The sequence below is a fragment of the Symphalangus syndactylus genome, chromosome 24 (assembly GCF_028878055.3).
Source record: "Symphalangus syndactylus isolate Jambi chromosome 24, NHGRI_mSymSyn1-v2.1_pri, whole genome shotgun sequence".
In the NCBI taxonomy this organism is placed as follows: Eukaryota; Metazoa; Chordata; class Mammalia; order Primates; family Hylobatidae; genus Symphalangus; species Symphalangus syndactylus.
In genome coordinates this window covers 33,899,564-34,162,412 of record NC_072446.2, presented here as the reverse complement: position 1 = coordinate 34,162,412, position 262,849 = coordinate 33,899,564, and the positions used below count along the sequence as shown (strand labels likewise).

Below are 262,849 nucleotides of genomic sequence, written 5' to 3'. Positions count from 1 at the left end.
GGCTGCTTCCGGTCTCCTAATGGACTTCGCTCTGCTCCTGAACGCAGGGCTCTGTGAAGGTCCCTCAGGCTCAAACCTGGGCCCTCTTCTCTTTTTCTGCCCTCTGGCTGTTTTTAAAAAGATGTTCTCACATTCCTAGGGGATGTCCACCTCCAAAACTTTGAAGACTATCCCCGATTGTCCTGTTTCCAGTCCAGCCTTCTCTTCTGAGATGCTGGCCTGTCCCCTAACTGCAGGCTTGATGTCCGCTTCAGACTAACTGGATTTAGGGAGCTGCACCCAGCTAGTGTGCCAGGGGAAAGGTAGAGGCATCCTGGGGATTTCTCCTGGAGTCTGGTGCGTAAATTCCCCCACAGCGCATCCAGCTGGGCCTGCATCTCCCAGCCCGCAGGGGAATGCTGGTAGTAAAACACAGCAGAACAGACGGCTGCTTTATGGGCCAGAAGAAAACGATTTCCCACCTGAGGCCACTAAAGAATCTAAGGCTCAATTCTCTACTTTCCCTTAGAGAAGGCTTTCCTCCCATCTCAAGTGATCTCATGGGACCATTAGTACAGACAGAGCGGAGAAATCCCAGGGCCAGTTGGGCTGTTTTTAAAAGAATGTTCTCACCATCTCACCCTGGAATGGAGGGTTCGGCCCAGAGCTATCACCTGCATCCTCTAGATCCCATCAAGCCCAGCTTTCGGTCCCACCCTTCCACACCACTGCTAGCTTTCTAGGACCTGCAGTTCAATCAAAAGTAGCTCTCACCCCGGAGGTGGAGGTTGCAGTGCACCGAGATCGCACCATTGCATTCCAGCCTGAGCGACAGAGCAAGACTCCATCTCAAAAAAAAAAAAAAAAAAAGTAGTTCTCTAAGAACTGCCCCTGCACACTGCCACGATAAGAGTCAACATCAAATGGCTGAAATGAAAAACACAGATAAAATCAAAGTGTTGGCAAGAACATGGAATAAATGGAAAGCGTATGCCCTGTTGGTGGGAGTGTATCTTCATCAGTTTGGGCTGCTATAACAAATTACCATAGCTATATGGTATATGCTATAACAAATCACCATTACATAGGGGGTTAGGGTTTCCACATATGAATTTTGGCTATAGTCTCAGCTACTCTGGAGGCCAAGGCAGGAGGATCATTTGAGCCCAAGTGTTCAAGTCCAACCTTGGCAACATAGTGAGACCTTGTCTCAAAAAAAAAAAAAAAAAAGCACTGCATAATATTCCATTGGATGACTATTTCCCAGTTTGTTCAACTATCCCCCATTGATAGACATCCAGTTCTTCACCACTATAAACATATGAATTGAAACATAAACACTTAGTCCACAGAATATTTATAATTTGCATAGTAGAGTACAAAGTGGTACAACCATTGGAGGACTGTTTGGCAGGATGTACCTGCTAAAGTTGAACATGCATGATGAGCCCCATGATCCAGGAAGTCCACTTTTCAGTATGTACTCAACAGAAATGCCTACATCTATTCAACAAAAGATGCATACAGGTATGTTCATAAAGCAGTTTTCATAACAGCTCCCAAGTGGAAATAACCCAAACATTCAGCAACAGTAGATAGATAAATGGTGGCACATTCACACAATGGAATATTAAACAGCAATGAGCATGAATGAACTACAACCACACGCCACCACATGGGTGAATCCTGCAAACAGGATGCTAAGTGAAAGATGCCTGGCATAATTTCATCGATACAAAATTCAAAAGAAGGCAAACCTAACTTATAGAAGCAAAAGTTAGACAAGTGGTCAGACTTCAAGGTGGGGTGAGGGATAGTAACTAGAAAAGGATGTGAGGAAGCTTCTGGGGTTTTGGTGACGTTCTGCTTCTTGATCCACGTACTGGTTACATTGGTGAGCTCACTTTAAGAACATCTGTCTCTCCAGATACTTGTCTGTGTATATGTTATACTTCAAAATAAAAGTATCTATCTGAAGGGTATGTCTGTATTTATGAGACTCCTTATAGTGTCTTTGATTACTTAGGCTCACAATAAACAAAGTACCATTTTTCAGATTTTTTTCATCCATATATATCAAGATTTACATTGTGTATAGCTGCTTATTATGGCACTGTTTGTAATAGCAAAATAATAACAAAACAAAAATGAAAGAAACCTCTATGGTCCTTAATAGGATATTGGTAGTTATATTATGGTATACAGCCATGCAAAGGAATACTATGCAGCCATTAAAAGGAATGAAAGAATGAGGCCCATCTATGTGTGCAGACATAGAAGAATGTGAAGAATTATTAGGTGGAAATAGTAGACTGCATAACAGTAGGTACAGTATTATCTTCTTTACTTTCATGCATGCATGCTTATATGTGTATAGGAAATTGCTAAGAGGTTACCTAAGATACTGAAATAGAAGTTACCTCTGGAGAATGGAAATGAAGCATTGGTAAGGCTGGAAAATTTTTACTTTCCTTCTTGTGCCATTGTACATTATTTGTATATATATATATATTTTTTCTTTTTTTTTTTTTTTTTTTTTGAGATGGAGTCTCGCTCTGTCGCCCAGGCTGGAGTGCAGTGGCGCGATCTCGGCTCACTGCAAGCTCCGCCTCCCGGGTTTTGCGCCATTCTCCAGCCTCAGCCTCCCGAGCAGCTGGGACCACAGGCGCCCGCCACCACGCCCGGCTAATTTTTTGTATTTTTAGTAGAGACGGGGTTTCACCGTGTTAGCCAGGATGGTCTCCATCTTCCTGACCTCATGATCTGCCCGCCTCGGCCTCCCAAAGTGCTGGGATTACAAGCGTGAGCCACCGCGCCAGGCCCATTATTTGTATATTTTTAAGCAAGCAAATACTACTCCTTAAAAGTAAATTATCTGGCCAAATGCAGTGGCTCACACCTAGCATTTTGGGAGGCCAAGATGGGAGGATTGCTTGAGGCCAGGAGTTTGAGACCATCCTGGGTGGCATAGGGGGACCCTGTCTCTACAAAAAAAAAAAAAAAATTAATTTAATTTAATTTAATTTAAAAATGAATTTTTAAATGTATTAATTTCCTATTGCTGCTGTAACAAATTAGCCACAAACTGAGTAACTTTAAACAACATGAACTTATTATCTTTTAGTTTCGGAGGTCAAGAGGGCTGCATTCCTTCAGGAAGCTCTGGGGGAGAATCTGTTCCCTTCTTTGTTCAGCTGCTAGAGGCTGCTTACCTTCGTTGGCCTGCGGCCACTTCCCCCATCTTCAAAACCAGCAGCCAAGCATCTTCTCTCCTCTCTGACCTCTACTTCTGGCCTTACATCTTCTTTAACTCTGATCCTTCTGCTTTTCTCTCATAAGGACCCTTGTGATCGCACTGAGCCCACCCAAATAATGCACGATAATCTCCCCATCTCAAAATCCTTAACTTAATCACACCTGCAAAGTCCATTCACCATGCGAAGTAACATACTCATAGGTTCGGGGAATTAGGACATGGACATCTTTGGTGAGCCCATTGTTCAACCTACCACAAATGTATATCAAAGCAATTTAGGCACACATTTAAAAAAATCAAATGTGCGAAAGGGCTTATCATAAGAAGCAGTGGTCTCAGAAGTACCACTTTTAATTCCTTAAATGTTTCTGGTTTTAGTTCCTTTGATGGATAGCTCAAGATCTCAAATAATGTTCCTACATCATTTTTTTAATTTACCAATTTTCTAAAAATTTGCTGAGTACATGAGGACTTAGCTTGTCACCCTATTTTCCTTTCCTCTCTCAAAATACTATGTAACATAATATTTTTTGTTTCTCTACTGGTATGTTTGTAATTTTAGATGATATATTCACACATATTTTGTGCTCTATCAACTGTACCTATGTGACTTTCCTTTACTCACTGTGTGACCACTGTGTGGGTCTCTCTGATCCCAAGTTTCCACATCTAAAAAAGTCGCAAATACGCAGTAGTCTCACTAGCTGGCTGTCCACCGAACCATTTCTCTTTCCTCCTGGACACATGGTTGAACTACATTTCCCAGCACCCCTTGCAATTAATTGTGGCCCATGTGACTGAGTTCTGACAAATCCATAAGCACCACCTGTATGATCCCCCGCTACCTCTCTCTCTCTCTCTCTTTCTCTTTCTCTCTCTGTATCTATCTATCTACCTATCTCTATCTCTCTCAATCTCTCTCGTCCCCCCTCAGCCAGCTGGATGTCAATATGTTGACACCCAAGGTGACTTGGGATAAATGTGTTGAAGATGGCAGAGCCTCCAGCAGCAGTCTAGGTCCCTGAATGATTGTATGGAGCAGAGCTTCTCCCACCCCCAACTCTGGCATGTGGGCTTTGCAAGAGCAGAAATAAACCTGTCACAGTCACTGAGATTTGGGGATTTAAACATTAAACAGGAGCTAGTGTTGGTTTTAATTGGTACAGAAAGTATAGCAACCCGAGACTACTGAATTACTTAAATGTATGTAAGTATATTAAGGTTTGTAAGTTGCTTAATCTACAGTAAATGCTCAACAAATGGAAACTATTATTATCAGTAACACACTCCTTGGACATCAGGGTTCTCCCCTGCTTCCCCTCCCAGAGACTTTCTAGTTTGCCCTGTTCAGTTAACTCTTCCTTTCCCTCAGCAAGAAAATATGTGCCTATCTAACACCATAAATAATCAAATAATCTCTCCTTGTTCAGAAAGCAGCTCCACAATTCAATTGGCAACCGATCATGTGGTATTTTCAACTGCTATTTAAATATTTTGCTGTCTAGTTTCTCCTAGTTTTATGTCTAACCTCCCTAAGTAGATTATAATTGCCTTGAGGGCAGGAAACAGATATTACATGTCTTTGTATCACCCACGGCTCAATGCAGTACCGAGTCGGGCACTTAATATGTATCTGGTGATTTGATTTGAAGTCTCTTGTCACTTAACCTAGTGATCCAATCTTTTCCCAAGTTATGGGCTGCCCTAGGCTTTTATCATATAGCTTCTTCAATTTATAGCCAGCTGTTAATTATCTCCAGATCCTTGCCGCTGCAACTCTGTGCATGCTCAGCTGTCCCCACCTTTCACTTTAATTTCTCCTGTTCAGATCTCAGAGCCGCCTGCAAAGGATATCTCGCCCTGTTCTCACTGATGATGGTTCTAAGCTGTCCACTGGGGCTTTAAAAGGTACTTGGGAGGTAAACGAGCCACGAAATGTTAACCCAGGAGGGCGGAAACCCAGGGCAGCAGGAAGTAAGAGAGGACCTTGAGGGTCTCCATTTTGCGGGGTGCTCAAGAGCCAAAGGGAAGGGAGGCCCTGGCAGGTTGAGGTGACCTTTACTGTAGTTAACACTTTGGTGAGTTTCCTTAACAACTTCCCATTTCCGAAGAGCCTGGACATGGTTGAGGTCTTGCAGAGAACAAGTAGAGAGTGGGGTGGTTTCAACTGAAATAGTCCCTGTCACTTTAACAGTCCAATATTTGTAGTTACTTCTCACTATGGATTCAGTTGTGGTACCCCCAAAAAAGATATGCTGGCCAGGCGGGGTGGCTCATACCTGTAATCCCAGCACTTTGGGAGGCCAAGGGCAAGTGGATCACTTGAGGTCAGAAGTTTGAGACCAGCCTAGTCAACATGGTGAAACCCCGTCTCTTCTAAAAATACAAAAATTAGCCAGGCGTGGTGGCGGGCGTCTGTAGTCCCAGCTACTCAAGAGGCTGAGGCACAAGAATCACTTGAACCTGGGAGGTGGAGGTTGCAGTGAGCCGAGATCACACCACTGCACTCCAGCCTGGGTGACAGAGCAAGACTCCATCTCAATAAATAAATAAACAATCAAAAAAGATATGCTGAAGCTTTAACCTCCAGGACCTCAAAATGTGATCTTATTTGGAATAGGCTCTTGATAGAGGTAATCAAATTAAAATGAAATCATCAGGATGGGCTCTAATCCAATATGACTTGTGTCCTTATAAAAAAGGAAAATTTGGACACAGATGCAGCTACACGCAGAGGGGAGGCGATGTGAAGACAGCTATGTGATGCTGGAGGCAGAGATTGGACTGATGCAGCTGCCATTCCAGGGATGCGTGAGGCTGCTGGAAGCTAGGAAGATGCAAGGAAGGATTCCACCCAGAGTCTCAAAGGGAGCATGGCCTGTGGGCACCTTGACTTCTGACTTCTAGCCTTCAGGACTGAGAGACAATCCATTTTTGTTGTTTTAAGTAACCCAGTTTGTGTGGACGTGGGGGTGGTTAAGAAAGGGTCTCACTCTGTCGTCTAGCAGGCTGGAGTGCAGTGGTGCAATCACGGCTCACTGCAGCCTCAACCTCCTGAATTGAAGTAATCCTCCAATCTCAGCCTCCTGAGTAGCTGGGACTACAGGCATGTGCCACCACACCCAGCTAATTTTTTGGTGTTTTGTAGAGATAGCATCTTCCTATGTTGCCCAGGCTAGTCTTGAACTCCTGAGCTCAAGCTATCCTCCTACCTTGGCCTCCCAAAGTGCTGAGATTACAGGCATGAGCTACTGTGCCTGGTCTAGTTTGTGGTATTTTTTATGGCAGCCCAAGAAAACGAATACACTTACATTCCCTTATCCATGCTTCCTTTCCCATATCCATAAAGGGGCACCTAATATCAACCTCTCAAGAGTGGGAGGGTTTTTAGCTGAAATAAAGATTTAAGTTAGCCATGCAAAAGTCAGCTTCTCACTGAGTTTCCAAAATAACTGCAGCCGTTCCAAGTATTCTTTTGAGAGGAAAACCTTTAGAAGTGTTCCCTGGGAGATGGGCTCCCAGGTTGCCAAGCCCTTTTCTGGAGGGAATGTTCCAGACTCAGCTCTCTTGGGACTTTCCCTGCTGTCTGTACGAGTCTCAGACGTGCTGAGGCAGAGAATCAGATGGTAGTGGCTGCTGATGTTTGGTGCCCAATAGTCTGGATAAATTCTTTTTGTTTCCATTAGAACATTCAGTTTCCCCAGTCTATGTGCTCTTGGGAGGTGGGGAGAGAAAATCCACTCATTCCACAAATATTTATTGAGCCAGCACTGTATGCCAAGTGCTGTCATTGTGCTTGGGATTTATCAGTAAACAAAACAGATCCAAAAAATTCCCACCTTTACAAACATTACATTCTAGTGTGGGAAGAGACAGGCAATAATAAATGAGAACAAAAGTTAATTAGATAGTAGGTTAAGAGATGATAATGGTTATGGGAGAAAATAGAACAGAGTTATAATCCAATCTTTATCCATTTTGTTGCTCAAATTGTCCCAGCTTTAGTCGTTAGAAATGACTTCAAGATGGCCCCTACATCCTTTGGCTATGTCCCTGTATTAGCCTGTTTTCATACTGCTATGAAGAACTGCCCAAGACTGGGTAATTTATAAAGGAAGGAGGTTTAATTGACTCACAGCTTGGCATGGCTGGGGAAGCCTCAGGAAACTTACAATTATGGTAGAAGGCAAAGAGGAAGCAAGGCACCTCTTCACAAGGTGGCAGGAGGGAGAAGTGCTGAGCAAAGGGGGAAGAGCCCCTTATAAAACCATCAGATCTTGTGAGAACTCACTCACTATCATGAGAACAGCATGGGGGAAACTGCTCCTGTGACTCAATTACCTCCACCTGGTCTTGACACATGGGGATTATGGGGATTACAATTTAAGATGAGATTTGAATGGGAACACAAAGCCTAACCATATCAGGCCCCATCATTTTCTGAGCACTTCCTCACTCTAGCACAATAGTATGTGTGCCAGGTTCATCTTTTACTTCCCCTGCTCAAGACTTGCAATCTCCAAGGAACTCTAGTTCCTTTTATTGAAAAATGGTATTTGGAAACCAAGATCTGGGTGCTAGATGTCTAGATGTGCTCACTGCTACTGGGATGCCATTGCCTCTAGGCCTTCTGAGAGGACAGAACTAGAAACTACATAGGACAATTACTAACAAGCATACACATACAGCCATATTTATTTCTATATTTATGCATCTGTATAAGTGTTCCAAACCATGGGTTCATACTGATATTTCTGATTCTCATCCAACACCACACAGGATTCATTCTAGCTCTTTCCTTATTTAACTTTTTTTCCAACAGTGAGAACCCTGGCTCTAATTATCCACAATCTGCTTTCCTTTTTGTTCAATCCAAATAGACACATATTGACTAAACAGAGCACAATATTTGTATGCAATTCTTTTTATCTTTAACCTACAATATACAGTCAAAATTCTGTCTTCCAAAGTTGCTTAGTTCTTTTATTCCCCACATCCTTCAGTGGGATTATCTCAGTCATTTGTAACACAGGTTCATTTGCTATAGCTTATATGCCATTTGGGGTTTCTCCCATATATCCTGGTTGGTTTTGATGATTTATTTGTTTACTGGGCATGTGAAACATTACTATGGTTCTGACAGTCAAGGCTATACAAAAAGGTGTACTCGCCAGCATTTGGCATTACATTTTTTTTTTTAATTTTAGCCATCCTAATAGGAGAATAATGGTATCTCACTGTGGCTTTAATCTACATTATCCTAAGAGCTAATGATGTTGAGCATCTTTGGTGAGTTATCTAATCAAGTATTTTACAGATTTTCTCATTGGATTATTTATTATCTTAATGTTGAGTCTAAAGAAGTTATGTGTGTGTGTGTGTACACACACACACGTATATATATATATATATTCTAGATACAAGTCTTTTGTCAGATACATGAATTGGCACATGTTTTCTCCCAGTTTGTGGCCTGACACTTCATTCTCTTAAAAAGGCTGTTCATAGATTGCAAGTTTTTAATTTTGATGAAGTCCCACTTATTAATTATTTTTCTTTCATGGCTTGTGTTTTTGGTGTAATATCTAAGAAATCTTTACCAAGACCTAGGTTTTCTTTTGTGTTTTCTTCTAAAAGTTTTATAGTTTTGCATTTTATATTTAGATCTATGATTCATTTTGGGTTAATTTTTGCATACAGTGTACAGTTTGGGTGAAGGTTTATTTTTTGGCCTGTGGATGTCCAATTGTGCCACCAATATTTTGGGGGAGCACTATTCTTTCTCCATGGAGTCGCTTTTGAAACTTTTTCAAGAATCAGTTGCCCATATTTGCCTGGATCTATTTCTGGACTCTCTACTCTGTTCCCTGGGTCTGTGAGTCTGTTCCTCCGATACCCCTGTCTTCATTGCTGTTGTTATTACAAAGTAAGTCTTAAAATCAGGTAGTGTGATTTCTCCAACTTTATTCTTCATTTCCAAAATTCTTTTAACATTTGTAGCTCTTTTCCCTTTAAGAGTACACTTTAGAATCAGCTCATCTATATTTACAAAAACTCCTGCTGGGACTTTGATAGGAATTTTATTAAACATATAAATAAATTTGGAGAGGACTGTCATCTTTGCTGTGTTGAGTCATCCAATCTGTGAATGCAGGTTGTCTCTCCTTTTATCTGGGTCTTTGATTTCATAGCACTTCATAGTTTTCAGCACACAGATGCTGTACATGTTTTGTTAAATTTATACCTAAGTACTGCATCTTTTGGAGCTATTATAAATGGCGCTGCATTATTAATTTCAGTTTGCAATTGTTCATTGCTAATTTACAGAAATATGACTGATTTTTCCATGTCAACCTCTCACTATCTGACTATAATTTGTTATTCTCTTACTATACTACTGGATTCCATTTATTAATCTTTTATAGAAAAGTTTGTTTTAATATTCATAGATGAAATTAGCCTGTGAATTTCTTCTGCTATCTTGTCAGGTTTGGATATTTGTAGCTTCATAAAAATAACTAGACAGTTTATCTTGTTTCTCTCTATGCTCTGGAACTTTGATGAGCTTTGGAATTACCTTACTGAAAGAAACTATGAAGTCCTCTTGGATGACTTCCTCAACTAATTCCATAGTTATCAATCTGTTCAGGTTTTCCATTTCTTCTTGAGTCAGTTTTGGTAATTTGTATTATTTAAGCTTACTTCGGTTTTAAATCAAGTTACATTTCAAGGGGACTAACATTGAATTGCGTTAAATATGTTTTTATAATTTTTTTCTCCCTTTTATCTTTATACTGTATAATATCATGCAACAGTTAAAAAGAAAAAGTGAATCTATATATGCTGACACAGAAAGATCCACAAGACAATTTTTAAAAGCACGTTTCAGAAAAACAGAGAATCAATTTTTTAACAGAAAATCTTATTTTGAAATTAGAACTCTGATTTCCGTATACAAAACTGATGTAAAGGGGTCTGAAAAGATACCCACGAATAACTACTTGATAGCAGTATCATCTTTAGACTGAAGCCAGAAGGATCCCTGCCTTGGGCTTTGATTTTAGAGGAACCCGCTCAAGTTCCCTCTAGATGCACCGTATCCCACAGGGAATATGGCAGAGGGACATGCCTGTCTACAGCCACCACCCTCCTCCCAGATCAGGCTTCATGTGCCTGGAACCCTAGAATTCCTTTCCAGGGCCTGTGAGGGGCTCACCTCATTATGTCCTCTTGGGAATGGAGTGCACCACTCTCGTGACCACTGCTAGGCCCAACCAGTAACTAATGGGTGGCTGTTTGAGGAGGGTGTGGAGGAATTTGAATGTGCAGGTTGGAGTCTCCATACACATGTGCATAAGGAGGCCATCATGGTATAGACAGAGCTGGGCGTGGGAAGGAAAGGGAGGCCTTACTGCCACATCCTGGCAAGGAACTGGGGAAAAGTCTAGACAATCTAAATCCAAATCTGGCTTTCCAGTTCATCATGAAGGTATATTTGTCCAGATAGGAGGATAGAACATTTTTATTCAACTGTTTGTTAGCTGCGTTTACAGAAACTATCAGACATATATAGGAATTACATTAAACCTACCCATCCTCAGTTTGATTGCCCCGCCAATGTCACAAGCACGTCTTGTTTATCACGTTACTTCTAGGGAGAGGTTGGGACTTGAGGGGAAACAGGAGAAAAGGGGTGTTATGGGTTGAATTATGTACCCCCAAATTCATATGTCAAATCCCTAAATCCCAGTACCTCTGAATGTGATTGTATTTGGAGTTGTGGCCTTTAAAGGGGTGATTAAGTTAAAATGAGGCCACTAGGGTGGGTCCTAATGCAATCTCAGTTCACTGCAACCTCTGCCTCCCTGGTTCAAGTGATTCTTGTGCCTCAGCCTCCTGAGCAGCTGGTATTACAAGCATGCACCACCACGCCTAGCTAATTTTTTTATTTTTAGTAGAGATGAGGTTTCCCCATTTTGACCAGGCTGGTCTCGAACTCCTGACCTCAAACGATCCACCTGCCTCAGCCTCCCAACGTGCTGGGATTACTGGCATGAGCCACTGTGTCTGGACATGATGTCCTTATAAGAACAGGAAATCTGGGCACACACAGAGATGTCAGGGCACTTGTGTACAGAGGTACAACCCTGTGAAGAGGCAACAAGAGAGTGGCCATCCACAAGCCAAGGAGAGAGGCCTCAGAAAAAAACCCAGTCTCTATCACAGACTTCAAGTCTCTAGAACTCTGAGAGTATAAATTTCTCTTGTTTAAGCCACCCAGTCTGGTATTGTGTTAGGGCAGTCCTAGCAAACTAATACAGAGGACTTTAGCTTTTTGCTCTATTATTGCTTACTTGACTTTTGTTTCTTATGCACATATATCTATGCATTATTAATGTAATTAAGAAATAACATTTGTGGGAGTAGGTATGAAAACGAAATATGTGTTAAAATGTTCTCTTCTCATGCTTATTTTTCTATTCTCATTTCTAATTGTGCCTTCTACGCCTGTGTGTGTGTATGTGTATGTGTGTGTGTGTGTGTGTGTGTGTCCCTTGATTAGACTAGATAGTGGCCTAATCTGTTCCACTATGTGGCTTTTTTCCACTATGGGTCAGCTCTTCAATTGATCAATTCTACTTTTATTTTGTTTTCTGATTCATTAATTTCTGCATGCCTTCATTCTGTTCTTCTTTTCTTAGATTTATTTTATTGCTCATTTTCTATCTTTCTCGGTTGAATGCTTGATTCATTATCTTTTTCTTTTTCTTTTCAGAAATCCATGTTTAACTGATTAATTTTTCCCAGGACTTTTTCCTCCCTCTTCAAACCCTGGTTCTTCGGACAGATTTGGCAATAGCTTTGTAAGTGGTATTAGAAATAGTTGGCTGGGCGTGGTGGCTCATGCCTGTAATCCCAGCACTTTGGGAGACCAGTGCAGGTAGATCGCTTGAGCTCAGGGGTTTGATACCAGCCTGGCCAACATAGCGAAACCCTGTCTCTACAAAAAATACAAAAATTATTTCCCGAGCATAGTGGCATGCACCTGTAGTCCCAGCTACTTGGGAGGCTGAGATGGGAGGATGTCTTAAGCCCAGGAGGCAGAGGTTACAGTGAGCCATAATTGCACCACTGCACTCAGCCTGGGTGACAGAGTGAGACCCTATTTCAATCAATCAATAGAAATAATTGTCTATGATAATTAAAAACAGGATTTTTATTTATTTATTTATTTTTCATTTTCCCTTTAGGCGTATTTAATATTCTCCCCCCAGGCCGATCATTCTCAATGTACGAACATGTGTGCACATGTTACTAAGACAATTACCATGTTAATGAAATATTCAATTTGAAAAAGGAAAAGAAATGTAAGTGTTTAATACTGAATTTTCCTTTCAATATGATTTTAGCTCTATCTCATCACTTGACACATAGTGTTTTCCTTTTTTTCCTCAATCTGGCTTGAACTGGCAATTTTGACTTACTCTTGTTCTCAAATGGGGTTGAAGAGGGGGTTTTAAATTTTTCATGTGGTTGGGTTGTTGTCTCATTTCTACTTTTGTTTTAATTTCTGGTTTTATCGCTTGGTGGTCGGAGGCCTCTACTATTTCTGTGATGGGGAAAGCTACTAATATTTTCTTTATAACCATAGTGTATTAGTCCATTTTCACACGCTATTAAGAAATAGCCGAGACTGGGTAATTTATAAAGGAAAGAGGTTTCATTGACTCACAGTTCTGCATGGCTGGGGAGGCCCTAGGAAACTTACAATCATGGCAGAAGGCGAAAGGGAAGCAAGCTTGGACCTTCTCACACGGTGGCAGGAGAGAGAAGAGTGAGGAGTGAAGGGGGAAGAACCCCTTATAAAACCATCAGATCTTGTGAGAACTCACTATCATGAGAACAGCATGGGGAAAACCGCCCTCATGATCCAATCACCTCCCACCAGCTCTCTCCCTAGACAGGTGAGGATTATGGGGATTACAATTCAAGATGAGATTTGGGTGGAGACCGTATTTCCATAGTCAAATTTTGTCAATGCTTTCATGGGTGTTTCAATAGGAGGTATATTTTCTCTCTCTCTTTTTTCTTTTTCTTTTTTTTTTTTTTTTTTTTTGGAGATGGAGTCTCACTGTCACCCAGGTTAAAGTGCAGTGATGTGATCTCGGCTCACCACAATCTCCACCTCCTGGGTTCAAGCAGTTCTCCTGCCTCAGCCTCCTGAGTAGTTGGGATTACAGGTATGTGCCACCACATCCAGCTAATTTTTGTATTTTTAGTAGAGATGGGGTTTCACCGTGTTGGCCAGGCTGGTCTTGAACTCCTAACCTCAAGTGATCCACCCATCTAGGCCTCCCAAAGTGCTGGGATTACAGGCATGAGCCACCACACCCAACCCAGAGGTACATTTTCTGATTGCGGGATACACAATGCAATATTATCTCTTACATCAATCTGATGAGTTATTTGATTCAGATCTTCCAAATTACTGTGTGACCTGTGGCTTATGCCAAAACCTTGGGCCACCCTTTATCCAATGTGGTTCAGTCCATTTACCTCTGCTCAGCCGGCCTTGTGCAAAGGTGATGTCAGAGTGTGGTTCCATCTCTCCTCTCTCTACCTTACCCTCAGGCTGTTGGTTTGGGTTAGCAGCCTAGCTCAGAGAACATAAGGGCTGCAAGATCACTGGATCCTCTTTACAGCCCAGGTTCCCGCCATGCTGGGGCTTGAAGACAAGCTCAGGGAGTGACCTTCTCTGATTCTCCAAGCCCACCTCTGCCCTGAGTTGTCATATTTCCGGTAAAGGTGTGGGCCAGACCCTTCAGGACTCTGCCACTTGCTTTTAAGGATCTTGTGTCCACTTGAGATCTGGGGGATAAGTAGGGGCAGTTGAGATCTTCCTTAAGTTTTTCGCAAATATCTCTGAGTCTGCAAAGATACACTTGCCAATTTGCTCAGATCTGCCACATTCATTATAGACAGCATGCTCTTCCATAATTTGCTCTGCGATTTTGTTGTTGCTGCTGCTGCTGCTGCCTGCAACAAAACAGGGTGGGGTAGGGTCTCACTCTGCCATCTTTTCCTCCTCATATTTATCTCTGCTAATTGCTTCTGACTGTTGCCACATTCTATGAAAGCTGACAGCTAGATTCTCACCAAATTGAGAGACTGTGTGTTGAATCGTCTGATTCAAAATAAATGCCACTCATTCTGTGTATAGCTGGAGCACCTCAAAGGTCACTCTGAAACTGGAGTTCAGCAGGAGGCCTGTGTGCCTGCTGGTGACGACAGACTGGGCATGCGTGTTAAGATGCAGTGGAGAAAGAACACAGTGGCTTCACATCTTAAGTCACAAGAATAGACAGATGCTCCCAGTTGTGTCTCACCCGGGCGACTCCGCATGGCCTCCAGGTGAGCAGCAGCCAGGCTTTACTGGTTTAATGATGTTCTTTTTCGCTTCCTCTGCAACATCAGGGAGTTTATTGAGTTGTACATAAATACAGTATTTTCACTGGTCATGGCAGCTCATGCCTGTAGTCCCAGCACTTTGGGAGGCTGAGGTGGTAGATCACTTGAGCCCAGAAGTCCAGGAACAGCCTGGGCAACATAATGAGAACCCATCTCTACAAAATAATTTTAAAATGTTTTAACTTAAAAAATTTAAAAATTAAACATCGTATTTTCAAAGTTTCCTTGCTTTTCCTTTAATGTTTTACGTTTCACTTTCTCCTTTCCATTTTGTTCTTTTTATTCTGTCTCCTGATCGTGTAACAAATATGTAAGCACCAGTATTTCTAATGTCCAGGAGGTACCTTTATGACTCCACTTTCCCTTGAACAAGACCTTATTAGCTCTTTCATTATAATCTTTTTTTTTTTTTTTTTTTTTTTTTGAGACGGAGTCTTGCTCTGTCGCCCAGGCTGGAGTGCAGTGGCGCGATCTCGGCTCACTGCAAGCTCCGCCTCCCGGGTTCACGCCATTTTCCTGCCTCAGCCTCCCGAGTAGCTGGGACTACAGGCACCCGCCACCATGCCAGGCTATTTTTTTTTATTTTTAGTAGAGACGGGGTTTCACCGTGTTAGCCAGGATGGTGTTGATCTCCTGACCTCGTGATCCGCCCACCTCGGCCTCCCAAAATGCTGGGATTACAGGCGTGAACCATCGCGTCCAGCGTTTCGTTTTAATTCTTACCTCCTCCTTACAGTCTGTCTTTTACAAAAACATCTATTTTTTCAAATTATTTACTATTATAAAAAAAGGCTAGAGGGCTTAAATTTATCTCATACTTGACCATGCAGAAAGTTGATTTTTGATATGGGTACAAGTCAGAGTGCACCCTACCCCAATTTTTCTAGTTGATTCCAAAGTCCCTTTACAAAGGAGAAACTTAAGACTAGGTGTTTGTTAATTGTCTTCCCTTCACCTCCTTATCTATAGAAGTTGGTATTAGCCCAGAGGACTCTTTTGTTTATTTTAACTGGCAATTACGATGTGAAAACCTTCCATATGTGTATCAGTCAGGTTTCACCAGGTTATGCTGCAGGACAAACAATCCCAAGATCTTAGCACCTTCCCACCACCATGGCCTATTTCTCACTCACATTGTACATCAGCTGTAGCTCTGCCCCGTGCCCTCTTCATGCAGCTGTTACCTGGAACACTGGCATTATCCTGGCAGAGGGAAAAGAGAAATGGCAGAACCATCTTATTGCTCTTAAAGTTTCTGTTCAGGAGCACCAGGCCACTTCCACTCATCTTTCATTGGCTAAAGTAAATCCCATGGCTGCACCTAATGTCAACGTCCTGGGAAATAGAATCCTCCAGCAAGGGTGATTTGTAGGGAAAGCCCAGTAGGAAGGACTGATGTGGAGTGGCTGCAAATGTTTTCAATAAATAATGCAGTCTACCAGAAGAACAAATAAGCAATCTACTATCTCTGCATTAATCTTGCACTTATTTCATTGTCCCTTGCATGTGTGTTTTATGAAATATTACAGACATACAGAAAAGTGCATAAAACATCACTATATACTATAATGAATGTGAATCAGAGGGCTGGTCCATACTGAGTTGAACACATCTTTTTTTTCTTCTTCTTTTTCCTTTTTTTTGAGACAGAGTCTCACTCTGTCACTCAGGCTGGAGTGCAGTGGTGCAATCTCAGCTCACTGCAACCTCTGCCTCCCAGGTTCAGGCGATTCTCCTGCCTCAGCCTCCCGAGTAGCTGGGATTACAGGCACACGGCACCACAACCAGCTAATTTTCATATTTTTAGTAGAGAAAGGGTTTTGCCATGTTGGCCAGGCTGGTCTCGAACTCTTGACCTCAGGTGATCTGCCCGCCTCAGCCTCCCAAAATGCTGGGATTACCAGCATGAGTCACCGTGCCTGGCCGAACACACCTTTTTATGTACAGAAGGTAGAACTTATTTTCTGCAAAGTGCCAGAGGGTCATTACAATGATTCAAGAAGTTTGTGAGCCCAAATTATAGTTATTGTCTAGAGAATCTCAGCTGTCCTTCTGACCCCAGAGCCTTGACTCTGTGTATCGGAGTTGCAGATGAGCTTCCTGATTAATGTGATGGGCTGGCAGCTACTCAACCTGGCCATGGATCACCTCCTCCCAGCATGCACCAGTGAAAAGCAATGCCTGTTCATCTTACATGCACCATTTCCCTCCAGCTGCTCCTCTGGATTTGAGCTTGGCCTGTGTCTTCCCAGGACAATAACATGAAGGAATTCACAAACATAATGTTGGCAGAGGCCAGACACAAAAGACCATATGCTATACGATGCCATTTATGTAACATTCAAAAATAGGCAAAACTAATCTGTGTCATTAAAAGTCAGTTAGCAGTTTCCTTTGTAGGAGTATTGACTGAATGGGAGATTGAGGGGGTGCTTCCAGGGTGCAAGTAATGTTATTTCTTGATCTGGGTGGTTACATGTTTGTGTCCATCTTGTGAAAATTCTTTGAGCTGTACAACATATGATTTGTGCATTTTTGTATATGTGTTAGATATTAAACTTTCAAAAAGTATATTGGGTAAAAAGTGCTCAGAGATGCTGTTTTTATAATCATTACTTACCTGTCATCTAAGAAAGTCAATGTGTGTAAACTATGAAAAGTGATTTCTGGCTGGGCGTGGTGGCTCACATCTGTAATCCCAGGGCTTTGTGTGGCCGAGGTGGGAGGATGGTTTGAGACCAGGAGTTTGAGGCTGCAGTGAACTATGATTGCGCCACTGCACTCCAGCCTAGGCAACAGAGACCACAGCAAAAAAAAAAAAAAAAAAAAAATTCTCATAATTTCTCTTTATTGGCTGAAGTGATCTCATGACAATCATACCCAGTTGAGCCTTTGCACTAAACATAGTTATATCAGTTGGGAATTAAATTCAACTGCAGGGAACCAAAAAACAAACAAACAAAAAAACAAATAAAAGTGTCTCAGTCAAGACAGAGATTGTTTTTCTTAATGAGGAATATGAAGAAAGGCAGTCCAGAGCTAACAGGGCAGCACCATGGACATCAGGTACCCAGTCTCCTTCTAGCTTTTCTCTCCACCATCCTGAGAATGTGACCTTCTTCCTCATGCTCCCAAGGGGGATGCTGTGCTCCAGTCATCATGACCACGTTCCAGGAGGAAAGTAAGAGAAGATCAAAGAGCAAAATGGACAAGTTAGACAAGTCTAATCCCTTTTAAAGAGTTTTTCCGGGAGCCCACCTCTTCCTGATTCAGATGTGGTCGCTCAGCAGCCTCCTACCATGCAGGCAGCTACTCCAGGACCCAGTTCCTGCAGTGCACGGCAGCCAGCAGCACCACAAGGCCAGCAGCTTCCCGCAGTGTCCCCACCTTTGGCGATTTTGTAGCAGAGTGCCTCTAGTGAGACACCACTCTGTGAATGGCTTTCTCTCACTCCATAGAGGACAGTTTCCTGGCAAGTTCCAGAGGACAGATTTCTAGCAGATTCTACCAACAAACAATGCAGTGGCTTCTCTGCCATCCAGGGAACCACAGCTGTGCCCTCTGCAACAAAGTCTGGATCTCAGCCTTGCGAGAATGGGGGTAGGGAGTTGGGGGGAACTTTATCTTAACCCTAAGAATGTGGCTACTCTTTATTTTTTTATTTTATTTTTGAGACAAGGGCTCTCTCTGTCACCCAGGCTGGAATGCAGCGGCACAGTCTTGGCTCACTGCAACCTCTGCCTGCTGAGCTCAAGCAATCCCCCCACCTTAGTCTCCCAGGTAGCTGGGACTACAGGCACACACCATGCCCAGCTAATTTTATTTTTTGTAGAAATGAGGTCTTGCTATGTTGCCCAGGCTGGTCTGGAACTCCTGGGCTCAAGTGATCCTCCTGGTTCAGCTCCTAAAGTGCTGGGATTACAGGCATGAGCCACTGTGCCTGGCCTATTACTATTTTAACAGTTCTTGGTTTGCTCTTCAGAAAACTGGGGCGGGGTTTTCTCTTCACCTTGCAGAGTGAATCATCTCTGGCTTAGGAACACCAAAGTGAATTCTAACACCTGTGAGGTCCTGGGGCATCCAGAAAAGTCACTATGAAGTGATAGGAGGATAGCGGTGGGAAAGGCCCGGTTCCAAAGAGGAAAGAGGAGGTACCAAGTGCTCTTGGTAGATGTGAGCTTGAATTCACCAAAGCCCAGCTGTGAGTTTCTGCAGAAAGAAAACTCCGTTGAAAGCGCAGCCTGCAGCGCCATCTTTTGGCCATGCCTGGGAATGTCACAGCTGGAAGGAACACTGTAGACAACTGGTCACCTAGGATGCTGGTGAACCCTGAAAGTTCTTAGGCACACTCTCAGAGGTATGACTCAGCGGGTTTGGAGGATTCACATATTTATCAAATCCCTCAGGGTGTTTATTCTCATGTAAGTCTTTCAGTAATTCCCTACCTCCCCCCGTCTGGAAACCTTATTTTAAAGTTGTCAACAGGCCAGGCGCAGTGGCTCACAACTGTAATCCTAGCATTTGGGAGGCCAAGGTGGTCAGGAGTTCAAGATCAGCCTGGCCAACATGGTGAAACCCCTTCTCTACTAAAAACGCAAAAATTAGCCGGGCGTGGTGGCACATGCCTGTAATCCCAGCTACTCGGGAGACTGTGGCAGGAGAATCGCTTAAACCCGGGAGGCGGAGGTTGCAGTGAGCGGAGATCGTGCCACTGTACTCCAGCCTGGGCGACAGAGTGAGACTCCATCTCAAAAAAACATAAATAAATAAATAAATAGATAGATAAATAAAGTTGTCAACAAAAATGTGCACAAGGCTGTGATGCAGTGAATAGGTCACCGTGGCGCTCCTGTCCAAAACGCTTAACCCAGGCCGGGCGCGGTGGCTCACGCTTGTAATCCCAGCACTTTGGGAGGCCGAGGCGGGCGGATCACGAGGTCAGGAGATCGAGACCACGGTGAAACCCCGTCTCTACTAAAAAATACAAAAAATTAGCCGGGCGCGGTGGCGGGCGCCTGTAGTCCCAGCTACTCGGAGGCTGAGGCAGGAGAATGGCGTGAACCCGGGAGGCGGAGCTTGCAGTGAGCCGAGATTGCGCCACTGCACTCCAGCCCGGGCGACAGAGCGAGACTCTGTCTCAAAAAAAAAAAAAAAAAAAAAAAAAAAAAAAAAACGCTTAACCCAAATCTAACCATGAGGAAACATCAGTCAAACCCAAAGAGGAACTTTCTACGACGAGACTAGCCTTCACTCTTAAAAAATATCGAGGTCATGAAATACAAAGTAAGGCTGGGGAAATGTTACCGACTCAAGGAGACTCAGAGACGGGGCAAATGAATGCAGGAGGTGATCAGAGATTTTGTTTTGTTATATATGACACTGTGGGAAAATTGACAAAATCTGAATATGGTCTGATCATTAGATAATAGTATTATACCAATGTTAATTTCATGATTTTGATAATTTTGCTATATTTGTATATTTGTATTAATTTGTATCAATTGTACTATATTTGTACAATTATAGTATAATGGTATATAGGAGAATGTCCCTGCTTTTAAAGAATGCACACTGAAGTATTAAGGGGTAAAGGGCCAATAAGTCTGCATTTGACTCACAAACAGTTCAGGGGGAAATACATATATACATGTTTATATGTTTCTATGTGTATACATATACATCAATGTATATATTTTTGTTTTGTCTCGTTTTGTTTTTTGTTTTGAGACGGAGTCTCACTCTATTGCCCTGGCTGGAGTGCAGTGGCACAATCTCTGCTCACTGCAACCTCCGCCTCCCAGGTTCAAGCAATTCTCCTGCCTCAGCCTCCCAAGTAGCTGGGACTACAGGCGCGTGCCACCATGACTGGCTAATTTTTTTTTTTTTTTTTTGTATTTTTAGTAGAGGTGAGGTTTCACCGTGTTAGCCAGGATGGTCTTGATCTCCTGACCTCGTGATCCACCCGCCTTGGCCTCCCAAAGTGCTGGAATTACATGCGTGAGCCACCGCGCCCGGCCCTGTGTTTTTCTTTCTGTGTGTATTTGTAATCTTTGTGAAAGGTATTCAGGAATTCTTTGTGCTACTTTTGCAACTTTTCTAAAGTCTAAAATTATTTTTTTAATGAGAAGTTAATTTTTTCACAAGCCTCCTGAAAAATAGCGTTATAATGCCACCATTCAATTACATGGTAAGACAGTAACACCCCACCTTTCTATGGAGCCCTTGGTAGGTGCCAGGCATGTGCTAATTTGAGGTTTATCTCATTGAATCTTCACAGCAATCCTAAGAAGGAGATACTATCATTACCCCCAATTTTCAGATGAGGACACCTTCAGCTCAGAGAGATGAAGTGACTTGCCCAGGGTCACACAGCCACTAAGTGATGAAACTGTGTGGCTGTGCTCTCTGAATCCAGAGTAATTTAAAAAGTCCAAGTAGCAGCACATAGGATCCACAACACTGGATGGCAGGGGTCACGCTGTTCAGAGGACTGAGGGCCGCTCCCATGGCTGCAGATCGAACTCTACAACCACCTTCAAATGTGCCTGGGCCTTTGCTATGCCTCCACCCACCCTCCTGCTGCTCCTGGCATGTCCTGCTCACTGTCTCCACCAGTCCGTCTCCTACTTCCTCTTCTGGAATAGACTATCTCTTCCTCCATGTCCCCTTCCCAAGCCCTCTACCTGGGAGAACACTCTCCCTGCTCTATGGTTCCACAGCTCTATACCTGTCCCTTTCTCAGGGACTATCACACTCTTTTTTTTTTTTTTTTTTTTGACAGAGTCTCACTGTATTGCCCAGGCTGGAGTGCAGTAGTGCAGTTTCAGCTCACCACAACCTCCGCCTCCCAGGTTCAGGTGATTCTCCTGCCTCAGCCTCCCGAGTAGCTGGAATTACAGGCGTGTGCCACCACGCCTGGATAATTTTTGTATTTTTAGTAGACGGGTTTTGACATGTTGGCCAGGCTGGACTCGAACTCCTGACTTCAGATGATCCACCTGCCTCGGCCTCCCAAAGTGCTGGGATTACAAGCATGAGCCGCCACGCCCAGCAGACTATCCCACTCTTTACCTCCTGCTGCAATTCCCCTGGCAAAGCAGAAGAGTGTAGCTGTAGCTAGCTCCAGCTGGGGACTCAGCCAGGCCTGGATCCAAAACCTGGCTCTACTCATCACTGGCTGGCTGATCTTGGGCAAGTCACTCGCCTTTCTTAGCATTTGTGTTAGTCTGTTCTGCATTCCTATAAAGGAATACCTGTGACTGGGCAATCTGTAAAGAAAAGAGGTTTATTGCTGGGTGCAGTGGCTCACGCCTGTAATCCCAGCACTTTCGGAGGCCGAGGCGGGTGGATCATGAGGTCAGGAGACCGAGACTATCCTGGCTAACATGGTGAAATCCCATCTCTACTAAAAATACAAAAAATTAGCCAGGCGCGGTGGTGGACGCCTGTAGTCCCAGCTACTTGGCAGGCTGAGGCAGGAGAATGGTGTGAACCCAGGAGGCGGAGCTTGCAGTGAGCCAAGATCGCACCACTGCACTCCAGCCTGGGTGACAGAGCGAGACTCCGTCTCAAAAAATAATAATAAAATTAAATTTTAAAAAAGAGGTTTATTTGGCTAACAGTTCTTCAGGCTGTACAAGCATGGCACCAGCATCTGCTCAGCTTCTGGTGAGGCCTCAGAAGCTTCCGATCGTGGCAGAAGGCAAAGGAAGAGCAGGCACATCACATAGCAAGAGAGGGAGCAAAGAGAGAGAGGAGGAGGTGCAGACTCCTTTAAACAACCGGCTCTCTCGCAAACTAACAGCAAGAACTCACTCATAACCATGGGGAGGGCACCAAGCCACTTAAGAGGGATCCATCCCAATGACCCAGACACCTCCCAGCAGGCTCCATGTCCAACATTAGAGATCACATTTCACCATGAGATATGGAGGGGACAAATATTCAAACTGTATCAGCATCTTTTAAGTCAAACAGAGGTATTATAACCCAATTCATTATAAAGAGTTGTTGGGCATTTAACATAACATCTGACAAGCAACAAGTACTTAATAAGTGTTAGCTACTATTTTTATGTCCTATCTCCATAATGACTGTTTTACATTTTTTTCACAAAAATTAGTTATAAGCATGTGTTGAAGTTTTATTTTAAGCTTGTCACAAAGCCAAGTCAGTAGTTCCCTTTTGTTATGGATATTTCGAAGGAAAAGAGAATGGTTGGATAATCATTATTAAACTGAATACAAGACAAAGAATGTATGATAATCATCCAAGTGTTTGGGTAGCTAATTTCCCCAAAGAGGTTTTAATCTTGTTAAAAGTTTATCAGAAAATTGCTTAAGCGTTTATCAGGAATGCTCATGTCCTCCCAGAAGGAGGTTGTGAATTGTATCACGAAAGTGTTCTATTCCAGGCTGTGATTGGGACGTTCTTCTTAATCATACCCATAAGAATCGGCAGAGCACCGTGTCTCACTCCTATAATACCAGCACTTTGCGAGGCCGAGGCAGGCTTGAGGCCAGAAGTTCAAGACCTGGCCAACATGGTGAAACCCTGTCTCTACTAAAAAAGAAATACAAAAATCAGCTGGGCGAGGTGGCATGTACCTGTAATCCCAGCTACTGGGGAGGCTGAGGCATGAAAATCACTTGAACCCAGGAGGCAGAAGTTGCAGTGAGCTGAGATCATGCTAGTGCACTCCAGCCTGGGTGACAGAGCGAGACTCCGTCTCAAAACAAAACAAAAGAATCATGGCCAACATTTCCTGAGCCTTCGCTATGCATCTAGTCTGGAGCTGTGTCACAGGCCTGGCTTTGAAACAGGTTCTGGATGCATTTCATCATTGTTACCCCCCGCCCCCCAGCATGCTCAGTTCAGTGTAGGACTCTGCAGATGTCTACAACATGCTGATGAGATGGGCGAGTGGGAGCAGTGGCCATCATGTCCCAGGCCTTTGCACAATGTGCAACATACAACACCCTCTCCACACCACCAAGATGGAAATAAACAGGTTTCTGAGAGTAGAAAGACCACCCATTGTTCCCCCAGTTTCATTGGGTGTGAGTTTGTGCTGTTTGGGAGAATGTGACGTGCTAGGTGTTTTGTCCAACACCATAAAGTAGGCTCCTTGTCAGGGAGATAACAAGGTGCTTTGTTCTGGCCACAGAGCTGGACAGAGCATCCAAAGGCTCATTACCAAGCATGGATGCCTTTCCTCTGACAGACAATGAAGAATTGGATCCAAGTTGCTCACTAAGTTCCTTAGGGAGTTGTTGGACATCTTGCTACTGTATGAACAAACAGATGGACCTGGCTGCTGGCTGCAAGGATATTTTGGAAAAAGCAGGTCTGCCTACCCATTATGAAGAGTAAAATATTATACTGGGATGGGGTGCATCATCTCCAAGCTGGTTTGGGGGTAAGGTCAGTGATTCTCAAAGTGTGGTCCTCTGAACAGCAGCATCAGCATCACCTGAAAATTTGTTTGACGTGAGAATGCACCCAGATGCGGTGGCTCACACCTGTAATCCCAGCATTTTGGGAGGCCAAGGCAGGCCGAGGTCAGGAGTTCAGGACCAGCCTGGCCAACATGGCGAAACCCTGTATCTACTAAAAGTACAAAAATTAGCAGGGCGTGGCGGTGGGCACCTGTAGTCCCAGATACTCCAGAGGCTGAGGCAGGAGAATCGCTTGAACCCGAGAGGCGGAGGTCGCAGTGAGCCGAGGTCGTGCCACTGCACTCCAGCCTGGGCAACAGAGCGAGACTCTGTCTCAAAAAAAAAAAAAAATGAAGAAGTCAAGATGCTTGGTCCCCATCCCAAATCTACTGAATCAGAAACTCAGGGGAGGGGCCCAGCAATCTGCACTTTAACAAGCATTGTAGGTAATTTGGATGCATACTTAAGTTTGAGTTGAACTGAATTTTTTTTTTTTTTTTTTTTTTTGAGACAGAATCTCACTGTCGCCCAGGCTGGAGTGAAGTGGTGTGATCATGGTTCACAGCAACTTCTGCCTCCTGGGTTCAAGTGATTCTCAGGCCTCAGCCTCTCGAGTAGCTGAGATTACAGGCACACACCATCACACCCGGCCAATTTTTTTGTACTTTTAGTAGAGAAGGGGTTTCACCATGTTGGCCAGACTGATCTCGTCAGGCAATCCACCCACTGCAGCCTCCCAAAGTGCTAGGATTACAGGCATGAGCTGCTGCGCCTGGCCCTGAGTTGAATTAAATGGTAATATCTTTTCCTCTTTCCTTCTTATTTCACTTCCTAGCATCTTCTCTTTCTCACTATCCTCTCCCATCCCTTCTCCCTCACAAACCAGCAACACCTTCTCAGAAGCCACTGGGATTTGATCTAAGTGCTCAGGTGGGTTGCAAGACCTTTTGAGAGATCACCAGGATGGGAGATGATCAAGCTCCAGAACACTGTTACATTCTCCCAGTGGAACCTCTGAGAGCAGACCTGCCTGGATGAGCCAGGAGACATCTTGATGGCCATCTCCGGCCATGACAGCACATATTTCTGAGGCAGAAACAAATCCGGGCCAGAGTGTAGAGCCTGTGCTGTCCTGGAGCCAGCTTTAATTGATCGTAAGAATGTCTGGGGCAAAATGGCATAGGAAAAGAACAGCAGTGGGAGAAAAGGTGAAAGCCATAGGTAACCACAGAGAGGCCTGGAGCAATGGAGCTATTCAGAGAAAAATACAACAAACAGCCACCAAGATGGATTTGTTAGAACACATCAGCACTGGCCAGGCGCGGCTGCTCTCACTTGTAATCCCAGTACCTTGGGAGGCCAAGGCGGGCGGATCACCTGGGGTAAGGAGTTCAAGACCAGCCTGGCCAACATGGTGAAACCTCGTCTCTACTAAAAATGCAAAAATTAGCTGGGTGTGGGGGCGCATACCTGTAGTCCCAGTTACTCAGGAGGCTGAGGCAGGAGAATCGCTCGAACCCAGGTGGCGGAGGTTGCAGTGAGCAAAGATCACGCCAGAGTATTCCAGCCTGGGCGTCAACAGTGAGACTCCGTCTCAAAGAAAAAGAGAACATATCAGCAATTACTGAAGACTCAAACGGACTTCCTACAGATCTGGGGCTGATATTCAGAGGACGTTCAAGGAAAGGGTGACTTCTGAAGGCTGGAGAACAAGGGACACTCCTATTACACATGCAAAAAGAAGATACAGCCCAATGGCTCGTTTCAGTAAATATTTGCCAAGTGCCAGCAATTCTCCAGGGCGCATGCTGGATTTTTAAGCAGGGTGCAGATCTGGTACCTCACTCCGGTACTTTGGCTCCTGCTAGGAAACTCTTCAGCCATATCTTCAGCCACCTCTGGGTTGACGTAGACCATTAGGGATCCCAGGGCAGCTCCAGGATGCTAAATTCCAAAGGACTGAATTGCTATGGACTGAACTTTGTACCCCCAAAAGTCACATACTGAAGCCTGCAAGCTGTCTCACCTGCCACCATTAGTAAGACGTGACTTTGCTCCTCATTCCCCTTTCGCCATGATTGTGAGGCCTCCCCAGCCATATGGAACTATGAGTTAATTAAACCTGTTTCTTTTATAAATTACCCAGTCTCTGGTATGTCTTTATTAGCAGCGTGAGAACAGACTAATACAAAGCCTAACCCTCAGTGTAACTATATTTATAGATAGGGCCTTTAAGGAGGTAATTAAGGTTAAATGAGGTCATAAAGGTGGAGCCATAATCTGATAGAATTAGTGCCCTTATAAGAAGAGACACCAGGGAGGCCATTCTCTCTCTCTCCAGCATATGAGGACACAGCAAGGCAGCCATCTGCAAGCCAGGAAGAGAGCTGTCATCAGAAATTGAATCAGCCAGCACCTTGATCTTGGACTTCCTGGCCCCCAGAACTTTGAGAAAATTAACTTCTGTTGTTTAAATCACCCAATCTATGGAATTTTGTTATGGCAGCCCAAGCTGGCGAAGATACCTCCCTCTGCCCAACCACACCAAGCTGTCCAGTTGCCATGGCTATACTACAGTTTAGGGCAGGGGGCAATTCAAGAGGTGGCCTCTTGCACAGTGTTAAATGGGAAGCAAAGTCAATGTCTCCTCTCTAGTTCTCAGTGTTCTCTCTAATGTACTTGCACCCTCTCCAAGTCAAAGTCCAGAGAAGGGAAATTGGGACACCCATGTGAGCCTCTTGTCATCTGCTTCTCTGTTCCCCTTCTTCTTCCTTAATCCCTCAAGGTCAAAAAAACAAAAACAAAAACAAAACAACAACAACAGAAAACAAAACAAAAAGCATCAGGTAAAAACCTTTTGTGACCCCTAATTATATCTTTCTTTCTGACTCCAGCTAAGCCTTAATGGTAGACAAAAGTGTCTACTTCACATCCCTGAAAAATTTTTGGGAATAGATTCTCCAAGCTTGCTTATTGGCATAAAGGAGTAATTTTTAAAAAATTAAAGAACCCAGCTGTCTGGATTGTCCTGTTGTATAATCCTATTTTTGAATGACAAAGACTGACTGACACTGTGGTCTTCCTTGGCATTCAAATCTCCCCCTAGCCAAAAGGATGCCAGGGATATATTAGAGAAACTATGATGTTCTGGGAAAGAAAAAAGAGAAAAGCATGTTAAAATAAAAAAAAAACACCCCAATTTGCATATATACATATACATCTTTTTTTTTTTTTGAGATGGAGTTTCACTCCTGTTGCCCAGGCTAGAGTGCAATGGTGCAATCTCAGCTCACTGGAACCTCAGCCTCCCAGGTTCAAGCGATTCTCCTGCCTCAGCCTCCCGAATAGCTGGGATTACAGGCGCCCACCACCACGCCTGGCTATTTTTGTATTTCTAGTAGAGATGGGGTTTCACCATGTTGTCCAGGCTGGTTTCGAATAAATCTTCTTTTAACCAAAAAAATGGTATATCACATTTTACATACTTCCCTGCTCTGAGCTTCATTTGCCTAAAATTGTATCTTCATCTTTCTATCTTGGAACATAGACATCTATCTTGCTGTCTACTCTCTATCTCCCTAGTTCAAGTCACCAATGTCTCTCACCTAGACAACTGCCATAATCTTCCAACTGGTCACCCTGCTTCCACTCTTGCCCTGGTATAATCCGTTCTCCAAACAGCGAGAAAAAATTCTTTTAAATAAAATCTGCTAATGACAAGACTTCTGCTTCTAAATAGAAGGGAGCAGTTGACAAGCCAATGTTCCTGCTAAGAACTGGAAAGGGTGCATAAAATAGAAAACCATCATTTTAAAGGCATTGGAGAGCTGTGGAGGCAAAGGACTGGAAACATTAAAATTCCAGAAAGGGGACCAGGCGTGGTAGCTGACACCCGTAATCCCAGTACTTTGGAGGCCGAAGTGAAAAGATAGCTTGAGTCTAGGAGTTTGAGACCAGACAGGGTCTCAACATAGCAAGACCCTGTCTCTTGAAAAAAAAAAATAAATAAAAAAAAATAAAAAATTAGCAGCTGGGCGTGGTGGCTTACGCCTGTAATCCCAGCACTTTTGGAAGCCAAAGTGGGTGGATCACAAGGTCAGGAGTTCAAGACCAGCCTGGCCAAGATGGTGAAACCCTGTCTCTACTAAAAATACAATAGCCGGGCGTGGTGGTGGGTGCCTGTAATCCCAGCTACTTGGGAGGCTGAGGCAGAGAACTGCTTGAACCCGGGAGGTGGAGGTTGCAATGAGCCGAGTTCGTACCACTGCACTCCAGCCTGGGTGACAGAGCAAGACTCTGTCTCAAAAAAAAAAAAAAAAAAAAAAAATTAGCTGGGCATATTGGTGCACAGCTCAGCCTCCCGAGCAGCTGGGATTAGAGATAACCATTAGCATTCTTTCATAATATTTTTAAATTATGGTATTTATATTGTTTTGGACATAATGCTATTGCACAGTTAATAAATTATAGTGTAAACTTGATTTTTTTACACAAGGGTCTTCACTAGGTTGTCCAGGCTGGCTTTGAGCTCCTGGGCTCAAGCAATCCTCTGCCTTAGCCTCTGGAGTAGCTGGGACTACAGGTGCATGTGCCACCACACCTGGCTAAAATAACTTTAATGCACTGGGAGACCAGAAAATGTGTGCGACTCACTTTATTGCAGTGGTCTGGAACCAAGCCTCTGAAATACAGCTACATATATTTATCTGGGCTGGGATCTCCTTGAGGGCACAAACTGCCTTACTCACCCTTGTATCCTTTTCTCTAGCTTAGTGTCTGGCTCCCAAGTAAATGCACAACGCTTTTTGAGTGAATGAGCCTCTCTCCCCAGCTTTCCATTCTCCTGGCTGTCAGTTCTGCTGTGGAGTCTCCAACCAGCTGCTTCCCCAGGCCATCATACTGGGCACATATCCCAGCAAGGGCCACGCCTCCTTGACCTAATCCTGGCTCTTGGGCCACCTTGGTCAATGGACTGCTCTTCTCAGAGTTCCTCAGGCCCTGAAGACCTGGGATGGCTCCTGCTTCACATGCAACAGTGGCGAGAGGCACACATGATGATCAGATGCCAGATGAAATATGCAGACTTGTATTACTGCTTAGACTTAGGTAATGTACTCCCCTCCACTGTGGCAGACATCAGTCATCAGTTACAGCTTCCTCAAGTGGACCCAGATTCCTTCCCCTGGCATCTGTTCAAGCAGCCACAGCCAGTTGGCAAAAGGTGGCAAACAGAAGCCAGAGGATGGTCCTCAAAGGCCAAGGCAGAAAAAGGAACTGTGACTTCTGGATGCTTCTGCAGGGAACGGACTGGTGGTGTGGTGCCTTTAAACATCAAGAATGCCTGCCCCTTAGGCCAGGCATGGTGGCTTACACCTGTAATCTCAATACTTTGGAAGGCCAAGGCGGGCAGTTTACTTGAGGTCAGGAGTTCGAGACCAGCTGGCCAACATGGCGAAACCCTGTCTCTACTAAAAATACAAAAATTAGCTGGGTGTTGCGGCACATGCCCGTAGTCCCAGCTACTTAGGAGGCTGAGGCACAAGAATCACTTGAACCTGGGAGGCAGAGGTTGCAGTGAGCCAAGATCACAGCACTACACTCCAGCCTGGGCAACAGTGAGACTGTCTCAAAAAAAAAAACAAAACAAAAAAAAAACAACAACAAAGAATGCCTGGTAGATCATTAATGTGCCAAATTCATCAAGACAGGCTTACCAGCCTGATTTTTGCCCCAGCTCCAGCCAGGGTGGTTTTAACTTCAAATGGGGAGATTAACTGCACCTTTTCACTACGGCCCTTGGGACATGTGTAGATTCCTCCCTCTGTAAATCAGAGACGAGAGTTCATGCGGGCACATCCTTAGATCATGTCATTGCAGCAATTTTTCTCTTAAAAACAGGTCTCACTCTGTCACACAGGCTGGGCTGCAGTGGTGCCATCATTAACTCATTGAATCCTCGAACTCCTGGGCTCAAGCAATCCTCCTGCCTCAGCCTCCTGAGTAGCTGGGACTACAGGAGTGCGCTACCATGCCTGGCTAATTTTTTGTGGAGACGGGTCTGTTGCCTAGGCTGGTTTTGATCTCCTGGCTTCAAGAAATCATCCCACCTTGGCCTCCCAAGGTGCTAGTAATACAGGCACAAGGCACCATGCCTAGGCCTTGCAATAACTGACTTTACCCTAATCTCCAAAGCCTGACCCTAAGGGCACCCCTCAGTTCCGTCAATGGCAGCTGCTCCATGTTCACCCTACTCCCACTGTTACCCCATAACCTGTCCTCTCAAGCTGACACCATGGATTTTTACATCGCACACATGCTGACCAACTTGTCCAAGTTTGCTCAGGATCTCCCTGGGTTTACCAATGAAAAACCCACTTTCTGGGAAATCCCTCAACCTCAGGCTAAGTGGGACAGTTGATCTCACAAGTAGGCATTTACTTATGAGTCAGGTCATCCAGGACACTCCAGCCTTCCTGAATGACATCAGACCTGTCTCACTCCATAATCTACCCTGACTATTCTGCAATGCCCTCAATTCTCATGGGTCCTAAATGCCTAAATGTGAACCAACTACCAGCACTTGTTCAACTCCTAGTTCCAAATGTATACCTCAAACAATATCCTCTGAGCCAAGAAAGAGTGAAAATCAGATCTGGCCTATGGCCTACCTCCTCCAAATCCAGCCTTGCGGACTCACAAGTTGTCACTGATTTAAGAAGCAGATGGAGCAATTCTGTAAGGTTTATTGAGTGGGTGGGCAAAAAGTGAACAACAGCTACAAATTCAAGAATAAAACGCTTGGTTAAGTCATTCCAGGCATGGACAGAGGGATGCGAGGCTGGCCTTCCCTGTCCACGGTCCTCCGAGGCAGCTGAAGTCTCCCATGTCTGGACCCCGAATTTTGTGCAGATTAAACAGTGGATCCGGGGTTCTCTGAGCAGGCAGCAGGGAGCAGCTCTGGTGACGCTTCATGTAGTAGCCTCACTCTCTATTCTCTGCCCCTCTGGTGCCCACAAACACCACCAAGAGATTCTGAAATAAAGGACAAGTGAGACCAGTGATATGAGGTTCCCATCTGCATAAACACGGACCAGCTGAGCCTCTGGCTGTGGGTTCCGGCTTTTGGCATCAACTCACCATGGTGAGAAAAATCAGCAAACCCAGATCCCAGGTCACCAACTCCACGGTCTTAGGACTTCTTGGACTGTCCTTGGATCTAAGGCTGAGACCTAAGAGGGTAAGAAAGCATACAAGTATTTAGTCTCCAGGGCCATCTCCTCCTCCCCAAGCTGACACCACTGAGAGGGGTCCCATTCAAGCAGGGTGAAGCTCCTCATTCACGCACACCAAGTAAAAAATCCCAACAGAAAGGACACGAAAGGACAAACATCTTAGAAGTTTCGTTTTTCTTTCAAGCAGTTCACAATCGGGGCAAATGACCAGCTAGAGTAATCCACAGGAATACAGCTTTCCTAGCCCCACCTACAACTTTCTCCATTTGTTCAACATTACCGATGGCGCCTGTAGAAACAATGTGGATTTCACATTTCATGAAGCAAAGCCTGTGATTCACAGTTCTCAGGGTGCCCTTCACTGCTATCTGAATTCATTCCAGCGTGGGGCCCAAAGAGAAATGCAGACTGGTTTCCGGCAGGAGGATCCCTAACATGAAAAAACAAAATGAACCCTCAGAAGTCAGGGGGTGGGTCTAGTCACATCACATGGGCCCACAAAGGCCCAAGCTCTGAAAGCTAGGGAAAAGCTCTTTTCCCTAGCTGGAAAAAGGCTGCAGCGTGGGAAAGCTCCAGGGTTTGAAAGGGAAGGCTGGACCAATGCAGGGAAAATGTCTTTCAGCACTCCTACCCCTGCACTATTAATGATCAGGACACAGGCAACCCATGATCACTTTTGGATACAAGAGCAGGAAAGGACAGAAAGAGAGCTAGCAAGGGAGGGAGGCTGGTGTCAAGGGCCTGAGGAATGGCCTGAGGCAGGGAGAGCAGCCCAGCTGAGCAGAGGCCCAGCCATGGCCACCGTGTGTCCTTCTAAGACCCCAAAAGGAGTTAAGACACTTCCAGCATTAAAAAAATGGAAATGCTTTTGGGTTGGAAAAGGTCAGGAGCATGTGGTCCTAACATCATACACACACACCCTGAAAGAAAAACTCACTGCTAATCCAGATCACAGCACACTGTGGACACACCAGCGCTCAAGGGAGGAGGAAGGTTCCCCCGGGGAGCTCACTTTACCCATGCAGATTTCCGGAGGCTCTTCCTCTGCAACAGCCACTGAAGGCATGTGAGGGACAGCCCCACAGCAGGACAGAACGGGGAACCATGGGATACCACTTTCACCTTGCTTCCCCTACATCATCCAAGCCCCAGGAATAGCACATGACTCTGTAGGATGCAAAAAAACATATTCCAGACAACAGTCCAAAAATCTCACCTTGGGGACCCATGGTCCAGCACCCTGCTGCTATGAAGACAACACATCCCATGGAGCCTCTGCATGCAGCAGACCCATATAAACAGACACAGAGAACACTTAACACAGGCTGGCAGATCATAAGCATCCCACAAATGCCACTGTCTCTATTAGTACTTACAGCCACATTATTGTCTTAGGAACAAGAAAAACATAACTCTAGGAAGGGGTCAGCAAACTATCTGTGAGAGAAATGGCATCTATGCTATCCTATGTGCCCACTGTGTGCTGCTTATCAGTATACATCAAATAGACCCAGCTATCCCTCTTCTGGACACATACTCAACGTAGATCAAATCACACCTCATAAAGACATCTGCACTCCAATATTCACTGCGGCATTACTCCCAATCGCCAAGATACAGAAACAATCTAAATCTCCATCAACAGATGAATGGAAAAAAAATGTGGCATACACACACACACACACACGCACACAACAAAACATTATTCACCCTTAAAAAGAAGACCCTTGGCCGGGCGTGGTGGCTCACACCTGTAATCCCAGTACTTTGGGAGGTCGAGGTGGGTGGACCACTTGAGGTCAGGAGTTCAAGACCAGACTGACCAACATGGTGAAACCCCATCTCTACTAAAAATACAAAAAATTATCCAGGCGTGGTGGCATGCACCTGTAACCCCAGCTACTCGGGAGGCTGAGGCAGGAGAATCACTTGAACCCAGGTGGTGGAGGTTGCAGTGAGCTGAGATCGCGCCACTGCACTCTAGCCTGGGCAACAAGAGCAAAACTCCATCTCAAAAAAAAAAAAAAGAAGAAGACCCTGGGCTAGGCATGGTCGTCCATGCCTGTAATCCCAGCACTTTCGGAGGCCAAGGCAGAAGGATGGTTTAAGCCCAGGAGTTGGAGATCAGCCTGGGCGACATTGCGAAACCCCATCTATACAAAAAATACAAAAATTAACCAAGCATAGTGGCAAGCACCTGCAGTCCCAGCTACTCAGGGAAATGAGGCGGGAGGGTCACTTAAGCCCAGGAGACAGAGGTTGCAGTGAGCTGTGTTTGCTCACTGCAACCTGTCTTCTGGGCTTAACTTCAGCCCGGGTGACAGAGGGAGACCCTGTCTCAACCAAAAAAAAAAAAAAGAGAAAGATCCTGTCATTTGCCACAACATGGATGGACCTGGAGGATATTATGTTAAATGAAATAAGCCAGACACAGACAAACAGTGCATATCTCACTTATGTGTGCAATGTTAAAAAAGAAAAAAAAGGTTAGGCATACAAAGATAGAGAATAAAATGGTGATTACCATGGGCAGGAGCTGAAGGAAATAGGGAGATGTAGGTCAAACGACACCAAGTAGCAGATATACAGGATGAGTAAGTCTAGAGGGCTCATGCACAACATAAGGGACTTCTGTTAAGGAGGTTTCAGCTGCTCCTCACACACACTAAAAACGGTGACTATGTGAGATGACAGATATGTTCATCGGCTTCACCAGAGTAACCACTGTGCTATCTATATCTGTCCCATTATTCTATAACATCATGTTGTAAACTTCAAATACAGACAATAAACATTTTAAAAACAGGTTGGGTGTGGTGGCTCACGCTTGTAATCCCAGCACTTTGGGAGGCTGTCCCAATTATTTGTATCACATGAGGCCAGGAGTTCGAGACCAGCCTGGCCAACATGGTGAAACCCCATCTCTACTAAAAATACAAAAATTAGCTGGGCGTGGTGATGCACATCTTTAATCCCAGCTACTCGGGAGGCTGAGGCATGAGAATCACTGAACCCGGGAGGCAGAGGTTGCAGCAGTGAGCCGTGTTTGCACCACTGCACTCCAGCCTGGGCAACAGAGCAAGACTAGGTCTCAAAAAAAAAGGATGCCAAGGCAAGAAGGCTTTTGGAGCAGGCTATGCCTGGCAGTGATCAGCACAGAACTGGGATGGGTAACGAACAGGTGGGGTGGGAGAGCCCCGCGCCTACCATCTAGTGTGTAAGAGCTGCGTTCATACATCTGACTATACTGCACATTGTCTCCCTCGATTACTACCCTAGCCCTTGCCACCTTAATCTAAGGGCAGAGGGAAAATCCACCCCTGGTGGACCACGGACGCTCCTCACAGCCAGGACTGAAGGTGGACTGTAACAGCTGGCTTGTTCTAGGACATTTTTAACCCCAGCACTGCTCAATGGGATAAGCCTTGTCACCTTACAACAATGTGTCTTCTCATTTACTGTTTGTCCAGGTGCTACATGTCAGTTACCAGGCACGATGTGAAACAAGACAGAGGCACTGCCCTGAGGAAGCTCACAGCACAGGGGGCAGGAGAAGCAAACCAACAATTCCCAAACAGTGTGACCAGTGCTGAGAGGTGGGAAGGAGTGTGATGGGGAGGCAGAGAGAGCTTCTGGGGGGAGCTCTAGGAAGGGGTAACCACTACTGTGGCTCCAAAACTAGCTCAGAGACATAAACCCACTGTGGCAGGTCCCTGCTTCACCGTCCTTTCCTTAAGCCTGTGAGTACGCTCCACCATGCTGGGCACAAGGGGCACTCAATGAACCATACAGCACCAGTGTATGGTAGATGCACATAACAATAGCTTCTTAGGAAACGAGGGTTGCCATGTGGAGGTTACTGGGGGGAAGGTGCTATATAACCCGCATGCACTTTACAAGCGGATGAGGTGCCCCCATCCAGCCCACCACCACTAGACTGCTGACTGCCCTCAAGTTCCCCAGATAAACCCTGTTTCCTTCACTGGCTCCAGGTCTCTTCTCTGGCCTGTTGAACCTGGTGCCATCCCCAGTGAGGTAACAGGAGTCTGGCACAACAACCAGGTACCAGGAGGTAACATCACTGGTGAGAATAAAGGCATGTGCGAAAGCTCCAGAGTTTGGAAGGGACAGGAGTGGACCCTTCAAACACGGGGAAGCGCTTTCATTGATTCCTCTCCCTGCACTATCAATGACCAGGGCACAGGCAGCCCACGGTCACTTTCGAATACAGGGACAAAATAGGGCAGTGAGTGAGTTTAGAGGGGAGGCAATGCCAGCAGCTTAGGAAGGGCCCAAACTAAGAGACCTGGAAACAAGTCAGTGACCAGATTTGCAGCCTCGAATTGCAGCAGCTGCTTCTGATTCCCAAAGATTTCTAACATGGTTTGATTTCTCAAACTTCAGCATGAATACGAATCACCTGGAGAGCATGTTAAGCCAGATTGCTGGCTCCAGCCCCAAAACTTCTGATGTAGGTCGGGACAGGGCTAAGAACTTGCACTTCTTACAAGTTCCCAAGTAATACTGATGGTGCCTGGTTCTGGGACCACAGTTTGAGAACCACTACTCAAATGCTTCCCTCATAAGAGAATGAGACGGAAGATCAACCCTGGGTGAAATGTTGAGAATTCACTGGATTAGGAAGTCAGGGATTGTGTGATACTATCCACACGTTGGCCAGGCGTGGACTTACTATCCATAATCCCAGCACTTTGGGAAGCCGAGGTAGAAGGATTGCTTGAGCCCAGGAATTCAAAACGAGCCCAAGCAACATGGTGAGACTCCGCCTCTACAAAAAATTTTTAAAAATTAGCTGGGTGCAGCAGCACGCACCTGCGGTCCCAGCTGCTTGGGCAGCTGAGGTAGAGGAATCACTTGAGCCCAGGTTGAGGCTGCAGTGAGCCATCAGTGCACCACTGCACTCCAGCCTGGGTGACAGAGTGAGACCCTGCTTCAAAAAAAAAAAAAAAAAAAAAAAAAAATCCATAAATCACTTCATAACAAGGATCGCCACCAAGTACAGGGAAAACCACTAGCTAATTGCCTGCCTCCAAAATGCAGTACTCCTCCCACTTCAACAAACTATGCCAATCCACACTAGGATGACTCAGAGCCCAAGGGGAGCTCTGTAAGCCCCGCCATGATTCACACAGTGGAGTGGCAGAGTTCGAGGAAAAGAGAGTGTCACATGTCCCTGTGGGCCTCAGTGGAGGAGCAAGCAATGGGAAGCAGCCTCTTCCTCCCCTCTAGTGACCTCAAAGCCTTCGTCCTTGCAGCCTGAACACCAGTGCATTCTCTAGAGAAGCACCCAGGATTCATACCTTACAAGCACCACAGCTCAGCCTCTTCTTGAAGACACGTCACCTGGGGCCACTGGGCACACAGGACAGAGGTCAACTGACAATCCTGCAATAACAAGAAGCCACACACATCACTTCTTATAACACATCCCACTATCCAACATGTTCAACAGGAAAAAGCGACCTCTCAATCGAGGTGGAATGGGCTAGAAGGTGGCTGCATCAGTGACTTCCCTTTGGCCCTCCCTCTCTAGCTTTATTCCTGATCTTACAACTCCACTCATTCCTCCAGGGGCAACCTGAGAACCAGTCATCCTCAGGGGAGCCCCGAAGGCCAGCACAAAAGGCAGAGGAATTAAGAGCTGGAATGGTGGCCAGCGAGTGACACCAATGCACACCTCAGAGGGGCAAGACAGCAGGCGAAACTCTTGGATGGGAAGCAAGGGAAGTGTTTTGCCTCTCAGAACCCAGCTGTGCTCCCCTTGCAGCAATGAGCACTTTCTCTTTCTCACAACAAACCCTTCAGGACCCCCTATTCCAGGCCAATGACATGTAAAGATGTAAAGATGCTACCCTATCCTGTCCCCAAGTTACACACACACACACACACACACACACACACACACACACCCGGGGTCAGCCCTGCTCACCCCAACCTCAAAGTCTCCCTCACGTTTATATGCCAATTATTGCACTTATTCAAAACTGTGCTATCCACTGCGACACACTATGACTCATTACATATCACATTTCCTTCCCATGAGCAGGACTGATGCTCTACAATCCTGATCCACCCCTCAATACACAGAGCCTGGTTTCTGGAAAGAGAGGTCAAGCTGAGAAAGACTTAAGCATGATGTCCCCCCACACTGACTCTCATGTGGCAGCCAAGCAAGCACCGGACTCCTCAAGGGCTGGCAGGAGAGCAACAGGAGTGTGTGAAAGCTTCAGGGTTCAGATGGGATAGGGTGGACCCTCCAAACACGGGGACAACCTCTTCCAGTGTTCCTCTCCCTGCACTATCAATGACCTAGGCACAGGCAGCCTATGATCATTTTCGGATGCAGGAGCAGAAAAGGACAGGAGAGCCAGGAAGGGAAGGAGGACGGTGCCAGGGCCTGTGGGATGACCCAAGTCAGGGACAGTACAAGACTCCTGCAGCTGCCATCTGTCCTGTAAAATTCCATAAAACCTAACCACCAAGGGGAAACACCTCTGACAAAAGCCTTGGAAAAATCTGGGGACTAGAGAGCAGGATAATGGGGTCACATCTGTAAAAATCAATTCTGGGGGGAGGGATAGCATTAGGAGATATACCTAATGCTGAATGACGAGTTAATGGGTGCAGCACACCAACATGGCACATGTATACATATGTAACAAACCTGCACATTTTGCACATGTACCCTAAAACTTAAAGTATAATAATAATAATAAAAAAATCAATTCTGCCCTACCTTTGTTTTCTGTATCAGGAAATTGAGATTCAAAACAGGTCAGATGGCCCTTGGCTGGTATCTGGGAACTTGGCTCTTGGGATGTTCCAAGTCAATGGTTTACTGATCAGAGCTGTTCACTGGACAGTCTCTCCATGCAAATAATGTGGTACAGGCACCTGTTTTCCTGAGTCTGGAATTTTGGTGCGTGCTAGGCAGGTGGTGTCTACATAACCAGCTCCCAGTAAACACCAAGGGCATGGAGTCCCTACTGGGCTTCCCTGGGCAGAAACACTGCACACAGGCTGAATGCATTTTCACTGCTGAGGGGAGAATGGGTTCCACATGATTTCTGAGGGAGGGAGAGAGCATGAGGAAGCTGGCACAGGGATTCCTCCAGACTCAACCTCCATCTTTTTTCCTGAATCATTTGGCTGTGTACCCCTACAATGTTGCTAGGATAAATCTTAACCATTGAGTACAACTGGAAAGAAAATGGTCACAGAGTCAGGTGGTGGCAAAGGAAAAACTAAGGGCCAGATATGGATGGCCCTTAATCCAGGCACTTTCCATTATGACTTGCTGCTAATGCACTGCAGGAAAAGCCCCAGAGCTCGCCCCAGGCAGGTCCCTGCAGGGGCCTCCTCCTCCACAGCCCCTGAAGGCACAGAAGGAGGGGCCAGCTCCAGTCCAGCTTTCCCAGGGAAGAGGAGTCTGGATCTGGGAATCCATGGGATGTGGCCCCTCTTCTCATCCTCACCTCTCCCTACATCACCACCAAAGCACCAGAAAAAAAGGGGACGTGACTTTACAGGGTGCAAAATGCCAAAGTTCCAGAGATGGACAAGAAACCTTACCTCGGGCCCTGCGGTCTGCCACTCTCCTGCATCCCAACACCTCTCACCAAGCGTCTCTACAGTGTTGCATAGATGCTGACTAAACCATTCTTCTCACCTGAACAGCCATGACTTCTTTTAGGAACGAAATAGCAGCTTATCTCTAAGAAAGGGGCTAGAGAACTTCTAAGGCAGGGATGATATCCACTTCATCTGTCGGGCCCACTGTTACTAAGTTCAAGAGGATGCTGGGGCCATGATGTTCTTGGGATGTGCTGTTTCTCCAGCAGCATCCGGCAAGCAGCTGGGGAGGTCGTGGGGAAGCCATGCAGAGGCTGCTGCTGTAAATCCCTCAGTGATATTCTCCCCTGCCTGTCTCTGGTCCTTGTTTCCTTTCCCACAAGCTGGAGGGAAAATCCTCCCCATACAAGGCCAAGGCCAACAGAAATGAGTTACCTCAGAATCCTCTGAAGGGGTGGAAAATACCAAATCTGCTCCCACCAATCCCACACAGGTGCTGACTCAGTATTTTTCTCCAACACCCCAAAATGCAACGAACTGGATCTCCTTACAATGGAGGGACTCTCTCTTTCTCGTTTTTCTTTCTTAAGACAGGGTCTCACTCCGTTGCCCAGGCTGAGGGCAGTGGCACGATCATGGCTCACTGCAGCCTTGAACTCCCGGGCTCAAGAGAGCCTCCCGCCTCAGCCTCCTGAGTAGCTGGGACTACAGGGGCACACACCGCCACACCTGGCTAATTTTTTGGTTCTTACAGAGGGGGGGTTGCCCAGGCTGCCATTTTTCCTTTGTCCCACACTATCAGAACACTGACCATCTGGCAGACAGAACAAAGTGGGGAACAAAATTCAGACACTGCCCTTGAGACCACAGCAAAGACAGCCAGGAGACAAGTCAGGCAACAATTTCCACGGGGTCAGCTTGGTGCAGACGGGGTTGCATAAGGACGTGGAAGGAGAGGTATGGAGGCAGAGAAAGCTTCCGGGAGGAAGGAGCAGGGCGGCCCTGTCTCAGCTCCACACCCAGCCCTTCCGCTCCTTGAGGCCAAACTCATCACCCCACACCCTTCCCTCATGTCTCACAATAACTTGCCCTGGGCCAGGGAGAAGAGCAACACAACCCACTAGATGATGCCAGGCACCAGGAGGCATCTAAGAGGTGGTGGGAGGGAGGAGGTGTGGGAAAGCTCCAGGGTTTGGAAGAGACAGGAGTGGACCCTCCAAACATGGGGAAGTGCTCTCGGCAGTTCCTCTCCCTGCACTACCAATGACCAGGGCACGGGCAGCATATGATCACTTTCGAATGCAGGGGCAGAAAGGGCAGAGGGCAAGCCCAGAAAGGAGGCCAATGCTGGCATTCTGGGCAATGGTCTCATCTGGAACAGAACAGCTGACAGGGCAACAAGCAGACTTACAGCTTAAGATTACAGGTGCTGCTTCTGACTCCCAGAGATCACTTACCAATCCCTGCCAGAAGCAGAAAGGAAGGCAAACATGGGCAGAAATATTGAGAATCCTGGTGCTCTTCTCAAAGACTGGGCTGGCCGGGTGCGGTGGCTCACGCCTGTAATCCCAGCACTTTGGGAGGCCAAGGCAGGTGGATCATCTGAGGTCAGGAGCTTGAGACCAGCCTGTCCAACATGGTGAAACCCCATCTCTACTAAATATACAAAAAAAAAAAAATTAGCCAGGCGTGGTGGCGGGCACCTATAATCCCAGCTACTCGGGAGGATGAGGCAGGAGAATCACTTGAACTCGGGAAGCAGAGGTTGCAGTGAGTCAGGATTGCGCCATTGCACTCCCGCCTGGGCGACAGAGACTCCGTCTCAAAAGAAAATGAAAATAAAAATAAAAAGATAGGTCGGGCACAGTGGCTCACACCTGTAATCACAGCACTTTGGGAGGCCGAGAAGGGTGGATCGCCAGAGGTCAGGAGTTCGTGATCAGCCTGGCCAACACCATCTCTTCTCAAAATAGAAAAAATTAGCTGGGCGTGGTGGCGGGCACCTGTAATCCCTGCTACTCAGGAGGCTGAGGCAGGGAGAATCACTTGAACCCAGGAGGCAGAGGTTGCAGTGAGCTGAGATCATGCCATTGCACTCTAGCCTGGGCAACAGAGCGAGACTCTGTCTCAAAAATAAATAAATAAATAAATATAAATACATAAATAAATAATAAATAACAGACTGGGCTGGAGGGTATCAATATTGGCTATCTGTTCCACTGAGGCTTACATAAGACCGCTCAGTCGGGCACTGGGTATGAATCCAGGCTTGAATCTGAAACGCAGCCCCTCTGTCCATTCCAACACATGGTTTTCCTCTCAACATGACAGGGTCTTTCTCAGGGACTCTCAGAGCCCCAATCAAGCTCAGGGAGCACCTTCTTGGCAGCAGCCCCATGAAGGCAGAAGAGGGCCCAGGCCTGTCCCTGCCTGCTGAAGGAGCAAAGACAGGAGCAAAGGGAAGCAGCCTTCACCTGTGTCCTCACTCCCCACTCCTCAGCACCCAACCACCTCTGGCCTCACAACCTGCAGAGAACTTGAGCTCTAGAGAACCGAGCAGGACCCCACTTACCTGGGACCTCAGAATCCATGCTCTCCCAGAGGACACCTCTCACACACATGGGGCGGCAGTCATGTGACACTCCTGCAGGGCACAAGAAGCCAAGATGTGACTGATGCACTTGGCACTGCTTATGGCAAGTCCAGGAAAACACGATATTCACCCACAGAAAACACACTTGGGGAATCAGGGTCTCAGGAGGTGAATGTACTGACAGCTTGTCTAGCCCATCCTGGGTCACTGACACGGTCCCCTGAGGTCATCCCGTCTGAAATGGACAATGGTGTCTCTACACAAGAGGAAAACCTTGTAACTTTTCCTTTATTACCAATAACCAAGACACAAGCAGCCTGTAATCACTTTGCACACAGGGGCAGAAAGAGATCCAGGACTTGAAATTGTCAGAAGCCTGGAAAATGGCCTGAGTCAGGACAGTGGTACAGCAGAGCACAGGATGAAGCAGCTTCCATCTTGTCCCACATAAACAGAACCTGCCCCAACCAGGAGAGGTAAAGGAAAGACTCTCCAGATGAGAAAGTTGGCAGAGTTCTTCAGACATGGAAGACAGGGACTGTGTGATCCTAAGAAAAATCACTTCAGTGTACTCCTGTTTTCCACATGAGAAAACTGAAGATCACAAAAAGAACCAAAGCTAGGGAGTAGTGGTAAAGCGTTTGGGACCAGGGTACAGGTAGGTTTGATGCCCAAGCCCTCCAGCTTTTGAGTCAGATATTCCAAGACACAACAATGATAAGGGATCCCTAAAGATGCTAAACCCAAGCAGGCACAAGAGGAATCCAATGCACTCATGATGGCCCCAAAGAGGGTAAAACTGGGGCCAGCACAAACACACTCTTACCTCACCTCTCTCTACTTCCCAGACATCACGCCCAGGGAACCTGCATGCACCCACCCTTGTGGGACACAAAGCCCCAGATCTCCAGAGGACAGACCTCATAAAACACCATGGTCCACCTGCCTCCTGGCAGGGCGGAGACACCTCTCACGGGCCTCTCTGCACCAATCAGCCTCCTCTGCCAGAATCAAGAAGCCCCTGGATGAGCTATCTAGACATCGCCCGGTCAAGCCTGTTCTGGAAAGGACAAGGAGATTACTGGCATAGAAGCCACCAGGTAGTAAACGTTTCCTAAAAGTTGGCTAGTGTTAACAGTGGTCTAAGGTCTCAGCAACACAAAGTTCATCTAGAGAAGAACCAGACATCAGGGACAGCTTAAGTCTCATCTTAAGCACATATTGTTGAATTTGTGATCCTGAAGCAGTACACTGAAGGGGACTCTGAACCTAGGACAGGTTCTGGTGTGGCACACCAGCGTGGCGGAGTCTAGCATACACAGTAAGGGCTATTATGGGCAGGATGGCCCATCTGTCATCTGTGGGTCAGGGCTGATTACACATCTCACTCTTCTATCAGCCATGCCTAGCTATACCTCTGGCTTTGGTCGTTGACATCACAATGACAATCCTGTGGGGAAATTCTTCCTGGTGGCCCACGGACAAGACCATCAAGGGGAACACCATGGGATGACCACTGGGCCAGTGGGAAATAGCTCCGACCACCCCCACACAGGCTGCCTCACTCAAAAGTATTTCCCTGACATGCATCAATGTGCTAAGCCCTGTCACCTTACAATTGTTAAGTCTTTGTTGTTGTTGTTGTTGTTTAAAGACAAGGTCTGGCTCTGCAGCCCAGGCTGGAATGCAGTAGCACAATCTCGGCTCACTGCAACCTCCACCTCCTGGCACATGCCACCACACCTGGCTAGTGTGTGTGTGTTGCAGAGACAGGTTTTTGCCGTGTTGCCCAGGTTAGTCTTGAACTCCTGGGCTCAAGTGATCCACCCACCTCAGTCTCCCAAAGTGCTAGGATTACAGGTGTGAGCCACCACAGCCAGCCACAATTGTTTTTTTCCAGCTCCTGTTTTTTGTTTTTTGTTAGGGACATAGTCTCACTCTGTCACCTAGGCTGGAGTGCAGGGGCGTGATCTTGGCTCACTGCAACCTCCACCTCCCGGGTTCAAGCAATTCTGGTGTGCCTCAGCCTCCTGAGTAGCTGGAATTATAGGCGTGTGCCACCACACCCAGCTAATTTTTGTATTTTTTAGTAGAGATGGGGTTTCACCATGTTGGCCAAGCTGGTCTTGAACTCCTGGCCTCAAGTGATCCACTCTCGTTGGCCTCCCAGAGTGCTGGGATTACAGGTGTGAGCCACCGCACCTGGCCCATCTGCTGTTTTTCATTTGTTCCATAACTGCTGAAAATCAACCATCGCCAAGCACCAGGTAAGTCAAGAGACAGGACTCAGATACTGAGACAGGCGAAGTGGCTCACACCTGTAATTCTAGCACTTTGGAAGACTGAGGGAAAATCACTTGAAGCCAGGAGTTCAGGACCAGCCTGGGGAACATAGCGAGACCCTGTCTGTCCCAGCTATTTGGGAGGCTAAGGTGGGAGGATCACTTGAGTACAGGAGTTCAAGCTATGATCACGCCACTGCACACTGCACTCCAGCCTGGACAACAGAGTGAGATCCTGTCTCTAAAAAATTACAAAAAAATATTAAACAAAACTCAAGACACTGTCCTCAAGGTCACAATAGAGAGAGGCAAAGACAATCAAGCCAGTAGCTGCCACAGGGTGTAACTAGTAGGGGCTGCAGCTGTGGTTCCACCACCAATCCTGAGGCAGGGACCCACCCTTATAAACCTTGGTGAACACCTCCCAGACCCCTGCACTGAGCCTTGCAGAGGGAGCACTCAATAATAATCAGACACCAAGTGCCAGGAGACATTTGAAAGATGGTGAGAAGGAGGTGTGAGAAAGCTCCAGAGTTTGGAAAGGACAGGAGTGGACCCTCCAAACACGGGGAAGCGCTTTCAGCGATTTCTCTCCCTGCACTATCAATGACCAGGGCACAGGCAGCCCACGATCACTTTCGAATACAGGTGCAAAAAAGGGCAGGTGAGCCCACGTGAGCGTGTTAGCTGCCAGATCTCCAGAGGGAAGGGCTATTCCCCCCCAGGGAAGAGAAAGGTACCCAGGACCGTGAGAGCCATCATCACTTCACAGGCAGATTCCATCTGTCCCCACCCAGAGTCCACAGGAAAACCGACTTCTGGTAAAAATGCCTAGCCTGTACATTCAGCCCACCAATTCTGAGTATCTACACGTGGACAGGCACCGTGGGTTCAAAATCAAGAAAAACAGCCAACGCCTCTGCCCTCAGAGAGCTTTTACAGTTTCCCTACTTTACAGAAAGTCAATCTCAGGGGAATGAAGGAACTTAGCCAGGATGTGACCCCCAAGCCCAGCCCCTCTCCTAAGTCACGCTTTGCTCTGCACACGCTTTGCCAGACAGTTCTCAGAACTCAGAACTGGCTGAGCTCATTGACCGTCCCCTCTACTGCGTCCCACAGAAGGGTCCTTCCCCAAGGTGCGCATAAGCAGCGGCACTTACCCAGGGGCATTCTCACCCCGCGGACAGTGGAAGCCCCTCGCGGGGGCAGATCAGAGTGCTGCAGGAGAGAGGGGGCGCTGGCTGGTGCGAAGCCGTCCGAGGAGCAGCACAGCTCACAAGGCCTAGGCAGGGAAAAAGCACGGCGAGGGGGCTTTAGTACAAGGCCCGGGGACCGAAGTCCAGACTCTGCCCCACTGGGGTGCTGGGAGCGTCTTCCATTTAAACCACAGCTAACTGGTCTGTAAAATGAAGGTTCTAACACCTACTTTTAAAAGTTATTGAGGGGAAAACGAGTTAACGGTCTCAAGGACATGGCACAATGACTGACACTTTGTAGGCAACAGACAAGTGGCTTTGGAGGCTTCCAGTGCCAGGAGTCGGGGGTGGGCAGCTCAAGTCGCCGAGCCACGTTTCCCGCCATCCAGGGGCACTAAGCCTCCCCGCAGAGTACCTGCGCGGACAGGGGATCTGACGTCCGCACGTGGCCGGCTCAGCACAGCGGCGGCCAAGGGCGCGGCTCACCCGCCAGTGTCTTTCCCGAGGGCACGGGAATCCTGGGGGGCTCACTCCGGCAGAGGGGACGAGGCAATGCACCAGGGACCGGGCCTGACCTCTCTGGCCGCCTTCCCCGGGGCCTCAGTTTCCCCTGATGGTGAGAGTGGAGCAGACCACGCGCCCTGCTGTGGACTCACCCGGCGCCCTGGCGTCAAGTGGCGGCGGAGACCTGACAGACAGCGTGGGAAAAATAAAGATGTCTGCAGATGTCGAGAGATGGGGTGCGGTGGCGTGCGATGGTGAGGAACAGCGAGGGACGGCGAAAGACTGAGGCCACACGACAAACAAGCTACACTCGTTTCGCGCCGGCGGAAATACAGATGAGAGCTAGAGTTGCGGCCTAGAGCGGAAGGAATCGACGCGAGCAGCCCTGCAGCGTCCCCTGGCGGAGCGGAGGCTCAACTCCAGACTCTGGAAAACTTGGGATAATTTTCGAAAACTATCTGGAAGTTTAGAAGTAATCTTCTCCCACTTGCTTTGCTTTTCTGTTTGTTCTGAAGATGTTCCTTGGTCACTGATTCATTATTAATCTGTAGGAATGGCCAATTTTCCACGATAGGAGCTGTTACTACGATAAGGGGACTGTACTTAATTTGTACTTCTTTCTGCCAGGGTCCAAAGGCATCTATCTGTCTTTGATTCACCACTGTACTCAGTACCTAGTTCAGTGACTAGCACCACTGAATGAATGAATTCTACCCCCGCCCCATTCCTTTTTTTTGAACAATGTCAGACCGAGATGACTGAGTTATGGCCTGAGACTGGAATGTGAGGGTGAGAAGATGAACCAAGAGAGATGCACAGCGGGTAATTGCTTTGCTAAACTCCAGCCTCAAAGTACACGGGATGGAGGGTGGAAAGAGTCTCTGAAGCAGAAGAGACCTGACCAGATTGGCATTTGAGGAACCTGATCAGATTTGCACAGTGACAGAGACTATAGACAGATGTCCTATGTTCCCTGCAGCATACTGGAGACAATCTTAGGAGAGGACTCATGGCCCACAAATCCTCATAAGCACTGGCACTGCCTGCATCCTGGGCAGGGTGTGCCTCTTGGGCCTGAGACAGCCCTGCTACTGACTCTGCCCATGTTCTGGAGTGCAAGCAGCCCACCATTGGACCTGATGAGGAGCCCACACCCCACCCTTCGCCCCGCTCCAGTCAGATTCTTGGTACTCAATAGGTCAGAAGGACAAGAAAATCCAGGCCTGACCTATGCAATCGTGAGGGAAATGGGGGTCCCTGAGGTGAGATCTGCTCCATATTTTGTACCTGGGAGAGGCCCATGGGATTCCCAGACTGTGAGACCATTGGGAGTCTCTGTGATTGGGAGGGGCTGTGGGATGCTGCTGTGGTTTGGCTGTGACCCCACCTAAATCTCATTTGGAACTGTACTTCCCATAATTCCCACCTGTCGTGGGAGGTAATTGAATCATGGGGGTGGTTACCCCCATGCTGCAGTTCTTGTGATAGTAAGTGAGTTCTCATGAGATCTGATGGTTTTATATGGGGCTTTCCCCCCTTTTGCTCTATACTTCTCCTAGCTGCCACCATGTGAAGAAAGACGTGTTTGCTTCCCCTTCCGCCATGATTGTAAGTTTCCTGAGGCCTCTCCTGCCATGCTGAACTGTGAGTCAATTAAACCTCTTTCCTTTATAAATTACCCAGTCTCAGGCAGTTCTTTATAACAGCATGAGGATGGACTAATACAGATGCTGTGGCTGAGAGGACACTGAGCAGGGGGGTCAGGTGTGCCCACTTGTGGCCACACAGCCCTGGTGTCCTCTTCTGCTTCCCACTCTTGCTGTTACTCTCCATGTCACTTTGGCTAAGTGACCTAACTTCTCCGCCCAGCCTTAGTTTCCCGTTAGGGAAAATAGGCAGTCATAGTTCCCTGCTCATAGCGTTGCTGTGAGAATTAAATGAAATGATTTATATCAAGACTGTAGCACAGAACAAATATCCAAGGCCTAGCAGTTGCTATATTGTAGTATTTCTGAGAAAGCTGAGGGCTTCTGTCACCGTAAGTACTCTGGGATTCTTTATGAAGCAGAGGAAATGTGCTGTATTTGAAAAGTCTAAGATGGCATTGTGAGCAAGGTGTGCTGGAGCAGTCCTGTAGTCCCAGCTACTCAGGAGGCTGAGGCAGGAGAATCACTTGAGCCTGGGAGGTCGAGGCTGCAGGAAGCCAAGATCACACTACTGCACCCCAGTCAGGTTGACAGAACGAGACCCTGTCTCAAAAAAGAAAAAGAAAAAGAAAGATTGCATTGTCCAGTAGAAATATAATGCAAGGCTGGACATGGTGGCTCACGCTTGTAATCCCAGCACTTTGGGAGGCTGAGGCAGGTGGATCACCTGAGGTCAGGAGTCCGAAACCAGCCTGACCAGCACAGTGAAACCCTGTCTCTACTAAAAATACAAAAATTAGCCGGGCGTGGTGGCATGCACCTGTATTCTCAGCTATTCGGGAGGTTGAGACAGGAAAATTGCTTGAACCCGGGCAGCAGAGGTTGCAGTGAGCCAAGATCATGCCATTGCACTCCAGCCTGGGTGATAGAGCGAGACCCCATCTCAAAAAAAAAAAAAAAAGAAAGAAATATAATGATAATGCAAGCCACATATGTACTTTTACATTTTCTAAGAGCATGTTAAAAAGATAAAAAGTAGGCCGGGTAAGGTGGCTCATGCTTGTAATCTCAGCACTTTGGGAGGCCAAGGTGGGTGGACCATCTGAGGTCGGGAGTTCGAGACCAGCCTGACCAACATGGAGAAACCCCGTCTCTACTAAAAATACAAAATTAGCCGGGCATGGTGGTGCATATCTGTAATCCCAGCTACTCGGGAGGCTGAGGCAGGAGTATCGCTTGAACCTGGGAGGCAGAGGTTGTGGTAAGCTGAGATCTCGCCATTGCACTCCAGCCTGGGCAACAAGAGCGAAACTCCACCACACACACAAAAAAAGATAAAAAGTAAAAGTAGGCCGGGCCCAGTGGCTCATGCCTGTAATCCCAGCACTTTGGGAGGCCCAGGCGGGCGGATCACGAGGTCAGGAGATCAAGACCATCCTGGCTAACACGGTGAAACCCCGTCTCTACTAAAAATACAAAAAATTACCTGGGCGTGATGGCGGGCGCCTGTAGTCCCAGCTACTCAGGAGGCTGAGGCAGGAGAATGGCATGAACCCGGGAGGCGGAGGTTGAAGTGAGCCGAGATCGCGCCACTGCACTCCAAGCTGGGCAACAGAGCAAGACTCTGTCTCAAAAAAAAAAAAAAGTAAAAGTAAAATTAATTTTAATAATTTATTTAACTGACTATAACCAAAATATTATCATGTCAGCATGTAATCGATATTTTATAATTATTCATAAGCTATTTACGATTCTTTTTCTTGTATGAGGTCTTTGGAATCTGGTGTGTGATTTACATTTATGGCACATTACAATTCCTACTGGCCACATTTCCAGTGCTCTGTAATCACATGTGGCTGGTTGCTGCTGTGCTCCCCAGCACAGATCTAAGGCAATCTGGCTCTCATCAACCCTTTGGAGCTGGAAGAGAGGCAGCAAACAGGAGGCTGAGTGCATCCACAACCCACACCCACCTTTGCCGCCCCACCTATGAACCTGAAAGGGCTTGGCCTCCTGCATATTCAGATTGAGGCCTCACCGGGCTGAATCTTCTGGGCTGGCAATTAAGGCCAAAGTGCCCTCAGAAAGCTGGGAACGGGCAGAACTGCAGATTTTCTGTAGTTCCAGATTTTCTTTTGCACTCTTTATTCCCATAACACTAAAAAGGGCACCTTGGCGGGTTAATTCCTGCAGCCCCAGTGCCTATAGGAGGATGGGCACCTAAGAGGAGTGGTTGGTGCTTATTCCACAGTAGTGGAACAGGATGTTAAATTAGCCGAGTGTGGTGGCGGGCATCTGTAGTCCCAGCTACTCGGGAGGCTGAGGCAGGAGAATGATGTGAACCCGGTAGGCGGAGCTTGCAGTGAGCCGAGATCGCGCCACTGCACTCCAGCCTGGGCGACAGAGCAAGACTCCATCAAAAAAAAAAAAAAGGCCGGGCGCGGTGGCTCACGCCTGTAATCCCAGCACTTCGGGAGGCTAAGGCGGGCGGATCACGAGGTCAGGAGATCGAGACCATCCTGGATAACATGGTGAAACCCCGTCTCTACTAAAAATACAAAAAGTCAGCCGGGCGTGGTGGCGGGCGCCTGTAGTCCCAGCTACTCGGGAGGCTGAGGCAGGAGAATGGCGTGAACCCCGGGGGGCGGAGCTTGCAGTGAGCCGAGATCGCGCCACTGCACTCCAGCCTGGGCGACAGAGCAAGACTCCGTCTCAAAAAAAAAAAAAAAAAAAAAGAAAAAGAAAAAAAAGGAAGTTTCAGCTGACACACCAAGGAAAGGAGGCACCAAGACAGAGGGAAGAACCATATACAATTGCATCTCAAGAAACAAATGAGGCCGGGTGTGGTGGCTCATGCCTGTAATCAATCCCAGCACTTTGGGAGGCCAAGGCAGGTGGATGACAAGGTCAGGAGTTCGAGACCAACCTAGCCAACATGGCGAAATTCCATCTCTACTAAAAATACAAAAAATTAGCCAGGCATGGTGGTGGGTGCCTGTAATCTCAGCTACTCGGGAGGCTGAGGCACAAGAATCACTTGATCCCAGGAGGCAGAGGTTGCAGTGAGCCAAGATCACACCATTGCACTCTGCCCTGAGTGACAAGAGTGAAACTCCATCAAAAAAAAAAGAAGAAGAAGAAGAAGGAGGAAGGAAGGAAGGAAGGAAGGAAGGAAGGAAGGAAGGAAGGAAGGATTAAAAATGCAATAAAATTGTTGTTGCGATAGGCAAAAATTGATTTGAGTATTGGCAGTTTTTGAAGGTTCCGTGATAAAATAGCAGCTGCCTTCCAAAGAAGGTGCTGGACCAAATGCAGAACTGAGGAAGGAGATAACTGAAACATGGTTGTTTGTGACTCTTGAATCTTCTCTTCCAATTGGAGGGTATTAATGGTACAGAATTAGAAATGAAAAAGAAGGCGAATGATGAAATTATATTTCTTAGGAAAAAGCAAGAGCTGTGAGTCTCACCCCCTGCCCCCAAAAGGGAGAGACAGGGAGAGAGCCCGTGCATCTCACCTTAACTCATTAGGAAGCACTTTAGCAGGTCATGAGGGAGCCTGGCATTTGTCACTCAAAGTTGGGGAGCACAGGTGACTGGAGTCCAACCCACTCCTGAGTCAAAGGTTCATAGTCTCCTGTAGGAGTAGAATCTGTGGTATGAATGTCTGCCTGGTACCCAGGAGGTCCCACCCGTGAGGAAGCCTGCTAGGGTGAGGGGATTCCAAGAAGAGGGTCTGTGCACACATCAGTAGGGATACAACAGGCAACAGGAGGAGTCTCTCTGAAGAGCCCATGAAAAAGTCCATAAGATCAACCTTTGAAAAGCCTGGGATTGGTAGGGAAGGCCACAAGAGAAATAATCAGGATTAAACATCTCCCTAGCTTGGAGAGGGCATGGGCTTCTTGCAAAAGCACCAGACAAGAGATGTCTCCCCTCTCCTTACACTTTACTCCACCTGTTTTGATCCTGGAAGAATTGGGAGTGGGTAAGTGGACAGCAAATTCCTATTGAAGAGAAACATATCTGGATATGTGAAGAGAGAAGGCCCATGTCCCCATCCCAGCAGACAGCAGCCCATCCTGTACTTAGCCCCAGCTGGTGGAAAGGAGAGAAGTCTTACCTATGAAAGATCATTGAAAACATAATAATGCATTAGTTTGAACATTTAAACTTGTTGAATGGATTCAGCGGATCCTTAACTAATCCTGTTTTGTTTTTTTTTTTTTTCTTTTTTGAGACAGAGTCTCACTCTGTCACCCAGGTTTGAGTGCAGTGGTGTGATCTCGGCTCACTGCAACCTCTGCCTCCTGGGTTCAAGCGATTCACCTGCTTCAGCCTCCCGAGTAGCTGGGATTACAGGCACATGCCACCATGCCTGGCTAATTTTTGTATTTTTAGTAGAGATGGCGTTTCACCATGTTGGTCATGCTGGTCTCGAACTCCTGAACTCGTGATCCACCCACCTCAGCCTCCCAAAGTGCTGGGATTACAGGCGTGAGACACCACGCCCCGACTTCCGACTTCCGACTTTTTTTTTTTTTTTTTTTTGTCACCCAGGCTGGAGTGCAGTAGTGTGATCTTGGCTCACTGCAACCTCCGCCTCCCAGGTTCAAGCAATTCTCCTGCCTCAGCCTCCCTAGTAGCTGGGATTACAGGTGTTTGCCACCACGCCTGGCTATTTTTTTTTTTATTTCTAGTAGAGATGGGATTTCACCATATTGGCCAGGCTGGTCTCAAATTCCTCACCTTGTAATCCACCCACCTCAGCCTCCCAAAGTGCTAGGATTACAGGTGTGAGCCTCCGCGCCTAACCCTACTGGTGTATTATTAAAAAATAATAAAATAAAATAAAATTGTTGAATGGAAACTGTGTTTTCCATTTTTAGTGACTGCAAGACTTTTTATTACCTAAGAATGATCAGAAAAATTCTAAGGCTTTTGCCTGATATTTTTCTAGGGGGATGGGGGAAGACACTTCCACTTAGCAAGTCTAAGCAGACATATCAGGAGTCCTGCTTTCAACATACTGATTGCAAAGGATTGGACTGTAGCTGGGAAGACAAGATTCCACTACGGGAAGTCTGTAAATCTTCCCGTAGTGGCTGAGAAATCCCCGGGGCTTGGAGCCCCTTCGCCAGAAGAGATGGAATCATGGCTGGCTGGACAGTGGCTTCCAAGGAGTTGGTGCCCGGAGTCTAGGTGGGAAGTCAGTAACTGACCATGCAAGGCCTGCGGGAGCTCCAGACCCATCTCCACACCAAGAGTGACCACCATGCTGCAGATTTTGTTGTATCTGTCCATTCTCCTCCTTGGCTTCTTACTGCTCCTCTGTTACTGCGTCTTTCAGGAGTCCATTTGGGTGATGAGCACTCTCTGGGGCGCTATGGGGGCATCTATAGAGCTTGGCAGCAGCGTGCTGTGATAGAAGACAGGTAGATGGTCCGGGCGAGGTGGTTTACACCTGTAATCCCAGCACTGGGGGAGGCGAGGCAGGCGGATCACTTGAGGTCAGGAGTTTGTGACCAGCCTGACAAACATGGTGAAATCTCATCTCTACTAAAAATAGAAAAATTAGCCGGGTGTAGTGGTGGGCACCTATAATCCCAGTTACTCGGGAAGCTGAAGCACAAGAATCGCTTGAACCCGGGAGGCAGAGGTTACAGTGAGCCAAGATTGTGCCACTTCACTCCAGCCTGGGCGATAGAGCGAGACTTTGTCTCAAAAAATAAAATAAAATAAATAAATAATAATAAAAGTAAATTAAATTTAAAAATAAAGTAAAAATAAATTAAATGTAAAAATAAAATATAAAATAAAATAAAAATGATGGAGCATCAGAGACACTTGGGTCCCAATCCCCTCTGCGATGATCTAGCTCTGTGCCCTATTCTTAACCTCAGTTTACTCATCCCAAAAACAGAGCTGTGAGGCAAAGGAATTTCTACTGTTGTTGTTGTTATTGTTCTTATAACTACACTCCTGATCTTTTCCAAAGCCAAGATTTTTCCCTCTCTTTTACTAGAAGTGTGTTCCCTTTAATTCCCCAGCAGGGAAATTTTACGGAGTTTGGAGAACAGGGTGGCCGTTGCTGGGCTCCGTGCTCACTGGGCTGCTCTTTCCCATACTGGCCGTTGGCATCTGTCTCCTGCCCTGTGTCATGCTGTGCTCTCTTTCTGTGTCTGCATTTGAAAGTGATCATCAGCTGTCTGCGTCTTGGTCATCGATAGTACAGGCAGGTGAACTGCGCAAAGCATTTTCTGTATTTGGAGGGTCCATCTCCATCCTTGGAAACGCTGGTGCTTTTCTCACATTCAACTTCTCTTCTGTGAACACTCTCAAGCCTCTGGGGCATCGTGGGCTGTCATTTTGTTTGGCCTTTCTCAGCTTGACTTCTTGGCAAAAATTAGGCTGTGTATATCTGGGACTATTTGTTCCCCAGGACAAGGTTAACTACTCAAGGGACGGCTGAGGCTCACAGAGCATGAGCCCTGCACAGAAGAGGTAACATTTCACCAGCCAGGTGAATTGTACGGAAAGTATCAACCGAGTGTATGAATACATACAACATTGAGTATAGATCGTGATTATGATAGGATTTAAAGAAAGATGGCTTCTTGGAGGTGGTGTGCTTTGGTGGTTTTCTGTTTGTTTTTGTTTTTTGAGACATGGTCTTGCTCTGTTGCCCAGGCTGGAATGCAGTGGCACGATCAGAGCTCGCTGAAGCCTCAACCTGCTGGGCTCAAGCAATCCTCCTGCCTCAGCCTCTCAAGTAGCTTAGACTACAAGCACATGTCACCATACCTGGCTAATTAAGAAAAGTTTTTTTGTAGAGATGAGGTCTCACTATGTTGTCCAGGCTGGTCTCCAAATCCTGGGCTCAAACGATCCTCCCACCTCAACCTCCCAAAGTGCTAAGATTGCAAGTGTGAGTCATCGTGCTTGGACCTTGGTGGGTTTTCCTTTTTTTGGAGATGAGGTCTTCCTATGCTTCTCTGGCCTCAAGGGATCCTTCTGCCTCAGCCTCCCCGGTAGCTGGGACTACAGGTGCACACCAATGCGTCTGGCTCTTGGTGGATTTTTGAAGTACTCAAATAGGAGTCCTTTAAAGTTGCAATGGGAAGGCTCTTAAGGGTCAGGGGGAGAAAGAGAAGACTCTGAAGCTGAAGAGGAGGAAGGGATGGGGAGTGGATACCTGTGCTGGTATGTGGATAAGTTAGGAACCGGAGGGGGCAGTATCCCCCCATCCCATTGCATGGCCTGTAATAGATGATCTTTAAATGTTGATGCAAAAGAAGAAAGGGAAACGCTCATTGTGGCAACGGGAGAGGGCTCACTTAATTCTGAAATGTAAGAAAAATTACTTGTGACCCAGTCTGCTCTTGGCTCTGAGGGCTTAAAAAAAAAAATGAAAAAAGGCTGGGCGTGGTAGCTCACGCCTGAAACCCCAGCACTTTGGGAGGCCGAGGCGAGTGGATCACTTGAGGTCAGGAGTTCGAGACCAGACTGGCCAAGATGGTGAAACCCCGTCTCTACTAAAAATACAAAAATTAGCCAGGCATGGTGGTGGGCGCCTGTCATCCCAGCTACTCGGGAGGCTGAGGCAGGAGAATCACTTGAACCCAGGAGGTGGAGGTTGCAGTGAGCGCGCCACTGAACACTAGCCTGGGCAACAGAGCAAGACTCCATCTCAAAAAAAAAAAAAAAGAAAAAAGCAGGACAAGACAACTTAACTGATTCAAATAAAATAAAATTAGGGCCGGGCACGGTGGCTCACGCCTACAATCTCAGCACTTTGGGAGGCTGAGGCAGGTGGATCATTTGAGGTTAAGAGTTCAAGACCAGTCTGGCCAACATGGTGAAACCCCGTCTCTACTAAAAATACAAAAATTAGCTGGGTGTGGTGGCATGTGCCTGTAATCCCAGCTAATCGGGAGGCTGAAGCAGGAGAATCGCTTGAACTTGGGAGATGGAGGTTGCAGTGAGCTGAGATCACACCACTGCACTCCAGCCTGGGCGACAGAGTGAGACTTTGATTCAAAAAACAAAACAAAACAAATAAATTAATGAAATAACAAAAGCAGAAAATGAGCATAGGGCCGGGCCTGGTGGCTCACGCCTGCAATCCCAGCATGAAAGTACATCAATAGGAAATGTGTGTTGGTGTTGTGGAGCAACATCTCAAAAACCCTTGGAGGATGTTATGGACTGAATATGAGACCAAGGCAAGAGGATCGTTTGAGACCGCGAGTTGAAGACCAGCCTGGACAACATAGTATGACCCCATCTCTACAAATTTTTTTTTAAAATTAGTGGGGCCTGGTGGCATGCACCTATAGTCCCAGCTACTCAGGAGGCTGAGACAGGAGGATCGCTTGAGCCTGGGAGGTCGAGGCTGCAGTGAGCCATAATTGCACCACTGCACTGCAAGCTGGATGACAGAGCAAAATTGCACCACTGCACTGCAAACTGGATGACCCTGTTTCAAAAAAAAAAAATTGGCAGACTTCAGTTGGAAAGTCTTGGCCTCAGTGCCCTTGAAGGGCAGGAGTAGTGCTTCTGCCTTGTGAATGCCTTCTGACCCCACCACTGGGGAGAGGTGGACACGAGAGTTGGGCAGATGGAAATCAGTTGTATCTTTATCAATGGTGACAGCTGGATGTGACCACCTGCAGGCTCCCCGACACCTGCTCCTCCTTCCTTTACCTCTGTTGCAGCCCACCCTCCAACCCCTACCACACACACTGCCATGCTGGATAGGGCCAGCCTGCTGGGTGAGCTTACTCAGGAAGGAGTGGGGACTCAGCCAAGCATCCCACGAACAAGCAAAGCACAGACACCCTGAGGGGTGTGCAGCCTCAACAAGTCCTAACCCACACTCAAGACAAATTAGATGAGGGACCTCAGAGATGGGTGACTCCTCTCAGAGCTCCAGAAGGGGTGGAAGTGCCTATCCTTGGCCCAGAAGGTAATTTTGAGAATGGAGAGCTTGAGTGCCAAAGGTTGTGAAAATCAGGCCGGGCGCGGTGGCTCACACCTGTAATCCCAGCACATGGGAGGCCGAGGTCAGGCAGATCACCTGAGGTTGGGAGTTCGAGACCAGCCTGGCCAATATGGTGCAATCTACTAAAAATACAAAAATTAGTCAGGCGGTGGTGATATGCGCCTGTAATCCCAGCTACTCAGGAGGCTGAGGCAGGAGAATCCCTTGAACTCAGGAGGCAGAGGTTGCAGTGAGCTGAGATCACGCCACTGCACTCCAGCCTGAGTGACAGAGCAAGACTCTGTCTCAAAAAAAAAAAAAAAGTTTGTAGAATTCAGAATAGCATTTCTCAGAAAGCCCCGCTACTGCTTGCAAACCTTTTTTTCTAATGACCGTGCACAGGTTTCACTGTCACAGGTTTAATTAAAGTCTTCCGCTTGATCTCAAGTAGCATGGAGAAAAAATTCTTCAAAAGTGTTGCCCTTCAGAGATATTTTCAAGGGCCTTTATTAGAAGGACCATCATTTAAGGATTAGATGGTATGACATAGGGTGACTCTGCTACACCAGAGAAGAACATGCTAGGGAAAACACCTTCTTTCTTTTAAGTCAAGTGTTTTCTGTGCCATCAGATTGCCCAAGCATCCCTGGCATCTCTGCTTCTCAACCATAGGCTATGATGTGTATGGTGCTCCTATGAGTTGTGCAGTACACGACCTGCACAACCCTATGTGGCAGTCCTGCCTACCCTCAGTGGAAGCAGGATGGAGATGCTACCCTGGGTAAATGTGGCATATGTCCCTCACTATAAGCAAAAAACCAGAGCGAGTGTGAAGTCAGAAGTCCACCCAGAGAGAGAGGCAGAGTTGCAGGACAAGGATGGAATTCCAGTTCTGGTGTTTGTTGTCTTGGAGGCCCAGCTTGACCTCTGCCCTTCCCTTCGCTTGATCATATAAGTTTTCCAATAATGTATTTTAGTTTTAAAGCATAAGTTAGGTTTCTATCACCAACACATTCTATCTAAAAGCCCAAGTCTTTTCCTTAACTTGTCCTAAATGGCCAGTTATTAAGAAATTCCATTGAGGGTTTGGCTGTTGCATACAGCCTTGTGGGCATTTTGCTTATCCACGTTGACTTTCTCATCTGGAACACTGGCCTATGTAGTATGTGATTCCAGCAAACAGGGCAGTATGTTGAGCTCTTGAAATAAGTGTGTTGTGACAGCCTTTGTTACAGCATTAAAAGAACAGTCTATTCTCAATGGCTGACCCTTTATTTGTCTGCTGACGTCAAAAACAAAACAAGACTGCAGACACACTCTTGCCAATGCTAGAAGGGATGCATGTTTGAAGTGGATTTTTTTCTATTTTTTTGCTTGGAGGGGAGGGTGTGTGGACACCAAGCTGGCCATGGTCCAAGCTGACCTATTTGCCAGCCGACCCCTGTCTGGGCTGCCATAACAAAGTGTCATCATGAACTGGGTGGCTTATAAACAACAGAAATTTATTTCTCACAGTTCTGGAGGCTAAAAGTCCAAGATAAAAGGCACCAGTAGATTTGGTAAACTAGGAAGCGGTGAGGGCCCATTTCCTGGTTAATAGACTGATGGCTGTCTTCTCACTGTGTCCTCAAATGGAAGCTGATGTTTCACAAATACTTTCTGGGTAAATGGATGGATGAGTGAACTCATGAAGGGATGCTCCTTTAGGTGAACGCTTGGATAAAGGGCGTTAGTGGAGGGACAGAATTGCAGCTCCGTTCTGCCAGGGGGCGCTGCAGGCACGTCTGCGCAGGTAGGGGCCCGGCGGAAGCGTCGCTCTAGGCTGCAGCCGCGCCCCTAGCCGTATTTCCGCGGGCGCTGAGCACTGGAGAGAGTGTCTTGTGGCTGCGGCCTACCCCTCAACCTCTTCCGCGCGGTTACCTCTGTACCTGCCGCCATCCGTCCTGGCGCTCCGGATGAGTCTATGAGGGGCAGCGCCCGAGGAGTGGTCTTCCCAAGAACCCCCGGTGGCCTCCCAAGGCCGGTGCTGTGTACCTCCTCCCCGACAAAAGGGGAAACTGAGGCCCCAAGGGGCGTGGGAAGAGCCGGCTGGACGTCAGGCCCAGCCGCTGGTGCGTGGTCCGTCCCCTTCGCCGGGTTGGGCCCCTCGGGTTTCGCGTGTCCTCGGGAAAGAGACTGGCGGGTGAGCCGCGCCCTCGGCCTTCGCTGGGCTAAGCCGACCCCATGCGGACGTCAGACCCCCACAGGTCGGCACAGCCTCTCTGCGGGGAGGCTTAGTGCCCTTTTAGAAACAGCTCGGCAACGCTGTGCCCGGGGCCTTGCACGCGGGCTGAGGGGGGCTAGAGACCTCGCGACTTTCACTCCCCCGACCCCGATCTTCGACTCCTGACTTTGGAAGCCCCCAAAGCTGCTTTTCGGTTGCCTACAAAGTGTCAGTCATTGTGCCACGTCCTTGGAACCGTGAACTCATTTTCTCCTCAATAACCTTTAAAAAGTAGCTGTAAAACCTCCATTTTACAGACCATTTGGCTGAGGTTTAAATGGAGGACGCTCCCAGGGCCCCAGAGGGGCGAATTCCAGACTCCTTTGCCAGGACCTTGTACTAAGCCCCTTCCCTACGCTTTTCCCTGCCTAGGCCTCGTGGGCTGTGGGGCTCTCCTGGAGACAGATGACAGCTCTCCCTTGGATGGCTTTGCTGGTTCCGCACAAGCCAGCGCCCCCATTTTTCCTGCAGCACCCTGATCTGCACTCCCTGAGGGGCTCCCACTGTCCGCGGTGTGAGGATGTCCCTGGGTAAGTGGTGCTGGTCGTGAGCACCTTGGGGGACCCTTCAGATTCCCTTCTGGCGGACCCCAGCGGAGGGCATGGTCCTGAATTCCGAGAACTGTATGGCAAAGCTGGGTGCAGAGGAGAGCCTGGCTAAGTTCTTTCATTCTCCTGAGCTTGACTTTCTGTAATGTAGGGAAACTGCAAAAGCTCTGTAAATGGGGAGATCTTGCGAGTTTTTCTTGCTTTTGACCCCATGATGTCTGGCTACTTGTAGATAGTCAATATTTGTGGGGTGAATGAACAATTTAAGCCTTTTTTTTTTTTAACCAAAAATTGGTCTTCTGTGACTTTCTTGATGGGGGTAGATGAGAGCTTTGTACTACCTTAAGTGGATAGCGCTCAGGTCCTTTGGGCTTGGCGCTTTGGCAATCTCCAAGCAGCTCACTTTGGCCTCTGTTCCTGGATCCCCTCTGCTCTTTTCTGCGCCTGCATTCCGTAAGTGATCAGGGCTGCCCATGTCCTGGTCATTGGTAGTGCAGGCAGAGGAAATGCGGGAAAGCTTGCTGTGTTTGGAGGGTCCACATCTTCACCTTCCTGTCCCGGGAGCTTTCCTACACTCCTGCTTCTCAAAGCTGCACACACCTGGGGCCTCCAGGGGATTGGGGGTTGCCGTGTGTGTTATGTCATGATTAGAGCTTTCACTTCCTGCTCCCTGCTGTTGGGAACCAGGCTATGTGTGTTGCTTAAATTCCCCTTGATGACCAGCAGAGTCACTGCCACTCAGCCGTGGCACACTGCTGTAAACCTGGTTTTGATCTCCTTTCAGTCTTTTGCTGATTAACTACACATTGATCAGTGTTGGCCACCCTCACCCTGCAATAGACCATCCACTGTCTTCCTCTGTAGAGTTAACTATTTTCTCTTTTATGAAGAAATAGTGTGTTTGCTTAGGAATGTTTACTGTCTGGTAACTATTGTGCTAAGCCCTTTCCTGTTGCCTGCCATCCCTGCTGTGAGCAGGGACAAGCTGGGTGCTCACTCATGGCATCATCTGTTGCAGATAGTCCACTGTGTGCAGAGGCATGGGAGTTGTCATGTCGGGAACATGCTAGACCTCAGTGTCCTTGAGGTAAGATCTCTGGTTCATTCTCTGGAATGTTGGTTCCTTATATCTAGTACAGTTCTGCACATGTTCCGAGGGGCTTTGGGGTTGGTGTAGGGGAGCTGAGAAGTGAGATGAGAATGGCACTGTGGATCCCCAGATCCGCTGTCCACCCAGCCAACCCAGATCACCTCTGGCCCTTCATGTGCCTTCAGGGCTTGCTGCTGGGGGGAAACCTCCAGAGTCCCACTTAGGTAATAAGAGGTCTCTGCCCTTTCTCCCTGGGCAGCAGGATGTTGTAATGGAAAATGAGTGGACCTAGGCTTCAGAGACTCTTGTCCCCTAGCTTTGAATCCCCTTCTGCCACTATCCCAGTCAAGGACTGATTCAGAACCTAATTTTCTTCATTTGGAAAATAACGTTCTGACAGAGGTGACTTTTGTGGTACTTCAGACCACATGATTCCTATCATTACCAACCAATATTTTCCCATTGTTTTTGCCCCATGTGACTTCTCTGTGATTCCTCCTGGCAAGGAAGTTCTATGTGGCTTTTACAGGGAAGGAGGGCCACTTTTGGGGTCCTGTGCTGGGCTAGATTGTTTTCCTGGACTGGACCTAGTCCACAGGCTGCTGGCATCTGTTTCTCCTCATGGATCTCTCTCTGCCCTTGTATACACCTGCATTCAAAAATGATCACGGGCTGCCTGTGCTCTGGTCATCGATAACGCAGGGAGAGGAATTGCTGAAAGCCGTTTCCCGTGTTTGGAGGGTTCACACCTGTCCCTTTCAAATGCTGGCGCTTTCACACACTCCTTCTCTCCTGCCAGCACCTTCTGGTCTCAGGAGCATTGCAGGATGCTGTGTGAGTGAGTGATGGGAGACACTTTAGTGTGGCTTTTTTCAGCTTAGCCTTCTGTTATCAGAGAGCAGTCTCTCTTAGTGTCAAGGTTTGGGTACTAGATGGTGGAAAAAGCCTATGTGAATTATTTTTAACGAATAAGTGTGATGTTGGGTGGCATACAGTCACTGCCTTAAGATTTTCAAAGAGAAGCAGCCTTTTGGAGGTGGTGGGCCTTGGCAAGTCTTTCAAGGAGTGGGATGTGATGGGCAGTAGAAAGGTATTCCAGGGAGGGGTAGCAACATGAGAAGGTCTTTGAGGCTGGGATGAGCAAGAGTGTCTAGTCCCACTGGGGAGACAGATGTGCAGGCAAGTAATGAAAGCATGGAGGGATGGCTGCTGGGGTGGTCCTTGGCTCCCAGCACGGTGAGGTGGCACATCTGTGGGAGGGCCCCTGAGAGGTCTCTTGAGCTGTCTTTCTGCCAGTTGCACATCTGCTCGGTTGCCTGTCAAGACTCTTAAGACAGTTTTGCTAGACTCTTAAGTTTTTATTTTGACTATTCTTTGGGAGCATTGAGATTCCTTTTTGAGATGAGTTTGGTATGAAAGAAACTGGCAACTCATACCCGACTGATTAACTGGGGGCATTCCCATTGACATCAGCTTTAAGAAAGACGACAGAACACTGGAGACCAAGTACTTGCAGCCTCCTGCTCTGTGGCCCTTCCTCACTCCAGGGATGCCATCTTGGGTCTGGAGACTGTTAGAGGAAACCCCAAGAGGTGCAGGCACTGAGCCTCTCAGGACAATGACCTGGGGTCCCAGCTTCCCTGGAGGGGCCTCCTCATGGTAAGTGAATGCCAAGAGGTTAAGTCAGCCTGTGTTTCTGAGGTGGAAATTCCAAGCCGCTGGCTTCATTTGTCTTCTCTTTTAGATTGGGGGTTGATCACAGACCAAGAGTGACGAGTGATGTCACCCTGTGATGCATGGCCAGACCTTCTTGCCCCTATTGTCTCAGCACAACATTAATCGACTATTCCCTCAGCGTGGGTGGGCAGAGGAAAAGCCTTGTGGCTCTGGGGACTTGGGATCCAGAGTTGAAGACCCTTCAGCTGGCTCTGCCCTGCCAGTGCCACAGAGTGCCATGGCCCAGGAAGACTGGTTTTCTTCTATCTAGGCCAGGCCATCCAGTGGCCATCCTCCATGTCCTTCCGCCTCCTCCTGGTGTGACTTCTGAAAACCAAGAATTTGTTCCTGTTGACTTTTTCTGTGCTGTGGACCATTGTCCTCTCACCCACTCAATAAATCTTGAAACATGCCCTGCTGCTTGTTCTTTCATTTTTGTGTGTTTGGTTTTTTTATCAGTATCTCCGTGTGCCAGCAAGACTGGGTGTAGAGACTGCGTCACAAGGGCAGGTCTTCTGGTTCTCACTCATTAAGACTTTCCCCTTGACACATACCCAAGGCTTGACATAGGGAATGTGAGATGGGACGTGGGATTTGGACTGCGGTTGAACAATAATCCCAAGTGCATCTAGGGTTTGGGGGGTTGTTCAGGCTTAGGAGAGAAGGGGAACTGTTAGGATTAAGTTGGCAGGGGAAACATTCGAGCCAAGGCTTTGGGAGAGAAGACCATGACGGGATGACTTAGGGATGGAGGCAGGGGCTGAAGTCCTTGAGGAATGCAAGAGTGCCCTGAGCTCAGGTGGTGGATTGCAGGTGAATGTAGGAGTTGGTTTTGAGCAGAGGAGAGAGTGGAATGTATGAGGAACAGCTGCCCGTGGAGAGCTCTGGGGGTGTGGCAGGCAGTGCCAGCCGCTGGGGCTTCTGTTACCATGAAATAGATTTGGTCTTTGGGGATTCTCTTTGGTAGCAGTGATCGCAGTGATGTGCTTATGTGTGCATTGTATGTGTGTCACCACCTGCATATGTTGCTCTGTCCTCATTTTTCAGGTAAATTTCACACACAAGAATGCTCCCAAAGGCCATAGTAGAAAGTTGGGAGTCAGTTGGTCCCATTCCTTCAGTTGAAATAGAAATCACTGTTCTAAGCCAGGCATGGTGGCTCACGCCTGTAATCCCAGCACTTTGGAAGGCTAAGGCGGGCAAGTCACTTGAGGTCAGGAGTTTGAGACCAGCCTGGCCAACATGATGAAACCCCATCTCTACTAAAAGTACAAAAATTAGGCATGGTGGCAGGCACCTATATTCCCAGCTATTCAGGAGGCTGACGCAGGAGAATCATCTGAACCCGGGAGGTGGAGGTTGCAGTGAGCCAAGATTACGCCACTGCACTCCAGCCTAGGCAACAGAGTGAGACTGTCTCAAAAAAAAAAAAAAGAGAGAGAGAAGAAAGAAAGAAAGAAAGAAAGAAAGAAAGAAAGAAAGAAAGAAAGAAAGAAAGAAAGAAAGGAAGGAAGAAAGAACTGTGACTAGGGTTGAGGGAAACCAGGCTATCAGGCATCTCTGATGACCTCTGCCATCAGGAGACATTCTTGGGGGCTGAAGAGTCTGCTCTGCCAGCCATTTCTGGCGAGGGCCTTATTTCTGCATTGCCCCCCTCCTTATTCCTACCCAAGAACCACCTGACACCTCTGGTTTGCTCTCTTGAAGATCCCCCCACCTGCTGCAACCCCTCTCTGGCCAGTTTTATCCAACTGTGGCCTTTGTCCTTTAGTGAGAAATGACCACATTTTCCCCACCAAAGAAAGGGGGCCAAAGTTCTCCCCTTTTCTGAGTCCACTATTTTTAATGAAGTTTTACACTGGTTGGTGCCTTGAATTGGCAGACCTGTCTTTCCTTAGCAAACTGACCCCTCTCATTGCTAAGCAGGTTCCTGTCAGCTAATAGGACCAGTGTCTACACTCCACTCCCTTCTCCTTTAATCTCTCATTCTCTTTCTCTCTCTCTCATGCTCTTCTTGACCCACTACCTCAATCCTGCAACGTGGGGGTCCCTTACGCCCTTTTTAGTTTGTTCTATAGGAGGCAACAGTGACGGAGTACTGAAAAACAAGGGAAGAGGCGAGATTGCCACACAGTGGGGGAAGAGAGTGTCAGCTATAGAGAGAGGATCACTTAACGTGGCTTGGCCCCTGGCATAAAATTTTCCTTACTAAGCCAGACTGGTTGATTTGTGGAGGGTTCCCTCATTTATCACCCTATTTTCATGCATCCTAGTGGTTGAAGGCTGGATGTGAAGGTTGGTGAACTAATATGTTAGAAGCTCTTAGCATAGCACTTGGCACACAGGAAGTGCTCGATAAAGGACAGCTCCTGTCAATCACTGGAACTCCCTTTCCAATTGTAAATGGTCCTCATCGCTCGCCCAGCCTCTTAGGTCTTTCTTCTCCTGCCCTCTGCCACCCTCGCCCAACCCTAGCCTCTAGCCTAGACTTCCCATTCTCCAGAGGAGATAGTGAGGCCCTCCTCACTCTGCCTGTGGCCTGCCTGTCCACCCTTTTCTCACACAAGCACCCTAGGCCTCAGCCACCCTTCTGCTTAAGGCCCCTGAACATGTTCTTTTCCCAGCCCATGTGCCTGGAATGCATCCTCTGCTTCAAGCTCAGCTGACTCAGCTTGTGTCACTTTCTTCAGGAAGCCTTTGCCGGTGGAACCTCCACCCAGACTGGATTCCCCGCCCCTCCTTCCATTCATATCAAGTATCAGTTCTGTGCAGGCACAATTCTAGGAACCGGTAAACAAAACAGGCAAAAGAGCAAATCCTTGCTTTGTACTTACATTTTGGAGGACAAGGACATATCATAAAATAAAGTACTAAAATAGGTAGAATGCTTGAGAAATGTTAAGGAAAGTCATAAAGCAGGGAAACAAGATAGGAAGTTTGGGGACCAGCAGAGGGAGTGGCATTTAAATTGACTAGACAGGAAGGCCTCCAGAGGGAGGTGCGATTTGATTAAAGTGAGGAGCTCTCACTGCTGGGCGTTCACTGCAGCCTGTGCAAGCCGCCATCACCGCATGGACCATGGACAATAGGAAGCTTTTTCCTGGCCGGGCGCGGTGGCTCACGCTTGTAATCCCAGCACTTTGGGAGGCCGAGGCAGGCAGATCACGAGGTCAGGAGATCGAGATCATTCTGGCTAACATGGTTAAACCCCATCTCTACTAAAAATACAAAAAATTAGCCGAGCGTGGTGGCGGGCGCCTACAGTCCCAGCTACTCGGGAGGCTGAGGCGGGAGAATGGCGTGAACCCAGGAGGCAGAGCTTGCAGTGAGCTGAGATTGTGTCACTGCATTCCAGCCTGGGCGACAGAGCAAGACTCTGTCTCAAAAAAAAGGAAGCTTTTCCTTTGGATACCAGTCTCAGTGAAGTGGGGAGACAACAGGCATCTGAGGCCACTGCAGTGCTGCTTCTGATTAGGAACGTTTCACCATGTTGTGAGGTTGGCAGCTGAATCAGGCCAGGATTAACTGGTCAGCACCTGGATGGATGTGTCTAGAGGCCAAGCTCTGCACCTGTCAGCTCCCCATCCCCCACACCTCCAACCATAGCTCAGTTGCCTAGAGAAGCTCAGTCACCCAAGGACAGCCTTGATAGGCCTAACCCATCACCTTGGTCCAGGACCCATAGCAGTGATCACCGAGCCCTGCAGTGTTTCTGCTGGGAGAGTTCTGCATGTCAAGAGACTGAGTAATTGGTTGCAGAAACAGGAAGAGACAGAGTAATTAAGTCTTAACAGCAGCCTAGGAGCACGGAACATTGAGCTCCTGTTGCAAGTGAGCTCCTGTTGCAAGTTTCTAGAACTCATAGGTGGAGAATGAAATTTCAGTTTCCAAACCACGTTCGTGCTCCTCCAGGCATGACTGTGAGCAGTATTCTGACTTGCCATGAGGCCTGGGGATTCAGTTTTTTCTGAATTTTTATAAGGCATGGCCATGTGACCAAGATTCCTCTTCGTTTTTTAAAAAAAAATTTTTAGTTTAGTTTTTGAGACAGTCTTGCTCTGTTACCTAGGCTGGAGTGCAGTGGTGTGATCTTGGCTCACTGCAACCTCCGCCTCCTGGGTTCAAGTGATTCTTCTGCCTCAGCCTCCTGAGTAGCTGGGATTACAGGCGTGCACCACCACACCCAGCTAATTTTTGTAATTTTAGTAGAGACGGGCTTTCACCATGTTGGCCAGGCTGGTCTCAAACTCCTGACTTCAAGTGATCCTCCTGCCTCGGCCTCCTAAAGTGTTGGGATGACAGGAATGAGCCACCACGCCCAGCCTGTTTTTAATTATTTATTTATTTTAAGACAGGGTTTTACTCTGTCGCCCAGTCTGGAGTGCAGTGGTGCAATCTGGACTCACTACAGCTTCAACTTCTTGGGCTCAAGCAATCCTCCTGCCTCAGCCTCCTGAGTAACTGGTACTACAGGTGTGCGCCATCAGGCCAGGCTAGTTTTTGTATTTTTTTGTAGAGATGGGGTTTTACAATGTTTCCCAGGCTGGTCTCAAAATCCTGGTCTCAAGTGATCCTCCCAAATTGGCCTCCCAAAGTGGTGGTGCTACAGGCGTGAGCCACCGCACATGGCCTCTTTTTTTTTTTTTTTTTTTTTTTTTTGAGAGCCCTTACATTCGCTACTTCCATTACTAAAGGGAGCAAAATGAGTCTTTTCTCATTATAGTCAAAAAGCATACCAACATAATGCCTGATGGGTGGAAGGCGCTCAGTCAACATTTAGGGATGAGGAATGAGGCCAGCAGATGCCTTGATAGCATGTGCCAGAAATGACTCATGCAAGCCCCTCTGCCTCTGTGAGTACAACTGATGACAGGTGGGCCTGATGAAGTCATTAAGAATCTGATGTGGCTGGGCAAAGTGGCTCGTACTTGGAATCCCAGCTACCCAGGAGGCTGAGGTGGAAGGATCACTTGAGTCCAGGAGTTTGATACCAACCTGAGCAATACAGTGAGACCCTGTCTCAAACAAACAAATAAACAAAAACACACGAAAACCTGATGTGGTCACTTAATTGCTATGGGGCCTGGAGCACATAATTTTGCCTCCCTGACCGTCAGCTTCTGGCTGTCTAATTTGACCATCAACATAGCACTTACCCCAAATAGCAACGATTAAGATGATGCATGTTAAATGCATAACATAGTAACTGCCTTGCACGGAGTGCTTGATAAATGTCTGCTGTTTTTATTTGATGAGCACATATAGCTTGTTGATAGTTAAAATGAAGAACAAATATAAAATGTCATTATGACAGGCTCATCTGTTAAGGCACCACAAATACTTTCTTCTTTCTCGTTTGCTAATTTGCAGACATCCCAGTGGGTTTGGTGTTAATCACTGCTACCATTGATTGAAATTCTATTAAATCCCATGCACTGTATTAAGCCTGTATATATAATTACCTCACTTAATCTTCACAACAACCCAGTGAGGTAGATTTAATTATTTTCCATTTTACAAATAAGGAAACCAAGGCTCAAAGAAACGGAAGAGACCTGTCTCACACCTGATGAGTGGCTCAGCTAGTTTTCCATTTGCTGCTGTATTAAATAGTGAAAAATGTTTCAGGCTGATTTCATAAATAGCATAAGCATACCAAGCTTGTCAGATGCTTGTTTGTACTGGAAAACTGGAAATTAGGATATTTTACTGTTTGTTCCATCTGCTTCAAATTATTGCCTATTATTTAGACTTGCTGAAATAGTCCTCATCTAAATCAATGGTTTTGCAGATTGAACTTACGAACCTGACATGTACAAGGACAATAGCCATGTTTTAGCCAACACCAAAATATCAAGTGTCCTTCCCACTACTGTTGCGTCTGAAGCAAGAGTCATCCCAGACCCACAGAACTTGAGGAAACTTGAGAAGGGTATCACCAATGTGACCCAATAACCAGGATTAGCATCAAGAAGAGCCATGATCCTACCAGGAAATTATTGCCTGGCACCAGAGCCCCTGTGACACAGTGGGTGGGAGATTCCATGGCAGAATTGAGCCAGGAGAATGAAGAGCTGGACAGAATGAAGTTTCATTTGTCCATCCAAAAAATATTTATTAGGCACTGTGCTGGGAATAGAGATACCATGATGAACAAGAAAGTTGTTGCCCTCAAGAGGATTGCATAAATGTATATAGATAATAAGTTATATGAATTCACACTCCACATACTTATGGAACAATCACTATGTGCTGGGCCTTGCTCTCAGATGGGCATTTGGGTCTGAACAAAGCAAATGAAGGAGCTTATAGTGTAGGACAATGCTGTCCAGTTAGAAACATAATGTGAGCCATATATATAAAATTTCCTAGTAACCTCATTAAATAAAAAGAAGCAGGTGAAATAAATTATGGTAATATTAATATATTTCATTTAACCCATTACATCAAAGAATATTATTATTTCAACATGTAATTAATATTAAAAATTATCGTTATTATTATTTTGAGACAGAGTCTTGCTCTGTCACCCAGGCTGGAGTGCAGTGGCATGATCTTGGCTCACTGCAACCTCTGCCTGCCAGGTTCAAGTGATCCTCCCACCTCAGTTTCCCAAGTAGCTGGGACAACAGGCATGTGCCTCCATACCCTAATTTCTGTATTTTTAGTAGAGATGGGGTTTTGCCATGTTTGCCAGACTGGTCTCGAACTCCTGGCCTCAAATGATCTACCTGCCTTGGCCTCCCAAAGTGCTGAGATTAGAGGCATAAGCTACCTTGCCCAGCCAATATTAAAAATTATTGATAAGATTTTCCCCAAATGAAATCTTTGAAATCTGGTATATATTTTATACATACAGCATATCTCAGTTTATTTATTTTTTTTTAATTTTTTTTTTTTTTGAGATGGAGTCTCACTCTGTCGCCCAGGCTGGAGTGCAGTGGCGTGATCTTGGCTCACTGCAAGCTCCGCATCCCGGGTTCACGCTGTTCTCCTGCCTCAGCCTCCCGAGTAGCTGGGACTACAGGTGCCCGCCACCACGCCTGGCTAATTTTTTTTTTTTTTTGTATTTTTTAGTAGAGACACGGTTTCACCATGTTAGCCAGGATGGTCTCCATCTCCTGACCTCGTGATCTGCCCGCCTCGGCCTCCCAAAGTGCTAGGATTACAGGCGTGAGCCACCGCGCCCGGCCAGCACATCTCAGTTTAGACTAGCCACATTTAGAGTGCTCAGTAGCCACTTATGGTGAGTAGCTATCTTACTGGACATCATAGATTTAGACAATAAAGGGTTCAAGGATGCCTCCTTTACAGGAAGGCTGCTGCATCTTGTGGGGGCTTAATGAAGCTGCTCCAGCTTGGATCTCCCATTCTCTGGTATCCCCTCTCCTCCATCTTGGCAGAACAGGGCAAGGTATATATCAGGCGTGCCTGATGGAATCCTGCCTCATGTTCCAGAGCCTTCTGAAGGCAGGACACCAAGTCCTGGATGTGCTTCTCTAGCACAGATCCTACTGGAGTTAACTTTAGTGTACCCACCGTTGGTTATTCAGTCAGTCACTACCTGTTTACTAAGTGCTGGCCTCTGTGCTAAGCACTGTGAATGCATGCCAGTGAAAACAGACATTTGTTAGCTCATAATCTCATCAAGATAAACAAGATGCATAAATTGTTAAAAACTGTGAGAAATTCTACAGAGGAAGAGGGAAAGGTGCTGCAAGAGTAAATAGGTCACCTGACCTCTTGGGAGTCAGGGAAGTAGACTTAACTGAGCAAAGGAGGAGAGTGGTCCACATGCAAAAGCAGCGTGGAGGATGCAGGGAGGAGCTCAACGGCGGTTGGTGTGGCTGGCATGCAGCCTGGAGTGGTGTGAGCACTGGCTTCGGAGTCACAGATCTGGTCCAACTTAACTGGGTGACTTTGATGACAAGTTTTAAACTCTGTGCACCTCAGTGACCTCCTTTAGAGGGATGTGGTGAAGATTAAACAGATTGATGTTTGTTTTTTTAAGACAGAGTCTTGCTCTGTCACCCAGGCTGAATTGCAGTAGTGCAATCTCCACTCACTGCAACCTCCGCTTCCCGGGTTCAAGCAATTCTCCTTCCTCAGCCTTCCAAGTAGCTGAGATTACAGGCATCTGCCATTACACCTGGCTAATTTTTGTATTTTTAGTAGAGACAGGGTTTCAACATGTTTCACCAGGGTGGTCTCAAACTCCCGAACTCGTGATCTGCTAGCCTTGGCCTCCCAAAGTGCTGAGATTATAGGCATAAGCCACCATGCCCTGCCATGAGCAGCTATTTTTTTTTTTTTAATAAAACTTTTATTTTGGAATAACTTTAGATTTACAGAAAAAAATTTTTTTTTTTTTTTTGAGACGGAGTCTCGCTCTGTCACCCAGGCTGGAGTGCAGTGGCGCAATCTCGGCTCATTGCAAGCTCAGCCTCCCAGGTTCACGCCATTCTCCTGCCTCAGCCTCTCTGAGTAGCTGGGACTACAGGCACCCGCCACCACGCCCAGCTAATTTTTTGTATTTTTTTAGTAGAGACGGTGTTTCACCGTGCTCTCGATCTCCTGACCTCGTGATCCGCCTGCCTCGGCCTCCCAAAGTGCTGGGATTACAAGCGTGAGCCACCGCGCCCAGCCCTAGATTTATAGAAAAATTTAAAACCTAGTACATAGAGTTTCCATATGCCCTTCACCCAGCTTCCCCTAATATTAGCATCTTATGTAACCATGACACATTTGTCAAAACTAAGGAATTAACACTGGTACATTACCATTAACTGAACCACAGACCCATCTGGATTTCCCCAGTTTTCCCACTGATGTCCATTTTCTCTGCCATACAGAATAGCACATTACATTTAGTTATGTATCCTTAATCTCCTCCATCTGGAATGGTTTCTCAGTCTTCCTTTGTTTTTCATGACCTTGATAGTTTTAAAGTGTTGGTAAGATATTTTGTAGAATGTCTCTCAATTTGGATTTTTCTTTTTCTTTTTCTTTTTTTTTGAGACGAAATCTTGCTCTGTTGCCCAGGCTGGTGTGCAGTGGCACAGTCTCAGCTCACTGCAGCCTCCACTTCTCAGGTTCAAACGATTCTCATGCTTTAGCCTCCTGAGTAGCTGAGACTACAGATGCGTGCCACCACGCCCGGCTAATTTTTGTATTTTGTTTTGTTTTGTTTTCTTGAGATGGAGTCTCTCTCTGTCGTGCATACTGGAGTGCAATGGCGGGATCTCAGCTCACTGCAGCCTCTGCCTCCTGAGTTCCAGCGATTCTCCTGTCTCAGCCTCCTGGGTAGCTGGGATCACAGACGTGCGCCACCATACCCGGTTAATTTTTGTATTTTTAGTAAAGATGGGGCTTCACATGTTGGCCAGGTTGGTCTCGAACTCCTGATCTCAGGTGATCCACCCGCCTCGGCCTCCAAGTGCTAAGATTCCAGGTGTGAGCCACTGCACCCGGCCTAATTTTTGTATTTTTAATAGAGACGGGGTTTCACCATGTTGGCCAGGCTGGTCTCATACTCCTGGCCTCAGGGGATCTGCCCACCTTGGCCTTCCAAAGTGCTGGGATTACAGGCATGAGCCACGGCACCCGGCCCTCAATTTAGGTGTTCCTAACATTTTCTCATGATTGGACTGGAGGCTACGGGTTTCTGGGAAGAGTACGCCAGAGATGAAATGCCCTTCTCATCACATCGTATTGGGGGTACATCATATCAACGTGACTCATCATAAGTGACATTAACCTTGATCAGTTGGTTAAGGTGGTGACTGCCAGACTTCTTTGCTGTGAAATTCTTATTTTTCCCTTTTCATACTGTAATATTTGGAACATAGGTTTGATTTTAATAGATATTTTAAAAATATATATTTAGAAATCTTTACCCACACTGAAAGAATATATATTTTTCTCAAGCACCTTTGGGGTATATATTAATATTGTTGGCATATTTACAATATTTACAAATATCATCTACAGCAGAGAATGTGGTAACTTTTATGCTGCAAAGCAAGTCTCAAATATTAATACCAGCACATCAGTATCAGGAATAAATGGGCTGGGCATGGTGGCTCACGCCTTTAATCCCAGCACTTTGGGAGGCTGAGTCAGGTGGATCACCTGAGGTCAGGAGTTTGAGACCAGCGTGGCCAACATGGTAAAACCCTGTCTCTACTAAAATTATAAAAATTTGCCAGGCGTGGTGGCACGAGTCAGGAGGGCTCCTCAGGAGGCTGAGGCAGGGGAATCACTTGAACCCGGGAGGTAAAGGTTGCAGTAAGCTGAGATCTTGCCACCACTGCACTCCAGTCTGGGCAACAGAGCAAGACTCTATCTCAAAAAAAAAAAAAAAAAAAAAGGAAAGATGATTGCAATATGTCACTACAATGTAAAGTCTAAATAAAAACAAAACAAACGTTAAAAATACTCAGACCTCAAGGATAATGAAAATACTGTATTATCAAAACTTGTATGATGTATAGCTAAAACAGTATATAGGAGAAATTTATAGCCTCAAATGCTTTCATTGGGAAAGAATTTCCCACCAGTAAGGGAGTGTGTGACTCATTACACAGGTTAGATGGAAGTTCAGAGAGTTCTCCCCAGTGTCTTTGGCATTTCTCCAGGATTTTTGCAGCACTCCGAGGGAATCAGAGCCCCAGTAACTACTGAGATTGAATGAGCCACTAGTGCAGTACAATGCAGACACAGAACAGATTATATTTTATTCCACAAAGAAAAGGAATGAGATCTTTTCCCATCTTAGCTTTGTGAAATAAGTTCCATTTCCATTGGAGGTGCTGAAGGAAATCAGGTTTTATGTCACGTTTTATTTAGATCTGCTAGAGAGACTGTGTTTTGTTTTTCTTTTTTTTTTTCTTTTTTTGGTTGGTTGTTTTTGGGACAGGGTCTCCTCTGTCGCCCAGGCTAGAGTGCAGTGGTGCAATCACAACTCACTGCAGCCTCAACCTCCACTCAGCAATCCTCCTGCTTCAGCCTCCCAAGTAGCTGGGATCACAGGCACATGCCACCATGCCCAGCTAAGGGTTTCACCATGTTGCCTAGGCTGATCGCGAATTCCTGGGCTCAAGTGTCAGACCCACCTCGGCCTCCCAAAGTGTGGGGATTATAGGCGTGAGCCACTGCACCCAGCCTGTTTTGTTTGGGGCAAGGGTTTTAACATTAAAATATATGTGTGTGTGTGTGTGTGTGTGTGTGTGTGTGTGTATGTGTATATATATACACACACATATGTATATATACGTATATATATATTGACTGTGTGTGGTGGTGCACACCTGTAATCCCAGCACTTTGGGAGGCCAAGGCAGGCTGATGGCTTGAGCTCAGGAGTTCAAGACCAGCTAAGCAACATAGTGAGATCCCATCTCTAAAAAAAATACAAAAAGGCCAGGCACGGTGGCTCACGCCTGTAATCCCAGCACTTTGGGAGGCTGAGGTGGGCAGATCACGAGGTCAGCAGTTCGAGACCAGCCTGGCCAGTATGGTGAAACCCCATCTCTACTAAAAATACAAAACAGCCGGACATGGTGGCACACATCTGTAATTCCAGCTACTCAGGAAGCTGAGGCAGGAGAATAGCTTGAACACAGGAGGTGAAGGTTGCAGTGAGCCAAAATTGCGCCACTGCACTCCAGCCTGGGCAACAGAGCAAGACTCCGTCTCAAAAAAAAAAAAAAAAAGCCGGGTATTGTGGTGCTTGTACCTGTATTTGCAGCTACTTGGGAGGCTGAGGTGGGAGGATTGCTTGAGCCCGGGAGGTTGAGGTTGCAGTGAGCCAAGATTGCACCACTGCACTCCAGTCTGGGTGACAGAGCAAAACCCTGTCTCAAAAAAGAAAAAATACTGTCCCTGCCAAATCCAAGACAGACAGCTTTTCTTTTTCTTTTCTTTTCTTTTTTGTTTCTTTGAGACAGAGTCTCACTCTGTCGCCCAGGCTGGAGTGCAGTGGTGTGATCTCAGCTCACTGCAACCTCTACCTCCCTGGTTCAAGTGATTCTCATGCCTCAGCCTCCCAAGTAGTTGGGATTACAGCCAGTTGCCACCATGCCCAACTAATTTTTGTATTTTTAGTAGGGACGGGCTTTCACCATGTTGGCCAGGCTGGTCTCAAACTCCTGGCCTCAAGTGATCTGCCTGCCTCGGCCTCCCAAAGTGCTGGGATTACAGGAGTGAGCCACCGTGCCCGGGTCAGACAGCTTTTCTATAGTGAAACAAGTCACACAGGAATATAAATGTGACCATTTTCTCTGGCAAATATCTAAGTAACTTTAAGGTTTGTCGGCTCCTGTGTCATAGGTGTTGCCATGTGTGCTACCTTTTTCAGAAGGCCCCACTTGCCTTGCAAACCTCTCTCCATCTCTAATAGGCCCTGTATGGGCTCTGCTGTCTCAGTTTTAACTGTCTTCTGCTTGACGCGAGTTCAGCCTGGGGATATAAAGCTTTGCAGAGCCAATGCCTTTGCATTATTCCCCGAAAGCTTGACTAGGGAGGCCAATCATTATGGGCCAGGGTGGGATTCCTTGAACTCTCTTGGAATGGGCTCACCAAGGACTACCCTTGTTTCTAGGAAAACCTATCATTTTCTTTCCTTTAAATTAAGCGTTTTCAGTGTCACTGGCTCAGCCAAGCATCCCTCGCATTTCTACTTCTCAACCATAGGTGAGTGGTGCTTCCATGAGTTGTGCAGTACACAACCTGCACAGCCATATGTGGCAGTTGTGCAGGGGTGGCAGTTCTGCCTACCCTCAGTGGAAGATGGATGGGGATTTGTTCTAAGGTAAACCTGGGATGCATTCCTCACATATGCAAGAAAGCTGAGTGAGTGTAAAATTAGAAGTCCGTAGATGGAGAGAGGCAGAGAAACAGGACGGGGAGTCCCAATGGAATTCCACTCCCTGGTGTTGTCTTGCAAGTCTGACTTGATCTCTGCCCTCCCCCTCATTTGATTATGTAAGCTTTCCAATCAATATTACTCTTTATTTATTTCTTTTTAGCATAAGTTAGGTTTCTGTCACCAACGCATTCTGGCTAAAAGCCTGAGTCTTTCCCTTAACTTGCCCCAAATGGCCAGTTATTATGGAATTCCACTGGGTTTTGGCTGTTGGATGAGGCACTGCGGGTATTTTGCTTATCCAGGTTGACTTTCCCATCTGTGACACTGGCCTACCTAATGAGGGATTCCAGCAAACAGGGTGGCATGCTGAGTTCTCAAAATAAACATGTATGGCAGCCTTTGCACACAGTATTCAGAAAGCAATCCATTATCAGTGGCTTGCCCTTATTTTTTGGTCCCTAAATGTATTTCCTGGCATTAAAAATAAAACAGCAGGTATGCTCCCTCCAAGGAGAAGTGTGTGTGTAAATTGGGCCTTTTCTACTGGAGGGGGTGTTCTGGGGTACGAGTGAAGGCCCAGTGAGGGCTCAGGCTGACAATCAGGACTACTTGGAAAATAGTGTTCTCAAGAGTGGAGGAAGTGGGCTCAAAGGAGCTTGAGGAGACTATAGGGGGAAGCGCAGGACACCAGCCAAGGCAGTCCTGCAGTGTGCAAGGCCCAGGACCAAGATTTTTGGCAAGGCCCCTGTCTCTTTCTGTTCTAGTCCAGGAACCATCTCTTCATCTTTTTTTTTGTTTGTTTTTTTTAATGTAAAATGTGCCATTCCTGCTTACTCTTATATTCTCATGACAAAAAAGGTACATTGTTTGGAACCTGTTACTATTGAAGATCTTGCTTTTGCAGTTCCCTAATACATTTATTTAATGCTGGATATATCATTATGTACGATGCTATATCATCGATGGGTGGCTGACTTGTTCTCAAAGATAGTTACTGTGCCTTACTGATGAGAACTACAAATATAAATGTTGCCCAGAGTATGCAGGAAAATGTGCATGATAATTTATTTTCTGGTCGTGTTAAATTTACCATTGGGAATTTTTTTCTTCAATGTAGGACAACACCTCTTCCAACTGTATCTTGACCTCTTGAGGCCCAGATCGCTGCATTCCTATAATGTGGTTGCTTTCAATGATGACTGCACCCCTGCCTTCCACATGCCACCATTAGCAGGGAGCACAGCAAGGGGCCTGTGAGCAGAGTGAGAAGAGCAAGCTCATTTAAGCAAAATACTTCCATCTCTTATTCTCCATGGCTTAAGACCAATGAGAGAATAATGTCATCACATCAACTGGAGGCGTGAAAGTACATCAATGGGAGGTGTATGTTGGTGTTGGGGAGCAACATCTCAAAAATCCTTGGTGGATGTTATGGACTGAATATGTGTTCCCCCCACCTCCCGGCCCCAAATTCATATGCTGAAGCCCTAACCTCCAATGTGATGGTATTAGGAGGTGGGGCTTTGGGAGGTAATTAGGTTTAGATAAGGTCGTGAGGGTGGAACCCCCATGATAGGTTTGTTTGTTTATTTATTTATTTATTTATTTATTTATTTATTTGAGATGGAGTCTTGCTACCTCTATCGCCCAGGCTGGAGTGTAGTGGCACAATCTCGGCTCACTGCAACCTCAGCCTCCCAGGTTCAAGCAATTCTCCTGTCTCAGCCTCCCGAGTAGCTGGGATTACAGGCGTGCGCCCCCATGCCTGGCTAATTTTTGTATTTTTTTTTTTTTTGAGATGGAGTCTCACTCTGTTGCCCAGGCTGGAGTGCAGTGGTGCAATCTCGGCTCACTGCAAGCTCCACCTCCTGGGTTCACGTCATTCTCCTGCCTCAGCCTCCTGAGTAGCTTGGACTACAGGCATCTGCCACCATGCCCAGCTAATTTTTTTGTATTTTTAGTAGAGACTGGGTTTCACCATGTCAGCCAGGATGGTCTCGATCTCATGATCCGCCTGCCTCAGCCTCCCAAAGTGCGGGGATTACAGGCGTGAACCACTGCACCCGGCCTAATTTTTGTATTTTTAATAGAGACAGGGTTTTGCCTGTTGGCCAGGCTGGTCTCCTGACCTCAAATGATCAGCCTGCCTGGGCTTCCCAAAGTACTGGGATTACAGGCGTGAGCCACTGTGCCCAGCAGGGTTTAATGCCTTTATAGGAAGCAGAAGAGACGCCAAAGTTTCCTCTCTCCAATACAGGAGGACATAGCAAGAAGGCAAGTGGGGAAGAGGGCCCTCACCAGGAACCAAATAGGCCAGCACCTTGATCTTGGACCTCCCAGCCTCCACAGCTGTGGGAAATAAACATCTGTTGTTTAGACTGTGGTACCCAGGCTGTAGTATTTTGTTATAGCAACCTGAGGAGACTAAGACAGAGGAGATAGACATGGCCAATCCTGGAGGACAGACTGACAGGTGATCCGGAGTCTGCCAAAGCGGTGAGGTGACTGCCCTGGAGTCAGCTGGGGAAGGGGTGCACAGGTAAAGGATGCCTGCCACACGTATCCCCCTCCCCAAGATCACCCTGGCTGCAATAAGCCAGAGATGGTACTCTGGTCTGAAGACAGAGGTACAAGCCAAGCCATATACCCACTCAGGCAGCTCAAGCACAAGCATCTACAGAGTTCAGACCCTTGAATTCGTGCTGTGTCCAAGTGAGTGAAAGTTACCCCAAATCAGCATGTCAACACCATTTCTGACAGCCTAATCTCATATAACCTGGTGAAAGAAATTCTACACCAGCCAGCAGGAGTGAGCTGCTTGCAAGGCTGCTCTCAGAACCAGATCTGGCCATGATGACTCCATAAACATGAATTCTGGAGCTTCTCAGGGCATCTGGCTGACCCTACATATGTGTGAGAGATGGGTAGGGGTAAGAGAGAGAGGGTTGGAGAGAACCCTGAAGAGGGGAAATGGCAAGTGGGACCCACAGGGAACAGACTTGTTCTGGAGCTCGATTGCCTTACTTAGATGGCACCACTCACCCTAGCTAGTCCCAACCACTGGAGAGAGACTTAGAAAATTTCAAGGTAGAAAATTGTGGTCAACAAGAGTCACATGGGATCTGGTCTAGACAGAGACACCCTTCCTAAATGGCATTGCTAGCTCCAGAAGGGCACTTAAAAACTTTTGAGGAATACAGTCCAAAGTGCAGGACCCTCTTAAGGCACAGGGTCTGGCACAAGGGGCCTCACTTGCCTGAATCTAATGGTGTTACTACCATCAACCACTGGATATTACCCACTAAGACTTAACAGTAGGAGCAAGAAGGTGGGTTCAGCACTGAGCCGATGAAGTTTCTATCAGTCCCCTCATCCATCCATCCATCCATCCATCCATCCATCCATCCATCCAACACATGTTCATTGAGCACTTACACCATGCCAGTGTTGTGTTAGGTTCAGGAGAAACAGCAATGGGTCTGACCAACTGCTTCTACCCCAAGCTGGTACTGCAGAATTAAAAAAGAAGGAAAAATAAAACAAGAAAAAAATGGCCACAGACATATCTCACATACAGCTGTTCATTTACAAACTTTTCTCAATTATGGTTCTTGAAAAGTGTTCCAATTACTGCGACTGTGTACAATTTAACCCAAAACTTAGTGGTTGGGGTAAATGACAATATTTATTTTACTCATGAATCTGCTATATGGACTGCTCAATATTTTTCATGGATCTGCATCTCTTATGGGCTGCTCTCAATAGGGTTAGTTTGTCTCTGCTCAGCTTGGTGTCAGGTTGGGGTGGAGGCTTGAAGCCTGGGGCCTGGAATCATCTGAAGGCTTCCTCACTCATATGTTTGGCTATTGATGCTGACTGTCACCAGAAACTTAGCTAGGGCTGGTAGCTGGAACACCTCTTCATGTTTTCTTTATATGGCTTGGGCTTCCTCCCAACATGGTGGCTGGGGTCCAAGAGTGAGCATTGTGATAGGGAGCAAGCCAGGTAGAAGCTGTGTCTTCTTTATGACCTAGCCCCAGAAATCACATAGCATCACTTTTGCCCTATTGGTTGGAATGGTCACAGACTCAGCCAGACTCAAGGAGAAGGAACATCAATCCCACTTCTCAGTGGGAGGAGTGTCAGTTACATCGTAAGGAGAATCATGGGATGGTTCATATAGATTACTATAGCATCTCCCAGAATGATGCTTTCAGGGTAAATAACACAAAACAGACTGGTGTAGTCATCTTTGGAAAAAAGTCTGTCACAAAAGCTTATACCGCTGCTCCTCTTTTTTCCAATTCTGTGCCTTTCCAAACATACTATACAAAATGATATTTTGACATTACAGTTTCAGACGAAGACATTCCCCAATTTAGTCGATGTTTCTAGTTAGAGATCATGCCGTGGAACAAATTTGAATTGTGCACTATGTTTGGAGAATCCAGAATGTTTTACTATGTCTAGCATCTCATGTGTCTCTTAAGTTTATTGTACATATGTGCTTTTCTCAAATGTTTCAAAGTGTTCTAATGTTTAGTCTTTAATTTTCCCTCGAGGTATATGTGTGTGTGTGTGTTTTATTTTTATGTTTGTTTAAGTGAAGCCCTCAAAAGTTTTAAAAAATTAGCAAAGAGTGCAGAAAAAACATATCTTTTATGCCAGGCACAGTGATGTGTGCCTTTAGTTCCAGCTACTTGGGAGGCTGAGGCAGGTGGATCGCTTGGGCCTGGGAGTTTGAAGCCAGCCTGGGCAACATAGCGAGGCCCCGTGTCTTAAAAAAACAAACTATCATTTAGAGAACCACTCACTTGCATCTCTCCTCCACCAACTTGCACCTAATATTAAATCTTGTCTTTCTGTCCAGAGCAGTAAGTCTTACTGCCTTATATTTTATGTAAAAACCATATTTTAAGCAAAATTATTTATTGTTTGTATAATTTTCTGTTGCATCAATATATTTTTTCTGTTAAAAATATTTAGGTGCCTTAGGCTGGAATTGAACATAATTTTGCCCATTTTAATTAATGGGAAAAATTTAACAGCTTTCCACTTAGAAGCAGAATTTCAGGAATGAATTGAAATCACTAGGAGGGTGATAGCTGTATTTTCATCATCTCCCCAAGGGCTTTTGGACAGCTTTCCCATCCTCTGTGCCTGTCACTTTTCCAATTCCCATCACTCGTTGTTCTTCCAGTTAGTCACCCCTCCCTTGTCTGTTACAGGTGTTCAGTATTAATTGTGTTAGAATGCATCTGGTTGCAAGTAACAGAAAACAAACTCTGGTATACATAAGATCCCTCATCCCCGTAAGACAGGAAGGTAGTACAGGGTTTGTGTAGCTGCTTGAGTATGACTTAAACAAACAGGCTCCTGTCTTTCTGCTCCACCTTCCTTAGCACAGCCCTCCTCATGGCCTCTAGGCTGCTGTGCCCCCAGGTGTTACCCACTTCCAAGCATGAAGCAGGGGAAAAGTGAAGGACATAAACTTCTCCAAGGGAAGAAGGGAAGGTCTCCTTTGATACTTCTGCCTACATCTTAGTGGCCAGGACTTTGTCTCACTGCCACCCTTAGCAGCAAAGAAAGTTGAGAGCTGTGTGCTTTGCTTTTCAGCCCCTGTAGTATAGAAAGGCAAGGGAGTGATTGAAAAAGATCTTAAGTTAGCCAACTACATAATTTGTCAGTGTTTAATTGAAATGTATTGCTTGGATCCACAGTGTCCTGGACATAGCCTCGTTCCTGTCCTAGCACATTCTTACCCTCCTTTTCCCTCTTCCTTCCTGTAGCTATTTTCCTGGGGGGTGAGGTGTGGTCTTGAGGAAACACTCTTCAGTTTTACTCTTTCTGTGAGGATACTAGTTCCCTTATCACTCATTCCTCCATAGTCTCTTCTGAGGTGAGGGGTCAGAATCTTCTTTGCTCCCTTCTGCTTTTCAAACAACCGTGCCTTCACCTCTACTCAACACCCTGACCCCTCCTCCCTCTCTCAATACCCAAGGTCAGTCTCAAGGCCAGGTCCTCCGTGAAGAATTCCACCATCCCTCCCTCCTCTTCTTTCTCAGTCCAAGTTTCCTACTTTAGACTCTCAAAGCACTTAAGCTGTACCTCTCCAGTGGTATTATTTTCTTCGTTGAAGTGAAAGCAAATTATTGAAAGGGGTACTGTTTACAAATGTCTGGCGCATTGCAGGTACTCGAAGTAGTATCTCTTACTATTATTATTACTGTCTTATCTCGATCAGATTCAGCTCTTTAATGAGAGGCTCTAAATCTTATGTTCGATTCACCTTTGTAACCCACACTGGGCCTGGAATAGAGCACTGTTCGTAACTAATGCTGTGCCCGTGTAATATGACGGCGGCGAGCAAAGGGCATCATTTCAGAGGAAGAGTGCTGTAATGGTGGGATAGGAGAAATTCCTAGAACCTGAGTGGGAGCCAGAATCTTGCAGAGAAGCCCCTTATCCGTCTGCACCGAAAGCAGGTAGAGTGGATGCCGTAAGATTCCTAAGGACGCAGGTGGAGCACCTCCTCCGTGCCGCGATGAGGTAGGTGCATCCGTCACTTCACTCCTCCCTCTCCACTTTATCCGGAAAGGGAGGAACGGAATGCGACCCGCGCGGCGATCTGGGATAGCTGCGCAGGCGCAGCTTCCGGCTCTGTGTCTCGGGAATTATTTGACACCACCGGTTCAGCCCCACAGAAAGCACTGATTAGGCGCCCCGCGCACGCGCAGTGGCCCACTTGGCTGGGGAGTTATTTGACGCCGCCGCCCCTGGCAGTCGGAAGTTGCCTGAGCAGATCCCAGCCGGCTGGCCCGACTGGCCTTCGTCGTCCCTTGGCGCCCTGGGAGAGTCGCTGACGGGTGGACTGACGGACCGCCTGAGGACGGCCGGCTAGGGCGGTGAAAGCGCCAGCCCTATGGCGCGGGTCGCGTGAGGCGGAAGGCCGAGGACGGCCGGCGGCGGCGCCCGCCCCGGCGATGCGGGCCCCGCCCGTCGCCTCAGGTAACCGGGCAGCCGGCCCCGCCGCGGCCGGACCCTCCCCTCTCCTTCTCTCTCTTCCCCTCCCGGCGGTCAAGGGACGGCTGAGGCTTGTTTCTCGGCTCTGGGTGCTCCAGGGGCCCGGCCTTTGGAAGCGCATCTGCAAATTTTTGGGAGACCCACGGGGGCGGGGAAAGCTTGGCCCTGGAGTGGGCGGCTGCTGTCGAGTCTGTGTAAACCCGGTCTAATCCTTGGGAGCTACCCCAGCCGGGCGAAGCTCTCTCCTGGCAACCTGGGGGAGGGGGCGGGTCTGGAGCGAAGCGAGACAACTCCCGCAAAGAATTTGGTTCAGCAGAAAGGTTAGGCGAGTTGCTGCCGCCCAGTGGGGACGATGTTGCCCATTGCACAGTGACACTCTGATGAGGAAGAGTTGATGATGAGAGTAAACAGCTAACCCCCATTAAGCGCTTCTTATCCGCCAGGAATCATGCCCAGGACATTATGTTCTCCACGTCTAACTTCACAGCAACCCTATGTATGAGGTAGGATTATTGTCCCCATTTTACTGACGAGGCCATTGAGTCCCTGGGTGGTTGGGTGACTTAATTACCCAAGGTCACATAAGCTAGTAATTTGAACCGAAGCATCCAACTCCAGAGACCCAAGTGCTTAACAATTAAGGCAGTGGCTGTCCAACTTTGCTACACTATACAATCACCTGGGGGAACTTGTGAAGGTTTCTGATGCCCATGTGGCATCCCACACCAAGACAATCAGAATGTCTGGAGTTGAAAGCCAGACTTCAATATATTTTTTTAAAGATGCCCAAGTGATTCCAGCCTGCAGCAAAGTTTGGGAACCGCATGTAATTTGATAATTCTGCATCTCAAAAAGCATCTCTGTTTCTCCAGCTTAAGTGTGCAGGAGAATTGTCTGGGAGCTTGTTGAACTTGCAAGTTCCACCCGCAGAGATCTTTAGGTTCACTGACCACTACACCTTGTGAAAGACTGTTAGGGGTGGGATTCTCTGCAGGGATTCTGAGTCATCTGGAACATTTAAAATGTATGCATCTTATGCAAACTGCTCGTTTGCAATTTTCCTAAATATACAATACTTACAGGTGTAGCGTCTCTAACCTCTGGGTCATTTTTACATATGCTGGTCGTCTGCCTAGACCATTCTCTGAACGTTCTGGCCATCCCACCCAAACGCATACACTTCTCCTCTCTCCTATATACATATACACACCCTTTTCTTTTCTTTCTTTTTTTTAGACAGAGTCTTGCTCTGTTGCCCAGGCTGGAATGCAGTGGCATGATCTTGGCTCACTGCAACTTCCGCCTCCTGAGCTCAAGCAGTCCTCCCACCTCAGCCTCCCAAGTAGCTGAGACTACCACGCCTGCCTAATTTTTTAATTTTTTTTGTAGAGATGGGGTTTCTCCATGTTGCCCAGGCTGGTCTCAAACTCCTGGGCTGAAGCAGTCCGCCCACTATGGCCTGTCATAGTGGTAGAATTACAGATGTAAGCCACCGTGCCAGGCCTACATACCCTTTTCTTCCTGTCTCTGGCTGCATTAGCTTTAAGCATTCCCTTCAAGATACTTCTGTCCCTGACCCCTACCCACCTTGAGTCCTTCCAATTTGCTCTTTAGGAACATCATAGTGAAACTTATCAGTTATTTTTCTGAGTTGTAGTTCTATCCCTACTTCTAGATTATGAGAAGCTTTAGGGCAGGGACAATGTTTTCTTCATCTCTGTATTCCTTCCAGTGCTTTGACATACAGACTCACAAAGCTTTTACTCAGTGGAAGGTTTGGGTCCTTATGTCATAGCTAGATCATGTCGCAAACAGATTCTTCTCTATTTCCATTTTTGTAAAAGATGTTTGGTAGTTCCCAGCTTATAGAGTTTTGTTCTTTTTGCTTAGGAATGAATAGTAACGTTCAGTAATTTGTCCAGCAGTTGAACACACACATTGAGATCTTACCAATTGCAAGGCACTCTGTAACTAACCATGTGCAGTCAACATTGTTTGATTTTTAATGTCTGATTCTATCACAATCAGACGCAATCATGTCTGTAGGGAAAGTCTTTTTATTACTGTTAGACCTTTGCATGTGTTCCCTACTTCATTGTCCAAAAAAGTGTTTAGTTGTCATCCACTAAATGCCACTGCCTTGTTGGTATTTGGTAAATACAAGCAGATGGGATTGCCATTGGTAATGGTTGGTCCTGTTCACCAGGAGAGATGACGTTAAGTACTTAATTAAGAGTAAAATCATGATGTCACAGGAATTGACAAATTTAGCACATATTTATTGCAGAATGCCTGAACTGCCATCGCCCCATTTGCCGTATTTACAAGTTTAAAGGAAGGCAGAACAATAATTCAGATTGGATTTGTTCTTGGTTGGACTTAAAACCGTGTAAGGATTTGCAAAAGTTAGTGAATATGTGTGTGAAGGTCATTATGAAGAGGTTTTTGGACAGTAAAGATTTTTTTTTGTATAGCAGTTAAATATGACAAAGTATGTAGACTGAATTAAAAACACATTTCATAAAATATTCTTTTTTTCTTTTTTTTTTTTTTTTGAGATGCAGTCTCGCTCTGTCCCCCAGGCTGGAGTACAGTGGCGCAATCTCGGCTCACTACAACCTCCGCCTCCTGGGTTCAAACGATTCTCCTGTCTCAGCCTCCTGAGTAGCTGGGACTATAGGCACCCACCACCACACCTGGCTAATTGTTTTGTATTTTTAGTTGAGAGGGGGTTTCGCCATGTTGGCCAGGTTCGTGTCGAACTCCTGACCTTAAGTGATCTGCCTGCTTAGTCCTCCCAAAGTGCTGGGATTACAGGCATGAGCCACTGTCCCCGGCCCATAAAATATTCTTTATAAGGATTGTTATAGAAAAATTTTCTTGGTTCCGTTTTGTATTATTTGGTCAGTTTTTAGGCTTAGCACTAATAGAAACTGATGGGACAACTTATGTTAAATTCAGATACTCAAGAAACTTGTCCTTGTGTGTCTGATCAGATGTGGACACAGTATCCAGTTCTTGCTTTAGCACATGGAAGAAACTCAATCTTTAAGGCTGAAGTTTTAAGTCTGTAGTTGTGCCCCAAAGTAAGGGTGAAAAATTCCACATGCTCAGAGAACAAAAGTGACTCTAATCATGATAGCTTGGGACCTAGAAATGGATTCTTTTTAATACGAGGTACTCATCGGTGTTAGCAGGTGTGTTTCCTGACATGTGCAAAGACTTTTTGGGCAGAATGCTTGATTTTCTTTGGTGCGAGATGATTTAAGTTTTAAAATTAAGGTGCGTGGAGTTTCATTCTAACTTTTTATAGATGCGGAAAGTAACTTGGCCAAGGCTACATGGTTAGCTTCTAGCACCTCCAGGACTAGAAAGCAGGCCTCCTTCCTCTGGACGGTGTCCCCTTTCACCCCCGACCCCTTCCCCATGAGAAAGGTTGTCTTGTGTATTGTTGTGTTGTGTTTGCATGTCTGTGTGTGCATGGGATAGGGAAGGGGAGAGAGTGATCTGCCATGTTTGAGAAACTCAATTAGATATCTAGAGGCCCCTCGACTTATGATGGGATTACTTCCCAATAAACCTATCAAAGTTGAGAAGGTCGTAAGCCAAAAATGCATTTAATATACCTACTGAACAGAATAGCTTAGCCTCATCTACCTTAAACATGCTCAGAACATTTACATTAGCGTACAGTTGGGCAAAATTGTCTAGCTCAAAGCCTATTTTATAATAAAGTGTTGAATATTTCATGTAATTGAATACTGTGCTGAAAGTGAAAAACAATGGTTATGTGGATAATCAAAGTATGGTTTTTACCGAATGCATATCGCTTTCACACCCTGGTACAGTTGAAAATCCTAAGTTGAGGATAGTGAGTACTTGGTGTGTGGAATGCACTTAGCTATATAAACTGGGAATACAAAGATAAATAAGGCACGGCCCCTGTCCTCAAGAAGTCTAATCAAAGTTATAATAAAATAATAGTGTAGTATCTGAAGCAGCTCTGTCAAATAGAATTTTCTGCAATTGTGGAACTAAATCTTATCTGCTCTAATATGGTAGCCACTGGCCACATGTGACTCATAAGCACTTAAAATGACTAGTGTAACTAAAGAAGTGATGTTTGATTCAAATAGTTTAAACTTAAAACTATTAAAATTAAAAGTTTTTAAAATTTAAATAGTTACATGAGATAGCTGCTGTATTGGACAGAGGTCTGTTTTATGCCTCAGAGAAGGTCTGAGGCATAAAAGATGAGAACTATGGTGGTGCTGGTAGGGGGCAGACAGGGTATTCAAATGTTCTTTGGGTAGCTTACCAAAAACTACCGTTTTCCATGTTTTGGGAGAGGTGCAGGCAGAACCTGTCTTTGTTTCCTGTAATTCAGGTGTTTGATAGGATCTGTAATAGCATCTGGTACATAGGTGAATACATTCCTTTTTTACCAGCTTTATTGATGTTTGCCTTATGGGGTCAATGGGACTGCAACAGAGATACGAAGTATAGTCCCTTCCTTTATTAGTCATGAGGTTATATGGATGAATTTGGTGCACCTTAAAAAAGCACAGTTTATTTATTTACTCAGTGTTTTGGCACCCTGTATCCTATTTTTCCCAAGAGAAATAGGCATGTCTTATAATGTGTACCTTCCATTGGTACATTTCAAAGTATGTCAACTTAGGTTGCTTTATTTGATCCTTCTCCCAGGTCACTCTAGATAGCACTGCAGGTATTCTCCCGTTTTACAGATGAGGAAACTATGACAAAGAAATGCCAGGTCGCTGGGTGCGGTAGCTGACTTGTAAACCCAACACTTTGGGAGGCCAAGGTGGGAGGATTGCTTGAGCCCAGGAGTTTGAGGCCAGCCTGGGCAGTATAATGAGACTTTGTTTCTATAAAAATTTTTCTAAAAATTAGCGGAGCATGGTGACACACACCTGTGGTCTCAGTTACTTGGGAGGCTGAGTGGGAGGATTACTTAAGCCTGGGAGGCAGAGGCTGCTGTGAGCCGAGATCGGGCCACTGCACTCTAGCCTGGGCGACAGAGTGAGACCTTGTCTTAAAAAGAGAAATGCCAGTTGACTTATCCAAAGTCATATGGTGAGATATGGAGTCAGGACAAAGGGAAGTAGCGTTGGACTTTGAGGCAAGAGGTGGAGTTTCTTGTCCCAGATCTGCTGTTACTTGATGTGATCCTGAGCAAGTCATAGCTTTACTTTGTTTCCATACCTAGTGGTTAGTGACGTCTGTCTTACCTAACCTTCTAGGGTTGTTATTGGAGTAAAATGAAGTAACATGTAAAAGCTCTTTGAAAATGATAAATTATGCAAAGGTACATTGTGCTCAAGCAAGATCTCAAGTAGTTTTTCTTTTTTTTGGGACGGAGTCTCACTCTGTCACCCAGGCTAGAGTGCAGTGGCGTGATCTCAGCTCACTGCAACCTTCGCCTCCCAGGTTCAAGCAATTCTCCTGCCTCAGCTTCCTGAGTAGCTGGGATTACAGGCAGCCGCCACCACACCTGGCTAATTTTTGTATTTTTATTATTACTATTTTTATTTTTTATTTTTTATTTTTTTTTATTTTTATTTTTATTTATTTATTTTTTTTGAGACAGAGTCTCGCTGTCGCCCAGGCTGGAGTGCAGTGGCACGATCTCGGCTCACTGCAGGCTCCGCCCCCCGGGGTTCACACCATTCTCCTGCCTCAGCCTCCCGAGTAGCTGGGACTACAGGCGCCCGCCACCTCGCCTGGCTAATTTTTTGTATTTTTAGTAGAGACGGGGTTTCACTGTGTTAGCCAGGATGGTCTCGATCTCCTGACCTCGTGATCCGCCCGCCTCGGCCTCCCAAAGTATTTTTATTTTTTATTTTTGAGACAGAGTTTCGCTCTTGTTGTCCAGGCTGGAGTGCAATGACACCACCTTGGCTCACCGCAGCCTCCACCTCCTGGGTTCAAGTGATTCTCCTCCCTCAGCCTCCTGATTAGCTGGGATTACAGACATGCGCCACCACGCCTAGCTAATTTTGTATTTTTAGTAGAGATGGGGTTTCTTCATGTTGGTCAGGCTGGTCTTGAACTCCCGACCTCAGGTGATCTGCCCACCTCGGCCTCCCAAAGTCCTGGGATTACAGGCATGAGCCACTGCACCCGGCCAATTTTTGTATTTGTAGTAGAGATGAGGCTTCGCCATGTTGGCCAGGTTGGTCTCAAACTCCTGACCTCAAGTGATCCACCCGCCTTGGCCTCCCAAAGTGCTGGGGCTACAGGTGTGAGCCACCATGCCCAGCCTCAAGTAGTTTGTTTTGTTGTATTATGCTGCTGTCATAACTCATCAGTTACCATATTGAATACTACTGTACCATGGTGTCACCTTTGATTTCTCTTGTCTTCCTCACTATGAAACTTTCTCTTGGGCAGCCATTGTGTTTTGTTTATATTTGTATCCCTAAATCCTAGGACAAATTTGACATGTAGCTGGTGTTTAATGTTTGTTTAATGAAATAACTGATGTCTGGATGTACTTTACAAAGTTTTAAAGAATTGTTTTTTGTAATGAGACTTGAAGCTCCTTGGGAACAGGGATGTTGTTTATTTTCTGTGCTTATTGCATAGAAGGCATGTAATAAATATTGTTTCAATCAATTGATGTAATTAATGTCAGGCTGTGGTCTTAGAGTGTCCACCATTGTATTGATTATTTTGGTAATTTGTCATTTAGACCAGACTTGCATGTTATTTTGCGGTGGTGCTTACAAGCCATAAGCTGTTACCCAGCACACACAACCTCCAGAGAGGATACCTAGAAAATGAGTACGTATAGAGTTGGGAAGGAAATTAAGGGATCTGCAGGGGAGCACTGTTGACTTCTTCCCCTTTTTCCTATCATATTTGCTTCTGGAACATTGAAGTTAGAGATTTCTCTGCTAGCAGCTCAGGTTGATAGCAGACAGCCAACTGGGGAGGGGACTCAGGATCCCTAATATAGCAAGCAGTTGAAGTCCTTAATCATCTAACTTCAGTTATTTCATTATATCTCACTACAGTGCCTGACACCTCGCCGTTACCCCCCTGACCGCCCTCAACCTTAGCCTATATGGTAGCCACATTGGAGTTTGCTCTTCCACTATCCCTTCAGTGTATCTTGGACACTTCCATCAAATTGCTTTAATGGAAATTTAGTTCCTGATGTGTCATGCCTGTGATAAGGTTAAACTTTCTTCTTCTTCTTTTTTTTTTTTTGTTTGAGACAGGGCCTTTCTCTGTTGCTCAGGCTGGAATGCAGTGGTGCAATCTCGGCTCACTGCATCCTCCACCTCCTGGGTTCAAACGATCATCATGCCTCAGGTTCCCAAGTAGCTGGGATTACAGGTGTGCGCCACCATGCCCGGCTAAGATAAGGTTAAACTTTTGCTCATTTTCTGCCTCCAGTTTTACTGAATTAATTACAAATATTCAATCCGAACATTCAGAGTCCTTCAAAATTGGTCACTGCTTACTTTTGAAACCTTACCACCTTCTACATATAGCTTTCTTTCCTTTAGCTCTGGGTTTTCAGTTTCTAGTGCTTTTTTTTTTTTTTTTTTTGCTACCTGAAGCAAGTTTCCTTTCTTTTATGTATTTTCTTTTCTTTCTTTCTTTTTTTTTTTGAGATAGAGTCTCGCTCTGTCACCCAGGCTGTAGTGCAGTGGCATGATCTCGGCTCACTGCAACCTCCGCCTCCTGGGTCCAAGCGATTCTCCTGCCTCAGCCTCCTGAGTAGCTGGGATTACAGGTGCATGCCACCATGCCCTGCTAGTTTTTGTATTTTTAGTAGAGATGGGGGTTTCACTATGTTGGTCAGCCTGGTCTTGAACTCCTGACCTCAGGTGATTTCACCCGCCTCGGCCTCCCAAAGTGCTGGGATTACAGGCGTGAGCCACCGCATTTGGCTCTTCTATGTATTTTATTCTCTCTTTTATCTGCATCCCCCGCCAACACCCGCCCCCCCTTTTTTTTTTTTTTTGAGACGGAGTCTCACTCTGTCGCCCAGGCTGGAGTGCAGTGGCGCAATCTTGGCTCACTGCAAGCTCTGCCTCCCAGGTTCACACCGTTCTCCTGCCTCAGCCTCCTGAATAGCTGGGACTACAGGCACGTGCCACCACGCCCGGCTAATTTTTTTTTTGTATTTTTAGTAGAAACGGGGTTTCACTGTGTTAGGCAGGATGGTCTCGATCTCCTGACCTCATGATCTGCCCATCTCAGCCTCCCAAAGTGCTGGGATTACAGGCTTGAGCCACTGCACCGAGCCTCATCTGCCCCTTTACCCTCAGTCTTACCACCTCAATTTTCTTACCTCCGTCAAAATTATACCTTTCCTTCAATGCAATTCATATGCTCTGTGTCTATAGTCTTCCCTGATCTTACCCTGTTGTTTTCCAGCTCAGCCTATCTTTCAATCAAAAGTAATCTTTTTCCTTTGAACTTCCATGATGTCTTGCCTATAGTTTTTAAAAAATCACATTCAACATTTTAATGTTCTAACTTATGTTACAGTTATTTATGGTATGTATTAGTCTGTTTTCATGCTGCTGATAAAGACATACCCGAGATTGTGCAATTTACAAAGGAAAGAGGTTTAATGGAGAAATCCTAGTTCCATGTGGCTGGGGAAGCCTCACAATCATGGCGGAAGGCAAGGAAGAGCAAGTCACATCTTATGTGGATGATGGCAGGCAAAGAGAGAACTTGTGCAGGCAAACTCCAGTTTTTAGAAAGCCATCAGATCTCATGAGATTCATTCGCTGTCATGAGAACAGCGCAGTAAATACTTGCCCCCATAATTCAGTCACCTCCCACAGGGTTCCTCCCATGACATATGGGAATTGTGGGAGTTACAATTCAAGATGAGATTTGAGTGGGGACACAGAGCCAAACCATATCAATGTATAAATCTTAATCTCCTTAATTAAGCCATAAACTCATTGAAAACAGGAACCAAGTCCTATTAATCTTTCTTCTTGATGGTTTTAACACTGCATTGGACAAAATAGATGGTTAATAGCTGTTTATTGAATAAGTCTACTTGGTGGTCCCTGCCAGTGTCTCTGAATGTTCACATGTATAGTCAGGATACTGACATATACTTACCAATTCTATATCATGAAGATGTAGTAATAAAAACATATTACGTTAAGTTGTACCAACATTTCTACTACTAAGTTAAAACTACAGTTGACTCTTGCTCATCATAGGGGTTAGGAGCACTGACCCTGTGCAGTCAAAAATTTTCATGTAACTTTTGACTCTGCCAAAACTACTAATAGTCTTCTGTTGACCAGGAGCCTGGCCAATAACATCAACAGTCAAATAGTACATATTTTATATATATATATACATATATATATATATTATATCCCATATTCTTAAAGTAAGAGAAAAGAAAATGTTATTAAGAATTATAAGGAAGAGAAAATATATTTACTATTCATTAAGTGGTAGTGGATTATAAAGGTCTTCATCCTCATCATCTGCATGTTGAGTAGGCTGAGGAGGAAGGGGAGGCTGAGGAGGAAGGGGAGGCTGAGGAGGAAGGGGAGGAGGAAGGGGAGACAGCATTTTGCTGTCTCAGGGATGGCAGAAATGGAAGAAAATCCGTATGTAAGTGGACCTTAGCAGTTGAAACCCATGTTGTTCAAGGGTCAACTGTACTTGCACTTCTCTACCATCCTTCTAATCTTTAGTCACAGCTATATGTTTATCTTTTTTTTTTTTTGAGACAGAGTCTTGCTGTGTCACCCAGGCTGGAGTGCAGTGGCGCCATCTTGGCTCACTGCAACCTCACCCTCCCAGGTTCAAGAGATTCTACTGCCTCAGCCTCCCAAGTAGCTGGGATTACAGGCACACACCACTACGCCCAGCTAATTTTTGTATTTTTTAGTAAAGACAGGGTTTCACCATGTTGGTCAGGCCGGTCTCGAACTCCTGACCTTAGGTGATCCACCCACCTTGGCTTCCCAAAGTCCTGGGATTACAGGCGTGAGCCACCGCGTCTGGCCTATGCATTTATCTGGTTGTAATTACGATATATATGTTTTTCTTTCTCTATTTAATAGTTATTTATTGATTGCTTACATGTACAAGGGCATGTTTCAAACAGATTACATATGTGATTCTTTAATTACCACCACAACAAACACAATGTGTAGGCTCCTAATCTACTATTTGCTTTTTTTTTTTTTTTTTTTTAGACAGAGTCTAGCTCTGTAGCCCAGGCTGGAGTGAAGTGGCACAATCATGGCTCACTGCAGCCCCAACACCAGGATCCAAGTGATCCTCCCACTTCAGCCTTCAGAGTAGCTGGGACTACAGGTGTGCGCCACCACGCCTGGATAACTTTTTGTCTTTTTTGTAGAGTTGGGTTTTCTCCATGTTGCCTAGGCTAGTCTCAAACTCTTGGACTCAAGCAATCTGCCTGCCTCCGCCTCCCATGGTGCTGGGATTATAGGCATGAGCCACCATACCTGGCCTTATTCTATTATTATCCCCATTTTACAGATGAGGATGTTCCAACACAAAAGTAGAGTAACTTTTGCAATGTTACCCAGCTTGCAGGTAGAGCTGGGATTTGAATCTATGAAGCCTAGTTCCAGAGCACTGGCTCTTAACCACTCTCATCTATGTTTTTATGATTCTTTGTAATCAGTGTTTAATGGCTACATGATAGTATATAGAATTAATATGTCCTAATTATGAAATTTTCCCATTATGATGGAAGTTAAATTACACCCACTTCCCCATCTCATATGTAATACTACAGTGAGCATCTTGTACATTTTTAAAAATTGAGCTGTTTTATAAGGATAAACTTAAGTCAAATTACTGGGTCAAGGCACTCTTTGTCTTCTGCTTTGTACTGGGAAAACGTTCATGCTATCCTTGGGTGAATGTTTAGGAAAATGACATATCAGCCTGAGGTGCCTTACAAGTGTGCCAACTTATTAACAGGACGGAGCTACTAACAGCCCCATGGCAAGTAGACTAAGACATGGCAAGTGTGATCAAGACACGTGAGGGTTCTGCCATGGTGCTATCCTGAGAGGTTGATGCAGATGCCATGGTACTATCCTGAGAGGTTGATTCTTGCCTAGGAGGGCCTAGGCGGTGCAGCAGTACTGGCTCCTGAAAGTAATGTTCTCCAGGATCTGCGAGGTTTGTTACTTTGGATAGCCTAAGCTGCAACAGCAAGAGGAGGTTCTTATTTGTGTGTTTAAGAGTAGGCTGGGCAGGTGAAGTGGCTCATGCCTGTAATCCCAGCACTTTGAGAGGCCGAGGCGGGTGGATCACAAGGTCAGGAGTTCTAGACCAGCTTGGCCAATATGGTGAAACCCCATCTCTACTAAAAATACAAAAATTAGCCGGGTGTGGTGGTGGGCGCCTGTAGTCCCAGCTACTCAGGAGTCTGAGGCAGGAGAATTGCTTGAACCTGGGAGGCGGAGGTTGCAGTGAGCTAAGATGGCGCTATTGCACTCCAGCCTGGGTGTCAGAGTGAGACTCCATCTCAAAAAAAAGAAAAGGAAAAAAAGAGTAGGCTGGCCACTGACAATACTGGGCCTAATGGAACTCCCTCTACCAAATCTGTCACTGCACTTTGCCTTCATCCTTTTTTTCCCTAACAGCAACCACGATGAAATAAAGTGAAGTTGTAGGACCTCCATAGTTGGGTTATAAGCCTAGCCCCTGCAACAAAGGTGGGTTGGGGTGACTTCTGGGGCACCAACAGCTTATACAAAGTATACACTTCACTATCCTCTTTCCACAAGGATTTTGCTAATTCAGTTACCAAAACTAGTATATGCCTTTATCTGTGATCAGAGGCATAAATTGGACCATAGATAAGTTCTTTTTTAGCCAACATTGTGTTTTTTTGTTTTTGTTTTTGTTTTGTTTTGAGTTTAGTTGATAACATTTAAAGAGTAGGAGACTGTAGAAATGTCCAGATTTTCTGTGTCTCTTCAAAAATTGGATTATCTGGCACGTCTGGGTCTGCATTCCGTCTAGGTGACAGCTAGAACTGAGTAATAGCTGTAAACAGAGCTTGTATACTAGCTCTTGTTGCCCAGGCTGGAGTGCAATGGCATGATCTTGGCTCACAGCAACCTCTGTCTTCCGGGTTCAAGTGATCCTCCTGCCTCAGCCTCCTGAGTAGCTGGGATTACAGGCATGCACCACCATGCCTGGCTGATTTTGTATTTTTAGCAGAGACGGGGTTTTTCCATGTTGGTCAGGCTATTCTCGAACTCCCAACCTCAGGTGATCCGCCCGCCTTGGGCTCCCAAAGTGCTGAGATTACAGGCGTGAGCCACCACACCTGGCCTGGTGATGTGATTTTTCTAGAGTTGTGAACAGTTCTTGGTTCTAAAGATAATGAAGCTTAGTCTTCCTCAATTTACATGATTAATTGCATTATTGGAAAATTCAGTCTATTAAAATAGCACAATGTATTTTGTATTTATATGTAAATGAAGTTAATTTTTAGGCTTAGACAATGATTTTCTAGCAGATGTTCAAAAGTCATGTGAGATGTGGCATAATTGTTCATTGTGCAGGACTGTCTCATGCAGTACAGGATGTCTAGATTTCCTGACTCTGCCTATAATGCCAGCAGCTTGCCCCAATCATTGTGCTAACCAAAAGTACACTTATTTCCACAGTGCCTCTAGGTGACAGGTTTTTCTATTAAAAATCATTGCCCTGATCTCAGTTGGGTCCTTACCTCCTCATCGGAGTTGAGTTTTTTGTTTTTTTTGTTTTTTCTTTTTTTGAGACGGAGTCTCACTCTTGTCACCCAGGCTGGAGTGCAGTGGTGTGATCTCAGCTTACTGCAACCTCTGCCACCCGGGTTCAAGCCTCTCCTGCCTCAGCCTCCTGAGTAGCTGGGAATTACAGGTGCCCGCCACCACACCCGCCTAATTTTTGTACTTTTAGTAGAGACGGGGTTTTGCCCTGTTGGCCAGGCTGGTCTCGAACTCCTGACGTTAGGTGATCTGCCCACCTCGGCCCCCCAAAAGTGCTGGGATTACAGGTGTGAGACAGTTGAGTTTTATCACTTGTTTTGTTAGTTTAATAGGTACAAAATGATACTTTAGTTGCCTTCGTGTTTCTTCCATGTTTGTTTCTAATGTTCATGTTCTCTTCATTGTTTTACTTAATATATTTGTAATTATAATGCATTTCTTTGTTTGAATGTTTTTTGTCTGCATTTTGTTAAAGTTTAGCATCTTTTTTTCTGTTACATATATTTTGATGTTTTAAGTTCAGCTTTTTCATTGTATCCTTTCTATATCTTTTTTTTTTTTTTTTTTGAGATGGAGTTTTGCTTTTGTCGCCCAGGCTGGAGTGCAATGGCACCATCTCTGCTCACTGCAACCTCCACCTCCCGGTTTCATGCGATTCTTCTGCCTCAGCCTCCCAGGTAGCTGGGGTTACAGGTGTGTGACACCATGCCCAGCTAATTTTTGTATTTTTAGTAGAGACGGGGTTTCACCATGATGTTGTCCAGGCTGGTCTCGAACTCCTGACCTCAGGTGATCCACCCACCTCAGTCTCCCAAAGTGCTGGGATTACAGGTATGAGTCACCACGCCTGGCCTATATCTTCCTATTTTACATGTTTCTTGAAAGCATTTTTTTGGTTTCATTTAATCATTTAAACATTAATACATTTAGAGAATGAAAATTTCTTACATTTAAAAACTTAAAAAAAGTTTGTCAGAAGGATTTAATAGCTATTAAACCTATTTTGATTGGTCTTCCCTAAGGTATACTCCTCTCTTCAGAATTGGGAGGGTAGTGGCCATTTCTTAAAAATGCGGACTCTCAGGCCCCAGCTCAGACCTGCAGAATTGAGCTTTTTCTGAATGGGGTCTAGGAGTCTGCATTTTCAGCTAGACCCTTTCCTCCCCTGATGATTCTTCAGTGTACAGTAGAGTTTGAGAGCTAGTTTGTCCTTTTTTTTTTCCTTCTTAAAATCTGTTTTCTTCCAGTAATGTGCTGTGATGGACCCTGAATATTAAATATTCATTTAGTATTTGGAAACCATCCAACTTTTATTTTTACTAGTAATTACCTTCAAACAAATGAACATTTTTCAATTTTTATTTGAATATAACATACAAAATTTTGGACACACTTTAGTGGAATAGAGGGAATACCTTCTGATATCTTCCTTTTTCCCATCGGTAAACCTTGACACTCTCAAACACATGATCAATGTCCACTGTGTGCCAGGGACTCAGAGGTTCAGGAGGCGAGGTCCCCACCCAAAAATGGCTGACACTTTTGTGATGAATGTATCTGTACACCACTAACGAATGAGCTAATGGGCAGCTTTATATGAACATCCGGTAATAGGCACTCAGCTGAGAGGAGTTGGTCTAAGGAGTCAAGAAAGGTTTTACCAAAGAGAGGACATTTGAGTTGGGCTTTGAAGGCTGAGTACTTCATAAGGTGGATCAAGGCAGGGAATGGCAGTTCAGTCAGTGGGAGCAGCATGACCAGTGACTTAGGGTAAGAAAGAATTTGCTGGGCTTGAGCAATCATCAGTAGTTCTTTGTGGCCATTGCTTGGGATGTTTGTGGGAAAGTGGCAGTAGAAGATGAGGCTGGCAAGGTGGTATATGCAATTTCCATTAGAATTCTAGCAAGGCTTTATTGATTTTTTTTGATTTGGATAAAATAATAAATCGTATACTGAAGAATAAATGTCTAGAAAAGACAATAAAGTTTTGGAAAAAACATTCTATAAAGCCACTGAACTGAAGTCATTATGGGTTGGCATGGGAATAGACAAATAGTTGAATAGAACAGAAGTTTCATAGATTCTGGAAGAAATGAAAATTTAATATATGACAGAATTAGTATTTCAGTTTAGTGTGAAAAGGATGTATTTTTAAGAGGTGATGCTGACACAGCTGACCATACATTTAGAAGAAATTAAAATCAGACCTTTCCAACACCACTTACAGAAGTAAATTCCAGATAAATATACAAGTGTGAAAAATTATACAGTTATCTTGCAGGAAAATCTAGGAGACTACATATTCACATTAGGGTTATGTTTTCAAATTTTCGGACTAAGACCTATAATAAGAAATGTATTTTCCGCTGGGCACGGTGGCTCACACCTGTAATCCCAGCACTTTGGGAGGCTGAGGCGGGTGGATCACCTGAGGTCAGGAGTTCGAGACCAGCCTGACCAACATAGAGAAACCCTGCCTCTACTAAAAATAGAAAATTAGCCGGGCGTGGTGGTGCATGCCTGTAATCCCAGCTACTCAGGACGCTGAGGCAGGAGAATCACCTGAACCGTGGAGGTTGTTGTGAGCCAAGATCACACCATTGCACTCTAGCCTGGGCAACAAGAGCGAAACTTCATCTCAAAAAAACAAAAAAAAAGAAAGAAAAAAAGAAAAAAATGTATTTTCCATTGTGACCCAGAACATATGCATATATTACAAAGGAAACAAATTTCACAGAAACATTGGTTACCTTTATTATGTGTGATGCCTTTATTATACATCCTATACCATCTAATTAAAACAGGTATTATCCATAACATTTATTTCATGACCCATAGTTTGAAAAACACTGATAGTTTCATGACCCACAGTTTGAAAAACATTGATAGAGGCAAGATGTTTGCAGCATTCTTAATCATGCCAATAGTCTATATATCTGTTTTATTTATTTCTGTTAATTTCCAGTAGTATAATTTGACGTGCATTTCTGTTTTGTCTTTTCAGGTGCCATTTGGATTGTACTTTAGTGGCACGATGTACTCTGAGTGGAGGTCACTGCATTTGGTGATTCAGAATGATCAAGGCCATACCAGTGTGCTGCACAGCTATCCAGAGAGCGTTGGACGAGAGGTGGCAAATGCTGTAGTCCGTCCTCTTGGGCAGGTGTTAGGTACCCCTTCAGTGGCTGGTAGTGAGAGTTTGTTAAAAACTGACAAAGAAGTAAGTATTTCTAAATTTCCTTCTCTTATATGAAAATGTACATTTGTTCTTGAAGTGTGAAGTCTGAAAATGTACATTTGTTTAATGTTAACTTTTTTGTTCTTTTTTCTTTGAAAAGAGCTGTAGTAGAATGTCAACTTTTTAATGGATTTCTCCCCAACATAGTGTGACTTCTCAATTTTGATCTTGTTTGAGTTGAGGGCTGGGACTCGGAGTTTGTAGAGGTTATAAGGAATGAGTTGTACTGTTTTGCTGCTGGGACTTTTTACTAGTTATGGTCAGTTCTCCACTTGAGCTAAAGGCCAAGACAGAGACGTGAATGTCAAACCCTTTCCCCAAAGATCTAGGCTTAGTCTTCTGATTTCCATTTAGAGTGTGTTTGGAAGGCCTCATCCCTACCTCTGGATGGCCCCTGACTGAAGACTCATGTCGAGTTTTCAGGCTACGTGTATGCTGTGCTTAAGCTCTCCCCTGTCCCCATCCCTACCTACCCTTTCCTGGCTTCCAGGTTTAAGAGTGCTGCAGAGAAGCCAAGCCCTTCTGGCCTAAGCCTAGGTGATTGGAATTGGGGTTATGTTTGCTGTTTCTTTTTTTTTTGACACAGAGTCTTGCTTTGTCATTCGTGCTGGTGTGCAGTGGCATGACCACGGCTCACTGCAGCCTCAGTCTCTCTGGGCTCAAATGATTCTTCCACCCCAGTGAGTCCCAAGTAGCTGGAACTACAGACACGTGCCACCACGCCAGGCTAATTTAAAAAATTTTTTTATAGAGATGATGTTCTTACTATGTTGCCCAGGCTGGGTGTTTACTGTTTCTAAAGATAGGGGCTCTTGGAATGGCTTGCCCTGAAGCTGGCCCTTTGTTCTTGGGTTCAGTGGCCCAGGCTGAAGTTAAAAAGTTGCCACTGGGAAGTCGTGAAGGGGCCCTGAGAATGGAGTGATAGAGGAGCTTGCTAGTATAAATTCTGGCTAAGATGCAGGATTAAAACTTTGTCCCTTGTGTTGAAGAAGCTCATGCAACCTTCAGACTTCACATTTAGCAAAACCTGTACACTATTTCTCAGACCCTTTTTTTCTGTTTGCTTTTTGGTTTCCTGTGAAGGAGAGATTAGACTTAGATAAAAGACTAAAACTTGTAGCTCTAGGGGTAGGATCCTCCCTCAGCCATGGGTCTCTGAAGAGTAAAGGTCTTCAGTCTGAGGAACGTTTTTCTCTCTTCAGAGGACCCTAGATTTATCCCTGAGGACTAGCACAGGCCCTGGTGTTTCTCCTCCTGGTGCATTTGTGATCCCTTGTTGCCTTCTCCTGGGAAGAAACGGTACGTGAGTAGATAGAGGTGCTCTGGTGCAGCCCTTGTTTTTCTCCTTTCTCACCCTTGAAAAGAGATGAGAATTCCTGTTTCCTCTAGAATTATACTTTTTTTTTTTTTGAGACGGAGTCTCGCTCTGTCGCCCAGGCTGGAGTGCAGTGGCATGACCTCGGCTCACTGCAACTTCTGCCTCCCGGGTTCAAGCGATTCTTCTGCCTCAGCCTCATGAGTAGCTGGGACAACAGGCACATGCCACCATACCTGGCTAATTTTTGTATTTTTAAAATGTATTTTTATTTATTAATTATTATTACTATTGTTTTTGAGACGGAGTCTCGCTCTGTCACCCAGGCTGGAGTGCAGTGGCATGATCTTGGCTCACTGCAAGCTCCGCTTCCCAAGTTCTCACCATTCTCCTGCCTCAGCCTCTCGAGTAGCTGGGACTACAGGCGCCCGCCACCACGCCCAGCTAATTTTTTGTATTTTTAGTAGAGACAGAGTTTCACCGTGTTAGCCAGGGTTGTCTCAATCTCCTGACCTTGTGATCCGCCCGCCTCGGCCTCCCAAAGTGCTGGTATTACAGGCGTGAGCCACCACGCCTGGCCTATTTATTTATTTTTTGAGACAGAGTTTCACTCTTGTTGGCCAGGCTGGAGTGCAAGGGCACCATCTTGGCAACTTCTGCCTCCCAGGTTCAAGTGATCCTCCTGCCTCAGCCACCCGAGTAGCTGGGATTGCAGGCATGCACCACCATGCCCGGCTAATTTTGTATTTTTTTTTAGTAGAGACAAGGGTTTCTCTGTGTTGGCCAGGCTGGTCTCGAACTCCTGACCTCAGGTGACCCGCCCACTTTGGCCTCCCAGAGTGCTGGGATTACAGGTGTGAGCCACTGCACCCGGCCAATTTTTGTATTTTTGGTAGAGACGGGATTTTGCCATGTTGGCCAGGCTGGTCTCAAACTCCTGAGCTCAGGTGATCCACAGTCCTTGGCCTCCCAAAGTGCTGGGATTACAGTTGTGAGCCACTACACCTGGCCTAGAATTATAAAATTAAACAATTGTGTGAAGATGCCACCAAAGATATCTTCTTGGTTTTTTATCTGATAATTAGGGACCTGCAATGTCTTTTAGAATCCGTCTCTTATGTGGCTAAATCTTGCTACACCCTGCTCCAAATTTGTCACAGCTTCACTGTGCTGTTATAGGCTTCTTTAACACTTACTGCAGTTAAACCATATATTTCCTACCCTTAACCTTTGTGGTTGCTTTTGAGCTTAAAAAATTTAATACATATATTTATCTTGTTAGATTTAACTTTGGTTTTAAGCTGTTGAAGCCTTTTTGAATCCTGAATTTCTGTCCAACAAGTTGGCCATCCTTTTTAGCTTTGTGATATCTACAGATGATCAGCATACACTGTTTTTCTTTTTTTTTTCCCTAAGTTAGAATCTTGGCAGAGCCTTTGGCATGCCACTGAGCACCTTTTTCCAAAATGATCTTGGCACATTAATCTACTGTTACTCTGTCATGTGGTGTCTTGACCAGTTGTAAATCTAGCCATTCTACCATCCTCTGGGCCATATGTCTCCATCTCGTCCACAAGGAGATCCTGGGTCTGTCTAGATTTCTTGCTAACACCCAGATACCCGTTTGCCGGAGAACTCTGTTAATGGTATGGTGAGAATAGCTTCAAATTTCTAGTTGGAAGACCAGGGTTCAAGTTTTCAGCTCCACCTTTTATAAACCAGTGACTTGTGCCAAATTGCTTAATCTTGCTAAGTTTCTGTTTTCTTATGTATAAAGTAAGGATAGTTTATCCTGTCTACACAGAGTTATTGTGATGGCTAGATGATATTTATGAAAGTGCTTTGTAAACTGTAAGGACTACACTGTTGTCAGCCCTCTAAATAGTAACCCTATTAATAAAGGAATGAAGCTCATTTGGCATGGCTTGATCTTTTTGAGCAGGCTGGGTCTTGGTGATCATGCTTCTGTTTTGTGAGTTCACTGATTGCTTAGTAATTTGTCTCAAAGTTTTGTCTGGAATTCACTTAAACTTTCCAGTTTACAATGTCTGTAATACAGTTTCCTCCCCTTTTTTGCAAATTGGGGTTTCTCATAGATGGAGACATATAGCTCAGATGATGGTAGAACGGCTGGATTTATAATTGGTCAAGATACCACATGACAGAATAATATTTGACTAATGTGCCAAAGTCATTTTGGAAAAAGTTGCCCAGTGGCGCCTTCTAGTTGGAAGACCAAGATTCAAGTTTTCAGCTCCACCTTTTATAAACCAGTGACTTGGGCCAGGTTACTTAATCTCTACAATTATGACTGCAGGCAGCCTAGTGGTTCAGCAGTCTCTTAGGCAAGTTCTCTCAGTCCTTAGGATATGATTCAGCTAGGTCAGGAGGCTGGGACTCATTCAGTGCAGCTAAATGCCTTGTTAAGATCTTACCCAGCTTCAATCCTTTCTCAGCTGTGTTTGTTCTTCATTTTAAGTATTGTTATTATTATTATTATTATTATTATTATTAGCAGAGAAAACAGTTGTAAAATAAGAGTCAAACAGTTCATCTTTCTTCCTGTTATTTGTTCATTTGCATAATCTGGAGATGGAATGTGACTGACTTTATATGATTTTCTAAATGCTACACATACTCAAACATTAAGTGGAGAAAAAACTCTAAAATGTTCTATTTTGTATCTCTAATCTCTATGGAAATTTGAAATGACCTGTATTTACTTTTTAGTTCACAGAGCAAATAATAGTAATATCTAAAGGGTGAAAACCAGCATAGGCTTGATATTCAAAAATAAGTAATTTATTTTCTTCTTAAATCTTTTGCTTGGGAAATTGTATGTTTGATATGTGAAAAATGCATTATCTAAAATAAATCTGATATTTACGTTGAGACAAATATACTGTCAATTTTAGAGGTTTTTGGCAATAAAAGAGATTGGCATTTTAAATCAGTCTACTGAGATAGGCATGTATAATAATTCTATACGGATATTTTCTTTTGTATAGGTAAAATGGACCATGGAAGTAATTTGCTATGGACTGACCCTTCCATTGGATGGAGAGACTGTAAAATATTGCGTTGATGTATATACAGACTGGATTATGGCTTTAGTGTTGCCGAAAGATTCTATTCCATTGCCAGTTATTAAAGAGCCTAATCAATATGTTCAAACTATACTAAAACACCTACAAAATCTTTTTGTACCAAGGTAAGCTATACCTGTCTATCTGGCCCATTATCAGGGTCATCGTAAAATATTCGTAAGTGTTACTGTAGTATAGGAGCTGATTCATTGTTAGTCCTCTGAACAGTGACTTCATGTGTTCAATTAAAGATTGTATTAATGTGAATGTAAGGAGAGATGGGCTTATGTAATGTTTACTAGGAGTTTTTAACAGGTATGTGTTCTTTAAAGGTTTTTGGCTTTGCTTCTAAAATCTCATACCTGTTAGATATTAAAATACTGTAACATGTTTCCCTTCTACTCAAAAAATATGTACTTTTGCTATCACAATTCTTGTCTCCATTTAGGCTAAACACAACTAAGGGAGATGCATCTACCTTAATAGGCATCTTTCCTATGAGAGAATGAAGACACTTGAAATGATTATGGGCAAATTGGTAGTAAGCCAAAAGATTCCTCTTGATAGTTTGTTTCTGATTTTTTTTTCCATCTTTTTAGGCAAGGGCCTTAAATATCATAATATAGGATACCTTCAAGGAGCAGTAGAACAGGTTTCCTTTTGGTAAAGTTCTGGTTAGAGCTTTTGGTCTGTCATATGGTGAGGGACTGTGAAAACCAGCTCTGTAAGTTTTTAACTTTCTAAATATAGAAGGAAGATTACTTTGGAAAATCTGAATTAAAAAAGAGAAGTCTCCAGAACTCTAGTCAGTAGGCTCAGGTGTAAGCACCATACCATGCGTGAAATGCCTGTTGTAGTCTGGCCCCTAACTAGACTAGCTGTTCTTAATTCTGCATGAGTGCTGCTCTGTAGTCAGATTCATAAGTCAGACATTCCTCTAAGACCTCTTAAAGATCTTTCCCATCATGATGTCTTTTTGTCTTCTTCCTCTTTGTTCTTTCCATCACCACATCTCATTCTTGTTGGTTCTTTAATTCTGCCTTGTGAGAAGTCTTACCTAACCACTCAGGCCCACAGCGATCACATCTTCCCCGAACCCATATGATACATTCTGTATCACTCTTGTATCTCTCACTGTTTTGTTGCTTATCTTTTAAAATGTGTGTCTCCTTTCCCCATCTAACCAACTTGAAGGCAGGAACTGTGTTGTCTCTATTTTAGGCTTCCACAGTATCTGGTGCAATACTGGTATTTTAATACTTAGTACTTATCTTAGGTGTTAATTAAATGCGTGTTGTTTGTATTTATTGATTTCACGCGGAATTAAAAACAGGAAATGGGCCAGGCGCAGTGCCTCATGCCTGTAATCCCAGCACATTTGGAGGCTGAGGCGGGTGGATCACCTGAGGTCAGGAGTTCGAGACCAGCCTGGCCAACATGGCGAAACCCTGTCTCTACTAAAAATACAAAACGTAGCTGGGCGTGGTGGCGTGTGCTTATAATCCCAGCTACATGGGAGACCGAGGCAGGAGAATCGCTTGAATCTGGGAGGCGGAGGTTGCAGTGAGCCAAGATTGCACCACTGCACTCAGCCTGGGCGACAGAGCGAGACTCTGTCTCAAACAAAACAAAACAAAACAAAAAAACAGGAAATGGTTGGGAGTACTTAGAATATTGTTTATAAGCAGGTTCTTCTAAAATGGTATAATAGTTTTAATACTTTCGTGTTATCTTATTTAGGAGCCTACTGGGCTTTTTCTTCATGCCTGGGATAGTCTCATGAGTAGTATTGTCACTGTGTCTCTTTCCTCTTCGTAAGCCTACTTCCTCTCAGTGCTCAGTTAATTTGTATTGATGAAAAAAATTAATGGCTTTTGAGTTAATTAGGCTTGTGCCTTTACTCTTCTCCTTTGAGAAACATGACTACCTTATAAATGGTTTTGCTGTTTGGTAATTACCTTGTTTTCTCAAAAATATGTGTGCATAAGTGTTAGTAAATTCAGAGAGGGTACTCAACTGAGAATTAGAGTTCTCTTCCTGGCGAATGTTTTAGGAAAATTAGCTGAATATTTTCAATGCTAAGTATTGGTGTTATGATCTCATCTCCCATTATTTGAAGTTTTAGTTGTTTATTTGATTCTGATAGTTCACAAAACTGTCATCTAAGTTTACTTAATTAGTTGTTCTTATAAAAACTGACATTCAAAACGGAGGGAACTGCCTTTACCATTTTGCTAGAGATTATGTCAGAATGAACGTAACTTTTCTCTTTTGCCCATCAGTTTGATTTTTTTTTTTATGATTGAGTGAAGAGTAAATCATCTTTTAAAGTTGGTTAAGGTTTTGATTGCTCACATATACTATACTGTACTTTAAAAAAACATATTATTGTTCTGAAGCAGGGTTAACAAAGAGCCAGATAGCATTTTAGGCTTTGTGGGTCATATAGTGTTAAAATTAGTTCTGCTGGTGTGGCATGAAAGCAGCCATAGACAATATGTAAATGAATGATCATTACTGTGTTCCAATACAACTTCGTTTACAATATAGATAGTAGGCCATATTTGTAAACTCTATTTACAATAAAAGATAGCAGGCCAGATTTGACCCATTGGCCATCATTCACCACCACTGTTCTAAAGCAGTTTTTCTGAAGATCACAAGTTACATTTTAAAAAGTAACTTGATATTTTTGAAAGGGAAATCTCTGGTGTTTAGCTCTTCTGTTTTTTTTAATGTAAAGGTTACCTTGTTTCTTTTAGCTTTAGAACTTTGGACCCTGCATCTGAATTTAGGCCTTCTGAATGAGAAGGAGCCTCAGTACCTGAGGAACAGGTATTTCCTTTCCTGTCATTGGGCAAATACCTGGAAATGGTAGGTAGACCTAAGTTACCGTGTAGGAGGCATGCACTTTTGGAAGAGTGTCAGTCCCAGGGCCATTAATGGTATTTTTATTTCTTATTCTGGGCTTCCTCTTATATTACTTGATTAGGTCTGGGGCTATGATATAGTTTTTTATTCTTCTTCAAGTAAGCCAGAGCAATAGACACAAACTTGAGCCTTAGGGCTTTACATGAACTAAATCCACCTTTAGCTGAATGTGGAACATCTCCCCGCTCCTGGAGGTGCTTGGCTCTTCCTAGGCAATTTTCTCATCATTTTGCTTTAGGTCTGACTTCTTTAGGGAAAACTTAGTGGTGTCATTTGCTTGCAACTCTAGGGTAAGTGTCTAGTTTTCTGCATCATAGCCCAGAATCTGAGAATCTCTATTCTAAGGTTGGGTTGACCGTTCTGAGGGAACTCACTTCATTTTCTGGAATTTCTTGAGGAAACTCCCCAGTCTGATTGAGATATGTTTCTATCAGTTCTTTGTGACAAATGACAATATGTAGAAACTTGGCCTCAAGACTTTTTTCAGTAATATTAGATACTTCTCTTGGGTTTTCCATAAGAGATCTGGAGGCCAGCTTACCACTTGCTAATACAGTGGGTTTCCTACTCTCAAAATTCTCAGTGGTCTACTTTGGAAAGTGAGGGTAAGGGCTGGGGCCTGGACCTCTGTCTTCATCTTCAATCCTAGCCAAAATACTTTGATCTGTTTTGTAGATCATTCTTCTTTATAAGATTTCCCTTGGAAAAAATGGTCCTGCAGTGAGTTTTAAAACTGTTGTTCCAGGGTATCCTGGAACCTTGGAGCCTCCATCTTTGGCTAAGTGTCTTTTTCTAAAATTAGAGCAGCAGTAGCAGGTATTTATTTCTGAAGCAATGCCTGCATATCTCATCAATTTTGGGGACCTATTAGGCTATTCCTTCTGGCCTGTAGGCCCTTCTCTAACAGACCTTAGCTTCAGAGGGACTATGAACACTATAAAATCACATGCAGAATTCTTGCAAATATGTGTTTAAAAAAATTAAAAAAGAATACCAAGGCCATTCTGCTTCAATGTGAGCAGCAAGGGTGGCTGTGGGTATTTACTTGTTCATTCAACAAAAACGTATTGAGTGTCTGCTATTATGTGTTAGGCACATGTTAGACATAGAAAATCCAGAAGTGAAGTTTATGTTCTAGTTTTCCCACCTTCCTCCCAGAAGCTTTCCCGTTCTCATAGGAGTGGTAGGTTTAGATCCCAGAGTGCTTAACTTTACGACGAGTAAGAAGTAGCTTTAAACTGAAGATGGTATGCCTAGCCCTCTCTGCTGATAATATTAGGGAGCTTCATTGGACCGCTGCTTGCTACATCCATAAGTCACCTGTCCTGAAGCTGTTGCTGTCTCTCCTCCAGGCTTGTCAGTGATATCTGTCTGTCTTCTTCAGACAGGAACAGGGTTCCAGTCAGATTCGACTATGCTTACAGGTCCTGAGAGCCATTCAGAAACTGGCCCGTGAGTCATCTCTCATGGCCCGAGAAACCTGGGAAGTCTTACTGTTGTTTCTTCTGCAGATTAATGACATACTTCTGGCCCCACCAACTGTTCAAGGTTTGTTTATTTTTTTTTCTAATTTATTTCTGAGCTCCAAATACAGTTCATCTTTAAACTCAGTGAGCGGTAGACTCATTGGGGATTTAAATTTTGGCATGACGGTTTACAAACAAAGGTTAACAGTTCTTAGAATGGAAACCCTCAGGCACAATATAACTTTAGCACTAATGAAGTTATTTTACCTTCAGTAATGATTTTGCTAATGTAGGGAGGGACTCAGTGAATTATGCATGTTTGATAATGATGGGAGCAGTAGCTTGTTTGATAGGATAAGCCAGGCACAGTGGCTCACGCCTATAATTCCAGCACTTTGGGAGGCCAAGGCAGGTGTATCACCTGAGGTCAGGAGTTCGAGACCAGCCTGGCCAACGTGGTAAAACCTCGTCTCTACTAAAAATACCAAAATTAACCAGGTTGGTGGTGGGTGCCTGTAATCCCAGCTACTTGGGAGGCTGAGACAGGAGAATCACTTGAACCCTGGAGGCAGAGGTTGCAGTGAGCCAAGATCATGCCGTTGCACTCCAGCCTGGGCAATAAGAGCAAAACTCTGTCTCAAAAAAAAAAAAAAAAAAAAAGTTAGGATAGAGCCTATATAAGAAACAACTGGCCAGGCATGGTGGCTCACACCTGTAATCCCAGCAGTTTGAGAGGCCGAGGCGGGCCGATCACCTGAGGTCAGGAGTTCGAGACCAGCCTGGCCAACATGGCGAAACCCCATCTCTTCTAAAAGTACAAAAATTAGCCAAGCATGGTGGCACACACCTATAATTCCAGCTACTGAGGAGGCTGAGGCAGGAGAATCGCTTGAACCTGGGAGGCAGAGGTTGTAGTGAGCCAAGATTGCACCAGTGCTCTCCAGCCTGGGTGACAAAAGCAAGACTCTGTCTCAAAAAAAAAGAAACAACTAACCAATTAAATTAGAGCCTATAGATAATGTATTACAAAGTAGTTATCAAAGTAGAGTCTGAAAACTTGATAGTGACAGAAGATATTTTACTCAGCAAATGAAACTTCCAAAGTCTTTTAACTGTTCTATTTGGAAGTGTGCCAGTTTGCCATTCATTAGCTAGCCATTAAATGCCTCCAGTTTTATAAGACTTTACAGTGTATTTCAGAATCCCTGCTTTGTATATAGCACAGTGTATATAAACTATAAGTTGATCATCTAGTTCCAAGTTCTCTTGTTGCTTCTTCATTGGTGTACTCTGTTGACTAACACATGTGAGTGTGCTTGTGTTCTCACACAGATGCAGTGTTCAGGGAAATATCTAAAAGGAAGCATGAAATTTCAGTGTGGGAAGGAATGCGATGATAGTAATACTCTGTCTAGTATTGACAATAGCTGGACAGTCATTGATTCATCACCTCTCTGCTACTTACTCCCCATGCCAGGGATCTCAACAGCATGAGGCAGACAATTCATCCTCCTCTTGGGCTCTTTGTTGTTGAAACTTTGGTTTTGCTCATTTGAAACACACATTCTTAAAACTTTTCCTGTGAGTCCCAACTTTGCCTTCTGGAGCTATGCAGTGTAAAGACCACTGCTGTTTTTCCACCTGGTTCCAGGGCTTAGAACAGGGGAACAGCCCCATTTTCATGGTTAAGGCTCTGTCCTTCCTAGCACCAGTCCTTTTGCTCCATTATTTGTCTCTCTGTCTCTCTTCCTTGAAGGGTGGCTTTCAAATACTTGGAGCATTGTGTGGCAAAGTTTGGAGGTAAAAAGACATGGGTATTGTGATTCCTTCACTTACTGGCTGCATGAAGTTGGAGAAGTTACTTAAACTTTCTGAATCTAAGTTTTCTCATCTTCAAAATGGGTATAATTAGCAGTTGGTATTAGGTATTACAGATACCTATCCTGCAGAATTAATGTGAGGATTATATGAGGTCATTTGTATGAACTATTTGGCATAGAAACTGACTCATAGTAGTCAGTAATCATAGGCAGTCATCCTTTTCCTTCTCCCCTGTGTCCCTCTGTCCCCCTTGCTGGAGGATTAAGGCCTTCAATAAGAATTGAACAGGGCAACTTGAAATCTTTCAAAGTAAAAATTTTTTGATGTGTCTGTGATTTTGGGTACAGGAACTCCTAAGAATTGCTTCTCATTTTTACTATTAAATAATTATTTGAAAGTCAAAACTTAATATTGCACTTATTTTAATTTTTTGACCAGTTCTCCCAAATCAGTGTCCTAAAGAGTCTGCTTTAAAAATAAGTTTGCCAAAGATGTGTTTTCTTTTCGTTGGTAAGGTGGCATTGCTGAGAATCTAGCAGAGAAGTTGATTGGTGTTCTCTTTGAGGTGTGGTTACTAGCTTGTACTCGGTGCTTCCCAACACCTCCTTATTGGAAAACAGCCAAGGAGATGGTGGCTAACTGGAGGCATCACCCAGCAGTGGTGGAGCAGTGGAGCAAGGTCATTTGTGCGCTCACTTCCAGGTAGGTTATTGTCATTGCCTTGCCTTCCTTCACCTGTCTGACCTTAGGCAGCTTTCTGGCATTCATGGAATACATTATAACAAAGGCTGGGTCTGTTATTACTGTACTTTAGATACAGAATTGAGCCACTTTTTAAACATAGATATAACAGTTTGGCTAGTGCCTGTTAAAAACCTTTCAGAATAATCAAGTATTCTTGAGAAACAGATAAATTTTATACCCTACTTCCCCCTCAAAAAAATCCACTTATTTTGATCATTAAAATATGCGGCCAGGCGCGGTGGCTCACGCTTGTAATCCCAGCACTTTGGGAGGCCGAGGCGGGCGGATCACGAGGTCAGGAGATCGAGACCACAGTGAAACCCCGTCTCTACTAAAAATACAAAAAATTAGCCGGGCGTGGTGGCGGGCGCCTGTAGTCCCAGCTACTCGGAGAGGCTGAGGCAGGAGAATGGCGTGAACCTGGGAGGCGGAGCTTGCAGTGAGCCGAGACTGCGCCACTGCACTCCAGCCTGGGCGACAGAGCGAGACTCCGTCTCAAAAAAAAAAAAAAAATATGCATAATCATTATTTTAAAGAAACAAACCATAGAAAGGTATAATAGAAAAGTTCTTCTGAAATCCTACCATGTATATTTATATATAATTTTACAGGAATGGGACCATACTATACATGCTACTTTATAACCAAAGTAGGCAGTTTTTTTATAATAATAATTTTACCTTTTTTGCCATTTATATATAATACCATCACTGTTTTATAAGTACACTCTTAGGTTCATTTTTTTCAGACTTATTTTTTCATTTCAATCCTGATTTTAATATGCAAGCATACCTTGTTTTATTGCACTTCACTGTATTGAGCTTCACGGATACCATGTTTTTGTTTTTTTTTTTTTTGAAATTGAAGGGTTGTGGCAACCCTGCATCAAGCGAGTCTGTCGGTGCCATTTTTCCAACAGCATGTGCTCACTTTGTGCCTCCGTCATATGTTGGTAATTCTTGCATATTTCAAACTTTTACAGTTTTATCTGTTATGGTGACCTATGATCAGTGATCTTTAATATTACCATTGTAATTGTTTTAGAGTGCCACGTACTACACCTATATAAAATGGTGAACTTAATTGATCAATGTTGTTTGTGTTCTGACATCTCCACTGACCAGCTGTTTCCTGTCTCTTTCCCACTCTTGAGACACAATGATACTGAAATTAGGCCAATTAGTAACTCTATAGTGGCCTCAAAGTGTTCAAGTGAAAGGAATAGTTGGATGTCTCTCACTTTAAATCAAAAGCTAGAAATGATTAAGTTTAATTAGGAAGGTGTGTTGAAAGCCGAAATAGGCTGAAAGCTAGGCCTCTTGCACCAAATGGTTAGTCAAGGTGTGAATGCAAACGAAAAGTTCTTGAAGGAAATTAAACATGCTACACCACTGAACACAGGAATGCCAAGAAAGCAAAACAGGCTTATTTATGATATGGAAAAAGTTCGAGTGGTCTAGATAGGAGATCAAAGCAGTCACAACATTTTCTTAAGCCAAAGCGTGATCCCGAGCAAGGCCTGTCTTCAGTTCTATGAAGGCTGTGAGAGGTGAGGAAGCTGCAGAAGAAAGCTTAGGAACAGGCCGAGGTTGGTTCATGAGGTTTAAGGAAAGAAGCCATGTCTATAACGTGAAAGTGCAAGCTGAAGCAGCAAGTGTGATGGAGAAGCTGCAGCAAGTGATCCAGATGATCTAGCTAAGATCATTGACGAAGGTGGCTTCACTAAATAACAGATTTTCAGTGTGCATTAAACAGTCTTGTATTGGAACAAGACACCATCTAGGACTTCTATAGCTAGAGAGGAGAAGTAAGTCAGTGCCTGGTAAGCTGAAGCCAGTGCTCATTTACCATTTGGAATATCCTAGGGCCCTTAAGAATGATGTTAAGTTTGTGCTCGCCTTGGCAGCCCATATACTAAGAATGATGTTAAATTTATTCTGGCTGTGTGCAATGGCTCACACCTATAATCCCAGCACTTTGGGAGTATGAGGTGGGCAGATTAGTTGAGCCCAGGAGTTTGAGACCACCCTGGGCAACTTGGCAAAACCCCGTCTCTACAAAAAATAGCCAGGTGTGGTGGCTTGTGCCTGTAGAACCCGCCTCCCAGGTTCAAGTGATTCTTGTGCCTTAGCCTCCTGAGTAGCTGGGATTACAGAGGTGTGCCAGCATGTCCTGCTAGTTTTTGTATTTTTAGTAGAGGTGGGGGTTTCACCATGTTGGCCAGTCTGATCTCCAACTCCTAGTCTCAAAACAATCCACCCATCTCAGCCTCCCAAAGTGCTTGGATTACAGGCATGAGCCACTGTGCCCTGCCTGACATTCAAATCTTATTTAAGAAATACAGCTGACCATTGAACAACATGTATTTGAACTGTGTGGGTCCACTTACATGTAGATTTTTCTCAATTAAAAATAGTGGAAAATTTTTTTTGAGATTTGAGACAATTTGAAAAAATTTGCAAATAAACCCGTATAGCCTAGAAATATTGAAAAAATTAAGAAAAAATTAGATATGTCATAGGCATAAAATATATGTACATGCTAGTCTTGTATCATTTACTACCATAAAATATACACAAATATATTATACTAAATTAAAATTTATTAAAACTTACGCATACAAATGCTTATAGACTATACATGATACCATTTGCAGTAATGTAAACAATAGGTAAAGAAATGTAAACAAACATAAAAGCTGCAGCATTAAATCATAATTGCATAAAATTAACTGTGGTACATACTATACTACTGTAATAATTTTGTAGCCACTTCCTGTTGCTATTGCAACGAGCTCAGGTGTTGTGAATATTCACTTAAAACTCCATGTGACACTATCTCTGCTTGAGCAGTTAATCTCTCCAGTAAATAGTGTATCTCAGTAAAAAGTGATGTCTCAGTTTTCATTTATTTTTCGTCATATTTAATTTATAATACTGTAAACCTGGAATAAATAATACCATGGGACCCATAGGAAGTGCCACTAGTGGTGCTGGAAGTGCTCCCAAGAAGCAGAGAAAACTCATGACATTACAAGGAAAAGTTGAATTGCTTGATATGTTCTGTTGTTTGAGGTCTGCAGCTGTGGTCACCTGCCATTTCAGGCAGACAATTGACTTTGTAAACAGATGACATAAACTTATGGTATCAATAAACACAGTACAGTGCTGTAAATGTAAATGTGTTTTCTCTTTTATATGATTTTTTTTTTTTTTTTTTCAGACAGAGTCTCACTTTGTCACCTAGTCTGGAGTGCAGTGCTGCAATCTCAGCTCACTGCAACCTCTGCCTCACTGCAGCCTCTGCCTCCCATACTCAAGTGATTCTCGTGCCTCAGCCTCCCCAGTAGCTGGGATTACAGGTGTGAGCCACCATGCCCAGCTAATTTTTTAGTATTTTTAATAGAGTCAGGGATTCTCCACGTTGGCCAGGCTGGTCTCTAACTCCAGGCCTCATGTGAGCCGTCCTACCTCTGCCTTCCAAAGTGCTGGGATTACAGGCATGAGCCACTGTGCCTGGCCCTTTTTTATGATTTTTTTTAAAGAGGGGGGCTTGCTGTGTTGCCCAGGCTAGAGTGTAATGGCTATTCACAGGTGTGATCATAGTGCACTATACCCTTAACCTCCTGGGCTCAAGCTGTTTAGATTGGTGCAAAGGTAATTGCGGCTTTTGCCATTTTTTTTTTTTTTTAATTACTTTTGTACCAGCACAATATCTTCTGCTTCGAGCCTTCCACGTGTCTGGGACTATGGGTGTGCCGCTGCATCTGGTTTTCCTTATGATTTTCTTAATAACATTTTATTTAGCTTTCTTTATTGTAAGAATACCATATATAATAATACATACCAAATATGTGTTAGTTGTTTGTTATTGGTAAGGCTTCTGATTAGAAGTAGGCTATTAGTAGTTAAGTTTTGGGGGAGTCAAACATTATACATAGATTTTTCAACTGTATGAGGGGCCAGCACTTCTAGTCCCTGCATTGTTCAGGGGTCAACTATACGTTTTGTAAGGCTATAGCTGCCATATCAACATTAACAGGAGTTTGGAAGAAGTAGATTCCAACCCTAATGAATGACTATGAGGGGTTCAAAGCTTCAGTGGAAGAAGTCACTGCAGATGAGGTGGAGAAGTAGCAAGAGAACTACAAATTAGAAGTATAGCCCAAAGAGATGACTAATTGCTGCAATGTCATGATAAAACTAATGGTGAGGAGTCTTATGGATGAGCAAAGAGTTTCCTGAGGTGGAATCTACTCCTGGTATAGATGCCATGACATTGTTGAAATGACAGCAAAGTATTTAGAATATTACATAAGCTTAACTGGTAAAGTAATGGCAGAGTTTGAGAGGATTGACTCTGATTTTGAAAGAAGTTCTACTATGGGTAAAATGCTATGAAATGGCATTGCATGCCAGAGATAAATTTTTTGTGAAGAGTCAGTCCATGTGGCACACCTCATTGTTGTCTTATTTTTAAAAACTGCCGCAGCCACCCCTCACCATCCTGATCAGTCTACGGCCATCAATGAGGCAGTACCCTCCACCGGTGAAAAGATGACTCTAGATGACGCAAGCAAATGGAAAAACATTCCATGTTCATGGATTAGCAGAATCAATATCATTAAAATGGCCATACTGCCCATAGCAATCTACAGATTCAACACTATTCCTGTCAACACTATTCATATCAAACTACCAGTGCCATTTTTTCACATAACTAGGAAAAAACCTATTCTAAAATTCATGTTGCAACCAAAAAAGAGCTCTAATAGCCAAAGCAGATCCTAAGCAAAAAGAACAAAGCTGGAGGCATCACATTACCCACCTTGAAACTATACTACAGGGCTACAGTCACCAAAACAGCATGGTACTGGTACAAAAACAGATATATAAACTAATGGAACAGAATAGAGAACCCAGAAGTAAAGCTGCATAACTACAGCCATCTGATTTTTGACAGAGTCAATAAAAACAAGCAATGGGGAAAGGACTCTCTATTCAATAAATAGTGCAGGGATAGCTGGCTAACCATATGCAGAAGAATGAAACTGGACTCCTACCTTTCACCATATACAAAAATTAAGATGGATTAAAGATTTAAATGTAATACCTCAAACTATAAGAATACTAGAAGAAAACCTAGGAAACACTATTCTGGACATTTGCCTTGGGAAGGAATTTATGACTCAGTCTTCAAAAGTAATTGCAAGAAAAACAATCAACAAGTGGTACCTAATTAAACTAAAGAGTTTCTGCACAGTAAAAGAAACTATCAACAGAGTAAACGGAAAACTTAGAGAATGGGAGAAAATAATTCACAAATTATACATCTGACAGAGATCTAATATCCAGAATCTATAGGGAACTTAAAACAATTGAACAAGCAAAAAACAACCCCGTTAAAAAACAGGCAAAAGACATGAACAGACACTTATCAAAAGAAGACATAGGCCGGGCGCGGTGGCTCACGCTTGTAATCCCAGCACTTTGGGAGGCCGAGGCGGGCGGATCACGAGGTCAGGAGATCGAGACCACGGTGAAACCCCGTCTCTACTAAAAATACAAAAAAAATTAGCCGGGCGTGGTGGCGGGCGCCTGTAGTCCCAGCTACTCGGAGAGGCTGAGGCAGGAGAATGGCGTGAACCCAGGAGGCGGAGCTTGCAGTGAGCCGAGATTGCGCCACTGCACTCCAGCCTGGGTGACAGAGCCAGACTCCGTCTCAAAAAAAAAAAAAAAAAAAAAAAGACATACAAGTGGCCAAGAAACATATGAAAAAATGCTCCACATTACTAATCATCAAACAAATGCAAATCAAAACCACAATGAGATACCATCTCACACCAGGCAGAATGGGTATTATTAAAAAGTCAAAAAAACAGTAGATGCTGGCAAGACTGCAGGGAAAAGCGAATGCTTATACTTTGCTGGTGGGAATGTAAATTAGTTCCAGTTACTATGGAAAGCAGTTGGGAAATTTCTCAAAGAACTTAAAATGCAACTACCATTCAACCCAGCTATCCCATTGCTGGGTATATATCCAAAAGAAAACAAATTGTTGTACCAAAAAGACACATGCACTTTTATATATTGCAGCACAATTCACAATAGCAAAGACATGGAATCAGCCTAGATGCCCGTCAGTGGTAGACTGGGTAAAGAAAATATGCACCATGGAATACTATGCAGCCATGAAAAAGAATTAATTGTGTCCTGTGCAGCAACATGGATGTAGCTTGAAGCCATTATCCTAAGTGAATTAACACAGGAACAGAAAACCAAGTATCACGTGTTCTTACTTATAAGTGGGAGCTAAACATTGGACATAAAACTCATGGACATAAAGATAACAACATTAGAAACTGAGGACTGCTGGTGGGGGAAGAGGAGCAGTGTTGAAAAGCCCAGATGATGGGATCATTTGTACCTCAAGCCTCAGCATCATGCAGTATACCTAGATAACCTGCACATGTACCTCCTGAATCTAAAATTAAAGTTGGAAAATTTTAAAAAGGGAAAGGATTATGACTTGCTGAAGGCACAGATAATTATTAGCATCTTTCAGCAGTTAAATATTAATATTTTTAAATTAAGGATGTGCATTGATTTTTAAAGATATAATCCTATTGCATACTTAATCGACCACAGTATAGTCCAAACATAACTTTTATATGCGTTGAGAAACCAAAAAAACGTGCATGGCTTGCTTTTTACAATGTTTGTTTTATTAGGGTAGTGTGAAACTGAACCTGCAAGATCTCCAAGTTATACCTGTATAACTCTAGATACAGATAAGGGTTCTTTAAAAAATATAATACCCTTATCACACCTAAAAAAGTTGACAATTCTTTAATATCAGTTAGCCAGTCAGTGTTCAAATTTCCAGGTACAGTTGGCCCTCTGTGGGTTCTGTATCCATGGACACAGCCAGTCAGAGATCAAAAATATTTGGCAAAAAATTTCACAAAATTCCAAAGAGTAAAAATTGAATTTGCCTTCTACTGAGTACTGCATCGAATCTGTGCAAATGAAGGGATGTGTATGCATTGTATTAGGTATTATAAGTAATCTTGAGACGATTTAAAGTATATAGGAAGATGTGTGTAGGTTATATGCAAATACTAAATTATTTTATGTAAGGGGACTTGAGCATCCGTGGATTTTGGCATCTAAGGGGTTTCCTGCATCAATCCCCCATAATTTTGAAGGACAACTTTATAGGTTTCTGCTTTTTTCTTTCTTTTTTTTTGACAGGGTTTCTTACTCTGTCATCCAGGCTGGAATGCAGTGGTGCAATCACAGCTTACTGCAGCCTTAATCTCCTAGGCTCAAGTGATCCTCCTGCCTCAGCCACCTGAGTAGCTGGGACTGCAGGCGTGCACCACCATGCTTGGCTAATTTTTATATTTTTGGTCAAGATGGAGTTCCTCCATGTTGTCCAGGCTGGCCTTGAACTCCTGGGCTCAAACAGTCCTCCTGCCTTGGCCTCCCGAAGTTCTGGTATTACAGGCCTGAGCCACCACGCCTGGCCTAGGTTTCTGCTTTACTTTTCTTTGCAATTTTTTTGTTGAAGAAACTGTTGTCTTACAGAGTGTTTCACATTCTGGATTTGTCCACATTGTTAATTACCATATTCCTCTGCCCCGCTATATTTCCTATAAACTGGTAGTTAGATCTAGAGACTTGATCTCATTCAGGTTTGATAGGGGGCAAAGAGAGAGGGTGACAGGAACAAAAACTTCATAGGTGGTGTTATGTATCAGAAGGTAGACTTCTCTTTTTCTGAGTTAATGTTTACATCTTTATTATTATTTAAACTAAAAAATGAAGCTTTGGAATATTTTGTTGATTCTGGTATATCACAGAGAATGTGAATATTATGAATCTAGCCATGAGCGGTGGCTCACACCTATAATCCCAGCACTTTGGGAGGCTGAGGCAGGATGATTGCTTTAAAAAAAATTACGAATCTGTTTTTAAGTAATGCTTTTATCTTGATTATAATAACAGTACATGCTTATAATAGAAAATTTGGAAAATGTAGGGACAGATACCTAACATTCAGAGCCAAACCATGTTAATATTTTAATGTATTTTTTCCATTTAGTTCCCTTTTTAAAAATGCCAGTTTGAAATTATTCTATATAATATTACCTGCTTTTTTCATTTGATGTCTGATTCTTGTCACTTTAGTTACACAAACTTTTTCTCATTAAATAGCTGTTGAGATCATATTTTTAATGGTTTTGTAGTTTTCCATTATATAATTGGAATTATAATTCATTTAATAATTTCCTTGTTATTGTTGTTGTTATTTTTGTTTTTTTGAGGCGGGGTCTTGCTTTGTTGCCCAGGCTGGAGTGCAGTGGTATGATCAGGACTCATAGCAGCCTCAACCTCCCCAGGCTCAAGCAATCTTCTCACCTCAGCCTCCTGTGGCAGCTGGGAGCTACAGGTTCATGCCACCATGCCCAGCTAATTTTTGTATTTTTTGTAAAGATGAGGTTTTGCATATCACCCAGGCAGGCAGGCCTCAAGCTCCTGGACTCAAGTGATCCACTAGACTTGGCCTCCCAGAGTGCTGGGATTGGATTGCAGGCGTGAGCCACTATGCCAGCGTTGTTTTTTTGTTTTTGTTTTTTTCTTTTTTTTTGAGATATGGTCTTGCTCTGTTGCCCAGGGTGGAGTGCAGTGGCGCAGTCATGGCTCATTTTAGCCTCGAACTCCTGACCTCAAGCAGTCCTCCCATCTTCCCCCGCTGTTTTGATATTTATGTTGTTCCCATTGTTTTATTTTAAAAATATTGGTGATATGAATGCTTTATACGTAGTCTTTATATGTATTCTGATTATATTCTCTCTAGATAGAGAATAATTGAGTTAAAGGGCTTTGAATAAGTTTTAATACATTTAGAATATTACTATTAAGTAATTGAGTTGTTGAGTTATTTTTATGGTATGTCATAAATTCTAAACTTCATGTAAAACTATTATAACTTAGTTATATTGCAGAAATTTGCAGTGAGGTGAATCTTTTAAAAAATTTAAATATTGTATGATTATATAATTATATAAGTATAATTACATATATAGCTATAATTTATAAGTAATATGTAATGTATATATGTGACACATATTACATATAAACATATAAATGTCACAGAAAGACATTTAAAAACTCAGATCACTGACAGCTGAAAAACACAAACTATAACTACAAAATGGGAAGAAATGATAAAAAATGATTAACATTCCTAATGTATAAAAAGGTCATAAAGAATAATTCAGAATCACTGATGCACAAGTAGAAAAATTAGGCTAGTCAAACCAGAAAGAGAAGAGATGCAAAGAAAAACTTTAAGAATCAGTTTACAACAGAATAAATGTCCCACAGAGCACACGAATGGGGCTGGAAGAGGGACAAGTAAAAAGTGATGAAGCGGAACTGAAGAGAATTGCTAAATAAAAGACAGGGACAGCAGGAAGTAACAGTATTTTAATAATAATTATTTTAAGTTATTTAAGATACTTAATACTTAAATAAGTATCTTAAATTTAAAACACTCTTTTTTTGGTATACTTGTTTATTTTACCCAAAAACTCGTGTATCTTGTAAAGAGGATGCTGATAATAACATGTGTATTACATATAAAATATATACACCAGCATATACTCTCTTCTTCCCAGCTTCTTTCCATTAGAAATCATCTTGAAAGTCTCCAATTTGTTTTCAATGTAAAACTTTTTTTCATGAACGCATAATAGTTGTACATATTTGTGATGATGTTTTGATATATATGTATAATGTATAGTGATTGATCAGAGTAATTGGCATATCTATCATCCCAAACATAAAAAAACCAGAAATCCTCTTTCAGTTTGTCTGTTTTATAAATGCGGGTTTCCATATGTCTTGTTCACTTATGCGAGGTACACGTTTCATCTGTTTTCTCTGTCTTGTTTCTATGCTTGAGTGTATTTTTCAATCTGTTAAGAAATGGACTCAGTGGTGTGCATTTATTTTCTAGATTGCTACGCTTTACATATGGTCCTTCATTTCCTCCATTTAAAGTTCCCGATGAAGATGCCAGTCTGATCCCTCCAGAAATGGATAATGAGTGTGTTGCACAGACATGGTTTCGCTTTTTACACATGTTAAGGTATTGTTATTTTATTATTTAATGTGCCATTTACCTAGTAAGTATCTTAGGGCAGGAACCATGCTGTAAGTCTCTCGTTTGAATTCAGAATGTGGACACTAAGCACCATTCATCAAATGGAACCCAGCTGGACAACAAGCACATTTCTGTCCTGTGCCTCCTGCTCTCCCCATCCCAGCAGGGTTAGGCTGTCCTCAGCCGCTCTTGGTTTACACTCTCTAGGAACGTGTTCCCTGTGGTAGATGCCGCACTTGTTCTCTTGCCTGTTACTGCAGCCTGGCTGATGATCTTTCTCTTGGGATTTTGTCACATTCTGTGGGGACTGGAGGTTGCCTTGCTTCTCTCTGTGCCCAGCACTGACTGGTCAATCTGCCTCTCAGAGCCCTCCTCCAATAGCCTGTTTAAAGTTTCAGTGGGAGATACACCCTAAAATTTCGCAGAGGGGTATACTGCTACTTCCTGCTGTCCCTGTCTTTTATATAGTAATTCTCTTCAGTTCAGCTTCATCACTTTTTACTTGTCCCTCTTCCAGCCCCATCTGTGTGCTCTGTGGAACATTTATTCTGTTGTAAACTGATTCTTAAATTTTTTCCTTGCATATCTTCTCTTTCTGGTTTGACTAGCCTAATTTTTCTATTTTGTGTATCAGTGATTCTGAATTACTCTTTATGACCTTTTTGTAAGTTAGGTATGTTAATCATTTTTTATCATTTCTTCCCATTTTGTAGTTACAGTTTGTGTTTTTCAGCTGTCAGTGATCTTAGTTTTTAAATGTCTTTCTGTGATCATTTTCTATTTCCTTTGTGTTCTTTGATCAGATAGTCACCTATGATTTCTTCCAGTGTTGTTTCCTTTGTAATATTAAGTTCTTTTATATACCTCAGGATCTGTCTTTATATATATATAAACACACACGCACATACATACACACACACATACACAGACACACACACGCATGTAATTTGCAGAGATGGGGTCTTCCTACGTTGCCCAGCCAGTCTCAAACTCCTGGACTTAAGCAATCCACCCACTTCAGCTTCCCAAAGTGCTAGGATTACAGGCATCAAGCCACCGTGCCCAGCCTGAAATTTGTCTTTAGTTCACATATTACTGCATTAATTTCTTCATTTTGTTTTTATATCAGATTCACACTCTAATTTTAACTTTATAATATTTACTGATATTTAGTAGGTCTAATGTCTTTTTCTCTTTTTCCTTCTCTTAGAATATTTATCTCTTCTTGCCTGTTTAACATTTCAGATCAATTTTTAGAACCAATTTTTCAAGTTACAAAACATAAGCAAACAGAAGGAAAAACCTCAGCAAAACCTTTTGGGGTTTGGATTGTGTATTAATTAGGGTAAGGAATATGTTCTGCTTTAGCAAATGAACCTGAAAATCTTTTATGAAAGTCTGGAGTCAGGACTGGCTCTGCTCACATAGTCGTTCAGGGACCCAGCTGGCAGAGGCTCTTTCATCTTCGACAGATGACTCCATTAGGGCCTCAATGTTATAAGCAGGAGTCTCGTATCTGGCTAGCAGATGGGGAACAGAGAGCAAGGAAAATTTTGTGGGAGGGTTTTATGTGTCAGGCCTTGAAGTAATATAAATCACTGTTACTCATATTCCATTAGCCACAACTTAGACACACACCACACTTAATTGCAAGAGAACAGAGAAGAAAAGAGAAAGTGGTGAACAGCTAGCCAGACTCTGCCAAAGATGAGAATTGTATTAAGCCTGTATTTATATTTAGGAAACACTGATATCTGATATTGAGTCTGCCTTTCTAAGAGCATGTCTTTTTCTTTTTTTAGAATTTTGCATGTCTTCTTGGAATGTTTTACAGTTTTCTTCACAAAGATTTTTAATATTTTCTTTACCATTGTTTCTAGGTATTTGTTGCTGATGTTTTGAAAAGCTAACTCTTTTCTGCTATTCTGTCTTCTAGATGGTTGTTACTGCTGTAAAGAACATTTCTTACTGCATGTTATTTTGTATATTATATATAGCATTTAAAAGAGTTCTGAATATTTCACTGATTCTTCTGAGATATGGGCAAATATCTGCAAATAAGAAGTGTCTCTTTTCTAATAATTCGTACTTGTTTTAGTGACTAATTAAAAGTACTTTGGATGCAGTAAGACTTGGACCTGAGTTAAATTCTGCTAGTTTTTTCTTTGTGAACTTGAGCAATTTATTCTCTCTGTGCCTCAGTTTCTTTTTAGTCTACATAATGGAAATAATGATACTACCATCTTGCTATAAGTATTGAAGAAGAAAAAGCATGTAAAACGGTATGATGCCTAGTGCATGGTAGGTGCTTGAAAGTTGCTATTATTACAATTATTTCTGTATATTATTTTACTGCATCCATCAGAAGTAGAACACTGTTGAATTAAAGTGATACTGTTTTGGCACCTTTTTTGGTCTGATTTTCATCGGAATGCCTCTAATATATGGAATTTTGAGTAGGATGTTGGTTGTTGATATTAGATGTTCTTTTTTATGCTCCTGGTTTCCTAAGTAGTTAAAAATTTTATTAATTTTTTTTTTTTTTTTTTTTTTGAGATGGAGTCTCGCTCTGTCACCCAGGCTGGAGTGCAGTGGTGCAATCTCTGCTCACTGCAAGTTCCGCCTCCCGGGTTCACCCCATTCTCCTGCCTTAGCCTCCTGAGTAGCTGAGACTACAGGCGCCCGCCACCATGCCCGGCTAATTTTTTGTATTTTTTAGTAGAGACGGGGTTTCACTGTGTTAGCCAGGATGGTCTTGATCTCCTGACCTCGTGATCTACCTGCCTTGGCCTCTCAAAGTGCTAGGATTACAGGCTTGAGCCACCTCGCCCGGCCAGCAATTAAAAATTTTTAAAAATATAGGCCGGGCACGGTGGCTCACGCCTATAATAATAGCACTTTTGGAGGCCAACGCGAGTGGATCACCTAAGCTTAGGAGTTCGAGACCAGCCTGGGCAACATGGTGAAACCCCATCTCTACTAAAAATACAAAAAACAGGCTGGGCATGGTGGCTCACACCTGTAATCCCAACACTTTGGGAGGCTGAGGTGGGCGGATCCCTTGAGGTCAGGAGTTCGAGACCAGCCTGGCCAACATGGTGAAACCCTGTCTCTACTAAAAATACAAAAATTAGCCGGGTGTGGTGGCACATGCCTGTAATCCCAGCTACTTGGGAGGCTGAGGCAGGAGAATTGCTTGAACCAGGAAGCAGAGATTGCACTCTAGCCCGGGCGACAGAGTGAGACTCCATCTCAAAAAAAAAAAAAAAAAAAAATGCGAAAAACAAATTAGCTGAGTATAGTGGTGCACCTGTAATCCTAGCTACTCAGGAGGCTGAAGCACAAGAATTGCTTGAACCCAGGAGGCAGAGTTGCAGTGAGCCAAGATCATACCACTGCACTCTAGCCTGGACAACAGAGCAAGACTGTCTCAAAAAAAAAAAAAAATTAAAATATAAATAAAATAAAGAATAGTATCGAATTGTTTCAAATAATATTTTTGGATCCATTTAAGCAATTAAGTGGTTTTTCTTTTTTTTTTTTTTTTTTTTTTTTTTTTTTTTTTTTTTGTGACAGGAGTCTCGCTCTGTCTCCCAGGCTGGAGTGCAGTGGCGCAGTCTCGGCTCACTGCAAGCTCCGCCTCCCGGGTTCACGCCATTCTCCTGCCTCAGCCTCTCCTAGTAGCTGGGACTACAGGCGCCCGCCACCACGCCCGGCTAATTTTTTTTTTTTGTATTTTTAGTAGAGACGGGGTTTCACCGTGGTCTCGATCTCCTGACCTCGTGATCCGCCTGCCTCGGCCTCCCAAAGTGCTGGGATTACAAGCGTGAGCCACTGCGCCCGGCCGTGGTTTTTCTTCTTTCATCTGTTGGTGTGAAATATTAATTTCCCAATGTTGAACCATCTGTCATTCCTGAAAGAAAATTTTGCTTGGTTATGGAATGCTTTTCTTTTAATGTTTTTCTGAATTGTCTGTAGTTCTATCTTTTGATGAATTGGATAGGAAAACTTTCTCTCGTTTTTTATGGTCTGTTGTGTCAAAGTTTTATGTTCTTAAGAGTTTGAAATAAATGAACAGTAAAACTCTAGTCCTTGAATCTTTTTTAGAGGTAGTTCTTAGATAATCTTTGTTCTTGAGCTGACTGGTACTTTAGTCAGAGTTATTCTGGATTGCAAAAAGAGGAGCCGACTTAAGCAAATGCAGGTGAGAAAAAGAGATTATGTGAAGATAGAGCAGTCTTACTAGGCTCCATGTAGCAGCGAACAACCCTTTCTCATGCTGGGGAGGGATGAAGGCAGCCTCAGGACAAGCCACTCTGTCATTTGTTTCTCTTTGCTTTTTTGATTCTCTTGTGCATGCACATTGTTCTCTTTCTCTAGCAGGCTTCCTCCTGGGTCCCTGTTTCCTCCTGCCTTTGAGAGGGGGACATGCAGTCTCTTGATAACTGCCCAGTGGTGTAAATAGCTGTGATACTGTTTGACTTCAGTGTTTGTCCTTTCAGTTCACGGGGGCTTTCCCTTTGCTTAGTTCCTCCAAAGGGAAAATTGGATCAAATTATCTTCGTTAATTAGGTCTCTGGCAGACATCTGGATACCTCCTTTAGGACAGTTTTACCTCCTTTCTTAAACGAGCTGCGAGTGGGTAGAAGGCAGGTCATGAGGATTTTTTATGATTGTGATTATTTGTGATTGTTGGCAGATTTCCTAGGATGAAGATTGAATATGATGGGGAGATAGGCATCAACATTTTGTCTTGTATGTTAGTGATTTATCTTTTTCCAGGAAAACCAAAAAATATTTTTCATTTTTGTTTCCATACTGTTCTCAAATGCTTGTCTTTGGACTTGTGTATGCCCACCTGCCCTTTAGGCCCCATCTGGAGATCGTTTCAGTAAATTTAGGTGGAATCTGGATTTTTTAACAGGTTCCTCAAATGTGTCAGGTACACGGGGCATTGGGAACTGCAGGAATGCAGTTTCTTTTAGTTTTTTGTATCCTTTGTTACCCATTCTTATTTCAAGTTTTACTTACTTTCTTGAATCTGTTCTCTAAATATTTGGGAGCCAATAAAATCATTCCTGGTTTACCTCTGGAGAAGCTGGTATGAATCTTTCTCTCTCCAGTTTTTGATTTGCAATAGACATGAATTTAGCCAAGCTCTGCGGGACTTAGGTGTAGTTCCATTTCAGCTTTACTCCTTGTTCTTCTAATTTCTGAATAGTTGAACTACAGCCCCCAGCAGGCACTGCTGCTGGAGACGAATCTCCCCTCCTCTGTCTTACTTGATGGACTAGTACAGTTCTATGGAAACAGTGTGCTACCACTGGAAGCCCATTTTTCTTACATGCACACGCATTCTCCTTTCCCCAATTACAATTACTTGAAATTAAGTCTTTTGGTGGGTGGAAAAAGAGGTTTCGAAAGGTAGAGCATGTATAGATCACTGATTCCTATTTCTCAGCCTAGTTCTTTTGCCTTGTAGCTAGTGGAAATTCTGTTTACCAGCTTTAGATTATCAGTATTACTTTGAATTGGAAAGGCTTTTTAATGGAATGCTAAGCAGACCATTTGAGTGAAAAAATCATAATCTGTTTTTTAATGGAAATATTTCAAACTGTACATAAAATGTAGTTCAAACACAAACACACTTTTGAAATTTATGGCTTTAGTACATACACATGAACACAACATAAAACTATAACACTAATCCTGATTTTCAAATATAGTTGTTTTTTTTTAATTGAAAATGTTAATATTAAAGTAAAATTTTCTCCTTGGAGCTCTTATTGACATATTTATAGCTTTACCATTCCATTGCTTTTTTTTTTCTTTTTTCTTTTTTCTTTTTTTCCTGAGATGGCATGTTGCTCTGTTGCTCAGGCTGGAGTGCATTGGCATGATCATAGCTCACTGCAGCCTCAGCCTTGAACTCCTCGGCTCAAGTGATCTGCCTCAGCCTTCCAAGTAGTTGGGACCATAGGCACGTGCCACCATGTCCATCTTCTATTGCTTAATTCTTAACATATTAGAAAAAGCCTCTATGTATACTCTTAAAAAATTAAAACTTTTTCTAGTCTTACTTTGATTCTCATGCTCTGAATAGGCAATGTTCATGTAACCACACTGCAGATCTACTGTAAAGAAGTGTTGATATTTGAATCACTAGCCCATTAAATACAAATCAGTCTCTTTTCTGAATCAGAGAAATAGGCACAGTCCTATTCTTAAATTAGATTACATGTATTTTATTGCTATAGAAATTTCTAAATTTGTGATTAATTCTTTCCTCTCTTTTAATAGTAATCCTGTGGATTTGAGTAACCCAGCTATTATAAGCTCTACTCCCAAATTTCAGGAACAGTTCTTGAATGTGAGCGGAATGCCGCAAGAATTGAATCAGTATCCCTGCCTTAAACATCTGCCTCAAATATTTTTTCGTGCCATGCGTGGAATCAGCTGTCTGGTGGATGCATTCTTAGGTGAATTTTGTGTATGTTGCTAGATGTATGAAGAGCTTCATTTAGATAACTCTAGAGGCTAACACTAGGAGTTATTAGAAAACATCCGAAGGAAAAGATGAACAGATTTGATGACAAATAACAAGCGAGGAAAAAATTATTTGCAACAAATAAAATAGCCAGAGGGTTATCGTTTCTATGTAAATATTTAGATTGGTGCAAAAGTAATTGCGGTTTTTGCCATTAAAAGTAATGTGGCCAAAACTGCAGTTACTTTTGCACCCACCTAATACATCAAACAAGGTGCTAAGAACAAGAATTAGGCCTAGCAGATAAGTGGACAAAGGATGAGAATAAATGATTGCAAAAGAAAAGAGTGTTCATGCATACTAGCTATCTAAGAAAATACAGATGAAAATGCATTTGGGACCATTCTCATGTATATCATTAAAAAGCAAATTATACTTTTAGTGAGCCATTCTTTTAAGCTGTTTTTCACATTTTAGATATATAAAAAGTCAATTTTTTAACCTGTTGAAAGGCAGTGATTTATAATATTTTCTAAAATATTTATGTATACTTATTAATGTACAGTTAATTTTTTTTTTTTTTGAGACGGAGTCTCGCTCTTTCGCCCAGGCTGGAGTGCAGTGGCGCAATCTCGGCTCACTGCAAGCTCTGCCTCCCAGGTTCATGCCATTCTCCTGCCTCAGCCTCTCCGAGTAGCTGGGACTACAGGCGCCCGCCACCACGCCCAGCTAATTTTTTGTATTTTTTAGTAGAGACGGGGTTTCATCGTGGTCTCGATCTCCTGACCTTGTGATCCGCCCGCCACGGCCTCCCAAAGTGCTGGGATTACAAGCGTGAGCCACCGATCCCGGCCAACGTACAGTTAATATGTTAGCTCTGATTAAGTTTGGCTGCTACGTAACAACCAAAATCCTATTATAGACAAGATAGCTTATTTTCACATATGTTAAATCTAGAGCGAGGCAGTACCGGGCCAGTATAATGGTTCCATCACCAGCAGGGATCCAAGGCCCTTCCATCTGCTGGCTCTCCATTCTTTGCACAGTGCCTCATGGGCCATAATGGTTGAGTGAGTTCCAAACATCCTGTCCAAGAATTAGGAAGAAAGGAGAGTCTGCATATAATTGGTCCTTTAAGAAGATCTCTTACAAGACCTACCCAACAGTCACCAACTTCTTTATGGTCAAAATATGGCCACATCTAGGTGCAAAGGGAGCTTGAAAATTGAGTCATTTTTTTTCTGGGTAGCCATGTCCAGCTAAAGTTTGTGCTCTGTTACTCAGGAAGAAATAGTGAGTAGATACTGAGAGGCAACTAGCAATCTCTGCTATAGTCTATATGTCCCAAGCCTTCACTAGCTTGCTGGAAAAAATTTTCTGATCATGTATTTTGACCTATGAAGAATAATTTCATTTGTCTTTTTTTTTTTTAAGGTATTTCTAGACCCCGATCAGACAGTGCTCCCCCAACACCTGTGAATAGATTAAGTATGCCTCAAAGTGCTGCTGTCAGTACCACCCCACCGCATAACCGGAGGCACCGGGCTGTTACTGTGAATAAGGCCACCATGAAGACAAGCACAGTAAGAGTTTACATCACCATTGTTATGCTATATAAGGTTGGCTTTTTAATCTGCCAACTTTTTATAAAGTCTTGCTGTTTTCTCAGACTTTTCATTGGTATGGGTGTATTCTTGTGTTCTTCTAATAGGTTAGTACTACTCATGCCTCTAAAGTTCAGCACCAGACGTCCTCCACCTCTCCTCTGTCAAGTCCAAATCAAACTAGTTCAGAACCCCGGCCACTGCCTGCCCCTCGGAGACCAAAGGTTAACAGCATTTTGAATCTCTTTGGATCATGGTTATTTGATGCAGCATTTGTTCACTGTAAACTTCATAATGGGATAAACAGAGACAGCAGCATGACTGGTAAATATTACTCAAGAAATATGTTATCATTATTTTCCTTTTCCTTTTTCTTTTTCTTTTTAGTCTTTCCTACCTGCAAGATTAATATGTATCTTAAAAAGCTCTCTGTTTCTGACCAAGCAATGTCTTGTGCTTAACCCCTTCCAGCTGAAGTAACAGAACTTAAGAAGTTTTCCTCCCTGTTCTTTTTATGTATGTTCTATGAGGTTTGGCCTTTTGTCTGGTTTTATTAGACATATTTAAGGTTAGCCACATTTTGTTGAATCAGATTTCTTTCAGTAGGTGACCTGGAAGTTCCCTTCATGTCAGCCAGGATAATAAAATTTATATAAAGAATTAAAAATTCGAACTGGAAGTTTACTTTACAAGAAGTGTTTTCTTCGATTTTGACAGCCATTCACTCATTAGTACATGTAAACATCAGAAAATTTTTGCTTCACACTACACTCTAACCTCTCAGATTTTAGTCTAGAGAACTTTATTTCAAGGGCACACTTTCAAAAATATTATTTGCTTTTTAACTTAATAAGATTGATTGGTGGAGAATTAATAACCCAACCCTGATATCTTCATTTAGATTTTATTATAAAAAGGAAACTGTCTAAATAAGAGCTAGTGTTTTTTTTTTTGTCATCTTAACTATTATATTTGAAAGTAATGGCATAGGGTGCAAGATGGATGGGTGGGGTAGGGCACAATGTTTTGAATATTTATATGTCTTAGCTGAAAAATGACAATGGCTGGCATTTATTGAGCTGCTGTTACTATGGGCCAGGTACTGTGATATATGCATTAATGAGTGTATTGATTGTTTGGTAAGAAACCACTCTTCTACTGGGGTTGGAAATAGATCAAGACAAAAAGATGTCTAATTACATTAGTTTATGTATCTCTAAGGAGACTGTGAATTCCAAGGATAAAACTAATACAATGACCAGAAGGGTCTCTGCTTTCTCTCAGAAATGAATTCTTAGCTGTTATTATTTCTTAGCTATTATTATTATCATCTCAGAACTAGGATCTATGTCTGTGAACATTATACATGTAATTATTTTAAATATTCTTACAAATCTTTAATTTAGAAAAGTTGTGAATATAAAGATTTTTAGGAATATAATTTGAAAATGCCATGGTTGAGTTTAGGGATATCTTTGCTTGCTTTGTTTTGTTCAAATTCAGACACTTTATATTCTTCCATTTTCATATTATAATTTTATCCACAGTTTGAAAGTAGTGCTTCTGGGATAGGTAAATGTGCTTACTTACAATAAGTGAAAACTTTTAAAAAACGACTATTGGGTTATTCTTGTCTTTATGTTCATGTACCTTATATTTTGAGTTTTCTGTACCATGTTTATATTTATTAATTTGCATTTTCTAGAATGAATCAGTCCTATTTTTCTTTTTTATTTTTGTTAAGATGTAATTCTTACAATGTAACTTTTGGGTATAGAGCTGTTGACACTGAAATTTGTGAATCTAGAATGGCTCAACCTGCTGCTTGGTTGGTGGGCTTGCTTAAAGGGAACTTATAGATCTTTTTGCTCTCCAGGGAGTTTGTAACAGCTTTGCTCACCCTCTTGCACCGGAAGATAAAAACCAGACTTCAAATCATACGTGAACAACATCTTACTTTAAAATTTTTCCTTGCTGGGGAGAGGATAGAAGCTCGTTTTCTCCTCATTGTGTTCAGAGATGATAAAGGCTGTTATATTACCCAGGAGATATGAGGTGTCCAGATAGTTAAAGGGGTTAGAATGCTAGGTGCCAATCTTGAGGTCTCAAGTCTGGTGGGAGGCTTGGGTATATTAACTGTTTTTTAAGTACTGGCTGCCATCAAGGAATTCTGCCATGTAGTTCACCTCTAACTTAAAGTGTTTGCTTCTTTGAACTGGTTAGCTTTAGATTTACATGACAGTACACTGTGCTTTGTAAAAGTAACATTGAGCTGGGAAGGGTTAATGAACTAAAATTTTAATGCACGTTATGGGCACTTCAAAACCTCAGTTCTTTGTAGTTGTGTAATTTTCTTCGTTCATTGTTTTGCATGATACAAAAATCATAATTTTGGACCTGAATGCATAATTTCCTATGTTTTTGAACTAGCTTGTGGTATCGTAAAGCTTTTAATTTAACTTTTAAAAAGCTAAAAAGCTTCTTAATTTATTGTAAAATTTCACCATCTTTAAGGTATTTTATAATTACTACTGTCCTTTGATTTGTTTCCATTTATTTCTATTATCTTGCAGCATCTTTTATCCAAATTCTTCTTTCTTATAAATCTTGTAAGTAGGAACCAGAAGCTTCTCTTTAATTGCAGTCATGTTTTTATTTTTTTCATAATTCCATTAAAAATTTGATTGTCATTGTCTCTTGTAGTTTTTGCACTTGGGAAGAAAAATACTTTTCTGTGTTTTGAATGGGGAAGATTGTTGGCAAAAGCAAATTAATCTGCCTGAATCAGTCCCATTATTTCTGTATACTAGTCTGGTCATGTCATGAATTCCAGGACTTTGCACTAACTGTGTTTTGGCTTTTTTTTTTTTTTAAAGCTTTAAGCTTATTTTTATACAGATTTAGTGTTTGATTTGTATGCATTCTGCATGTAGTGTTTTTCAAATGTATTATTGCTGGATAGCTTATTTAGGACTAAAAATGGCTCATGGGAAGTTGCATAAAGATTTATGCTTGACTCTGTATTCTATTAAATCTATTATAAAATAATTTAAGCATTTCATGTAGAGTAATAAAAGATTTCAGAGTGATTTTCAATACACTGTGAAATCTTTTGTTAAAAATAAAAGCAACTTTCAAAGGGCTTCTGTTTCAGTGATAATGAATGACCTTGATAATCTTTTTTATCAATCCAATTTTCTGATTTATCAGCCTCAAGTTAGCTGCTGTCTGTGGTTGTTAAAATTCATTCTCATTTTGCTTGGTTGAGCGATTCTTTGGTGTGTGTTTTGGAGTTGGGTGGGTGGTGGGAATGCTCTCTTTTTCTCCCTGCCCACTTTGCATCCTTACTTTGCCCTCTCCCTAAAGTATACAGGCTGGCATAGGGTTGCCCATTTAATTAGGATGTCCATCTGGGATAATGTGTAAATTGCAGTAGCTATTTTTCTTAACGTTTAAGCATCGTTCTGTAGGGGGAAGAAAAAACAGAAAAGAAATAATAGAAAAGCCAAATTCTGTATTATATATCTGTATGTGGATACAGATATATACAAATGTACTCTGCTGATCAAAAATTCAGTTGAAAAATGCTTCTTGTACAATCTGTTAAACTGACAATGCCACTGTAAATTAATTGTAACCTATTTTCAAAGAAGATTTCAGAGAGCCCTTTTTAAAAATATTAAGACATAGTTGCTAAACAAAAGCACTTATTGGATTCAAGTAGCTATTTAATGACACCAATATTTGATCTTTGTGTCCAGGGTCCCATGAGCCTACGTGGCATATTGCAAATATAATAAAACCCTCCTTTTCTCTCCCCAGCCATTACAACACAAGCTAGCATGGAGTTTCGACGGAAAGGGTCACAAATGTCCACAGACACCATGGTTTCCAATCCTATGTTTGATGCAAGTGAATTTCCTGATAACTATGAAGCAGGAAGAGCTGAGGCTTGTGGGACACTGTGTAGGATTTTTTGTAGCAAGAAGACTGGAGAAGAGATTCTGCCAGCTTATTTATCCAGGTCTTGGAATTTTTGTTTGTTTTTTCATTTATATAGTTTTGATAGTGAAGCCATTGTGTTGCTTGGCCGACTGAACCGATGAGTGAATATTGGTCTGAAATAACCTACAGATGTCTGTAAGTGATCAACATTTGCCTGAAATCTTTCATTTTACCTGGCTCATCAGATTTGGTAAAGACCCTTAACACCCTTTTTGTTTTAGAAGTGCTATTTATGTCATCTTATTTGAATCTTTTTAATATGGAGAGATTTTGAAGGACCACAATAATTTGTTAACAACTTTTTAGCACAGTATTCCCATGTAGGCAGTCCAGAAATAAGTCAGCTGTAAATCCTGCCTCCAGGGAGCTTATTTTCTGGGCAAAGCCACAAAGCCATGTACACACATAACAATGATCCAGCAGGAATAGGATATTGATGGGAGAGGCACAGATAATGTGCTGTGGGCATTCAGGGAAAGAAGCAGCGCACATTTATTTGTTCTAGGGGATTCAGGAAAGAGTTATGGGGGATTAAGTGATTATGCTGGACTTATAAAGGATGAGTAGTATTTAGCCTATGTTAGGAAGTTGGTTAGGGTCATCTTCTCCAAATCTGTGGCTTCAGCCATCTTTGTTAATGCCTCTGCCATCCATTCAGTTGCTCAGGCCAGAAACGAAGAGTCATTTTGAGAATCCTCTTCTTCTGTATCTTTAGTTGATCAACCAACTCTTGCCTTTCTTCTACCTAGCCCTCTTTCTGATCTCTCTTTTCACTCTATCCCCACCATTATACTTTAGACTTTGTCACTTTTCTCCAAAATTAACTCATAATGGCCTCCCGTTCTTCTTGACACTGTTTTGCCTTCCTTAACTGATCATTCACACAGGTGCAGAAGTGAGGTTAATATCAACAGAGTGTTTAGATACCTGCATACTTGCTAGGTTCTCAGGAGATAGAATTAAACTGACCCTATCAGAGGGAACCAAGTACAGAATTTTATAGATATGAAAAAGAATGGTATATACAGGCAACTAAGCAGGGTTATCTTAACTATCGGCGCTTGGTTTAAGCAACAGAAACCCTCTCAATCTGACTTAAGTAAAAGGAGAAGAAGTTGTGAGAAGCTAGTGATATTTATTAAATGCTAAGGTCAGGAAATGCAGTATGGCCTCATGAAGAGCAGATACTCAAGGACCAAAACAACTTTATTCCTCTCTCTTTCTCTGTCTTCCTGGTCTGCCAGAACTGCTTCATTCTTCTCTTCTCTGCAGATCATTTTCTCATATTGTAATGTGCTTCTGAGTTCCCAGTTTTCATTAGCCGGGCTTGATGGCACTTGCCTGTACTCCCAGCTACTCGGGAAGCTGAGGCAGAAGAATCGCTTGAACCCAGGAGGCAGAGGTTGCAGTGAGCCGAGATCGTGCTACTGTACTCCAGCCTGGGCGACAGAGTGGGACTCTGTCCCCCCAAAAAAAAAAAAAAAAAGTTCCCAGTTTTCATGGCCTTGGTCTAGGTGACCATCAGGGCCAATTAGTATCTCTGAATTTTAATTATAGACTCCTGGGAAGGAGGATCTAATTAATCTGCCTGTCTCTGGTCTAGTCAGCTACAGTTGTGAAGGTGGGTCACATAAGGGTGTTGGAGCTCACCCCCTTGTTGTGGGGGCATGTTTCTCAGGAACTCTGGGCTGGGGAGATAACCTAAATGGTACTCTAGTAGTAGGGGAGAAGGCTATCACCATGAACTTTCTGACTGAGCCATAAGACTGAATGGGTGGTAGTAGGACAAACCAAAACAACAGATTCATGAGAGGGCAAGTGATTAGTTTAGTTTTGAGTCGACTGAATTTGAAGTGCCTATGGGATATTTATCAAGAACTATTTATTAAGTCCTACTTTGTGCCAGATATTGTGCACAGAAGTACCATAGTAATCAGTAGACATCCAGATATCCAGTAAGCTTTGGGCTAATAGATCTGGAGTTCAGTTGAGAGGTGTGGGTTAGAATGATTTGATTATATTTAGTGACTTAAGAAGTGTTTAAAATCAGATTAGTAAAAGAGAGAGCTTCGAGAACTAAGGTTGTCAGACTGAGGAACACCATCATTAGGGGGCAGGTAGAGTAAGAGGACCTGTAAAAGAAAATGGTCATAGAAATCAGGGAAGAACAAGGAGAGAAGGGAGTAGTCAGAGGGTTGAATGCTTTCAAAAGGCAGAATGAGTTAAGACTTAGTCATGTCTCTTGGATTTGGCAATCGAGAGCCCATTGGTTATTTGCTAGTATGGTTTTAGTTGAGTTCTAGGGAGAGAGAGAGATTGAAATGGGTTGAGCAGTAACCAGTAGGTGATGAAGTTGTTTCTGAAGAGTTTTGCAGAGAAGAGAAATGCACCTCACAATAGAAGAGTATAACAGTGTAGTTGCTCTTGAATAACAGGAGATTGAATGCTTAGTAAGTCGATTAGAGGTTGGGGGTGGAGTTAAAAACTAAGGTATATTCAGGTATATTCCTAAAAGGAATCTTATTCAGGTGACCTTCATGATGAATACAGATGATCGAATGCAGGTTTCTTTCTTTCATTGTCCCCCCAAAAATAATGGGGAAGGGACAAAAATGTAAACACACCTTTTTCCCTAGGAATTACTAAATGTTGCAACATTTTTCTCTTACGGAATTTAACTCAGCAATTCCCCCAGTTTATTGAAAAGTACTGCAGCCTACTGTTTTGTTTTGTTCTAGTTGCCTTATTTGCAGTCCCCTAGAACTTTGAGTTGCAAGGCTTAATTAAGCTTTGAGAAGGTGCAATAGACGTGAATTTTTTTTTTCTTCATTAAGAAAGATGATTTGAGTCTTAGTGTATATGATTCAGAGTTGTTCTAATTCCAGTAATACCCTTTAAAGGGTAAAATTCCAGTAATTCCAGTAATAACTTTTAAAGGATAAAATTCTAGTAAATTCCAGTAATTCCAATAATGCCCTTTCTTTAAAGGGTAAAAATAGTGATGAGTGGAAATAGACTTTCAGTAACTATGTAGCAGATAATAATTATGAAAACTTTTGATCAGCAGTTTGTTTAAAATTTTTTTCTTGCTTTCCTAGATTTTACATGCTTTTAATTCAAGGTTTGCAGATAAATGATTATGTGTGCCATCCTGTCTTGGCCAGCGTTATTCTAAACTCTCCTCCTTTGTTCTGCTGTGACTTGAAAGGGATTGATGTTGTGGTTCCTTACTTTATTTCAGCTCTTGAAACCATTCTGCCTGACAGGTAAGCTATCATTCTCTGCTATTATATCAACTGTCTGATTTGGCCTGGTCTGTTGGTGCTTCCTCCCCAGTTTCCTAATGTATCCTGTCCAGTTGTCTTCATAGTCCAAGAGAACTCAGGCAACATTAAATGAGTGTAGTGTGTCCAAACCCACCTCATCCCTGAACTCCTTCAGTTCTGATTTGTCTGTGGGCTTGTTGAATCGTTTTTGGCCTGGTCTAGAAGGGTAAGAACAACTCCAACACAGAGGTCTTACCTTTGTAGAGTAGGCCTTAACGTTTTAGATAAAGAAATCAGTCAGTCAACTTCTAGTTTAATTCAGTAACAGTTTAACTTAGAAATATACAACACACAAATACACAATGCTTGGATTTGGAAAAATTGGCATTATATGTATTTGGCAGTAGCTAAAAATGTACTTTAGTTCAAAAATACTAATAGCTTTTTATTTTTTGGCAGAGAACTCTCAAAATTCAAAAGCTATGTAAATCCAACAGAATTGCGAAGATCCTCCATTAATATCCTGCTTTCTTTGTTGCCCCTCCCTCATCATTTTGGCACAGTCAAATCTGAGGTAATGTTTTGTTAAAGTTTTTTTTATATTCTATATTCTGTTTTTTGTACTAATTTAAGTCAAATCGAATGTTAAAAATGGAACAGGAGCTTTTTTTATTTTTCAACTCAAGTTATTTCGTCAAGTTATTTCAAGTGAATTAACAAGGTTGACTTGTGATTTTTTTTTAGTTCTGTCAGTTTTTCTACCAGTTTTCAAGCAGTTATAGGCTAAGGACATCTATTAACATATTGTTAGTGACAGATTTAGTACAGTGGCTAATATTAGACTGAAAGCCTTTCTCATTAGACTGATATGTTCCTCCACTCTAGCTGTTCCCACATGGGCATCATGAGCTGCAACAGCTGATGTTAAATATTATTTGTTTTTTCCATAGGTGGTCCTGGAAGGAAAGTTTAGTAACGATGACAGCTCTTCTTATGATAAACCAATAACTTTTCTATCCCTGAAGTTGAGACTTGTGAATATATTAATAGGTGCCTTGCAAACTGAAACGGACCCCAACAACACCCAAATGATATTAGGTTTGTATTCACACATTATTTTGTAAGTGAAACCAAAGTACTGTTGACTGCAGGCCTGCTGAGGAGGCGGCAGTTGGTGACGGGAGCCTAAACCTAATGTAGCTCTACTTATTCTGAATCAGAGGCACAAGTTATTTTTTTAATGTAAAAAAATTTAAAGCAGTGAGATGAGGGAAGTAAAGTGTTACAGTTGTCTTGGTTGGTCATTTATTTGTGCTTTTGCTTTTCTTTCTCTTCTCCCCTTTCTCCTTTCTCCACTCTTGGCCTCTCCTTCCCATCCCTCTCTTCTTTCCTCCTTTCTTCCTGCTGTCCTTCCTCGTGCCTCTTTCTCTTCCTCCCGCCTCGTCCTCTTCCTCCTGCCTCTTCCTCTTCTTCCTGCCTCTTCCTCTTACTCCTGCCCATTACTTACAGGTCAGTCTGCACTTTCCTCCTAGTCCTTTTTTTCTCAAACACATTAGCTAATGATTTCTTCAGAACCTTACTTTATATCCCTCCTGCTGGGATGTTCTTTCCCTAGATTTTTGTTTAGCTTTTCTTCATCATCTTCTTAAGGGAGAGCTTCCCTAACAATACTTGCTAAAGATGATCTTATTTCATCATTTTTTTCACAGCACAAAACCTGAAATTATCTTGTTTGTTTAAATGCTTAAACTCCCCCCCTTTTTACATGTTTTTCAAAATATAAGGTATTTAGTGATTGACAAATCTAGTGTTAGCACTAAGGGACAGTCTTATCTCCCCGAAAATCTTCAGAGAGACCCTGATGAACAGAGGAGCTCTTCTTTTCTTCCTCTAATCTGATGTTCAAATTGGGTAAACAGCAATGTATTACATTTGAAAGCAAAGGGTTTTCAGTTGTTGCCACTGAAGTGCAATCCTGGTTATTGAGATCACCACCCTTGACAGTGGAAGCTCTTGGGAAAGTAGGGCTTTCCTCAGCCACCTAACAGGAGTCCCCACTGAACTATGTGAATGCAAATACCATCCCAGCCCACAAACCTGGGTGGCAGTTAGAACTCCCCGCTTATGGAGCAATTGATCTCTGAGGATGACTTGACCTTGGCAGTGGTTAGAGGTTTCCTTTCTTCTCTTCATTAGCAAGACAAGAATTCAGCTTCTTCCTAGCATCTTAGATTTTTATCTGTTCAAAAGTGGGATCAGACATTCCCTTTAAGCCCTTATGCCCCCAGAGGAGGTGGGGTGTATGTCCTTCCAACAGGAACACAATCCTTGAAATGGTTTCTAAAAGGCCTCTAAAACTGAGAGACAGATCCTGAAGAGATGGCTCACAACGGCCAAGAACCATATGTATCCAGAGACACCTAATTAGTAGGTGACTGGAGTTTTCTGTAGCTGGGCAAAAAGTTTTTTAGGGTTTCATAAGTCTCAAAAGCCATTAATTGTGCACACGATTTTCTAGACTCACAAATGGAGTTTTTTGCTCTTTATATTCTCAGTTACGATGTATAGCTATATTCTTGTTCAGGCTGGGCTTTTAGAGACCTTCTGAAGTTAATGTGGTCAGTCTGACCAAGGTTTGGAACCAGAGTCTACCAGTGGCATTGATACTGTCTCAGATACATTCTGAACACAGAGGGTGGTTTATGTGGAGGGGGATGTTTTGATATGTGAGAACCTCCAAGTTACAATGTTTTAGGTTATTTAAAGAACATAATTTTGCTTGAAATCATATAATTTTTACGATTGATGCAGTAGTTGGTTTTGTTATACCCTTGCTCTGAGGCACTCCCTATGTACTTTACAAGGAAGAGTCAGTTGTTAGTCTTGCCATAAAGTGGCAAAGCTCTTTCCGTCTTCTTTTTATCCATAGTGGGCAAGAGTACCTCCCACTGGGATGAGAAGCAGTGTGTTAGGCTCACCATCTCATTTCTGTCCTAGCCTTTCCAGGACAATGGGTTCCTTGATAATAAATAAATGAAGCTTACTTCAGGGTATGCAGATGTCAACAAGCCCCAGACTGTGTGGCTTTAATCATTCTTAAAAAGCAGTGTGGTCAGAAAGGTATCGCTATGACTTTATTTTATAATTTTTGTTTTATTTATTTGTTTCTTTTTCCCTGTAGAAAAAACAGACAGTAATTTTTGTTTTATTTTTAAGACTAGAACTCAGTTTTGAAAGTATTCCATAATATTTTCCTTAGTTAGTATTACCCTTAAAATTGAGATGCTTACATCTGGTCTTTTACACCAGTTAAAAAAATCTGATAATGAGCATGTTTTTATATAAAGCAAAGTTTGACCTTCACATTCATTTTATTTTTATGTATTTAGTTTTATTTATTTATTTATTTATTTATTTATTTATTTTTAAATACAAGTTCTTGCTCTGTTGCCCAGGCTAGACGCAGTGGTGCAATCATGGCTCACTGCAGCCCAACCTCCTGGACTCAAGTGATCCTACTGCTGCAGCCTCTGAAGTAGCTGGGACCACAGGCGTGTGCCACCACACCTGGCTAATTTTTTGTTGTTATTAGAGATAGGGTCTTGCTCTGTTGCCCAGGCTGGTCTTGGACTTCTGGGCTCCCCTAGTCCTCCCTCCTTAGCCTCCCAAAATGCCGGGATTACAGGTGTGAGCCACTGTGCCTGGCCCACATTTATTTTAGGGAATTTTTTTTTTTTTTTTTGAGATGGAGTCTCACTCTGTCACCCAGGCCAGAGGGCAGTGGCACGATCTTGGCTCATTGCAACCTCTGCCTCCTGGGTTCAAGCGATTCTCCCACCTCACCCTCCTGAGTACCTGGGATTACTGGCACCCGCCACCACGCCCGGCTAATTTTTGTATTTTTTAGTAGACACAGGGTTTTATCATGTTGGCCAAGCTGGTCTTGAACTCCTGATAGCAAATTATCTACCTGCCTTACCCTTCCAAAGTGCTGGGATTATAGGCATGAGCCAATGCACCTGGCCAGAATTAGGGAATTTTTAAAGAGTCTCTTCTGACCCATCAGTGGATTTATTAGTAGAGTTGACCCTTGAACAACATGGGGGTTAGTGATGCCAATTCCCTGAGCAATTGAGATCCACATACAACTTTTTGATTCCCTAAAAACTTAACTACTAATAGCCTACTGTTGACCAGAAACCTTACCCATAACAGTTGATTAACACATTTTGTATTTTATGCATATTATTAATATATACTGCATTTTTACAATAAAGTATGCTGGAGAAAAGAATATTTTATTAAGAAATAAATGGTGTAATCCCAGCATCTTGGGAAGCCGAGGCGGGTGGCTCAAGAGACCGCCCTGGCCAACATGGTGAAACCCTGTATCTACTAAAAATACAAAAATTAGCAGGGTGTGGTGGCACATGCCTGTAATCTCAGCTACTTGGGAGGCTGAGGTAGGAGAATGCTTGAACCCGGGAGGCGGAGGTTGCAGTGAGCCAAGATCGCGCCATTGCACTCCAGCCTGGGCAATAAGAGCGAAACTCCGTCTCCAAAAAAATAAAAAATAAAAAATAAAGTCTGGGCGTGGTGGCTCACGCCTGTAATCCCAGCACTTTGGGAGGCTGAGATGGGTGGATCACGAGGTCAGGAGTTCAAGACCAGCCTGGCCAAGATGGTGAAACCCCGTCTCTACTAAAAATACAAAAAAAAAAAAAAAATTAGCTGGGTGTGGTGGTGGCTGCCTGTGATTCCAGCTACTCAGAGGCCGAGGCAGAGAATTGCTTGAACCCGGGAGGTGGAGGTTGCAGTGAGCCAAGATCATGCCACGGGACTCCAGCCTGGGCGACGGAGTGAGGCTCCATCTCAAAAAAAAGAAAATCATAAGGAAGAGAAAATACAGTTATAGTCCTGTATTTATTGATACCATAAATTGTTTATAAGGTAAATCATCTCAACTGTTGGGCAGTTGCAGCTGTAGACCCCAATCTACAGTACATATCAAGCAACTCAGCTTTTTCTTATAATGTCATGACTTTTCTCTGCTTCTTGGGAGCACTTCCAGCATCACTAGTGGCACTTCCTGTGGGTCCTATGGTGTTAGTCAAGGTTCATGGTGTTGCAGTAAACATGTGAGAACCATGGTATGCAGTTTACTGCAGTATTCAGTCTATTAGAGAGATGAACTACTCACATGGAGATGGTTAGCATCACATTGTATTTTAAGCAGGATACTCATTAACACTTGAGCTCACCCCAGTAACAACAGGAGGCTACAAAATGATTACAGTAGTACAGCATGTACTACAGTTAATTTTATGCAGTTATTTAATCCTGCATCTTTGTTTACGTTTCTCTGGACTGCAAATGGCATCATGTATGGTCTGTAAGTGTTTGTGTACGTAAGTTTTTTGATAAATTTTAGCTTTTTATTTTTTATTTATTTTTAGAGACAGGGTCTTGCTTTGTTGCCCACTCTGGTCTCAAGCTCCTAGGACTTCAAGCAATCCTGCTGACTCGGCCTCCTAGGATTACAGGCATGAGCTAGTATGCCTGGCCAATTTTAACTTTTTATACTTTTTTAAATATTTCTTTTCTTTCTCTCTCTCTTTTTTTTTTTTTTTTTTTTTTTTTTGAGATGAAGTCTTGCTCTGTTGTCCAGGCTGGAGTGCAATGGTGCAATCTCAGCTCACTGCAACCTCCGCCTCCCAGGTTCAAGCAATTCTCCTGCCTCAGCCTCCCGAGTAGCTGGGATTACAGGTGCATGCCACCATGCCCGGCTAATTTTTGTATTTTTGGTAGAGATGGGGTTTCACCATGTTGACCAGGCTAGTCTCAAACTCTTGACCTCCCACCCCGCCTCAGCCACCCAAAGTGCTGGGATTATAGGCATGAGCCACTGTGCCTGGCCATTTTTTTTTTTTTTTAATATTTCTAGGCTATGCAGTTTGGGAGTTTTTTCAAATTGTCACAGATCTCCAAAAAACTTTCTAACATGTTTATTGAAAAAAACCTGCATATGTACAGTTCAAGCTCGTGTTGTTTAAGAGCCAACTGTAATTTCATGGGTATTTCAGGAATGCTCAACCAAAATTATATTCTTATCTCTACTATTAATCATATAAAATGTCTTAGCCATTTTAGTGTTCTTGTGTATTTTATATAAAATACTGTTTTATTGTTGTTGTAGGGGCAATGTTAAATATTGTTCAAGATTCAGCACTTTTGGAAGCTATTGGTTGCCAGATGGAGATGGTAAGAAGCATACATGCAATCTGTCAGAGAATATCACTTTTGAATTTTATGTAAATTATATTCCAGAATGTCCATCTTTGTGAATTTTAAAGGCCTTTGGTTTGTAAATCCTGCTCATTGGCTCAGAAGTTTTCTTTTTAAAAATAATGTATATTTTGAGGTTTGCTTTTCAGTGCCTCATCAGCTGTACATCAGGTTCCCGAGATATTCTGTATGAGAGAAACTACAGCTAAATCCAGTCTTTATTCCTGAACAGTATCTGCTTAAAACTGTTACTTGTTTTGCTGTGGTGGCAAACTTGGTTGAATAACCTAGGAAAAGCCCTAACCAGCAAGCAACTAGTTTAACTTTTTCTTACCCATCAATTCTTTCTAACCCCTCTAGACCTAAGTTTGCAAGTCTCTCAAAGCACCAATGCTTCTAAATCAAAAATGCTTCTCAGAGACTTCCAGTGCTCTCTGCTTTGTCTTCAAGATATATCATCCCTATACTTGGAGTAGAGGCAAGAGAATGGGGGAGTTAATAGCGTATACTGGAGTAAGTTGGGTAGATGCAGTAAGCTGAGTAGATGTAGGATGGGTGATCAAATTATTATCAAGGAAATTACATTCGTGTCTCAGTAGATGGTGAATAATTACTGATCTGAATATAATGAACTGTGTTTATATGGGGGAAAAATGAGGGAAGTCTAACAGATAGGTTTATTAGCCCCTATACATACGGAAGTTAAAACTAACCCTAGTATTTTATTGTTTGTGTTTTCTGATATAACTGTATTTGAAAGTTGCTGTTTGTTTATTCATACTTTTTTTTTTTTTTTTTTTTGAGACGGAGTCTCACTCTGTCTCCCAGGCTGGAGTGCAGTGGCGTGATCTCTGCTCACTGCAAACTCCGCCTCCCAGGTTCCCGCCATTCTCCTGCCTCAGCCTCCCGAGTAGCTGGGACTACAGGCGCCCGCCACCGTGCCCGGCTAATTTTTTTGTGCTTCTTAATAGAGACGGGGTTTCACTGTGTTAGCCAGGATGGTCTGGATCTCCTGACCTCGTGATCCGCCTGCCTCGGCCTCCCAAAGTGCCAGGATTACGGGTGTGACCCAGCGCGCCTGGCCTTATTCATACCTTTTAAGCTTATATTTCTGTTCTGAGGTTTTGCTTGGGAGGCACTAGGGTATTTTTTTTGAGGACCTGGAATCTAGTGAAATCTAGTAAAGATGAAAAAGCTGGGCCAGCCCTTTGTAAATAGTGGCAAAGAAGACCCCAGTATGGGCACTTGTAGTAGTCAAATCCTTCATACCCTCCAGTAGATGTGTGTGTGTAAAAATACCACAGAGGTTTTAATCCCTTGTCAATTTCTGTTACTATCAGTTTGTACTATTCAGTTGGCACATTCTGCTTTATCAACATGGTTTTTAATGATTGACCTTTATTTATACTTGTAAACTGTGATGTAATCCTCAAACACTTGATTTCATTTTCATTTGACTAGGGTGGTGGAGAAAATAACCTGAAGAGTCATAGTCGCACCAATAGTGGTATTAGTTCAGCAAGTGGTGGAAGCACGGAGCCCACGACTCCAGATAGTGAGAGACCTGCTCAAGCTCTCTTAAGAGATTATGGTTAGTCATGTTTCTTTTGAAATTCAAAGTTTAATAGAATGACTTTAATGCTTACATTTATAAAACAAAAACATTAAAAATTTTAATGTTCATGTTTTTTGTGTACTTAAGTATAATAGAGAGGATGTCAGTCTTAAGAAGCTAAGAAAAAGAAAACAAATCTTTTTAATTTAGCTGTATAGCTTTTGGGTAGTATATTAGATTTGTGGTAGTATATTAGGTTTTATAATTGATAGTAATGGGTGATCAGGAAACATTTCTGAATTCTCTACTATGTGTGGTGGTAGAGAACCAAATAAGATGTGGGCTCTGCCTCAGAGCTCACGGTGTAGTGGCAGAGATGTCCAATAAGCCAGTTATTGCAGTGTGGCAAGGAGGGTGATGGGGGATGGATTAGATAGCAGCCCAGAGGAGAGCATGTCTTCATGTTAAAACCTATGTACCCCCTACTATAGCTCACTAGATTCTTTAGCCCTGAAATATTTTTATTTTCTGCCCTGCCACCTAAAACATTTGCCAGCCAAGCGTCCTATACAAGGTTGTCCCCTACCTTGGGCAGTTGTTTTATGGATTCTGTGAGTTTGTGGGTACCTTTATGTTTTTCTACACAAGTACTAACAGTGTATTGAATCTGTGAGCACTTATCCAGCTAGATTGGAGTGATATCTAGATTCTTAGATGTGAGTTTAATCTTTTAATCATCTGGACAGTTCATGAGCCATGTTCATGAGGTTCACGAGGCATGTCATGAGCCATGTTCATGAGTTCATGAATTCATGAGGCATGTTTCTATGGTTTAAGTTTGCAGCAAGTATCCTTGAACATGTCAGATACATAAAGCCATTATGTGGATATTTGACACATTTAAATATTATATTTGTGAAGAAGTTATTTAAAGTATCTTATTCATGTGTATGTAGATTTAGGTATTCTATAGGTTGAAAATTATTTTTCATGCTTTCTGAAACACGTTTAAGCTAAATAAATTTTTCAGTACTGGCCGGGCGCAGTGGCTCACGCCTGTAATCCCAGCACTTTGGGAGGCCAAGGTGGGCATATCACCTGAGGTCAGGAGTTCGAGACCAGCCTGGCCAATGTGGTGAAACTACATCTCCACTAAAAATACAAAAATTAGCTGGGGGTGGGGGTGGGTGCCTGTAATCCCAGTTACTCTGGAGGCCAAGGCAGGAGACTCCCTTGAACCCGGGAGGCAGAGGTTGCAGTGAGCCGAGATTGCGCCACTGTACTCCAGCCTGGGCAACAGAGCGAGACTCCATCTCAAAAAAAAAAAAAAAAAAAAACAGAAAACAAAAACAAAGAAAAAAGAAATTTTTCATTACTGCATGTGTTCTAATATAAATGTTTTAAGTGATTATTGTTCGTTTCAGCATTTTGAGCTGGTGTTAGTGAGCTCTGCTTGTAATGTTGTAAAATATTTTTTACTAAGAAATCCTGATTTGTGTGTCGCATGAGTGTCTCTCTTTAATGATCATTCCTTTTTCTGTTGTCACTGCCCTCTTTCTGATAGGATCGACAGGTATAATGTCCCTAAAGCTTCCTTTATAAATTCAGTTTAATTTGTCCTTATTTAATTTTTCCTAATTTCCTATTAGCTAACTAGTGATTGCTTTTAAATATAGATTGGAGCCCAAATAAAAATACAGTGGCTTGGTTACTTAATTTTTTTAGAAGTATTAAAGTAATCCTGGAGAATTAAAGTGTGTTTGAAAAGGCATTGCATGTGAGTTTTGATGGCTTAAACCCTGTAAGTAATTTCAACAGATGCTTGCTTTAGAGTAATTCCTAGCATCTGAGGAGGCCGTAAAATTAGAACTTTCCCCTATAAAGTTTCAAGGAAATAATTGATAACCTTTTCATCACTCTTTTTGAAAATGTAGCTCTCTACGAGTTGATAATTTAGAAACTTTAAATTACATTGTTATAAAAATGACACTGAAACTGCCAAATCCCACGGTTGTGTGAAAGTGCGTGAACCAGGAACTAGAAGCTGCTCTGGTCTAGCACATGTGCCTGTGCATCGTGTAGTCGGGCTTGGCATTCAACCCAGTGGGGTGGGGAGCATAGCACTGTGTGGGTGCCCGTCATTCTCACTGTGGCTGCTGTGGTCTGTGCCTAGTGGATGCTGTGCTTCTCGTTACTAATGCTTAGTTGTTTTCCCTCCCTGTGGGATGTGGCATTGGGGTTATATCCTAGCTCTTAATACAGATTCAGCTGCTGGGCTCCTGATTCGCAGCATTCATCTCGTCACCCAAAGACTCAACTCCCAGTGGCGCCAAGACATGAGCATATCACTGGCAGCTCTAGAGCTCCTCTCTGGCCTTGCAAAGGTGAGGAAGACAGTCCTTTTATTTTAACCCAACAGCCTTGGGCCTTGGCTGTTTTTTCTGTATCTCTTGACCCCTTGTGTGGGTATTTTAGTGTTGATCATACTCAAACATAGTTTATATCCAAAGTGTGCAAAATTGAGCCTCCAAGTGATATTCTATGAAATGAACTTTACTTTTTAAAAATAGGTTCAAAGAGTATGAATGAGATTTTTACCATTAAATTATAGGAAACATTTCAATACTTGCCATTTATTTCTTTGCATATAATAATAGAATGCATATTGATTTTGTAAAAAATGATTATCCTAATGTGTGCCATTTGGGATTACCTGTGGCTCTGCCATCCTCCATTATCAGAGATAAGTGAAAATTGGCTACACCTTTTTTTTTTTTGAGATGGAGTCTTGCTCTGTCGCCCAGGCTGTAGTGCAGTGGTGCAAACTCATCACACTGCAGCCTCTGCTTCCAAGCGATTCCCCTGCCTCAGCCTCCGACTAGCTGGGATTACAGGCATACGCCATCACAGCCAGCTAATTTTTGTATTTTTAGTAGAGATGGGGTTTCACCATGTTGGCCAGGCTGATCTCGAACTTCTGACCTCAGGTGATCCACCCGCCTTGGCCTCCCAAAGTGCTAGGATTCCAGATGTGAGCTACTGTACCCGGCCTTGGCTACACTTTTTAGATTTCTTTCCCAGCTGTTGCTTCAGTTTTGTGGAACCTTAGAACTTGGTGGTCATTTGTGCTTCTCTGAGTGTATTGTTTCTTTTGAGATGAAATTTGTGTAATATAAAATTAGCCATTTAAAAGCAAACAATTCAGTGACTATTGGTACATTCACAATGTTGAGCAACTTCTACTTCTAGTTCCAAAATGTTTTTATCATCCCTAAAGGAAACCCCATCCCCATGAAGCAATTTTGCTTCAGTCTCCCTACCCTCTCTTCTGACAACCACCATTTCATCTCAATGGATCTACCTATACTGGACATTTCATATAAATGGAATCATACAATGTGTGACCTTTTGTGTCTGGTTTCTTTCACTAAATGTAATGTTTTTGAGTTTCATTTATGTTGTAGAATGTGTCAGAACTGTATTCCCTTTTATGATTGGATAATATTTCATTGTGTGTATATACCCCAGTTTACCCATTTATCATTCGATGGACATTTGGGTTGTTTTAATCTCTAGGCTGTTGTCAGTAGTGCTGCTGTGAACATGTATGTACATGTATTTGTTTGAATACCAGTTTTCAGTTCTTTTGGGTGTACACCTAGGAGCAGAATTACTGGGTCATATGGTAACCCTGTGTTTCACTTTTTGAGGAACTGCCAAACTGTTTTTCACAGTGACTGAATCATTTTACATTCCCAGTGTATGAGAGTTTCACTTTCTTTGCATTTTCTCTAACATCTAGGTGTTTTCTTGTCACTAAGATGAACAGGATTATCTTACATATAATATATAATTGAGGAAATACGTAAAATATTTTGTGAACAAGAAGCTGATAACCAGGTGCTACTGTCTGGGATGATATGGTTCAAATCCTTATTTTTCAGTTATGAGGCTGTGACTTACCTAAGCCGTAAGAAACAAAATAAGCAATAAAACCTAAGGTGTTCTTACCACCACTTAGAGCTTACCTCAGAGATCCTCCAGGATAGACATCATAACTTTGCGAGAAGCAGTTACTGGTACAGAAAATAAAAAACAGCCATTTGTGAGACGTACAGGACCACATTGTCTTTGAGAGCAAGGTACTGTTTCCTGTGACCTTTAGTACACTCAGTAGTAAGGAATAATTAGTCCTAGACGGAGCACTGCTCTGGACCTGCCTAACAATTCATAAAGGGCTAACACTACCTGATTTCATGATTTACTGTAAGGCTACAGTAATCACAACAGCCTGGTATTGGCATAGGATGGACAAATTGATCAGTGGAAGAAAATAATGTATCCATACATAAGTGGTCATCTGATTTTTGACAAAGGTGCAAAGGTAATTCAAAGGAGAAAGGATGGTCTTTTCAACCAGAGGTACTATAAAACAATTGGATAGTCATACACAAAAAACAAAAAAATTTTGATTAATACCTTGCACTATGAACAAAAATTAACTCAAACTGGCTGGGCACGGTGGCTCATGCCTATAATCCCAGCACTTTGGGAGGCTGAGGCAGGAAGAGACCAGTCTGGGCAACATAGTGAGACTTCGTCTCTATTACGTAAAAAATATATATAAAACCTAAACAATAAAACTTCTAGAAGAAAACAAGAGAAAGTCTTTGTGACCTTGGGATAGATTTCTTATTTGTTACGCTAGAAGAACAAACTGATATGTTGGACTTCAAAATTTAAAACTGCTGTTCTTTAGTAAACACTGTTAAAAGAATGAGATGACAAATCACAGGCTGGGAGGAAATGTTTACAAAGCATATATTCGATGAAAAATTTGTATTCAGATTACATAGAGAACTCTCAGAACTCAATAATAGCCTTTCCTTTTGGTGGTGCACAGCAGCAATATGGTGGTGAAAATTTCTAAGAAGAGGAAGTTTGATAGCATCTTCAGAAATAAACTGAGCGAGTTCTTCACTCAGAATCTTGCAGAAGGTGACTACTCTGGAGCTGAGGTCCAAGTTATACCAACCAGAATAGAAATCACTACTTTAGCCTCCAGGATGCAGAATGTTCTTGGTGAAAAGAGCCACCGGATCTGTGAATTGGCCAAGATAGTTAAGAAGAGGTTTGGCTTGAGGGCAGGGAAAGCTTTATGCTGAAAAGGTGGCCTAAAATAATTCTCTGTGCCATTGCCCAGAGTCTGTGCTGTAAACTACTATTAGGGTTTGCTGTGAGGAGAGACTTCTGTAGTGTGCTGTGGTTCATTATGGAGAGTGGGGCAAGAGCTATGAGGTCATGGTGTCAGGGAAACTATAAGGACAGAGAACTGAATTCATGAACTTTGTGTATGATCTGATGATCCACAGCAGAGACCTTGTTAACTACTGCATTGATACTGCCATCCACCATGTGCTGCTAAGACAGGGTGTGCTGGGCATCAGAGTGAAGTTCATGCGTCCTGGGCCCAAGTGGTAAGATTGGCCTTAAGAATCACCTACCTGACCACATGAGCACTGTGGACCCTAAAGATGAGATACTATTCACCATGCCCATCTCAGGACAGATGATTAGGAAGCCATGCTCTACCCAGCCCCAACTGCGTAATAGGGTCTCCTTGGCAGCTGGATCTGGAGTCTGGATGTTGCCTTGTAAAGACCTTTAATAAAATCTTTTAAGGCGACAAAACGCAACAACAAAAGCCCTTAATAATACAACAAACAACCCAATTAAAAATTGGGCAAAAGATTTGAATAGATGTTTTATCAGAGATGATATACAGACGACAAATAAGCACATGAAAAAATACTTAATATCATTAATTATTAGGGAAATTCAATTAAAACCATGATGAGATACCACTGCAAATCTATTAGAATGGCTGAAATATAAAAGACTGGTCATACCAAATGTTGGTGAGGATGTGGAGGAACTATTGATGAGAATGTTAAATGGAACCACCATTTTGGAAAACAGCTTGGCTGTTCCTTAAAAAGGTAAGCATACACCTACATATGACCCAATAATTCCACTCCTAGGAGATAAGAGAACATATATTGATATAAATACCTTGTACATGAATGTTTGTAGCAGCTGTATTTATAATATCCAGAAGCTGGAAACAACCCAATGTCCATTAATAAGTAACTAGGTAAATTGTGGTATATCCATGCAATGGACTACTATTCAGCAATAGAAATGAATGAACAATTGATACACCCAAAAGTGTAGCTAAGTCTGAAAATAACTATGCTGAGTGAAAGAAACCAGACCAAAAAAAAGTACATATTGTATGATTTTTATATGATTTTATTTATTTAAACTCCAGAAAATGCAAGCTAATCTATTGTGATGGCAGATCAGCAGTTGCTTAGGGAGAGGGGCAAAGAGGAGTGGGAGGAAGGATTACAAAGGTGCATGAAGAGATTTGGAGGTGATAGATACATCCACTGTCGATTGTGGTGATAGTTCACAGGTGCATACTTATGTCAGAATTGACCAGCTGTATACTTGAAAAATTGGGCAATTTACTGTATGACAATTATGCCTCTGAGCAGCTGCACAGAACTTTCTGCAGAGCCTACAGCATCACTGTGAGGTTGGGTTAGGGGTTTAAAAATGTGCCCATGTTCTTTCAGTCTCTGGCAATGATGAACAGGTATACCCAATGGGTTTGGGTTTTAGGGCATGAAAGACTATGCTAAAATGAAATACTGTTTGAGCACTTGAAAAATGCCACTATTTTTTGTGGAGTATTACAATACATCTGAATAATCTGTTCCTGTATATAAATAATATAAAAAAGCAAGGCTTCCTGTAGTGTATCACATTGTCAAACAGGTCAAGCTTCAGTGCAAATGCCTTGAAATTGGTACAGTAATTCCTGGCTGATTGTTTTTGTTCTCCAAATGAATATGCTCAGGTAAAAGTGATGGTTGACTCAGGAGACCGGAAGCGAGCCATCAGTTCTGTGTGCACCTACATTGTGTATCAGTGTAGTCGGCCAGCTCCTTTACACTCCAGGGATCTGCACTCCATGATAGTGGCAGCTTTTCAGTGTCTCTGTGTCTGGCTGACAGAGCACCCTGATATGCTTGACGAAAAGGTGAGTTTATTTTATTTTAAACCATTAAGTAAAAACAAAAATGTATGCTAGCAAAATGCCTTTTGAAAGAGAATATCTAAATTTAAATACCGTATTGCACACTTTAAACTGAAAATACTTGTTAGATTACAGTGGAACACTTGTCCTTTTGGATACAACTTGAAAACTGTCATTTTGCTTATATTTGGTTGCAAATTAACTCAGAGAAATTATTTAGAAAGATGAGACCTTGACTAATTTATCTGAACTATCAAGACTGTTCTTTCTTGAAAGGATGGTAGCCTGGAGATAGGTAGTAGGCACTTCGGTCACCCTTCACCAAACAAAGAAGGGCAGATGATTGCCAGGCTGCAAACCTAGAGCACAGCTCATCTGTAAAGGTTGCTTCTATCGAAAATGTTACTCCATACGCATTTCTTCATTCTCAAATGGACGCAGATAAGTAGTCCATGTTCCCTACCATTGTTCCATGTAATGTCTTCCTTATAGGGAAGCAAGTGTTATAAGGAATTCACAGCGCAAATAAAAGGAGAGATCATTCAATATTTATAGAAACCTTTATGTAGTTTAAGGAATAATATTGTTGATTAAATTTTAGTCATTTTCATTATGGCTTCTGAAGTTCTAATACCAGAAATTACCTAAAAATGTCAATGACAAGATTTCCTTTGGATATTATAATATGTCTTAAACCATCCCCCTTCTTTGATAGCTAAGTCCAGAGATGGTGCCTGTCTCTCTGTGGTTACACTATCCCAGGCTTAACTGAATTACTATTTAATCTCTTTGATTTGTGCTTTTGTGATTTACAGTCTTTGGTAATTTTACAAGAAAGTTGAATTGAATTTATTTATCTAACACTCTAAACACCAAAATTTAGTTCTTTAAAGAGAAATTAGGGGGTGGGGGTGTAAAGTTTATTATATTACTATGAAGTTAATATATACCCATTAAAGAAATTAACAAGAAACTGGAGCCCTTCCACCAAAACGCAACCACTGTTAGCGTTTGGATGGATTTCCTTGTCTTCTCATGAGAAAGGTGTGTTCCAAAAATTGATCCGCGTTTCCTGCTTTTAGGACTGTCTTAAGGAAGTACTGGAGATTGTGGAACTGGGTATCTCAGGAAGTAAGTCCAGGAACAGCGAGCAAGAGGTCAAGTACAAAGGAGATAAGGAGCCAAACCCTGCATCTATGAGGGTAAAGGATGCTGCTGAAGCCACCCTAACATGGTATGGAAGTGACCACGCAGGGATTGTGCTTAGGAATTAGATGGGGTTAGCAGTGATCCATGTTGTTTCATTTCCTTCCTGATTGTTCAGCATTGCGTGATGCAGCCCCTTTAGAATACTTTTTCTTCAGAAATAAAATGGAAAGAAAATCTATATATTTTTTTACCTGTTTGACCAAAAGAAACTAGGAACTTGGGGTTGAGAGTTTGAGTCCTTTTTCTATACCGTTTGATGTTAATTCAAGTAATACTGTGTTAGAGCTAGACTTACTGTACCCCCTCACTTTGATAGCTAAGTCCAGAGATGGTGTCTGTCTCTCTGTGGTTACACTGTTAGATCTGCTTTCCAGCTCAGTGGTCTGTATTCTCTGCTATACCATTTATATTACATAGTATAGGTTCATTCAACCAAGATTTATAAACTCTCTTAAGAGCTGAGAATAGGATCATAAAGATAAGTCTGATTTAGTCACCACTATGTCTACCATCTTGTCTGGTAGGGAAGATAAAATGTGAACACAAATAGCTATAATATTAGGTGGAAAATAAGTGCTCCAAGAGAAGAGGTATAAATAAAATGCTGGGGAGTTGGAAGGAGAAAATGAATACTTTCAGATAAGGGGAAGTCAGAGTAACATTCTTAGGGAAAATGACACTGGACCTGACTCTGAGAGGATGGGTCAAGTTTGAGCTGCAAGCCAGAGTACAGGGTGGGTAAAAAGGCACCAAGACTGCTGTTTTGAGCATTTTGGTGTAGTAAAGGGGTAAAGACAGGGAGTTTGGTACCTTGAAAAAGAGTAGCAGAGAAAGTTGAGAGTTTTTGTTTGGCTTGTAAGTGAGCATAGTGGAAAGAGGGAAGGAAGGCAGCTTAGCCACATTTGTGGACTGAATGGAACAGTAAGTGGAAATTAGGTGGAACCATGGTACACATGGAAAGATGGGGCTTATTAAAGGATATGTGCGGATGAAGGCTCAGAAAATGTAAAAGCAGAAAGGAGGAGTGGCAAGTTAGTGTGGGCTGGGGCATCTTGGTCTTAGTAAAGTAGCAGGCAAAACTGCTTGAAAATTTGTGTGTAAGTCAGCCCTTACCAAGATCCCAGCATCTTCTGCAAGTTCAGTGGCCTGTTGCTTACTTGGGACATGCACAATGAAGTTGGATTTGTTTCTATTCCTGTGGGTTTAAGTCATTCAGTGAATTTTTAGAAGAATGCTTTCTGTCATTTAGTCCTGCTCACTATGCAAATGCTGGACTTTCGGTGACTTGATGGAGGTTTGGCTAATAGCTAGAAAATTAAAAAACAAAATGTGAATACAGCTGCTGAAGCATGCGCTTATGCTGATGATGAGTACTAGAAGTAATATAAGTTCGGAAAGAAGACCATGTGTGGGTCAGGATACCCTTAAAAGTGTCGTAGGGATGGGCGCGGTGGCTCACGCCTGTAATCCCTGCACTTTGGGAGGCCGAGGCCGGCGGATCACAAGGTCAAGAGATCAAGACCTCCTGGCCAGCATGGTGAAACCCCGCCTCTACTAAAAATAAAAAAATTAGCTGAGCGTGATGGTGCGCACCTGTAGTCCCAGCTACTCAGGAGGCTGAGGCAGGAGAATCGCTTGAACCCAGGACACGGAGGTTGCAGTGAGCCGAGATCACACCATCCTGGCGACAGAGTGAGATTCCATCTCAGAAAAAAAAAAAGTGTCATAGAACTAAAACTTGATGCATGTCTTGAAGAGTAAGAAGGATATGGAGAGAAAGGAGGGGACATTTCTCACTAGAAACTCTTCATTATACAAAAATAAGCTTGCTCCATCCTAGCCTGGATGGGGTGTTCTGTGAGTGCATGACTGGCAATGAGGATTGGATATGTGCTCAGGGTGAGTAGAGTCTTGGGATGCTTCTTCTCAACCTCACCAGTAAGCTAGATGGCTCATATGTTTCGCTTCAGCTGTCTTGTCTCTGCTAGCAACTTGACAAACGGTATCTCCAGTTTTCAGTCTTAACTGTCATCATGAAATGTGTCTCTAACCAGATTTCTCTGTTCTCTCACAATTGCTGCTTTATGTTAGTATCATTGCTGTTTGCCAGTTATGCAAACACAGAACTTTGGCTGTTTCTCCCATTTATCTTTCTGTCATTCCCCGTGTACATGAGCCAGTGACTGAGTTAAATAGACTTTATTTTTGTAAAGTATTTCCTCCATCCCCTCCAACCTGGATAGCCTCCTAGTCCAGGCCCTCCTCACTTCTTGCCCAATTGCCCTATTTTCGATCTCTTAGCCCTTCTTGTTCATTTTGTATTCTATTGCAAAACTCATCATCCCTAAGCACAGTTTTGATCCTCCTGCTTGAATGATTGAAAACCTTGAGTAGATCTGTTTCCTTCCTTGTTGTCTAAACTCCTCAATCTGGTTTTCAAGGGCACCATCTGATCTTTTCCACCAACTGCTTTGCATCTTGTCTCTTCTGCCATTGTCAGGCCTGATAGAGCACTGTGGCTATGAACTGGCCATGCTTATACCTGCTTATGCTCTTCCCCTGGGTTTCAGGACCTCTTTTTTCTTCCTTTGGCTATATCCTCCACTGTTCAGTGCTTATAGCAAATCTAGCTACCTCCATGGGGCCTTTGGTTATTCTGCTTCTGAAGATGACTCTTTTCTGAGCTTCTGTGCTCATTCTGTCTGACCCTGCTGTGCAGCATGGAATTTTTATACTGTCATGATTGTACCTGGTTACATGTGATCCATGCTAGTGTTGTTTCCCCAATCTGGGGAGCACATTTGCCTCTTTGCCAACATAGTGCTGAACACGTAGTAGAAAATTATGGAGTGCAGATTAGCTGGTTAGGTTTTTTTTCCTCTCTGTGTACACTAATACAAATTCAGGATTAGGGCTCTTGGAAGTCATTTCAACAGTCCCATTGCCTGTCACCTTTAAGACATGTGTACCAAGTTATTTAGCCTCTAATTTGGGGATTTTCTAACCCCCAAGGTTGCCCATTTCATTTTAATTGTTAAAAACTTGATACTTTACATCGAGCTAAAATCTCTCCCACTTCTATGTGTTGGTTCTAATTCATACATTTGATCATTAAATCCTTTTTGTCCAGGCAGTAGCAGTATCCAAAAGCAGTCTTCATGTTCTCTCTGGTTCATTTCTGCTATTACCTTCAGTTGTTTTTTTTTTTTTTTTTTTAAGTATTACAAAGATTCAAGTACCTTTATCATCCTGGTTATTCTCAACTGGCATAGGTTTGACTATGTGCCTCTTACAGGTGGTTTACAGAGTATAATACTCTATTATTTTGTATTTTTTTCTTGAGACAGAGTCTCGCCCTGTCATCCAGGCTGGAGTGCAATGGCATGATCTTGGCTCACTGCAACTGCCGCCTCCCAGAGTCAAGCAATTCTCCTGCCTCAGCTTCCTGAGTACCTGCGACTACAGGCGCATGCCACCACACCCCACTGATTTTTGTATTTTTAGTAGAGACGGAGTTTTGCCACGTTGGTCAAGCTGGTCTTGAACTCCTGACCTCAGGTGGTCCATCCGCCTCGGCCTCCCAAAGTGCTGGGATTACAGGTGTGAGCCACTGTACGCAGCTGTATTTTTTTAAAGAAATAGAGCTGAGGTTTCCTTGTGTTGCCCAGGCTGGTCGCAAATTCCTGAGCTCAAGCAGACCTCTGGCCTCGGCCTCCCAAAGTGCTGGGATTACAGGTGTGAGCCTTCTGCACCCAGCCGAGTACAATATTCTAGATATGATTTGATGATCTTTAAACTCTATGTAATATTACATTTTCATTAAAATGTACTCAGACTGCATTGCATTTTTGAGAACTTGGTGATTTGCATTAAGTCAACTAAAATCCTTGAGTTTCTTTTCACACGTTTACCTTTCATCTGTTTTTCTCATCCTGTACTTGTTTGGGAGTGTTTGAAAGTAATGCACAGAACTTTACATTTAAACCTGAAATTTCTTCATCTAAGATTTACCTCATTATTTTTAGTCTTTAAGATTCTTTTGGATCTCAACTCTTTCTATGGCATATTATCTCTGCAGCTCAGCTTTTGGTCAACTGGACATTTAATGAGCATATCCTGTGTATTCTAAATACCTTGATAAAAATATTGAACAGATAGGCTCACAAAGCACATCATCAGAGCACTTCCTTCAGGTCCACAGGGACTTTTAAATCTATCTGCAAGTTCATGATATTATATGAAATGTTATTTCATATAATATGAAATGGGAATAATAATGCTATATGGGAATAATAGTGGTACCTATGAGAATAGGATTGTTAGGATATTATGTGAATTGTGATATTATGATACTATATCACATAATATTATAACAATCCTATCAGATAGGTACCATTATTATTCCCATTTTATAATGAAGGAACTGTAGCGAAAGTATCTTAAGTTAAAACAAAGATTTTATCTTGTGGTTCTAATATCATCTGGCCCTTCATATGCATCTCAATTGGAAGATCAGTATTCCACGACACCACATTTGTCATCTCAACTCTCAGCTTGAATGGCCTCTCCTCTTTCACTCTAAGGTTTGAACCCAAAGATCTCTAACAATGGAAGTCAACATTGCTCAACAGATTATTTTTCTTCTGTTTCCTCTCCTCTTAAAAGGAAGACTGTCTCAGAACTTCAGGGACCAGGAGAACTTGGCATTAAGTTCAGGCCTCTAATGGTTTGCAGAAAATAGGAGAAAACACCAGGAGATGAATAATGAGAAAATACGGCTTTTAAACACCAGGAGATCAATAATGAGAAAATATGGCTTTGGTTTTCTAAAATGGGATAGAGACGGTTGTCACAAAGCATATGGAATATGAGCTTGCTGTGTTCCATGCAAGATTCTAAGATACCAGATAGGTTGCTGGTAAGGGAGTAGGTCACTGAGATCAAATTATACCAGCCTAACTGCATTTTCTCTTCTGGATATTGACCAGACTGGAAAGGCAGATTAAATGTCTCTGAAATAAAGACATACAAGTATGCATCTGGGGTAGTGGGCTTTTTAATCTTGGAGGGGAGAGTCTGGACAGCATGCCATGGCATTCACCACAAGGAGTAAATCTGACCTGTCAAGAAGCATGGCTGTGGTCAATTAAAATTCAGAAGAGTAGAAGGGGACACATTGATGCACAAGGTAAACTGAAGATTTTGCTTTGGGAATTAACTGTTATCTTTTCCATTCTCCATAGCATTATGCAGTTGCTTGGCGCATTTCCGTCACCTAGTGGTCCTGCCTCTCCTTGTAGTCTTGTGAATGAGACCACTTTGATTAAATACTCCAGGCTGCCAACCATAAACAAGCATAGTTTCCGGTACTTTGTCTTGGATAACAGTGTCATCCTGGCAATGCTGGAACAACCTCTTGGAAATGAGCAGAGTAAGTTTATAAGTACTTTGAGCCTTCTCTACTGCTTAATCAGTGTTACCAGTACCATGAAGCTGTTTCCAGGATCAGGGAAGGACAGCCTACAGATTCTAAGTAGGTCAGAAAGACTTCTAGCTGTGGGACAATAGCACCTGAAAAATAGGGGGCCAAAAAATAGAATATACATATTAATTAGAGTGTTTTAAAGGCTCTTGATGTGCATCCGAACTAGCTCTGTAGTTTTATAAAAAGTGGTGTTTTCGTGGGTTCCATTGTGTTGTTTATCTTTGTCACTTTTTCTTTCCCCTTGAACTTTGGATCCTGCCCCTCTGCTCCCCTCCCTCTCACTCCTCATGTTTTGTATCAATTGTTGGTGCTACCTACACAGGCTAGAAATTTGAGGAGTTATCTTTACCTGCCCCTTCCTGTTACTCACTTATATAATTAGTTTCTAAGTTTCCATCTTCCCAGGGACCCTTGAATCTTTCCTTTCCTCTATATTTTCCCAATACATCCAAGTGCAGGTCCTTATTATTTCTCACCTAGATTATTACAGTTGTTTCCTACCTACTCTGATTCCCCCAACCCCCAAACCCCTTGCCAGTTCTAACATGTGTTTTCCCTACTTCCATCCTACTTGCTGCCACCATAGTATTCATCCTCAACTACAAATGACCATGCCAATGCCCTACTGAAAATCCTTCAGTGATTTTCCATTAACACAACATGCACTGTTTTCCTCCTTTCTCTCCCCCTCAGTTATAAGCCATCTCACAATATGTGATTATCACTGCGACCCAAACTATCCACAAGTACATTTTTTTTTCTGATGGTAATTGGCATCAGCCAGTATGTAAAAGAAACGTGTTCTCAGACCCTTATTGCTGGGAAGGGGAAGGAAAGTGAAGGTTACAGAATCTGTGGGTATAAAGTGACCCATGGAATCACCTGGTATACAATTCCCTTAGTTATGAGTGAAAAAACTCAGGCTCACAGAGGGTATATGACTTGCCCAGGGTTACTTGGGACTAGAGCCCAGATTTTCTAAACCCTATATTGTCCCTTTCTATTATTGTTGTCACACAGTGATAGGATTTGCTCAGTGATTCAAGATTTGCCTTCTTGCCTTTGTAAAGGCGAAGAGTTCTGTGCCAGTTTTGTTGATTATATGAGTAGGAGCTCATAAATCCATAAAGTGAAAGTGAGACATTTCCATGTAGTTTGAGATGAAAAGAATACCATCATAAACTTCTATTGTGTTGTGGTAAGATGTGGTGACATTAATATGAAATGGAATGGTGCCTTTTATTATTGTCTAACTTCAGAACTGCTACTCCCAAGTCTTTTCTACAGGCATCTCATCCTTCTCTACCCTAGACCTGGAGCTTGCTTGGCTTTTTTTCCTAGCCTGTGCCTGTTCATGATTCCTCCAGCCTCCTACTCCAAGCCATCTGCTGAGGAGTCTGCAAAATCCCAGTGTCCCCTTCAGGCTTCCTGGCCTTTTTCCAGCTTTTTTAAGATTCTCCTACTTTCATTTCAAATAATTTCATTGCATAGGAAGCTTACCAAAAATATAAGCAATTGGAATTGTACAGATTTACAAGGACATTTTAATAGTTTATTGTAATAAGAAGAAATTATAGAGAAGTTTGAAGTCATTTGACTTCCATATCTGAGACGGAAGAATAAAAAAAAAGGATCTGGGTCACTCAGGAAGTCCCTCCTGAGTTTTTTTTTTTTTACCACCCCCATCATGTCCCTGAACTTCTGCTGAGATGGAACAGTGCCTGCCTGTGGTGGTCAGTGGTACACAAAGACATGGGCAGATATAACACTAACACTGCAAACACCCAGTCTGTCTTTCTACACTTAAGTTGTTTCCAACATTGGGAGGTTAAGAGTATTTGCTAGGACAGTGTTTCCCACAGATGTGTACATGTACCATTGGAGGTATGTGAGATGATCTTAGTTGATATATTAGTGAACATTATTTTATGTATTTTTAAGCATGTGCTTTAAAATTGTATAATTAGCATGCCAAAATTCATGATTTTCCATTTAGAGATGCACAAGAGTGGTTGATACAAAGTAATAGTACTTACAGTACACGGGTACGGGTACGGCAGAAACCACAGAGGTGGTACACAAAAGATCAAAGCTTAGGAAACACTGTTGGGCCTTTGATTATGAGAAGCTCTGCAGTTGATAACAAGTTTATTTTAAATGGTTGTTGTCTGAAATTAAAACTTTTATGTACATATTTTATTCTAGATGATTTTTTCCCCTCTGTCACTGTGCTGGTCCGGGGGATGTCTGGAAGACTTGCTTGGGCACAACAGCTTTGTCTTTTACCCAGAGGAGCAAAAGCAAATCAGAAGGTATTCATCAGAAGTTACAGGGAAGTGTGTGTGTGTGTTTTGTAATTTAAAGGTTAGGTAACATTCCAACAGAAGACACAGATCAAATGAATATTTTTGATCTCTAGCCAGATTTTCAGTCAGTGGGTTCGTATCAGAATCATCTAGGAACCTAGAATTCCAGATGTACTCAATTACTCTTTAAAGACATCTTCAAGGCAGGTGTCTTTTCAAAAAGCTTTCCAGGTGATTCTGACATCTACTTAGGAGTAATTGCTGTTGTGGACAATGACCCCAGTTTTTTCCATGTAATTTTACATGTAATAAAAGTCAGATATATACCATACGTGAAAAAAAATTTGGTGGGACTTTTGATGTGCCCATCAACAGGACTTAGTTTGAAATTGTTTTATATGATTTGTTCTTATGTAATAATGGGTAATATATTGTATAAATTTTATTTTTTTTTTAAGAGTCAGGGTCTTGTTCTGTTGCCCAGACTGGAGTGCAGTGGTGTAATCATAGCTCACTGCAGCCTCGAACTCCTGGGCTCCAGTGATCCTCTTGCCTCATCCTCCTGAGTAGCTGAGACTATAGGCACATACATGGCACCCAGTTCATTTTTAAAATTTTTTGTAGAGATAAGGTCTTGCTTTGTTGCCCAGGCTGATCCCAAACTCCTGTCTTCAAGTGATCTTCCCACCTCAGCTTCCCAAAGTGTTAGGATTACAGATGTGAGCTGTCACGCCCAGCCTAATTTAAAAAAAAAAAAAAAATACATATATACACACACACACACACACACACACACACACATATGCTGTGTATAATTTAATGAACTCTTTTGGGGTGCAGTTTATTTTATTACATTTGTAATTATGTGAATAATACTTGAGAAGTTGGAAAATTCAGATAACGAAGAAATTTTAAATCACCTTTACTCACTATCCAGAGGAATATAACCACTGCTAATATTTTATTGGATTTCTTTCCCTTTTTTTTCTTTTCATACATAATAACACTTGAATAGAATTTGAGTCATTTTGTATACTGCTCTTTTCACTTATAACATTGTAAGCTTTTACTTCTGCTATTAAAAATTTAAAATATGACTTAATATTTCACCAGCATTTGAGAGACACCACAAAATTGGAGCATGTGCCTAAAATCATTTAATATCTTAGATGTCTCTGTTAGATGTAATGTGTTTATCACCCAGTCCTCTATTTTTGGGGGAGGGTACAGATCACATTCTGTCAGCAACTCTGTAAGCCAGTAAGTTAGCATTGAAGCCTGAAGAGGAAGGGGACCAGGAAAGGAGCTAAAATTTGTTTAGGGTTCACCATGTACCCATATACATATTAAAGCATGGATTTGGAGCTATGAAGACCTAGATTTGGTGCCCATACTCTCAATTAAGCCGTATTAAGGTTCTTGTTAAAATCACTTTCTAGAGATGCCCAGTGAAGCCAAATTTGTCTTTAATTATATGGAATGATGTGAGAGGCCCTGGGGAAGAAAGTTTGAGTCTTAAAGCTCCAAAATGCTTTACCCATTGGATTACCACTGAATGTGGGAGATTCAGGCCTGCAGCAGTAGAGGTCCACAGCCCATTTGTCAGTCATGAGATCTGTAAGAAGTCAATGAATATTTTTAGGAAAATAGAGTACACAGGGGCACGGGCTGCTTCCCTTTATTGTTATCTGTAGCATTTGCAGGTTCTGAGTGAGTTTTTGTGACATGTAATCCTAGGGAAACACAGGCCCTAAGAGACCAGGGAAATACATGTCATTACAGATGGATATTGGACCCTGTGTAATAAACATAATGTTACTTGTTTTAACAGCTTTTTGTGCCTGAACCTCGCCCAGTTCCTAAAAATGACGTTGGATTTAAATATTCTGTGAAACATCGGCCATTTCCTGAAGAGGTGGACAAGATTCCTTTTGTGAAAGCAGATCTCAGCATTCCAGATTTGCATGAAATAGTCACTGAAGAAGTAAGTACATTATTTTTAGCTGTTGTCAAGGGGATGAATAGAAACATTCTTACGACTTCCATGGTCAAGACAATGCTTTTAGTGTTGTTGGAGATGATTTGTAAGATGACATGGGCCTCCATCATCCAGGAGGTTACCATGTTTAAGACAAACAGATTGTGGCTGATCGAAAGGAACTGCATATCTCTTAGAGGTGTCGCTGGGCTGCCTGGCTGTTCGTGGTAGGTTTCAGTAGTGTAGTGACATGATCAGACTCTGGTAGTAGAGTTATTTGGAGAAGGAAGACCAGTTCAGTGACTATTATGAGAATCTAAGTCTTTATAAGAAAGGAAGGACTATTTCACTGATACGGAATTTTAATATATAAAATGTATTGTGGAGGTAGATCCAAGCAGTCGTGAATTGATGAGGGAAGGAAAAGAGCCAAAGAATTTTAGATTTTGAGCTTGAGTGACAAAGAGATATCAGTACCATTTACAGAAATACAAACATTAGGAAGAGGATAGGTTTGGGAAGATGGGAAAAATTTATTTGGCTTTAGATTAATTTAGAGAGTTAATTAAGATAACTGTCTCTTAGGTCAAGGGAGAAGAATTTTAAGAAGTCAGGGACAGAAGTATGTCAGGACATGAGAGAACAGGAAGGGCTACACTCTCCAATGCTGGAGAGAGCAGGGAGAAGAAGGAATAGAAAAAGTCCCCTGGATTTTGGCATGAAATTTAGGTGACCTTTGAGAACAGGTGTGTACAGTAGGAGGGACAGTTCAAAGGGCTGGGGAGTGAATGCATTGAGGGAGAGGCAGTGAATAGAAACTACACTGTTAACAGTAAAGGCAAGGATACAGAATGGGTAATATTATAGCTTGAGGAAATGGCCTCATTAAGGAAAGAAAAGGCTAGTTTTTTTTTGTTTTTTTTTTTCTTTTTTGAGATGGAGTTTCGCTCTTGTTGCCCACACTGGAGTACAGTTGCACATTCTCAGCTCACTGCAATCTCCGCCTCCCAGGTTCAAGCAATTCTCCTACCTCAGCCTCCCGAGTAGCTGTGATTACAGGTGCACGCCACCACGCCCGGCCAATTTTTGTATTTTTAGTAGAGACAGGATTTCACCATGTTGGCCAAGCTGGTCTCGAACTCCTGACCTCAGGTGATCCAACCGCCTTTACCTCCCAAAGTGCTGGGAATTACAGGCGTGAGCCATCGCACCTGGCCAGAAAAGGCTAGTTTTTAAATATTTTTTTACATTCAAGGATGTGAGGATTATGAACATGCTTATAGATTGAAAGGAAGAAACTAATAGAGAGGGGTCTGGCTAACACTGTAAGATGGGCAGTGGGACTTACAAGTAATAGAGGCAGTAGGGTCAAGAGTCTAGTCTAGAAAAGAGATACTTCTAAGACAGAAGGAGGGAGTAGGTGAAGGTTCAGAGACATTTAGAGAGGAAAGGAGGGAAATTGAAGAAGTTTATGAAAATTTTAATCCTGGTTCTTGGCAGTGTAATAGGGGATCCAAGACAGTTCTTAAGAATTGCCAGGCAATGCAGCTGAGGTTAAGTAGCATTATCTATAGTGAAGTTATTTAACTCACTCTGCTGACTTTCTTCAAAAGTCCTTGGGATCTGGAAGCATAAGTAAAGAATTTGGTGTGGAGATTGACAGGTGTGGAAATTTGGAAGGAGGTTCAACACAGCTATGTAATGTGCTTAAGGAGAGGGTATTTAGCTGTTAGATGTGGGGGCTTCAGTTTAGTTGGGAAGCAGATAAAGCCAGAAGGATGCTAATGGAGTGGGAAAGCAGGGGGAGGGGTTGAGTGCCCCACAGCAATAGTAGAGCATGAGCTCAGGGAGTGAAGGGATAGGAGTTGCACAAGGTGCCTTATGATTGGAGAGGGAATTTCAGACTTAACAGCCCTGGAAAGCAGGGCACATATCAGGTTCAAGTTTGTTTTCATGGATGGCCAAACTTGTAAAGGTTGAGGAGCTTGTAGAATTCTGAGCCAGGTTGTTAGAAGGATCGTCACTCACCGGGGGATGGAACTTTAAACAAGGACTGATCAGAAGGAAAGGTGAGAGAAGTCTCTAAGAGTACAGTCATGTCATCCATACAGATGAGGAATTCAAAACACAGGGAGCACGTCAGGGTGAAGATGGACAATGATCTGCAAGCGAGGGGTGACAGCAACAACTCTGCCCCCTTTCTTGCCTATTTGAAGGGAACCAGAGACTGAATGTTTTCATTTACAGCAAGAACATGAAGGAGCAATTGTTGAAGGTATAGGGAAGTTTTTTTGGCGTTTGTTTTAACCTTGAACCATGTTTGCTTAATGGCATACTCTACATTGAACTGAATCAAAATGTTGATCACTGAAAATTATCTTCATTTTCTTTGTTGTTTGTAGCTTTATTTTCATTTTAAAATTAAGATTGACTTAGCTAGGTGCAGTGGGGCTCATGCCTGTAATCCCAGCACTTTGGGAGCCTAAGGTAGGAGGATCACTTGAGCCCAGAAGTTCAAGACCAGCTTGGTCAACATAGAGAGACCCCAGTCTCAAAAAAAAAAAAAACAAAAAAACTTAAGATTGGCCTTACTAGTTTGATAATAGTTTCAAAAAATGAAATATTTGGTTTATTACAGTTAGAAGAGAGACATGAAAAATTAAGGAGTGGCATGGCCCAGCAGATTGCTTATGAAATACACCTTGAGCAACAGAGTGAGGAGGAATTGCAGAAGAGAAGTTTTCCTGACCCAGTTACGGATTGCAAGCCCCCGCCTCCTGCCCAGGAATTCCAAACAGCCCGCCTTTTTCTCTCACACTTTGGATTTTTGTCCTTGGAAGCACTGAAGGTAATTTTCATGAACTTTTATGAATAAATATATTCACAAGTTAACATTCAGCTGACAATAGCTAAAATATTTTTATGAGGATAGAAGCAAATTAAAAAAAAAAACTGGTTAAAATTTTACCCTGCGTACAAATAAATGAAATTCTGTGCTGTTCTAGGTTATAGTTTGTGCGCCAGGACAGGTCTCCCCATGAATGCATTCAGAGTTCTGTCTGAGGGGACTGGTTTGATGATACATCTAACTCTGAATTTTCCTAGATAACACAGTACTCATATTACACAGATAAATGAAATCTATAGATAATTAGAAAAAGAATGTTAAAAATCTTCCCCTGGTAAGCATTATTACTAAAAATATAAGCTACAATTAACTTTGCTCTTTCATGCCACTTTTAGAAAAGAACTGTAGTATTTGTAAGTCAAGCACTTCTTATGTTGTCTAGTTTGTAAGATCAAACTGTCTGGCTTTATGTCCTGGAATCACTGCTTGCCAGCTATGTGGTCTTTTGTGAGTTTCTCATCTTGTCTTAGTTCCTCATCATCTATAAAGTGAGGATGATAAAAGTATCCATCTCATTGATCATGTGAAGATTAAATGTGTTAACTCGTAGAAGATACTTGGTATAGTACTTAGCACAAAGTAAGCCAGCCTATAAGATAAATATTGCCATTATTCTTAATTCCATTAGCCGTAAAACAGTTTTACAGCCAGGTGTGGTGCCTTATGCCTATAATCCCAGCACTTTGGAAGCCCAAGGCAGGAGGATCACATGAGGCCAGGAGTTCAAGACCAGCCTGGGCAACATAGTGAGACCCCCCTCTCTACGAAAAATTGTTTTTAAAAATTAGCTGGGTGTGGTGGCACACCTGTAATACTAGCTTCTCAGGAGTCTGAGGCAAGAGGATTGCTTGAGCCTGAGAGTTCGAGGTTACAGTGAGTTATGGTCACTCCACTACACTCCAGCCTGGTTGACAGAGTGAGACCCTGTCTCTTGGAAAAAAAAAATGTACAAGACAAATGATGCTATTCCTGTTTTATAGATGTGGACGTAGAGGCTCAAACATGTGAAATAACTTGTCTGGAGGTGGACTTGGAATTTATTCTAAGTCCTGTTTGTTTTGAAAAGTACTACTGAAGATTGCCAAGCAAGAAGTTGCTTATTGCATAAATTGTCCCCTGCCCTTACTCCGTAGGAACTACCTGGTTATAGGCCATTTAGCTTTGTAGGAGAGTAATGGGGACATTGCTGTTTGATTTTGTATTTCAGCATGTAGAGGGAAAATTTTTTTTTGTATTTTTGTATTTTTTTGTAGAAAATTGAGTTTGATGCAGCATATGAACATAAAAACTTAAAATGCAGAATAAAAGAGCAGAGAGAGGAAAATTATAAGAAATATAGTGGTAAATAGGGAAGGCAAGGAAAAAAGACACAACTTACAAATCATTAGTCATATTCCTAGTGGAGAAAATTGAACAGAGTAGAAGCAGTAAATAAAAATATACTAGAAGAAAATTAATGCTTCCTATGGACTTCAGGGACACAAGAAAGGCCCTAATAGCCTTGTTTCTGAGATTATAGTTTTCCACTTCTCTTTCTGTTCTAGTTGAAACTTAAGCTTTTGAGAAAATAATTATCATGCTTTCTCATCTGTATGAGAACATAGGAAAAATAAAGTTACCTGGTTTATGAACCTTAGAATATTTCTAATAACTTAAACCAGACAGCTCATACATACAAAACTACAAACCAGTTTTACTTATGAATGTATGTACAAAAGTATTAAAGGGAAGCTAAGCAGACTTAGTTCTGAATTAATAGCATGTTAAGTGAATTGTTTTCCATGATCAAATAAGGTTTATCCCAGGAACTTAGCAATTAATTACCGGCAAATATTAATAAAGCTATTAAGAAAATAATTTGGTCCCATTAGCAGTTCAGTCAATGAAGCAGTAAGTCAGTATTTATTAGAATCATATTCTGATTTTTAAAAAAATAACAAACTAAGCCAGCACTACTAGTGTAGGTTCTTACTTTAAAAGATTTCTCTAAATGGCAACCCAGGAGCAAACTAGAGGAAGGTCTTTTGTTAAAATCAGAGGTAAAAGTTATCTACCTTGACTACTATTTAACAAAGAGAATTTTTTGGTCAATGACATTTTTTAAACTTTCTAGTTTTAAATAATTATAGATTAGCAGGAAATTGCAAAATAAAGACATGAGGACCTTCCTGTGATGATAAATTCTTATATAACTACAGTACAGTACAAAAATGAGGAAAGTCAATGAAATGTTAAACTAAGAGGTAAAAATCATTGGAAATGAGAAGACAGTTTGTAGGTAATATGACTTCTAGTTTGACAACCATAAGAAAATCAATAAAATCTTTAAAATAAATGAGAGTTAAGGTTGCCATACAAAAAAGTATAAAAATTAATGATCATGTCTATGATATTCAGTTAAAAATACAATGCAAAAATGCCCCATTTACAGCTGTGATATTGACAAAAGTTACCTTAACAAACTATGTATAAGACGTAGAGGAAGAAATTTTTAATAATTATTAAGAGATATAAAATATGTATGTGTTATGTTCCTGGCTTAGAAGATCATACAGAAGAACAAGCTGAAGAAATACCTTACTTAAAAAAAAAAAAAAAGAATGAGGACATTCTGGTCTACAAGGTGTATTGCAACATGCTTCAGGTCCACAATTCCTTATCCGTGATTTCAAAGTAAAAACTGAAAACTGGAAAATTTTTTATATATTTGTAGTAAATTCATTTAGTGGCAAAATTGGACCTGAATTGACATCAGGCTGTTTATAGTTTTATGTCACTTAGTGTGAATACACTTATGTTTGACTGCAGAAATATTATTGTCTTTGATTATAGAATATTGCCCTAGACCTTGCTAGGAATGTTATGTAATTGACTAGAAGGCTAGACTCACAATCCTTGCCAGTGTGAAAGACAATCATTCTTGCTTTCTCTGGAGGATGCTTTCCTAAAAGATATACTATGGTTAGCAAAACCTTGTTTGGCAAGATCAAGATCTCAAAGAAGATAGGCGATTGAGAGGAAAACAAAACAAAAATGCATTTCTGAAAAATTTGTAGACTTAATTTTTTTAGAGAAGATTTAGGTTTTCAGAACAATTGAGCAGAAAGGGTAGAGAGCTGTCATACACCTTCCCCACAGCCAAGTTTCCCCTGTTATTAACATCTTGCATTGATGTGGTGCATTTGTTACGATTGATGAAAGTGTATTGGTGCATTACTAACCGAAGTTGGTGATTTGCAATAGGGTTCACTCTGTGCTGTACAGGTCTCTGGGGTTTGACAAGTGTATAATGACGTGTCTACCATTACAGTTGTACAAATAGTTTTACTGCCCTAAAAATCTCCTGTACTCCACCTATTCATCCCTCCCTCTTCACTCCTCACTCAACACCTAGCAGCCACTGGTCTTTGTACTGTTTCTCTGTAGTTTTACCTTTTTCAGAATGTCATGTAGTTGGAATCATACAGTATGTAGTCCTGTCACACTGGCTTTTTTCGCTTTTATCAGTATGCATTTAAGGTTTCTTCATTCAGTATGCATTTAATGTGTCTTTTTGATTTGATGGTTTATTTCTTTTTATTGCCGAGTTGTATGGATGTATCACAGTTGATTTATCCCTTCATTGATTGAAAGACATCTTGGTTGCTTCCACGTTTTGGTTATTATGAATAAAGCTGCTATAAACATTTGTGTGCAGGCTTTTGTGTGGATGTTTGTGGGAAAATACCAAGGTGTGCAGTTGCTGCATCGCATGGTAAGACTATGTTTGGCTTTGTAAGAAACTGCCAAACTGTCTTCCAAAGTAGCTGTACCATTTCACATTTCACCAGTAATGAATGAGAAAAAAGGTACATTAAAAGTAAGTTCTAGAAAGCACAATATTATAGAGAAAACAGGATCCAAAAATTATATACACAATATAATCTCAGTTGTCTTTAATTTAAAAAGAGGCAAATAAAAGAACTAAAAGGAAGTATGTTAAACAGTTTCTTTAGTTTAGGATTATGGTTGTGTTTATTCCTACCATTCTATATTTTTTAATTTAATTTTTATTAAACCATGAGCAAGTATTGTTTTTATAATTATAACAATGAAAGAAAATAGGTAATAATTGCTTCTTTCTTCTTTTGGTGGCAGGAACCTGCAAATAGTCGTCTACCTCCTCACCTTATTGCACTTGATTCCACGATACCTGGATTTTTTGATGACATTGGGTATCTGGATCTCTTGCCATGTCGTCCTTTTGACACAGTTTTTATTTTCTATATGAAGCCAGGTCAGAAAACGAACCAAGAGGTAAGAGTTACGAATTTTTTTTTTTTGGTATGTTTTTGTGCTATAAATACACGTCTAAAGAAAATAATTGAGGCAAAATTAATATGGAGAGTTTATTTGGGCCAGAGTTGAGGACTGCGGCCTGGGAAATGCTAGAAAGTGCTCCCAAGAACAAAGGAGAGGCTCAAGTTTTTAAAGATAAAAAGGATGAGTCAGGAGAGTAGGTGATTACAAAAGTTGTTTTTCAGGACTTCTCATTGGTTTATAGAAATAACATTGATTAGTGAGTGGATATAAATTATTGAACTGTAGGGTATGAGCTATGGTGTCCAGCACTGTTAGATTAGTTAATGAACTGTTGGTGGTGACACGCAGTCTAGAGTCCATATAGCACGCAGCTTCAAAGTGATTACTTAGCTCAAGTGGGAGTGTGATGTGACTGCTATCAAATTTCAGTGCCTTTCTAGGCATGATAATTTGAGGGAGACTCACATTCCTTAAAAAGTTTCATTTTCATATACAAAATTTTACATGGAATGCACTTGTCTATGCTAAGAAGTATTTTATACTTGATGCCTAAAGACTTGCTGTGAACCAGTTTGAAAACAGAATTAATGAAAACTATGATGCTTGGAGTCCTGAGTCTTTTGACCCTTAAGGAATGTGATTTAAATAGGAGCTGTAGGATATCTTTCTTCCCCTTAAGGAATTCAGATTCATAAGGCAAAAGAAACTGAAATAACGAAGGTTAGCCATAAAAAGTTAAAGTAAGGTTCAAGAAGAATAAAACAACAGCAACAAATATTTATTGAACATCTTCCCTGTGGCTCAGCATCCCAGGATATAGAAGTGAGTAACGGTTTCCCTTTTGAGAAGCAGCTCACCTTCCTAGTAATTTCAGAAGCAGATCATTTCAGTTGAGGAATGCATAGTGTGCAGTGGGGGAAATAACACCTGAAATAAAGGAGAAAAACAGAAGGACTGGCCGGGTGCGGTGGCTCACGCCTGTAATCCCAGCACTTTGGGAGGCCAAGGCGGATGGATCACCCGAGGTCAGGGGTTCAAGACAAGCCTGGCCAACATGGTGGAACCCCGTCTCTACTAAAAATACAAAAATTAGCCAGCGTGGTGGCAGGCACGTGTAGTCCCAGCTACTTGGGAGGCTGGGGCAGGAGAACTGCTTGAACCCGGGAAGCAGAGGTTGCAGTGAGCCAAGATTGCACCATTGCACTCCAGCCTGGGCGAAGAAGTGAGACTCCATCTCAAAAACAAAACAAAACAGAAGGACTAAGTAAAACATACCTGGATACATGGAACAAAGCAACTAGGAGAAGGATGAAGAAAAATGTAAGGTAGGTGAGAATGGAAAACTGAGAGCAAAATGGCAGGAGACTTGAAGTGTTTTTTGGAAAGGAATAATTGAAATAAGGAATAGGCAGGAAGTTACCGACTGTAACTAGGAAAGAGCCGAAGGAAGACTTGTAAAATGTAGTATTCAGATGTGTAGGGCACTGTGACTACATGATCCTGGAATTTTACTGTAGTCATTTTAAGACCATCAGCTAATCAAATTAGCATGCCTAAAGAAATTTACCAAAATTTCCAAATGTTTACACTAGAAGCACTGTTTCAAATGAGTTGTGAGCTCCTAGAAAAGAACATTGATTTATGAGAAAGTTTTTTTGTTGTTGTTACTGAGTCAGTAAAGTTAGGAAGTGTCTGTTGTTAGGTACCAGGGTTATAGTGCTGAACAAAATCTACAAGATTTCTGGCCCCCTAAAACTACTGCATAGAAGGGAAGGCAGATGATTAAATAAGCAAACAACCATTGTAAAGGGTGTTAATAGGGTCATTAAAGCATGTTATAGGAGCCATAGCAGGAAAACCTAATCTGGTTTTAAGAAGGTGGCCTGGAGGAAAAGATATTCTACCTGGTATTTAAGGTATGCATTAACTGTAGGTAAGGAGGCAGAAGCAGTTTGTCACTGACAAAGTAATAATAACGTGTAAATTCTTCAGGGTAAAGAGAGTATTTCTTCATGAAATTCATTATGGGGTCTAATATGCTTGGAGCTTAAGAGAAGGTGGGCTGGTGGTAGCCAGAGATGAGACCGATGGAGTCAAGTGTTTTAGAAGAACCTCAGTAAAACTGGATTAATTATAGAGGTGGGGATCTGTTTTGCAGCAAGTCAGTGTGTTGTTTGTATAAGAATAATGGAGCCACTTTTCTCCTTCCTGTACAAGAAGACACAAACCCTTGAGGCACCCCCTAACCCAGTTCAGTTTCCTTAGCTTTTTAGAAGGTGAGGGTGACTAGGAATTAATGAAGATTTCCTGAGACTTCCTTTGGAATGTCTGAGACCTGCCTTCCCTAGCCACAGGGTAGATTAAGATTAATTTCTGTCTGCCAGCAAGTAGCATGAAAGTTGAATTTGATTCACTTATTGCTTCTTGACTAAATTTTCAAAAATTGTTTATTGAAAAGTTTTACTTCTAGATAAAAATTTGAATTGCAAAAACTAGAAACGGTTGTTAAGTCAGTTTCTTGGCACCCATAAGAATGTGAAGGGATATGGGTAAACTAAATAGGTTCACTTCAAAAGAGACTGGATTTAGGCTGGGCGGGGTGGCTCACGCCTGTAATCCCAGCACTTTGGGAGGCCAAGGTGGGCGGATCATGAGGTCAGGAGATCAAGACCATCCTGGCTAACACGGTAAAACCCGTTTTTACTAAAAATACAAAAAATTAGCTGGGTTTGGTGGCGGGAGCCTGTAGTCCCAGCTGCTCGGGTGGCTGAGGCAGGAGAGTGGCGTGAACCTGGGAGGTGGAGCTTGCAGCGAGCAGAGATTGCGCCACTGCACTCCAGCGTGGGCGACAGAGCAAGACTCCGTCTCAAAAGAAAAAAAAAAATAGACTGGTTTTGTGTTTAAGAGGTAATGACCTTGAGATGATTTGCAGTGGGTCAGATGTAATGGATGTAACTTCCTATATTTTGACTTTCACAGGCCTCTGTATGATCTTGGTATAGATTAGCATTGTATGAATGACATCAGTGATTTGTGGACTGGCTGCATCACATTCATTTGGAGGAATTTTTAGAAATAGTGATTCCAGGATTCCACCTTCACTGATTTTAATGTGGAAGGTCTAGAGCAGGCGAAGAGAACCTTATTTTTAGGAGATTTCCCAGATGATTTTGATATACTCTGCTCTCCACCCTCCCCCTTTTATTTTTCATTTGCAAAGGAATTTCTTAGTTTCCTTCCTTTAGAAGTGAGTTTTTCAAGAGCAGCACTATTGCCATCTTGGGCCAGATAAGTTCTTTGTTATGGGGGCTGTCCTGTGTATTTTAGGACATTTAGCAGCATCTTTGGCCTCTACCACTAGATATTTGTAGTGTGCCTCACCAGTTATGACAACCAAAAATGTCTCCAAATGTTGGATGTCCGCTGAAGAGCAAAATCACCCCTAGATGAGAAGCACTGTTTTAGAGTGAGGGACTCTTTGTGAGGCCAGTAGAAAGCCCATGCATTACATTTAGCACTTAGTGAAGAGGAGAGAACTTTCTGGCCACTTCATTTTTCCTGGAATTCTCTTCTTTGGCCTAAGAAAAGGATATTTTCATACTCATTGATTAATTACACCTAATGTTTATTGAATTTTAGTAGATTTTATAGCATTTATCAAGATTTATAGTTAAATAATTGCATACCTATGTAATGTTTCTCATTAACCAGACAGTAAACTCCATGAAGGCAGGGACGTAGTGTCTTTTAGTAAACATGCCTGGTTCAGTAATTGTTTTGCCAGGAAGAGAGCTCAGGGCTTTTCTTGCATTACTTCACAACCATTGTTATTATCTCTACTTTATGGATTAGGAAACTGAGGCAGTGCGGCTAAGAAACTTGCCCAAGGCTCAGCCAATCCAAATCTGTCTAACTCTGGAGAATGCATTTTTCTCTATAGTGATATATCCTCAAATTTATTCTGAGCTTGGACATGATTTGTCAGAAGCTTCAAAGCTAACCAATTTTTATGAAGATTTATTTTGATATATTCTTTTGTTTCCTTCATTATAGCTGATGATTGGTATGTATTTCAGATTTTAAAGAATGTGGAGTCTTCCAAAACTGTTCAGCCACATTTCCTAGAATTTTTGCTTTCCCTTGGCTGGTCAGTAGATGTGGGCAGACACCCTGGTTGGACTGGACATGTTTCTACCAGTTGGTCTATTAATTGTTGTGATGATGGTGAAGGATCTCAACAAGGTAAAACTCACAGTGTTTCAAATGTCAGTTGTTTCTTGTTTGTTAGTCTTGTTTTTTTTTTCCCCTTTACTATGATTTATAGTCTTGTTAAACATACAAAACCAGGCTGGGTGTAGTGGCACATGCCTGTCTTTTGAGAAGCCAAGGTGGGAGGATCGACTGAGGCTAGGAGTTCAAGACCAGCCTGGAAAACATAGCGAGACACTGTCTCTACAAAAAATGAAAAAATTTCTAGGCTTGAGAGCCATGTATTTGTAGTCCTACCTGCTCAGGAGGCTGAGGTGGGAGGATCACTTGAGGCCAGGAGTTGGAGCTATGATCATGCCACAGCATTCCAGCCTGGGCGACAGAGCAACTCCCTGTCTCTAAAAAACAAACAGAGGTATATAGAGGGAAGGTATCCTTCCCCTAATCCCAGTCCTGAAAGGGTAACTTAATAATAGTTTATATATTCTAGACATTTTCAGTGTATATAAAAGATATATATACACAGAATGATAGAGTTAATACAAAATGACTGGCTTATTACAATGCTGATAAGTTCCTTTTTTATAATATGCATAAGATTCAATTTTCTATACAAATGGTAGGCCATCCATACAAACAATACAGCTTCCTAACAAGCATGTTTTGTCTTATAAGTAGTTTTATATTAACCAGTGTGTTTTATCAACTGTGGCTATCAAAAGAGTCACACTTAAAGGTTATATTCTTGGGATATTATACCAAAACCTTTGTAGTAAACAACTGACCATCTCTGAGGATTCTTGCTCATCCCCTCAGATCCTCTGAGAAACTGTAATCAGGATAACAAGTAGCAGAGCAAGTATAAATTTCAACTTAAGACCTTTGCCCCACCTGGCTAATGCTTTCTGTTCCTGGGCTCCTGAGGTCACTGGAAAGTTAGTGTTACCTCTCTAAAGTGGATAATGCCTATGCCCAGTGCACATTTTTCCTTTTGATAAATATATCAGTTGGATACTTATGGTTGCAAGTATCAGAAAATGTGACCCAAACTGCCTTAGATTTTGAAGATAATTTATTGCCCATGTAACTGAAAATTCCAGAGGTTGGTTAAGTTTTTGGTGCCATTTGATTAGCATTCCTGTTTTATTTGTTTACAATTTTCTTTTAGCTTTGCTCTCCATATTTTGGCTTTGTCCCCAGCCTGGCTTCTCTAATAGTGCAGAAAGGCAATTCCAGGCTTTACATTCACGTACCACAGCAGCCTGAAGAGGAGAGATTAGCCAGATCTCAGAACCCCCTACTCCCTGAATCCGTAACTATATGGCAATTAGACTATCCCAAGCCTGTCTTTATGGTAAGAAAGATAGAATGACTCTGGTAGAGAGATACAGACAAGCTAGAACTAGTATCAGAGGTCAGTCCCACCTGCACATTTTGCCTGCTGCAGAATAGGGGTGGATAGAGTGGCTGTTGGGATAGTAACCACAGCATCTACTACAGCAGATACAAAGTGCCTGCCCGGAGCCCACACCAGGATTCAGAAAACTAAAGCCCTGTTTTTGTAAATAAAGTTTTATTGGAACTCGGTCACACTCTAGATTATACATTGTCTATGACAGCTTTCATGCTACAATGACAGAATCGAATAGTTGTGGCAAAGACCCTGTGGCTTACAAAGCCTAAAATGTTATCTGTCTGGTCCTTTACAGAAAAAGTTTGCTAACCTCTTGTCTAAAGCTCCTATTTGCCATACCTTCACCAGAATTAAGTATCTTCCAATTTTTTCACTGAGAAATTTTTAATAATGGTTGAGCATATCTTATTTTTATTTATTTCCCGAGAAGTACTTGTCCATTTCCCCTTTCCAATTTTTGGTCCGATTGTTGGTCTTTTATGTATTGCTGGTAGGACACTGAGTTCATTTTAATTGAGAACTATACAGCTCTCATGAATGTTTCTTTTGTTAATTTAGTCTTCCTGGCTTAGAGCAGATACTGTTACTAAAACTGGCTGTACATTTTTATACAGTGTCACTGACCGTTGAGGAAGGTGGAACATAGGCCAACTTGAGGAGCCATAGAGAGAGACCAGGGATAGAAATGCCTTAAAAGCAAGAGTCCAGAGATAATGCACATGTGCACTCTCTGTCTTCTCTGTCTTCTTCTCTCTCTCTGTCTCTTCCTCCCTCCTCCTCCTCCTCCTCTTCATACTCCTCTTCCTCTCCTCCTCCTCCCCCTCCCCCTTCCCCTCCCCCTCCCCCCCCCGCCCCCGCCCCCGCCCCCGCCTGCGTCTCTGGCCCAACTCCCTTCTGAGGGACTGGGATGGTCTTCCTTTTGATTATTTATTTACTGGATCCAAAGGACTGCTCCCTTAATCTGCTTCATACACATGAATTAAAAGCCCTGCTAATCAGAAGTGGTCTGATCTACAGTCGTTTCAGAAATTATGAAATTAAGATTTTATGATTTAAAAATAAAGACATCTAATAAGCATTATATTCTTTCATATTAATTGGTTCTTGTTGGAAACATATATTCTATTTATCACTTTATTAACCAGTTAACATTTCATATAGCAAGATGATACTGGTTTTTTTCTACTTTTTGAAGCAGTAATGTAGTGTTTCTTTTTCCCAGAAGAAGTGATTTCCTCTGAAGACATTGGAGCTAGCATTTTCAATGGACAGAAGAAGGTGCTGTATTATGCTGATGCCCTTACAGAAATTGCTTTTGTGGTTCCTTCTCCTGTGGAGTCCTTAAGTAAGACCATTTTTGCATGGTCCTGTTTTAGGATCTATTTTTATATTCCTGGGTTGTGTGATATTACTGCATTGGAAGAGATTTTGAAGTGATCCAAGGCATTCTTTAGCTTCTAAGGCATTATAACAGAATATGCAGAAGCACAAGATAACTTCTCTTAACTTTTTAATGGAAAGTAGTTAAAGACAAGCAGACTGACCCTCTAATAATCTTTAAATAGTGAAGGAATCCCATTTCAACTGATATTTTGCTTTCTTTAATTAATCAATACATAGGCTTATTTTTCAGTTCATTTCTTTCTCTAATTATGAGTGATCCCTCACCTACTTTTCTATTCCCGTATGAGAGCCTTTGCATGGAACCACCTAGAATCCTACAACTGGAAGTATCTCATGATAGCATATGGCCATTCTTCTAACACTGAGCAAGAGAAACTTAAGCAGCCTAGAAAAGATGGTGGTCCAAGATTTTTCTTTTTAAGAATTGGGAGTAATTATTACTTCTTAGTCTGAACTCACAGTTTTATTTTGCCCAGAACCTTTGCTCTTTGCAAATTAAGCCTGTTTGTTCATGCCTGACCGAGTAGGTGGTCAGGCAGTAGGTGGGAAACTTCACTTTCTTCTTTGAGATCATTTGTAGGATGGGATACTATATGTCACGATTTCACAGTTTCATTTCCAGACTAATGACTTTTGTTGTGCCCTACCTTGGTAGCTGCCTAACCTTTGTACTTGGACCCTTGCTTTCTCACTCTAGGCCCCTCCCTGTCTTACTCTCTGGGGCTAGCTGTGTCCCTGGAAGGTTGGACCTTCCATGGTTTAGGTTTGAATTATAACAGCTGTTGGGCTTCCCGTCAAGGTTCTGGTTTACTACTATAATTCCAGAAGCCAGAACCTGTCCATCCTCTTTGGGGGCATACCTGCCTGGTTTCTCTGGCCCAGCCTGTTAGTACCAGACAAGTCCTCCCAGAGCTAGAGCCTTGTCCTTACTCTGTAGCTCCTGCAATTGGGTCTTTGTCTCCTGTTGTGAAACATCTCCTATGCCAACTGTGCCCACTCCAACTCAGCTTCCTCCTATTTCTGATATTTGGGGATTCTTTTGGATAGGGTGGAGGATAACTTTCTGTGTACTTATCTCCAACCAGATTGCTCTTAATCACAGAGACTAGATCTTCTGTAGCTTCTGGATGTCCCGGTGCCTGTTTGGCACAATGCTACGTGATTGAATATATAATCTAAATAATTCAGAGAGTAATAATGGCATTTATTATATTCTACATCTGAAACGTCAAATATTTTCTAGTCTTATTTTGGTTACCCTTTAGAGCAGGAGCTGGCAAACCATAGTGGCACAAGCCAAATGCCACCAAGAATGGGTTTTACATTCTTAAAGGGTTATAAATAAAATACAAAGAAGAATATGCGAGAGATCTGTATAGCCAGCAAAGCCTAAAATACTTAGTACTTGATCCTTTACAGAAAAAAGTTTGTCAGCCCTTGCTCTCGAAGCAATGCTTTGTTTAAGTGATTTAGGTTAGACTGGTGAGCATAATTAATTTTAACAGCCTTGCTCCAAATAAGTGGTATGTATTATAGTTGCTTTTTTTCCTTTACCCCATAGCTGATTCATTGGAAAGTAACATCTCGGACCAAGATAGTGATTCAAATATGGATCTTATGCCAGGAATTCTGAAACAGCCATCCCTGACACTTGAGCTTTTCCCCAATCATACAGACAATCTTAATTCCTCACAGAGGGTAAGTTACTTTGTTGATAGGTCTCCAAAATTTTGTAGTGAAATCAGCATAATTATAGAATCCTGCCTGAAAAGCTTTTAACTTTTAACTCTGAGTATTTATATCAGAGTACTGATTCCTTAGCAACTTAATTTTTTAAAATAAAATTCTCACGGTTTTCTCTTTTTCAGCCTGTAACAAATAGTTCATTCTGAGACAGCCTTTGTGGTTTCTCTTGATTTCACCATTCTGGTCCCATACTTGATTCCTTTTTAAGCCTAGGTTTTAATTTTGTCCCTGAAATATCCACTAAAGTTACTGTAGTAACTACATGTTTTTTATCTTTAATCTTGCAATGTTCATCTTAAACAAGTCTGACCATATAAAAATAGGAACATTATGGAGAATAACTCAGTATATGGATAAATATTCTGAGTGAGGAACACAGCACCTACTACAAGAGGAGCTTTTTGCTTTATCTTTTTTCTTACCTTATCAGCAAATGTTACTTCTTTATCTGTAATCAGGTCAGAAGTGTAGGAAGATTGACTTAGAACAAATCATAACAAAGACAGAAGTGTCAGCTTGACTAAAGGTGTTCCTCCATTGTACAGGATTTTAGGTTGCTTCCTTCCACAGTGAAAATTATTTTTAATGTAAGTATATGCTTAAAAGAGAATACGGGGAGGTTTTTACCTTTAAAACTGATTTAGGAAAAAAATGCCAGGTGGTGTAATAGTCCCTGGAGTAGACTGATTTGAAAATCAGGAGTTTTAAAAAGGTTTTACAGAGTACAATTTAGAGATGATCAGTCAGTATTGCATAGTAATGCAAGATTTTAGCCAAATCTAATAGTTACTTTAAAAGTTTTTTTTATTTGAGATTTGTGGACAGAACTAGTATTCAGTGATTAGCTGCCCTTATACTCATTTTCTGAATGCCACCATAGTTATTCCTTAGAACCCAGATAAAGCACCATGTTTTTGTTTCTCACCTATACTGTACTTTGCAGACACTAACAAACTAAAAAAAAAAAACCATATGGTTATCTCAATAGATGGAGAAAACACAGTTGACAAAAATTCAGTACTCATTTATGAGAAAAGTTCTCAGCAAACTGTGAATAGAACTTTCTCAACTTGATACAGAGGATCTACTAAAAACCTACAGCTAACATTATATTTATACATTGTACATTATTCTTGAATGCTTTTCCTCTGAGGTGGAGGACAAGGCAAGGATGCCTATTCTCACCACTTAACATTCAACATGATAGAGGAGGGACCTACACAGAGAAATAAGACAAAAGGAAACACAGTACATAAAGATGAAAAACAAAGAACTAAAACTGTATGTATTTGCAGATGACATGATCATGTAAGTAGAAAACCCTCAGGAATCTTTTTTAAAATCCACCAGAACTATTGAGGTGAGTTTAGCAAGATTGCAGGAAAAACGCCAGGGTGTTGGGCAAAATTTTAAGGTAACTCCCAGCGACGTTTGCCTGTGTACAATGTCCCCCCCTTGCGTGTGGGTGGAACTTGTGAATATGATAGGATAACTGTGATTATGTTACATTATTTGGCAAAGGGATCTTGTGGGTTTAATTGGGTTACTTTGAGTTAATCAAAAGGGAGATTTTCCAAGTAGACCTGACCTAATCACAGGAGCTCTTTAAATCTAGGGAAGAAGTCAGAGAGTCAAAGCTAATTAGGGGCCTTGATACTAAGAAAGTATTCTGTGAATATGGCCAAATGTCTGTCACTAGTTTGGGAGAAATCTCTTGGTCTGGCCATTTTCTGTGAATGTCAGAGTAGATACAAGCATCTGGGGGGACTTGCCATGGACTCTGGTCATCTGGTAAAGACATGTATATTTCTGTGCTAATAAAGCAGTTTTAGTTTTAAAATTCACCTCAAGTATGAGATTCTCCCCTCTGTACACATGAGCTTTGTTTAGAGCTTTAGCACAAACTTAGCTCTGCTGCATGCCTCAAAAGAGGTGCAGCTCAGGGTACCAGTTTGCTAAAGGGGAGCTACATAGTCCTGTTAACCTTGCAGTGAAACTTAGAGTTGATTAGGGTGGCGGGAAGCCGGAAGCACACTGCATGGTAATGAATGCCCAAACAACTCGTTTTTCTTTCTACTGATGAGAAAAAGCAATTAAGCATAAATTGCAGTAGGAGACATTTGGTCTGGGATCTAGGATTAACTTGTGATGGGACATTTTAGAGATTAGGATCCCCAGACAAGTAGTGATGTTGCTGTGATGGGGAAGTGTACTGCTTTCTGGCCGTAACAGAGATAGACTCAAATCTTTTAAGCCCTCATTAAGATACTTTGTGTAAATTTTGTTTTTATTAATGCAAATTATAATTATTCAGTATTCCTTCCATTTTTTTTTTCTTTGACAGTTTTAAGCCTTGTCCTAGGTTAAGACTGATGAACAGGAGCCAAAGAAGAGTTTTGTTGCAAATGTGTACACTTTCTCGTAAAGTGATTTTCCATGACCTGATACTTATGTCACTGAGCACCTTGACAAATGACTGGGTAGTTTTATTAAGCCCGTTTTTTGTTGCTGTTGTCTTTCCTGCTGTCTGTCTTCTTCCTATAGCTCAGTCCCAGTTCCAGAATGAGGAAGCTGCCTCAGGGTCGCCCTGTTCCTCCCCTTGGACCTGAGACAAGAGTTTCTGTAGTCTGGGTGGAACGCTATGATGATATAGGTACTGTATGAGGACTTTGTCCATAAATAAAATGGCAATATGTGACAATGACTTGCTAAATGTCTACAGGGAGTGGGCACATAAGCATGGTGTGGCCAGGAGCTAGTCCTGGAGTTCAGCAAGCCTGGGTTTGTACCCCAGCTCCACTACTCAGTTTCATTAAGCCTTATATTACTCCTCTGTTAAATCCTGGTACTTTTTTCATAGTTGTGAAGATTCGATGACACCAGTAGATACAAAGCTTTTAGCTATTCATGTTGGCATCACAGTCAGTGATTTGTTGCCAGTTGGTCTCAGTCATCCCAGGACTTTTGGAAAGGGGAAGGGGAAGCACTTCACTTACCCTCTCTCCACTCACGTGCCCTACTGTCTCGTTTTAGTATAAAGCTTACTTTGTCCTTAAGAGTTGCGCTCTGGGTAAGTTTCTCATGATTTTTACGTAAGCAACATTAGAGCATTAGAAAGATATACTTGCCTAAAATCCCATCCAGCCCAGAGTTTGTGGCAAAGTGTGATAGTTACTTTTCAACTAAGCCCTCAAAGATCACAGAACATATTTTCTAAAAACTCTTTGCTTTAGATGAAATTAGCTAAAAAATGTCTTGAGAGAGAATTTTTTAATTTGTAGAGAATAATTAAGATGGTATTTCAGGACAGCACAGTCCATATATTTGCCACTCACTTATGTAAAGAGATTAGAAAATTAGATTTCCTATTATCTTTTTGGGAAAATGAGGGAGATATTAATTGTAATGCTATTATTTTCTTCCAGAAAACTTTCCCCTCTCAGAGCTGATGACAGAGATCAGTACTGGTGTGGAAACTACTGCAAATAGTAGCACTTCACTGAGGTACACTCTATTTTCTTGAAGTTCATCAGCATGTCTTTTTTTAACATATTGATTGCAGCTTAATAAGGAATTATGAAACGAAAGAGTTGTAGACAATTAGAAATAAAAACAGAAAAAAGATCAAAGGAAGTTTGTATACAATGTACAAGGTTATCAAATTATTATAGCATGGATTTTTTTAAAGCCACTTTATTGAGGTATAACTGATTGACTTGTTAAAAGCTATACATATTTAATGTATACAACTTGATGAGCTTGGAGATAAGTATATATCCATGAAACCATCACAGCAATCTATTCCTGAACACTTCTACCATCTCCAGAAGTTTTCTCCTGCCCACTTAATTCATTATTATTATTATTTTGTGATAAGAACCACTTAACATAAGATCTACCCTCTTAGCAAATTTTTAAGTATACAATACTGTATTATTAGCTGTAGCCACTGTACTATACTGTTGATCTTTAGGACTTATCCTGCATAACTGAAACTTTGTACCACCTTTTGGCTAATACCTCCCCATTTTTCCCTCCCTGCAGTTCCTGACCAACTAGCATTCTACTCTCTGCTTCTCTGAGTTTATTTTAGATTTGTCATATAAGTAATATCATGTGGAATTTGTCTTTTTGTTCCTGCCTTATACTTAGCATAATATACTCTAGATTCACCCATGTTGTCGCAGATGGCAGGATTTCCATTTTAAGACTGAATAATATTTCATTGTATGTGTACACCACATTTTCCTTATCTATTCGTCCATTGATGGATATTTAGGTTGCCTCCATGTCTTAGCTATTGTGAAGAATGCTGCAGTGAAAATGGGAGTGCTGCTATCTCTTTGAGATCCTGGTTTCAGTTCCTCTGGATATACACCCTGAAGTGGGATTGCTGGATCATATGAACATTCTATTTTTAATTTGTTGAGGAACCATACTGTTTTCCACGGTGGCTGCACCAGTTTACACTTCCACCAACAGCATACAAGGGGATTCCCTTTTCTCCACATTCTCGCCAACACTTGTTTTCTTTTAGTTTTTTTGAAAATAACCATCCTACCTGGAATGAGGTGCTATCTCATTATGATTTTGATTTGCATTTCCCTGGTGATTAGTGATGTTGGGTGCTTTAGCAAGAGTTTTAATAGTATAATTAATTACTGTTTTACATTTATCTAGAGCAAAAAGAAAAATGGAGAAGTAGAGGCAATTAAATAATAATAAAGACCGTAATAATAGGGTAGCAATATTATATTGAAATAATGGAGTTAAATTGGCCAAAAGAGTGTGGCCAAATAGCAGTTAAAATATCCTAAATCATATGAGCTAATTAACGGAAACATGTTTCTAAGCAAAATGTAATACTAACTTTATAATTGGGTTAAAATTTCTGTTTTACCTGCCCATACACAAGAAGGATAAAAAGAGAATAATCTGATTTTAAGAATGGTAACAATATATTTGTATAGGCTTTGTAGTTTTCAAGGTTTGCTTGCTTGTTTTTGGTTTATAACTCTAAGAGTTCAACAGTTATTGTTTTACTAGTGGGATAAAATAGGCTCAAAGAGGTTATTCGTTAGTATCACACATCCAGTAAATGCAGGAGAAAGCTACCTGGATCCAGGCCTTTGACCCCAAATGCATTGACCCTGCATCTCTCTCATCACAGAGCTACCCTCAAACTTGATATTTTAAGTTCCTTTTAGTTATGTGAGCTGATTCAAATAGCATATAAGATGAATTTATTCTAATATTGTTAGATAATTGTTGTTGAAATGAAGTCAGTAAAGATGATTTATTTTAGCATTATCATTTTAAACTTCTAAAAGAGGGCAAGTCATTCTTAAAACTTCCATGTTTTTTATGCTTTGGTGTTTTAAAACAAATTACAGATATCTTAACATTCCAAATACATCAGTATGCATCTGAAAAGTAAGAAACTTTTCAGATAGCTAAACATAACATCGCAATAATAAAGTTAGTAATACTTTCTTAATATTATCTAATAGCCAACATTCAAATTTCTTCATTTTTACTAAAATATTCTTCACAATTGGTAAAGAATTCACTCCAGGACTATATATCTGGTTTTAATTCCTTCAGTCTCTTTTAATCTGGAACAGTCCTTTTTTCTTTATGACACTAACTTGCTAAAGAAGAGACTATAGAATAGTCATGAGTAGACTTTTCTGGAACTAATTAGAAGAGACTTACTTATCATATACTGTCTTTGTTGTTTTCATCTTTTTTTTTTTTTTTAATTAAAAAAAAAAACTGGGCACAAGGTCTCACCATGTTACCCAGGCTGGTCTCAAACTCCTGGGCTCAAGCGATCCTCCTGCCTCGGCCTCTCAAGTTTTCAGCTTTTTAGGTCAAAGGTTGTAATACAATTTGACAGTAAAATGTATACTTTATTGGTAGATTAGCAAAGTTTATAATTTGTCTTGGGGACAGAATTACTCAAGGATTGATTTTTCTTGTGTTTTTTTTTAATGTCTTGAAAGATTGATTCAGTGTTGCTTTGGCCAAAATCACCTTACCTATATAGAAAGAAAACTCATTGTGTTGCAAAGAGACCCCAACATGTAGCATCACAAATAACATGTAATACTAGATGGGTTGGCCTATCCCTGATGTGTAATGAGTAACTCACCCCTCCATAGGGGCAGTTGCCAACTTTAGCATCTGCCGCCTGGCCAGAGGCTGTGAGGGCTTTGGCCCTGCCACAGTGTGGCCATTTATCACCATAGCCGAGAAGGACATTTGTAGCTGGCTTAGATTAATGGCTCTCCCAGTCTCCTTCCCCACCCTGAAAAAAAATTATATCAGGGATTCCTGTCATGGGCCGAAGCTGTGTTCCTGCTTCTCCTCTGGGATTACCAGCCTTGACTATGCTGGAATTCCTTGTACTATGGCTGGCCACACTTTTGTTCTCTACAAGAAGAGGAACTAAAGTGAAAGTCCCATAGCTGGTTGCTAGATTGTTAACTCCATGCAGTAGAGTTCTCTGGCCTCTCCTTCCACCCAGTGTCCCTATTGGTTTTCCAAGCATATATATGTTTTCAGCCCCTTTCTGTTAGCTTAGAAAGGTTAACCCAGTAATGGACCTTTAGGACCAGGTGTTATAGGGGGCAGCAGCATAGATTCCCAGAAAGCAGATTCTGAGCACACTGACCCCTTGGCTTTTCTCAGACCACCCTCAAGCAACAGGTCCCTTTAGTAATCTTAGGCTGTATGTGAGGGACTTCAACTCTTGGGTGTCTGAGATAAAAATTTTCTTTTCTTAAGATCTACGACTCTTGAAAAAGAAGTTCCTGTCATCTTCATCCACCCTTTAAACACTGGATTATTCCGGATAAAAATTCAAGGAGCCATTGGAAAATTTAACATGGTCATCCCTCTTGTGGATGGGATGATTGTCAGCAGGCGAGCTCTTGGTAAGGTCTTCATGTGTGGCTGAAGAGTTAAATTTTCTTTTTCTTTATCATTTTTATAAACCAAAAAGAAGTAAAAATAAGGAAATGGTGATAATTACTTAATAGCTTCCACATGTAGGAAATGGTATGGCTCTTGTTAAAAAGGGAACATGTTTTGTTCTTTTTTAATCTGTCCTTAATCTAGTAAGTATAAGTAAAACCTCACTAACTTCTAGTATTAAAATATTGAAGATAGCTGTTTGTAATCCAGGACAGAAAATAGATTTTTAGACTAGATTTTGATTCTCCTTTCCCTTGTCATTGTGTGTTTCTTCTGACAGTTTTATCTTAGCACTGTGTCTATCTCTCTGGGGATGGGAAGTTTGCAAATTGAATGAAATAGTTTGAGTATGCGGAGAATAGTTCACCTGAATACTTATAGTTCACCTATGTAAGTGACTAGTTTCTAACATTTATTTTAAAACTCTCTATTTTCAAGGCTTTCTGGTGAGGCAGACTGTAATTAACATTTGTAGAAGAAAGAGACTGGAAAGTGACTCCTACAGTCCCCCCCATGTCCGCCGGAAACAGAAAATCACCGACATTGTCAACAAGTACCGGAACAAGCAGTTGGAGCCAGAGTTTTATACTTCACTTTTCCAGGAGGTTGGACTCAAGAACTGCAGTTCTTAGACCACTGAATTTCTAAGACTGTTGAACTCCAGTTTGGGAACTATAACACAGCAGAACAGTTTGATAGGTGATCACTGTAAAAATAAAAACAAATCACTCCCAAGAGCTTACTGTTTAATCACCAGAATAGAAGAAACACATTATAACCCATTTGATAGAAGACTTTGGGCTATCTAGTGAAATGGGCTCCCAGACACAATCATACTCCTGCTGATAATGATGATATACATTTTAGCCATAAACTTTCTTTTAAAAGTGACAATTTTAGTTAAACATAAGCCTTTTGAGGAGAAAGGCTTTTATGCATCTCAGTTAAACACGTGCATTGGTAGTATCAACAAATTTGCAATATAGAAGTTGAAGATAGTTTTATACCTCACTTTTTAGGAGGTTGTATTCAAAATTAAAATCTCAGAATCTTACAGGACATTTAAAGACTCATGTTGATAGCATGGAGGAGAAGGAAAGAAGTCACAGCCTTCTACTCACTTGTAGGTCTTCTTGTCATCCAGCTGTCACACTGACAAAAAGAAAAGATGATACATGTTTTTTGCTCAGATAAGAAGCCTGACTTTAAAAGATGTCATATTTTTTTCTCCACATTTCAAAAAGTTGTCCTTCTCATCACTGCACAGATCTGTCTGAAAGCCTCAGTTTCTGAGCAACCCAGGAACAGATCAGAAATGGAGCATGGCCTTGTCCTTTAATGGGGATGCAAATAAAGTTTGTGGGGTTAAAAGTTGTAAGACAGCAGTGATACCCCCACTCTCTCCATTATTGTCCAGCGGGGTGACATAATGACAGGTTAAACATTTGTGATTCATTGATTAAATATCATTTAAAGAAATGTAAATTCACAATAAGGGTTGAAGATTATTTGGTTTCATCCATTGTCTCTTATTTCAGGACCAAGCAGCAAACTGCAGTAGTTTATGAAGGATTCTAACATGGGGTTCAGGAATAGCCTCTCAACGCTACTAATTCAGATCTCTCCCAGAGAACTACTGGATTTCCTCGTAATTGACAAACATGAGTGACCACCTCTTTGGGTGGCTACTGTAAGAAATGGCTATTGTCATGTTTTCTGGACTTTGCCAGCCAACAGATCCCTGCCAGGTTTTGGAAATACTTCTGTTACCTTGCTGCTACTTTTCTGCAGGGATAAAACTTTTGAGGTGGCCAGACCCAGAACATCCAAGGATTCCTGTTACAGTGCTATAGTATACACTGCTCATTTATCCTATTCTCATGTGCTTTCTTCTTTAGTAAGATTATTTTATGTTAAGAAAATAAGTGATATTTAAAGTCCAAAGAGGAACGATCACAGTTGTATAAGGGGTGTTTTCCCACTTGAACTCTGATGTCAGTAGACTATGGGTCAGAGCTACAACAATCTGTTTGGTTTGATGTTTTGGTGGTTTACTTAGGGAGTGGGGATAGTGTGGGACCTAATTCCCTGTGCAAATGTCTCTTATTCCAGAAATGTGCATTTTGCCATCTATAAGCAAGAAATACGGGCATAGCAGCTCTTGGTTTAAAGTTTGCCATAACTTGTTCTTCATGTTTGTTTTAAGCTCAGGTAAAGATAACCTCCTCTTTCTATGACTCCAGTTTCCATTCAGGTTATAGTATTATTCAGTAGTTGATTTTCTTTTTAAGGGCAATAAATTGATGTTTCCAGATGGTAGCATGGGAGAGGGCATATGGGATAAAGATGAGCAAATTCTACCCTAAAAATGTTCTAGTAGTTCACAGGAAGAAGATGAGGTTTAATAACTTTCAAGGTAATTCTAGATTGACATTTTGAGGGGAAAATGGGCTCTTGTTCTAGTTGAAGTGAGCAGAGAAGGCTATAAATTAATATGTAACTTACAGCATTCCAGAGGTTAAAAATAACTGATGTAGATGTACTTCTTCAGTATGATTCTTCAGATCAAACTTTTACCTTTGGCATAGTTAATTTCAGAAAAATGTGCTGTGTGTGTGTGTATGAGGGTTGGGCTTGCTGATCCTTCAGTTAGCTCTAATTTCTGGCAACTCCTTGTAATTCCAATGTATTTGATACATGAACAATCATGTTGAATGCATTTGTGATCTGGGAGACTCCCTCGTCTTCCAGGGAAGGAAGGATGTGCAGCCCCCGAAGGCTTGAAACTCCCAGTGTGTACGGAGTCAGTGGAATATGGGATACCCATACCTTACCAGGCGCTGGTTCTTTCTGCTCAAAATAACATCTGCCCAAAGAGGGAGTGGGAAGAACCCTTAGCTCTTTCACTAGTATGGATTTGAGTTCGTGGTCACTATTTTTACCCACCTGCCTGTGTTAAAAATCACTTTGAGTAGAATAGCACTGGAGGAACATATTTAATACCTAATATTAATATTTAGTAGTCCATTGATAAATTTGCCAGCATATGTTCTAGCCTCTGGCGGGAAGCCAGGACCACTTTTGTCTGTGGCGTAAACAGTTCAGTTGCTATATCTGTTGGGTATGCCAGGGGGTGGATGAGTGTGGCATTCAGTGAAGAGGAAGGTGGTAAGTAAGGTTGCCCTTCTACTGCCTTAAGTTGCAGGAGGGAGCTTTTCTCCTCCCCTTTGGTTGGGAGCACTGAGGACAGTGAGGAGGGCTTTTACCTTGTTAATCCTTTCCTTATTTAGCTAGCTTTCCTTTTTGTCTAGGGCTTCCTCCTGAGACCCTCTTCCATCCATTGGGCCTTTGAAAGGGCTAATCAGACACACACACACACACACACACTCACACATGCACATTTTCCTTCATTCCCAGATCGTTTATTTCAGGGCAGTCCATTTTCCTCTGGATTCATTGATAAATACAAGTACCACACCTTTGGCCAGTAATGTCAGTTACCTGCTGCACGTTCTGTGTATGAGGCCTTCATGAACGGTTACCTTCTCCATACACTAGGGAAGCATTTGTCAGACTCTGCAGACTGGGTTCTAGAGAGGCAGAGTTTTTATTCATTTCTTCTAGAAGATGGAGCTTTACCCAAAGTGGAAGTTAGCCTTGCTCAAAGATGTGTTTTGTGGTAGATGGTTAAAAAAAAAAAAAAAGAAAAAAAAAGAAACACGTATTAGAGGTAATTTGACACTCCTGCTGGCAGTAGTTCTGTATTCACCATTTTAAAGCCCATTCAGGTTCTCTCTTCCTGAAAAGAACTGATTGCTGTGTTTACATGAAATGACACTGGAGTCAGATGGTCTGTTTTAAAGATTTCCATGACAGCCTCTTTTCCTGAGTTGGAGAGATTGGAGGTGGTTCATCCGTACGATGTGGAATCAAACGGTGGGTTTCTTAGTAGCTAAAGAAGCCATGTACTTATAGTGTTTTTCTCAGAATATCAACTCATGTTCTTCAGATGCTTTTCTTTTTTTAATGGTGAGGGAAAAGGTATAATTTGGGATTCCACAGTGCCTTGCATATAGTAGGCGCCCAATAAATACTTGTTGAAGCAAACCAAGTTTCCCAAGTCCTCATCTCTTACAGTGACCAAGACATCTTTCTCCTCTGAAGGGCTTGGCAGTTGTGGCTAAAAAATAAGCAGTATCATTATTTGCTTGAAATCATATATACAGTTTGTATGAATTTCAGTATGTTGCCAAGACATGATCTTTTTCTTATTGTATTTTCTGTAAATATTTCCGGCACTGAACTGTAAAGTAAAGGCAAAGTGTAAATATGAAGGCGTGCCCGTACCCCTTGCCTCCTGTGTTTCATCTTCGTCAGTTAGGGAAGAAGGTCCAGAGGTTTGTTTGTATTTATGCTGATCCTTTGTCCAGAAGAAGCCCATGAAATATTGAATGTAATACATTTAGTCAATTAAATTTTAAGGAGATTCTTATCTAATAACTTTGTATGTGCTTTTGGATACAGGCTGGGGCTTTACTCCTACACTGGTGCTGTTAATTTTACCCTTTCAGGGGATGTCTGCTCGGCTTTGGCTGCCCTTTATAATTTAGATCTGTAGTTTAAATGAACATTAAATGAGTATTTCATGAAATACTCAAAGTTTGATTAATTTTAAGAAAAGTATTTGGCCTTCTCTGCTGGAAGGAGCTTGTATAATTAAAACACTGCCAATAGAGGCTCACCTTTCAGGGCCTGGGAATTGCTGAGGAGATAGATGCTTATGTTATGGGAGCAAGAAAGTGCCAGCTGTGCCCTCTGCGTGCAGAATATTTGAGCCCTAGCAGGGCTAGACAGTCAGGAAAGGGGGGAGGTGCAGAGATCATCCCCTGCCGCCCACTGCCCCCTTTGTCTAAGGCATCTTGGAGCCAGATGAGTGCCTTCAGGCCTAGATCACACATAGTGGAGTGAATGGACCACCTGAAACAACCTTGAGAACCATTGTGGTCATGCCTCTGCCAAGAGCTGCTGACGTGTGCCCTCTGAATTGTGCCTGGGAGCTGCCTACCTTGCGGTGTGTGTTCTGCCTGCTCTGCCCACGCACAACAGGACCTCCAGCTGGGCCTAGTGGCCAGGGACGCTGACTGCACAGTAGCCCTGTTTTGGTGTCTGGAAAGGTTTTGTAGCCAGGAAAAAAATGTGTGCTCAAGCCTTTCCCAGCTATGCTGCTCAACTCTCTCTCTCTCTGACCCCGGCCCCTTCAGGACCCAGTGCCAGGGAATCACTCCCAACCCAGACCACCTGCTCCTCCTTCTCTTGGCCTCTGGGCCCTGCATCAGGAGCACCCTGCCAGGGCACTGCTCCTCTTGGACACACATTCTAGTCCATTTTCCCAGACTTCCTCTTGTAGGAATTCTGGCCATCCCACAGCCGGACTAGTACTCTTGAAACCATGCCCCAGCTCTCCCAGCCCCTCCCATGCTCTTATTTTTTCCTGTTGCTGGCCCCATGCGCCCTTCTCCTTGAACTGGTGTCTTTTCCTATAAGGGAGTTTTCTGCTCCATATTTCTCCCTAGGTTTACCACCCACTTCCTGCAGCTGCTCCCCCCGCCTGGACCTGGGTTTGCCTTTTCAACATGTGCTTTTTAGTCATGAGATGCTGTGGTCTCAAAATCAAGCCTGCATCAGAATCATTCTGGTTGCTTATCAGTGTGTTGAATCCCAAGCCACACCCCCACTCCCAAGAGGTCTGAGGAGACGAAGGTGAGCCTGGGAATTGGCATGTTTAATAAATACACTCCAGCACCCACCCACCTGCTGGTAGTCACAGGCAGGTGGTCCAAGGGTCCTGTTGGAGAGTACCGTGCAGCAGCCACTCCAGTGGGAAGCCCAAAGCCTCCTTTCTGCCATGGTCTGACACAGGGAGGTTTACTGAATACTTGATGAGTGAACGGATGACAGATAGGAGAAGATGAGGATGGCATGTGGAAGTATTCCAGCCACTCAGGAGATAAAGGAACAAGATTCAAGTCGTTAGAAGCCCCTCACTGAAAACCCTAATAAGGAGAGGCACAGAAGCTTTCAGATTAAGTAATAATCATTCATAGTAATTTAATCTAGTAATCATTAGAATCATCTACTGTGTGTTAGATTTTAGAAGTTTTAAGTGGCAGCCCAGTGAGCAATCCAGCCTGGCAGATGTTTTGTTTGGCCAACAGTGCTTTAACAAGGTCTGATCTGACATTTTAAACTTGGGAGATTTCACATAGAAATCCAGACTTCTTGCCTGTCTTGGGAAAGTTAGGAGTCCTGCAGTAATGGACCTGCATTTCACCCATAGTAGTTATTCGTTGGAGCTGCCATCACTGCATGCTTAGGATGCAGTAAGCTCCATCCAGTTTGCCGCAGTCCCCAGCACCCCCACCAAGTGTGGATGTGGGCATACGCAGCTGGTATTATAGGATTTGGGGACCCAACTGTCTCCTGGAGGGGGTCTGTGACCTCAGATATATGAACACCGATCCCGAGGGTAATTTTTGTCCCATCTATTTTTCTAACTTAACAGAATTATCTCCATCTTACAAGAAAGAGGGTCAAAGGGGTGTCATGAACCCAATAGCTAGTGGGCTGAGATTCAAACCCAGGCCTGCCTGGAAGCCTGGGCTTTTTAATTCTCAGCCAGACTGTCTGTCTTCTTCCCACTGCCTCACTTCCCACCCTTTCATCCAGAACAGCTCTCCCTCAAAGTGTCCCCTGCATGCTTTGCCTGAAGTACACTGTGACTTCCTTGTTATGTCACAGTTCAGTCACAGTTGGGCTGAGAGCAGAGCATGGCCCAGCCTGCCAGGTTCCCTGGGGCAGCCCTGCCAGCCCAGCCCAGGCTGGCCCAGCTTAGCCCCACATGCGCCATGAAGTACCCTTTGATGCCGCTGGTGAATGACCTCACATTTTCTTTCCTGGTTTTCTGGTTCTGCCTCCCTCTGGGTTTGCTGTTGTTCTTATTGATCATCTGGCTACGCTTCTTACTTAGCCAAGGTGAGCTTCGTACCCCGTCCAGGCAGGGCCCTAATCCTGGAGCTAGGCAGCGGGCCGAATAGGCCAGTGTGTCCTGAAACAACTGCAGAAGGGGCTTCATTCAGTCATTTTAAGTGCTGGCTTAGATACAAGCAGTCAACTCTTAAGTGGAAAGGATTGGTTTGGTTGTTTAGGGTTTCTTAACCTAGGGTTCGAGAGTGAGTCCTAGAGTTTGAACCTAGAGTTCGAGAGTGATCTTTTGAACAAATTAGAAAGAGGTTATCCCTCCAGGCAGATGAACTTCTAGGTGCCCCTTTCAGCTGGGGCACAAGGCTCTGTGAGCAGAGCGTGGGCTGGATTTCAGCCCCGCTCACCCTCTCAACTGGGTGCTTTTGTGCAGTAAACAGCTTGCACGATGGGATACAGCAGCCTTAGGCATTTTTCAGGTACCTGCAGACCACTCACTGTTTTCTGCCTAGGCCATGTATCAGAAAGGATCCGGCTTCTTCGGGAGACAGGCTCATGGAAGCCAGCTGACATTGATTCTGACCTCAGCATGCCATCAAGAGGAGCAAGAGGTGGGACGAAGCTGGCTGTGAAGGAAGCTGGGGGTGGCTGGGCCAGGATATGGCCTTGCTGTGTGGCAGGAGTGGGACTTCTGCTTCTCTGGCATGTGTCTCCCTGAGCATCCCCTTCAGCAAGAGGTCTCTTCCTGCTGTGCACAGTGGCTCACACCTGTAATCTCAGCACTTTGGGAAGCCAAGGTGGCCAGGTTGCTTGAGCCCAGGAGTTTGAGACCAGACCAGGCAACGTCTCTACAAGGAATACAAAAATTAGCCAGGTGTGGTGGCATGCATCTGTGGTCCCAGCTACTCAGGAGGTTGAGGTGGGAGAATTGCTTGAGCCTGGGAGGTCAAGGCTGCAGTGAGCCGAGATCACACCACTGTACTCCAGCAGACAGATTGAGACCCTGTGTCAAAAAAAAAAAAAAAAGCCTCTTTGTGGGGACCACTTGACCTCTCACCTCCTGCTGCTGAGTGCCATGACCTTTGGCCAGCTAGGCAGGGAGGGCGCAGCACATGCCGCCAGCAATGGTCAGATGTCGTTGAGGCAGGGTGAGAAGTCCCTCCCCACACCCCAACTAGCCCCATGATCTCAAATGTAGGGGTTTGTAATTGTGTAATTATTGGGAGTTCCTGCCAAGAGCTTGGGATGTCCTCTTGTTTCTAGAAAATGTTTATTTAAAGTATATTCTCCTCATAGTCCCAGGGTAGACCACAGCCCTCCCTGAGGGGCACAGTTCAGGCATTGGGCCCCACAGCTGGTGGGGAGTCAGCCTTGTTTGCATATTGGCGATAAAAGCTGTCTCTCTGGAGTCTGGAAGATATGGGTTCAGATTTCATCCTTTTTTTTTTTTTTTTTTTTTTTTTTTTGAAATGGAGTCTTAACTCTCGTCAGCCAGGCTGGAGTGCAGTGGCACAATCTCGGCTCACTGCAACCTCCGCCTCCTGGCTTCAAGCGATTCTCCTGCCTCAGCCTCCCGAGTAGCAGGGATTACAGGTGCCCGCCATCACACCTGTCTAATTTTTGTATTTTTAGTAGAGATGGGATTTCACCATGTTGGCCAGGCTGGTCTCGAACTCCAGAGCTCAGGTGATCCACCCGCCTCGGCCTCCCAAAGTGCTGGGATTACAGGCGTGAGCCACTGCACCCGGCCTCATCCTTGCTTGTTAATAGTTCCTAATAATAGGGAACCTGTTTGGAACACTGACTATATACCAGGCCTTGTGCTAAACACTGGACATGCATAATCTTATTTAATCCTCAGAATAGTCCTGCTTAATAATACTTACATCACAATTGGGGAAACTGAGGCTTGGAGAGGAGAAGCAACCTGTCCAAGGTCATACATCTGTGAACTACTTAAGAGAGCCAATTGTCTGCCTTCAAATCCCGACTCTGCCACCTACCAGCTGCGTGACTGTGGGCACCTCTCTGAGCCTTGCTTTTCTCATCTACAAAATGGAGACAACGCTAGTACCTGCCCCTTGGGGTTGTGACAGTGGTCGATGCATATCAGGTACTTACAGGGCAGGGCACACAGTACACATACACACCTGGCACATTGTAGGTTCCTGTAGGCTGAGAAAATAGTCCAGCCAATGCTGGTTTTGTCAATGTGGGAGGAAATGCAGGTGGTGTGGCTTTGGATGCCTTCTCCAGAGTGGAGACATTTCTCCTACCACCCAGGCCAAGGCCTGCGGCATGAATCTCCTCCAGCATTCACTCTGCTTGGAGGCCCAACTCCAAAACCATCCACAACCTACCCCACTCTAACCCCTCTGCAGACTTTCTCCTGAGAGGCTGTTTACTCCCTGGTGTCATGTGGCATTTTGAAGTAAGTCCTTTGTTAATTTTGCAGTGAAGAGAAACCGTCCTTAAAGTGAGGTGGGCATTCCTCCCTCAGGTTCCCCATCTTCTAAAACTCCTGGTATTATTGTGTGTGTTTGCCCTTGTGCTGAGAACTGACCCAAGGTCAGGGTTTGGGGGCTAAGAGGGTCAGGACACCCAGACCTGCAGTTTTCTATTCTGCTGCAGATCCCTTTATTGGAATCAGTTTGCCTGAAATCCAGTTTGAAAAGCAGACAGGAGTAGCTCTGCCGCCTCCTCCTCACCACCCCCAACACTCCTGCTAGCTCCTCAGGGCAGTTTCAGGCCTCAGAATACAGAGGGTTAAGCATGGCATACCCGACAGGATGCACTTTCCCAAGTCGAAGGAGGAGCAAATGGGGAAGAAAGGAGAGCTGCCTGATGAAACTGGCACTGAGGCAAAAATGATAATGGGCAGCTCAACTCCTGCAGAAGCTGGTCAGTGGGGACAGTGCTACTGTCTGGCCATGGCATGGCCATAAGGTGGAGGAAGCTACACACACCCTTCAAGGGGAGGATGCCCTGCTGCCGGCATTTTCCTTTTGCGATTTGAAAGTAGTTTGCAGAACGATAAAGGGAAACCTCCAAAGAGATGGGTTTGGGGCTGAAACGGAAGAGTGGCGCAACAACCCCTCATGATGGGCCTTGGAGCAAGATGTGCAATTCAAAGCTGCCTTTAAATCCCGAGTCCAAACACACCCAATGGAACTGTGGAGTGGGGAGGCTGAATTTGCATCCAGTAGTACCACTCCCTGGCTGTGAGCCTGGACGAGTGATTTCACCATTCTCATCTGTAAAGTACAAAAAATACTAGTAATTGACTTCAGGAAGTTGATAAGAGGATTAGATGAGAAAATGAATGTAACAACACTTTGCACATACTCTATGTTCAAAAAATACCCTCTCTAGTGAAGAACAGTCTCTTCACGCCATCCTACTGACTTTTTTTTTCTTTTTTTTTTTTTTGAGACGGAGTCTTGCTCTGTCACCAGGCTAGAGTGCAGTGGTGCAATCTTGGCTCACTGCAACCTCCACCTCCTGGGTTCAAGCGATTCTCCTGCCTCAGCCACCCGAGTAGCTGGGACTACAAGTGTGCACCACCACGCCTGGCTAATTTTTGTACTTTTAGTAGAGATGGGGTTTCGCCATGTTGGCGAGGATGGTCTGGATCTCTTGACTTTGTGTTCCGCCCGCCATGGCCTCCCAAAGTGCTGGGATTACAGGCATGAGCCACTGTGCCAGGCCCCTACTGACTTTTAAGACATACTAAGTGCCAACACTGTTGAAGGCCTGTGCCAAGTCCTGTGCTGAGTTTTACATGTCTGCCTTCAGCTAACCCTCATCCTAGAAGATGCTGATATTATGCCCATTGTACAAACAACCTTTGTTACTTCTCTGCAACTAGTGAAACAATGCAAGAGTTTAGTAAGAAAAATAATCTTCCCCATCCCCTCTTTTTTCTCACCTTACCTCCCCAAGATGAGTCTGTCAGCAAACTCATTAACATGTGCAGGTTTTCAAAACAAATTGGGGAATGGTGCAGCATTTGCTTTTCAAAACAAAAAAATCCTACATTTCTCTTCAATTTGCTTATAATATACTGTAGATATCCTGCAAGTCAGAAGATACAGATATGATGCAAACATTTTAACAGCTTCATGACAAGCCATCAGACGGAGGGTCCAGGTCTCCATGTGGTGTGACTGTGCCACAGCTTAGTCACCCAGAGCTCTCGTGATCTGTGGACGTGGACACAGTTTCCAGGTGTTTTATTGTTCGTGTGTGTGTGTTTCATCACAAAATAGTGCTACAGTGGAGATCATTGTGTCTTCGTACTCAGATATTTGTTAATGAATGAACTAGTGGACAAATGCCTGTATGGGTCAATAACTGTGTCTCTTCACTGCCTCTTCCTGGACCATGTCCAGTACAGTATGTCATTTGCTCACCTTGTGTCATCCCCTCTAGTAGATGGATATGGCCATTTTCCGAGTCACAGGAGCAACCTTCTTTCTTGGTCCCTGGTCACCCTTTAAGGCTCTGAAGTTTTCCTGAGGCCTCAAGGCTGGCTCATAGGATTTTGCCTTGGCCCTAGCCTCAGGCAAGGCTGCAGGGATACCCAGGCCTGGCAGGGGACTCCTTCCTGGGTCAGGGGTAGGAGACAGGATGTGACCATCCGAGAGGCCTTGCCTCGTGTCTCCACAGATTCAGAGGAAAATGACTCCGATGTATGCTTGGATTGGGAGCCCTGGAGCAAAGGCCCAGCCGAGTTTTGCTGGAAGGGGACATTCCACGGCCAAGAGAAGGCGAGGCCCTGCTGGTGAGCCTGCTGTGCCAGGTGAGGCCCTTCCAGGGACCAGGGGGAGCCTCAAGGCCCACCCAAAGCCTTGGGCAGCTGCTATGTGGGCAAGAGGCTGCCTCCACCATATTAGAGGTATGCTCCCTGGCCATGCTGGACAACGGGCCCTCTCCAGCATGTGAGAGCCTTCTGCTTCATCGTGGGGGAGACTTGGTGTTGCCCTGTTGGAGGACCAGCCTCTTATGCCACAAGGAGCATTTACAAAGCTCCCCTACCCTTTACCCTAGGGCCTCACCCCCACCACTCTCCTGACGGTCTTTGGCCAGCTGTTCCCTCAGACATCTGCGTGGGGCACTCCCTCACCTCTGAGGGCTTGCTCTAATGTCAACTTTTTCAGCAGGGCCCCACTGGCCACCCTATTCGATATTGAAGCCCCCACCCCATCCTCTGCATCGTGCTGCTTACCCTGCTCTGCTTTCCTTTCACTGTAGTACTTACCGCCTTCTAACACGTTTAATCGTGGCTGCATCCAAAGCCCCAAAACACTGCCAGACACACGCTGGAGGCTCAATACATATTTGTGGATGGATGACATGATATTATTATTATTATTATTACAATGGCTGGTATCCTTGGGGGCTCAATAGGTACCAAGGCCTGTCTTAAGCGTTCCCCTTCCACAAGCTTACTTATGAAATCCTATGATGAGGATATGATTCTCACCTCCATTTACAAGTGAGAACATTTACAAATGAGGCACACACACATACTCTCATGTGAGATGTCAGGGCAATCAGATGCTGTACCCAAGAGCCCTTGCACCCATTGAATTCCTAGGAGACCTCAGCCATTCCGGTGGGGTTAGATGCCATCTCTATACCAATGGCCCCAAAATGTGTGTGTCTCATCTAGTCTCCTCCCAAGCTTTATTATCTGTCTGCTTGACACCCTCTCATGCCTAGAATAGGAATCTTGATTCCCATTGCCACCTAGCCAAGCAAAACAGCACCCTGATCTTCTGCTAGCTTTTCTTCATCTCCATGAATAGCACCACTGTCGATTGATTCTGTTGCCCGAGTCACGAACCCGGGAGCCAGCCTTCTCGCCTCTCTCTCCCAACTCTAATCTCCATCTCTCATGTGTCCGCCTTTCTCTGTCTCCTTGACCACCATAGCCTGCCCTACTCTGAAGCTGGTTCATGCAGCATGTTCACTAGCCTCTGACCCTGCCTGAGTGGAGGGAGGAGGTGGTGAAAAGGAGGGCCCCTCACTTAACCTCAGTTGTAGTGATTTTTAGCCTTTTGGGTCCTACCTTGACCACTGAGGGCCCTTTTCCCAGGAAAACTCACTCCTCCTATGTATGCCCTCCGAGATTCGTGTACGGGGCCAGCTCCACAGATGTGTAACCAGCAGTCCCACAAGGTCCCAGGCTCAGAAGGGTCCAAGGCTTGGTTTCATGCTCGGCTATTGCTGTCTTGCAATTCTTAAGTTTTGAACAAGGGGTCCCACGTGTTAATTTGCTATTGGGCCCTGCGAATTATGTAGCTTGACCTGTTTTTATATCATCTGTGGCATAAGAAAAGATTTTCAGACCCTGCGCAAGAACCCTATCCCATTTATGCATAGCCCTTCCCACCCCCATCACTTACATGCCTCTTTCTTTCTTTTCTCCCTTTTTTATTTTTTTTGAAACGGAGTCTTTCTCTGTTGCCCAGGCAGGAATGCAGTAGCACAATCTCAGTTCACTGCAACTTCTTCCTCGCCAGTTCAAGCAATTCTCCTGTCTCATCCTCCCGAGTAGCTGGGACTACAGGCACATGCCATCACGCCCGGCTAATTTTTCTATTTTTAGTAGAGACAAGGTTTCACCATATTGGTCAGGCTGGTTTCGAACTCCTGACCTTAGATGATCCACCCGCCTCGGCTTCCCAAAGTGCTTGGATTACAGGTGTAATCCATCTCAAAAAAAAAAAAAAAAACGGGCCACCTCGTCTGGCCTTACCCGCCTCTTTCTTACTTTTTCATCCCAATGGCATCCCTAGCCTCAACCTTCCTTTTGTTTCTAGTGTGGTTTTCCTGGAGTCAGCAGGGCAGTGGCAATGGCAGAAGTGGATAGGAGAGATTTGCCAGGGAGGCAAGAGGACTTTGGCAACTGCAGTGCCTCCCTGGAACTCCCAACTCATCTCCTCTTCAGACCGACATGTGAAAGCCTCCAGAGGACCCAGCCCTTCTCCAGCATCACAGATGACCTCCAGCCCTGCAGGGAGCCGCTCAAGTCTGAGAGGGCATGGGAGCAGTGAGCAGGCCCATGGGGAGAAATTGGCCAATTTAATTCAGAGGGATCTTAAAGCAGGGCTGGGCCGGAGGGTGTGGGTCCATATTAAAGAAGCGAGGGTCTTCCCATGCCCGGGGGACCCCTGACAAACCTACCAGGCCTGACCAAGTCATTCATTCAACCAGCGTAGGTCCGAGACTCAGCCCTGGCCCTGATTCATGCCATCTAGGACCTTCTTGGGAAAGCCCAACCCTCTTCCATCTGTTCAACGGGGATGGGGGCTTGCTCTGAGCTTCCATTCTCTGATTTCAAATTCACTCCTTGATTGGACTTCAGGCTGATCTTAATAACAAATATTTGATAAATAGCTGCAGAGTGTCTACCAAGTGCCTAGTTTGGTAGGAGTAGGAATAGCTATAGGAGTAGCTCAACATTTAGTGAGTGCTTACTACACATGTCAGGCACTTTTCTATCTGCTTTATACATACGATTGCTGGCCGGGCGTGGTGGCTCACACCTGTAATCCCAGCACTTTGGGAGGCCAAGGCGGGTGGATCACTTGAGGTCAGGAATTTGAGACCAGCCTGGCCAACATGACAAAAACCCCATCTCTACTAAAAATACAAAAATTAGCCAGGTGTGATGGCTCATGTAGTCCCAGCTACTCGGGAGACTGAGGCACAAGAATCGCTTCAACCAGGGAGGCGAAGGTTGCAGTGAGCTGAGATCGTGCCACTGCACTCCAGCCTGGACAACAGAGTGAGACTCGGTCTCAAAGAAACAAAAACAAAAACAAATACATATGATTGTTTTTAGCCCTTGTAAGAATTCTGCAAGGTAGGTTGGTTACCTTTGTTTTACACATGGGGAAACAGGCACAGAGCAGTTAGTAAGTTGCTCAGAGTCACACTGGGAGAGTTGGCATTTGAACCCAGGTTCCATGACTCCAGACCCAGGTCCCACTCCACCGTGCCAGTTCTTCCCCAGGTGGGGTGCTGGGGGAGGTATGGTGGGAGGCCTAAGGTTCCAGAGGCTGCAGGATGATGGGGGTGGGGGGATAAAGGGACAGGCCCTCCAAGGTACCAACTGGGCATCATCTTTATCCCTTCTTTCTCCCTCACTCCACACCCCACCAGCCACCACGGCTTCTAAATGTCCAAAGGAGAGATAATTGAGCCTGAAATCTTAGCTTGTCTCCTGGCCTTTGGTCTCCTGGCCTTGGTCTCTGCTCTTTCTGCCCTGTTGGAGTGATCCACCCAAAGCACAAATTGGGACATGTCCCTTCCCGGCTTCACGTCTTCCATGCTTTCCGTTGTTTGCGGGCTAAAGTCTGAGCTCCTCGTCAGGTGCAGAAAGCCACCCTTTAGGATTTGAGCCCCACTGAATTTGCTGCATGAGGTTTCTGTTCTCACCCACAGGCTACAGTGAACACTCTTGAACCTAAATGCTTGCCCACAAGTGGGCTTCTATCCAGAGAACACATTCTGAAAGGAGAAATTGTTGAATATAAGACATGCATTTACATTTTGAAGACACTGCTAAGTTGCCCGACCAAAAAGTAGCCCCAAGAGTATATTAGAAGTACCTGGTTCCCCAGCCCTTTGCCCCGCTGTGCAATCCCAACATGCTCTCTTACATACAGACACACACATGCACTATCACACACTCACACACACCCTCATACACACACTGTCACACAGACACACCCTCATACACACACATACACAGACACGCACCCTCGTACACACACATACACTCACACACAGACACATACAAACCCTCACACATACTCACATACTCATACACTCACATACGTATACACTCACACCCTCACACATACACTCACTACACTCACATCCACATGCATACACACACATATGCTCTCAGACACCCTCACACATACACGCTATCACACACAGACACACACACTCTCATACACACACACATGCTCACAGACGCATATCCACTGACACAAACACCCTCACACATACAGACACACTATCACACACAGACACACACACTCATACACTCACATATACACACTATCACACAGTCACAGACACACTCATACACACACACACTCACACACCCTTATACAGACATGCATACACAGTCACATACACACACCACCTCATGCACACAGACACACTATCACAGACACACACATGCACACACGCATTCTCACACATTTAAATATTTTGTTTTCAATCAGGCTATGGCTTTTAAATGAGAATGAGGAAGAAACCTGGGCTAGATGACACACATCCATAGACACGCGCACTCTCACACACACACACACAACCCTCCCTTCTCCACACGAGCCTTGCTCCAGCTGATGAGGTTTTGTCACCATGGGGTTTTCCTGGGAGCTGCAGGGGTGGCGTTGAATGAACCCTGTTGGCAACTCCTCCCTGTGGCCAAAGCTCTGCCTTGCACTGTCTGCATTTTCACCAGGTGCCCCGTTGTGTGGAGTCTCCGTGCACTGCTTACTCAGCCCTGCCCTGCTGTGCTGTGAGGGGGGCTGCTGGGCTACTGTTCAGCCTCCCTTCTGGCCTAGAAAAGCCAGCAGAGCCCCCCAACCCTCTTGCCCCACCTGCTGAGGAGCCATCCCCGAGGAGAGTGAGTGCAGTGGGCCCTGCACTGGGGTCTGGGGAGTGTGTCTGCCATGCCCGTGGAACCTTTGAGGCAGAAGGCAGGTGAGGCCGCTCCTCAGGGCCCTGAGCAGGTGACAGCACTGGAGAACAATTGTGGGGAGTGTGGGGAGATGCCTTCCCTGCTTTGGGTAAGGGCTGAGACCCCGGGCCTCTGCGGATGTGGACGAGGTCCCCATTCTGGCACACACACACACATGCACACACGCACACATGCACACACGCACACACACGCACACACGCACACTCATACAGAGGAGATGGGCGTGTGACTGGTAAACACATCCCGTGACACTCTAGTCACAGGCTCCCGAGAGACATCATCCCCACGTAGCAGCCGCGGCTCCCTGAGTGCCCACGCATTATCCCACTGGATCCTCACAACAGCCCTCTCAGTCGGATCATGGTTCCATTTTCAGATGAGGAAACCGAGATTCAGAGAGGTTAAGCAACTTGCCCAAAGTCACACAGCCACGAAGTGGCCCATTTTTCTGACTCTTAACTGGGATGTGTGTCTCCAGATCCACAGGGATGCCGCTGGCTCTTCCTAGAGCTGAATGATGGGGCTTAAGGCTGTGCGGTTGATGTTTGTAGGAAACTCAGGTGCACTCGGGACAGCAAACCTATCTCCCCAGGCTGAGGGGCGCAGGGAGGACAGTCACCAGCATGATGTGGGAGCACCGCAGGGGCATCAGCAAAGCAGGGTGCATCTGACTGTCGGTGCATCTCGTTGAATGCCACACCCATGTCACAGCATATCTTCTAGGCACAGGCTTATTTTCTACCCCTAACCCTGGGGCCACAGGCCTGGACTCCCGAGTGCAAGCCCCTCACCTGCCCATCACCATCCCATTCAGCCTCAGTGTCATCGTCTGCAAAACAGGGCCAATCCCCTCTGCATTTGTTTCCAGGAGCTCCCGTGACAAAGTGTCACAAGCTGGGTGGTTTAGAACAACAGAAGCGTGTGGGCTCAAACCTCTGGGGGCTAGAAGTCCACAGTCATGGTACTGGCATTGCCAGGCTCCCTCCAAACCCTGCAGAGGAAGGAGCCTTCCTTGCCTTTGACAGCTTCTGGTGGCTCCAATGTGCCTCAGCTTGTGGCAGCATCACCCAGCCCACGGCCTCTGCCCTCCCATAGTGTCCCCACTGTGTGTCTTCCTATCATCTTCTTGATATGCACGCCTGTGTCAGGGACCGATTTTCCCCTTTCAGAGGGACACCAGTCTTATTGGGTTAGGGCCCACCCTACCAACCACATTTTAACTTGATTATCTCTGTCAAAACCCTATTTCCAAATAAAGTCACTTTTATGCGCGTCCATGTGAAGAGACCACCAAACAGGCTTTGTGTGAGCAACAAGGCTGTTTATTTCACCTGGGTGCAGGCGGGCTGAGTCCAAAAAGAGAGTCAGCAAAGGGAGATAGGGGTGGGGCCGTTTTATAAGATTTGGGTAGGTAAAGGAAAATTACCGTCAAAAGGGGGTTGTTCTCTGGCAGGCAGGAGTGGGGGTCACAAGGTGCTCAGTAGGGGAGCTTCTGAGCCAGGTTGAGCCAGGAGAAGGAATTTCACAAGATAATATCATCAGTTAAGGCAGGAACAGGCCATTTTCACTTCTTTTGTGGTGGAATGTCATCAGTTAAGGCAGGAACCGGCCATCTGGATGTGTATGTGCAGGTCACAGGGGATATGATGGCTTAGCTTGGGCTCAGAGGCCTGACATTCCTATCTTCTTATATTAATAAGAAAAATACAACAAAATAGTGGTATAGTGTTGGGACGGTGAAAATTTTTTTGGGGTGGTATGGAGAGATAATGGGTGATGTTTCTCAGGGCTGCTTCGAGTGGGATTAGGGGTGGCGTGGGAACCTAGAGTGGGAGAGATTAAGCTGAAGGAAGATTTTGTGGTAAGGGGTGATATTGTGGGGTTGTTAGAAGAAACATTTGTCATTTAGAATTATTGGTGATGGCCTGGATACAGTTTTGTATGAATGGAAAAACTAAATGGAATAAGAGAAGGAGAAAAACAGGTATTAAAGGACTAAGAATTGGGAGGACCTAGGACATCTAATTAGAGAGTGCCTAAGGAGGTTCAGCATAGCCTTGCCAGCAAAGATTATTTATTTACTTCAAGAGCTAAGAGTGGCAGTTTGGGGTTAGCACCGGGAGATACCAGCTGTGATGGCTTGGAGAAACAGTGTAAACTGGCAGTGTAAACAAGAGCAGGGCATGTATGAGTAGTTGAGAATGGTGAATAGGAGTATGACTAGACAGAAGATAGTAGGGATGATAAGTTTTTTGGGGCACAGTCCAAGTTGTTCTGGTGTCTGGAATGAGACTGGGGCCTAATAAAAAGAGCATCCATACAGGAGCTCAAATGGGCTGTACCCTGTAGCATTCTGAGAACAGGCCTGAATTCTGAGAAGGGAAAGTTGTAAAAGTATTGTCCATTCCTTTTTAAGCTGGTGGCTGAGTTTGGTGAGGTGTGTTTTTAAAAGACTATTAGTCCGTTCTACTTTTCCTGAAGACTGAGGACCATAAGGGATATAAGGGTTTCACTGAATACTAAGAGCCTGAAAAAATGCTTGGCTGATTTGACTAATAAAGGCCGGTCTGCTATCGGACTGTATAGAGGTGGGAAAGCCAAACTGAGGAATTATGTCTGACAGAAGGGAAGAAATGACCTCAGTGACCTTCTCAGACCCTGTGGGAAAGGCCTCTACCTATCCAGTGAAAGTGTCTACCTAGACTAAGAGGTATTTTAGTTTTCTGACTCGGGGCATGTTGAGTAAAGCTAATTTGCCAGTCCTGGGCGGGGGCAAATCCTTGAGCTTGATGTGTAGGGAAGGGAGGGGGCCTGAATAATCCCTGAGGAGTAGTAGAATAGCAGATGGAACACTGAGAAGTTATTTCCTTGAGGATAGATTTCCATGATGGAAAGGAAATGAGAGGTTCTAAGAGGTGGGCTAGTGGCTTGTACTATAGCATAGCCTGCCTTTGCTGGTGTGTGGCGATTAGGCCTGGTGGAACAGCCATCAATAAACCAAGTGTGATCAGGGTGAGAAACAGGGAAGAAGGAAATGTGGGGAAATGGGATGAACGTCAGGTGGATCAGAGAGATGCCGTCATGAGGGTCAGGTGTGGTATCAGGAATAATGCGGGAGGCCAGATTGAAGTCCGGGCCAGGAACAATGGTAATTGCGGGATACTCAACAAAGAGTGAGTACAGCTGAAGGAGCCAGGGGAGCAGAAAGTATATGCATCAGGTGTGAGGAAGAAAACAGATTCTGGAAATTATGAGAGCTGTAGAGAGTGAGTTGAGCATAGTTTGTGATTTTAAGGGCCTCTAAAAGTATTAGGGCGGCAGGAGCCGCTGCACGGAGACGTGATGGCCAGCCTAAAACAGTAAGGTCAAGTTGTTTGAACCAAAAGGCTACAGGGCGCGATCCCGGTCCTTGTATAAGAATTCTGACTGCACAGCCTTGCACTTCGGTTGTGTGTAATGAAAAGAGTTAGGATGAGTCAGGGAGAGCTCGGGTGGGGGCAGTCTCTAAAGCTGTCTTCAAGGAACGGAAGGAGGAGTGGAGAAAGGATTTAGGATCTATGGGGTCAGCTAGGTTTCCTTTTGTGAGTTTATATAATGGTTTTGTTAGGATGGCAAAACCAGGTATCCAAAGAAAGTATCTAACCATGCCCAGGAAGGAAAGGAGTTGTTGTTTTGTAGAAGGGGTTGGGGTTTGAGAGATCAGTCGGACACGATCGGCAGGGAGAGCACGTGTGTTTTTATGAAGAATTATGCCGAGGTAGGTAACGGATGGAGAAGAAATTTGAGCTTTGGAGGGGGATACTTGATATCCTTTGGAGAATAAATGCTGAAGGAGCAGAAGTGTGTCTTGTTGAGGAGATTCAAAGGAGAGGCTACAAAGAAGAAGCTCATCAATATATTGAATAAGGTGAGAAGCAGAGGGGTGGAAAGAAAGTAAATCATGAGAAAGAGCTTGGCTGAAGTAACGAGGGCTGTCCCTGAAGCCTTGCGGTAGCACAGCCCAGGTAAGCTGCTGGGACTGATGGGTGTCAGGGTCAGTCCAGGTAAAAGCAAAGAGAGGCTGGGACGAGGGGTTCAGGGGAATAGTGAAAAAAGCATCTTTAAGATCAAGAACGGAATAGTGAGTTGTGGAGGAAGGTATTGAGAACAAAAGAGTGTACGGGTTGGGCACCACAGGGTAGATAGGCAAAACAATTTGGCTGATAAAGCGCAGATCCTGAACTAATCTGTAAGACTTGTCTGGTTTTTGGACGGGTAAAATGGGGGAATTGTAAGGAGAGTTTATAGGTTTTAGAAGCCCATGCTGTAGCAGGTGAGTGATAACAGGCTTTAATCCTTTTAAAGCGTGCTGTGGGATGGGATTTTGGTCTTGAGCAGGGTAAGGGTGATTAGATTTTAATGGGATAGTAATGGGCGTGTGATCAGTTGCCAGGGAAGGAGATGTCCTATACTTGTGGGTTAAGGTGGGGGAATACAAGAGGAAGACACAAAGGAGGCTTTGGGTTGGAGAGAAGGGCGGCAATGAGATGTGGCTGTAGTCCAGGAATAGTCAGGGAAGCAGATAATTTGGTTAAAATATCTCAGCCTAATAAGGGAACTGAGCAGGTGGGGATAACTAAAAAAGAATGCATAAAAGAGTTGTCTAAGTTGGCACCAGAGTAGGGGAGTTTTCAGGGGTTTTGAAGCTTGGCCATCAATACCCACAACAGTTATCGGGGCAAGGGAAACAGGCCCTTGAAAAGAAGGCAACGTGGAGTGGGTAGCCCCCATATTGATTAAACAGGGGATGGACTTACACTCCACTGTGAGAGTTACCCAAAGCTCAGCGTCCACGATGGTCCAGGGGGCTTCCGAGGCGATTGGGCAGCGTCAATCTTCAGTCGCTAAGCCGAGCAGATCTGGGAAGGAGTCAGTCAGAGAGCCTTGGGCTAAAGCTTTAGGGGCTCTAGAAGTGGCTGTGGGGCGAGCTGGGCAGTCTGCCTTCCAGTGGATCTTTGCACAGATGGGACATGGCTTGGGAGGAATCCTGGGCTGTGGGCATTCCTTGGCCCCGTGGCCAGATTTCTGGCACTTGAAGCAAGGTCCTGATGGAGGAAGTCTTGTAGGAATGCTTGTCTGCTGTGGCTTAGGCGTGTGTGGCTTAGGCATTTTGAAGTTCTTGTATGCTGGAGGTGTGGCTGGGTTTTGTCTCACAGCAGAGGCAAGTAATTGTAACTCAGAAATGTGTTGCCGCCTGGCTGCTTCCCCTCTGTTATTGTACACCTTGAAGGCGAGGTTGATTAATTCCTGTTGTGGGGTTTGAGGGCCAGATTCTAATTTTTGAAGTTTTTTCCTAATGTCAGGAGTGGATTGGGTGATAAAATGCATATTAAGAATAAGGCGGCCTTCTGGCCTTTCTGGGTCTAGGGCGGTATATCGTCTAAGGGTTGCTGCTAAGCGGGCCATGAACTGGGCTGGGTTTTTGTCTTTACCTAGGGTAGTTTCTTTAAGCTTGTCATAATTAACAGCTTTGTAAGCTGCCTTTTTAAGCCTTTCAACTAGGCAGGAAATCATGTAATCTCGCCTAGCTATACCTGGGGAATTTGCCTGATATTCCATTGGGGGTCCTCTTGGGAAACTGCTCTAATGCCTTCCTGGAGGTCTGGCTTGTGAAGCCAGCGGTTATCAGCGTGAGATTGGGCTAGAGAAAAAACTCTTTCCCGTTCATCTAGGGACAGAGAGTAGAAATCAGGATGACATCTAAGTCACTCCAGGTTAAATTGTAGGACAGAGTTAGATATTGCAATTCCTGTATATATTTAGTGGGGTCTGATGAGACAGAGCCTAAATGTTGACTGATCTGAGAGAGGTCTGATAGAGAAAAAGGCGCATGTACCCTGACTATGCCTTCAGCTCCAGCCACCTCTCTAAGAGGAAATTGTTGGGCAGGTGGGGAAGAGCTAGTTGCAGAACCAAACTGTAAGCCAGACCGGGTGTGAGTAGGGGAGGTGGTAGAAGGATTATAGGGTGGAGGAGCAGAGGCTGAGGAAGAATTGGGACTTAGCTCGGCCTGGCGACGAGCAGCCTGGGGAGGAGGGGAAAAGTCAAATGAGTCTGTAGAAAGGGAAGACTTGAAAGACTCAGGGACGCTTGGGGTTGGGACTGAGGGGACGGGCAGGAGGGAAAGAAGGAGGATTTGGGAGGAATCGCATTGGGAACAGAGACTAGGGAGGGAACAAAGTGTGAAAAATGCCTGGATGTAAGGCACCTCAGACCATTTGCCTATTTTTTGACAAAAATTATTTAGGTCTTGTAGGATGGAGAAATCAAAAGTGCAATTTTCCGGCCATTTAGAGCCATTGTCAAGTTTGTATTGGGGCCAAGCGGTGTTGCAGAAGAAGATAAAGTGTTTAGGTTTTAGGTCAGGTGTGAGTTGAAGAGGTTTTAGGTTTTTAAGAACACAGGCTAAGGGAGAAGAAGGAGGAATGGAGGGTGGAATTTTGCCTATAGTGAAGGAGGCAAGCCTAGAGAAAAGAGAGTAGAGACGTGGAGGGAAGGGATTCGGGGGTTCTTACCTTCCGGAAAAGCGGGAAAGGGGTCAGGGCACAGAAATAAGGGGTTGGGGAGCAGAGATAAGAGGTTGGGGTGCAGAAATAAGGGGTTGGGGTACAGAGATAAGAGGTCGGGGTGCAGAAATAAGGGACCGGGGTGTGGAAATAAGGGATCGAGGCACAGAGATCAGAGGTCGGGGCATGGAAATTAGGGATCAGGGTGCAGAGATAAGAGGTCAGGGTGCAGAAATAAGGGATCGGGGGTTCTTGCCCCCCAGAAAAGCAGAGAAGGGGTAGAGACACAGAGAGAAGGAGTTGAGGGGTTCTTGTCCCCCAGAAAAGCAGTACTTGCCACTAAGGGTGAAGGAACAAGGCAGGCATCCCTGCATGGTCAGACACCTCTGAAACGTGGGTGAATAATCAGAGAGGCATCCCTGCAATGATTAAACACCAAGGGAAGGTTGCCTTCCTGAGTCCGTGACCGGCGCCGGGGTTTTGGGTCCATGCATAAAACGTGTCTCCTTTGTCTCTACCAGAAAATGAAAGGAATTGAAATTAAGAGAAGGGAGAGATTGAAGTGTGGTGCCAAGATTGAATGGAGAAAGAGGTTGAGGGATAGTGAGGGAGGTTGGAGAAGAGAGTAAAAAGAGGCCGCTTACCGGATTTAAAATTGGTGAGATGTTCCTTGGGCTGGTGGGTCTGAGGACCCGAGGTCGTAGGTGGATCTTTTTCACAGAGCAAAGAGCAGGAGGACAGGGGATTGATCTCCCAAGGGGGGTCCCCCAATCCGAGTCACGGCACCAAATTTCATGTGCGTCCGTGTGAAGAGACCACCAAACAGGCTTTGTGTGAGCAACAAGGCTGTTTATTTCACCTGGGTGCAGGCGGGCTGAGTCCAAAAAGAGAGTCATCAAAGGGAGATAGGGGTGGGGCCGTTTTATAGGATTTGGGTAGGTAAAGGAAAATTACAGTCAAAGGGGAGTTGTTCTCTGGGCAGGAGTGGGGGTCACAATGTGCTCAGTAGGGGAGCTTTTGAGCCAGGATGAGCCAGGAGAAGGAATTTCACAAGATAATATCATCAGTTAAGGCAGGAACAGGCCATTTTCACTTCTTTTGTGGTGGAATGTCATCAGTTAAGGCAGGAACCGGCCATCTGGATGTGTATGTGCAGGTCACAGGGGATATGATGGCTTAGCTTGGGCTCAGAGGCCTGACAGTCACATTCAGAGGTACTGGGGCTTAGGCATTCACATGTTTTTCATATGTTTTTAGTGGGACACTTGAACCCATAATACTCTCTTGAGAGGTTATCATGAGGATTGAATGTGGTAATGCACGTAAAGCTGTGAGCACAGTGCTTGGCTGGCACTTCATTCCATAAATTACTTTTGAAAGAAAAAAGTTGGCTGGGCATGGTAGCTCATGCCTGTAATCCCAGCACTTTAGGAAGTGGAGGTGGAAGCATCACTTGAGGCCAGGAGTTTGAGACCAGCCTGGGCAACATAGTGAGACCCCTGTCTCTACAAAACAATAAATAAAAATGGCTGCGTGTGGTGGCACATGCCTGTAAATCCTAGCTGCATCCAGAAGCTGAGGCTAGAGGATCGCTTGAGCCTAGGAGGTCAAGGCTGCAGTGAGCTATGATCACACACCAGCCTGGGTGACAGAGTGAGAGCCAGTCTCAGAAAAGAAAAGAAAAAAAGGAAGAAGTTGAGCACCTGGAAATTAGATGCTTTGTGTACATTGTGTGCCAGGCCCCATTTAAGTGCTTGATGTGTATTATCCCGCCAAATCCTTACAACCACCCCTCAAGCCAGGCAAGGTTTTCATTTAAATGATATAGAAGCTGTGACTCAGAGAGGTTAAGGCATTTGCCTGAAGTCACACAGCCTAAATGGCAGAGCTGAGGATCAGCCTGAAGCCTATGAGGCTCCACCTCATCACACTACATAGGACTGTGCTGTAGTGTGGAGTGGGGGCTGCTTGCAGGGGCAGAAAGGCGGGGAGGAAATGCTGAGCACACAGCACACAGGCCCTGGGGGGCTTTCTGGGTCCGAGGGACCTGGAATGAGTCTCTGCAATAGTGAGAGACCTAGCTGACGGCAGGCTGCCTGGGGAGGTGCTGGTGAGCTGCCAGGGTGCAGGGCCAACAGGTCTGAGCCACTCCACCGTGACTTAACCAGCCTGGCCGATACTCCAGGTGGGGGCTGGGACAGGGCTCAGCCGGGGGTGAGGAATGTTGCCCTGAGTGCAGGTACACTCACTTCTCCAGGCTTCATTCTGAGTATACGCAGCTCTCCAGGAAGCGAAGAGGGCACTTCCTTACAGAGGCTTGAAAGTGCGGTCATCCAAGATTCAGGCCACTCTTTCTTCCTTCCTGCTTTCTTCTGAAAGGTTCCTTGCACCTAAGGAAGGTAACAATGAACTAGGTTTACAGTTCCGGACTAGAAGTTCATTTACTCAGGTACTAACTTGTTTACTCACTCAAGCGTTTATTCATTCATTCACTCACTTACTCTTCCACCCATTCACCTAATGGCTCATTGATTCATTCATTCACTCATGCTCTCACATATTCATGCCCACAGCCACTCACTCTTCCACCTACCCATCCACCCACACATCCATCCATCCAACCATCCATCCATCCATCCATCCATCCATCCATCCACCCATCAAACCAACCATCATCCTCTTATTCAATTGCCTTCCCATTCATCCCTTCTCTCATCCCCCATTTTCCCAACCAATCTTTCATTCTTTCTTCCATCTATCTATCCATCCATCCACCCAACCTTTATTAAGCACCTACCATGTTTCCCACTCAAAACTCCCTATGGCTCCCAAAGTAGTTCTGCACCCACTTCGGCTGATAATTCACTTACATATTGGACCCCAGCTCCTTGGCATCACAGTGGCGTGGTTCCCTTGTCTCCTCCTCAGGAGGAGGCTCAGGAGAAGTGGATAGGTGGTCTTCTGCACAGCCCTAGTCCGCAGGTTCCAGCCAGTGACAGCCGCCTGAGACTTGGGGTTTTTCAGAACCCTTTGTGCTTTGAGGCCTTTCTCATCTTTAATGCCAGAACTATGCATGCTCCTGGGCTCTGTGGCTCCAGCGGGGCCCTGTTTTCAGTTTCTTGGGGCCCATTTCTTGCCTCCCTCAGGCCAGAGCAGAGCTTCAGACTGTGGGGACCCATAGACTTGGGGGCCCTCCTTGAGGAGGACTCTGGGGCCTCTCTTCTTGGAGTACAGGTGAATATGCTTCCTGGAAAGATTCACTGACACCTGGAGGCTTAGAGGAGGGCAGGGCGGTCCCGGGCAATCTGGTGAAGTCCGTGGCATTCAGTCCTGGCCAGAGGGCAAGAGAAGGGGCTCATGGTCCAAAATGGATGCAGGGAATAGGACACCGCCAGGGAAGCTGGCAGGAGCGCTTCTCATACGTTCCCCAAATGCCCTACTGCTACACCTTGGCTTGTGTCCTTGTCGGCACCTGGAAACCCCTTCCCACTCCCCACCCTGACACTCAGCCTCTGCTCTCCTCTCAGCTGAGTCCACACGCTCCTGCTCTTTGCTTTCAGACACTCTGGTTGCTTCCCCCAGGGCCCCTACAGAGCTCCATAAAGATTTGCTAAGTGAATGAATGAGTTCTCATTTTACAGATGAGGGGGTTAAATTCCCTGGGTTTTTCCCCTTCCCCAGCCTTTCCCCAGCTAGTTCCTCCTCCTTTACATCCCAGCCAAAAGACCAATCCCGGGAGGCTCTCTGGACGTCCCCTCAATTTGCCACTCCCATTTCCTGCTCCCCTCCTATCCTCCCGCCCCCCGTGCCCAGGTCCTGCTCTCTTTACACCCTGACACCTTCCTGCTTGCTTGTTTCCTGTCTCCTGGCAAATGTCACCATCCCCATTTCACAGAGGAGGAAACCGTGGCTCAGAGAAGCCTCAGAGGGAATAGCCCAGCCAGATAAAAACCCCTGGGTCCTGAGCACTTCCTTCCACCCATAGTAGCCAGGTGCTTTATTCATGTGGTTTTACTCGGAAATCGGGATGGTTGTAGGTAATAATAGTGGCCATGCAGATCATATTTCATGACAGTTTTTGAAAGGCGCCGTTTCCACTTCGCAGTTCCAGTGCAGGCGGGCAGGACTCAGGGTTGTGTGTGTGCGCGCGAGTGCCTGCCTGTAGGTGGCCCCGGCCAAGCCAGCCCCGCCCCAGGAGGGGGCTGGACATTAGTCCTGCATGAGGGTGTCTGGGAACTGGGTGCGCCACGGGGGCCCTACCTCACTCCTTCCTCTCACATTGCCGATCGAGTCAGCCCCACGGCGGCAGCACCACGACGGACCGGGATCCTCGAGGTGCCAGCCCATGGCCGAGCCTGCTCTCCTCCCCGCCGCCCAGATGGAGAGGCTGGCCCCAGGGCCCCTAGCCTCACCGTGTCCTCGGATCCCGCGGGCCCGCATTGCCAGGCGCTGCACCCAGCACTGGGCCGACCTGGGCTGCAGGTACAGGGGTCACGGGAGCGGGAGGAAAGTTGGCCCTACTATGCGCCAGGGGCATGTGCGGTCTGTCTTCACAACGTCCCTGTGCGCAAGAATCTTCCTCCATCGTACAGATGAGGAAACAGAGGCTTGGAGAGCCCTGTCACCTGGCTGTCAAGTGGTGGAGATGGCTTTTAGCCCTGGTCCATGGGACTCCAAACCTAGACCCTTCCTGGGACACAGCATTGCCCTGGGTTCAGGCTACTGGCCTCCTACAGGGGTCACTGATTTTCAGATTCTTAGAGACCATGAGTGACGCCAGTATGTGCCATTTCCTCTTCCTCTGGATGTAGAGAGTCTTAGGGGGCCCAGGGGCTCAAGATTCAGGAGTCTCTGGGTCAAGATTCTGGGTCAGTGTGGCCGTGTGGTCACCTCAGCTGAGAACTGGTCACCCCTTATTCCTGCTCAGCCTGCCACTGACAGCCAGACTAGAATTTTCAAATAGTCATTTCCCCCACTCTAATTACATCATATTACAATTTGATTATTATAGAAAGTCAAACAGTACAGGAATACGTATGTTCATTCTTGAAAACTTACTAGTGTTAAAGTTTTGACATATACCTTGGGAGAACTTTTTGACATATACAAACCTAAACTTGTATAGTTTTACAAAAATAGGTTCTTGTGTTAATGTGCTTGTAAGGTTTTCCCCTGCAACCCCTCAGTTAATGTTATGGACATCTTTACATGTCAGTAACATAAAGATCCAACTCATTCACTTTAATGCCCTGCCAAGATCCAACTTTATGGATATCTTTGGTTAATTTGAATCAGTTCCTGGCTAATGGACATTTAGGTTGGTTCCAATTTTTAACGATTCTAAGCAATGCAGCAATGAACATCTCTGGGGATTTGCATGGGTAAAATTCACGTCCTAGACTTGCAGTTGCAAGTTTAAAAGGAATGTTAGAATCTTAATAGACCCTGCCCTCCAAAAGTGTTCTAGCTTGGAACACACCTGCAGCAGGAGACCCCCACTGCCCCATTCATTTGCCACCCAAGGACCTGAAGACTAGACGTGGTCTGTACTCAGAAAGCAGATTCAGGGAGTAGGTGATCCTGATCCTAGGACAACTGAGTCCTAGAATTCCCTTAAGGGAACAACTTCTAGGCTCAGGAAAGGGAAGGGGAGCTTAGTGAGACCATTTCATTCATACAGCATGTTCGCTGAGCTCTTATGTGTGTGGGGCTCTGCCCCATCCCAGGCAAAAATTACTCAGGATAGGATTTTAATGAGAATCAATTTTAAGAAGCCAAAGACAAGTTTATCTATCTATCTATCTATCTATCTATCTTATATCTAATCTATCCATCTATCTATTCTATATCTAATCTATCTATTCATCTGTCTATCTATCTATCTATCTATCTATCTATCTATCTATCTATCTATCTATTCTATATCTAATCTATCCATCTATCTATCTATTCTATATCTAATCTATCTATCTATTCATCTATCTATCTATGTTTCCTATTGCTGCTATAACAAATCACATAAGCTTATCTATCATCTCTCTCTCTGTCTCTCTCATTTATATTAGTTTTCTATTGCTGCTATAACAAATCACATAAACTTAGTAGCTTAAAACAACACAAATGTGTTATCTGACAGTTCTGAATGCTGGAAATCCCCAAATCGAGGGGTCTGTAGGGGTGCATTCTCTCTGGAGGTTCTAGGAATCTGTTTCCTTGCCTTTTCCAGCTTCTGCTGCTGCCCACATTCCTTGGCTGATGGTCCTCTTCTGTCTTCAAAGGCAGCTCTGTAACACCTTCACGTATCTCTCTGACTCTGACCTCCACAGTCATCCCCATGTCTCCTTCTCTGACTCTCCTGCCTCCCTCTTTCATTAATAAGGACCCTTGTGATGACATTGGGCCCACTGGCTAATCCAGGATCATCCCCCCATCTCAAGATCTTTAGCTTAATCACATCTGCAGAGTCCCCTTGCCTGATAACATATATTCACAAATACTGAGGATTAGGATGTGGACATCTTGGGGAGCTGTTATTCAGCTGATCACACCATCTATCCAACTATCCGTCTTCCATCCATCCGTCTACCTATCTATCTACCTATTATGGCTGCTCCCCTGACTCCACCACCACCCTGCCTTAATCTCCTGGTTCCTTGTGATCTTTGAGGCAATTAATATTGAATTCACTATAAGAGCTCCTGACCCACTGAATGTGCTTAATAGCTACTGGTTGAATGAACAGATGAATAATACTTAAGAGAGTTTAAAATTTGAACCATTCATTCTCTTTATTACTGAAAACAAAACAACAAAAGCAACATTTTTACTTCCAGAACAGTGGTTTTTCTTTTCTTGAGATGGAGTCTCACTCTGTTGCCCAGGCTGGAGTACAATGGCATGATCTCGGCTCACTGCAACCTCCCAGGTTCAAGTGATTCTCCTGCCTGAGCCTCTTGAGTAGCTAGGATTACAGGCGTGTGCCACCATGCCTGGCTAATTTTTGTATTTTCGGTAGAGACGGGGTTTCACCATGTTGGTCAGGCTGGTCTCAAACTCCTGAACTCATGATCCACCTGCCTTTGCCTCCCAAAGTGCTGGGATTACAAGTGTGAGCCAACGTGCCTGGCCCAGAATAGTGGTTTTTAAACCAGGGTTCTGCAAACATTTTATTTGTATTTAATTTTTATTATATCTTTCAAGTATTAAACATCTAGTAAAAATACTATCTCCACTCAGGTATCCCAAATGTTTTTTGTCAACTAAAATTATCTTGATTGTATGATCAGTAAATGCTTTAAACTTATAAAATCAGCTTATAATAATATCACCGTTACCTCTTTTGTTCATTGAGAAGACATTCCACTGCCAAAGGAAAAAAAAAAAGTGAAAACTACTTCTCTGGAACAGGGTTGGTCTGTTTGCTCCAGGCCAATGTTCTTGTGTATTGGCTCACAAGGTCACTAGGTCAGCTCCCCCAATCCTTTGAGTCTGTTCATTTCACCGGTCCCTTGCTTGTGAGTCATTTAGTTATTCAACAAATTCCAGCAGGACGGCAACCTTCAGGATGTAAGCCTGGATCTGTTCTGTTTACCCACGGCTCTCTAGCACTGGCACAGGGCTGGCTTGTTGTAGGCGCTCATGAAATATTTGTCTGATGAATGAAATGTCACTGCCTCTACGTGAAGTCCTGTGATGGACATGAGGCTGTGGGCGTGAATAAGATGCTCTCTCAGCCCTTAAGATGCCCACAGGCTGGTCCAGGAGGAAGACATAACACTGGTCACTACCACATCATACACTAAATGCTGACCGGAAAGGCCTGAGCAGGGATGAATAGAGTCAATGTTGCCATCAAACAGAAAGTCCCATAATGTGAGGGGGACACCGAATTCACTGTCTATGTGGACTTCATCTTAAAACCATGCAATATTGGCCTTGGGAGGTGCCTCAAAGACCCAGTAGGAGTGAGGTGACTCTGTTGGGATTCCCCTTGTCCTTGCTCCCCGTAGAAATATATTTTCTGTTAATTCATGATTGGTATAAAAATACAAAAAAAGTAGCAAGTGAAATCCACCTGCCTCTCCCACCTCCAACCCACAAGAACAGCAATTGTGAGAAGTTAAGTGCACATCCTATAGGATTTTGTGCTTCCTAAATATTTACATACATGTATATGTAAAATGTATCTATGATGCAATTCATGCACACAATTGTACTTAACATACTTGAATTGGTTTATATTATGTATACTATTTTATAAATGACATTTCCATCTTTATAATATCTTTTCCTGGAAAGACATAGAAATCAACATTATTCTTTTCTTTTTCTTTTGGAGACAGAGTCTTGCTCTATTGACCAGGCTGAGGCTGGAGTGCAGTGGTGGAATCACTGCAGCCTCAACCTCCCAGGCTCAAGTGATCCTGGGACCACAGGCATGCACCACCACACCTAGGTATTTGTTAAATTTTTGTAGAGATGGGGTCTCCCTGTGTTGCTCAGGCTGGTCTCAAACTCCTGGACTCAAGCAATCCTCCTGCCTCAGCCTCCCAAGTAGGTGAGACTACAGGCATGTGCCACCACACCTGCCCTTACATTATCCTCTTTAAAGACTGTGTGATGTTTCATTTTATGACTGGACAGTACTTTTTTTAACTAGCCTCCTGTTGATGGAATTTTAGGTTGCTTCTTTTTCTCTTTTGGTTGCTATTATAAACTATACTGCAATGTTCTTGGACATATGTCTTTGTGTACTTATGATACATTTTCAGAATAGGAATCACTGAGTCCAAAGGTGTATACATTTAAAATTCTGAAACATATTCTGGGTGGTTTTCCAGGAAGGTTGTACCCAATTAGACTCACCAAGCGGGTGTGAGCTTGTTTCCTAATATACATGACATTCTTGACCAGACATTATTGTTCATTTTTAGTCTTGGCTAATTGGATTGGGAGAAACCTGTCTCTTGTTTTAATTCACCCTTTTTATTATTATTAGTGAGGCTGAGCATCTTTTCACATGCTCAGTGTCCGACAGAGTTCAAAGGCAGATCAGAGAGGCAGAAAGACCCATTTTGAGTCTAGTGCACCAGCCAGATTTCCTTAATCAATAATGAGTTAAAGGACTTGGCTGATTGCACACAGATAGCTTGTAGAATCAATCACCTTTACACGGTTCACCTTCACTCATATTTTGCTCATGTGTAGCTCAAGTCTCTGCCACTGGGGTCAATGTCAACTGATCTCTCCAGACACACCCTCTTGTATGTGAACCCAACCACTGAATAAATCACCTACACATAGTTTAAATGTGTCAGGGGTAGAAGGACAGCCTGAATCTGAAAGTCCAGCTTCACCACTTATCAGCTGTGGACCTCTGGGGAAGTTACTTAATCTTTCTGAGCCTTGGTTCCTTTTCTGTAAAATGGTTGTGAACAGCAGTACCTGCTTCATAGACTTGTTGTGAGGATAAAATGACATTAATGCATGTGAGGGCTTAGTACAGTGCCCACCATGTAGAAATGGAACAATTTGTGTCAGATATCAGTGGTCAAAGGGCAAGTTCTTGGAGCTGACTCCAAATAGCACAGGCTTGTTTTCATGGGACAAGTACATTCAGGACTCCTGACTCCTTGGCATGGCGGAAAGATTTGCATTTGAGTCCTAAATCCTCCACTCATCATTGGGAAAGTTCCCTCATTTCTCTGGGCCTGATCCTTCATTTTTAGAATCAGTGCCATTCAGACAGTGGCTGCCGTTCACACTCACACATCCTCCTGGTTCGAAACCCAGAACGGCCACCTCAGATATCCGCAGCTCCGGGGACCAGGCTGCCGCTGGGGGCTTCTGACCAGCTTTGCAGGAAAAAGTCCTTGCAAACCACTTTCCTCCAGGGCTCTCCAGCAGGAGAGGCCTCCCCAGATCCTGCTCACAAACCAGCGAAGGGCAGGTCCCTTCGGATGGAGCTTCCTGTTTTCCCTCTTTTCTCACAATGAAGCAGAGGTGAAGGTGTTAATTACACCAAGCGGTTAGGCTGCCGCTCTTCACAACCCTGGGGTCCTCACCCTGCCTGCAATGTGGAGGCCGCTTCTCCACCTCCCCTCCTGTCAGGCATCACTGACTCTACCCAAATTGACCAGCAGATGCTCATCCAAGTGTGAGAATGTCTTTTCTCGACACTTGCCAGCACTGGGTGTTGGCAATCTTTTCTGTGTTTGCCAATCTGATAGAGTCCATCCTTGTTTTAATTTGCATTGCCCTGATTACTTGTGAGGCTCCACATCTTTTCACGCGTAGGGCATTTGCATTTTATCTCCTGTGGCTTGTGGATTTCTATCTGCTGCCGACTTTCCCAGTAGATTTTTTGGGTATTTTTTTTCTTTTTCTTGTTGCTTTCCAGGAACTCTTTATATATATAGACTGAATAGTAACACTTTATCATTGGTTGCAGATATTTCCTCTCAGTTGAGGAAAAAGGTCCTATGACATTTTTTGTAGTGTCTTTTGTCATACAAAAGTTTTAAGTCTTGATGTAATCAACTCAGCTTTCTTCTGTTATGGCTTCTGGATTTTAATTTGCTTGGAGAATTGTTCTCCACTACCATTTGTTTCTTACTGACTTTGTTCTCATTAAACCCTAATACAGACTTCTATCCACACAGGGAAAATTCCTTTGTACTTCCCGGCATAAAGACCTGCTCCTCTTCCTGGGAGATTTGCATATCTCATTTCCTCCCTGACATTCACTGACTGTTTCTTTAAAACTGAGTTTCAACACCACCTCCTCCAGGAAGCCTCTTCTCAGCCCACTCCTCCTTTTGTTCTCTAGTTACTGCTCTGTCCCCTCAGGCTGTTTGCCCCATCTTAAGAGGACTGTCGGCTGCTGCTGGCTGCTCGTTGGTCGGAAGGCAGCCTTGTGTTTTCATGTTTTTGGAGTACTTACTATGGGCTGAATGTTTTACAGGCCTTACTTTATTTCATCCTCACTGCCTTCTGTATACTATCCCATCATCACCCCGATTTTATAGGCCGCACATCAAGAGGACAGACCTAGGCCCAGACAGTGTGACTTCAGGGCCTTGGTCCTTAGCCACCGTAGTCAATGTTTTCTGTTGGGGTGGTGACAAAGGGCCACAGATTTAGTGGCTGAAACAATACAAATGTATTATCTTAGAGTTCTAGAGGTCAGAAGTCCAAAATGGGTCTTACTGGTCTAAAAATCAAAGTGTTGGCAGGACTGTGATCCTTTCTGGAGGCTCTCGGGGACAATCAATTTTCTAGCTTCAAGAAGCCACCTGCCTGCCTGAAGTTGTGGTCCACCTGCATCTGCAAAGCCAAGCGTGGCCGGCTGAGTCCTTCTCATGCTACCATCTCTCTGTTTTTCACTCTTCTGCCTCCCTCTTCCCCGTTTAAGGACCTTAGTGGTTTCATTGGGCCCGCTCAGGCAACCCAGAATAATCTCCCCAAAATCAGCTGATTAGCAACTGTAATTCCATCTGCAACCTCCATCCTACCTTTGCCATGTAACACACACATTTACAGATTCCAGGGAGTAGTGGGTAGTCGGGGCGTTATTCTGCCTACCCGCAGCCACTCTTCCATATTGCTTTGCCAAACTTCAGTCCCCTGCCTCCACCCCCAGGAGTCATCCTGCCTCCCTCCAACCTGGGGCTTAGATCAGTGCCTTGGAGTCACCTGGAGGGCTTGTGCAAACCCAGATTGCTGCACCCCACCCCCAGAGTTTCTAATTCTGTAGTTCTGGGGTGAGGGCTGAAAATGTGCGTTCCTAACAGGTTCTCAAGTGATGCTGATACTGAAGGTCTGGGGCCTACACTTTGAGAACCACTGGGTGAAATTTTTTAATCCTTCAAATGTTTATCAATATCTGCTCTGTTTTGGGAGCTGGGCTCATACAATAATAAATAGAGTATCTCTGGTCTCAAGAGATCCCAGTCTAAAGGAGAAAACAAATAGGCAATGACTATGGAGGGCGGTAAGTGCCAGGACATCAATGAGCCCAACGCCTGTAGGAGGGCTGCAGAGAAGGCTTCCTGGAGGAGGTGATGCCTGAGCTGAGTCCCAAAGTAGGCACTGATCAGGCCAAGGATGGGAAGGAGAAGGGTGTTCCTGGCAGTAGCTGCCAACTGGGCAAAACTCCAGGGCAAGAGGGAGCCTGGTGCCTCTGAGAGGTATACGTAGCTCACACTGGCTGGAGGAGAGAGCAGGGCAGAGGAGAGATGGGATTGCAGTTTGCTTTCAAGCCCTGAGCCCGGCGGCAACCCCAGGGCCAGGAGACCTGAAGGTGGGATGACAATCTGGCTCTTAAGCCCTTGAGTGCGCAATGGAAGAGTGAGCGATGAGGACCTCCCTGTGAAGATGTGCAGCAAAGACAGGGATAATGAGGCCATGCCTCACCCCTAGGCCCGCCTAAGAGGAGGTGTAACCGTGGCAACCAGCCTGATGCTCTTCCTGCTGGTCTTTTCTGAAGGCTTTAAAGACCAGATGTTCTTAATCTGGGGCTCAAGGATGGACCTTCAAAGATCCGAGAACCACTAAAATTATTTGCTAAATGTTATGCATCTCTGTGTGTGTGCAATTCTCCGGAGAGAGGATCCACAACTTACATAAGATTTTAAAAAGCTCTCCCCACTGCGCCACCCCCCTACCCCAAACCAGCTAGGAAGATGTTATATAGACCAGGAGTTGTAAACTCTGGTGCCTACAAGGGTCAAGTGGGACCCTCAGCGAGTCACGTGGCAGAGTGTAACATCTCAGGGCATGGTGAGGATTGTGGAAGCGAGGTGTGAATGGGAAAACCAAGCTCTGTAATATATTTTAAGGAATTTTCTGAGCCAATGTAAGAGACCCTGGCCTGGGGAACACAGTCTCAGAGGTCCTGAGAAGGTGTCACCATGGCAGTCGGATTACAGTTTGGTTTTATGCATTTTAGGGGAGACAAGAGTTACAGGCAAAGACATAATTCAAAGCATAGAAGCTGTATAGTGGTTTGGCCGGAAAAGGCGGCATATCTTGAAGCCCGGGCTTACAGGTTATATGTGGATTCAGATTCTTTAATTTGCAATTGGTTAGAGGAGTGAAGCCTCATCTAAAAATTTGGAGTCAGCAGAAAGGAATGTTTAAGAGAAGGAAGTCTGTTAACCAATATACCGGGTCAGAGTTGCTCGTAGGGGTGTGTAAGTTTACCTTTGTCTGGCACGGCCATAGGTCCTGTTTATAATTGGTTATCTTATTGTCACAAAAAGTCTGTTTTGTCAGTCTTGTGATGTCTGTTCTGTTTCTTTTTCTTTTTTTTGACAGTCTTGCTCTGTCACCCGGTAGCAAAATCTCAGCTCACTGCAACCTCCACCTCTGGGGTTTAAGCGATTCTCCTGCCTCAGCCTTCCAAATAGCTGGGATTACAGGCACCCACCACCACACCTGGATAATTTTTGTATTTTTAGTAGAGATGGGGTTTCACCATGTTGGCCAGGCTAGTCTCAAACTCCTGGTCTCAAGTGATCCACCCACCTCAGCCTCCCAAAGTGCTGGGATTACAGGAGTGAGCCACCACGCCTGGCCATTGTGATGCCTATTTTAACATTAATGCTGGTCAGATGCTGTGCCGAAACTACAAAAGGGAGGAGCGTACAATGAGGTGTGTCCAACTTCCCAACCCATCATGGCTGCGAATTCAGTTTTGCAGGTTTCCCTGGGATTCCCTTGGCCAAGAGATTGGGTCTGTTCAATTGGCTGGGGGGCTTAGGATTTTATTTTTGGTTTGTGGAGGACCCTAAGCCTATTAAAAACTTTTTTTTTTTTTTTTTAGAGACAGTGTCTCACTCTTTTACCCAAGCTGGAGTGCAGTAACACAATCATAGCTCACTGCGACTTCAAACTCCTGGGCTCAAGCAATCCTCCTGCTCATGCCTCCTGAATGGCCGGAACTTCAGTTATGCACCACCACACTTGGCTAATTTTTTTTTTTTTTTTTTACCAGATGGAGTCTTGCTCTGTTGCCCAGGCTGGAGTGCAATGACGCCATCCTGGCTCACTGCAAGCTCCCGGGTTCACGCCATTCTCCTGCCTCAGCCCCCTGAGTAGCTGGGACTACAGGCACCCGCCACTATGCCCAGCTAATTTTTTTTGTATTTTTAGTAGAGACAATGTTTCACCATGTTAGCCAGGATGGTCTCGATCTCCTGACCTCGTGATCGTCCCACCTCGGCCTCCCAAAGTGCTGGGATTACAGGCGTGAGCCACCGTGCCTGGGCACACCCGCTAATTTTTGTAATTTTTTTTTGTAGGGATAGGGTCTTGCTGTGTTGCCCAGGCTGATTTCCAACTCCTGGGCTCAGATGATCCTCCTGCCTCCGCCTCCCAAAACACTGGGATTACAGGTGTGAGCCACTGTGCCTGGTCTAAAACTTTTTATATGATCAAATTAACAGCATTAACACTTAATGTTATTTTAATAAAAACAACATTTTATTTAACCCAATATGTCCAGAATATTTTCACATGTAATCAATATAAAAATATCAATTAATGAGATATTTTACATTTTCAAATATGAAGTCTTCAAAATCCAGTGTGTACTTTTCATTTCCAGCAATCTCTGATAGGATGCTAAATTTTCATCAGAAATCCTTAATGTATATTTAGATTTCATAAAATATACAGCCAGAAAAGTAGATTTGTGTACTCAAGTTGTTCTAAACATATTTAGGCCTTTTCCAGTAACTGAAACAAGTACCTAGTTTTAAATTTAAATTAGTTAAAATTAAATAAAGTTGGCTGGGCGAGGTGGCTCACACCTGTAATCCCAGCACTGTGGGAGGCTGAGAAGGGCAGATCACCTGAGGCTAGGAGCTTGAGACCAGCCTGGCCAACATGGAGAAACCCTATCTGTACTAAAAATACAAAAATTAGCTGGGCGTGGTGGAAGGTGCCTGTAATCCCAGCCGGGAGGCTGAGGCAGGAGAATCGCTTAAACCCAAGAGGCAGAGGTTTCTGTGAGCTGAGATTGCACCACTGCACTCCAACCTGGGCAAAAGAGTGAGATTCTGTCTCAAAATGAAAGAAAAGAAAAGAAAAGAAAAAAGAAAAGAGAAAAGAAAGAAAAGAAAAGAAGGAAGGAAGGAGTTAAAAATTCAGTTCCTCCTTCATGCTAAATACCATATTTCAAGGGCTCGGGTGGCTAGTGGCTACAATATTGGCCAGTACAAATCAAGATGACAATCGAAGTGACTCAGGAAGGGACACAAGAGTGTCTATAACCTTGTTCGAAGGAAGGATCAGGGCAAACCTACACAACTTAAGGACTTGCGAAGCTTCTCTGGCAAGCACCACAGGGCTGTGCTGCTGGCTGGAAGCCCATTTTAAGAGGCAGCCACCACTTGGCTTCAGCCAATTGTCACTTAGAGACAGAGACCCAGGATTATCATCTCTACTGATTATTTTTTCCCAAGGGAAATTGGAACTAGAGGACTTAAAAATGTGAGACCTCCTCATTTTCAAATGATGGCAAGCTATTTAAAAGGTGTGAAAATCCAGTGTGTGTGTTGGGGACGTGGTGGGGGGATGCAGTTTGCTATCTCAGATGGAGATTGGTAGATCGTGATCTTCTGTTGGGAATATTTGTCATCCCAGAGGTCATGGGCAGTACCTTAATCTCCCCCAGCCATCTAAAAAATGCAGGCTGCCCCTCCCAGAAGTGCTATGTGAGAATTTTGATGCAATCCATCAGTTCCCACCCAACTCTTGAAACCTATGCAATGCTCTGAACCCCAGCAACATAATGATACTCCTGGCTTCCCAACCCTGGTTGCACAATGGAATCAACAATAGGTGCTCAGGTCCCATTCCCAGCAGTTTGGGTGTCACTGGTCTGGCTGGGGCATTGCTTGGGCATAATGGCCTGGAAAAGCTCACTGGGAGATTCCAGCCCATGGGCAGGGTGGAGAAGCACCCTGCCCTGGAGAAGGTCTCTGGGCCAGGTCCGCACGCTTAGGATGCAGCTTCTTCGGCCCAGCATGGGTCCTCTGTTCTTCTGATTTGTGCCCAGCTTGAACAGCTAAAGGGGGCACCCATAGCTGTGCCTTCCCTGTCTCCCAGCCCAGCCTCCTGTGTGATTCAGGAAGCTAAATTACATTAATTACATTTCAGAATATTTTATTCTTATTGTCTATAACACAAAATAGCCATGCTTGTGACTTTCATAACCCACAGATCAGCTCTAGCAGAATTGCTATGTGAAGGAGATATGGCGAGCATCGTTTAATAATTCAAAGAATGGTCACACTGTCCAGAATGAGCCAGTCTTCTTTGTCTTAATGGGAAAGTTGTAGCTGTAGAGGGATTTTAGGAGCTCAGTTAAGATGATACTAAAAATGTAAAGGTAAGATTTGCCTTTTATAACATCTCATTCCCACCCATCCCAACCCTGTCCCCACAGGGGTTGCTTCATAGATGTGAGTGTTGCTGTGTCCTGATGTTCAGGTTGTGCACTGCATAACAGTGTTACACTCAGAGGGGCACCATTTACGTAGTCATCATGTATTAAGTTATGTGAGTTATATGGGTGGGCATGAAGAATCCAAACCTCCTGTGAAGTCCTCAGGCAACAGAGGAGAGACCCTCTTCATAGGCACACAAGGCTATGTACACATTCATGAGTGACTGTGCACACACAATTCCCTGGCACACCCATATGCACATGGCTGTGCCCTGAGATTGCCTTCTTTCTTTTTTTTTTTGAGCTGGGTCCGTTTTTATTGTGGATCGGGGCTTAGAGGATAAGCACTGGTCAGCATCATTAGCTGCACCATCTACCATCCTTCTCTGTGACCCACATCTGTGGGAGGGTCTAAATTTAGCCCAAGAAATCAGGATCAAGAAGGGGGAAAAAAAGCCATTGGCCACATGGCCACTTCTGCTATATCTACACCTACCAGTCACTGAACACTTACCCAAGGTGACAGTTTCCATGCAGGAGACCCAAGTGGCTCTGCTAGGGACAATAACTTATTTGCCTAAAGCTTTTTTCTTTCTCAAAAGAGGGGGCGGAGAAGGCTGATTTCTAGAAATAGATGTGGAATTGAAGAATGTCCCAGGGAGCTAAGTTTTAAGGACTAACCACAAACTTGTTACTTCTCCAACAATGTCATGAATCCATTCCTTGCACCACTGCACATTTTTCATGCATTCAAAAGTGTTTCTAGAGCTCCAGAACCATGAGTACCTCATCACATCCTAAGCATCACATCCCCCAGCAAGCCGCCTGCACCAGGCCTTTCTCTAGAAGTCCTGAGACTGAGTACTCTCCGAAGGCTGGAGGTTTGTGCGAGTTTGTACGTGTGGTTGAGTGCTTGTGTGAGGAAAGTCCCGCTGGTGTTGATCTCCATCAAGGTCAAGTTATCCAGCTTGGCATGTGCCTCCTGTTGTCTCACAAAGTTGTCAGCAGACACTCGGAGTTTGGCTATACGAGTGTCCCATATATCCTTGACCAGGGTCCGGATTTCGTCTGCCTTCGGGATGTCGTCTGAAGCATGATTTAATGGGAGCTTGGTAAGTTCCATGTAGTAGAGGCTGGGCATTGGGGTAAAAGCTTCTTCCTTTCATTCATGATCCCTCATCTTCTCCAACTTTTCTATGTTCATCCACTCTGGAGGGAGCAGTCGACATTTCTGCTTTTGTTTCAGGTTAATTGCCAGCCACGGGGGTACTTCCACTGGTAAACCAGGGTTAAAAGGCCCCAGGTACCCACCCTGATGAGGTAGCTCTTGTCCAGACTGAAGTTGGGGATAATGGTAACCAGCTCCTTCTCGGCCAGGAACTCAACCTCGGCCGCGTCCATGGTGGTGCGAGTGGCCGGCTCGGGCCTCATGGTCTCCTTGGGCTCCTCAGCATCCCGGAGGAGGCGCCGCGGCCACCGTTTGCCCCGAGATTGCCTTTCAGTCTCTGCTCTAAGAGCCCCAATTCCTATCCTTTATTGATTCCTGACTCAGAACCGGATGTGTCACTTTATCTGGGGGTTGGAGATAGGGTGCAACATGGAGCGTGCACACAGCCAGTGGCATGTGCACCTAGCACCCGGGAATGGTGTGAGTGGCAGAGAGTGGGCTCACCGCACCTCTGGCAGAGCTGCTGGGGTTGTGCAATAGCATGCTGTCCCTGTCAGCTATCATTGTGTGACAAATGATCCCCAAACCCAGCAGCAATCATTTCCCGAAGCGACGATCGTGTACTCCCGCTTCTGTGCCTGCAGGTGGCTGGGGATTAGCTGCTCTACCCTAGGCTCTGCTGGGCGGCTCCATTTCTAGCCATGGGTCCGGCTGAACTCACTCCTCCCTGCTTACTGGGCTGTGGTCTGTGCCATATGTGTTCATTCTGAGACCCGGGCGGCAGCTGTCCAGGGACAGCTCTTCTCATGGTGTTGATAGCGGTGTGAGAGGGCCACCCCACCACCCAGGCACATTGCATACCTGGGCTTGCCCAGAGCCAAAGGCACATGGCATCCCACATAGCCACTCCCTGATGGTGGCTAGCTCTCTCACCCACCTCTCTCCCTCCTTTCCCTTCACCTTCAGCTTCTCACCTTCCCCCAGATTCCCCGCTCAGCAAAGTAAAGCTTGGCACTGCCCAACAGCGGCTATCTGTTGCTCTTCCAGCCTGCCCCACTGGGGACAATCTTAATTCATCGTTCCACAACATATCATTACCCAACAATAATTATGGGACAAGGGATGTGTTCAAAAGAGTCCAGGAACTCTGTGGCTCAGGTGATAGGGATAAGAGCTCAGCTGATCAGAGGCAGAGCTGGGGCTACATCTGAGCTGGTGGTATTCCCTCACCAACCACAGGCTGCATCCAGCCAGTGAAAGAAAAGAAAACATTCACAATTGAGGAAAGACCATTGTACAAGCAGCTTATTACACAGTGGTTGAGAACATGGACTACAGAGCCAGACTTCCTGGGGCCAAATGCAGTTCTGCCATTTACTAGTCAGGTAACCTTGAAGAAGTCACTTTATCGCTGTGCCTCTGTTTGACCATCTGTGAAATGGGATAAGAAGTTGTGAAGAGTAAATGAATTAATCCATGCTGAGCAGTGTTTCTCAGCCAGAATGATGGTGTTCCCCAGGGAACATTTGGCAAGGTCTGGAGACATGTGTCGTTGTTAAAACTGAGAGGGATGCTTTGGCGTCTAGTGGGTACAGGCCAGGGATGCTGCTAAACTTACTACAATACACAGGACAGCCCTCCTTCACAGCAAAGAATCATCCTCCTGACATGCTGTTAGTACAGAGCTTGAGGACCTTTTTTTTTATTTATTTATTTATTTATTTATTTATTTATTTATTTATTTTGAGACAGAATCTCACGCTGTTGCCCAGGCTGGAGTGCAGTGGCACAGTCTCGGCTCACTGCAACCTCCACCTCCTAGATTCAGTGGAATTGAAGGCTGCCCCCAAAGCCCTATTCACCACTCTTGGGGGAAGCCCTTGATTGGGTTGCGGAAGCCAGGCGATGCTCCCTGCCCCAGCAGGTCCAGGCTGAGCTGATCTGGTTTGGCTGCTGGAGAGGAGGCTCGGCCACACCTCCACCGGCTCATCCCGATGGCCCGCATTCTTGCTCCCTGGGTCATGCTGGCTTTCGGCTTCCCTGAGCAGGCTCTCGGCTTCGCTGAGCAGGCTTTTGCTTCTGTGGCTCTCAGCCTTGCATGGGTTTCTGCAGCCCTGCCCTTTGGGAAAGGCCTTTGCTCCACTGTCATATTATTCTCACTGCCTGCTATGACCTCACGGGCAAGGGTCTCACTAAGATCCTCTTGTAAAGCACCCTTCTCTACCCTTGTCTTCCCATTTTACGGACTTGGAAGCTGAGGTCCATAGAGGAAAAGGGACATGCCAACAGCTGCACAGAACATGAGCAGGGGAGCTTGAATGGGAGCCAAGGACTTCTAGGCCCTGCCTCATTTTCCAGGCCACCTGGGGGGAATGTTCATGTGTGTGGAGAGAAGGGCTTTGCACTCGGGAAGGCTCTAAGCCTCTGTGAGGGCTCCAGCCCTCTGACTCACTGCAGAGTCTGTGACTCTGCAGGACAGGAACTAGAGGCCACTCACTGGCTGGGCAGTCTTGGGTGAGCCACTTTCTCTGTCTGAATCTCAGATAGGAAGAGTCCAGAAGCAACATATATTGATCAAACTAACATTGACTGAGGACTTCCTATTCTAAGCACCTTATGTATATTAGCTTCCTAGTAACTGGCCATAGTAAGGGCTCAATAAACATTTGCTGAATGCGTGAATTGGCTCTTACACTACACTGCCCCAGGTAGTCTCTGTTAGCTTCATATTAAAATGAGGAAGCTAAGGTCCAGCCAGGTTTGGGGACTCCCCAAGGTGACGTTGCTAATAAACAACAAATCTAGGATTCAAATTCAGACCCAGTTGACACTAGAGCCAAATTTCCTGACTTTTTTTTTTTTTTTTTTTTTTGAGACGGAGTGTCGCACTGTCACCGAGGCTGGAGTGCCTCGGTTCACTGCATCTCTGCCTTCCAGATTTAAGCGATTCTCCTCCCTCAGCCTCCCGAGTAGCTGGGATTCCAGGTGCCCACCACCATGCCTGCTAATTTTTTGTATTTTTTAGTAGAGATGGAGTTTCACCATGTTGGCCAGGCTGGTCTTGAACTTCTGACCTTGTGATTCACCCGCCTCCGCCTCCCAAAGTGCGGGGATTACAGGCGTGAGCCACCACACCCGGCCCAAAGTTCTTGACTTCTAAATTTACAAATCTGTTTATCTATTGCTCAGTGGCACATAACAACCATCATTTTATTCTGCTCAGGGATTCGATGGGTAAGGAATTGGGACAGAGTGGGCAAGAGTACCTGCTCCATGGTGTCTGGGGTGTCACCTGGGAAGACTGAATGGCTGGGGATGACTTCATGCTGGGGACTAGAGTCATCTGTCTGGAAGTTTCTCCACTCATGTGTCTGACACCTATGCTCAAATGATTCAAGGGTGAGGTTCGGCTAGGGCTGTTGACTGGGGCACCTGCATGTGACCTGGCACTTGGCCTGAGCTTCTCAACGTAGCAACCCATTCCAAGGAGCAAGCAGAGAGTGAGAGAACCAGGTGGGATCAGCTTGGTCACTATGACCAGACAGAGAAGTCTCATCGCTTGACCTCTGCTGTGTCCTCTTAGCTGAAGCTGTCACAGCCTGACAGATTCAAGGTGAGGAGACATAGGCCCCACCTCCCCATGGGAGAACTGTAAAAAAATTTTGGGACCATACATGATATCCGCTACAACTACTATATTCCAGGCAGTGTTCTAGGCACTGGGGAGACAGCGGGGAATAGAGAAGCCAAGAAAGAAATAGTTCCAATAGAAATGAATGTGTTACGGAAAAGCAAATAGCAGAGACCTAATCCAGGTTAGGGATGAGAAAAGTTGTGTTTGAGGAAGTGACTTTGAGTCTGAGACTTGAAGGGTAGTTAGCAAACAAGGGAAGGACATTCCAGGCAGAGGGAAGAAGGAGGTATGTGAGACGAGGCTAGAAGCGTAGGCAGGTCAGTCCAATGCCTTCATAAGGCATTTGGATTTTATCCTCAGGGTCTTGGGATACCATGAGGATTCCTAGATGCGGTGAAAGGCCAGTTTTGTGAACTTGGAAGATCTTTCTGAGCCAGAGAAGGATATCTAGAAGAAACACAGGAAGACTGCGATGAGGCTGTGGTCCAGGCGAGAAGTGATGGTGGCTTGGACCAGAGTGGTGGTTCAGAAGTTAGTGGATAGAAGAGTTGTATGAAAGGTAAAATTCATTAGGGGTTCATGGGATGTGGAGACACCAAAAAGGGTGTGAGGAGTGGCTCTCAGAGTGCTTGATGGAACCATCTGATGAGACAGGGAACTCTGAGAGGGGCACGGTGTCTACAGTGGGGAAGAAAAAATGCATTCAGATTACTTCATTCACACCTGGGGCCTCCCTAAATCATCTAGTGTGGCAGTGAAGTGCCTGGTACTGGGCTTGCAACCTGGGTTCAAATCCAGGCTTTGCTACTTGCCAATGGGACAAGTCTGGGTGGGTCCCCCAGTCCTATTGGGTCTGTTTCCTTGTCTGTAAATTGGAAACAATAGCACCCCCACATGGGACTGATGTATTAAACTGAGGTTTGGCCAGGCTTGATGGCTTACATGTGGAATCCCAGCACTTTGGGAGGATCACTGGAGTCAAGGCATTTGAGGGCAGCCTGAGCAGCATAGCAACACCTCATCTCTACTGAAATAAAAAATTAACTGGGCATGGTGGCATGTGCCTATGATTATAGCTACTTGGGGGGCTGAGGTGGGAGCATCACTTGAGCCCAAGACTTCGAGGCAGCAGTGAGCTATGATGGCACCATTGCCCTTGAGACAGAGCAAGACCCTTTTCAAAATAAAAAGAAATAAACTGATGCTTGAACATGTTTGCCGCTGGGCATGTAGTAAGTACTCGGTAAAGGTTTAAAAAACAAATTACAACTGGAGGTTGCGCTGTATACTTAGGACCTGCGTACTTTTCTGCATGCGCTATAGCTCAACAAAGCGCTGGAAACAAAACAAACAAAACATCAGCTGTATTTGTGAGGCTCTGAACACCTTTTGCGGATGTGTTCTCTTCCTATCATTCTCTTCCTAGAAGGGGGGTACTCACCGCCATGCTTCAAAATGCGATGTTGGAAACAATGACACCTTTAGCACTGTGGGTGTTTCATTTTGTTTCTGTTCTTTCCTGTGCCCCTCTCTGACCTCCTCAGAATGTTCTTCCAAAGAAATAATTGCTGCCCCCTCACTACTTAGCTATCAAATGGTGATAGTGTTGACAATTTTGCTTGGGTTTAGTTGCTGCAGTTTTCAAATTGTCACGAAAACACACAGATGCTGGTAATTTCAAAGCGAATCTTAAAGCAACCAAAGAAACGGAGCTGTGCCCCCAGCATGGGGTGTCAAACAGATTCACAGGAGGCACTGACTAGCAGTTTTCTCGAAAAGCATAAATAGAGCGGAACAGCCAATTTTATAATTAACTGGGACTTGGTCTCCAGTGAAGCTTCTGCTCTGTGCAAATGCCGGAGCCCTTGCCAGAAGGTTGTGCCCTGTCCCTTCCTTCAGGCTCTGGCCGACTGGAGGTTTCTTTGCTTTACCACATTTTGAGTCTGTTTCAGGATGGAATTGTTTAGGACTCGGAGTTGAGTTCTGTGTGGGCAGGACGCTTGGGAGGAAGCCACAAGCCAGGGTCTATGGTAAAATCCTGGCAGGAAAGGCCGTGTGCAGAAAGAACATGGGTCCCTCATTCAAACATTGTTAAGAATTTTGAGATGGTGACAGCAGAGCTCTGAACCAAGTGTGGGTTGCTTCCAAACCCGGGCCCTGTGTGACTGCACAGGTCGCACATCCATGGAGCTGGCCCTAGGTCCTGGATTACACCTCCAGAACCTGGGGGGACAACAGTGAGTGAGGTCATAGGCTGAGGGCAAAATACAGCTTCAGGGACTCCAGGGGATGGGATCCCACAAGAGGGGGGCTAAGCAGGCAGCAGGGGTAAAGTCAAAACAAACAAACATCCAATAAAATAGTCCTTTTTTAGAGGCAATGTGGCAGGAGTTCACAAACCCTTTGATTCAGCAATTCTACTTCTAGGATTCTCTTCTACTGTACAAAGGAGCAAAGGTAACAGATGTTATTATTTGTGATATTGATGAATAGAAACAACCCAAATCTCCATCAAAAGGAAATGGGGATATTTCAAATAAATGCACTGTGTGGGGGACCTTCCTGTGAGCATCCAGCTCCTCAGCAAAGAGCTATCAAATGCTTAGCGTGCATGGGACTCTTGTGGGGCTGGTGGAGGACTTGAGTTCTGTGTCTTGGCTGACATGAGCCCAAAACAATGTCCCCTGAGTGAAGAAGAGAGTGCCTGCCTTTAGGTTAACTATGCCTGGGGAGAAACATGAGATGTCTGCACACCAAAGTGTTAGCATGGAAAATGTGGTCGTAGCCGCAGGAGAATGACTGATTTTCTACTTTGCTCACTTCTGCATTGCTGGGAATTTTTACAATAACTGCATATTGATTTTATAATGGAAAATATAGCTAACAAAAATGTGTTTTAAGGCCGGGCTCAATGGCTCATTCCTGTAATCCCAGTACTTTAGGAGGCCAAGGCAGGTGGATTGCTTGAGCCCAGGAGTTCGAGAACAGCCTGGGTAACATGGCAAAAACCCTGTCTCTACAAAAAATGCAAAAATTAGCCAGGCATGGTCGTGTGTGCCTGTAGTCCCAGCTACTCAGGAGTCTGAGGTGGGAGGATAGCTTGAGCCTGGGAGGTGGAGGTTGCCATGAGTCATATCACGCCACTGCACTCCAGCCTGGGCCATAGAACCAGACCTTGCCTCAAAAAACAAAAACAAACAAACAAAAACAGAAAAGCATATATATATTTTTTTTAAAAAACAAGGGCAGTATGTGGATGACTTTTCCTTTTTAATCCAAATGAGTCTTGCTTTTTTAATAGGGCAGTTCAAACCACCTATGTTTATTGGTTTTCTTTGCCTTTTGTTTGTTTCCACAAGGGAGCTTAAATATCTATAGAACTTGCAGAATATACATTTTTCCCACTTGAGGAAACTGGGAAAATGGATTTCTTCCCTCTCTTCTGGCAGGGGTAGTTTATGGTCTATTTGCTGGCATGTGTCAGGGTCTAGGTGATTCCAGTCTAGTATTTTTGCCATTATGACCAACCCTACCGTTTCTCAAGGATTTGGGCCAGCAACAGAGACATTTTGTCCCTAAGCTCATCTGAAGTCCTGGACTTCATTTATATGGACCAGGAGACTTGCACTGTCTTACCCTGAGATTCTTTGATTGCATGAAGCAGAAATTCATTGAGTGTAGCTTGGGAAGAAGAGGGGGATTAAAGGGAAGGATGTGGGAGTTAGGGCTGTAGGGGTAAACCACATAGCCTGGATCATGAGAGGCTGCAACTGTGACCTGGAATATCAAGCTTAGGTTACTCCACATCCCTCCATGCCTGCAGAGGGTCTCCTCTCTTCTTCTCTTGGAAGACTGGCCACTCCAGCCCCTCCAGCCCCACACAGCTTCCAGTTCACATGCCTGATACTGACCCCTCTGCCCTTGGTTCAACACCTTGAGAGAATGAGATTGGCTCACTGATATATAGCACCTCCGTGATCAGGTACTTGCTCTGTTCAAAGCTGGCTGGGAGAGGGGAGGAGATGAGATGCTCCTGTGATACAAACAGGAAAACCAGGGCTTGGCAGCCAGACTTACAAAGGAGGAGGTGTGAGGGAAGGAGACAGGAGACTCTCTGGGTAAAAATTCATTGAGATCCGTGAGACACTGCCCTGTCATTTCTTCGCCTGTCCTGGTGTTTAATCCTCCCTTGGGAATGCTGCCTTTACCGTAGGTGTGTCCAAGACTGTTCGCCTTGACCAAGAAGGTGAAAGCAAGCAGAGCACTCTGGCCCTGCTCTGTCCCCTGCAGCATTGCTGGTTTCCAAGGATCCCACAGGGGTGATGGGTCACCAGTCAGTTTGCTGAGATCACCCTGAGAAACATGCCTAGGAAGCTTGCTTAGCCCCCAGGGTCCCCAGGCTGATTTCTGGAGAGCCACAAGCCTCAGCACAACCCCCATCATAAGTAGAGACTTGCTGACCTCCCTGCACCTTCCCCACTTGCTACAGCTCTGGCCCCTCTTCAGGCCGAATGAATCAGCTTCCCCAGAAGAATCCCCTGCGACTACACCCTGCTGGCTCTGCTGGCTGTTCCACTGGAGCGGAGAGCTCCAGCATGGATGGCTTTTGGATGGAGGTGGAACAGATCCAACAGAGAGATGAGCTGAGGGAAGAGGACAGTGGCGGGAATGAAGGCCAGCTTCCAGAGGGTGAGAAACCCTGGCGGGGGCCTGTAGGGGTGGTGGGAGGGCTTGATTCCAGGCAGAGAAATGTGAGAGGATCCAGATATGAACCAGAACATGACAGCATTTTCTCTGTTGCCTGGATTGGTGCAGTTCTCCACACCATAGTCAAGACGATCTTTTAGTAATGTAAATTAGATTATGTCCCTTCTTAGAGTGAGTCCTTCAGGAAATATTTTTTGAGTGCCTATTATGTGCCAGGCACTGTTTAGACACTGGGGATATAACAGTGAACACAAAACAGTCTCCTATCTACAGAGCTAACTTTCTAGGGAAATTCTAAGCCCTCTGCTCAAAATCCTCAAATATCTCTCCATCTATTTCAGAGTAATAAACAATTATGTGTCCCTATTATCTACTACTATGTAACAAACCACCTCAAGCTTAGCAGCATAATGCAACAATAATCAATTATTATGACTGTTACTATACGTCACTGTTGGAGGGGTTGAGTGGGCTCAGCTAGGCGGTTCTTGCTCAGGACCTCTCATGCAGTTACAATCAAATGGTGGCTGGGGCTGAGGTCATCTCAAAAGATTTCTCATCTGTGTGCCTGGTGGTGGATGTGACCATCAGGGGGCCTCATCTGGGATTATCATCTGGAATATCTGCATGACGCCTCCACATGTGGCCTGGGCTTCCTCACAGCATGGCAGCTGGGTTCTAAGCACAAGACCAAGAGAGAGAGCCGGGTAGAAGCTGTCTTGCTGCTTATGACCCAGCTTTAGAAGAAAGACAGCATTGCTTCTGCTGCATTCTGTTACCCTGCATGCAGCTATGTTCAAGGGGAAGGGAATTAGACTCCACCCCTTGATGGGGTGAGAGTCAAAGAATTTGGGGACATGTAATAAAGCCACCAGATCATAACTTACCAGGCTTTACACAATTGGCTTCGTGCCTCCTCTCTGCCTCTTCTCCTCCCACCCTGACTGGCTGTCACTCTACTTCTGTCCTCGGGCCTCCTTGCTAGTCCTTGACCCTAAAAGCACTTTCCTACCTCAAGTCTTTTGTCTTCTCTGCTCCCTTGGCCTCAAATGCTCTTGCCGCAGGCATCTGCATGGCTTGTTCTCTCCAGTCAGGACTGGGCTCAGATGTTACCTCCTTAGATAGGTCTTCACCAGCTTCCCTACATAAAATAGCACCCCTGCCCCATCACTCTCTAGCCCCTGCCCTACTCTGTTCGTTGCTACAGCAATGATCACTGTCTGACTTTACCTAGTGCACTTCACTGTGCATGCCTCTGTGACCCCCACTAGAATGTAACTTCCATGAGGCCAGGGACATCATCGGCCCTTTTCACTGCTGTGTCCACAGTGCCTAGAACAGAGCCAAGCACATTCCCGTACTCCATCCTTACTTGTTCAGCAGATGAGGGAATGAAAGGGCTCCACATGGAACCCTTCCTGGTTTGGCATGTAATTCAGCTGGGCTTGCCCCTGGTTGGCAAAACAGACCATGTGGTGATGCAGACCTCCTAAGGGCCTAATAGTCACATGCAGCGCCTCCAAGTGTGAATGTAAAAAAATCCCTGGTTACAGTAGAAGTGGTTTCAGGAGATGCCCTGCATAGGAGGTCCTCCATGTGGCCTCTCTGGCATCATGATGTGGCCAGCAATCTAATTTCCAACAATACACAGGCAGTGGAGTCAGAGTGGGTCAGAGAGAAGCCACTTTACGCAACTAAATAAACACAGGAGCTTTTGTAGCACAGGGCTGAGGGATCCTGAGTGGCATGGAGCCAAGACTGTTTTTTTTTTTCCTTTTTATTTATTTATTTAATTTTTGAAATGGAGTTTCACTCTGTCACCCAGGCTGGGGTGCAGTGGCACAATCTCAGCCCACTGCAACCTCCATCTCCTGGGTTCAAGCGATTCTCCTGCCTCAGCCTCCCAAGTAGTTGGGACTACTGGCATTCACCACCACATCCGTCTAATTTTCGTATTTTTAGTAGAGATGGGGTTTCTCTGTGTTGGCCAGGCTGGTCTTGAACTCCTGATCTCAGGTGATCTGCCCACCTTGGCCTCCCAAAGTGCTGGGATTACAGGCATGAGCCACCGTGCCTGGCCATCTTTTCTTTTTATTCAGACACCAACTTGAACCAGAGGGATTATTAATCATTTATTTTTCCCATCAATGTCTACTCATGGCAGGTGATGTTGGATGCTCCATTTATGGTAGGGATCTTGTTTCCTTTTAAAATAGATTTGTTTTAGTAAAAAATGTGGTGCATGATTAAGGGGATATATCTGGTAAGGAATTTTACAGGGATAATTAGATACAGATAAAAATTATAAAGATGGTAGGTGAATGCCTACATTTCAAGAAACAGTGGCTAATTGAAAGGATACTGTACAAACAAAAAAATGTGTGGCATCGTGATAGAATCAGTACCTCCACCAGCCAGCACAAGTCAGGAATGGACCCACAACGTTGCAGCTGCCCTGGAGGCATCTGTTCTGGTTCCCAAGTGCAGGGAAAGTGTTGGGGGAAGACATGGATTATTTGTAAAACCCAGGCTGCCATAAAAGCAGTTTTGTTTGAGTTTTTAAAACAATTATTACCTTGTTGACTAACTTGGTCAACACTGGGTACAACTGTACACCCTACCAGTCCTCTCTTACATGTGTTCAACTTCCAGTAAGAGCTCTTGTCCATTTCCTCATGATAAGGCCAGTGTTTCTCAAGTGTGGTCTGAAGACCCTATTGCATTAGAATAATCTGAGGAAGACATTCCAAGTGCAGATTCTCAGGCCCAAGGCCTGAACTCCTGGAGCAGAATCCCTGGAGGTAGGACCCGAGATCCTGAAGTCTCAACTCACCCTCCCATTCCAGTGAATAGTTTTGCTATGGGACTGTGACAGTTTCCTTAGGAAGCAAGTCGAGGGGACAATTACAACACAAATAAGGTTTTGAATATGGAGGACTTTCCAAAGGGACATCAACAACCAGCACCAGCTTCCCAAGGGGACACCATGTGACCCTGTGGTGTTCTCTGCCAGATTTTGGAGAAGTGGGTTCATTACTTTGGAGAGAAGTGGGTCCAAAATCCGAACATGCAGGGCCCTTCAGCCAGCTCTGTTTCCCAGGGATTGCTGTGTTATGGGTTGACATCCATACACTAGGTAATGCCATCAGTACCCCCACCCCGCTCCCAATTCTCAGAAGGCTCATTAGATCTTCTCCCCCAAAGAGTCTGGTTTGTGTTGATAGGTCTCACGATCAGAAATGCAGAAACTCCTGTGTCCAGGTGAGTGTGTGCTTCTATGCAGAACTTTGGTTAGCACGTGTGGCCGAGTGCAGAGCTGTGTGTGTTCATCTGGGTTCTACTTCCGTTGGCAGAAGGGGAAGCTGAATCCCTGTGGCTGCAGGACACAGGCCTGTCAGGCCTCCTTGGTGGCCTGGGCTTGGACGGTGATCATCAGGAGCTCTTGTCCACCCTGACACAGACCCAGGTGGCCGCTGTGTGCCGCCGGCTGGACATCTATGCTCGCTCAGTGCGAAGACAACAGAAGACACCTGTCAGAGATGTCAGGGATGTCTTTGGGGTCTTCAATTCAGGGGTAGGTGGCATATAGGTCATTGCAGGCCCGGTCTGACTGGGATCTCTGTGCTGCCACCACAGCCTGAGAGATGCAGTGATCCTGCTGAAGGGCTGTGTTGGTGTGTATATGTGTGTGTGTGTTGGTGTGTGGGTGTTGGTATGTGTGTTGGTGTGTGTTGGTGTCTGTGTGTTGTTGTGTGTGTTGGTGTGTGTGTGTTGGTGTGTGTTGGGGTGTGTGTTGTGTGTTAGGGTGTGTGTGTGTTGGGGGCGTGTGTTGGTGTGTATGTTGGTGTATGTGTTTTGGGGTGTGTTGGTGTGTGTGTGTTGGTATGTGTGTGTTGATGTTTGTGTGTTGGGGTGTGTGTAGGGGTGTGTGTAGGGGTGTGTTGGTGTGTGGGTGTTGGTATGTGTGTTGGTGTGTGTTGGGGTGTGTGTAGGGGTGTGTGTAGGGGTGTGTTGGTGTGTGGGTGTTGGTATGTGTGTTGGTGTGTGTTGGGGTATGTGTGTTGGCTGTGTGTGTTGTGTGTGTTGGGGTGTGTGTGTTGGTATGTGTGTGTTGGGGTGTGTGTGGGGGTGTGTTGGTGTGTGGGGGTGTGTGTTGGTGTGTGTGTTGTGTGTGTGTTGTGTGTGTTGGTGTGTGTGTTTTGGGGTGTGTGTGTGTTGGTGTGTATGTGTTGGGGTGTGTGTGGGGGTGTGTTGGTGTGTGGGGGTGTGTGTTGGTGTGTGTGTTGTGTGTGTGTTGGTGTGTGTGTTTTGGGGTGTGTGTGTGTTGGTGTGTATGTGTTGGGGTGTGTGTGGGGGGTGTGTTGGTGTGTGGGGGTGTGTGTTGGTGTGTGTGTTGGTGTGTGTGTATTTAGAGTGCATTGGCTTGCACACATATGTCTCCCTGCCTTCCACTATGTGCCTATGTTGCATGTAGGTCTTCATCTCCCATGCATGCCACTGCATATATGCCTGTTGCCACTGTGTGTCCTTGGGTGAGCCTGAAAGCCTAGGTTCTTTCTACATAATTGTTTTTGATGCAGGGCAAGCAAGCCCCTAAATTGAGGATTAGCTCTGGAAGCTTTTGGTTTTACTCAGGAAATAATTCAAGAGTGAGCTGGTGGTAGAAGAAAACAAATTTATGGAGGCAGCAGTGATACAGTGGTGTGACTGCTGCTGCAGAGCAGGGCCACCCAATAGGCCATGTGTCCAGAGCAGCAGCTCAGCAGCAGGGCCAGCCCGTAGGCCGTGTGTCCAGAGTAGCAGCTCAGGTGCAGTTCTGCCTTTTAATTACATGCAAATTAAGGGGTGAGTTATTCAGAAATTTCTAGAAAAGGGGCAGTAACTTCCAGGTGTTGCCATGGCAATGGTAAACTGTCATGGCACTGTGGGCATGTCTTATGGAGAGGTGTTTTTGCCTCTTCCCTGTTTCAGCCAAAGTCCCATCTCCTACCTCATTATCAATACAAAGTCCTTTTTTTTTTTTTTTTGAGACTGAGCCTCGCTCTGTCACCCAGGCTAGAGTGCAGTGGCGCCATCTCGGCTCACTGCAAGCTCCGCCTCCCGGGTTCACACCATTCTCCTGCCTCAGCCTCCCGAGTAGGTGGGACTACAGGCGCCCGCCACCACGCCCGGCTAATTTTTTATATTTTTAGTAGAGATGGGGTTTCACCGTGTTAGCCAGGATGGTCTCTATCTCCTGACCTCGTGATCCGCCAGCCTTGGCCTCCCAAAGTGCTGGGATTACAGGCGTGAGCCACCGCACCCGGCTGGCACAAAATACTTTTTTATTGTCACTGTGTATCCTGCTGACACTTGAAGTCTGATAGGTTGTGGGCATCATCTTTCTTGGAGCACCTCTAAAGTGGCATAACAGTGATTAAAACCACAGGCTTTGGAGCCAGCCAGACTTGGGCCCCAGTGCCCATTCCCCGACTTAGCAGCTGTGGGACCTTGGGCAAGTAACTCAGCCTCTCTTTTCAGCAGCTCCATCTGTGAAAAGGGGTTGTGGGTGGCTCCTATCTCCCGGGGTTGTGTGAGCATTGTTGGCTTCCCACATGAGTAATTGGGCACTGTCTGTAATTTGCATAGAAAATGTCGTCAGAGAATGGGGACTCCAGTATGAAGGGGACCCAGCTCAGTTCCGGGGCCTCTAAGTCTCCTCCAGGTAAGTGGTCTTCATTCTCCAGGACCCTGAGAATCCTCCAGGCTGCATAAAGGGCTGCTCTGTGAAATAAGAGAATGTGCACACCTCCCAGCATTTCCTGCTTCCTGCTGACTCCCTGCCTTCCCTGCTTAAGGGCAGTAGTGAGGAGCCCTGAGGGGACAGGTTGGGCCCTTAAGTGAGCTGTTGCCATCAGGCCCATGGGGCTCAAGATGGGAAAAATCTCTTCCTGGGCAATTGGCCTTAGCTAGGAAATCACTTCCTGGGGCAGTGAGGGTCTTAGCTAGGAAATCATTTCCTGGGGGCAATGGGCCATAGCTAGGAAATCACTTCCTAGGCAATGAGCCTGAGCCCTAAACCTAATGATTTGATCCTGGGGCTTTGAACTTGAGCTTGGGAGATCACTTCTTAGGACTAAGGGCCTAAGTCCAGAACCCAAGCACTTGCTTCCTGGCAGCCGGTTCTCACTGCCTTTCTGCTTTGCTTCCCCTGCAGCAGCAGAGCCTCGGGGGCTGCAGGAGCAGGCTGGGAGGGAAGAAGCCTTCAACATGGACTCTGCCTACTCAGAACAAGCTGCGGTGCTCCTGCAGAGGAGCAGGCCATCCCGGGGAGGCATCTCTGCCTGGGGCAAGTGTTCCCTGCCGGTGAGGATGCTGTCCACAGGGCTGGTGGCTAGGTACCCCTGTGCTCAGGCACCAGCACCCGTCTCTTCACACCTTCCACACTGACAGGCATCCAGCACAAAAATTGTTGAATCATTCATTCATTTACTTCATACCACAAATATTTACTGAGTGTCAAGACTGGGGAGCAGGATGCCTACAGTCTAACAGTCCTGTCAGTATTGCCTCCATGCTCTTTGTTTTTATCCTTAGAAAGCCTTCCCTCCTCCAGCAAGCTCATAACTGTCCATCAACATGTTTTTCTAGTTACTTTTAAAATTAATTTTGTGCCTGGAGTGACAGGGAGAGACCCAATATTTTAGTTCTGTTCTTTCTTCCCTCCCTCCCTTACCTCCTTCCCTTCCCTCTTCCTCCTCCTTCTTTCTTTCTTTCTTTCTTTCTTTCTTTCTTTCTTTCTTTCTTTCTTTCTTTCTTTCTTCTTCCTTTCTTTTCCTTTCTTTTTCTCTCTCTTTCTTTCCTTCTTTCTTTTCTTCTTCTCTTTCTTTTCTTTCTTTCCTTCTTTCTTTGTTTTTCTTTTTCTTTTCTTTCTCTTTCTTTTCTCTTTCTTTTTTCTTTTCTTTCCTTTCCTTTCCTTTCTTTCTCCTCCCTCCTTCCCTCCATCCTTCCCTCCCTTCTTTCCTTCCTACCTACCTTCCTTCCTTCCTTTTCTTCTTCCTTTCTTTCCCTCTTTCCTTCTTTTTTTTTCTTTGAGACAAGGTCTCACTCTGTCACCCAGGCGGGAGTGCAGTGGTGCCATCTCAGCTCACTGCAGCCTCAACCTCCCAGGCTCAAGCTATCTTTACACCTCAGCCTCTCAAGTAGCTAGGACTACAGTTGCATGCCACCATGCCCAGCTAATTTTTAAAAATTTTTTAGAGTTAGGTTCTTCCTACATTGCCCAGGCTGGTCTCAAACTCCTGGGCTCAAGCAATCCTCCAGCCTTAGCCTCCCAAAGTGCTGGGATTACAGGTATGAGCCACTGCACCTGGCCGTTCTTTTTTCCCAAAATATTCAGTTATCCCAGCATAGTTCCTTCCAAATAGGATGTAATCATTGCTAGTTAGATTTTTAAAGATTGAATTATAACTTGCTGTTAAGTGCACAGATATTTACCATGTACAGCTTGGTGTGTATGCCTGTGTAAATACCACCAAATCAGTACAGAAACTTCCTCCCTTGCTTGATGGCTTGTAATATGGGAAAAGAAAGAAAGAAAGAAACTTCCTACCCCACCACCCCCTGAGCTCCCCCATGCCCTTCCCAGGTAGTTCCTTTCCCTGCAGGATAACCACTATTCTGACTTCTCTCATGGAGTAAATATAGTCTTTCACAGTCCCTCTATTACTAAAGGAAGTGTTTCTTCTTTAACCACGTGATGATGCAGTTGATGCAATCTTAGGTAACATTTTACTGAGGGCTGCCCTGGCCCAGGGCATTGTTCCCAAGGCTTCCAGTGCCCTCATTGCTCCCTGACTGTATGATAGAAAAAAAGAGAAGTAGGGTCGGGCCCAGTGGCTCACGCCTGTAATCCAGCAATTTGGGAGGCCAAGGCGAGAGGATTGCTTAAGTCTAGGAGTTTGAGACCAGCCTGGGCAACATAACAATACCCCATCTCTACAAAAAATTTTTGATAGCCAGGTGTGATGGTGCAGGCCTGTAGTCTTAGCCACTTGGGAGGCTGAGGCAGGAGGATCACTTGCACCTGGAGGTTGAAGCTGCAGTGAGCTACGATTGCACCACTGCTCTCCAGCCTGGGCCACAGAGCAAGACCTAAAAAAAAAAAAAAAAAAAGAGAGCGAGAGAGAGAAGTGGCATATGTTAGTCTGTTTTTACACTGCTGATAAAGGCATGAAAGAGGTTTAATGGACTTACAGTTCCACGTGGCTGGGGAGGCCTCACAATCATGGTGGAAGGTGAAGGGCACATCTCATGTGGCGGCAGACAAGAGAAGAGAGCTTGTACAGGGAATCTCCCCTTTTTAAAACCATCAGATCTCGTGAGACTTATTCACTATCACAAGAACAGCCTGGGAAAGACCTGCCCCCGTGATTCAGTTACCTCCCACAGGGCCCCTCCCACAACACATGGGAATTCAAGATGAGATTTGGGGGAGGACATAGCCAAACCATATCGTGGTGCTCAGAGAGGAGAAGTGACAGAATTGGCTCCCACAAAGGCCAGGACAGGAACACCTGGCAGCCTGACCCCGGAGCCTTCCCAACTGACCACCACTCTCTACTGCTTAGGAAACCAGCCCCACCCCCTGCAGTAGCCTCTATTCCAATGTGAGAGTACTTTCACTCATTCAAATGGAATTTTCTTAGGTCCGCAACAAGTTGCAAAAACAGAACTCCCACGTACTCTACACCTAGTTTCTCTTAGTGATAATATTTTCCATTAATCATAGTACATCAAATAACATTTATGTTTGTTTGTTTGTTTATTTATTTATTTATTGAAACAAAGTCTCACTCTGTTGCCCAGGCTGGAGTGCCGTGGTGAAACCTTTGCTCACTACAACCTCCACCCCCGACGTTCAAGTGATTCTCGTGCCTCTGCCTCCCGAGTAGCTGGGACTACAGGTGTGTGCTACCACACCCAGCTAATTTTTGTATTTTTAGTAGAGACAGGGTTTCACCATGTTGGCCAGGCTGGTCTTGAACTCCTGACCTCAGGTGATCTGCCCGTCTCAGCCTCCCAAAGTGTTAGGATTACAGGCATGAGCCACCGCACCCGGCCTAAATTTTTTTTTTTTGAGACGGAGTCTCCCTCTATTGCCCAGGCTGGAGTGCAGTGGTGCAATCTCGGCTCACTGCAAGCTTTGCCTCCTGGGTTCATGCCACTCTCCTGCCTCAGCCCCCGATTAGCTGGGACTACAGGCACCCACCACCGTGCCTGGCTAATTTTTTGTATAGTTAGTAGAGATGGGGTTTCACCGTGTTAGCCAGGATGGTCTCAATCTCCTGACCTCGTGATCCACCCACCTTGGCCTCCCAAAGTGCTTGGATTACAGGCATGAGCCACTGCGCCTGGCCTAAAATTTTTTAATAATGAATTTCTATTTCTAAAACATCAGAGATAATATTCAACATTATCTTGTCTTTTTATTTGACAGTGTTTCTCCGTTAAATTATGAATGATGATAATAATTAATCATGCTAAAGGGCCAGGCATGGTAGTGCACACCTGTAATGCCAGCACTTTGGAAGGCCGAGGTGGGATGATCACTTGAGGCCAGAAATTTGAGACCAGCCTGGGCAACATAGCAAGACCCCATCTCTACAAAAAAAATTTTAAATAATTGGGTGTGGGCCAGGCATGGTGGCTCATGCCTGTAATCCCAGCACTTTGGGAGGCCGAGGCAGGCAGATCACTTGAGGTCAGGAATTTGAGACCAGCTGGGCCAACATGGTGAAACCCCATCCCTACTAAAAATACAAAAGTTAGCTGGGTATGGTGGTGCACAACTATAATCCCAGCTACTTGGGAGGCTGAGGCAAGAGAATTGCTTGAACCTGGGAGACAGAGATTGTAGTGAGCAGAGATCATGCCACTGCACTCCAGCCTGTGTGGCAGAGTGAGACTCTGTCTCAAAAAAAAAAAAAAAAAAAAAGTTGGATGTGGTAGTGTGTGCCTGTAATCTTAGCTACTCAGGAGGCTGGGGCAGGAGGATCACTTGAGCTCAGGAGTTCAAGGTTACAATGAGCTGTGATTGTGCCCATACACTGCAGTCTGGGTGACAGAGCAAGACTCTCCTCCGAATAATAATAATAATGCTAAAGACATCACATATTGATTTTTACCATACACTTAGCATTATGCCAAGTACTTCACATATTTGATTTAATTTCATTCTATTAAGTTGGTGATAATTGTGTTAATAAACTAAAAATTAGTAATAAGTATTGAGTACTCACTATGTGTCAGGCACCATGTTTCATACACTTTATTGAATTTAATCTCACCAACAGTCTTGTGAAGTAGATACTGTTGTCACTTCCATTTTGCAGATGAACACACAGGTAAAATTATTTGCGTGCACTCACAGGTAAAGTCAGGATTTGAACCCCGGGGGGTGTGACTCCATAGCCCATGCCGCAAGCACTAGGCTGTATTATAAGCATCAATTACTATTTCTTTCCCTCTGAGCACTCGAAAGGGGCACTGGGAAGTGGTCCGGCCACGCCCTCCAGGCAGTGCTGAGCAAGCCTGGCCCTCCTGCTTGCCTTCTCTGACCTTGGGCGGCAGGAAAGCCTGGAGCTGCCTGCAGATTCCCAAGGTGGCCTCTAGATGGCACGGTTGAGCATTCTTTATTTCTGCGGGTGGCATGGCCAAGGCTGGGGACAGACCCGATGAGGCAGAGGAACAAAGGACCAGAGTAGAAGCAATAATAAGAAGCCCATGGGGTGATCCCTCTTCTCCAGGTCCTCTTGTGGGAGGGCAGGCAGTGAAAACAGTTTCTGTTTCTTGGGACTTCGCTGTGTGCTTGGGACTGTGCCAAGCACTTTATACCCATTAGGTCATTTGCTCCCACTAAAATTTTATGAGGCCATTGCGGTGGCTCATGCTTGTAATTCCAGCACTTTGGGAGGTTGAGGTGGGAAAATCGCTTGAACCCAGGTGTTTGAGACAAGCCTGGGCAACACAGAGAAGCCCTGTCTCTACAAAAAATACAAAGATTAGCCGGCTGTTGAGGTGCACACCTGTAGTCCCAGCTACTCAGGAGGCTGAGGCAGGAGGATCAATGAAGCCCAGGAGGTGGGGGCTGCAGTGAGCAGTGTTCATGCCACTGTACGCCAGCTTGGGCATCAGAGCAAGACCATGTCTCCAAAGAAACAAACAAACAAACAAACATGCAAAAATCTTCTGAGGTAGGCTCTATTTTATGATTATGGATGGAGAATCGGGCTCAGAATGTCACTCCGTTTGCAAGAGGTGGAGCTTGGACTTGATTTGAGGATGGACTCCTGAGTGCTCGCTCTTATCCACGCTGCTCTTCCTTCGGCCTAAATGCCCTGGGGAGAAGGGGGAGCCCCAAAATACACATCAGACACATAGCCTGACAAATTGTCTTTACTTCCCTCTCTATTAATAGAACTTTACCATCCCCAAAGGCAGACTTGGCGTGACAAGGATAGGAGACTTGTCCCTGCAGGATATGAGGAAGGTACCTTCTCTGGCCCTCATAGAGCTGACCGCGCTCTGTGACATCCTCGGCTTGGACCTGAAGAGGAGCAAGGCGGGGAAGTGGAAAGCGGCAGGTGAGCAGCCCCGGCCCAGGGGAAGCCCTGTGGCCACAGTCCTCATAGGGAGCTGCACACGGACTCTCCCAGCAAGAGGTGCTCAGCATTTTTTTTTTTTTTTTTTGAGACGGAGTCTCGCTCTGTCACCAGGCTGGAGTGCAGTGGTGCGGTCTCGGCTCACTGCAACCTCCGCCTCCCGGGTTCAAGCAATTCTCTTGCCTCAGCCACCCGAGTAGCTGAGACTACAGGTGCGTACCACCATGCCCAGCTAATTTTTGTATTTTTAGTAGAGACAGGGTTTCACCGTGTTGGCTAGGATGGTCTTGATCTCTTGATCTCGTGATCCGCCTGCCTTGGCCTCCCAAAGTCCTGGGATTACAGGTGTGAGCCACCACACCTGGCCAACATGCTCAGCTTCTAAATTCCTTCTGTTTACATTTTTTTTTCCTGCATATGAAAATAATTCCTGCTCATTGTGGGAAACTTGTGAAATAGAGTAAAATACAAAAAGGAAAAAATATAATTCAGAAAAGCACTTTTAGTGCATTATCTTCCTTTGTGTGTATATGTGTGTATCCTTTTTTCACCTAATATTATATACTTATGGTTTGGGAGCAGTGGCTCACACCTATAATGCCAACACTTTGGGAGGCCGAGGTGGGAGGCTCACTTGAGCCTAGGAGTTTGAGACCAGCATGGGTGACATAGTGAGACCCCATCTCTACAAAAAATGAAAAAGTAGCCAGGCGTGGTGGTGCACACCTGTAGTCCCACCTACCCGGGAGGCTGAGGTGGGAGGATCACTTGAGCCCAGGAGGTGAAGGCTGCAGTGAGCCTCGATCATGCCACTGCACTCCAGCCTGGGTGACAGAGAGAGACTCTGTCTCAATTCTGTATATATAGAACTATGAGACCCTGTTTCATAATTCCATTATCTATAATAGAATATATTATATAGATCTATATTATAGAATATTATATATAATAGAATTATGGACATTTTCCAGTTATTGTATCATTTAGTGGTTGTCATGATAATGCTACATAACAAACAACCCCCAAATTCATGACTTAAGAATTCTTTACTCTTGCTCACATGTTTGTGGGTAAACTGGGTGTAGCTTGGCTGATCTAGGCTGGGCTTGGCTCCAAGTTGTTGGCTGAGTGTAGATCTGCTCACAGGTCTCTCATCCTCCTGGGACCAGCTGGCCATCTGGAGGATGCTCTCATGGTGACAGCAGAAGCTCAGAGGGCAAACTGTACCACACAATGCATTTTAAGCCTCTGCTTGCATCTTGTAGGTTACCATGCCATTGGTCCAAACTAGTCACATGGCCTAGCAAGGGGTGAGGAAGTACGCTGTGCTTCCCTAATGGGAAGATTTGCAAATTCACATGGCAGAGGGTGTGGATACAAAGAGGGGCAATGAATTTAGAACAATAGTGACATTTACCACAACTATTAAATATTCCTTGAAAACATGATTTTTATTTATTTATTTATTTATTTATTTATTTATTTATTTATTTAGAGACACAGTCTCTCTCTCTCTTGCCCAGGCTGAAGTGCAGTGGCATGATCACAGCTCACTGCAGCCTCAACCTCCCCAGGCTCAGGTGACCCCCCCACTTCAGCCTCCTGAGTAGCTGGGACTGCAGGTGTGTGCCACCATGCCCTGCTAATTTTTGTATTTTTTGTAGAGATGCAGTATTTTTAAGTTGCCCAGACTGGTCTCGAACTCGTGGGCTCAAGTGATCTTCCCATCTCAGCCTCCCAAAGTGCTGGGGTTACAGGCATGAATCACCTTGCCTGGTGAAAACATGATTTTTAATCACTGCACTATTTTTCTCCTCGTGGATGTATTCTAATATATTTAATCATTTCCCTATTAGTGGGCATTTTTGATGTCCATGTCTTTCCTATTATAAGACACAGTCACTACTGCTGTATATATACTTTTGAATGCATCTTAGATTACTTTAGATTGTACTTATGAGTTAAGTTCCTGAGATAATACTGCCCTTCAGCAGTGTATGAAAGCGTTCATCTCACTGCATCATTGTCAACATTATGCATTGTGATTTTTTGGTTTGTTTTGGTTTGGTTTTTTGGTTTGTTTCTTTAAAACAAGAGGATGGTGAATAAAAAAGACCAGGGGGAGGAATCTAGCAGAGGTAGGGTAGGCCGGGGAAGGGAGAAAGAAGGTGTGGAGAAAATGTGGAAGGAGGAGTTTGCCTGAGAAGACCTCAAGCCAAGGTGGTTAAGATTGACCCAGGGAATACATTCTCTAGGACCTGGCCCATCCTGCAGAGCCAGAGCTCTACCCAGGACTGCTGTTACCTTTTTATACCTGGTGCCTTCTGAAGCAGCAGCGTGCTTCCCTTTCAATACTTTTTTTTTTATTCTGTGAGATGGAGCTTCGCTCTTGTCACCCAGGCTGGAGTGCCGTGGTGTAATCTCGGCTCACTGCAACCTCCACCTCCTGGGTTCAAGCGATTCTCCTGCCTCAGCCTCCCAAGTAGCTGGGATTACTGGCACCCGCCACCGTACTCGGCTAAATTTTTTTGTGTTTTTAGTAGAGACAGGGTTTCGCCATGTTGGCCAGGCTAGTCTCGAACTCCTGACCTCAGGTGATCCGCCCGCCTGGCCTCCCAAACTGCTGGGATTACAGGCTTGAGCCACCGCACCAGGCCCTTTCAATACTTCTTTCACCAGCTGAGATTTTCTGCTCTGAGACATATCTCCTCAGCAGTAATGTTTTCATTACTGCTGAGGCCAAATGTTCTGCTCAAGAGGAGAGGTTTGGGTCCACCATTCTCTAGAGAGCTCAGTCCCTCCACAGGAAAAAGCGTCTGATTCTAGTTGCCCAGGAGATCTTGCAGGGCAGAGCCCAGTGATTGTTCCAGGAAGTGAAACGTGCCTCTGCTCTTTGACTTCCTGCAGAAACTCGCCTCTTCGGTGTGCCCCTTGACAGCCTGCTAGAAGCTGACCACAAAGTCCTCCCCAGCACACAAGTCCCGCTGGTCCTTCAAGCCGTAAGTCACCCCCAGCTTGGGTTTATTTAATCCTTCGGAGGCTGGCTCGGGGGACCATTGTCAGGAGACATCTAGCAAAGGGGTGAAAGGATGGGCTTTAGAATCAGGCAGACCTGGGTTCAAATTCTGGCTCTGGTACTTGCTAGCTCAGAGACCTGGGGTGGATTTTTGTTGTTGTTGTTGTTGTTTTTATTTTATAAATTTTTGTCTTAACTTTTTTTGTAGAGACAGGGTCTCACTATGTTGCCCAAGCTGGTCTCGAACTCCTGGCCTCAAGTGATCCTTGGGGTGGATTTTTTTTTTCCTTTTTAACTTCTGAATCTTAAAGTCAAGGGTGGATTTTTGAACTTTCATTAGCCTCCCTTTCAATATCTGTAAATTGGGATGATGATAACAGTATTCTCCTCTTATCAATGATTAAATGAGAAAAATGTATATGAAGCTCTCAGAATGCCTGGCTCATGGAAGTGGTCACAAAAACTAATATTATTATGAAGGAAACCCTTCTCCCGGTACTCCCCTCTTTCTGATTTCCATGGGAGACAAACACATCATTTTGAATCCTGCTTTTCAGCGGTTCCTGGTTTAAATGCTGGTTTCTCTTTCTGACAGCTGCTGTCCTGTTTGGAAAAGAGAGGACTGGACACAGAAGGCATTCTCAGGGTGCCCGGATCCCAGGCCAGAGTCAAGGTAATGGTTTGGCTTCCCCCGCTTCACTGAGGCTGCATCTCTCCCATCCTCACATGTGTGTTAACCCGGGAGGGAATCCAGTCACTGGCTCGCCAGTGATCTGTCTTTGGTCTCTGTGTGGGTCGAGGGTTTGAGAGGCTGAAGGTGGCACAATAAGCGTGGTGGCAGAGAGTGTGGGCCCTGGAGTCAGACCACCAACGTTTAATGAGCAGAGCTCTGTGCTCATTGACACGCACATTAGACCATCTCGTCCTTACTTTAACCCCACGAGGGAGGTGCTCTTGTTGGCCCCACTTTGCAGATGAGGAACCAAGCCCCAGAGAAGCGGTAGAGCAACTTCTACCGGAGCCCTGGGCCAACTGTGTTTTCATGCCCCGCTTTCCTGTAGGGGCTGGAACAGAAGCTGGAGAGAGACTTCTATGCTGGCCTTTTTAGCTGGGACGAGGTTCATCACAATGACGCCTCCGATTTGCTCAAAAGGTTCATCCGGAAGCTGCCGACACCTTTGCTCACGGCTGAGTACCTCCCAGCCTTCGCCGTGGTGCCTAGTGAGTGTGCCCAAGCCCTTAGCCTGTGCAGGGATGGAGAGTTGGATGTCACTGGCCTTGGTTGGAGAGGGGAAGCCATGCAAAGGCAGGACTCCCTGTTCCTGGAAATGTCTGTTCCAGAAATGTCAAACTGATGGGGGAAGAAGCAAGTGTGAGCATGTGAGCCCAATGTGTGTGCACACGCATGTGCACGCGTGTCCTGCGTGTGTTGTATGGCAGGTGTGCATGTTCAGGTGTGTGAGGAGAGGAGGCTAAGGTTTTGCACACTACAGTCCCTATTAGTTCTCACGTGGATGAGTGGACTAGTTTCCTTCACATCTTGACATCCATGGGGTTGAGCTTATCAGCATCACCTACCTGCGTATCTGTGGGCACACGTGTGTGCATGTCCATCTGTGTGCACGTCTGCAGATTGGCATGTGTTGCACGGACCTTGCTGTATGTATAGTCTGCATATATATGTTCCTGTCTGGACTTCTGACTTCTTCACAATCCACAATGTACAAACATAGTCACTTCTATTTTTCTCAAAAAAATACAGCAGCTCTCCTGAGATCTCACTCACAACCGTGAGGTTCTCCCTGTCTCTTTGAATTCTCCAAAAAGCTTCAAGGCTCAGGAAGTCTGATTTCTACCCCCAAGCTAGGGACAGGGATCCTGAGAGGTCCTCTCTGACCTTTGATTCTCACAATCTCAGTGTTTTGTTTGTTTTCTTTCGTCTTCTTCTTCTTCTTTTTTTTTTTTTTTTTTTTTTAGGAGATGGGGTCTTGCTCTGTCACCCAGGCTGGAGTGCAGTGGCATGATCCTAGTTCACTGCAGCCTTGAACTCTTAGGTTCAAGTGATTCTCCTGCCTCAGCCTCCCAAGTAGCTAAGAATATAGGCACATGAAACCACGCCTGGCATACTTGTTTAACATTTTTTTGTAGTGACGGGGGTCTCGCTGTGTTGCCCAGGCTAGTGTCAAACTCCTGGCCTCAAGCGATCCTCCCACTTCGGCCTCCCAAAGTGGTGAGGTTACAGGCATGAACCATCAGGCTTGGCCTCAACCTCATTGCGAAACATAAATCAGACTCCTTCCCTATGCTGTTGCCCACCCTCCACAGCACTCGTGTAATAAGATTCCACTTCTCACTCAGCCCACCTGCTCCGGCTCAGGTCCTGCCTGGCCCCCTTTCCTCCTGGGCCCCTCCTTCCCCACTGTCTGGCCAGGCTCTCCCGCTTTGCTGTTCCCCCTCCTCTTTCCCTTCCCAGGGCCTCTGCACTTGCTGCTGTGTCTGAATGGAACCTCCCTCCACCCTCATTTGGCTGCTTTCTGCCATTCAAGTTTCAGCTGGCGGTCAGTGCCTGCGAGGGGCCTTCCGTGACCCCACACACCATGCTGCCTGCCAGCCTCTATAATGACGCAAGGATGCCCATCATACTCTGATTTATTCTTTGCTTGTGTATTGTGTCTCCTCTCTGAAATGTAAGCTCCATGAGCCTGTGACTTTGTTTTCCTCCTTCACTATTGTGTCCAAGATTCCTAGACCAAGCAGAGCACCTGACAGGTACTTGATAGATATTTGTTGATAAGTGAGAGAAGGAAAGAAGGGAAGGAGGGAGGGAGGAAGGAAGGAAGGTAAGTAGGTAGGTCATATGGGGTCGCAGGCCTGGCGCCCGGGGTGCTCAGCCTCTGTCTCCTACGCAGCTCTTCTCCAGGTTCCAGCCAGCTCTCAGCTGCTGGGTCTTGTCTGGCTCTGATGAACTCCTTCTTTGAATCTATAACTACTACCTCCTCTCCCCGGAGATCCTGACACCAGGTGTGAGACAGCTTTTCCTTTTCAACCCTCACAACACAGAGGGTTTCACGAAAACCTTCTATCTGGGCCCACTGAGCTCTCTGTCTCCCTTCCTAAGGGTGATTTGCTGGTTCATTGCATTTCTGACCCTGGGCTGCAGCCTGGACTGCGTATCTAGGTCTGTGCGGCATGTGCTCGCACGCACACGCATGCGTGTGTTTATTTTGTTACACAAAGTACAGCAAGTGAACCTCTCCACCAGCACTGGTCAGGGCTCTGTCTGAGCCAACATTAGACAAGGAAATAGTCCCACACCTTATGAAAAAAGGGATTCCTGGCTGTCCCCTGGCTTTCCAGCTCTGGAATTTCCCCAAGAAGAGACCAGACTGAGGGAGGGAGTCCCTGAGCCTCCCATGGAGACTGAGGTCCCTCCCTTCCCACAGACATCCCCAACCTGAAGCAGCGCCTGCAGGTTCTTCACCTGCTCATCCTCATCCTCCCAGAACCCAACAGAAATGCCTTAAAGGTAAGAATTACCATGCACGACCACCACTCTGCCATCTCAGTCCACAGCCACAGCCATGGCCCCAAATGTGCTCATTCATTCATTCATTCACTCAGCAACTCTGCCTGGCTAGGGTTCAGTGATGACCCACACAGACCTCTCTTGAGACTTTTTCCTAAAGAAAGTAGATGAGTCCTGAAAGGGGATAGTCCCAGAGTGGGCACTGCAGAGCGTCAGTTCCACGTGATGCTAACAGGTGTTAGCACCTTGTGGCCAAGCATGGATAGGTAAACACAGAGTTCATGAAACAAGGTTAAGAATACTTTTCTCCCCAGGACTTCTCAAAGCCTTTAGTATATTGAGGCTTTGAGAGAATCTCCAAGTGGGATTAGAGTATGCAGCACTCTCCAAACTCGGTTGATCATGGACCTCTTTTGTTGTGGAAAGCATTGCACGGCACTGGTGTTCCATGCAGAACCAGTTCGGGAAACAAACCCTTAGCAAATTCCCCTTGCCCTATGGGAGTGGATGCTGGGCCTTGGCCCAGCTCCCTGTACCCTCTTGACTGTTCTTCAGTCAGACTCAAGATGTGCCTCCAGGATCAGCCTATGAGGAGGCCCCAGGTCTTCCTGTTTGAGTTTCTGCTTCCTTTTCAGTAAACTGAGGATGATAATAGCATTAATAGCATCTTGTCTAGTTGTTTTGGAAATCATAAAAGCTAACTCATGAGGAATCATAGGGTAGATGATGATGCTTTGCAGGGTACTCAATATGTGTCCTCTCCTCCTATCTTCTCTCCCTCCCTCCCTCCCTTCCTTCCTTCCTTCCTCCTTCCCTCCCTCCCTCCCTCCTTCCCTCCCACCTCCCTTTCATTTGTTCTTCCCTCCTCCACCCATTTATTCTCATCCATCCATCTATTCATCTTTTCTTTATCCATCCATCCATCCATCCATCCATCCATCCATCCATCCATCCATCCCTCCCTCCCTTCTTCACTCCGTCCCTTTGTCCTTACTGGCTATATGACTCTTGGCACATTCTCTAAGCTTGTTTCCTTATCTATAAAACGCATGCAATAATAAGAGCTACCTTGGCCGGGCGCAGTGGCTCATGCCTGTAATCCCAGCACTTTGGGAGGCCAAGGCAGGAGGATCACTTGAGGTCAGGAGTTCGAGATCAGCCTGGCCAACATGGTGAAACCCTGTCTCAACTAAAAATTTAAAAATTAGCTGGGTGTGGTGGTGCACACTTGTAATCCCAGCTACTTGGGAGGCTGAGGTGGGAGGGTTGCTTGAACCTGGGAGGCAGAGGTTGCAATGAGCTGAGCCAAGATCATACCACTGCATTCCAGCCTGGGAGACAAAGTGAGACTCTGACTCAAAGAAAAACAAAAACAAAAACAACCAAAAAACTACCTTATAAAGTTGCTGTGAGGATTAAATGAGATGTACCAACTAAAGGCCCAGGAACACAAAGAATACATAGTAAATGGTAGCTCTTATCACTTTCCGCTGCTCTTCCCAGCGTCTCTGCTTCTCTATTCTTTCCTTTGCATTTTGGGTAGATCTAGACTCCAGAAAGAAGGAGCTATCCTGGGCCTCACCAGGAAATGACCCATATTCCAGACCTGTGGCCCTTTTCTACCTGGAAGTTGAAGTCTGACCCAGTTGTCTCATTAGTCTCTGAGGGAGCAGGGGAGGGAAAGAGTTTTGGACACACTGCAGAGCAGGAAACGGAGACACAGAGAGGTTGCGGAGTGGGCTGGTGACACAGCTGGAATGGGAGCCCCTCTTGCTGCCCTCCCAGCTCCTGGCTCCTTCCTAGCACCCCCTTATCACGCATCAGGATGCCCTGGGGATGATGGGGAGGTGCCAGGGATGGGCTGAGATTTGAGGGAGGCTCTGCACCCTTCCCTAGGCACTGCTGGAATTCCTCAGGAAAGTGGTGGCCCGGGAACAGCACAACAAGATGACTCTGTGGAATGTTTCCACCGTGATGGCCCCTAACCTCTTTCTGCACCAAGGGCGGCCCCCCAAGCTCCCCAAAGGCAAGGAGAAGCAGCTGGCAGAGGGGGCAGCCGAGGTGGTGCAGATAATGGTGCAATACCAGGATCTGCTGTGGACGGTGAGTGCTGCTGGGCGCTGGGTATCCCTCCTCTGGGTGCAGCTGCCCTGCCGCCCCTGTTGTCCAGGAGCCTGGGCATTGTCCTTTCAGTTCCCTAGTGTGTCCCTTGCAGGACCTTTGTTGACCTCTACACAGGCCTGTGTTTTCTTCCTCCCCCTGCCTTAGTAACCAAGAAGAAGTGTCTTCACTTTCTGTCTCCACTGCCACGCCTGTCAGTCAGTCTGCTGCCATCTGGTCTATCCCAGATTGCAGGAGTTCCCCCAACTCCTGCGCAAATAATTCCTTCACATCAAAGCTTTTATGCTGCTGAGAAAGCCCCATCCCTGAGGCCCAGGATCACAGGGCTGCCTAAGATAGAGCCTGGAACCAGACAACAAGGATAACCCTGACCCCCTGCCCCCACTGTGAGCTTTGCCCTGAGTAACAAGTGACAGCAAGGAGAGGAGCCAGAGCAGGAGAGAGGCCCCTCTGCGGTGTCAGCATGCATGGTGCCCCTAGCACTGAGATCCCTCCAGCTCTTGAGACTCCTGTGAACACAAGGTAGCACCATCTACCACTGCTGACCAGGCTGCTTTCTCACCTAGAGATGTGTAGCCCCTTCCCTCCATCTGTTCATTCATCCTTCCATTCAGTCCCCCATCCACCCACCCACTCACCCACCTACCCATCCATCCGTCCACCCACTCACCCACCCACCCATCCATTTATGCAACTGCCCATCACCCACCCACTCACCCACTCACCTATCCCCCAAACCCATCTATTTACCCACCCATCCATCCGTTAATTCCTCCAACTCCCCCATCCACCCATCCGCCAATCTATCATCCACTCACCCATCCACCAATCATGCATCTCTCTATTCATCTACCAATCCATCCATCCACTCATTCACCCATCCATCCACCCACCCATCTACTCAACCATGCATCTATCCAACTAAATCATGCATCTATCCAACTATCTACCCATCCATCCATCCACTCATCTACCAAACCATGCATCTATCCCACTATCTACCCATCCATCCACCCACAGTCCTTCCCCCTATCCCTGCCTTCTTCCATGGTCATAAGGTTAGATTTCCTATTCCAGAAACCAGCAAGTGATGCCCTCTCTGACTGTTCTCACTTTCTTTCCAACCCTTCCTGGGCACTCTTCTGTGTTCTAAACACAGCAAATGCCAGCTGGCACTCCAAACTCATCTAGTACTTCACACTTCTGAATTTTTGCTTATGCAGTTTACTCTGCCTGGAATTCCCTTCCCTTTTTTTTTTTTTTAAGGGCAGAAGCCTGGTGTCCTCTGCTCATTCTTTAAGACCTCCTAGTTCAAGAGTCAACTCCTCTGTCAAAAGTCCCCTACTCCTCCCCCCTACACCCCTTACACCCCCATAGTTCCTTTCTTCTCTGCACTCAGCCCTTTGAGATAGTGTTGCTACTAAAAGACATTGGATTGTAATACTTCTTTTTATTGGAGGAAGCTTTAAAAATTCAAGAAATTCCTGAAAGTTTTCTTGTTAGAAAAGCTTCAGAAAACATAGATGTAGAAAAAGTGAAAGGGGAGAACCCCCATCACCCTCGCCCTTCCCCGTGTGTGTCACCTTTAGACAGCACACACATAGCAAAGAGGGGAGTTCAGAATCGACTCCAGTTCCGTCAGACCCTGGGAGACAGAAACGTGTTATTATCAGGGTCCATGGAGTCTGGGTTCTCTGACTCTGCTGGGTTCGGATCCCACAGAGAGGCATGGGTTGATCTAGAGGTCTCTGTAGGAATCCCCCAGTATGGGCTGTCTGGGGGTTCTCAGAACAGAGCCTGCTCCAGGTGTGTTTTGGGGATACCCCTGCCTGTGCCAGTGAGCAGCTATCCCTCAGCAGGTGCAGGACCCTCCAGCCTCTGTTGAGGGGACCACTATCCACTAAGCTTCAGGGTGGGCTCCACTCTCAGGGTCCCCTACTCCAAGGTCCACTTTAGGGGCTGAATGCCCCCTCCTCATTCCACCAAACCAGTGCTTCCATCCCGTGTCCAACAAATGCATATTTCCAAGCCCTGTGGGACGCTGGGCCAGGGAAGAGGCCACGATGACCCTGGAGGGGGCTCTGCCTGTCGCCCCCAGCAGTCCTATCCCCCTGCCAAGACTTGATCCTTTCTGGCCAGGTCGCCTCTTTCCTGGTCGCCCAGGTGCGAAAATTGAACGACAGCAGCAGCAGGCGCCCCCAGCTCTGCGACGCAGGCCTCAAGACTTGGCTGCGGAGGATGCACGCAGACAGGGACAAGGCGGGGGACGGCCTCGAGGCGGTGAGTGCCCCCGACCCCAGACAGGTGCAGAAGGGCCAAAGCGACAGGAGGGCACCTGGGGCGCGGTGCTTCCCTTCCTCCAGGTCCCCGCTAGCGGGCTGCCAGCAACGGCCCAGTGAGGCCACCAGGAGGCGCTGCGGCGCCGTCACGGGGAGAGAGGAGGCGTGGCTGCGAAACGAGGGCTTTGAAGGCGGTTGGGGAGGGGAAATGGAGTGACTCGGAGACTTCCCCTAGAAACCACCACCGCCACCCCATTTTTAGGCAGCCCCTGGCCGAGGGTTGGGAAAATGGGGGTCGCTCTGCGGGGTGTGAGGCGATTCGGGCTGGGAGGGAGATAGTAGGAGGGAAGAGCCTTCCAAAAATGCTGAGTATTCCTGGGAGGGGTCCTGAACACAGTTCCTTATTAAAGTCCCGATCAGAGAAATTGATGAGCGTCAAGGCTGCACCGTGCACGATGTGTGGGTGATGGGTCTTTATACAAACCTACATGTCTGTGTTTGTGGGTGCGTTGCATGTACTCCTGCTATGTGTACAAGTGCAAAACACAGGCATAGAAACACAAACACACATCCGGAATGTGTATGTCTGTGATCTGTGCCCAAGTGGCCGGTGTGCGTGTGTGTGAGTGTGTGTGTGCATCTTGTGGTTTTCAGCGTGGGCATTTGTGTAAGTGCCACGTATGCGTGTTTATGCATCCATGTTTGAACTCCAGGCAAGCTGACTCCTATATATATATATGGATCTTTCTCTCTCTCTCTCTCTCTCTGCAGACTCCCAAGGTGGCAAAGATCCAGGTGGTCTGGCCTATCAAGGACCCCTTGAAGGTGCCTCTCACCCCCAGCACCAAAGTGGCCCACGTCCTGAGGCAGTTCACAGAGCACCTCAGCCCTGGTTCCGAGGGTCAAGAAGACAGTAAGGACGTGGACAGCCTCCTTCTACAGTAAGGGGCACCTCCTGGAGGCAGGAGCCTCCTCCCTACAGGCAGGGCTCTGCACCCCGGAGCTGAAGGCCAGCAGGGAGTTACACATACTGTTGGCCTGACCTGGCCTTCCCTTTCTGGGGTGGTCAGATGGGTTCTCCAACCTTAGAGAGTTTCTTGGCTCCAAGTAATAATCATCATGACCACCACTCACTCATTCATTTTAATAGGTATTTAATGAATGCCTACCACCAGGCACCATGTTTTTCTGTTTGTTTGTTTGTTTGTTTGTTTGTTTGTTTGTTTTGAGACAGAATCTAGCTCTGTCGCCCAGGCTGGAGTGCAGTGGCTCGATCTTGGCTCACTGCAACCTCCTCCTCCCAGGTTCAAGCGATTTTCCTGCCTCAGCCTCCCAAGTAGCTGGGATTACAGGCGCCTGCCACCATGCCTGGCTAATTTTTTTGTATTTTTAATAGAGACTGGGTTTTACCATGTTAGCCAGGCTGGTGTCAAACTCCTGAACTCAAGTGATCTGCCCACCTCAGCCTTCCAAAGTGCTGGGATTACAGGTGTGAGCCACCGCACCTGGCCACCATGTATTAAGAGAATTACAGACTAGCCATGAAAAGAACAGACAGAGGCCCTGCTCTTAAGAGCTCACAGTCCTGAGGAAGAGCTGGACATAAAGCAAATCATCACGAATCAAAGATCAAGTTACAAACTGTATTAGGTTTCATAAGAAATGCAGGGAACAATGTGTCTGCAAGACAAGGAAGCTGGTGTCATCTGGGAGCAAGGTGAGGCTTCCAGGCACAGAAAACTGCATGGTAAAGGTCCTGTAGCAAGGAGCAGAGCCTGATCAAGGATCTGGAAGAAGGTCAGGGGCTGATGTGCAGCCATCATTCCCAGGGTACAGGAAACAGCCCGAGACCTCAAGAGCTTCCTTGTTGGCATTGGCACAAGGGACCCTCAGACTGTCATCTTCAGCAAGTCTCTGGTCCAGCTCCTCCTTGAACAGATGGGAGCACTAAGACTCAGAAAAGAGAAGGGACTTGCCTGAGGCCACATGGCAGATAAGAGGCCATGGAATTGAACTCAGGATACCCATAATTATCATATAATAATTGTGATTCTTAGATGATAGGCATAATTATCATATGTAATCATACAATGTCCATAATCCATCTTGACTCAAAATCTTCCCCTCACAGCAGGCTCCTGTCCCGATCTGTCACCACTTATTCCCTGCCCTCGCAGTCTCCATTCTGATGCCCACAAGGAAGGGGCCTCGCAGCGGGGTGCACCCCTAGCTGAGCCTCACCACGTGCCCTCCAGCTACCTCTCCCCAGCCCCTGGGTGCTGGACTCTGTCACTGGCTCCAGCTCTCTCAGGAGGGTCCTTATGCTGCTTCTCCACCGCGGGACCAAAAAATCAGTGAGGACTGCCTTTTCCAGGCCTGGGGGCCATGCACAGTTGTTGGTCTTGCTGTTCCCAGAAGAAAAAGGCAGTAGTTGTTTTTTTTTTTCTCTCTCTGTTTTACAGCCACAGGTCCATGGAGTCAGCCAACATCCTCCTCTATGAAGTTGGAGGGAATATCAGTAAGTTCCACTGTGGGAAACGGGAACAGAGCCCGGGTCCCTGGGAATTCTTCGACCTCAAAGGCTCACTGGGTCCTTCTTGAGGAGGCCAGAGTAGGCCTGCAGATGAGCCCTCCCCTCAGGTCTCTGTCTTCAATGAAACCAGGCGGAATCCTGCTGTAAGGTTAAAGGTTAGCCTGTGCAAGTCTTAGGAGCCTATCCTGGAGTTTGGATTTTGCCTAGAGCTGGCCTCAGGCTTGCAGAGAGAGGCAGAAGATTTGTTTAGTGTGAAGGTTCGCAGTAGCACCAGCGAAACCGACGCCTCTGGGACACCCTAGCTGGGATGGACCTCATCCCTGGCCTAGGGGCCAAGGAGTCCTTAAGGAATTCTGCAAACACATATCCAGCTCTGGGAGGTCCCTGGCTCTGTGGGAACCAAGGATGGGCAGCTGTTTCCCTTTGCGTTCTCTAGAGCAATGATCCTCAGACTTTACCAGACCCTCAGGTTCCACTGGAGGGCTAAGACACAGATGGCGGGGCCTAAGAATGTGTGTTTCTGATGAGTTCCCAGGAGTTGCAGATGCTGCTGGTCGGGGGGGCCACACTTTGAGGGCCACTGGCCAAGAAGCAGAAGCTAAGACATGGCTTCAGTAGTACATGATGCATTGAGGGGGTGTCCCTCAGGAAAAGGGTTCCAAGGGACAGAGTGAAGGAGGATAGGGAAGGGGCAGGGGCCAGGAGAGTTAGCACCCTGGAGCTTGGCCTGATCCACTAGGGGGCTCTAGAGTACAAATCACATCAGAGTTGTTGCATTTTGAGGCAAGGAGACTGGTCTTTGGTAAGTCTGTGTGTCAGTCATCGACTGTAAGCTTCCCAGGGGAAAGGGGGTGTCACTTTTCTGGCAAGGCATCTTCCCTCAGTGGAGCTCAGTTCTCCAGCAAAAGAGGTAGCTGTGAGCTGTAGCAGTCAAGATGCATACAGCCAGGGGACAGTGCACTGCCTGGTGAAGGGCTCTGCAGGGGAACAGCATCTCCCACAGCCTCCCGCTCAACCTCCTTCACCCCTTCTTCCCACAGATGAGCATCGCCTGGACCCAGATGCCTACCTCTTAGATCTGTACCGTGCCAACCCGCATGGCGAGTGGGTCCTTAAACAGAGCCCCACCTAAACCCTGTGAGTCTCAGGAGCAGCCTGGATGCCTCCTCCTCTCCCCTGCTAGCTCTGTGTCCACGTACCCAGTATGAGAACAAAGCTATTTCAGGGGAAGGTCTCAGTTTTCTTCCAAGGCATCCTTCTCTGAAATACCTCTCAGACCCCTTAGAAATAGACTCAGGGCTAGTGCTCTCTCCACTCAGAGGGGATGAAGGGCTAGGGCCTCAGGGAGGGGAGGCCAACACTGTAGTCATGATCAGCCCTGGGAGAACTGGACAGAGGAAGAACTTCCCTTCACAGCTCTCACGTTTTAACCACGCGCACAAAGCCCTCACTCCCCTCCACCCCCCAGCCCTCCAGAGAGTTGCTTCCTACACCGCGCTTGCTGTATGACACCACCACTTGGGGCGTTTGTGTCTCCATGGGCTTCTGTCCATGGCTTCCAGACTGGAGGAAAATTAAAAATTCAACACCTTTATCAAGAGGTAGTTGGGTTTTTTTTTCCCCCCAGGCAAAATTGTTTTGAAAGTGGCCCTACAATGTGTAGTAGCAGCAGCACCAGAGACAAAACCAGGAGAGCTCTGTGACCTTGGACAAGCCCCTTGCCCTCTCAGAATCCTTCCAGGATGAGGGGCTAGGGCCTCAGGGAGAGGAAGCCAACGTTGTAGCCATGATCAGCCCCGGGCGAACTGGACAGAGGAAGACTTCGCTTCACAGCTCTCACGCTTTACATGTTGATTTGTACAATCTTGTCATTTTATAATATAATATGTAAATGTAATTGTTTAAAGGCACAACAAGTTCAACATCACATTTACTTTGCCTGTTTTTCTCTCCAGTCCAGTGCTCGGTAGGTGTTGTCCTTCCAGCGAGTTGACATGGGAGCTTGGTGACGAGAGCATCTTGCTGAACTGCTCAAAGGGCTTTGGCCCATGTGATCCAGCCACACCTTGAACCCACAACCACCGGGGGTTGGGGGGGCAGGAAGAGAACTCAGAATGGGGAGGCATGGAGTAATGACACCCATTGCTGAAGGGTGGGGGCATTGCAGTGACAGCCTGTCTGGGCATCTTCTCATCTCCTACAGTCCCAGGTCTCACCCTTCTTCTTCTCCTCTGCCCTGGGTCTGTATCCTCAGGCCAGGTGAGGCTTCGCTTATTTGTTCACTTAACAATGAGTTTACTGAGCATTTAATATGTGTCAAGAGGTTCACAAATTTAATCTTCACAATAATCCAGTGTCTTCGGTTTGGGTTCCCCCAGAAGCAAAATGTGAGGCAAAGATTCAAGTGCAAATAGTGGTCCTAAGAAATGCAAGAGAGTGGGGATATGAGAGAAAGAGGGGGAGGCAGTCTATAAAAGGGTGCCCAATCACAAGCAGGCTACCACTGGGGGCATCTCGAGCTTAATTCCACTGGAGAACTGTGAGAAACAGTATGGAAGATGTCCTTTAGAGTCACCCTACCCAAGGGGCAAGGGAGCCAGTGTGTTTATTCAACTCCTGTGAGTCATTGGTTGAGGGCTCCTCCTGAGGAGTGTAGGTATTTGTTTCCTGGTACTTCCGCCTGCCAGAGCGCAGGCACAGTGTGCTCCAATACTCAGAGAAAGCCCTCAAGAAGAGATACAGATACCGGCAACTAGACATTGGCCACTGTACACAGATGGCAAGTGCTGAAGGGATATGGTCGGGCATCAACAGCACCTGCTTCACCCTGTTAGGCAATGATGGTGAGATACTGATGCTGATGATGATGGTGTTGATGGTGATGCCAATGCTAATGCTGCTGTGGTGGTGGTGGTGATGGTAATGATGATGATGGTGATGCTCATGCTGCTGTGGTGGTGGTGGTGATGGTAATTATGTTGATGATGGTGATGCTGCTGATGGTGGTGATGGTGATGCTGCTGATGTTGATGATGGTGGGGATAATGATGGTGATGCTGCCGATGGTGACGGTGGTGATGATGATGGTGATGCCGCTGATGGTGGTGATGGTGATGCTGCCGATGGTGACGGTGGTGATGATGATGGTGATGCCACTGATGGTGGTGATGGTGATGGTGGTGGTGGTGATGATGATGATGATGCTGCTGATGGTGGTGGTGGTGGTGATGCTGCTGATAGTGATGATGATGGTGATTACGATAGTGATGCTGCTGCTGCTGCTGGTGATTCTGCTGATGGTTTTGATGGTTATGACGATGGTGATGCTGCTGATGGTGATGATGGTGATAATGGTAATGATGATGCCGGTGAGGGTAATAATGGTAATGATGGTGATGGGGATGATGGTGATAATAACGATGATGCTGATGGTGATGATGACAGTGATGCTACTGCTGTTGCTGCTGCTGATGGTGATGACGCCAAGAGCTTGACAAGTTTAATCTTCACAATAATCCAGTGTCTTAGTTTGGGCAATGATAGTGATGATGTCAGCTGTCACTAAGCAGTTACTACGCACCAGGCATTTTACAGATATTAATTCCTTTGATTCTCACAACAACGCTATGTGACACATTATTATTCCCTTTTTATAGGAGAGGAAAAACCAAGGCTCAGAAAGTTAACATTACTTGTCTGCATGGCTGATAAGTGACAGGTTAGTCTGGTGTCAAGATGCAAGCTCTACTATTTTAGACCATAAATATGAATGTTTTGCCATAAATACCCATATTTAAAAGTGTTTTCATAATGGTCACTTCCTCAATGTCCCTTCTTCCCCTGCCCCATCCCACAATACAAATAATCTCAGAATGAGAGAAGGTATTTCTCTTAAACCAAGGAGACCTAGTAAGGAGGGATTGACATTTGTCCTGGAATTCCTCAATAGAGCATTTGAAGCTTGTAGCTGGTTAAGAGCCTCTGAGCGGCCTCAGTTTCCCTAGCAGCCCCATCTGAAGAACCAAGATGTAATGAAGCATGAATTTAGCCCAGCACTAGCCCCACAATCCTATGAGGTGAGTGTTACCATAGTTTCACTTTACAGATGAAGAAACTGAGTTTCAGACAAGTTAAACCATGGATTCAAAGTCAACACACAGGGTGAGAAACTTGGATGCCTGATTCCAAATCTAGGGCTTTTTCAGTCATACCATGATTTCCTGAAGCAAGATCAAGTGCCTGATAGGTGACAGCAAGAAGATTCAAGAACAGCAGTAGGAAAATTGGACAAATTATTCAAGTTGGGGAGATACCAAGGGATTCAGCCAGGGTTGCTGCTTCTGTTCACCAATGTCCTCTCTACCTCCCATGGTCTACCTACAAGTCTTTGGGACCTCCCTCTAAAATATACCCCAATCCATCCACTTCACTCCTTTGTTCCTACTACCATCCTAATCCGAACCACTATCATCTCTATGCCTTGGATAACAGTGATCATGATGGTGGTGGTGGTAGCATTGATGATGGTGATGGTAGTGGTGATGGTGGTGGTGGTGATGGAAATGATGATGATGTTAGTTGTGGTGATGGTGGTGGTGGTAGTGGTGATGATGGTGATGATTATGATGGTGGTGTTGGTGGTTCTGGTGATGATAATGATGGTGGTGGTGGTGATGAAGGTGATGATGATTATGATGGTGTTGGTAGTGGGGTGATGATAATGATGGTGGTGGTGGTGGTGGTGATGCTGGTGGTGGTGGTGGTGACTGATGAGAATGATGATAATCTAAAATAGTTAAGAGTTTACATCTTGACACCAGATTGTGCAAGGCCTTGATGGCCTCCATGCCTCTTAACTGCTCTCCCTTCTTGCTTTCCTCTCTATTCATATATAGCAGCCACTGTGGGCCTTTAAAAATATAAATTCAATCTTACTGAAAGCCCTCCTGCTGAAAACCTTCCAGAGGGATCCCATTAAACAAATATCCCAACTCTTTACCCTGGCCTATGAAGCCCTATGTCTGTGACACCACTTCACTCATACTCA

General features: G+C 44.3%; 3 protein-coding genes, 1 long non-coding RNA gene, 8 other non-coding genes and 1 pseudogene across 23 annotated transcripts; 7 read left to right on the top strand and 6 right to left on the bottom strand.

The window, feature by feature from the left end:
- Positions 1–31,933: 31,933 nt before the first annotated feature.
- Positions 31,934–32,061, bottom strand: LOC129474926 (small nucleolar RNA SNORA71). Its single transcript, XR_008654674.1, has one exon. It is a non-coding gene; the product is annotated as a small nucleolar RNA SNORA71 (small nucleolar RNA).
- Positions 32,062–35,472: 3,411 nt separating this feature from the next.
- LOC129475002 (small nucleolar RNA SNORA71) lies at positions 35,473–35,606 on the bottom strand. Its single transcript, XR_008654732.1, has one exon. It is a non-coding gene; the product is annotated as a small nucleolar RNA SNORA71 (small nucleolar RNA).
- A 2,002-nt stretch (positions 35,607–37,608) lies between these two features.
- Positions 37,609–37,742, bottom strand: LOC129474924 (small nucleolar RNA SNORA71). The gene has a single exon (XR_008654672.2). It is a non-coding gene; the product is annotated as a small nucleolar RNA SNORA71 (small nucleolar RNA).
- Positions 37,743–40,139: 2,397 nt separating this feature from the next.
- LOC129474923 (small nucleolar RNA SNORA71) lies at positions 40,140–40,273 on the bottom strand. The gene has a single exon (XR_008654671.2). It is a non-coding gene; the product is annotated as a small nucleolar RNA SNORA71 (small nucleolar RNA).
- A 4,084-nt stretch (positions 40,274–44,357) lies between these two features.
- LOC129475003 (small nucleolar RNA SNORA71) lies at positions 44,358–44,491 on the bottom strand. Its single transcript, XR_008654733.1, has one exon. It is a non-coding gene; the product is annotated as a small nucleolar RNA SNORA71 (small nucleolar RNA).
- An 8,875-nt stretch (positions 44,492–53,366) lies between these two features.
- On the top strand, positions 53,367–53,499 carry LOC129474927 (small nucleolar RNA SNORA71). Its single transcript, XR_008654675.1, has one exon. It is a non-coding gene; the product is annotated as a small nucleolar RNA SNORA71 (small nucleolar RNA).
- Positions 53,500–57,983: 4,484 nt separating this feature from the next.
- On the top strand, positions 57,984–62,199 carry LOC129474506 (uncharacterized). Of its 2 annotated transcripts, XR_010119379.1 has the most exons (4): positions 57,984–58,962; positions 59,999–60,067; positions 61,544–61,729; positions 61,815–62,199. It is a non-coding gene; the product is annotated as an uncharacterized lncRNA (long non-coding RNA). The 2 variants fall into 2 exon arrangements; XR_008654556.2 differs by having other exon boundaries at positions 58,001–58,962; positions 59,999–61,729.
- On the top strand, positions 59,423–59,554 carry LOC129474925 (small nucleolar RNA SNORA71). The gene has a single exon (XR_008654673.1). It is a non-coding gene; the product is annotated as a small nucleolar RNA SNORA71 (small nucleolar RNA).
- LOC129474922 (small nucleolar RNA SNORA71) lies at positions 60,718–60,851 on the top strand. The gene has a single exon (XR_008654669.1). It is a non-coding gene; the product is annotated as a small nucleolar RNA SNORA71 (small nucleolar RNA).
- A 19,825-nt stretch (positions 62,200–82,024) lies between the features above and the next one.
- RALGAPB (Ral GTPase activating protein non-catalytic subunit beta) lies at positions 82,025–184,959 on the top strand. Of its 8 annotated transcripts, none has more exons than XM_063634242.1 (31): positions 82,025–82,180; positions 97,455–97,670; positions 102,012–102,214; positions 106,405–106,568; positions 108,823–109,009; positions 119,078–119,209; positions 125,525–125,703; positions 127,146–127,294; positions 127,423–127,639; positions 129,889–129,924; positions 131,138–131,339; positions 134,419–134,586; positions 135,046–135,160; positions 135,537–135,684; positions 140,783–140,847; positions 142,333–142,462; positions 144,689–144,810; positions 149,352–149,534; positions 150,614–150,765; positions 155,984–156,171; positions 158,431–158,537; positions 160,363–160,515; positions 163,148–163,357; positions 167,555–167,713; positions 171,796–171,961; positions 174,568–174,687; positions 176,308–176,444; positions 179,037–179,145; positions 179,918–179,996; positions 183,282–183,430; positions 183,909–184,959. In XM_063634242.1, the coding sequence occupies exons 1-31, from the start codon at positions 82,172–82,174 to the stop codon at positions 184,100–184,102; spliced, it is 4,548 nt and encodes a 1,515-aa protein (XP_063490312.1). In that variant the 5' UTR covers positions 82,025–82,171; the 3' UTR covers positions 184,103–184,959. The 8 variants fall into 8 exon arrangements, with proteins under 8 accessions (XP_063490312.1, XP_063490310.1, XP_063490311.1 ...); XM_063634240.1 differs by having other exon boundaries at positions 144,677–144,810; XM_063634241.1 differs by having other exon boundaries at positions 82,026–82,180; positions 174,565–174,687.
- A 5,362-nt stretch (positions 184,960–190,321) lies between these two features.
- Positions 190,322–197,638, top strand: ADIG (adipogenin). 3 transcript variants are annotated; one of them, XM_055266626.2, is made up of 4 exons: positions 190,331–190,502; positions 190,961–191,059; positions 195,117–195,231; positions 197,276–197,638. In XM_055266626.2, exons 1-4 carry the CDS (start codon positions 190,376–190,378, stop codon positions 197,628–197,630), a joined length of 696 nt encoding a protein of 231 aa, XP_055122601.1. In that variant the 5' UTR covers positions 190,331–190,375; the 3' UTR covers positions 197,631–197,638. The 3 variants fall into 3 exon arrangements, with proteins under 3 accessions (XP_055122602.1, XP_055122601.1, XP_063489520.1); XM_055266627.1 differs by lacking the exon at positions 190,961–191,059 and having other exon boundaries at positions 190,322–190,502; XM_063633450.1 differs by lacking the exon at positions 190,961–191,059 and having other exon boundaries at positions 195,117–195,249; positions 197,276–197,423.
- Positions 197,639–210,940: 13,302 nt separating this feature from the next.
- On the top strand, positions 210,941–259,731 carry ARHGAP40 (Rho GTPase activating protein 40). 2 transcript variants are annotated; one of them, XM_063633550.1, is made up of 16 exons: positions 210,960–211,205; positions 232,468–232,667; positions 236,039–236,259; positions 238,314–238,389; positions 238,882–239,030; positions 244,144–244,309; positions 247,235–247,326; positions 247,939–248,016; positions 248,405–248,564; positions 250,787–250,869; positions 252,766–252,972; positions 255,130–255,270; positions 256,041–256,210; positions 257,732–257,787; positions 258,843–258,939; positions 259,430–259,731. In XM_063633550.1, exons 1-15 carry the CDS (start codon positions 211,069–211,071, stop codon positions 258,932–258,934), a joined length of 2,028 nt encoding a protein of 675 aa, XP_063489620.1. In that variant the 5' UTR covers positions 210,960–211,068; the 3' UTR covers positions 258,935–258,939; positions 259,430–259,731. The 2 variants fall into 2 exon arrangements, with proteins under 2 accessions (XP_055122598.2, XP_063489620.1); XM_055266623.2 differs by having other exon boundaries at positions 210,941–211,205; positions 258,843–259,731.
- LOC129474843 (DNA replication complex GINS protein PSF2-like) lies at positions 223,994–224,577 on the bottom strand (annotated as a pseudogene).
- Positions 259,732–262,849: the final 3,118 nt, after the last annotated feature.

Excerpts from the sequence above, each read along its gene's own strand:
- RALGAPB (XM_055266618.2), top strand. Across the intron at positions 106,569-108,822 it reads GGCCCCACCAACTGTTCAAG|GTGGCATTGCTGAGAATCTA; the intron begins GTTTGTTTATTT and ends TTCGTTGGTAAG. Across the intron at positions 127,640-129,888 it reads CAGAGACAGCAGCATGACTG|CATCTTTTATCCAAATTCTT; the intron begins GTAAATATTACT and ends ATTATCTTGCAG.
- ADIG (XM_055266626.2), top strand. The coding sequence starts at position 190,376 with ATGAAGTACCCTTTGATGCCGCTGGTGAATGACCTCACATTTTCTTTC. Across the intron at positions 190,503-190,960 it reads ACGCTTCTTACTTAGCCAAG|GCCATGTATCAGAAAGGATC; the intron begins GTGAGCTTCGTA and ends TTTTCTGCCTAG. Across the intron at positions 191,060-195,116 it reads GCCATCAAGAGGAGCAAGAG|ATTCAGAGGAAAATGACTCC; the intron begins GTGGGACGAAGC and ends GTGTCTCCACAG.
- ARHGAP40 (XM_055266623.2), top strand. The coding sequence starts at position 210,943 with ATGAGGGTGTCTGGGAACTGGGTGCGCCACGGGGGCCCTACCTCACTC. Across the intron at positions 236,260-238,313 it reads TTGGGGTCTTCAATTCAGGG|AAAATGTCGTCAGAGAATGG; the intron begins GTAGGTGGCATA and ends TAATTTGCATAG. Across the intron at positions 257,788-258,842 it reads TGAAGTTGGAGGGAATATCA|ATGAGCATCGCCTGGACCCA; the intron begins GTAAGTTCCACT and ends TTCTTCCCACAG.